Genomic DNA, 229,982 nt, shown 5'->3' with positions numbered 1-229,982 from the left:
GGGGTACTGACAGTTGTTTTCTTGGCGCTACACGGGACCTGGCCATGGCAAAGGCGGTGTGCACTACGTGTCCAGCTGACTCAAATCTGAGATATGCCACTGCTCCATAAGCACGCTCTGACGCGTCACAGAATACATGCAGCTGTACTGTTCCATCTTGTGTCTCTGGTGTGGTGTAGCACCTGGGCATGCAGATATTTGGGAGAAACTGTAGCTCACTCACCCACTCCTGCCATAGTTGAAACAGCTCACCCTGGATTGGCTCATCCCAGTGTCTCTCCTTCTGCCACAGTAGCTGTACGATGAGCTTGGCCCGTGTGGTGAAGGGGTTGATGAAGCCCAGTGGGTCGTATTGTGAGGCGAGGATGCTGTAGATGTTCCTCATTGTCGGCTCATGAGAAGGCACTGGGCGACATCTATAGCTGATGTGGTCAGATGAGCAGTGCCAGGCCAGTCCCAAAGTGGACTCCTGTGGGTCTGGTTTGTGAGCGGTTAGCCATAGCTCACAGGTAGGTGATCTTGCCTCAGCTGGAAGATGGGCTATGGCTTCTGGATAGTTACTAGCCCACTGTCTGATCTCAAAGCCCCCTGTTAATAGCAGTTCTCTGATATTGTCAACCAGTGGCCGTGCCTGTGATGGAGAGGGCAGGGACTGCAGGCAGTTATCAACATAGAATGAGTGCAGAACACAGTTCAGTACCTGCTTTTACCCTCCTTGTGGTCCTGCACATGGCGCTGGAGAGCATATGTAGCGCAACAGGGGCTACATGTGGTCCCAAACGGCAGCACACACCATTCATAAATGTCTGGGGTGCGCTCCCTTTCCATGTCTCTCCAGATAAATCTCAAGAGAGGTGTGTCCTGGGCAAGGAGTCGTCCCTGGTGAAACATCCCACGTATATCCCCACTCACTGCAACAGGGTACTCCCTAAATCTCAGAAGTACACCGATTAAAGAGGGACCGAGTGTTGGGCCTGGTAACAGCTGGTCATTCAGACAGTCCTGCTTGCAATGGAATGAACAGTTAAAAACAATCCTGGGCTTATTGTTATGATGTACAATATGATGGGGAATAAACCAGGATTCATTTGTGCTGCTTGCCTCCACAGGACTGAGCTTCCTAGTATAACCAGCTTGTTCCAGCTTGTGGACCTCTGCATTGTATACACCAGCTAAGTCAGGGTCTTTAGCCAGGCGCTTTTCAGTGGACCGCAGAAGAGCCATAACAGACTCAGGGCCAGCTTGTAGTTTAGAAGCGTTCTTATGGCGGAGCAGAGGAGTTGCATAGTGGGCTATTCCATCTACTTGTACACGCTCAGTCCTGTTCTGCAGTAGCTCCAGTGCCTCTTTATCTTGCTTGGACCGAGTGGCCTCCTTCTCTGACCGATAAGGAAGAACATCTAACTGCCATAGCTTTTCCACATTATGCCTTAACACTTGAGATGGAGTTGGGAGCAGCGACGTGTGCAGGCATGAGACCTCAGCTGTTTGGTGAAAAAAGGTGGCAGGACCCTGTATAGCCCAGCCAAGTTTTGTGTTCACAGCGATAGGACTGCCCAGAGGACCAGCTTTAACAGGTGACAGTGGAGTAATAAGATGTGCGTTATCTGAGCCTATAAGGAGCATGGGTTGCACATCTGTGAATGCTTTAAAGGGGACATCACCCAGGTGTGGATATTTCTGGCACAGAGTGTCCATAGGGCAGGATTGTTTGGCCAGATTCAGCTCTTTGGCAGTAAAAGCTTTGCTGATGTGATGTTTAGTTTGGGGGCATCTGGGCGCACTTATGTCAAAGGTTACAGACGCTCCCTGTAACTCGGAGACTTCTTGTCAAATAGTCCTTAGTTTGTGGGATTCTAGAATGGCATGTGTAGAAAGAGATTTGCCCTCACTGTGGAGTGTAACTGGGACTACTTTGAGCATGACTCTGCCTGAGTGTGTAGCCTGATCTAGATACACCATGCTGGATGCTGTACTCACAGTCAGAACACTCCTGTTGGTGCATGGAGGATCTGAAGGTGTTGCTCTCCACAGGTAATACAGGGCTTTTTTAGAGTGCAGCTGTCAGGCTGGTGTCCCCTACCACATCTCCAGCATCTTTTATTGTCGTTTATCCAGCTAACGATCTGAGGGGTAGTCAGCTTGGTGAAGTCAGGGCAGAAGCTCAAATAATGCTCTGTACTGCTGCAGAAGGGACAAAACGGCTTAAATTTCTCCCTTTTTTTTTGCCTTTAAGAACATCTTTTTTCTCTGTAGAAACAGAGGTGTTAATGACAGCAGGTGCAGGAGCTTTGTCATTGCCATAGTAGATGGATGAGGAGGGTGACCTTTGCTGCTTAGATTGTTTCTCTCTGCGGTCTAAGCGAGGTTTATCTGCCACATAGCTATCAGTAGCTCGTCTTGAGATCTGAATGGCTTGTGATTTCCTCTCTAACCATCTGGCAAAATCAGGGAGAGTGTACGTGTCAGCTGAGTCACTCTGCAGGATGCCCCTTGTTAGGCAATATTCAGCAAAACTGTCCTGATATGAAGCAGGGAGTTTACTCAGCAACCTGTCCACATGAGAGCCACACGCCACTTCACTCTTTGCAGCTCCCTCAAGGGAGTTTAACAGTCCCACCAAGCTACTGACTGATAGAGCAAAGTCCTCGAATCCTTGTGCATCTCCTGCTCTCACTGTAGGTGCTCTCAGAATACTGTTAATCTCACTTTGGACTAGTTGCCGTGGTTGGCCATAGCGTTGCTGTAGAGCCTGCATTGCTTTGGTGTATGGCATGGAGTCATGGACATACCTCTTTGCAATTTGAAATGCAGCTGGGAATTTAAGATGATCCAACAGTACTTGGAATTTATAGTCCTCAGAAAGATGTGGATGTGGGCCCAGTACTCCATCCAGTCCCTTCTTCAATAACAGAAAGTCGCTTTCCTTCCCTGTGGTGAAAGTGACTAATTTAGGCTTAGAAATACCATAGGATATAGCCATTTCCATCAGGTTAGGTCTTTGATCTGCTGGCAGGAAGGAAGATGTGCCTTGGGGAACAGCAGGCTGTAAGCTGACAGGAGGCTGCAGTGAGGGAGCAGGATTCTGGTACGTGAGCTCACAGTAGGAGGAGGCACTTGTGGTGAGTGGGGCTGATTCACAGCAGGGCCTGATGTCCAGGGTAATGAGCCTGGAGCTGGCATGGGATAAGGGAAAGATACTGCAGGCTGGCTCTGCAGTGGTCTCGAGTAACTGTACTGTCCAGCAGTGGGTTGTGTAGACCAGGTAGGAGGGGGGGCCAGTTTAAGTCTCTTGGCTGCTGCCGCTGCCAGGGCGGATGTTGCTGGTCTGCGGCTGGCACTGCAGGCCAGGTTACCACTGGTGCTGGTCTAGCTGTCGACTGCATGGAAGAGAGAACATAAACAGGCTGTTGAGCTGCAGCTCCCGCTCCACTGAAAGCAGGTGCTGTGATCTGAGGAGTGGGAGGCATAGCAACAGGCAGAACTGTGGGAGGAGAGGCTCGCTGTACAGTTGTCTGCTCAGGACCAGGCGATAACGAAGGAAGAGGAGCAATGTTCTCCAGACTGCCCATCACAGATTCTTTGATAGAAAGGGCATCATCAGCAGTTAGCAGAGACATACTGGAGCTCCGTGCTGGTGGGAGCAGCGGCACTTGTGATCCTGCACTGCCAAGATTTAGAGATGCTCGCAATGTACTCTGTAACTCCCTCACTTGGTCTTGCACTTGTGATACACACCGTTCCATCCTTCTCAATCTCTCCATCTCTGGTGTCCTCTCAACTCCGACTTCTGGATGTATTGGAGTGGATGTTAAATATGCTGGTACCATTTTACTGCTCGAAATGTTCATATCAGCCTCTGAAACTAATGGATCAGGCTGATGGCCAGGATAAGTCAGAACAAAGTCATCCAGATGTCCCGGAAGCCGATGGAGCCTCCTTGGACGGACAACTTGCTCGTCTTCTTCATGCTGCCTTGATGTCTCCATTAGGAAAAGCTGTCAACCCTCTTATCCGGCTCGAAGGAGCACTTGTTGATAACATGTACGTGTGCAAAGTACTGGGACGGGGGGTTGCAACTGGATTTTCCTATCCTCGGTCAGAAGGCACAGGAGACTTGATAGGTGACAATGAACTTTAATCCCATTTGAACAGTAACAGTAGCAGCAGGTGCATACATGTATTGGTTTGTGTGTGTGTGTGTGGTTTTCTGTAACAAAAACAGCAAAAAGGAAACAATTAAAATCAAATATTATACAGATAAATACACAGGTAAATAATGTAACAGTAACAAGGCTTAAAAATGACTGAACAGCGCCCTCCTTTGGTTGGGAAAATGTACTGCAAGGTTCAGTCTACAGTTTGGTGACGTCATGAATATTAATTAGCGGAAACGGATAAATTATATACCTGCGACGTTTGGACAAAGGAAAACTTAACACTAATTAGGAGATATTCAACATTCAACGTAGAAGTAAGACATGAAAGGTGAAAACGTTAATAATAGCTCATACGCTAGCATAAAGATAAACACCAGGTATAAATTACTAACAGGATTATATTATGAAACAGAACTCAAAATATTGGCTACATTCAGGTGCCGAAACAAATAAACATAAGTATATACATACAAACAGAAATACACTGCATCACTTACTTATTATTAACGCACACGATACATGTCCAACACATTGCACTCGAAAACAGCCGCTTAACATAATACAGTGCAGGACTAGACCGAACATGCCCCGCAAAGTGGACCGAACCATTATAGTGGCCACTAGGGGGAACATGGGGCAGTCCCAATGGCAACTACCACAGGGGGTTTTATACATTGGTCATTCTGATGAACGTCTAACTCTGGTGTTAAACTACTGATGCAGCCACAGTGACAAAAAAAGTATTCTAAATTTAAAGGCACATTATGTATTCAGGTCAGATCTGTAGAGAGGTGAACACAGTCACTGAATATAGACATTTCAAGGTATTTCATAGCAATTCATAATGAAAGTGATAGAAATATATAGGTTTAGTGCCATACCGTGGAACATTTAAGTGATAACATCTCCATGGAGAGTGGGTGGCATACACTAGCTACATGGGGCAGAAATGGGTAGCTTGTTCACTTAAATGATGTGCATTGTTGTACAGTGGCAGATATAGAGCTATCTATAGGGCATCTGATCGGAGGAAAAAAGATTGGAGACCCTTGTCATAGATGATAATTCTTTACCATTTCCAAAACTATGGATTAATGGAAAATAATTCCCTGAAGGAAAATTTACTAACTCTGAATTAACAGATTTGAACAAAACCATATATCCATTCATACACAACCCAAACAATGTTGCTCAGTACTTTAACAACCCAGAAAAGATCAAAATTAGAACCCCATTCCTACAAAAGAAAAAGTTCATTTTAAAACTGTCTGGTATCTAACCTTCCAATGAATTCATCAGAACATGCTTTGGTATAGAATGTAATAAATGTTCTTTGTGTGATGTGGACATAGAAACAACAGAGCACCTCTTCTTTGAATGTGTCCATAGTATTACTTTATGGGAAGATACACATTTCTGGTTGTTCTCTAAAATACCTCGTCTAAAGGATTTCACCAAGAAAGACATCATCTTTGGACTTCTATGTAAGGATAAACAAACATGAACTACTTTTGAATGCTATAATACTTGGAAAATGTTTCATTCACAAAAACAGATTTTTGAATGTAAACCTCTTTTTTTTTTTTTTAAATAATATTTATCAAACTTTTTTTTTTTTTTTTTTTTTGCCTCTCACACCTTGGACAGCAAGAACTATTTCTGTAAAAGAACTTATCACTAGCTGTAGTGACTATTTGTCAAATAAAAGTAACAAACAAAAGCGTGGGTATGTGGTTTACGCAGCACAAATCAATGTCCATGACTAGAGATGATTTTCCAAGATTTATTTTCCAGTTTTTGGGCAAGCAACAAGGAATACATGTTTAAGGCCTACTCCTGCTGCCTCTCCTCGTGACTGGTAAAAAACCATAGGCCCACCCAGGTGCACTCTGGTCCATGTACCACCCTCCTTTATCCCCTAGGTGACCCAAATTATATAATATATAATTTAATTATATATTATATAATTATATATTACATAATAATATATTAATTAAATTATATAATATAAATAATACCAATTTAGACTAAGAAATTAATAAGAATTATATTAACATAGCAAAAATATATTATACAAATTAACAAAACTAAATTATTAAGCTAATTAACAAACAAAAATAATAAACAAATTTTAGAATCAACAAAATAAGCAAATAGCTCCTACACTAGCTATGAACCCCTGGCACCTCATTTAATTTATTTTATTTGTTTGAATGAATGAATAAATAATTATATAAATAAATTAATAAATAAATGGCTAACTAACTAACTAACTAACTAAATAAATAAATAAATAGGGCCAAAACATTCCCACATTGCAAAACCGGGGTCCACAAAAAAAAAAAAAAAAAAAAAAAAAAAAAAAAACTGCCAGTAGACAATGTTATGGCTATATGGCGCTCAAGTATTACATATCCATCTAAAACAATTAAATCTGTTTTATTTCCAGAGGTGAAATATTTGTTGGCAATATTTGTTTTTGAGACGGGCATGTTTTGGGCACCGGTGCGAGGGCCTCCCACGCGGTTTCAACCCTCGAGGTCATCGAGGTTCATACAGGCTGCGCTGGGGGTGTGGAGGTACAATTGAATGGCAGTTTTACAAGTTAAATTAGAAGTTAAGTGAAGTTAAGTTTATCTAAAGTACTAGTCAATGTATTAACAGCCCCAGAAGAATCGTTTTTTGTTTTGTTTTTTTCCAAAGAGGACTCAAGCTGTGTTGGTGTAGTTTTCCCTTCCACCAGCAGAAGGAGCTGTTTTGTTTAATGCTAATGTTCACTGTTAATTGCTGTAGAGTTAGAAATTAGCTCATTTTGGCTGAATCTTAATTCTCTTTCCCACAGAACTTTAATATAGATCCATGCTCTTTTCTTTATTCCATTTTTCAGATGTCAGTCAAATGAGTCACACTAAGTGGAAAACCATGAAAGGAAGGAGTAAACATGAGAGGCTTCAGGTCATCAGATAAAATAATCACATTGTGTTGGACTTAGTGAGGAGTTTATATCCTCTCTGCTCCTTGTGTCTTTTCTCTGGTGGGACTTCCTCAGCCGTTTCCCCCAGAATCAAGGGAAGGAATCAAGGAGAAAGAAGCAAGGAGAGAGAATGGAGATGCAGCCTTTGTGAGGATGGCTGACACATAGTTGTGTGATGTAATCTGCATCCCATAGAACTATAATAAATGTGTGCCAAAGTGTTCTTAAAAAGAATACTTCTGTTTAATTTAATTTTGGCCAATGTTAGCTAGATTTGAGCTAGCATGTGTACTTTCATTGCTACATACTGTATAATGTATAGCCTAAAGTGAGAGACTAAAGGAACAGACCAAGAAAAAAATTGGCTTTTAACTCTTCTTACAGTGTATCTTAGACTAAAGAAAAACAATACACAAACTAAAGTTTCTACGACAAACATTATTAGAATAATTTTATGTAAATTTACATAAAATATAATAATTTATACTGCAGAATAAAGACCCACAGCAAATACATATACATGAAATTGAATGTAATATTCCTTACAGAAATGTAGCATTCTCTACCTGTTCTACAACTGAAATCTCCTGCAAGCTGTGCAGAGTTAAAGCTTCCTTTCAGGGCAGCGTTTAGACTTCCTTTCATGTGATTTCTTTGAAACCTGGTGTATGATATTCTGCACATCTTAAAAGCAACAAAAAAAAACAAAAAACGGTTAAATCATACATTTGGCCTTTGTAGTCCATGAAGGCAGGTGAAGGCAGTCACATTTGCCTTTTTTCGCCTTCACTCGTCTTGCAAAGCCCCTGCAGACACCTTGATCTCGGTGCCTTGTTGCTTGCTCATCTTAAACACACCTAAGGTTACAATGAATCTACATCATCGTGTACACAGAGGTGATTCAATCATTATAATGATAATGTAATCATGTAAAAAACAATGTAAATTAAAATGCATAATAAAAACATTATTTCATACAGCAGAATAAAGGTTTGATAAAGGTTTTGGTTTTAGTTTTGGTCAAGGAAATCTTCACCAACATCAATAATTTGTTTCAGAGCCATCAGAATCAGTGTGTCCATGTCCTTGTTTTGAATGAATTCAGAGTGGTAATTTTTCACTGGAAACATGCAGTTCATTTGAATACCCACATATGCAGACAATTCCTCTATCTGAAATGAAACAATACAAACAAAATTCTTATGCAAAAGTATAAAAGTATATAAATATGTGCGTTATTCACCATCTTACTCTTTTTTTATTATATTGCTTGTGAAGACCTTTTTAATATTTAAGTGCACCTCAGGGCAGGCTTCATCAATCTTGGTAAGAACTACTATTTGTGGAATTCCTAAAAAAAAAAGAAAAAGAAAGTACACATACATGCACATACATATTTTAGTTGCTCTGCACAAAATATTACCCAGATCACTGGCTTCAAGGCGGACGTCCCTGATCTTTTCAAGGTGTTCATTGCCCAGTAAATGACCAGTGCTGGCTGAGACCACACACACCAGAACATGGGTTTTGTCATTCATAGTGGGACTGCTGTTGTAGAATGGGTCAGTAGGGCTTATTGAAGTCTGAGGGTTGAACTTTAAAACAAAACCATAAAAATTACATCTACAAATCTTAAAAAAGTATAATACTGACTTGAAATAAATCAAGAATAAATAAACCCAAATACCAGCAGGATTGGTGCATTTGTCCAAAAAGCCTACCGTATAACCATCCTTCACATGTCCCTTAAAAGCTAATGCAATGTCCTCAGGACAAGCTCCTTTCTTCCTTTCCTTCTCGAGACCCATGACATCAGTGAAGACAAAGGGATAGTAGCTGCTACTGTCCTTTTTTATAGAGTGTGTTCGATACTGAAAAAATAGGAAGCGCAGCAACTGTCAACATATTCACCAGCACTAGTGTCAATATTTAATACCTTTTTAGTGAAGCTGGAGCCACCAATACTATCAGATAAAGCCTGACTAGTCACTCTGTCTCTCAGAATTCTTTCCACTGAGTTGATAAAGCTGGATTTGCCAGATCCCGTGGGCCCGTAGAGCATGATTCTAATGTGCTGAACCTCATCTTTGGTCAGTTGGAACTTTTTGATGGAGTCCAGATATGAATCCTTGTCACTATGCACACAAATGAGATAATTACTTTCAAAAGAAAAATGTAAACTAGAAAAGCACACAGAGCGCAGACCTCCGCCAAGGACTACCCCCATTTTTTATATAAATTGCGATAAAATCAGTCTTCTGGATCAGATCCGGATCAGCCTTTGGAATATGAAAGAGGATCCCATTGTCCATCCCTGAGTCAGATTTCATGGGGTTTGGTCAATAATTAACCGAGATATTGAGAAACAAAATTTTTGGCCCCATTTACCACAATGTTAACTAAAATTTCAAAGTGATCCAGAATCCAGGATTTCTTCCGGATCACCCCCAAAATGAAATCAGTTCTTCCTTTTCACATTTCCAACAAATCCTGAAAATTTCATCAAAATCGGTCCATAACTTTTTTAGTTATGTTGCTAACAGACAAACAAACAAACAAACAAACAAACAGACAAACGCTGGCAAAAACATAACCTCCTTGGCGGAGGTAATGAATAAAGACTCACTCTGTTTGGACGATCCTCCAGGGAGTAGCAGGTTTGAACAATGATTTGAAAGCTTTCATAGCTGTAGTCACAAAATATCCATTATTGTAGATAAAAATAAATACCTACAGCATTGCCCATAGCAAATAAAAGTACATAAACCTGAATGTAATTTTCCTTGTAAAATGTAGCATTCTCTACCTGTTCTCAAAGTGTGTCCTGTGACTGATGCAGAACTTATTTTTGCAATTAAGATCTCCTGCAAGCTGTGCAGAGCTGAAGCTTCCTTTTAGAGCACCGTTTAGACTTCCTTTCAGTCATGTGATTTCTTTGAAACCTGAAAAATAGACAACTCTGCTCTTGTGGGGAGTGCATGTATGATTTTTCCATCTCCACTTAGTTAAAAGGTTGCGTAACAATTAGAAAGGGTTTTTTTTTTTTAGCGTTTAAAAGCATTTTTAATACCATACCATGTTGCACCTTTACAGTATAATTTAAAAGCAACTCGATGTAAAAAAAATCAATGTATTCACAATAGAATACTCTGATAGGCCCGTGTAAAAGAATACATTACAAATTTTAATGCAGATTTTCAATATTCTGTAACTAAATACATTTTTTAAATATTCTTCCCATCATTGAATATAAGCATAATTTTCTTACTTCTTCTAAACAAGACTGGCCAGAAAAACTGACTCTTTTTGATTATGATGCAAAAGTGTTAACTTTACTGTAACAAAGATGGTAATTTGGTGTTTTTGTGTGTCCACAACCCCCTCAGATCAGTCAAGAAAACAATGCCAGGGTCACATCCTCTGCACCAAAAGGAGTGTGTTGACTCAACACTGTGTCTGGTCTGTATTTAAGAGAAGACGGGTGTCTTCAAGGATGTGTGATATGTTGTATATGTATATGATTAGGTTAAGTTTAGAAACAGTTAAGGAAGAAATATTGTGCATGTGTCTACTATAGTTATAATAGTGGATCATTGTGTTATAATTTGGACATTTTAAATCACAGTATTGATCTAAACGATGGTGCACAGTGGGAACTGATGTCACTGTAAACGTCATCAACACAAAGAGTCAGCACCTCTGATAGACAGCAGTGTGTGGGTTGCACGATTGTGTGGTTTGTTACCTCTGCCAAGGAGGTTATGTTTTTGCCGGCGTTTGTCTGTTTGTTTGTTTGTTTGTCTGTTAGCAACATAACTAAAAAAGTTATGGACCGATTTTGATGAAATTTTCAGGATTTGTTGGAAATGTGAAAAGGAAGAACTGATTTCATTTTGGGGGTGATCCGGAAGAAATCCTGGATTCTGGATCACTTTGAAATTTTAGTTAACATTGTGGTAAATGGGGCCAAAAATTTTGTTTCTCAATATCTCGGTTAATTATTGACCAAACCCCATGAAATTTGACTCAGGGATGGACAATGGGATCCTCTTTCATATTCCAAAGGCTGATCCGGATCTGATCCAGAAGACTGATTTTATCGCAATTTATATAAAAAATGGGGGTAGTCCTTGGCGGAGGTCTGCGCTCTCTGAGTGCTTTTCTAGTTTATATAGCAATTTAAATTTTAGTGAATTTGCTGAATTATAAGAACATATTTTTGGTTGTTAAGATAAACTGATCTATGGTGTCAGCTTCTTCTGGAGGGGCCTGAAAAGAGCCTTAAAAGAGAGTCCAGAAGGATTAAAGGTGTTCACAAACATGTCTCTTTATTAGGCTCACACAGGTACAGATCTCTTGATTCAAGTTGATTCACACAGCATCTCTCCACGTCACCTCTCTTAGTACAAGAAGAGCTGACAGCTTTATACTGACCATCTCGTAAGAATATTGACAAACTGTAACTGGTATTTACAGAAATGTTGACCTAGACAGTGTAACCACAGATAGTCATATGTTAAAGAGTTCAGACACTCCCCCTTTATGTCTCATATACATCACAAAGTCCATCATAACATGTCCCAAACTCATTGACATTTTAAAGTTCAGACACTGACTTCTCTTTATGACACATGTACAAGAACATTGAACCCCTTCCACATTGCATGGTGAATTAACATGAATGAAACACTAAAAATACAGAAATTAATTCCCACAATGGTTAAAACTGAAAAGAAAAAAAAACGCAAATCCAAAATTAACTAGAAAAGCACTCAGAGAGTGCAGACCTCCGCCAAGTTAGACTGAACCTCAGGACAGGCCTCATCAATCTTAGTAACAATGGCCATTTGAGGAATCCCTAATGAGGAACATTAAGATTGTCAATTTCAGGGCAAAAAGCACAGGCCAATACCATCTAATAGTAAAATCTATATTACCCAAGTCTTTTGCTGCAAGTCGGACTACTTTCATCTTGTCAATGAGTTCAGGACTCATGATACTGAGGGTACTGGCTGAGACGACACATACCAGAACATGTGTCTGGTCATTGACAGTCGGGCTTTTGTTGTAATGCTGCAGGTCTTCACTTGAAAATGAGGAGTGAGGATTAAACTGAAATTTAGACATCATGTAATTAATATATTTACAACTTACAGTAAAAAAGGAAAGTGTGTGTGTATTGTTTTTTTTAGCTTACCGCATACCCATCTTTCACGTGTCCCTTCATGGCCTCTTTGATGTCATCCACATTAATGCCTTTATTGTCTTTCTCTAGTCCCATGATGTCATTGAAGACAAACGGATAGAAGTTCCCAGGTTTTCTTTTTTGTATTTTGTGCGTTTGATACTGTCAATAAATTGTCAACTCAGTCATGTTACAGTCACAGGTCGATTCATTTTTCTCCTTTATACCTTTGAGGTGAAGCTGTCATTGCCAACACCAACTAAAGCCTGTCCAGTCATTCTTCCTCGTAAAGCTGTCTCCACTGAGTTGATGAAACTGGACTTGCCGGCGTTACTTGGTCCATGAAGCAAAATCCTGAGGTGTTCTACATCTTTTTGGTCCGGTTCATAATTATTAATGTACTGCAGATAATCGTCCTTTTCCCTGGCAATAAAAAAACAATGCTACCAACGTTTAAAAAATGTATTGAAATTCATGGTGCAAATGAACACAACCGAAATCATAAATCATAAAATACAACATTTCCTAGACTTACCATGATGGTATCTGTCTCCAGTCCGCATGGAGAACTAGGAGAACAGAAAATATTAGTCTCTTAAACTGTAAATTATCATAACTGTTTCAAACTTACGCTTTGGAGAGGGAGGTGCTGGGGGTTTTGAGCGTTTAAACATCTGTCAGGAAAGAAATCACACTCAAACATTTAGTTTAAGCAAATATTGTTGTGACAAGCAAAATAGATTTTTTCCAGACAATAGTTACCCTTTTATGCACAAAGAATTTACCTCTTAATGCCCACTGTGAAATAACGCAAACATTCAAAAACAAAGTATTAGTTTACCTTTCTCAAAGAACATCTGATGTCGTTGGTTCCCAGTGCAAAACTGAGGTCTGTTTGTGAGTCAGTTCATTTTTGTAAATCAGTTTCGTTTTTGTGTTTTTTCAGACATGATTGTGGCTGAGATATTCAAACATGTTGGTGCTTGTGGTAGAAAACGTTAAGGCCATGAATTTCCGCATTGCAGTACAAGATTAATTGAACAGAAACTACATACATAACATTATTTAACTGTAATATTGCTATTCCTGACCAAACCATGAGTCACAGGACAGAACAGACCTGAGCTGGCTTGAAAGAGTCTACACTTCTGTTCTGAGGGCTCAGAATCTCAGATGCAGCAAAAGGACCTTTCAGATATTGAAGCACAAAGTAGAAGTAGAAATTGACACTGTTTATTTCTTAAAATGTATTTAAATCTATTTGAAATGACAATCATGCATTTGTTGTTGGTCATTCTGATGAACGTCTAACCCTGGTGTTAAACTGTTGATGCAGCCACAGTGACAAAAAAAGTATTCTAAATTTAAAGGCACATTATGTATTCAGGTCAGATCTGTAGAGAGGTGAACACAGTCACTGAATATAGACATTTGAAGGTATTTCGTAGCAATTCACAATGAAAGTGATAGAAATATATAGGTTTAGTGCCATACCGTGGAACATTCAAGTGATAACATCTCCATGGAGAGTGGGTGGCATACACTAGCTACATGGGGCAGAAATGGGTAGCTTGTTCACTTAAATGATGTGCATTGTTGTACAGTGGCAGATATAGAGCTATCTATAGGGCATCTGATCGGAGGAAAAAAGATTGGAGACCCTTGTCATAGATGATAATTCTTTACCATTTCCAAAACTATGGATTAATGGAAAATAATTCCCTGAATGAAAATGTACTAACTCTGAATTAATAGATTTTAACAAAACCATATATCCATTCATACACAACCCAAACAATGTTGCTCAGTACTTTAACAACCCAGAAAAGATCAAAATTAGAACCCCATTCCTACAAAAGAAAAAGTTCTTTTTAAAACTGTCTGGTATCTAACCTTCCAATGAATTCATCAGAACATCATCTTTGGACTTCTATGTAAGGATAAAAAACATGAACTACTTTTGAATGCTATAATACTTGGAAAATGTTTCATCCACAAAAACAGATTTTTGAATGTAAACCTCTTTTTAAAAAAAAAAAAAAAAAAAAAAAAAAAAAATATATATAATATATATATATATATATATATATATATATACATATATATATATATATATATATTATCAAACTTCTTTTTTTTTTTTTTTTTTTTTTTTTTTTTTTTTGCCTCTCTCACACCTTGGACAGCAAGAACTATTACTGTAAAAGAACTTATCACTAGCTATGAACCCTTAGACCCCTGGCACCTCATTTAATTTATTTTATTTGTTTGAATGAATGAATAAATAATTATATAAATAAATAAATAAATAAATAAATAAATGACTAACTAACTAACTAAATAAACAAATAGGGCCAAAACATTTCCACATTGCAAAACCGGGGTCAACAAAAACAAAAAAAAACAAAAAAAAAAACTGCCAGTAGACAATGTTATGGCTATATGGCGCTCAAGTATTACATATCCATCTAAAACAATTAAATCTGTTTTATTTCCAGATGTGAAATATTTGTTGGCAATATTTGTTTTTGAGACGGGCATGTTTTGGGCACCGGTGCGAGGGCCTCCCACGCGGTTTCAACCCTCGAGGTCATCGAGGTTCATACAGGCTGCGCTGGGGGTGTGGAGGTACAATTGAATGGCAGTTTTACAAGTTAAATTAGAAGTTAAGTGAAGTTAAGTTTATCTAAAGTACTAGTCAATGTATTAACAGCCCCAGAAGAATCGTTTTTTGTTTTGTTTTTTTTCCAAAGAGGACTCAAGCTGTGTTGGTGTAGTTTTCCCTTCCACCAGCAGAAGGAGCTGTTTTTGTTTAATGCTAATGTTCACTGTTAATTGCTGTAGAGTTAGAAATTAGCTCATTTTGGCTGAATCTTAATTCTCTTTCCCACAGAACTTTAATATAGATCCATGCTCTTTTTTTTTTTATTATATTGCTTGTGAAGACCTTTTTAATATTTAAGTGCACCTCAGGGCAGGCTTCATCAATCTTGGTAAGAACTACTATTTGTGGAATTCCTAAAAAAAAAAAAAAAGAAAAAGAAAGTACACATACATGCACATACATATTTTAGTTGCTCTGCACAAAATATTACCCAGATCACTGGCTTCAAGGCGGACGTCCCTGATCTTTTCAAGGTGTTCATTGCCCAGTAAATGACCAGTGCTGGCTGAGACCACACACACCAGAACATGGGTTTTGTCATTCATAGTGGGACTGCTGTTGTAGAATGGGTCAGTAGGGCTTATTGAAGTCTGAGGGTTGAACTTTAAAACAAAACCATTAAAATTACATCTACAAATCTTAAAAAAGTATAATACTGACTTGAAATAAATCAAGAATAAATAAACCCAAATACCAGCAGGATTGGTGCATTTGTCCAAAAAGCCTACCGTATAACCATCCTTCACATGTCCCTTAAAAAGCTAATGCAATGTCCTCAGGACAAGCTCCTTTCTTCCTTTCCTTCTCGAGACCCATGACATCAGTGAAGACAAAGGGATAGTAGCTGCTACTGTCCTTTTTTATAGAGTGTGTTCGATACTGAAAAAATAGGAAGCGCAGCAACTGTCGACATATTCACCAGCACTAGTGTCAATATTTAATACCTTTTTAGTGAAGCTGGAGCCACCAATACTATCAGATAAAGCCTGACTAGTCACTCTGTCTCTCAGAATTCTTTCCACTGAGTTGATAAAGCTGGATTTGCCAGATCCCGTGGGCCCGTAGAGCATGATTCTAATGTGCTGAACCTCTTCTTTGGTCAGTTGGAACTTTTTGATGGAGTCCAGATATGAATCCTTGTCACTATGCACACAAATGAGATGATACTCTCAAAAGAAAAATTAAAATGAATATAGTCAGGGAGCCAAAGTCTCAAAAATGGGTTGAACCTGGCATCGCCTGCCATACTTTTTATTTGTGTTTTTTTTTTGTTAACTGTGACCCTGAGGACCAATAATTGGAGGGTCTGCTTTTCCGGAAATATTGCGAAAAAAAATTGTGGCCATTTTAGTGTAGGTAACCTTCATTTTGTGATAGAAAATTCTGAAAAATGAAAAATGTTCTCAAATCCTCAGTGGATTGGGTAAGCTGTCTACAAATACATTCCAGATGCAAAGAACACATGTGGTGACAACATTCAGTGAAAAAAATATTCATAAAACACATTTCTACATGATTTTGGCTCAATTTAATGCCAAAAAATAAGGAATTTTTTTCACTTTTTTCCAATATTTTCATCTTTACCTCATTGGCAATCAACTATTTCCCCAAGTTTTGACATCAGCCAATATGCCATTCTTTTCTTCAAACAGTATAGTCATTCCACAGAAAAAAATATTAAAATCCAACCAAAATCAATGGATCTGTGATGATTTCTTTACCATCAACAGGCCCAGAACCTCAATAGAATGTTAGGCTCCTCTCAACATTCCATAAGGCACACTGGATATTTAGCATGGTTGTTAATGTCCACATTAATAAACATCATGGCCTAGGCATCTTTTAAATAATAATAATAATTATTATAATAATATTATTATTATTAATAATAAATATAGCCGCAAGCGGCAATGATCAGCCCTCGCTCGAGCCTATGCCACGCCCATGCCACGCCGCACCCCGACCACGTTGAGCTCTGCACATGCCGTGCCCCACAAATGCACCTTACTCATTGATCTAACTTCTAAATTAACACTAACCCCTAAACCTACGAGAACTCCTAACCATAGCCCTAACCCTAGCCCAGGGGTCGGCAACCCAAAATGTTCAAAGAGCCATATTGGCCTAAAAAAACAAAAACCATACCTGCCTGGATCTGCAAAAATTAAAAGTTTTATATAAGCCTAATATGAAGGCAGCATAGGCTGTTAGTATATTAGCTGTATAAGCCGACTATTAAAATGACTAAGTCGGCTACAAACAAAATGAGCATTCATGATTACACAAACCCCTTTTGCGACCCTCTCATACTCGGTGCGCCGTCTGTAGCCACTGAAATCAGGTGGTTAGTGTTTATTCCTTTGTCATTTAGGCCCCGTTTACACGTACACGGGTATTTTTTAAAAACGGAGACATTTCCCTTCGTTTGTACACATTGTACACGTTAATTCGCCTCTGAAAACGAATCTTTCTAAAAACTCCAGCTAAAGTGGAGATTTTGGAAAACTCCGGTTTCACGTTTGCATGTAAACTGAGATAAACGGAGTTTCAGGAGGTGACGCGCTGAAAGTGCGACCGACGTTTACCTGTTGCTTTGACGACGAGCAGAAGCTCTGAGCTCGGGCAGCAGCGCCAAACACACGGGAGTACTCAGCGCAGCTCCTCAAGACAGGGCTGTGGGTCCAGTGTTGGTCAGATTGTCCGGAGGCTTCATCCTCCATGTCCTGGTTCCTGACGGGGGCGAGAAAGACCAGCGCGCAAAGGACTGGGTCCGAGTGCTTCAGTGCTGTCATCTGTGCGCTGGTTCCGTGCGGGAAAAGCGAGAATGCGCTGTGGACCACAGGTCCGGGCAGTCTGCTCTGGTCCTCCGTGCTCGACCGTGGCTGGTTCCGAGGTGGTGCAAAGCGTCCGGACAGAAGCGTGAATCCAGTTTGGTTCGTTATGTTGTTCTGAGCGGTCCGTCTGCGCATGTGTTTTTTTTTTTTTTTTTTTCGGGGAAAGCGCTTCTCAGGTGGAGGCACCAGATACCACCCCCGCTTCAGCTTATCTATTTGTTCTGCTGAAACACTTTTTATGTGTTTCATTTGCACACAGCTGATGGATCAGATCCATGACCAGAGATGAATGAGGGTTTTACCCCTAAAGAAACCAGATTAAAACAACAACCAAAAAAATCATTCCTTTTCCATTTTCACTCATTTTTGAAAAAGCTCCAGGGAGCCACTAGGGGAGTGCTAAAGAGCCGCATGCGGCTCCGGAGCCGCGGGTTGCCGACCCCTGCCCTAGCCTAACCTTAACCCTAGCCCTAACCCGAACCTTACCCCTAACCTAACCCTAACCCCTGATCTTAACCGAACCCTACTATTTTTCTCAATTTCTGTATGTGTTGATTTTTTTTTTTTTTAAATCCAAGATGGTGGACTTCCGGTTTGGGAGAGAGCGTGGTCACAATATACTTTATTGTTCCTATTCCCATGATGCATCTGTGTACTAAATTTGGTTTGAGTACGTCAAAGTTTTTGTTGGGACGTCCCCTTGGTGAAGACAGATTTTTGGCCAGTTGCCATGACAACATGGGAGATGGAGTGTGGGTGTCATTGACTTTTTTCATTAAGACCAGGCCACGAATGTGTGTAGCAAATTTTACGTGCGTACGACAAAGTAAAATTTTATTGTTCCATACAACCTCCCTAGGGGGCGCTATTGCGTCCAGTTTAGATTTCCCTATATAAATCTGTTCAGGGTCGGAGTGTCCACCAACAATTAAAGTTTGAGTGAACTTGGCCAAAGTTTGTGCGAATTATCACGCGTCGAAGTTTGATGGCGAGCTGCAAAAACGAACCCGAAATTTGCACCGTTGCCACAGCAACACTGTTTTAAAAAGCTTTAAACAACTTTTAATGTCTCACTCGTCTAGATGATACAGAATGATTCTAGTGAGTCTGGGTCAAACGCCTTAGGACGAGTTTGTTCAAATATGAGGACAAGAAAATGGCGCCGAGTCGCGCGATCAGTCCAATATGGCCGACTTCCTGTTAATATACTTTTTTGTCCCTATTCCCATGGTGCATCTGTGTACCAAATTTGGTTTGGCTACGCCAAAGTTTTTGTTGGGCGTCCTATAGATGCATCAAAAATCTCAGACTTCCGGTCATTGTGCAATCCAGACTGGGAAGGATTTTCCAAAAAAGTGAGCATCAAACCTCCATGTTTGTTTTCTCAGTGGGATGTGTCTATTGTCAAAGTCAATCTTTTCAAGTCTTTTGAACCATATCACTTTTGTTTTTGGTTCTGATATTGTCATATTTTTGTTTTGTGATTCAGATATCGTTAATTGTGTGGTTGTTGGATCCAAACAGCGGAAAACGGCTCAAGAAATTTGTTTGCGAACTCCATAAATGCAAAAGTGAATCAGATGTGTGTGACTCAAACCTCCGTTCAAACTGTTTCTCTTCACAACGGAATTGAAAAATAGTGAAAGGTGAAGGTGATGGGCAGGATTGATCCACAGGAAGAACCAAAAAGGAAACCTTTGACTTCCTAACTCATCCTGAGTTTGCAGAGAACATTTTGTATGTGGAGCCATCAAAGTAAAATCCCGTTTGTTAAGTGAGACGTACAGAAGACAAACAGACTGAGCTGCACTTTCTTGTTCTTGTGGTTTTACAGCAACATCACGTCTTGGTCTCTTTGCAGTGGAAGGTGTTTCTTGGTGAACAGCTGGTGCCTTTCACTTTGGCGTTGACTTTTTAAATTCGTGAACAAGGTGGAGCGAGGGACCATGATGTTTATTAATGTGGACATTAACAACCATGCTAAATATCCAGTGTGCCTTATGGAATGTTGAGAGGAGCCTAACATTCTATTGAGGTTCTGGGCCTGTTGATGGTAAAGAAATCATCACAGATCCATTGATTTTGGTTGGATTTTAATATTTTTTTCTGTGGAATGACTATACTGTTTGAAGAAAAGAATGGCATATTGGCTGATGTCAAAACTTGGGGGAATAGTTGATTGCCAATGAGGTAAAGATGAAAATATTGGAAAAAAGTGAAAAAAATCCTTATTTTTTGGCATTAAATTGAGCCAAAATCATGTAGAAATGTGTTTTATGAATATTTTTTCACTGAATGTTGTCACCACATGTGTTCTTTGCATCTGGAATGTATTTGTAGACAGCTTACCCAATCCACTGAGGAAATTTTTTATTTTTCAAAATTTTCTATCACAAAATGAAGGTTACCTACACTAAAATGGCCACAATTTTTTCACGATATTTCCGGAAGAGCAGACCCTCCAATTATTGGCCCTCAGGGTCACAGTTAACAAAAAAAACCACATATAAAAAGTATGGCAGGCGATGTCAGGTTCAACCCATTTTCTAGAGCTTTTGAGACTTTGGCTCCCCGACTAATAAAGACTCACTCTGTTTGGACGATCCTCCAGGGAGTAGCAGGTTTGAACAATGATTTGAAAGCTTTCATAGCTGTAGTCACAAAATATCCATTATTGTAGATAAAAATAAATAAATAAATGCCTACAGCATTGCCCATAGCAAATAAATGTACATAAACCTGAATGTAATTTTCCTTATAAAATGTAGCATTATCTACCTGTTCTCAAAGTGTGTCCTGTGACTGAAGCAGAACTTATTTTTGCAATTAAGATCTCCTGCAAGCTGTGCAGAGTTGAAGCTTCTTTTTTAGAGCACCGTTTAGACTTCCTTTCAGTTATGTGATTTCTTTGAAACCTGGTGTGTGGTATTCTGGACAGTTTAAAAGCAGCAAAATGGTTAAATCCTAACCCAGAATAAGTGTGTGCATCTATGAAAGCATTACAGCAGTACAATTAGCAAATTAAGATAGTGTTCTCATTTGTTGGACCCTTGGAAAGGCCCCAGAAGTAGAGGCCCCACACTACATGTCATGTTCCTTGTAATAAAACCACATAAGAGCTGCATGCTAGTGTTTCATGTTCCTTCAGTTTCTATACAGTAAAGCAACACAAGTGATTGATGACGCAAAGTATTAAAAAGGTTTTATTCTCACAGTATAAAAGTACAAAGAACAGTAACTATTTTACAGGAGAAGCGTCAGTGGATGCTGAAAGCCCAGAGCTCATCCCCTCTGTGCTTTCTGTGAGCAGCAGTTCAAAATGTGGAGATGTAAGTTGTTTGCAGGGTCCCTTCAAATCCCTTTTTTGTACAACTATGTAGTAGATAACCTGTCATGTCAAATCTACAATTTATATCTCTACTGTATTTCCTTACCCAACCTCTTGTACATTGCCTGTATTCATTTTATATTTACTATATGCTAAAAGTTCATAAATATGAATCTGCATTTGTGTATTATTTGACAACTATTTTTAATACTTTTATTTCAGAACTATTGTGTCCAAGTCATTTTCCTTGTGGATCTCTTGCTTTTTAGAATGCATGGCTTTTGAATACATGGGTAACATATATAAACATGTTCTTATCCTTTAACTTGAAAATATCCCAGTTTTTGTGAATTTTGATACTCATCATCTTTTTTTTTACCACACAGTTGAAAAGGAGCCAGTGATGCTTCATGTTATGAGGAAGAAGATGTCCATGAGATGGTGGTCACAGAAGCATTATATAACAGTCAAAAGAACAAACAGTTTAATAGCAACTTTGGAAACTTAACAGGTGATTATTATGTACTCAAAGAAAAGAGCAACCAAATGAAATACTGTTTCCTGATAACATGGTAACTGTTATGTGTGACTGGTACTAATCTTTGTTGATCTGTTGTCCCCAACAACTTTGTCCAAAGTGTGTTAAATAAACTGAGTATAATACGTGTGTACATACAAATGTAACCAGATTTACAATACCCCACGCTTTCTCCAAACTTTGCTGCCCTAACTGTTGTTACTCTACTGTCCCATTAGATTATTATTTGAACAATACAGAAATGTATCATTTGAAAATGCCAGAGGGTGTTTACATTTCACTTGTACATTGTGCCCTTGACATTTACAACGAATGTAGCCCTAAACATATTTATTCTACTGTAATTACACGAGGCTTATCAAATCATTGCTTCTCAGTTCTTTCAATAGCCATAGTTCAAAATGTTTACATTTATGTAGTAAGTTTTGTTTGACCATTTCTTAGGGAATTATGGTTAAACATAGTGATGATGATTATTAGACATCCACTGAGTTGTGTGTGTCGCTACTTGGCTAAACACTTGGTCACTGGATCCTCCACAGCTCCGTCAGGTCTCCATGTCGCCCTCGTGCGGCGTCTGGCTCGGCGCGGCGCGCCTCCATCGACTTTTACCAAAGTATCTGTAACTCCTCCACAGAGTCAGGGACTGAACAGACCGACAGCTCCGAGATCGAATTCAACCGAACCTGTCATTTCTTCCACATCCTCCATGTTTAAAAAACAAAAAATCCCCCCTAACACGTGTTAGTTTACTCCTGTTCACACACAGCTCCTCTTTTGCCTCCGTTTTAGTCCCGCCCCCAAGAAAACGGCACAATGTTTACAAACTTTTTCATCAAAACATATCAGTCAGCCGTGAGTGCACTTGTGACAGCACTGCATTTCCCATCATACATTTGGCCTTTGCAGTCCATGAAGGCAGCTGTAGTTGCCTTTTTCCGCCTTCATTCGTCTTGCAAAGCGCCTGCAGACGTTGTGTATGCAGATGTGTTTCAATCATTATAATGATAATGTAATGTTGTAAAAAACAATGTAAATTAAAATGCATAATAAAAATAATAATATTTTATACAGCAGGATAAAGGTTTGTACATTTTAGTTTTGGTCGAGGAAATCTTCACCAAAATCAATAATTTGTTTCAGAGCCATCAGAATCAATGTGTCCATGTCCTTGTTTCGAATGAATTCAGAGTGGTAATTCTTCACTGGAAAGATGCTTTGCATTGGAATACCCACATATGCAGACACTTCCTCTGTCTGAAATGAAACAATACAAACTAAATTATTATATGTGTGTGTGTGTGTGTGTGTGTGTGTGTGCTTGTGTGTGTGTTATCCACCATCTTACTCTTTTTTTTATTATATTGCTTGTGAAGACCTTTTTAATATTTAAGTGCACCTCAGGGCAGGCTTCATCAATCTTGGTAAGAACTGCTACTTGTGGAATTCCTAAAAAAAAAAAAAAAAAAAAAGAAAGAAAGAAAGAAAGAAAGAAAGGAAAAATAAGTACACATACACACATATACATAGTTTTAGTTGCTCCGCACAAAATATTACCCAGGTCACTGGCTTCAAGGCGGACGTCCCTGATCTTTTCAAGGTGTTCAGTGCAATTAGCAGTGCTGGCTGAGACCACACACACCAGAACATGGGTTTTGTCATTCATAGTGGGACTGCTGTTGTAGAATGGGTCAGTAGGGCTTATTGAAGTCTGAGGGTTGAACTTTAAAACAAAACCAAATTACATCTACAAATCTTCAAAAAAGTATAATACTGACTTGAAATAAATCAAGAATAAATAAACCCAAATACCAGCAGGATTGGTGCATTTGTCCAAAAAGCCTACCGTATAACCATCCTTCACATGTCCCTTAAAAGCTAATGCAATGTCCTCAGGACAAGCTCCTTTCTTCCTTTCCTTCTCGAGACCCATGACATCAGTGAAGACAAAGGGATAGTAGCTGCTACTGTCCTTTTTTATAGGGTGTGTTCGATACTGAAAAAATAGGAAGCGCAGCAACTGTCGACATATTCACCAGCACTAGTGTCAATATTTAATACCTTTTTAGTGAAGCTGGAGCCACCAATACTATCAGATAAAGCCTGACTAGTCACTCTGTCTCTCAGAATTCTTTCCACTGAGTTGATAAAGCTGGATTTGCCAGATCCCGTGGGCCCGTAGAGCATGATTCTAATGTGCTGAACCTCATCTTTGGTCAGTTGGAACTTTTTGATGGAGTCCAGATATGAATCCTTGTCACTATGCACACAAATGAGATAATTACTCTCAAAAGAAAAATTAAAATGAATAAAGACTCACTCTGTTTGGACGATCCTCCAGGGAGTAGCAGGTTTGAACAATGATTTGAAAGCTTTCATAGCTGTAGTCACAAAATATCCATTATTGTAGATAAAAATAAATAAATAAATACCTACAGCATTGCCCATAGCAAATAAATGTACATAAACCTGAATGTAATTTTCCTTATAAAATGAAGCATTCTCTACCTGTTCTCAAAGTGTGTCCTGCGGCTGATGCAGAACTAATTTTTGCAATTAAGATCTCCTGCAAGCTGTGCAGAGCTGAAGCTTCCTTTTAGAGCACCGTTTAGACTTCCTGTCAGTCATGTGATTTCTTTGAAACCTGGTGTGTGGTATTCTGGACAGTTTAAAAGCAGCAAAATGGTTAAATCCTAACCCAGAATAAGTGTGTGCATCTATGAAAGCATTACAGCAGTACAATTAGCAAATTAAGATAGTGTTCTCATTTGTTGGACCCATGGAAAGTCCCCAGAAGTAGAGGCCCCACACTACATGTCATGTTCCTCGTAATAAAACCACATAATACTTAGACTTAGATAAACTTTATTGGACCACAAAGGAAATTATTTGGACACAGTAGCTCACACAACACAATATAATATAATAACAAAGAGTAAAAAATATAAATGGTAATAATAAATTCTAAATAAGTAGCAAAAAAGATAGCAGGAGACAGGTGTCAAATAAGGCATAGTTATATAAATGTAAATGTATAAGTCAAAATAAAATAGAAAGATATGTAATAAAATAAAATAAAATCACAGCTTCACAGTTTATACAAGAGGTCATAAGAAAACAATGCAACAAAGATATGATTACTGACAGGACATAGAGTTATTTGTTACATAAGGGTGAATTGTTGTACATCTGTATGGAGTATCGTATGAATGTAGTCCTGTATCTCTCTGTCTGAGCGGAGCTGTAGGAGCCTGTTGGAGAATGAGATTCTCTATCGTCTGGTGCAGTGGGTGAGCAGGAGTGTCCATGATGAAGAGCAGTTTGTCCAGTGTCCTCCTGTTCCTCATGTGACAAATGTCTCCAGCTCACAGCCGATCACATGACCAGCTTTACAGATCAGTTTGTCAATCTGCCCAATGTCCATTTTTCTGGTGCCGCTCTCCCACCAGACCACAGCGAAGTACAGGGCACTGGCCACCACAGACTGGTAGAAGATTTCCAGTAACTTGCTGCACACATTAACCTGAGCTTTCTGGGGAAGTAGAGCCTACTCACGCTCTTCTTGTACACAGCATTACTGTTGTCCCTTCAGTCCAGCCTGTTGTTCACATGGACGCCAAGGTACATATAGCATTGCACTATTTCCAGGTCATGGGCCTGGATGGTGTCGGGCTCCACTGGTGTCCTCTTTCTCCTGAAGTCAATCACCAGTTCCTTAGTCTTGTCAACGTTCAGGAGCAGATGGTTTGCCTGGGACCACACCACAATGTTTGCAATCAGTGTCCTGTACTCCAGCTCCTGTCCATCTCTGATACACCCCATCACAGCAGAGTCATCAGAGAACTTCTGTATATGGCAGGACTTGGAGCTGTACTGGAAATCAGAGGTGTACAGAGTGAACATAAGCAGAGACAGGACTGTACCCTGGGGGGCTCCTACATTACTGACCACGGTCTCAGACAGGGCGGTCCTCAGTTGCATGAGGCCTGCCTGATAGGTAAGTCAATAATCCAGGAGACAAGCTGACATTCTCTTGTTAGTGACCTGAGCACATATTGCTTTTAGATTGTTGCTAGCAGAACTAAGAGTTTTACTCATAAAAATATCCATATGGGTCCACCAAGTATGAGCCTGGTCTGAAGTGTGCATGCTTAGTACGAGTTTTAATGTTCACAGATACGAGCTACTTTAGATTGAAGTTAGGCAAGTAGTAATATGATTACTGTTTAAGATAGCTCTCCAGGAAAGGAATGAAAGTCAGTGTAATATACCCAAAAAGAATGGAAACCCAATATGTGTGTGCGTTTGTGCACATGCGTGTGTGTGTGTTTATATGTGTGTGTGTGTGTGTGTGTGTGTGTGTGTGTGCTTTGTGTGTGTGTGTTTGTGCACATTTGTGGGTGTGTAGAGCATTTGTATAGAATATTAACTCTTTAAAATAACACTTCATGATGATGATATGTATACATAAAATATACTTGACACACTAGCCATTTATTTTCTCTTAAAAATATATGTACAAATTGCAACACTGCACACCAAACATAATTACTTGATAGTTAACAATTGGCCTGCATTTCCAATCTCACATCCTGTTTTACTAAGTTTGGATTTACCAGAGCACCTGCTGAACTACCACCTGCGTGAATACAGAGTATTTGCAGCAGATGGAGCCAAAGTAGTACTTATTTCCTGCATACAACCCACATTGTCCGTGCACTTGAACCAAAAATATTTGATTTGTTAGTGTAAAAGTATGCACCTATCACTCAGTTTGGTTGAGGATTAGGGCTGGGTAGCCATCATTTCTGTTGACCTCCACTACTTATCCATACTCTTTAGTCCTTCCAACTTTGGGATTAATAAAGTTGTTGATTTATTTTTGTCTGATTGAAAAGTATCCTGTCTGCCTTGGATATACTAATTTGTTAAATTCATATTATGTCAGTGTAATGACAGACATAATGTTTCAGTTATGTTGTTTCAATATAAAGTGCTGGCAGTGACAAACCACAGAATTCTCACTTGAATTCTGTGGTTTAATTTCATGCTAACATTTGGTATGCACAGGAAGACCTGAACACGTGAAACACTGTAGTATATACAGACATAATTTTAACATTTTAGACAACATAATTTAGACAAATGATTAACACTTTGCTATCCCCCTTTCTAAACTTACAAACATTTGTAGAGGACAAGTAAACACAAGAACACTCTAGGGGGCATCACCTTATCTCATTCTTTCCTCATGTTTTACAGGTAAGTATCAAAGTACATTATATGGGTCCATCCATCCATTTTCTTCCACTTATCCGGCCGGGTTGCGTGGGCAGCAGTCTAAGCAGGGACTCCCAGACTTCCTTCACCCCAGACATTTCCTCCAGCTCCTCCGGGGGGACCCCGAGGCGTTCCCAGGTCGGCCGAGACATAGAAAGAGTACTTGCACACAATTTCTTGGTGTAGCTCTTGATCACAAACTTTGCTGGAAACCCCACATTAATTAAATTAAAACAAAAATAGCAAAAGTTATAGCCTTGATAAACAAATGAACAAACATTATGTTTAGAAAGATATATAGCTCTGGCATTAATGAATTATGCATTAAATTAGATTTTTTTTAATTTATATTTTGTCTCTTAAATATACAGTAAGTCATAAGTGAAATTGTAAATGCAAACTTGCTGTTCATACAATGCCTGTCTTTCCTGGAATTCTGTCATTGTTTAAAAGGTTTATGCATTATAAGCAAATTTTACTGCAGCCTAAACCCATTCGGTCATGATCCATGGGGTTGTAGTCTATATTTTGTTTTATTTTATTTTGTAGTACTGCAAAATGGCCAAATAAAACTACTACTAAAGATACAAATACTGGTGTTGGGTAATAGAGTTTCATGAAAAAAATCTGGTATCATTTAATATTGTAGGCACAGTAAACACAGTGTATACTATACAGTACATAATGCAAAATATTAGTATTATTAAGGCAAGAAAAATAATGCTTCATGAATATTTAGTCTATATAGGATAATATATCATAATCTCAGATGGAGGGCAGGGGACTATACCATCTACACAAATGTTGAACTCACTTGGGTTTGCTCCACAAACTTCCCATATTAATTAAATAAGTTCTTTCTTCAAAAACATCATTGGGATTGAATAATGGCACCAGTTTCTGAGTGATTAAATAAAGAAATTCTGGTTGCCTCACAAAGGCCCAGTTCTTAAAGAGGCATTAACAGTCATAAACCAGATCAACAAATCTGTAATCTGACACCTGAACAGTTACATTTTTTAACAGTGCAGTAACTTTTTTGTGATGAAGTTAATTTATTGTGTTGGAGCGCTCACCTGTGATTCTTTCATTTAATAACATGCATTTTTTTCCTATTCATTTCACTGGTTATTGTTTTTTTCTAACACACACGTAGTAATGATGGCTTTAATATCACCTTGTTCCCGCTCCTAAATAAACACGCCTCTCCTCACACTCAGAAGTACATTATTTTTTGACAGGATGGGCAGCGGTGCTTCACATCTTTACAGGAATCAACAAAGAAGGGAACACAGCAGCAGGGCCACAGCCTAAGAGGACATGGACAGAGGAAGGCATTTGGTATGGTGTCAAATGATGTCCTGTATACATTTCTTCCTTAACTGAAATAAATAAATACCCAAGTGCACACATAAAAAGACACATGAGCCAGGTCCGAGCTCCCACCGCGTGCTCTATCTGGGTGACCATGGCCTGGTGGCAGTGAGGACAGTTAGCCGCACGAGGGACATCCTGAGCAAACACGCCTACAGGAGTATACCAGGCTGCAGGAGGAGAAACACAGAACACATTCTATAAAGTGCTGCATTCATTTTAGATCAGAGTGTGGGAATTGTTATCAGATAAACAATAATTTAGTCGTTTGTCATTTGTCCCACATGCCATACGTCTGTACCGTGCATCCCTGTAGCTGATCAATGCAAGAGATGGACTGATAACTGGATCGATAAAGTATCTATCTTAAAAATAAAATAAAATATAAAAAAAATGTTCATGAAGTTTATTTGTGTAGGTAGTCAGTCAGTCTTATTGGTGTCATGGAAGCAAAAATTTTACTCTTCATACATTGGTTTAAAAAGTTTATATTTTTGACTTACCTGTGTTTGATGGTGGTGATGTAAATGGAGGACCTGTTTGACCAATCAACAAAATGTTAATTCTAAAGCTAACTCAATAATTAAAATAGAAAACATTTATTACCAAATACAATATTAATGGCGCTCTATGCCAAGATAAGTCAGCTAGTACATATATCTCATCTGTCTGAATTCTATAGCTGAAAAATAGGCACACAATGGGAGTGTAAACTTTGAGTAGCAAAAAAGTGGAAACTATATTAAACTATACTTAAAATACAGTATTGTAACATGAGAGCTACTGTGTCCAATGAATTACCCATGTGGATCAGTAAAGTTTGTCCAAGTTTAAAATGCATAGCTTTTTGAAAGTGAAAGACTTGCATCAGACAAATCCCAAGCGTGACGTTAAGATTAGCTGAGATGAATTTGATCCACAGCAGACTGCTTTTTGTCATGGCAAAGTGCAACTCTTCCAGATACATTATAGTTTGCTGATAGTGTGGTTCTTTGGTGTGGCTATGTTCAGGAAGTACAAACCTCTTAATACGGTCACTGGAGCATGGAAAACACCTGTTTGAAATAGGAAAGGTTAGTGCACACAATAATACATGATTATATGAAGAAAAACAATGTATAAACAACAACATACCTCCTTGATGTCCCACTTGTGGATTTGAAAGTCCTGCAGACTGTACACCTGGATAATGTACTGGTGGCCCTGGGTATGGAGGGGCTGGATCATTCATAACAGTTTCTGTGTGTAACAATATTTTAATTATCATCAGTTCAAAATCCAGTTTTGTGCATTCATGAATTTCTTCATTTTGTACACGTTGTAAGTGCTGATATGGGTCATGCACAGCAAGTGCAAAATAGTCCTTTAACTACCCCATCCCCTTCAGAGTAGCTCACAGAGGGACTGCTGAATTATATGTATTGTGTTGAATAACTAAAACTTTATGAATTAAATGCCTATTACCAGTGTAAATGTTTTTTTTTTTTGTGCACTGATAAGTGGACAATGGTTTATGTTTTATAAGCTGTACACCATCTAAGGCAGACATGTCAAACTCAGGCCCGGGGGCCAAATTTGGCCCGCAAGATCATATCAAATATGTATTAGAGCTGGCCCGCCGGCTACAGATAGACTATATAGAAATTATTTATTTAAAATGTTATTATTTTATATTACGCTTGTTCTGGATTCAGTGTTTAAGCAAAACTATTATTAAACATTTATTTTAATAAGAAAAGGTTTAACATTACATATCTCAAAAGAAGATAAAACATGCAGATGTTGTTGAAATTTTTCAGTAAATATTTAGTTTGGCCCATGACTTAGTCCCAGTTTTTAATTCTGGCCCTCTGTGAATTTGAGTTTAACACCCCTGATCTAAGGCTTTCCATAGCTCTATACTGGCTGTGGCTCTATAAACTCAATTTCTCGTGACCGTTAAAACAAGTAGCCTTCTGGCATTTTCATTTTCTCAAAGTAGCTCATCACAGAAAAAAATAAAATAAAATTATATCATTGTCTATTTCAGCAATCTAGACTTCATGGGAGGTTGGATACCGTAGTATATACAAGTATGGTTAAAAGGATGGTTAAAACGCAGAAATGCAGAAACCAACTCCGTAGCAACTCTGACAAATTGATGAATGCCATAAGAAAGCTGTAATTAAAATTCACTTTGAAGTATTATATGTATGTTACATCTTCCATTTCCCTTAAATTCACCGCACCAACACCCAACAGATAAAAAAATAAATAAATACACAAATGTGGCAAAAATGTGAATAATCAAACATTTTATTAACGATTAAAGACATCATAAAATCAAACATTTTAACTGCTGCCCATTTGCCCCAAGCTAATCAAGTTTACTAAAGACAATAAGAACAGTCTGGAATTCAAACGGATAATTTAAGTAAACGTGATAAAAAAATAATTAATTTCAGAAATTACAGCTATCCTTGATATAGTCAGAAGCTATATTTAATAATAATCGCACTTCATCATACACACATATAATACATGAAATGAACACAGACATACAGTATATAGGTAGAGGTGCCTCGCTTTCACACTTTACATCCTCTTGTATATATAGATTACTCTTTGGCAGTTTGGACAGCGGTGCTCCACATCTTTACAGGAGTCAACGCAGAAGGGAATACAGCAACAGATGAAGCACCTGGAAGAGCAAGAGTAGTGATAAGATTAGATAAAACAGAATAGATAGAATACATTTATTCCTATTCCTGACCGCTGAAGCAGACCTGTAATAAATGACTAAATCTTTCAGTCAGAGTGCTTCCGACAATCGTTACAATTCTGCACTGTTAGGTACACCATAAAAAGCTTGATTATGGCTTTTTAAGATCAAATAGGCCATACAAGTTCAAGTTCGATTGTGTTTATTGTATCTCAAAAAACCTGACTCTTCTTTGTCAATATTTAAACAAAATATTAAACTTTCTCATTAAAATTATATTATTTCATTATTTTACAGTTCTAAATAAAACATGTAAAAGTTAAAATTTTAAGTTTAGATGTTTTATTGTGTAATGAATTTGTGTGGCCATAAATTTGTGCTCACTGCAACATTTATTTTGCTCATGCCGTGTACAGCGTTCAGTCCAACATCTCCACTGTGTCTCTGTTCCAAGGCACATAAAGCCATACCAAATATATGAGTATTTAATATTCTCTAATTTTGACTTAATTTAGTGGGAGAAAACCTGTTGTAAATATGAATTACAGTTTTACACCCATCAAGAAACAATTTGTGAGGAAAAGTTGACAAATATGTTGAAATTTACTGGAAGTAGGGAGTTCTAAAACATATTGATGACATTACAATAGGGAGAATGCAATCCAAACGTCTGAGACAATTTACACAAGAATACTGATACTTAATATATGATTTCAACAAAATAAAGGTGGTGTCTTATATTTGTCAAATAATAATCACTGTGTACATTAGAGGAGCTTTGGCCCAGTGTAAAACGTGGTTCCTACATAACAATAGGCTCTATTCACGCTTACTGGCGGGCTCTGTTCACGGTAATAAGTCTGGCAAAATCTAGGAAAAATGAGAAAATGGCCCAGTTTTCTTTATCTATATGTCACTGTAGCATTCCATTATGTTGGGCTAATCAACAAGTACAACCACACCTCAGTTTTCATAATTTCCCCACTGACACAACTCCGAGCGCACTGGGTACATGCGATTAGAAGCGATGAGGATGCCAAAATCAAGATAATTCCAAACAGCAAATATGTATGCAGCCTTCATTATAGCCCTGATCACATTTACTTCAATGGGTTTTATCAGTCGGTTGAGGAGCCAAGTGTCGGGAACCATCGCATGTTTCCAAAAGTCTTCCTGGTTTGTGATGTAAGTGTGGATACAGCCTATTATGATATTCCCTAGTGTGATGCCATAATTTCCTAGCCTGATTCATCAGCCGATTTGACTTTTGGTCTGACTCAGCATGTCAGTGAGCCCACTCACAACAGAGGGCACACTCTGGACCTGCTCATTACAAAGGGTGTAAATATTTCAAATGTCAATGTGGTTGATGTTGCTCTGTCTGATCATTTCTGTGTCTTCTTTGACCTGTCTGTTATTCCCAAACCACCGGCTGCTCCTACAGTTGTTCGAAGGAGACACATAAATGATAACACAGGTGCACTGTTCATGGAAATGATACATTTTGAAATTGCCTCATGTTCTAATGTTGATGATGTGTTGAACTCTGTGACTTTGAGTGTTTTGAATGTTCTGGATGCCATCGCTCCGATAAAGGTTAAAGTGGTTAAAGATAGGCAAAAAGCTCCGTGGAGGAATGATGACTCAGTCAGGGCACAGAAAAGGGAGTGCCGGAAGGCTGAGCGGAAATGGCGCAAGTCAAACCTCCAGGTTCATTATGAGATTTACAGAGGAACAATGCATATGTACAACTACACTTTGAGTAAAACAAGAGAGAAGTATTTTTCGGACATTATTGGTAATTGCAGTAACAACTCTCGTGTCCTGTTTGCAACAGTGAACAGATTAACAAACCCTCCAGCTCCACTGCCACAAGAACTAATTTCCACATCTAAATGTAATGAGTTTGCAGTTTTCTTTAATGACAAAGTTCAGGGCATCAAAAATGCCATCAATTCCACAACACAAATAACAAGCATGCAGCCACAGAGACACTTAGAGCTGAATCACTTTGCACCTGTAACTGACAAAACTGTTTTAGAGATCGTTACCAGTCTGAGTTCATCTACTTGCTGCCTGGACATGTTACCCACTAGATTTCTAAAGTCTGTCCTCAACAGTTTACTTTCACCACTCACTCACATAGTTAACATGTCACTTCAATCTGGAACATTCCCAAATGCGTTGAAAACTGCGGTCATTAAGCCTCTCCTAAAGAAGAGCAGTCTTGATGCCACAGTACTGAACAATTTCCGACCCATCTCAAATCTGCCGTTTTTTGGCAAAGTCCTTGAAAAAGCTGTTTACCAACAGCTTACGAACTTTCTCCAAATGAACAACTCCTTTGATGTTTTCCAGTCAGGTTTTAGAGCCCACCACAGCACTGAGACTGCTCTTATCAAGGTGACAAATGACATCCGCCTGAACACTGATGCAGGCAAAGTCTCAGTCTTGATCCTGTTAGATCTGAGTGCTGCTTTTGACACTGTCGATCATGGGATCCTCTTACAGAGACTAGAGGACTGGTGTGGGCATTTCTGGTACTGTACTAAACTGGTTCAAGTCCTATCTAGAAGACAGGAAGTATTTTGTTGAAATTGGAAACTGTGTCTCAGATCACATGGCCCTGACCTGTGGGGTGCCTCAGGGGTCAATCCTGGGCCCCCTGTTGTTCAATCTCTACATGCTGCCATTAGGCCAGTTAATAAGCAGCAATAACGTGTCGTACCACAATTATGCAGATGACACTCAGATCTACGTCTCTCTGGCAGCAGGAGACTATGGACCAGTGGAGTCACTTGGTCACTGCATCCAACAGATCAGTGTGTGGATGCAAAACAACTTTCTCCAGCTAAACTCTGACAAGACTGAAGTCATAGTGTTTGGTCCACAGAAACAAAGGGACAGTGTCAGCAGTCACCTCCAGTCTCTCTCTCTAAAACCTTCAAATCAGGCAAGAAATCTAGGGGTAATAATGGACTCAGACTTGAACTTTAACAGTCACATAAAATCAATAACATCTGCAGCCTTTTACCATCTAAAAAACATAGCAAAAATCAAAGGTTTACTGTCTAAATCAGACTTGGAGAAACTTATCCATGCATTTGTCTCCAGTAGGTTAGACTACTGTAATGGTCTGCTCACTGGTCTCTCCAAACGAGCTGTGAGACGCTGCAGAACATCCAGAACGCTGCAGCTCGGGTCCTTACTCGAACTAGGAAGTACGAGCACATAAGTCCTGTGCTCAGGTCTCTGCACTGGCTTCCTGTGCCTCAGAGAATAGACTTTAAAGCAGCTCTGCTTGTGTACAAGTCTCTCCATGGCCGAGCACCAAAGTACATCTGTGACATGTTAGTGTCATATGAACCATCTCGCACTCTGAGGACCTCAGGGACCGGCCTCCTGCTGGTGCCCAGAGTCACGACTAAACAAGGGGAGTCAGCGTTTCAGGTTCATGCAGCTAAAACCTGGAACAGTCTTCCTGAACATGTGAGACAGACTCTTCTGTGACGCTGTTTAAATCCAGACTCAAAACATTTCTGTTTAACTGTGCATATAACTGAAAGGTTTTCATTCCGCACTCTTCTCTCCAATTTATGTCTCTCTTTTTTAATTTTAATCTTCATGATTATTTATGTTTTGATTTGTTTTTATTATGATTTTAATGTATTTCTTATTCTGTAAAGGACTTTGAATTACTTTGTGTACGAATTGTGCTATACAAATAAACTTGCCTTGCCTTGCCTTGCCTTGACTTCGTGGAAATCATCTGACCTCGCAGCGTTAGGATTCGATCGCTCGACGGTAGGCAGGTACTTTTTTCATTTAACCAATCGCTGCTATTTGGTCGTGACGTATGTAATGCACCACCAACGGGTCTAACTGCTATATTAAGCTTTTCCAAAATCCTGTAGGAAGAAGGGCAATAACGTCTTTCCCCTTGCTAAAATTCACCATCTCCTCAATCTTGGGAATTAGTGTCAACACAGAATGTATGGTTCTTCGCTGATTGGCTGGTGCTCGGACTTGCACTTCCGGGGTTCTTGCAAACCGTTGAGTGTATTCTGATTCCTGACCTAGCCGCTGGAGAGAAATTAAATTGAGCGGAGGGACTAGTTGGCGCCAGCCTGGCTAATAATTTCCAACCAAGGAGTAATATTTTAAACCTAAAAATTATAAAAATTAAAAAATTATAATAGTTAATTTCTTAGTAAAACCTTAAATATAATGATCTTAAAGGAATGATCAAATCTGTTATAGGCACTTTAAGCACATGATATCGGCACACCCCATCCCTTGGGGTTCTGCCATGTTTGTCAGAAAAGTACACATTCAACAGATACATACCCTAATAAGGTCAGCCCTCCACAAATGAGCCAGGTCAGAAGTCCATTGGTGTGTTCAGTGCACGTGGTCACAGTCTGCTGGCAGTGGGGGCACACGGCCTGTCCTGGGACGTCCTGCAGCAGAGGGCTCACCACCATGTGAGTCACTATGGAGGAAAACCACACACACAGCTCTCTCAGTACATGTAGGATGATTGATATTTTGTAGCTGATGCCATCAACATTCCCTGGGGGTGTGATGCTAACTGGAGGCGCCGCGCTGTCTGAGGCTCTGTCACTCAAGTTAGACTTTAATCTGATCTTTGTTTTAACTTGATCTGACCATAAATAACAGACTTAGTTGGATCTACAGAAGATGAGCTGATTTGCCCTGTTAAACAAGTCTCCTACATAAACTAGCTAGCATTGGCCAACAGTTTCAGTCACTCTCGCCTTTTTGATGAAAATCAAATACCTAAACAGAGCCATGCACGTTTATTACTGATCACAGGCTCCTGGAAATATGTTTTTTCTTAAGTTTTCAGACTTAAAACTTTTTGGCAGTGTTTGTCAGAGGTGGGGACTTGCAAATCATGACTTGGACTCGAGTCAGACTTTTTAGTACTTGAGAGTTGACTTGATAAAATGGACTTGCAACTCGACTCAGGCTTGAAAGCCAATGACTTGGGACTTGAGAAGCATTTATGTTTCTCCTGAAAAAAAAAAGAAAGTTTTTATAAAAAAAACTTTTTTCTTTACAATTGTTACATGCCGTGCTCAACAGGAACAAACTGGAACATGTCCCTCTCACTTCTCCATTTGTTGCTTTGTATGTAACTGAAGTACTGTAATGTGGTATCCTCAAATGTTTAACAGTAATATACAGTACAATACAGTAAAACAGAAACTACATCTCCTTTCATTTCAGTGCAGATTACATGACAAAATAACTGTTTTTAAGCACTTTTAAATCTTAATTCTTTCTATCCTAACCATAATGATTCGCACTAAGATCTTGTGAAGACATTTAAAAAGGAAAAAAACCACCAACAACAACTCTTATATAAATACTCATAAATATACCAGGACTTTTAAAGTACAATTTAGTTTAAAATTCATATAAATTGCAAAAAACAAAGCTATATTTGGTACTTTGGTTTAAAGATTTGAAATGACTTGAAGCTCAAAGATGACTTGGACTTGACTTGAACTTATGGGCCAGTGACTCAAGACTGAACTTAGACTTGCCTATACTTGACTTGGGACTTGACTCGGACTAGAGGTCAAAGTCTTGACACTTACTTGAGACCTGTAAAACAACGACTTGGTCCTACCTCTGGTGTTTGCTAATACAGTATGTGCATTGTGTCACCATGCCAACTGATGAACTTTATACCATAAAGATACATGTAGAACACCCCCAGTGTGATGTCAATGGAAATTTTCAGTATACTGTCATTTTATCACACCTTTCTCATCCTGCACACTTGGTTTGCTGTCTTTGGTCAGTTGGTGTGATCCAGCTTGAAACTATTGAATGTCACAGAGTCACATGATAACCACAAGCGTGAACACTTCTTTTTTTTTCCCCAGTGTGGGACTAAAGAAGACTTTAGTTTTTAGCATTTGAGAGGACAGTGCAGTTCATCTCTTATCGCTTATTCAAGGAAAGTTTTCGGAATGCTGACAAGAGTAACCGTGTTTTTTTGTTTTTTTTCCAGAGATATTTTTGAATTACTTTGAATACCTGCTTTACATCCTATGACTACTACTACTACTACCTACATCCTGAAACATGTAAAGGAAGTAACAGGTAACATTTTAAAAGTGAGGACAGAATGAACCTTTAACAAAAAAAGATTAACAAATTTAACTCTTGTTTTGGTTAAATAGACACTATATATGCACCTTTATTTTTGTACCAACCTGTAGTAGTAGGCACTGCTGTTGGTGGATAACAAGGACCTGTTAAAAAGAAGCAAAAACACTATATGCTTTAAAAACACACAGACATCTTAAGGAAAAATTAATTTATATACATTTTTTACATACCTTGTGGTGGGTAAGGAGGACCTGTTTGATCAAATAAAACATATCTCAGTGTTGTAGCTGGCAACTATATTAAAGTAGATTAGTGTGTTTACATGCGCACAAGTATCCCGGTTGTGAGTTTTATTCTGTTTATGACAGTATTCTGAATATGGCGTTTATGTGCGCCCAGAGAAACCAGGATACTCATATATCTCTGTATACATGAGGAATCAGTGTATCCTGGTGTTAAAATGTGGTTGGATTAAACAGTAGACTGGGGACTTTGGGAACGTAACCACTCCTACTGTATCTGTCACTTTAGTTTGCACATGCTCAGAACAGCACCAGTTCTGAGAAATCAGGATATTGCATCTACATGGACACACACATAACCAGGATACTCAAAAATCCCAATTATAACCGAGATACTCCAGCGTGGGGTCAGTCCAGTGTTCCCCGGTAGTGCTGTTTCCTGCCCTTATGAACTGGGGAACAGTGATATCGGAAAACATAGGTACACACCCAGCACATGTATATGCTTCCTACCTCCTTGGTAGCCACCTGGTGGAGGTGGATACATTGGTGGTTGGCCTCCCGGATAATTCATTGGGCCAGGGTAGGGAGGGGCAGCTTCATTTGGAGCAAATCCCTTTTCCATCCTCAAATCTACTGAAATAAAGTTACATAAAAAAATGTGAACACATGCACCTCATTTGGCTAACATGGAAAGCCATAAACAATTGTGGAAACTATGTGGGTACTAAATTGCTATAAAAACAAACTAACTGTAGTATTTGCTATCGCTTCTCTGTCTGTTTAGACTATGGTAAGAAGCATGTGTGGGTTATTCCTGAAAGCACTTAGCCCTTTTCTGTTTTCTGTCTCCCTTACCGACCCTCCCTATGATTAAATCAGAGTTCATTAGCGATACAATCCAATTATATCTTCCCATGTCTGTGTTTTTGAAAAATGAAGGCAGGAACCAGACCAGGTCAATCCTTTGCACATCCCCCACATCTTCCCAAAAATGTCCCTGAAATCAATCAAACCATATCACCATGTCACATGAATGTTGCACATCCATTTGGTCTACTGTTGTGCTGCCTCGCCCTGTTTTGTTAAGCTACAGATTACCACCATTAAAATGTTTTAAGACATTTTGAAAATGTACATGTTTTATTATATATCACTTTTTACATCCATTAAGGTCTCTGTTCAGTGTTTTATTTGCATGCCTACTATAGTAATAATAATAACATGTTTTTTCCTACCTGTGTGTTCCCGAACCACAAGCCAAATAACCAAATAATTTCCCTTTTACAATCCGAAAATAAACTGCAATTTTCAAGTAAGGCTGCAGCTCTGAAAAGTCTCTCTTCTTGGTTTGTACTGGACTATAGCACGATTGTATGTCCTGCCCCTTTTCACGTTAAACCCCTCCCATTATCATATAAATCTAAAAGAGGAAAGGAGGAAGTGAAAACACTGATCCAAGTGATTAAATAAAGAGAATTTTGAATTTACAGTAAACTTCTGTTTGAATTGTACAAGCTAAAACTAACTTTAGCAATGTCCACAAAAGTTACTTAGAGGAGTTGTAGAGGAGAATGTTAATGCAGTTCATATTTAGGCATGTGCACAGGAAATCACTTATCATTTGTATCAAGCTGTTCTGCTGAATTTTTCTTATCTCTGTAATTCAAATACAGTGAAATTCCAGACAGAATATACTGATTTGGTTACATAAAGAATACCAGAATGTGTAAGCCAATGTTTTACTACATACAAAATAATGATTAGCTAAGATAAAAATGCACAAATTTTACAGCTGACAGATGGCTGAACTCATGATATATTATAACAGTCTCATAAAAGGCAGATCAGACAGGCACACAATGAGAGGGTTGTATTTCAATGCTGCTATTCTACTAAGACTAGGGCTGTAACAATACAGCCTCCTCACAATGTGCTTCAGTGCCAAACCTATTTGAGGAATTCACCATAGAATTAAACAAAAAAGCTATTTAGATGAGGGTAAAAGTGAAACATTTAGAGCCACATATAGCACTTTTTTTTGACCTACCTAATTAAAATGTATTTATACAATTTGTGCTGCTGTTATTATAATTCTTTTATTCTTTCATTCTTTTTGCGACACATTATTCATGGCATATATAAGAAAGAAAATCATAAACAAAAGTAAAAAAGACACTGATACATAGAGGTATTAGAAGGGATAATAGAGATATCAGTCAGAATTAAATTTTACTCCTCTGAAATAGTTTTAATACATCTAAAACACAATACACATCTAGGCCTGTCACAATAATAAAATTTGAAGTGTGATATATTGCTGAAGTAATATAGGCAATAAATGATAACACTGAATTTAGGCCACTATTAAACATTGTCATTGTTGACCTGCAATAGATAAACAGCAGAAAGAAAGACTTTAGTATTTAGTTTGCATCTGTAGCAAGTCATCTTCTGCTGCTTAAATCTTTTTATATAGCCAAAAAAATAACCACAAATTTCCCACTAGTGTAAAGAAATTGCACACACGACTAATACTGAGCCCAAAATCTATTGTTCCTGCTTTCATATATTGAACAATAAGTCGATATAGTAATTATCAAGACAGACCTTTACACATTCACTCCTGCTAAATCCTGTGACCTTTGAACAAATGTGTCACTGGAATATTAAAGTATTATGGATGTAATAACCATTAAGGGAAACATGTGAATCATTTTCAGGTTAAAAGAGAATGTGACAGGAAATAAAGTTTGACGTGCCACAAGCTCTGTGGTTTGGCACATAAACTCGGGGTTAATGCAGACAGCAAAACTAAACAAAAAACTCCAACAAACCAAACTACCAGGCCTGTAATAAGAATTATGCTTATCATTCAACATATCATAGCTGGAAAAACATATTTTGGGGCTCAGTATTTAATGTGTGCACAGTTTCTTTGCACTACAGGGAAAAGTTTGGTTATTTTCTTTCTAAATGATAAGATATGTCTCACAAGGCTGAATGAATAACTTCTATGACTCATTTGAAACGAAATACTAAAGTGCTACATTCTGCTATTTATTTATCGCAGGTCATGATTTTTTTAACAGTATTGTAGATTTAGAATAGTTTCTGTGGTTTGATTCTGCTCTTGGTTTACTAGTTTATTAGTTTAAGTATGATTGTTTATTATCTATGTTTACTTTACATTAATATATCATACTTCAAAACTTGTTATCGTGACAGGCCTATCTACAGCTACCTCACAGACCACTAATTTTAAGCATTTTTTTCCCCAACCAAAAATATCAGTTGTGTTTTACCATTTCAAATATTTTGGAAAAGTTAATTTCCTTTAAAAAAGTGAATTCAAAAAGTGCCTTAAATACTAAATAGAATTTGTCAAGCTCTTATCATGATGCACTAATCTCATTTTGTAGTTTTGCAACCACTGTTACACTGGACACTATGTAAAAGGTATAATCCTGAGTGGATGCCATAAACCTCAGTTTCAGTATCTGATAAGTTGTCTTTTGTATTGCTCAATCTTTTCCATTCAGTTAGAAGGGGAAAAATATACTGTGACAAAATTGAGTGGAACATGTCTTATGTAAATGAGAATTTTGTACACCGGTACACTGCACATTCAATCAAGCAAAGCAATGTAGAATTTGTCGTGTAAAAAGCTGCTTGGAGTGTTGGGGAAACATGATGCAGTGCAAACAAGATGTAGATGATGCATATATAATTTACTCACCTGACGGAGGAAGTACTGGAGCTGAAGGATACGAAGGACCTGTTTCAGAAAGCAAAACAAATATACACAACACGTAATATGACTCAAAATAAAACCATTTAAATGACCTACCTCCATAATATGCCCCATGTGGTGGTTGGTGCATAACTGTCTGCCCATGGTGATAGTTCATCGGTGGCCCTGGGTATGGAGGGGCAGATTCGGTTGGGACATATCCCTTTTCCATTTTCAAAAACCTCTGTTGGTAATAAAATTGGCATAATATTAGTTTAGAATGTAATCATATATCATAGTCAAATAACATGTCATAATATAATATTTTATTTTAGTAGTATTTTTTTATTCGGTAATTTACAGCACTACAAAACAAAACATAAACTACAACCCCATGGATCAGTGTATTTAAAGCAAAACTCAACCTACTCCCAGAAAACATTCAAAATCTGTTTCGCACAAATGAACTAAAATACAACCTGAGCGGCCGAATTCTCTCTCAATTCTCTCGAGCCACTCTCAAAAGCATGTATGTTACCAGATGTGGAGTAAATGCAATAGCTTAGATGACCATATCAAAGCTTGTACTAGCTTGGCACGCTTCAAAAACAATAGAAAAATTAAATCCTACAGAAATACCTAGAAGAATCTTCTATGATTTTCTTTATCATTACCTTTATTTTTAATACAATCATAAACACATACACATTTGGCCTTCTATATCATTTTTATTAGTTTGTATGACCATAAACAAAAGCAAAACTCTGTATATTTTTCATTCTCCTTGTTCATTTTGTATGATCATAAACGATAAACCTTGTGCCTTGTGCTCTGTGTATATACATGTATGTTTGTTTGTTTGTGTGTGTGTAGTAGCAGCAATACCAGTGCAAATAAATAAATGCAAAACAGTCAATTATTGCCATAAAGTGGATCCATCTAGGCAAACTGAACAGAGAAAAGGCCTACTACAATTTCTTATGATCAATCCCAAACATAAAAAGTTTTTGATGGAAACAACTAGGCCTACAATAAAAAAGACTATGAAAACATAATCATTCATCAAAATATGGTTATAAACATGGTTGGAATTTAAACTTTGAACACTTTTATTGTGATGCCTTAGGTTTATTATTTTCATACCCACAGGGATCCCAGGTCTTAACCCTCACGCTCTCCTCGGGGTCACATTGACCCGAAGAAAAAATGTTTTCCTTCCCACTCTCTTGGAGCGGATCAATCAGACCCAAAAAATTATTTTCTCGCCTAAATTTTTAGGTCTGACTGACCCGCCCCGAGAGAGCGGGAAGGAAAACATTTTTTTCTTCGGGTCAATGTGACCCCGAGGAGAGCGTGAGGGTTAAAAAGTTACAGAACTCCTAGTGTACTACTGTATCTTTAAGTGTCATATCTCAGCTAGCCCTATATATATAGTCTCTTGACATTGCACAGAGTGTATGATGACAGAAGAGCCTAAATGGAGTTTGAGGACATTGTGAAATCTGAATGAGCTCAATATCCGCAATCTTACAAGACTGTGAATGGATTGTGCCAGATAAAAGCACAAAAAGTATGGGATAAGAGCTAAGCTTTAGTTTTTTCCCCTTACAGTTTATTATATCACGCTCGTCAGATGTTAAGATGTCTTATTTTCTACATTATATGCAGCCTTAAAGACCTTAGACAACAACAACAACGCTGCCAGTGGATTCCCAAACATGGTTACAAACCTACATCCTTGGGTGGCTTAGCAGAGCAGGTAAAACAAGTTTATTTCCCACCATAATAACGTGATTGTCATCCTGTAAAAACACGCACCTGACTGACGGTCTTGAAATCAGAGGAAAATGCGTATAAAAGAGGAAATATTTGACTTTGACTTGTTGGCTAGCGTCACTTGATTAAGGGATGTAGAGATCCTGCGTTTCGAGAAAAATGCAAACAAAGCGCGTGCGGCTCCAAGTGGCTGAACAGTGTAAGATCAGTGCCCTGCCCTGTGCAGACCACGCCTGCATCACACTACTGGAACTGAATATATGGACTAATAATATAGCCTATGTCTTCTGACTGACTAAACTTGCTCACCAGGGTAATTATTCAGACTTCAATCTAAAACAAAACAACGTATTGAAATAGATTATTAATTAGTATTATTGGCCCTCGCCCCTATTGTTCTTCGTCGGTTTCTTCTTATTACTCAACAGCGCCCCCTTGAAAATGCACATTTTAAAATGAATGGGGGGCTGAGATGCATATTTTGTCGTAGGGTCACGAAATTCGGAACAGTGATAGAACTCAAGGAGACAAGCGAAAAAGTCAATCATTGTGCACCCCTATGACATACAGGAAGTCGGCCATATTGGATCAAAGATTCGCCACCGTTTTGACTTGGGGGTCTACAAAAAGATTCAAGTCCTCGGGGTTTTGTCCAAATGAGCTCAGATTTGACATGTCACATCTTTTTTTGGGATACTCCTTACGGTTCGCCCGTAGCACGCCGGCGAATAACGCCTTCATTTCCTGTTTTTTCGGTGACCTGTCACGGCCACAGGCATTGTCCTAGAGAACTCAAATTCAAATCACAATTGTGTGATCCAGGCCTGAATGTGATGAAATATGAAATCTAATAAAAGTGAACTCTATAGCGCCCCCTAGCATAGACATGAAACGTCAACATTATCGGATTAGTACCAAATTCGGGGCATAAATTCTATGTATGATTACAAGCAAAAAAGTCTCTTACAGAGATGATGCATTTTCCACCATTGGCCAGCAGGGGCGCAAAGACTCCACCAAAAAATAGTAAAAAAATTATTACACACATAGGTTTTGTCCGATTGTGCTGAAATTTGAATCACTAATGCATGATCACGGCCTGAATATAATAAACTATAAAACATATGAAAAGTGAACTCTATAGCGCCCCCTACCATAGACATGAAACGTCAACATTATCGAATGTGTAACAAATTTGGGGATTAAATTTTGTGCATGAATACAAGCCAAAAAGTCCATTACGGACATGATGCATTTTCCACCATTGGCCAGCAGGGGCGCAAAGACTCCACCAAAAAATAGTTAAGAAATTATTACAGACACAGGTTTAGTCCGATTGTGCTGAAATTTGAATCACTAATGCCTGATCACGGCCTAAACATAATACACTATAAAACTAGTGAACTCCATAGTGCCCCCTAGAATAGACATGACATGTCAGCATTATTGGATTTGTACCAAATTCAGGGAATAAATTCTATGCATGACTATGAGCAAAAAAATAAATAACGGACATGGTGTATTTTCCACTGTTGGCCAGCAGGGGCGCAATGACTCCTAAAAAATATTTAAAGGTGCATTATGTAATGTGTCTAATGGACGAGCTGTCGGCCTGGGCGATGTCGGGAAGAGAGGGTGACGTGCCGGGGCGGTCGCGAGTCCCCGGAGGTCGCGTGGGAGGGGACTGCGCGCCGGGGCAAGGGCCACCATCGCCGCGCGCGGCTTTAATTGGCCCGTATTGTTCTTCGTCGGTTTCTTTTTTTTTATTTTTTATTCCCTTTTCCGACCAAACGATCGCATTTTTGACCCCCTGAACATGGACGAAAAGTCCCCAAACCGGGGTCCAGATCGATCGGCCCGGCGAAAAATTCGATAAAATGGGCATCGCAACAATGACCCGAGTGACCCGACTCAACAGCGCCGCCTACAATTGGACCCCTATGGGAGTGGGGACAGGCAAAGTTTGTCGCAGGGAAATGAAATTCGGGACAGTGATAGAGAACAATGAGACAAGACCGGCGAAAAACGCCTTCATGTCCTGTTTCTTCCGTGACCTGTCACGGTCACAGGCATTGGCCTAGAGAACTCAAATTCAAATCACAATTGTGTGATCCAGGCCTGAATGTAATGAAATTTGAAATCTAATAAAAGTGAACTCTATTGCGCCCCCTAGCATAGACATGCAACGTCTACATTGTCCGATTTGTACCAAACTCGGGGATGAAATTCTATGCATGATTGTGAACTAAAAAGTATATTACGGATATTGGGCATTTTCCATGGTTGCCCAGTAGGGGCGCAATGACTCCTCAGAAACATTTAAAGGTACACTGTGTAATTTTTCTGGTGGACGAGCTGTTGGCCTCGGGAGCTGTCGGGAAGAGAGGGTGGCGTGCCGGGGCGGTCGCGAGTCCCCGGAGGTCGCGTGGGGGGCGGTGCGCGCCCGGGGCGAGGGCCACCATCGCCGCGCGCGGCTTTAATTATTATTATTATTATTATTATTATTATTATTATTATTACCATTGTATGTAGGCCTGATAAATCCAGTTAGAAAAAATATAACTAATTAATTGCCTTTCTAATACTATCTATAACATAACTTCATCAAAACAACATGAACTTTTTTCGTTGATTTGTCTGCCAGTAGCCTCATTACTAAAGTGGTTATAGTATCTTTTTGATGTGTTGTAAATACTAATTTTTTTTGTCATCTTGTTGTTTGTCATTTATTTTTTATGAGGACCAACCTTCAAATATTCATCATTAAAAAGCTAAAAGTGGATGCTTCAGTTTGTAAATTGTATACAAGTGACAGGGTGAGAAGGTTTATTGTCATGATATCCTTTAAAAGACTGTTGCCAGAATACATATTTATTTATTTATACAGACTATAGTCAGAAAATCACTTCTCTTCTTTAATATTTTACAGGGCCAACCTCCTGTACACAACTGATAAGGACATGGAAGCGCACATCACTATGCAAACACTGAACACATCCTGCTATGCACCTGCGCACTGGTTCTGTGGAAGAAGTATTAAATGGGAGCGGCCAGACCTTCCACCTCTATCGTGGATTCTGTGTCATTAATGCCTGGCTGATAGGATGAACAGCTAGTGCCTTCAGATAAAGAAAACTATTGAGTGATTTTAGCTTAAATTGTTGCTGTTGAGAAGTGGACGCACCATGGTCAGTGTGGAGTTTAAAGCATGTACTATGCCGGTGGGTATAGTGCGTGTCCTGGAGGTGGTCTTGACTTGTATCACTTTCAGCCTGGTGGCTTCAGTGGGAACCACCACAGCCGCCTTCTGGACCTGGTGCATGTTCACCTGGTGTTTCTGCTTCTCTCTCACAGTCCTCATCCTCTTCTTTGAGTTCACCACTCTCAACTCCAAGCTGCCCATCTCCTGGGAGGACTTCACCTGTGCGTTTGCTATGCTCGCTACACTGATGGTATGTTGTGCAATTCTTAAAAAGATTATACCGATAAATCAAAACAAACTGCAGTGCCTTCAGATTTTCAAATAAAATTTAGTGTTGATCATTACTACTAGAGTCACAATTCTAAAATATAGTGCCTACTGATACAATGCCCAAAGTACACCAAATGTAATCAATGATAAAAAATTATACAAAGTCAAGTGAATATATTGACATATTGAATATTGAATAATGACATGGAGGTTTGTTGGTCTAAATGAGAGTTCCATGATTTGGACTGATGAAACTAGTGTGATATTTGTAAATAAAATAAATGTCTGTTGTTAGAAAGTCAATGAGAATTATGCAGTGCCTGGAATCAAATGTACAGATTATTTTTTACAAACAGTATACACTTTGTACAACAGTACAAAGCTAGACTTTTTTACACTTCACAACTCAAACCATTCTGAAGAATTAAGGTAAAAATTTAATTTGAGAGCATGAACATCTCCATTAGTATAATAATGGTCCCAAAAGGGAACCTTGAAGTACACCATATTTTACATAGTTAATTTTAGATTCTCGATTGTTCATAAAGCATACTGTTTTGTATTTGTTAACAACAATACATACTATGCCTAAATCAAGGTTAACAAGGTGAAGAAAAGTGAAGTCTTATAAATTTATAAGCTCTTCCTTGAGAAAGAGAGAACTATCCAATTAGGGAGGGCAGACATCAACTCATCACACTGGATTGTTTCTCACATCTCGCACATTGTTCCTTAAACTTTTTTAAAGAGAAAGAAATGTCTAACTTAACTCTTTTGTCCACACAGATCCTGGCAGCTTCCATCATCTACCCTGTAAACTACACCTGCTCCAACTGCCCCAGACAGATTGGTGCCAGTGTCTGCTCCTGCCTGGCCTTCATCTTGTACGCCATTGAGGTGGGGTTGACCCGGGCTCAACCTGGGGAGATCAGTGGATTCCTCTCCACCGTTCCAGGACTTCTGAAAGTGCTTGAAGCCTTTGTCGCCTGCATTATCTTCATTTGCCTGAACTCCTATCAGTACACGAGGTATCCTGGTCTCCAGTGGTGCGTGGCTGTCTACTGCATCTGCTTCATCTTTGCCCTTCTCATCATCCTCTTCACCATAGGTCGATTGCTGAGTCTGTTCCCTGCACCATTTGATAAAGTTTTGACATTTGTGAACATGCTGGCAGTGCTTATGTATATTACAGCTGTGGTCATCTGGCCATTTTACAGCTTCAAGAACAATCCAAGACCTAACATCTGCAACACCTTTTATAACTGTCAGTGGAATAAGTTGGTGGTGATCTCCTTTATGACTTGTGTCAATCTCATTGCCTATATTGTGGATACTGTTTACTCAATGAGGCTGGTTTTCTTTGTTAGTAGGACATAGTTATCATGTAAAGTGTAAATAAATTAGAAAAAGAATATATTATGAAAACATACACTTCCAAACTTTTTGTGCCTAGAGCTATTAAAAGTGTAATAAATGCTTTCTTTTGGTCGTACATATGTGACAAGATCAGATACAGACCTGTTACAGTCCAGTTACTCATTTACTCAGTTTACCAAATCAAAAATTTCCAAGGAAAAAAAAAACATACAAATGACATTGGTAACCATATTCATTTCATTTAGTACTAGTTTGGCTCTTGTGCCTTTATTCACCACACAATATAATTGCTAATGACAAAAAAAGCCCTGCTGAAAAAAGCCCTGGTGTAATATTGTGATAATTAGAGTTTGCAAAGGTGTGTCAGTGTGGACATACCTGTAGGCATATGTCATATGTTTCAATAGACCCCCCTCTTATGGACACACCCCTTTAAGGTTTACAATCAATGTGTTCGTTTGAAGTGATAAAACATTAACTGCAGGCCAACCTCAACACTGGTATGTAATTTAACCCTGCGTGCTCCAACCAGTTAATGATCTGTATTTTCCAATGGTCTCGGCCAAATGCTGTAATTAATCATAAATAAATATCATGATGTCTGAGTGACAGGCATTACCTTTGATGTGATGAGAGCATTCAGACCTTAAGTTAAACAGGAAGTACAGGTGTTACAGAATATTGGACATATATGGACATGTGCACCAAGTTTATGATCATGCAAGATATGGGGAGGTGTAGTGACTCAGTACTTAGGTCATTCACGTAATTCCAGCAATGACTACTATGTGCTGTTGTTGTATTTTTGGGCACTTCACTGGACACTTCACTCACCTCAATTATGTAAAACTGTAGTGTATGTGTGAGTGATTGATTGGTGGTGATTGGGGGGTCTGATGGCATAGATTGGCAGTCCTGCTTTTATCAGTCTATATCTGGCATCTGTGTTTAGAAGAGTTGTTAAACATTTGGATTGAAATTGCTCATAAAATAAATAAATCCATTATTTATGATTATTAGTTGTATGGGGTCTGTATGGCAGGTCCTTCAGTGTGCCATTACAAATTGGTAAATCATCTAGTATTGTATTTGTTTACTCTAATTTGTATGAAAAAAAAGGTGTGGGTTGGTGAGCAGTGCATGCAATAAGAGGACAATAGTCCACTAGTGAGTTGGGAGGTGAACATGATAACTTCCACCAATCACTAGTATGAAACAAGGCCATAAACAGAGATAAGGCGGAGATGCTGCATTTGAATAGGCGGCAGAGCATTTTGAGTTTCGGTTTCAAGCACTATCCTATCCACCTTTCCTTTGGGATACATGGATTTCATGACGAGGACAATTTTTTTCTGTTCAGAGTTTGAACTTATTTGAACATCTCTGATAAAACAATCTTAACTACTTTGACAATGACTGTTGTGGATTTGCGGGCGCTCACTCAGCCTGTGGGCATCTTGCGGATCTTTGCTGCCATTTTATCTTGTATATCTTTCAGTCTTGTGGCTTCGGTTGGACATGTCAACAATTCGTACTGGTCATGGTGTATGTTTACCTGGTGCTTCTGCTTCCTCGTCACCCTACTCATCCTCATCATGGAGTTTACAACAATGCACTCCAAAATGCCTTTTGGATGGGAGGACTTCATCACTGCTTTTGCGATGCTAGCTAGCCTCATGCTCTTCACTGCATCCATTATTTATTCTTCCTTCTTCACTTGTAAAGGAGCAGCAACGAGCGGACCAAGGTGCCACTGCCAGATCGGGGCCTCTGTCTTGTCTTGGGTGTGTTTCTTGGTCTACGTTGGTGAGGTGGTTCTAAACCGGCTTCGACCACAGGGGGAGCACATTGGATTCCTCTCCACCTTGCCTGGGATCATGAAGATGTTAGAGACATTCATTGCATGCATAATCTTCACCTCCATGCACAAAAGTCAGTACTTCAAGAAACCAGAACTGGAGTGGTGTGTGTCCGTGTATTCATTGTGCTTCATTTTTACGATCATCATAATTGTTATCTGCACCGCCCAGCTAACGTCATACTCACCGGTCTCAGTTGAAATAGTGGTCACTGTCTACAACATTGTCGCAGCGTTGATGTATTTGTCTGCAATGGTCATATGGCCGCTCTACAGTTTCCATAACAATCCCAAACCTCCAAATTGTGGTTTCCTCTGTTCATGGGATAAACTTGTAGTAATCACTATCATGACTATTTTTAATGCAATTGTTTACACACTGGACAGTGTCTACTCCATTTACGTAGTGTTTTTTGTGGGAAGAGAGTAAAACCTATTTGTGGTTTTGCTGAATAAGTGAAGTAATGTCCAAGACTTGAATTAATTAATGATTAAAAAACAAAACCATGTCATAAAAACTGACTTGGATGATAAGAGTTACATTAATAGGCCAAATGAAATAAATACCACCAGAGTGCATTAAGGCATTTTTTGTTCATAATCTAAAATCTAACATCTCATCTAAATTGTGTTATTTAAACTATTCTTCATTGGGGAATTATATAGTAGATGGTTTTCATATATATTTTTATTTCTGTGTTCTGTGTGTTGTTGCTGATACCTTCTTAATGTAAACTGATGTAAGCTTTACCAGAATAATAGTGAACATTACAGTTGTTATCAGGAAAAGGGATTTTGATTTGAAAATGTTTATCTTGTATCTGGGGACACAAACAGGTTGTGTTTATGAAATTTGAAATAAAAAATCCTACATACCGTCCCTTGAAGTGAAAGGAGTCAAATAAACATGAAAATATTTTACATAGCAGTACTGAATGTACAGGTGAAAACACTGTACTCATTCTCATATTTTCTGCAATAGGCTACCATAGAACTACAATATATTTTTTTTTAAATATAAATTATAGATCCATGTAGGCCACTTAAAAAAAAAAAAAAAAAAAAAAAACATCTTACCGTCTGGCAGCCATCTTTATCCTGCTTCTGCAAACCCTCTGGAGCACCACTAGATGTCACTGAAAAAAAGGGCATCACTTTTTGGCAGCTCCATTCCCAACCATTGGTAAGTTCGAAGTTAGTTCAGTAAGTAACTCTAAAAATAGTTTATTTTCACTTGTTGGTGTTATTAAGACCATTATACATTTATAAAATGATTGCTTTGCTGGGCTTAGAATGTTGTCTAAGCCCATACAGAGGCTAATTAACTTTTTGCTTCTAAACATTTTCATAATTGCTTCATTCTCCTCATTATTTAGATGTTAATATATTCATACGTATGTGTTTCTTCCTGAATTTGACCAGTGTCAGATAATTGTTGCTACATCCCATCGGACAGTCCTCAGTGGCCACGTATAAAACATGAGTCATTCAGATTCACACGTACTTTTTGATGCTCATTATCTTCCATTAAACGTCTGCAGTGATGAGTGGTCCTAGCTCGTGTAGGCTCCAGTTCTGCAGTATAAGTATGCCTCATTAGTAGCTAGGCAAATATTGAAGGTTTCCTGTATAACCAACAGGTGGAGGGACCAGCATGTGGAGTCTCATCAGTGAGCGTTTGATACATAATTGTTAGCTCTACTATAGCACAGCTCTGCTCTGTATCATTACATCAGCTTTATTAAATGATGCTAATTCACTTATCCACATGAGAGCAAAACAGAACCCATCTGGTGGATCTAATAATGCTAACACCGTAGTGTGGAAGGACATGATGCTGCGGCTTATGTCATTGGATTACACAGAGCTGTATTTCCCTCTCTGATAAAGTTATGCAAATTGTGTGATGTATAGGCTATATAGGCATTTTCAATGTATGTTTAGAAGGTTTTATTTTCACATTCATCTCTATAATTTTGTATTTGTATTTATTTGGCCTCCATTAGCTGTGCTTCCATACAGTTATTCTTCCTGGACTCAATAACCTATGATGCATGTTTTTTGGTTTGATGGGGGAAACCGGAGTGCCTGGAAAAAATCCATCCAGACACGGGGAGAACATGCACACACAGAAAGGCCTGGATCAAATCTGGAACCTTCCTGCTGTGAAGCATGAGTGCTAGCCACTCAGCCACCGTGCCAAATTTTGTTTGTGATGTTACAATTTCAGGAACACTCAGCACTTGGATGCAGATAAAATAAATAAATAAAAAACATTTATTTGTAGATATTTGCACAAGATGCAACATAATATGTAATATAATATGTCTATATGTACCTACAATATTACATTAATATGAGCATAGTTCAGGAAGACACTGACCCCTTAAAAGTATTCTTGCTGAATAATTCGTAGTGTTCTTTACACCAAACTTACCCCCAAGCCTTTCATGATAAGTCTTCTTATCATGAAAAAAATAGAAATAAGTAATGTTCCAAAAAAAAAGAAAAAAAAACTTCACTTTAGGCACCAGTTTTGTCAAAACTAAGCCTGCACATATTGCATATACCCCACTCATCTTCACATGGACTTGTAAATCACCTGACGGAGTCTGTGTTCTCATCCCTCAGAGTTATAATGTAGATGTCTCGTGTGCTGCCACAGACATCAAGAGGTATTGATTTGCTCAGAGCCACCCAGACCAGCCTATAGGCGCCAGGCTTCTTCAGTCAACTCAATACATTTGCTCAGAGGTGAAGCAGTGATGTATTCCGGCTGATAGCTCCTTGAAACCACTGAAACCACCGTCACATATTTCTCACACATATCACCACGGATGAATTTTTTGATACATTTTTAATTTCCAAGGCATATATTTTTAAAGGAGAAGCCACTTGCCAGTGTCCCTCTTGAACTCAATAACAGCACCTTACACTTTATAACACTTTTGGCCTGAGAACTGAAATATAAATATATATCACTGACTTTGTGCATTCTTTATTATTAAGGTGGTTTGTGTGTACTTCAGCTTCACACACTCCAAACCTCTATTGTTATGATGCTTTTTGGACAGCCTATAAAGCTATACGTTTCTACTATGCAAAGGTAACTGTGGGAATCAAAAGATATGTGGCACTGGCTGAAAGAATGTGATGTCTGAAAACCATAAAAACTGTTTTTATTATCATTTCATTATCATTTTGTAGCTCTCTTCTGAAGTTTGACAAATCTGTTTACTTTTATCTTTGTTTTTTATGAACAAATCTCTATTACAGCTTTTCATAACTGAATATAAAGTGGTTGTTTCATATACTATTTCTACAATAATCTTGGAGGTTGGACACTAAATGCCAGTGCACACAGAGCAGTAATGAACCGTGCTGTTGTCCTGGTGATATGAGCAGTGCCACACAAATCACTGTCTCTGTCACACAGCTGGGTGGCACTGTTTACTTTTATATCATATGTCCATAAATCTGCCTCTTCTGTCTTTTTCAGCAGGTCCGACTGGTCCCATATATCATCAACTTCAAACTATCACTAATGATTTTCTTGGGGCTGCAGGTGGAAAAACATGAAGGATGAAATATTGGACACGTACCACCTGTCGACGCTAAATTAGGGAGGCTTGTTTCGAAAACCCTCTCTCCTTATCTGATTTTTATAGATTTATTCTCAAGTAAATGAATAACGCCATTAAAGTGTTCTACTGCAAAGCAAACACCTTTGGTTCAGCTGAATAGTTATAATTTTATTATTTACTAGAATACATTTGTATGTAGTCTGTCTAGGAAAGGAAGGAGGGAGCATTGCACACTCCACTTTGGACTGTAAAGTAATTGCCATTTTCCCAGTGGGTGGGACTTTCACATCCAAAGAGGGTTGTGGCCGTTCACATAAATACTGTTGACTTGCCTCTGTGCTCATCTGTGCTCCCCTTTAGAGGATTTCCTAAAGAATGCGCAGGTGACAAGTGTCCACAACTCACGGGGAAAATGAGCCAACCGGGATCAACTCGACTTAAGATGAAAAGCCAATCGTGAGGAGTGTCTGGTGTGCAAAGAAAAGAGTAAGCTTTGAGGAACGCAGTAATTTTCCCAAAAGTGCAAAAGAAGTAGGAGCTGAACCGGAGGATGAGATGTACATAGAGCAACAGGTTTGTGCATGTTCAAAATTTAACTTTATCACAATGTTCTGTGATATTAGGCATTAGATTGTTACTATTATTATACTTGATCTTGATATTTTACTGACTGAAGTTACAGAATGTGCATTGTTACTATGCATCATTAATTTTAAACCAACTAAATTTAACCTTTTCCTTTTGATTCTTCCTGATTCAAGATATGATTTATTAGCATCAGTGTCATATTGTAATATTACTGTTAGAATCCCCAAATACATTTAAAAACATAATTTGAGGTGAAATATTCTGAGTGGACAAGAGAGTGAAACCTCTTATCCACTCAAAGATGGGGCTAACATCATTAAAGTAACTGTTGCATAGAATATGTTGTATGATTTCTACAATAGTAGAAGCGTTTTGTGTAACATTAGCTGTGAAGGCATGATTCTCATACCAACATGCACATAGCCTACAGTATAAACCTTAATCAATCAAAAGCAAGTTTCATTCATTGATCTGATACACACAGTGCAGACAAGTCCAACATTTTGTGTGGGGGAAATTTAATAAAAAAATTAAAAAAAAAGTGAAATCTGCTAAAATTATTTGAAAATGGTCTCGTAGTTTATTAGACTATTGATAGCAGATTCCAATTTAAAATAAATGTTTATAAAGATACAGTTTGCTTGTATGCATGTTATTGTTGAGTAGATGACTTTTTGCCAAACAATATTATGTCCTCATTGATTCTGTGAATTGTGCCTACTGCAGTGTCCAGTCTAGCTCCTGGAGCCGGCACATGTTTGTTTTCCCAACATGCTCCTGCGGGCCGCACGTCACCCTTCATGTTTATGTGCATGGTTCACTGCGTCCCAACGTCACACCATTTATTTGTAAAACACATTTCATAGCCACAAGTTGCTATGTCTGGCAAAAAAAAGAGAAATCACCGGTAGTATTACTTTAGGTCATCCACAAGCCAACTGAAGCCTCTCGAGTGGCCCCAGGCTCGTCTCACATTAGCGGATTATTATGAGTCATTGTGCTAGCCTGGTCAGCATGCTAGCCTTTTTCCAGAATAAGCCCCCAGCAGTATGGGCAACAATTTGCACAATGATGAACTGTTTAATTAGTTTATAGTAAGTTAATACTTCCCTTTAAGAATGTACTGCATTTTAAAACAGGCAATGTCCTATTATTATATGTTTTATACTGTTTAGTTTTGTCTTTGGAATCTTGAACACAGTTGAAATCAGAAAGTTGCAGTACGCTACATATTGCTTGAGTGCTCATATCCAAAGTTTTTTCAAGGACAAGAAATTTTACATTTTGGATACTTTCCCAGACAATTTTGTTGCAGATGTCAAATATGCATATTTTTCCCAGAATGCTGCCATATCCAATTACTCCCAAGAGAAAGCTCAATCACTGCATTTAGCATAATATTTTTCCAATGAATTTATGTTCTTTGTGATTTATAAATCAACTGTATTTTGTGCGTAAGTTTCTGCCCACAAAACAATAACTCTAATTCTGTGATTTTGCAGCTGCCTCTGCAATCTTCAGACTCGATCAAGATGGGGGATTATAACTGGACATTCACTGGCAATGATAGCGGTACATCCTCTGCCTACATTGACCATGTTGGAATTCACAACAGTTCACAAAACAACAACCAGTCACATTTTGAATCTGGAATGTCTGACACTGTCACCACTTTGGCCACTGCTGTTGTCTTCATTATTGTATTTATCGTTGGTCTCCTTGGAAACTCGCTGGTTATTTACGTGGTGGTCCGCTACGCCAAGATGAAAACTGTGACCAACTTGTACATTCTCAACTTGGCGTTGGCTGATGAACTCTATATTCTTGGTATTCCCTTCCTGACCACTCAAAATGTGCTATACTACTGGCCTTATGGGGAGTTCCTGTGTAAAATATACATGACAGCTGATATCATGAGCCAGTTTACTTCTACTTTTTGCCTTACGGTGATGAGTATCGATCGGTACCTAGCTGTGGTTCACCCTATGAGGAGTGTCAGGTGGCGAAAGCCAAAGGTGGCAAAGATACTCAACGCAATGATGTGGGTAGTTTCCTTTCTCATTGCGTTGCCGGTAACAATCTGTTCCAACGTGCAAGAGAATTTTAACACTTGTAACATAACATGGCCTGAGCCCAAGAACTTGTGGTCCAATGTTTTCATCCTCGTCACGTCCATCTTGGGTTTCTTTGGTCCAGTCGTGGTGATTTGCCTGTGCTACCTCCTGCTTGTCATCAGGGTAATGGAAAACAACCTTTATTCAACTGTATTTGATTATGTGACGTTTGTAATTAAATCAAGTCATTCTTCTAATGGTTTCAGGTCAGGTCAGCAGGTGCAAAAGCCGGTCTGACAAAGCGCCGAAAGTCCGAGCGTAAGGTGACCCGCATGGTGGTGATCATTGTTCTGGTTTTTGTCCTTTGCTGGCTGCCGTTTTTTATCACCAACATCGTCAACCTGGTTTATACGATCCCTGAAAGCAGCACTACTGTTGCCATCTACTTCATCCTGGTCATATTAACCTACGTCAACTCCTGCTCCAACCCCATCCTCTACGGCTTCCTGTCCGATAACTTCAAGCAGAGTTTCCAGAATGTTCTCTGCTTGAACAAATCTGCTGAGGGCGTCACGGTGGATCAGCAGGCCCTCACGCCAAACCTAGATCGAACAGTTCCCACCCAAGTCCCAGGTTCACCGAGAGCAAAGAATGGTACAACGGGCAACTAGGTGAGGAGGCGAACTTTGGTTATATGGAATTGTTTTATGTTGACACAAAGCAGATATTTTGATTTGAACACATAGTCAACACTGATGACAATTCATTCAATAAACAGAAATATGAAACATCAGATAAAGACATTTTGTTAACAGTTTTTCACAGTCATATTTGTGCTACATCCATTAATCTACCAATTCTTCTGTTGTATTTTTACAGAGTGTCCAAATGGAGAGGATTTCCCAAACCAACAATGAGCAGTTGAAGTCCTCCATGTTGTAAACTTTAAAATTGCTTGGACAATTTCAAGTTTTTTTAATAGGACTATGTGACTAAAGAAACTGAGAACACATGGAACCAATTTGTACATTCCTGATATTGTACTGTACGATTGTTATGTGTCTGGTTGTATTTACTTGTTATTAAAACTAGATGTAAATATAGAAATGTTATAAATTCTTAAATGTGCACTATGTAGCTTTTCCTTGTATCATGTTTTGTTACTTTTAGCAGGCTCGCCCTTCCATAGATCTGACTGTATTTTGGCCAAGTGGTATTCCCAGCTTTTCTCCATGGAGGTAGATTCAGATACAGAGGAACATTCTAGGCAAAGATATAACATCTCCATGGAAACAAGTAGGTGGCAAACCCTCCACCAGACATGTTACATAGTGCACCTTTAAATCGCTCAATTCTGCTGTGTTGGATATTTTATGCGCCATTTTGTTTCACTGTACTTCGCCATTTTATTGTCGTCTTGTGGTTATTTGCAAATCTTTTACAGTTGTATATATAGCACAGTTTCATAGTTCATCAGTTCAAGTAAATCAAAGTCATATTCGCTAAATTTCAATTGTGTGTTTGGTGGTGGCTTCAGTGGTCGTTAGAACAGAACAAATGTCTCATCTTAGCCCATGTATTATTATCGTAGCTATACTTTGGACTTAAGTTCCCACTCAAAATCTATTCACTAAATTCTATATATATATATTTTTTTTGTTTTGTTTTGTTGTTCATCCTGCCCAGTCCCAGAATGTGATCCCCACAGAGCGTCTAAAGGGGTAAAACTAAAAACAGCTGTGGGAAATTTCTCAGACAGAACCACAAACATTGGATTGACAGTCCACACAGTACAGCTGAAACATGTAAAATAGCTGAGAGTAATGTATTAAGAACATTGTGTTACTCACAACTATTTTGAAATATAAGGAAGCCATGTACCATCCATTTTACGTTGTCAGTCTCAGCCCCTATTGCACATGTGTTTACTGACAAGCGATGGCAGTATGGGTAGAAACACTCCAGTGCTCCTGCTGATTCTGGATACCCCGGTGTTTATGGTCACGCTGCTCTTGACAGCCTCAATGTCATTTCAAAGAGCTGCTTTTATCAAACACTGAATAGCGGCAAAATATTTTAACTCACTTGTGACTTCCACGAAACAGGTCCCACTTCCAGGTTTTTCCTCTCCATTGCCTTGCGAAGTCTCTCGTGTAGGACCCACATCAATCATATGTTTTCAGAGCTCTTATGTGTCAACAGCAACTAACCCTGTTTATCCTTCGTCCTCAAATGACAACAGAGGCATTGTTATCTTTCTATTCCTTCAAACTGGTTCTGTGCCATACAACAAGGGATTAAAAGGATCATAGCACAATGTCCTATTTTTATGTTACAAGACAAACATCAGCATCAAGTGGAAATAACAACAATTATCAGTGGAACAGTTGAGAAAGCTATTATAATAATTAATTATTGGCTACCTATTGTTAGCCCTAATACTACATACTTTTTTTTTGGGTTGCTGCCAGACTAAACCATTTTCTCTGCCTTTAGCTACCAGGTCAAAAACTATATGGGTAATTATTATACTGCTAAATAAACTAGACTTTAGTGGAGATGCAATTGCTTTTCCTGGAATGTTACAGACTATGGCATTAAACCTGTATTTTTATATTTTTGTTTATTAAATTTCATGTTTTTATTGCTCCAAAATACCTTGAAAATGTTTCTTTCGGTGTGTGTGCTCGCCTTTCCACAATTAGACTTGTCCTGCTTGTTTCATGGAAGTAAGACAGGTTTAATGCTATATTGCGGAAAACATCAGGCAATGTCATCTTCCTGGGAAAAGCTAATTAGATCACCTATTAAGCGCCTATTAATAATAAAAAAAAAAACCCAACTACATTTAATTACGTATGTGCAATAACTCATGCAGGTATGATTCTGTCAACGGGACAGTTTTTCCAAGAAACATTTTTATTTTCTTTTTACATTTAATGATGTTGATTTAGACTGAAGCCGTAGATGAGTTTCTGTCAAAGGGGAACAAATTAAAACTTTCTTTACTATTTTATCCCCAACAAACATTTGCTATATTTTCAGAGCATTTTTTTTGGGCTTCTTTAGGTCAGTCATTCACCAGACAGTGTTGATACGAGAAACAAAGACTCCTGATCTCGCTCTGCTCAAATTGTGAACAAATTGTTAGCCAGTAGTTGCCTAAGTCATATTTGAACGTTCTCAGAAAATAAGAAAAAACACAATTTTTAGCAAGCACATTGGTATTTTTTATTGATATTGTATAGAGATGACTAAGGCAGACAGTGATTTTAGACTCTAACAAGTGTTCTGATGGCTGAGGACAAAGGCAATAAGGCAGGGTGATGCAGCAGTGGTAGGAGAGTAAACTTAGGCAGATATCACAATTTGGCCAAAAAAAGGACTTAGGCAATTATGCTATTAGGCTAACGAAATGTATATCCGCCATGTGTTCAAAGCAAACGATGGACTGAAAGGAGCCATTTACAGCAAACCACATCTTCATTAGTGCACTGATATGTGCTTAGTGCCTTGAGCCTCAGTAAATTGGATGACAGATGATTTTCACATAAATACAGCATACAAAAAATAAAAAAAATCAATTAAAAATTACATCTACCTCAAGTGTTGGGAAGTATACATAAAATGAGAATATGTAGTCTGAATTCTGCAATAACTTTATTTCGGTGGTTTCAGAATACACAATTTAGTCTTCAAATTGCAAAATATTAGAGAAAAAAAATAGAAAACACTGCTCTCGTGGTGAGCGCATGTGCAATTTTTCTTTCTCCGTTTAGTGACAAACATCAAGCTGTTTTTAACCCTAAATAACACTTTAATTTAAATGGAAAGTATTCTAAGTATTCAGAATGCAGTACTCTGGCCCATGTATCGGACAAAATACATTTTAGTGCAGGTATTCAGTCTTCTGTAACTAAATACATTTTCAAAGTATTCTTCCCATTACTGTGACCCACTGAACACTGACAGGTCAATACAAATGTACAAACAGCTAAATATTTGTGTCAATTTAAACCTAACCCTGACATTTACACTGAAATGTTCTGAAATGTACTGGGTTGTTCTGGGACGTCGTTGATTGGGGAGTATGTGTGTGTGTGGGGGTTATAAAATATAAGCTGGCTAGCTGGAGGCTGTTGAGTTACTGATTTAACTTTTCTAATAACTTGCTGAGAGCTGACTACAGAGTTCTCAGATGTTCTGACCAGTGTACTGTAATGATTGACTAGACTAATGTTATTCCTAAAAATGCAGAACATATATTTTCAACAATAAAGAGCCTTTGTGCTTGAAGTTACTGGAAGTATTAAGTTGGTCTAAGTACACTTTTATAATATTTGTGTATGGTGATCTGATGTTCCAGAAAGTACTATGAAGTGTGTATTTTTATGCTTCTTCATTGTCTACTACCAGTGGTGGAAGAACTACTCACTTCTGTTACCTAAGTAAAAGTGCAGATACTGGAGCAAAAAATACTCAAGTAAAAGGAAAAATATCACTTGAAAAAAATTACTGAAGTAAAAGTATTAACATACCCACTTAAAAATGTATTTAAAAGTATTTTTGAGTATTTTTTGTGATCTAATAAAACTTTTAATGTAGTCATTGTTCACCGGAAACAAGTGATTTGATTGTTTTTATTTGTATATTTTTGTTTGCTCAAACTATGAACGTGTTAAAAATAAACCATCAGGTCTCAAACAGTTTTAAAAAATGCTTTTACTTTTCGGTCCTTTTAAAAAAATTTAGTGAAGTAGAAAGTACAGATAGCTGCTCTCAAATATAGTGAAGTAAAAGTAAAAATATAAATTCAAGCAAAGTATAGATCCCATTTTTTTACATAAAGGTGCACTATGTAAATTTTTGGTGAGGTATCTGTCACCTTCTTTCTATGGATGTCATTGTTCTGCTTTGAATGTGCCACAATATGATATTAAACAGATCTGTATTACATCTATTCAGTTACAGGTGGTTGTATTGCCCAAAGACAGAAAAACAGGCATTCTGGCTGTGAGAGGGGTTGCCTCTCCACAGATCTGGCATGTAACTTGGTCTGGTTTGGTCTCCAAGACAATAGGTTTAATGAAACGCAGATGGCACTAAAAAGTGTTTGACAGGGGGTAGTAGTTAAAAGTCGCAATAACTACTTTTTATTTATCCTTTGGTGTCTGCAGTGCCTCAGATTCTTGGAAGCCTCCTCACACAAATGTTTTAAATAATGTAGGCTATTGCAACATTTGAGGAGCACTTGAAAACAAATCTGCATTTTTGGGGTTGTACAGTATTTTGCAAGAAACAATTCACTTCCCCCATGTGGTTAAAGGTACAAAGGCTGCTTTTTGGAGTTTTTTCTAACCACTCCACTGATGAAATTTGGGTGACTGGCTGTACAATATAATCCACGAAAGCAGGATGAGTCCACAGCAGGGAGCACAAGAGTGTCATCTGCAATTACAGATGGAACGGATGCGGACACTTAAACACCAGGCAGGCACACCGGGGCTGGGGGCTGGGGGCTGGGGGCTGCACATGTAAATTGCAACTTGAGTCTCAAAAGCTATACTAGAGGCTAATGCACTACTTGTGAAGATGGAAGTCACTGTGATTATGTGTTGCTGTCGTGTCCATGCCAGCAAAATATAAAAGTCTTATCACATTAGGGGGTTGTGTTTGCCATTTTTTAAAGAAGAGATACTTACACTCGTGAATTCTGTTTTAGAGCCCATATTACGCTATTTCCTGATCTGTGTTATAATGTTGTTTCCTCATCACAAACATACCTGGAGTAGGTTGTGTTTTGTTTCATTCACACATGTTTAACGCGCAAACCCTGCATATTTAGTCTGAGTACTTCTCTCAAACAGAAAACACTCTGTGTCACCCTGTGATGTCATGTGGTAATACAGGAAGTGCTCCACTGTGTGTGTGTGTGTGTGTGTTTTTTAACTCCATACAGCTTCACTATGATCATTTGGATAATTTCAGACCTGGAATTGCCAATCTCTACTGAACTAAAGGTAAGAGGTGCTGTTAACATGAAAACCACTACATGACATCACAAGGTGGAACAGAGCATTTTTTATTTTATTTTTTTAGCACTTTTGGAGATGTAAACAGACTACACAAGAACTACTCAAACATATTTTGATGAGGTAACAACATTTAAACATGACTAAAAGCTCACAAGAGTCTTTTCTGCATAATATAGGACCTTTAAGCTCTGTTTTTGAAAAGGTTAGGTTAGGTGATATTTGTATTAAATTTGTGACATTTCACAGATTATAATTCAACCAGTTCAGTAAACATTCTGAAACAACATGAAATATTTCATATCTGCAGAAGTATTATTTTCTTTGGATTGAGTTCAGATCATGACAGCCCTTCTTTCACTCAACATGGAAATTTGAACATAACGTCTGAGTTTATTTTTGGAACCATTTCACAACCTAAAGGGGTAAAGCCAAAACAACTGTGATGTTCTCCCCAGGGTTTTCAAGCACTGGCTCATATAAACATTGTGTGACAGATTTCACTGCAGGATGTGGTTGTGTGTGTGCATGTGTGTGTGTGAAGTGAATGCTTAGAGACTGTGACAAACCCATCTATAAGAAAAAGCTCATGATACCAGCGCCTCCTCGTCTGCTTTCCTTTAGTCTATACTCCCTTTCCTCACTGCACATTCCAACACTGGCACTACAGTTACCAAGTGTTCAGAAGTGGAAGAAGAAATGTTTGATAAAATTAAGGGCAAAGGGCTTATTTTTTATTCATTCATTTGTTTATTTATTTATTTGGCAAAGGAAAATTGTCCATCACAAACAAGTGAGTTTGACAGGGATCAATCTGTGATGGTGACTTCAGTGTGGTTATTAGGACATACTGCATTTATAACAAGTGAACTGTAAGGAAAAAGTGATGGATGATCGCTGGCTTCACTGCAGGAGTTTGATTGTAAACACAACTTTACCTGTACTAGGAAACGAACTGATCCAAGAGTCGTAAACATAATTAATGTTATGCTGGCTATAATTAACATTTGATTAGATCTACCATCAGTAATGCAATCTGTAGACATGATTAAAAATCTTGTTCCATGACACTTCCAATTGTATTTCAATGCTGCTTCTGAATAATTGTAGTCTACAGGGAGTAGAGCAAAGGAAATGGAGAGTGTGAGAAAACAAGACCACTGCAAAACATCTGTCATCTGCCAATTTTATATGGCATGTGCACACACTTTAACTGTATTTCTTGCTAAATTACCTTCACAGTAAAGACGACAACATCTAAAATGACATTGTTTAAAGTGTCTGCATGAAACAGATGCTTCATGACCTGATTGGAAAGTGATTTATTAAATGGAGCAGGTGACAAGATTAAACATCTCGCTTAAGCAGGCTTTAAATGTTCCAGAGAGCAGCCTATAGTATTATCTACTGCAAAGAAACAAAGAGATGTAAGTGATAAAGAACTACGCCAGCCCAACTCTGCCAGATGAGACCTTGTTATCTTTGCCTATGCCGCACATCAGTGTCATGTCAAGACGTTGCAACATTCTTGGAAAAAATAAAAAATAAATTCAAAAAAACTTTAATACAGATGGGGACAGGTTAAATTAATATTGTTCAAATGCAGATTTCTGTTGTCATACAGTGAGATAATGGTTCTAGTCACTAATAAAAGTGATCAAGTTCAACATTTGTGGATTTACAAGTACAGTGTAATCAAGAGCAAAAACTGTCTCTTGTCCCCATCTGGGAGTATGACATCATCACATATTATTATCTAAAAACCTCCAGCAGATCTGATTTTTTCTAGACAGAAAGAGGGGTGGACCGCCCAACGCAACAAATCACATTGCTTTCAGCACTCATGGGTTGAAAATAAATAAAAAATACTAAAAATAAAAAATACTAAAGAAGTCTGGCTCAGAATCCCCCCCAAAATGTAGGCCTACCTATTAAAATACCTCAGTTTTAAAGCTACCATCTGTACTACTTTTTTTTTCGTACTACCAGTAGATGGCAGGTCTGACCACAAATACAAAATAAAGGCAGGCCCACATTATATTCGTATTTTGGGAGTCAGTATTGGCGTTAACGTGGTACTAAAAATAGGTTATTGGATTTTCTACCAGTTTAACAGATTTTTCAGACTTTTTTTTTTTCTCACAGTTTTATTCTGACTGTACCAGGAGTGCTACGTATGTAAAGATCGTGCAAGATTGTCTTTTTGGTGCTTTTCAGTATCGGGGCAGTCTCGAATAGAAAGCTGAAAAGGTTGAGTCACTCCAAAAGGCCAAAGAGTGATTTTAACTTTATCTGTGATGTGGTAATATAGACTTTTAATTATTTTGTACTTTTTGAGTGGCTCAGCTTTTTCAACTTAGGTTTTGTAACAGTTCTAACAAGGTGCTAAAAGAAATAATGATTAAAATGATATATATTTTTAAAGGTCTGACAGTTTGTCTGGTACTGTCATCATCGAGTAGCGGTCAAATGCAGTCAACAAACATGTTCCTTCACCGCTCTCTGCTGGGGAAAGGGACAATTACAACGTTCCTCGTAATTGTAATAAGTTGAAGTGAAATCTTCTGCAAATGAAAGGCGTAGACGTTAAAATTATGTGAGTTTTGTGCACCAGTTCTGAAGTCAAAGTTACGCCCTCATCAATCAATCAATATCGTATAGACAATGAAACTCGGGATACATTACAGGCCTAATTCTCCAGGCAGGAGCTAAATAATTAGGGAACCAAGTTTAAAACGAAGACGAAAAAATTAAATTAATAATTTATAGAAAATAACAAACGGCACTCGGCAGTTTTAGGCACAGCCCAACGTTACAACATTTTCTTTTTCACACAGTGTGAATGCTTCTGATCGTGCTTAAACCGCAGGAGGGCAGTGTTGTACAAGACCTGTTGCTTCAGCTTCGTCTCCAGTCTGACAGTCCACAACCTGTGGCCGCGCTCGAGAGAGAGAGGTGGTTTTATTGCGCTTTGGGGTAACCCTGCGCAAACTCCGGCTGAACGCATATCCCAGTCCAGTTGTTATGGATAAATGCGGACTGTTTGGCGCCCGGTGAGTTTGTGGACTTTGTGGAGAGTTGATGGAGAAGACGTCAAAGACGTGCCTTTTCACGGAAAAGTGTCAGCATTTGGCTCAGCGTTTGCACGTTTCATCCTGGAGACGTAACACTTTCTGTTTGCATTTTAATGTGAACACGCTTTGTCGTGTTATTTAGACTGTGCTGCTTCTCCTTCGGTAGAGAATCGTTGGTGGAGAAATGCCTTTACTATGTGGCTGTTTACCGAAACGTTTGCCGTGCTGAGCGCCCCATAGTTCAAGACTTTGTTGACCTCCCCAAAAGACTTTGAGTATGGGGGAAATGTCCAGCGAGAGGAGACCGCGGCTTTGTGTCATGACAAAGGAGGAGAACGGCTACGGATTTCACTTACATGGAGAGAAAGGGAAAAGTGGACAATACATCCGTAAAGTAGAGCCTGGGTCACCAGCTGAGGCGTCCGGGCTGCGCGCAGGGGACCGAGTGGTGGCTGTAAATGGGGCGAACGTAGAAAGAGAGACGCATCATCAGGTAAAAAAATAATGTTTCCCATGCATACTTTTTGCATATTATCGCCCCCTCTTTTTCCGGATCTGCCATTTATAAATAGGATACAGTGAGTCTTTTCCATTGTTCACATCTCTCTGTCTTTATATCTTTTAATGATAAGGTACAGTCAAAGTGACCTATCACCACTACTGTGTTGTTGGACAAACTGCGTACTGTGTGCATGATTGAGCAACTTTTAAAATATTCTTAGGTCAAATTATGTGAGCAATTATGCAGATTTACTTTTGATTTATTTGTAGTCTGTTTACTTCAAAAGGGGCTGTTGCAGACCAAGGACAGTGTGTGTAGAGCTACACAACACACTTTTATGACCTGCTTTAACCCTTTGTTTACATTGATGGAACATATTCTGCCCTCAGGTGGTACAGCGGATCAAAGCGGTAGAGAATGAGACCAGGCTGCTTGTAGTGGACCAGGAAACATATGAAAGTTTGCGCAGCCTGCACCTCACAGCAACTGAAGAGATGGCTATTCTCGGAGGTGGACCCCAGTCTTCTTCTTCATCTTCTACCCCTGCGCCATCCCCACGTCCCAGCACACCCTCTGCCCCTTCAACACCCACAAAGAAGAGAGAGAACGGCTCCGTGGCTAAGCAGCCCGTGCAGAAGCCCACCAGGAGGTCGCCGTCAAAGGCTGCCAAGAAGGTATTGCTGGGTTTCAGAAGAGATCACAGCATTTTATAGACCAATGGTGTTTATCAGAGAGTTCAAGGGTCCAGTCACTAATAGGTCCAACATTTGTGCATTTACCTTTTGTATATTTTAATGAAAATTAGAGTGTAAGTCATTGGGAAAACTGTCTCTTGCTTCCCATCTTGGAGTATAACTTCATTCCATAATGTTTTCTACATGGAGAATATCTACTTTGCATGTTCTCTCTGTGACTGGGTGGGTTTCCTTTGGGCACTTCTGTTTCAACGATCTATGTTAACATGCATATTTATCTAATACTCCAGTTACTCCAGTCCTGTCCTGACCAATCTCTAGATCAAGATTTAGGATCTTCCAGACATTGTGTCTCAATGGCATTACAGGATTGGTCAAAATAATGCAAATGCAACTTTCCCTATATATTGAAAATTAATTACAGGAGAATTATAAAAAGCAAAACTAAAACTTGTGCCCTATACTCAAGAAGTTTAGAAGAACATTTAGCCAGAGAAAGTGATGATTTGTCATTCCCTAAAGAGAGTTAAAAACTTGTTAGCAGGCAGATTGTAGGTAATGAGTCAGCTCCTCTGTTGCTCAGCACTGTCTTCACCCCCGGACTTGTTTTCTCTTTCAACTTTGCAAGTCGAAGATTAGATTAGAAGATGTCATGCAAGTTTCCATTCTGTTGTGAGTCCTTCAGCGTATGGCGAGCAGCATTTAGCCACTGCCCTCTGTGTCCTGGGGGAGGCAGGATGTGATAGGCTCAAAAAGGCTTCCAGATGCAAGGTCAGAGGTCACTGGAAACAGCAGAGGTCAGGAGGCTGGTCCCTGTCACTGGAGCAGAATCTGGAGTTAGGACAACCATAGTTCTATTTCAGCAAAACAGGAAACCCACAATAGTTGTAAAGAATCTATGAGCAACTCTAGCAGTGGTTAGATTTTCCAAATTCCTGCTTCCCTCTCTCCCTCACATTAGATTAATATTATAGAGAAAAGTGTGCGTTTATTTTGGTTTGTATCTGGTTTATTTCAGTGGACATCTGCCTTGAATTACATGTCAATTACAAAAGAGCAGTGGTGCATTTTGGACCACTTGGTGAACTAGGTTTTGCTTATTTTATCTTGACACACTATACCGGATGTGTATCTCATTGCGTTGTTGTACTGGCTGGCACTCATCAGAGTGGTTTTAGATTCACACAGTCCCAATCAACAGAACCAGCTCACTCGGCCTCTCCTCTATGCATTTGTGCAACATGTGTTTTCACTTAGTGTTGCCCTGCCAATATGCAAGCACTTTTACAAGAGCTGTGACAAGGCCGATCAGTCAGTGTTTTAAATACGTGCTGGTACTGTGGACTTGTTCACCCAGCTCTGTGGGCTGGGTACTGTAACGTTAGTGTAATGGCAGTGGCTAATATACTTTGCAGACAGGAAAGTATTTAGAGGTTTTACTCTGGAAAGAAATTAACTTTTATAAGTCAAATAGTGCATTAGTAATAAACATTATTGGGAGAAACGAGTGTTCAACAAGTGACTCTTGGAATGATAATGTGTAATGTGACATTTTGCTTACAAAAGCTGCATCCTTTTAAGTAAAAGCCCAGCACTGACGATTGTCATCTTTTGCTGTGTAAAACATTATAATCTTTGATAATAACTTAAATTAATAATACGTAATTGTATGAGTTTCACTCACAAAAGTGAAGCATGTAAGACTGTGGCACACCCATTAAAATGACATTAAATAGATTGAACTTTATACAGTGGTTTCTCCTCCATGTTACTCTGTAAAAGTATGACTGAAGCAGTGTAATTCAGATGTCCAGCCTATGCCTGGGTCTCATCTTCAGGAAAAGCTGTTTCACCTGGGACACGGTTGTCTTTGAATATGTGTATGAGAGACTGTCAGAAGCTTTGCCCATTGCAACAACCAGAGACCAAAAAGCAGGAGGAAAGCACACTGTGCCCAATTATTAAAAACAATGATTTGAACAAAATATGTAAAAAAAAATCTTCCAGTAGCTCTGGTCATGGTCTGTCACTGGCAGCTGTAAACCATGGCCCATTGCAAGGGATGTTTTCTTTGTCTCATCTGATCAGCAGTAAAGTAGAACTGCTTAGGATAGCACATTTCTTCCCATGTTTTAGTTTTCAGACAGAGTTAGCAATAAAAGCAGTATTTGGATCTGGGACAAAACTCAGCCAGAATGGGAAAAAAGAGCGAAGAATAAAGAGTGAAGGATATTCAGGATACAGGAAGTTAGTTGGCCCCCTTTACAGGGGCAGTAAATTAGCAAGGGGTTGCAGAATACTGAAAGGAAAATGTATTTAAGCCTTGTTTTGTCAGTAATTGTAAATTGGTTTATTTAAGGCAGGTTCGTTCTTAGTTTGGTTTTATTTGTGCATAGTTTGATTTGTAGACTTACTGACATGAACTGTACTAGTACCTTTTGCTTGTTTTTTAATGTGCAGCCTGTTTTCCTGTGTTGATGATGTAGTATAGAGGGGTTTTTATCAGATAAACTGTGGGGCTGGACTAAAAACATCTTGAATGACAGGATATGCTCAAAGTTTAGGTCTGTATTCTTGTAAATTTGAGACTTGTTATTGCAAAGCCGTTCCACCAGAGGAGTTATTTACGTTATAAAACTGTACAGATGCATTTACTCCAGATCAAATTTATGGCCACGGCTGTAAAAATACTCAAAGCTGTATAATCCTTGCTCTTTGGCACACTTGTTCATAACGTAGCACACACTATACATGCATTTGCACATTTAAATCTCTTTGTAGCCGTTCTAATTAAAGTATTAAAGTAAAGTAACCTTGGATAGGGCCTGTTTGATGATTGTCATGCACAGTGGTGTATTTTGGTTTCCATTACTCTCACAAAGCACACTGTTATGGGATTGTAGCCAAGAGAATTACACTCAGAAATCCAGTGTCTCTCTCCTAAGGTCACACCTGCCCAACACTTTACTTCTGTTATAGTTGAAAATGTATCTGTGATCTGTATTCAAAAGACACCTGTTTGTTGCTGTGAGACAAAAAAAATAGACAAAAGAGTGGTACATTCTAATTTTAGCAACTCAGCTTTATTTTCAGTATTTAGAAAGGTCTTCTTGCTCTAAACAGACAGAAAGAGACACTACAGTACCTCCCTGATGAGCAGAATGAGTGTTACGTTTCCTTCTTGACACCTGGGGCGTCTCCTCCTGTCTGACTCCTCGTGAGTTTTCCTTTGCCTCAGACATAAAGGTGGATCAGGTGCATCTTCTGGGCGGGGCTTGTTGTAACATTAAGTGCTGGGTGTCACTTTCTCACTAGATTCTTTTCTAACATGCTCTCAAAAACACCTTCACATGCTCGTGATTGGCTATGATTTCATGTTAGAAACTATATTAGACTAGACTATTTCAGATTCATAAACAATATTGGGCAATATTCTAGTGTTTTTGAGACGGTGGACTCTCATTGAGCTGTTAACATCTTATCCCAATCTTCTCCCTCCTCTTTTTTTTATTTTTTTTTTTTATCAGTTCTGTTACTACCAGCTATAATTGCCCCATCCTTCACTTTTAACAACAAGCTATTATAACAAATAACAAATGTGAAGTACCATACATATCGTGCACTCAGACCAGGACACAAAGTTCAGCAGTAATGACTCATCTCACTATATTCTCTCACATTTTAGCCAACTATGTCATGGCCACTCATGTTGGAGGAGAATTTTTTTGTACTTGTCTGCTCCTTCACCTAAACCCTCTTACATGTAGCGTACCGCCATTATAGATTTGAAGGTGCTCTGTGTAAGTTTTTGGTTGAGGGTCCGTCACCTGCTTGTTTTTATGGGTATGCCATTGCTCTGCATGGAGTGTTTCACCTCATGGCATTAAACAGCTCTACCCTGATTCATCAGCTGTTTTCACTTTGTGGAAACCATCTCACCTCGCAGCATTAGGATTTGTTCGTAGGTGGGTACCTTTTTCTTTAACCTATGGCTGCTATTTGGTCGTGACATATGTAATGTGCCAAATCTCGTGGGAATAAGGGCAATAAAGTCTTTCCCCTTGATAAAATTCACCAAACTTGTTTCCAGCTTTAAATCCTCAATCTCGGTAATTGTTGCCAACACAGAATGTCTGTCTTCGTCTACATCCATCTCGACCTGTTTGTTTACTGTTGTGCTGTACCACAAAAGGAACCCAGACAGGCGCTTGAGTTTGACGTCATGGCTTCACAGCTCTTCAGCGATTGGCTGGTGCTCGGCCTACAACTTCCGGGGTTCTTGCAAACCGTTTAGTGTATTCCGATTCCTGACCTAGTCACTGGAGAGAATTGAAATTGAGCGGAGGCACTAGGTGGCGTCAGCCTGGCTAAAACAGCTCTACGTTACAGGTGGTTTTATAGCTCAAAAATACCTAGAAAAACACACATTCTGACTGTAAGGGGGGGTTGCTCCTCCACAGATTTGACCTGCAACTTGCTCTGGTGTGGGCTCCATGAAAAAAGCGTTTGATGGACCCTCCACCAGAAATGTTACGCACCTTTAAGACATGACCATTACTATAGTTCCACCGCTGTAATGAGAGAGACATGTCCCCCCCCCCCCCCCCCTCCCTTCGCTCTGTTGGAGGTCAGGGCTCCTCTGCACATGTGCCTGCTGTGCTTTTGTTGATGTTCTTACCGCTGCTGCACTTCGTCTGCAGCGCCAGACCGGACCAGATCTGTTACTATGGAGATCCGAATAACCATATCGGTCAACACACAAAACGGTGTAATGCAAGAGGTGTGAACAAAGTGTGATTTATCTGAAATATTACACATGTGCTGCTTCATTAAAAAGGAAGCATGGGTTTAGCGCAGCTGCTATAGAGACATGAACTTGTCTTTGGCTTGTAATAATCTTTTGTAAATGGTGTGTACGATTTGGAGAAAGCTGTTAAGAGATTGCCTGTTCCCATCGGAATTGAAGCATCCATCTGTTAAAATAGTTAGTGCTGTCTTTGTCTGAGAATATGCGCTGGAGGGAGTACTCAAAACTTTTACTGTCAGGTCAAGATATTGTTATTTAGAGGAGCGAGCAGTAAACCAAATTTCAACTTGAGAAAAGGTGACTCTTAATGGCAAAGAGATGCTATGTGTCTTTTTTTACACACAGTGGTGAAAAAAGCAAATGTATTAGTTTAGTAGTTTTTGGAGAGGTAGGAGAAGCAGTCATCTATATTCTTTGTTTGTCATTTGTTGTGATAGGAAGGGCGTCTAGCACTCCGGAAAAATGTAGAGAACTTCACCCAGCTATACAAATTTGATGTGTGAGTGAGTGATTGGTGTTGTTCTGTGCAGATTGGCAGCCTTGTTTCCATCAGTCGTTCAAGAGCAGCTGCAACTATAGAAGCAACTTTATTAATTATTATCATATTGACTGCAGCATAACAAATATCAGATATCTATATCGGCTGAAAAAATCCACATTGGACCATCACTACTGTTTATGAGGCTTGTGTGTGTTACAGGTGCCAAGTCTGACAAATTGACTTGATTACGCCACAGACTAAACAGAAAAAGATGTACACAACCAAACATGCCTAAACATTTCCACGTTTAGAAGGAGATCTGCGTGAGAAAGTGTGTTCTGGAAGAAACATAGGGTCACAGTGCGAGGTCAGAGGTCAGGACTGAATAAACACAAATTCTGACTTTTAGATTTGAAAAACATATTTATCTATGATTGGTGACTAAGCAAAGAAAAATGACTTCAATATCCCATGTGACAAGCTGACCAAAAATGTAGGAAGCAGTTACTGTCTAAGCATGAAATCCTCCAAATGCCCCTGTTCAAAACACATTATTTCTTGCTAACAATATAAAAAAGCATGATGGCGGTGAGTGTCCCATTTCTTTCTTGTTATGTTCTTGACTCAGTGTTATTCCTTGCCCAGGATAATAGGAAAAAGCTGCCTCCTGTCAGCTCTAATGGAGGAACTCAGTGTAGCAGCAGTCTGGAGGTGCTACGTCAGTACTTAGCCTGTCTTATCATCTGGGAGTCATTTCTGCTGTCAGTGCCACCCACATGTGCTAAAAGCCAGCAGATGTGTGATACTTTGACAGTGAATTATTATTATAGTGCAGAACCAATCTTAACAGGACAAAGTGCCCCTTCCTTGGCTACTGATGCACTTCTTGTCAATGTAAAAGTCAAAAATGTATCACAATTTAAAACCATTTTTCCTCATATTAATTAATCACGATTTTCTATTTGATTTTGTTGTTTAGTAAAGGTCCGATATTATGCAAAACTTGTGAGCTTTAAGCCATGTTATAATGCTGTTACCTCATCAAAAACATACCTGGAGTGTTTTGTTTCATTCACACTGTTTATTAATAGTCTGTTTACATCTCCAAAGCTCAAAATGCTCTGCTCCACCTTGTGATGTCATGAAGTGGTAGTTTTCAAGATAACAGCTACCTTATACCTTTTATTTAGTAGTAGGAGTGTAACGATATTCAATTCTCATGGTACGATATTGTCAGGGTATGAACCTCACGGTACCATATTTATTGCGAAGGGAAGTAGGGAAGAAATGATATCCAGATCTATTATTTATTGTATATTATCTTGACATACATCTTATGGTACGATCTTTATTGCAATATTTTGTGGAGGCTAATAAAACTGTGAATACGCTACTTTTTCCTCTTAAAATGCCTTGACAAGACTTGATCCAAAGAACTAAGTTTTAAAAGTGTTTAAAAATGCTTTTTCTTCTTGTAGCCTGCACTGAAATGGAGCAAAGGGTCATGGTCTATGTTATTCTCTCTGTCTTTTTTTTAGCAATTGCTGCACCATAACTCTTAATTTAAGCAAAGAGACTCATAATTCGATATATTGTGATGGTCTACGATATTATTATGACAACTTTGGCGATGCGTTATCATGTTATTTCAGTTATTGTTACATCCTTGTTTAGTAGCGATTGGCATTTCCAGGGCTGAAAATATCCAAATGATTCTAATGAAGGTGTATGATGTTTATAAACACAGTGGAGTGCTACTTGTATCACCTGTTTGTGCGTTAAACACGTGTGAATGAAACAAACACAAACACAACTCCAGGTCTGTTTTTGATGAGGAAACAACATTATAACGTAGATCAGAAAATAGCGTGATATTGTCCCTTTAAAAACAAATAGAATTGGCTTTCAGTCTTATTTATTTCATGCACATAAACACAGACTTGTAATCAGCACCATTTAAAAATAGTCCAACTCATTCCTCAAACATCTGAACTCTGCTCCAAACCACATGCTTTTACTGACAGACGACTGGCTGTAGACCTCTCAATTGAAAAGCTCCAAGCTGATCATTTAATAGTTGCAATTAATATAAATGAGCATTAATTGTTACTACTGACTGTATAGTTTCACTTATGTTATTGTCCAAAATGAATGTGTTTGTTTAAAGGGCCCCTCCTCTGTGTTTTTAAACTCCATACACCTTCACTAGAATCATTTGGATAATTTCAGGCCTGGAATCGCCAATTTCCACTGTACTAAAGGTAAAACGGTAGCTGTTAACTTGAAAACTACCACTTCATGACATCACAAGGTGGAGCAGAACATGATCATCTTTGGGGATGCAGACAGACTCTACTCAAACTTGTGTGAATGAAACAAAACCCAACTCCAGGTACGTTTTTCAGGAGGTTACAACATTATAACATGACTTAAAGCGCACAAGAGTCAAATTTGTGTAATATAGGTTTGTATTTATTTTTTATTTTTTTACAAACCATGAAGAATAATGAAGTCACAATGTCTGCATGTACCAAAGAGTAAATGGGACTATTCATTTGTCTTTGCTAAACATCTGGCTTGCCTCCCCCTTCTTTGAATACCAGTTGTGTTACATCAAGATGCAGGGGGCCACATGTGACCGGAGACGAGAGTAAACCAAATTCTTGAACTGAAAACATGTCGAGAGTGAGGGACGAGGCCGAGGGGGCGGTTGTCTAGGGAACAGGGTGCAAGAGGTTTAGCTTTTCATCAAATACTTTAACTACGATGACAAGTAAAGATGGGAACTGTAGTCAAAATCATCTAAAGTCTTCATTGGCTTATTCAGAATGGATTTTGAAGTTAAATGAATTACACCTTTGGTATAAGATCATAATTTCAAGGGTGTTATGTCTTCTGGGAGTACTGTTGTTTTGTGTGATAGTAGTGAATGATGAAGTAGTCCAAATAGGCCAATCTGTTTCATTGTAAAGTTGTATAGGTGTAGTAAAAAGCTTTTTAAATATGCCTCAATAATACACAGTATAACATGTTATAGCGCATACTCTCTTCTTGTCCTTATGCAATACTACTACTACTACTGTGACCTCTACTACTACTACTAGTTCTCAGACACTACTGGTCAAAAGTTTTAGAACAGCCTAATTTTTCCTGTTATTTATTGCAATTCAAGTCATGAAAGTCCAATGAAGAGCTACAGAGAGTACAAAGATAAGTATTGAACAGCCAGAGGTTAATAAAATGATGAAAGATAACAAACACAAGACCAAGCTCTGCCAAAATGACCTCAGGAAAAAAGAACAAGATGGTAAGCTTGAAAACATGGAATGTCCAGCACAGTCTCCAGACTTAAACCTCATCGAGCTGGTTTTGGGATGCACTGGATATAAGAGTGAAAGCCAAGCAACCTACAAGTGCCACAGATTTATGGGAACTTCTGCAACAGATTTGGGAAGAACTTTCTGAAGAATATTAGATTTTTATTGTAAAAAGAATGAGTGTCTTCAGTTGTTATATCTGCCAAAGGTGGAAAAAATGTGGTGTTCTAAAACTTTTGACCAGTAGTGTATCTTGAAAATGGTCATTTCTACCTCTGTCTCTATCAAAACAGGACAATTATTTGTTACCATTGTAAGTCCTTCAATGTGTCAATATGCTTCCCACATAAATGCATGTACAAAATCCAACAGAATTTTGAAAAACAAATTCAGAGGCATTAAAGGAGTGGGTAGCTTTTTTATATCGTGTTCACCAGTCACATGTGTTCTTTTTCACACGGACTACGCTCTCTTTCCCACTCATCTGTCTATATGCTCAATGCTACAGCTGCAGACCGATGGACATTCCCACACACAGTTCACATGTGCGCTAGTTTCTGCTGTCCCATTGGTCCTGCTCCTGGACGAGGTTCTTCCACATCTTTGGCTGTTTAATTGCTGCCTGGTGTAAGTGTGGGAGGAGAGAGCATCAGTTCGCACGCTGTAGTTGCACATACTTTGAAATGAAAGTGGGCGGTTATGTTTGTATTTCATGTTATTTATTTTTGTTGTGTTTCTATTTATTTATTTATTTAGTTGTTTTTGTTTCTTCATTTTTTAAATGGTCTCCCCTGTTTAGTTTTGATGAAAGCACTTGACTAGGCTTTAAGGGTGTGTCTGGGTCCTGGTTTGAGCTCAGTTTAAGACAGATGTAGACTTGGTTTAGTCCTGTTTTACTCCTGGTTTATTTTAAAATTTAGGCCCCCTTTAGTCCCAGTTTCACCCCCTCTGTGCAAATCCTCTTGTGTTACCGCTTTCCCCTATCAACCCAAAGCATGTTACGTAGGTCTCCAGGAAGAATAGTTGATAGATAAGGTCAATTAAATACAATCACTCAATGAACCTGCCCAGGGACTACAGGTGGAAATTAGGACTGGTGCTACAACCTGGTACAGTGCATCTCTCCTGTTAAGGTTCATGTAAAATTGTGCACTGCCATTGTCCCATTAAATAAATTAATAAATACATAAATAAATACATAAATAAATAAATAAATAGTGAAGTGAGTTTTGAGATGCATGCAAAAATGTTGTAAAAATATTGTATTTGGTATGTTGCCTGTGTTTCCTGCTCCTGCATGAACACTTTATCTGTTGCACACTGATAACATGGGTGTGGACTCGCGCTCATGTGACATCAGCAACATCAACTGCTGTCTATAAAAACAAACCCCAACATGACACAGGATTTAACTGCCTTCACATAAAAATCAAAACCTGCTCTGTGCCTGTCCTCTTTGTATCATCTGAATGTTTCACTGTCATTACCAGCCCACACAGTCTCTGACATTTAAATGTAACATTTCAACTGGACATTTGTGAAGCTAAATTTGTTAGAAAAGCAAAAAGTGCAAGTGAACATATCCTTAAAGGAATATTCCTTAGGGTAAGAAGTAAAAGTAGTAGCAGTAATAGCAGCTTTACAAGCTATGGTCACATTTTACTACACCACTATTGCAAAAAAATAAAATAAAAATGACAAACATCTTCTAGTGCTTTAGGTCCCACTGCTGCTACGACACCTGTTACTCCAGTTCACTCTGTGTTGGTGGTAGAAAATACTCTTAGACTTAAACATAGATTTAGACAAGTTTTATTGATCCACAAGGGAAATTAGAGCAAAAATATAAATGGTAGAATTACTTCTATATAAGTAGCAAAAAAGATAGTAAGAGACAGTTGTCAAATAAGATATAAATATAAAATGTAAATGTACAAGTCAAAATAAAATAGAAAGATAAGTAATAAAATATAAAATTGTTGTACAGTTGTAGGGAGTATTATCTGTTACATAAGGGTGAGTTGTACAGTTGTATGGAGTGTGATATGAATATAGTCCTGTATCTCTCACTGTTTGAGCAGAGCTGTACTCAAAACTACTGAAATGTGTGCTTCTTTATGGAGATGTTATTGCAAAAAACTAAACAAAAAAACTTCTTCTTACTATGAACAGGCTCACCTCTCCACAGACCTTACCTGTAACTTTCACCACTTGCTTTTGTCAATGAAGATAAATGTAATACCATTAATGCCGGGAAACATTTTTGACAAAGCAATTACATCTCCATGGAGACAAACATTTGGAACATCATCATCTTCTAATGACCCGTTATTTTACACCTCTGAATTGCTTTTGCCAAAAATGTACATTGGAGACAGATGGAAAGTTGTATGTGGATTGCCGACACCTGTTGTCTCTTCTCCTCACTTGCGTTATAGCTGCATAGTTTGAGTAACGTTCTCATGATGTGATCTGGTACAGAGCTATCATCTGAATTGGCCACATTTCATTGAAGGTTCCTCAATGAAGGGGAGCATCTGTTTTGATGAAATGGAGTGGTGTGTTTTCTCTCACTGATCAGCTGCTCTTTCACTGAGCATATTGTGTGTTGTAACTGGACATTTCTGTGTTTGTTTTGACCAGATTGGTGAGCCTTGTCTTCCTAAATGACAGATCTTACGTGTCGACAGCTTTGCTTCTAAAACATGCCACAAATGTTTTTAAAGCTAGAAGAATGATTATAACCTTTGCTTGCATCATGGATGGAAGTCTGGTCTGCACTATTTTCCATTTGCAATAGGCCTATATTAATCATGAACTGTATTGTTAGGCCATAATAATTGGATGTATTGAAGTTAATTGGTTGCTTAAGTTAGTTAGTTGTTTTTTGTTTTTTTTTACTCAGTATGGCTTGAGTGCATTTTTCAGAACATAAAATCACATCAGTCTAGACTGCATGGCACAGGCTAAGGGCCATGCCACACTACATACACAGAAAATATTGAAGCTGCAGCTCAACTGGGTAACTTTATAAACTGGCCTAAGCTCTGTCTATATTCACATTTCTGTTTGCTTTCCAAAGAAGCATTACTGTTTTTGTTTTCGCATGATTGAAATTGCCTACTACTTACTAATGACATTGTTACTATTATTAGAAAAGAGTTGGCAAAGTTGTAATAGCGCAGAAGATGATTGTATCAGTTGTAAAGTAGCAGAACAGGGTTGGGGTTAGTTGTAGTAACTGTATATTAGAAGTCTTTAAGGGTAATACAAGCTAAACTGGTATTTTGTGTTTTTTTTTATGCTTGTGTTACTTATGTGGGCTTCGTGCACACTTGTAATGGCTCCCTTCACTGATGTCATTGTGCTGCAGTGCCCATGTTTATCTTATACGTCTATAATAAAAATAAAGCACTTGACCCAATGTATAATGATATTGGAAAGTAGCCCACCTATTGCTGCTTTATTTCTGTTGCTCTTGGTGTATTTTGCACATACTCTAGCCTATGTTATGAATGCAGGCGTTTTCGCAGTACACTGAAAATATGTTTGAATACACCTTTGTTTAACTCCAGTGTTGACGAACAGGAACGGGTGTTACTGGTTTCACTATCTCTATGACAACACACTGATTTCGCATTACGTTGCATTCATGTACATATTTAACACATATCAGCTAATAACTTTTAAATCATACTTATACTTGTGCCTCTACTAACAAATATAACTAATCCTGCAACAATTATTGCAGTACTGCTAGGCTGCTGTCCAAAAGTACATTGCTCAAAAGGTCCATGCGCTCCACAAAATCTGAACTGGTTTTACATAGCAACCACTCTAACTTTTTCCAAACTAAGATACAGTTACGCACCAGAATAACATTTGGAATTTTCTGGTTTGGGAAGAACTGACTTGAGATATGGAAAGCCAACATCAATAAAACTGTGCATAGAACCATTAAACACAAATTGTTCCATTTCATTCTTTCTTGACTCTAGGACCCATATTTTAACTTAGCACTGTTTGGACTTCTTTGTACCAACACAGCCTGTCCACATCCATTGACCGAGGATTTAGAGGAAACTTGACCTGGTTATGAACAAGAATAGGGATATTAGGTTTAATCCCCAACATAAAACAACTGCCCAGTTGACCATGTGCTCACCGCTGATGCTGTGACCAAGCAAAGGCTACATCCATACTTGTGTAATACATACATCAGTTGATATTGACCAGTATTATTGTATGTTATGTCATTATGTCATAAGCCACAGTGGACCCTGATCCTTGGCTGTGAAAGGGTAACAGCGGTCATGATCCTTCTGGCGCAGTAGGCCAGTGCTCAATAATTCAGCAAACTCAGATCTAATTTCATCGAAGCATCCCAAAGCCAATACCAGTGTGTCACCTGCAGATACAGTCTCATATGTAGTCAGCATTTAGTACAAATTGAGTATAATTTGAAACATTAGTATTGACCAAGTCATAAATGGTAGTTGGTAAGTTTTATATTTTGATTTGAACAATTCATGTACAAGATCACTAGCCACGCTGGTACCACCTAGTGCCTCCGCTCAATTGAATTCTCCAGCGACTAGGTTAGGAATCAGAATACACTAAATGCTTTACAAGAACCCCAGAAATTCTAGACCACGCATTGGCCAATTGTGAAGAGTTGTGAAGCCATGACCAGGGCCATTTTTGTGGTACAGCCCAACAGTAAACAAAGCGGTTGAGATGGATGTGGACAAAGCCATACATTCTGTGTTGTAACGATTCCCGAGATCAAGGATTTAAAGCCGGAACAAAGAGAATTTTTGTTGAATTTTATCAAGGGGAAAGATGTTATTGCCCTTCTTCCTACAGGATTTGGAGCATTACATACATCACAACCAAATAGCAGCGATTGGTTAAATAAAATAAGTACCCTCCTACCTTCGAGCAAACCAATGCTGCAAGGTCAGACGGTTTCCATGAAGTGAAACCGGCTGATGAATCAGGCTACAAGTTCACTAGGGGTGTGCAAAAATATTGAAATATCTATATATCGTGATACTAAATTTTGGTGATACAGTATTGTTATCATGGGCTGTATTGATATATATTGCCAAGATATTTTTTTGGTATCTTTTTGTTGCTTATTTAGTGGAAGAAAACATCTTTATGCAATACACTTGTTATATTCACTGTTTTGATGAGCAAGGTGCTATATATCAACACACACTTTGTCTTGACAGTTGCTTCTATGTGTAAATGCATTTTTTTGCATGCGTTTTTTTTCAGTAGCTTACTAAAAGGCAGAGGTACAACTACGTGGATATCCTCCTGTCTTTCTCTTTTATTAGTCTTATGAAACACTATTTTAAAATGAAATGAAAAAAGTTACAATAAAAATAATATAGATACAATATAAACAACTTTAAAATTTCATAATTACCATATTTTACCAAAAGTGTATTTAATATCTATGTAGTGTCTTGTGTAATGCCAATTACAAATCTACCACATTCAGCATTTTCTTAGGGTCTTGGTCCAGCTGAAATCGTGAACAGCTCTTTTATTCTCAGCCTGAGCCATAGTCAGTGCTTCTTGTTTAGGCCATTCATTGAGGAAGATATGCGTGGTTTTATTCTAATGTATTCAAATAGCATAACACAACTCACTGTGTACTTAGTCTGCTCCCCCACATGTTCTCATAGACTGACAGCACAAAGCCACATTGTCAAAGCAGACGGAGAATTCCTGAGATTTTCCTTTTGAGGACTTGTCCACTCTGTCCACACTAAACAGTCACAGATTATTGTTGGACTTTTTACTATCTTTAAATTTAAATTATGCAAAATTGACCATTGTGAGCTTTTAGCTATATTAAAATGTTGTTTCCTCATCAGAAACATTCCTTGAGTTGTGCTTTGTTTCATTCACACATGTTAAAGTAATCCTGCGTTAAGTTTTCTACATCTCCAAAACCCTGTAATGTCATGAAGCGGAAGTTTTCATTTCACTTTTACTTTTTGTTCAGTCAAGATCTGCAATTCCAGGGCTGAAATTATCCAACTGATTCTAGTGTGAAGGTGTACGGAGTTAAAAAGCACTTTCTGTATTACCACATGATGGAAAAGAGTGTTTGAAAGAAGAGCTCAACATAAATATGCCGAGTTTCTGTCTCAAACATGTGCTAATAAATCAAAACTCAACTCCAGGTATGTTTCTGATGAGGAAACAACACTAACATAAATCAGGAAATTGTGTAAGAACAAAAGAATGATAGAAATCTGCAGTTAAATCCTTATTATATTGTTCACTTGGGAAAAATATCCAACCACTTTCCTCATGGTTTGCTGACAAAGGGGAAACTTTCATCTCTCTCTCTCTTTGCTCAAAACATTGTTCACAAAGAGCATGAGGTTTTCAACACCCACAAATCATACAAACAGGGCAATTTTGCTGAAGAGGTTCTGAGAGAGGTATTGTTGTGATTGTGATAGCAGATGAAAACCTTTCATTGACCAAAAAAACATTCGATTTCAATGGTGCTCTCCAACTGAATAGATTTTAGTGATGTTGAGGTGATGGTATGGCCTCGCAACATGCATATTGGTTACTGATGACACAATTCCACACGTAGGCCTGTCACAATAAATGAGGAGGTCTGGAGGAGGTTTTTGTAGATACTTTTTCTTTGTACTAGCCAGTAGGGATGTAACAGTAACTGAATTATCATGATATCGTATTGTCAAAATTCTCACAATAATATCGTGGGCTGTCACAGTATATCGAATTACAAGTTTGTTTACTTAAATGCATGGTTTTATAGTTGTAACAGCTAATAAACATAGGGAACTACATATCCCATGATTCAATTCAGTGCAGACAACGTGAAATATATATTTTTACAAGAATTCTTGGGATTATGACGAAAATAATTCACACCAAAATCTTGTCAAGATATTTTAAGAGCAAAAAAGTCTCCTATCTACAATGTAGATCTATCTACAATTACTCCTAGCCTCTCCAAAATATCGCAGTAAATATCATACCATGAAATGCATATTGTGATAATATTGTTCCATGAGATTTGGATATCATTACATCCCTACAAGCCAGGAACTCTTTGTTATTTGTCAGTACTATGATTTGAGATTAACAAGGTTCAAAGTTCCTATATTACACAAAACTAATTCTTGCTGAAATCATCCACATTATTCTAATGACGGTGTATGACAGTTTAAAGCACTGTGGAGAACTTCCTGTATTACCACATGACACATCACAAGATGGAACAGTGTTTTTTTATTTAGCCTGAATATGCAATTTGTGTGTTAAACATGAATTAAACAAAACACAACTCAAAATATGGGCCCTTTAATAAATAACAAACGCACAAACTAAAGTGTTTCAATTTCTTATGTATTTCTTGCAGCTTTTTTTTTTGTATCTTTAGAATTGTTTTGAGGGATAATCTTTTAGGGTTTAGCTTTAGGGTTGTTGTGTCAGTGGCAAATAAGTTCAATGTTATATTTTCGTCAGCAATATATCACAAAATTTCATAGTGACAGACAATTACATGTTATGCCTACCAGTTCAAAACACTGTCAATTGCACAACCGCATTACCAGCTTGCTTTTTCTGGAAACTTTGGTCATCTCCACTGGAATCTTCTGGTGTTTTCTGTTTTTGGAGCACGCTCAGTCCGCTCACTGCATTTAATTTTCTTTGCCTCCCACACACACTCGCCTTCCTGGCCGTCTCTTCTGCTTTGGTGCTGTTAGCCCCACAAAAGTGCTTATTTTTGCGCATGTTTCCCTGGACAGCAATATTTTTAACTGTAGATAGCATGTATTTTATATCCCTGGACAGATCCACCCATACGGCCCAACCCTTGACTTCCGCTCAGGACAGGAAATAGAAAGCATATGAAGTATAGACCTGCCTTTGTAGGGTTGTACAATTAATCAAACTCTAATCGAATTGTATCGAATGATCAGCTTGGGTGTTTTTAATCAAGAGATCAGGTCAGTGAAAGTGTGTGATTTGGAATAGAGTTCAGGGGGGGTATTAAAGGTATTTTTTATGTTCAGAAAATGAATATTGCAAGCCATTTTTTCATATCACCCAGCCCTACTTTGTAAACATCAACTCTATACAACTCTCTCTCTTCTGCCCACTCGCTTCAAAGTATTTATAACAACAACTTGCCTTGTGGTATTCTCTTTGCATTCTACACTGGCCCTGTCTTGGTGGTAGTACTTCAGATTGATACGCTCATGCCTCATGCTGGCCATATTGCAGTGTGTAGGTGGTGAATCAGTGTGATCATCCTGTAGCTCAATGCACAATTATGCATGTTCTATTAATGTCTCTGTTCAGACTCATAGACGCAAACAGAGTTCTACAGAGTTCAATGTATTTTAAAGGAATGGTGACTTCAGTTCTATCAGACCTTTAAAAGCGATGAACCTGATTTATGTGCAAACTGTTGAATTACCACTACCAACCGTTTATACTATATTTGCATAATAGCTCGCTCTATGAAAAGCTGGAGGTGTCATTGTGTGCTTGGTATCATTGAAAAGACTTAAATGTAGCAAATAACACACTGCTATAGCTCAGATAATTGTGATTGATGATTCTGAATCTGATAACAAAGTGTGACTCCCAGTTTGTTGGAGTCTTTTTTCATCTTAACATATGTTCTAAAAGTACAAAAAATTTTCTTCAGATGAGTTTACATCAATGTACAATTAGCATTTCTATTATGCTGTTTTGTGATTCAAGAACTGAAAGCCTCTCACAAATGCCTTTATCACTTTATCACTATCTGATTAAGCTAATATCGTCTCTCTGCTTTCTCCAGGAGGCTCAGGCGCAGATGGAAGCTGAGGCCCAGGCGCAGCGAGCTCTCGCCCAAACGCCAGACCTGTCCCCTCGCCTGTGTCACATGACCCGCTCAGAGACCGGCTACGGCTTCAACCTCCACAGTGACCGCTCCAGACCAGGACAGTATATTCGCTCACTGGACCCTGGATCACCTGCAGACCAGGCGGGACTGCGGCCTCAAGACAGACTTATAGAGGTAAGACCAGGACTCTGCCATCTTGTTCTGTTTCTTGAGGAGGTCTGGGCACAGTCAGACTACATGTGTGGGTGTGTTTTTCTGCACTTAATGAGTACAAGGATGAAGAGGTAGGAAAGAAAAGGTCTTATTGAGTGCAGGCAAGTTAGTAAGTGAACTGAGCATTGTGTCCTTCAGTGTCTTTACTATTACTATTTCAAAAGAGGATAATGGAAGAAGCCTTAGCTTGGTTATGGTTATGAAACAACCAATGTTAGAGACAACTGTTTAATATATTCTCCAATAATAAAATTTTTGCCACTGTCTGTAGCACATCATTACCAAGGTACTACTTCTCAATCCACACACAAAAACATTAGGGACCTTTTTTGCAACAAAACAAAGGTTTTTATGTTGTTCTTGTTGACATAAACATGCCAACCCCTAGTGAAAATCTCAGTCACCAAGTACTTTACATCAACTAAATATTGACAGGAATTATCTTTAGCACATCATTAAGAAAGTCAGTGTTTATATATCTATATATATATCTATATATATCTATCTATCTATCTATCCATATATATATATATATATATATATATATATATATATATATATATATATATATATATATATATATATATATATATATATATATATATATATATATATATATATATATATATATATATATATATATATTGACTTTTTTCATTTTGAGATAGTCCAGTAGTGAAACATGAAACACAATAGCTTTGATATCCATGTATTACTTCATACCTTCTGCCCTCACCTGATGAAACCCAGATGTGCAGTGCTTGTCTAAACCCAGCTGTAATTTAAATGCCTCTCAGTGGGGACTATCACGGCCCTCTCTAAACATATAACTGGAGTCAGGCGCTGCAGTGGCTCTGTTTGAGTGCACCAGGGGCCAGTGACAGGGAGCTAGATCAGTCAGAGCAAGGGCTGATGGGAAGAGACAGTGGGGGTTAGGGTAAGTGTCTGCTGATCTAAAAGTAAGTGAAGGGTATGTTGACACAGAGGACATAAATAAGTGAAAAAGGCAATTTTAGCCAAGTTGCATTTCAAAAAGTTGGGATTATGGCAACAAATATTTCGCAGTTGCATTTGAACTAAAGATCAGAAGTACACCTGGGTCAATTTGCCGTCAATAGAGAGATCTATAGGCTTATCTCAAAATTCTGTTTAGCATTTACTTTAAATAATCTGCTCAAAAAACCTTTCAAACCTTTTCTTCCATGGACCACTCCTGGACAAATGAAGGATTACATCTACCAGTTTAAATCCATATTCATTCACTCCCCGCTATGGGTGGTGGTAAACTCCTCATGAACTTCCTTTTTTTCTTTGTGTAAACAGTTAAAATAAATAAAATTATACTTTATAGCCAACACAACCACTTGTATACTCATGAATTTCCAAATAAAAAGTTCTTCTTTCATTCCCATGACCTTTGACCTCACTAGTGGTACTTCAGGCGAGAGGGACGAGTCTAACAGGATGGCTATAAAACTCAGACAGGTTATACTGAGCATGTTTTAAAGTTTAGTGGAATGTAGATCTATTTAGATTGCAGTAGACAGTACAGTAGATGGAAATCTGCACATTCCTAGTTCATGTAGACCAACAGGAGAAAGGCAGCTAGACTAAAAGCTTATGAATTTACAGTATAATATCTTTTTAGCTGGATTTAGTTAGATTTCTACAGTTTCCACTTGTGATATTAGGTCCACTTGGGTATTGTCATCTCTGGCTACTTGGTTGAAGTTGCACCATGTAACTTTTCTATGTTACTGCTTTGCCTAAAATGTTCCACACTATGACATTTACTGATCTTGTATTTATTTAATTACAGCATTTTTATTGTTTACCTTAAAAAACATGCTTACTGTGAGCAAAGACCTCACCTGCCACTTGACGTGGCTAAAGAGTATACTTAAAGTTTCATTCGAAGACTTAATTGCAAGAAATAATTGTACAAAATGTGACTACACAGCTCTCTAAAGGTTTGTGGTTAAAAAAGTAAAAATCTGTCCAAAAATATCGACATAGCTTATTGGCCATTGGTTTCTTTGTATTCCAAACAATTGACATTGATCATGAAAAACCCCACGTTGGTCGATCTCTACTTTTTACTGTTTGTCCACCAACCTATTCATTGCATACATTTGATAGTGATGCTGATGTGTCCTATAGTCACCTGCAGTGGTCGGTAATTATGCATAAGTCCAGCGCTGCTCTTATTTGTCCGTCTGTCAGCTGCTCATTAGAGAGCTGCTTCTACTCCCTCCATGCACCATTAGACGGGGTTCTCTACAGCCTCTGTGATCAGCTTTCTGTCAATGTTTGTTCTGACTCACGTAAATGCCACAAGGGGTCACCGGTGTATACTCATGTCTGGATAATATCACCTTTTCAAACAGACAGAGAGCCTCACACTTCACACTTCCCTAACCCAAACCACTGCAGAGAACAGCCATATATTTAGTAGACTTTAATTCATAGCATCGGCCTGGACTGTCTCTTGTATGGTTTATCATTCCCAGCGTAAAGTAGTGCTAACACTTTATTGTGTTCTTAAATGATCTGCTGTATGGTGTCCAAGAAAGACTCACGAACTGAAACATCTACAAAGTGACTACTGAGCTTTTTGTTGAACTATTTGACAGTCAGATAGATTTGTATTATATTGTGAGTCATTTCTGTGTATTAGTATGGTGTGGCCACAACCATGTGTGACTACTGTCACACTGGATTAAGTTCATTTGGTTAACTTGTGACTACACTATTAAACAGACCATTAAACAAGTGCATACAGTGCGTTTAAAGCCCCTTATGTAAGCTCTATCAGTGGTAATTCTATTCCCCCCACACACTGTTGGATTAGGAGGTTCCCAGAGGACAGGCCTGTCCCATGAGAAAGTGTCCTCTGTGCGGCTGCTGCTGCACCATGTGTTAATTAGCCCAGTGACAGAGCATGTACTTGTACTGTCTCCAGTGGGACGCTCTTCTCTTGTGGAGCTGTGAAACACCTGTTGTTTGGACAGATACAAAGATGCCTGCGTCTTTAACTGATGATCTGGATCTGCTCTCAGACAGACTAAACTATCTGGAGTGAAGTGAAGAATGCATGTGTTGATATTGCACTTTTGCATTTATTATTTCTTGAGTTATAGCTTTCAACTTTTCCACTCTCCCAGCTGAACATTGTGCCTGTTCCTAAGATCTAAATTTAAACTTTGGCAAATATAAAGTATTGATTGTTTTGTGTAAAATTATGTTTAGTTCCATTGTTGTACATATATTTATCCTGCACAACACTGTGGCTTTTCATAAGTGGTGAATTTTTTTAAAAATCCCCGAGGACACTGACATCTGAAACTACCTATAGCAGGAGTCCTGGTGAACCATCAATAATAGATTGACTAACAGCACTAACTTGTTGTGTTACAAAGGCACCATTTCTGGAGTCACTGTTTGTGAATCTCCCAAAGATATATTACACTAAATGCATGAGTGGTTTGACTTTCAGACCATTGATGACATCTTGTGAAACTATTAAAACTGGTTGTCACTGACTCGAAATAATCAATTATTAATAATATCAACTTGAGTAACCCGATGCTTTAGCTGGCTCATATATGTTTAAGATTAGTTGGATAATTGCTCCCTCTGCTGGTGGGATGTAGAGGCACATGCTAATGGATTGATACACATATAAAGAAGCATTAAACCGATTTAAAAATACTGAAATTGTTTTACTGTTATTATTGAGAAGTACCACTACAGTAATAGTTCTGTTATTACTGTTGCTACCATTTGTAGAAGTCACTGGATGGAATTTACTATTACTGCATCTAGTTTTGCTCAATTGAAGTTCCATTGAATTTTGTACAATGACAATAATCAAACAATCTAATCTAATCTAGAACAAATGTTACACATCAAGGAAACAAACAGATGTAACTCCTCCTTTGTAGATTGGTGTACCCACAGTATTTTAATGTAATTTTAATGTAATTTTAATGTACTTTAAGTGAGTCTTGTTCTTTGCCCAGGTGAATGGTGTGAACATCGAGGGCATGCGGCATGCAGAAGTGGTGGCCTTCATCAAAAGAGGAGGAGACGAGACGTGGCTGCTAGTGGTGGACCCGGAGACAGATGAACACTTTAAGAGGAGAGGGATTACGCCAGCACTTAGTCATGTCAAAGGTAATAATAAAAGGAATGATTTAATGTGTGAAACTGGATTTTAAAATATGTTTTGGGGTAGGGGAGTGAGGACGTAGTTTCTATATGTGACGATAAGATTCAGGAGCTCAGTTAAGCAAGTTTCAATATTTAATATCTCTATCATTCTGCAGACTATGACGGTCCTCCTGTTTGCAACGGCCAGCCCAGTCCTCAGATCAATGGAGGCTCCAGCACACAGTCCATCCGCTCCACGCAGTCTGACCTCAGCAGCCACGGCAACAGTACGCAGGTGAGGCAGCGCTTTGAACAGCCACATGAAAGCACCTGTCTTTTCTGTCAATGTTTCATGTAGTTTTGTGTGGGATTTCAATAGTTGCATTTTGTAGGAAAATCTTTATCTACACCAGATGGCAGTATTGTATATTGTTTGGCAGAGATACTTAAACAATGAACATCTCAATATGTGATTAATCAGCTTTTCTAAATGAAATATTAAAACATGATGATACAACTTTCTATTAATATAAGTCAGTGTCATAGGTTGATCTATAAATAATACATATTTAAACTAAAGCTGTACCTCTATACCGCAAAACACCAAATGGAATTTTTTTTTCTGAACTGTAAATCTGATGTGTCTCTGTCCAGCTGGCCGATGACGATGGCAGCCAGCTGCTGGACCCTTTCTCTGAGATGGGCTTGCGACTGAGCGCTACAGCGGCAGAAGAAAAAATGAAAATCCATGCCAAAGAAAAAAGGAGAGCTCCACAGATGGACTGGATGAAGAAATATGAGCTTTTCAGAAATTTTTGAAGCTTGAATTCTTTCAAGGTCATTCACAAACTCTCCTTAAGCTGATCCTATCCAACTGAAGACCATCTCTTCCTGTAATGAAATGTGACCAAAGGATGTGCAATGGATGTGAAGCCACTTCATAGACAGCTCCAAACATATGTTTACCTTGCCTAAAAGTTACAGACAGTTTTAAATGCTTTTATACAATCAAAATTTTCCCCTGTGAAGAGAAGTATTCAAAGACTGAAAGGGGGACATTTATTTTTTATATGAAGAAATTGTCAGTTGATTGTTTTTTGTTGAAAATTATGGACACAACACTGTGAATGAACCCGCCTTTAAAAACATTAAACCACACCATATAGAAACCTATAGAAGAAATGTAAAATAAAAAAATATAAAAAACACTAACACCTTACTAATACTCCTGAATAGATACAATTCACGATCCGTAAAACAAGAATATTAAATCTTATATCTATCTATTTACATGCATTGTCCACTAGTTTTGAATAGAGGGAAACACCACTAATAATTAAAAAAAAGTCCATATTGGCAATTAGAATGTAATAGAAGCCTGAAGGCAAACTAAGCGAAAAGTAGTTACTGCACTATGCAAAAGTAATAACACAACTTTAACTTTGAATTGATTTATATCCTTCTTTGTATTTAAACATGTTTCCCATAGTATTATGTGACTGATCAGCAAAGGGCAGCCTGGTATTCAAAGGATGGCAACAAATTTGAATACAATATACTAATGATGAATTGTAATGTGAATACAGCTGCTAATATGAAGATTAACAGGAAATTAAGGGAAAGTTAAGTTTACATTTGGTAAATTAAGACTCTAAAAGTTGCATGAGGTGGAGCCTGTTTGATTGTTGGAGGCTCGTGAACAGTGAGGTCAGAGATGATGGGAGGATCTGCAGAGGAAGACTGCAGGAGCCATAGAGCTTACAGTGGATTACTGCCACACAAGGACAGCTGTTATACATATGTTCACACGCTTTGGAAAGACTGCTCTGTGGAAAGAAAGATGTACCACTGAACTAAACAGCCCACCCACAGTGACCTGATCCAACAACAAGCCAGACTCTGCTGTTTATCTTTTTTGTATGCAGCAACTTCAAAGGAGTTGTAGGCTATTTTTTGACTGTATAATTTTTCTCATCAACACCAGATGGCAGTATTGTGTAAAAATGGCTGAAAATTCATTCCATCTTTTTTAGCTCTTCTGGACAAGGTTGAGAGCTGTTGTGTAAGTATAGCTGTTTTGACTTCCCGCTCCCCAGACACTTCCACAAGATGAAAATGAGGAAAATCTAATAACAAGAGGATCTTTCTTGCCCTCTGTATGTTTGCTGATCAGTGATCCAGCTCTTCAAAAATGTTTAAGTGACAATTTAGTTAACAGCGAACAGCAAGTTTACAGTCAAGTCTTCAGACAGACAAAAATATATTATGGAAATAGCTTTATTGCTATCAGTCAATTGATGCAAACCAAAAACTACAATGTGACAGATCAGACCATAACTAATTGTATGATGCTAAAACACCAACAAACAAAATTAAAATAAAACATAAAATACAACTTGAGTCATTTCTTCAAATAAACAGTGGTGTGTGGCAGCCTGTATGTTTTGTAACACTTTTTATATATTTCATGCGTGTTCTATATGTGTCATGCTCTAATAGATATTCTCCATATTGTAAAGACACAGACTCCATTGTAAATATGTAAACAAACAATATATTGCATTTTTAAATAAAGAGTGACATTTATATTAGTTTTGTCTCTCATACATTGACCTGTAAGTATAAACGTGTTTCTTTACCCTTCTGTCGTGGGCTGGCCATGGATTATACAGCAGGAGTACAGTTTCAGTTTTCTCAGAATTCTCCACTGAGCAGCTGCTCTGAGGTTGAACAAAGGTCAAAAGAGTGCACGTGAGTATGGATGTGTGTGTGGTGAGAAGCAATGGCATAGAGAGCCCATTATAGCCTATTATTGTTATGAACCTTGAAGTTTTCAGCATCATTCAACAAATCAGCGATAACGGCCTGGACGTAGTGGTCCTGTACAGTTCTCATATAGATACATCTTATGTATAAATATGTGCATGAAGGTTTATAAATTCCGTCTGGATACAACATAGGTTTATCTCAGTAGAACATGAATTATTCGTGAGCATATATTTGAATAGTTTGAATAAAAAAATATGCAATGCACAGTATTTTCGAATGCATCATACACCTGTGGTCAGGTAAATCCGATTAACATTTGTTTTTCAAAATGAAACCAAAAATTTAAAAAAACGGAAAAACAACTATTTTCTTCATTATTTGTGTCAAAAAACTAAATGGAAAAAAATTATAATGATTCGTTTTTTCAGTTTTCGATTTTGGGTTTAAGTGATTAATGGAAAAAACGGATAACGACCGTTTCCGTGACTTAAACTGCGACGCCGGACTTTTGCGCCACATACGGACTAAAACAGAACTAAACCAGGTCTAAACCATGTCTAAACCGGTCTCAGTGCTGGTCTCAGTCCCGGTCTGGTCGTGGTCTCAGTCCTAAACCAGGACTAAACCAGAACTGAACCAGGACTGAACCAGGAGTGTCGGGACAGGCCGTAGGTGCTCCCGCGTAGACTGTCGGATAAGGAAACCAGGGCCAGGCCGGGACTGAGACCAGGACTGAGACCGGTTTAGACCTGGTTTAGTCCTGGTTCAATTCTGGTTTAGACCTGGTTTAGTCCTGGTTCAATTCTGGTTTAGACCTGGTTTAGTCCTGGTTCAATTCTGGTTTAGACCTGGTTCAGTCCTGGTTCAGTCCGGCATCGTTTAAGTCAAAATAGAAAATTGAAAAAACGAAACGTTATCATTTTTTCCATTTTGTTTTTTGACACAAATAATGAAGTTTTTTTTTTTCTTCGTGTTCTTATTTTTGGTTTTAATTTGAAAAACGAATGAACGAATGATACACGGATTGTAATAGCTTGTGATTAAACGACCAACTTAAAGATCATCCACTAGAGGGCGGAACACAACAAGCAGGAAACAGCTCATTCCTTGATGAAATAATTTGCGAGTTCCTTCCACTACCACCTCTACACCTGATCTTTGTTCAAATGTGGCTACACAAAACCTGGTGGTCACATTATCAAACACTGGAGGTCACGGGGAGGCCAAGTTGTGACGGCAGCACATCAAAGTCTGGGGGCCAGTTCAAAGCGCCAGTGTGCAATTTCAGAGCAGTTCAACCAACAGAACAGAGGCAAAGAATAGAGCGCCGCAGGTGGGCACTTTTGTCCACTTCTCCGCGCCTGTTCGGACTTCTCTACTTCCTATTTGATGATGATAGATGATTGCATGGCTTTTCCGTCCTTCAACTTTTTGATTTTTTTCGTCTGGTAGGCCTATAGAAATGATTTTGTGATGTGTTGTTGGGCCCAAATCCGTGTTGTGTGAAATATAATAACACGAAATATAAACTTATTTCCCATGATCACAGCAGTTCTCATCTAGGGGTTTAGATTGTATCACTCTATTTGAAGCATGTAGGTTGTTTGAGCCAGTAACCCAGAGTTACCTTAATGTTTTGCTCAACACATTTGATAATTTAGCCTATTTATAGCTGTGTATGGCATTGCCAGAGTTAGACTGATTTGTACTGTTGTGTAGTTTTTATTTTTGGTAAAACATTTCACTCAAACTCAAGGTTCAGCACTATTGTTGTGTCTATGGGCAAGACACTTCATACACTATGTCTAGTTTACACTGGATAGGTTTCTGTAAAACTTTGCCAAAACAATGTGGCACTGGTTGGCTGTAGCACATGACCATTTCAGCAAAGCTTTTTACTTTTTATATTTTAAACTACATCAATTGTCTTATGTAAGTACAAATTTTAACTTCTTTGTCCTGTCTGCTGAGTAATTTTTGTCTACCATCCCAGGCCAGTGCCATCAGGTCCACCACAGCAGCAGCACCAGACTAGGAGTGGACTGTTGAGAGAACTGTGTCCCTATGGCAACTCACTGTTTTTGTTAGCACTTGTGAGTCAGACAAGCGGTGAGTCAACGTCAAGAGGAAACACACACACACTTACACACAAATACACACAAGTACACACACATACAGTCACAATCATATTCACACACTCCCTCTCAGTTTCAGGGAAGCCAAATAAGGACAGCTCACAGCAACAGGCACATTGGCAGATCAGCGCTGGGCTAAAAACTGAATAGGCTAATTAGAGGTGAAAGACGTGAAGCCAGGAAATCAAATGTTGGACAAAAGTAAGAGCTCAAATGGAGTATAGAGAGATCCAGAGGGCACATGTGTGGGCATGAACCCTCCTCCCCGTGCACCCTTCAAATGGGTGGGGGTAGTGGAAACAAATAAGGACACACCCAGAGGAGCACACCTTGGCTTAACTTGCTAAACCACACTTTTTTTTTTGTCTGACACCAACACATGAATTCTATGGCCACCTGCTTTTTTATTTTACTACTTACAATGAAAAGACAAAGTTGAGTACTAACATGCATCTGCTGACTGGTGAGGATTCAATAATATGCATAAATTTATAGGTATTTAGCTTGGGTTCTGAGCAGTAGATAAAAGATAATTTCTCATTTTAAAAGTTTTACAATGTTATAAAAACAGTATTAGAACATTCTAGCTGTAATACTTGGAAACTACTTTTTAAAGTATTTAATTTATAGTGATTTATGACTGCCAAGAAAACGAGTCTAACCCCTGGCTCTATAAAACTGTTAATGCTTGTACAACATAAATAAGCATTAAATCACATATTTCCTTGTCTGTTATGTTCACTTATGTCTTGGTTACAGGACTATTATTACTCATACGAACACTGTTGTAAACAAATGTATGCAACAAAAAGGTTTTAGTCAAAATAAAAAGCATACACAGGAATACCATATTAACTACAACTGCAAAATACAGTTCACTAATCAGAGGTATTTTTATGACTATTTCTGACCTGCTGATTTTGGATTGTTATCGCATACCATGTAATTAATATAAAGTAGGCGAAAAAAAAGGTAGCCCAGTGATGAGATATTAGCACTGTTGCCATAGCAGTTGACAATACAAAACTAAATATTCTTTTGAACAGTCAAAAGTCCTCGAAATGTCAGATTCAAATAGGAATCTGAACCCTGTGAATACAAAATAAGCATAACAATTATTAGAGATCCCTGTATTAGAATTTGCTTCACTAATCCACTAAATAGGTGCAGTTTAAACCAGCCAATCACAGTGCGAGCATAATGAGGAACCACCCTTCGGTCTAATCTCTTCAAAGATAACACAACGCACTTAGAATATCACCTGTTCTCCAACGGTCCACTGTAAATTGCAACACACACATTTGCAGCTCAAACAAAAGAAAAGTTCAAAAGTTGTATCTCTTTTTCGGCAGGTGAATGGCAACAAATCTCAGGTGGAAACAGCATGGCTTAGCGGTTTTACGAGCAGAAAAGAGAGTGGGGTCAAAGGTCGACTGCTAAATAGGATGGCAGCTGGAAAGGGGGTGCTTATAAGGCTGATGTTACAGGAACTGGACTAACAAGCCAGGGCAGAATGTGGTGCAGGACTGAAAGTGGCTTCAGGAACCAAGGGCACAGTGTGTGTACGTTTGTGCCTGTTAACACACAAGTGATTAATGAGATGGAAGGAAGTGAGGGGGCCGCACCGTGTCACTCCAGATGAGGTCAGTGGTCAAACGGAGGAACACAAAATGCAATGTGCACTGTGATAGATTTCCTGCCTCGTCCACAAAATCCCCTAAATAATATTATTCCTAATTTGGGCTATTTCATTGACATTCACTGAAACAGATGTCCAATGTATTTCTGCTTCCTCTTTACACCTGCTGATTGTGTAGTGTGATTAGATGAATATAAGATCAAAATTATCACATGCAACATTTGTAGAGTTTCCCTTAGGGTATTACAGGATTGACATCAGATTACTAATTCCTTTCCATGTAAACCAAGGGTGTCCAAACTTTTTTCATCAAGGGCCACATATCTAAACAGAGATGAAGCAGAGGGCCGATCGAGGGCCGCAGACTGATGCTCAGTATAGTGAATAACTGAAATATGTGCATGTTTAACACGTTAGAATGAGCCATCCGTCTTTATTCATGCTAAGATTCTTAAAACCACACACTAAATATTAAATATTGACTTTATCAAAGTAGATTTTCAAAATGCTTGCAGTAAAAAGTAAATTTTTGATTGATGCAAGCTAATTTGGGCCAATTTACCTGGAAGCCTGAGGGCCAAGAATGATTTGTCTGAGGGCCACATTTGGCCCACAGGCCATAGTTTGGACATGCCTGGTCTAAACCATACCTGGTAGTCAATGCACGATCTTGTCATATCCCACATGCTAAGCAAGGCTGGGCCTGGTTTGTACTTGGAGAGACAAGTCAGAAATACCAGGTGCCACAGTGGGGCAGCAATGTGGCTCTAGTGGAAACTGATGTTGTGTCCTTAGGCAAGAAACTTCACTCACATTGTCTATTATGAAAGATGTGTCTGTGTCAGTGCTGGTGTTGAACAGAGAGGCAGATGGCTCAGTTTGATAACCTTGCTTCTGCTTCTGTCATTCTACCCCAGGGCAGCTGTGGCTAGAGTAGTATCTTACCAAAACTAAGTATAGAGTGAATAAATAATGCAATGCAAAGAGCTTTGGGTGTCTTGAAAGGAGCTACAGAAATCCACTGCCTCATTATTATTATTATTATTAGTGACATGTGTCAGCAGCACATTTGTTGAAAACAACCAAATGCTGAAAATGTGTTCATGATTCTTGTTTTGTACTTTCGTCCTTTGCAGAATGAGCTCACTTCTCGAGAATCCACCTCTGCTGTTCTTGTGTTTGTGTGTCCTAACAACTCATCTGTGCCAGGCGCTTTGACCACCAGCCAGAGGGCCCAGACTTGGAGCACAGCCGCTCTGGCTGGCCCTGATGGTGTTCAGCTGGTCAGTCCTCTGGCTTGGTTCTGTGTGTACTGGCTCTCTGTATGGAAGGATGGGTGGGTTGCATATACGTGGGAGGTTTGGAAGTTTTTAGGTTGAAACAGCTTCCGTTAGGGTGACCACGTTTTTGAGAGTGGTGGGATTTGAAGGGACAGACTCTGGAAATGTATCTGTATAGACAATAACGGCAAAAACACCATATGATTTTTAGATTTTTCAATCGTAACTCACAAAGAAGCAATAGGTGCAAACATAATACAACCCTGAATGCCAGTATGCACAATTGATTTTATTTGCTTGACAACCAAAAGAGGTACATGTGGTCACCCTGGCTTCTGTGTAAAATTGTCCGATGACTAAAAAGCTTCAGATAAATGACCGTAATGAATGAGATTCAGATAGTGGGAAGCGAGACAGAAAGAAAACACAGGAGGAGGGTTAAGGAAGGTGGTCGTGGCTATGGGGTATTTTTAGCTAGTGGAGTGGGAGAGGGCGGTATCTTCTTAGGGGTTTTTCCAGAGGAGTATATTTAGAGAGGGATGTGTAAAAATGACAGAGAGGGGAAGAACAGGAGGGATGTGCCGTGTACAGAGTGCCAGTCTGATGTAAGGCCTTGCAACAGGACCACACACATTCTTTCGTTCTCCATGTGGCACTAGCTACAACTGACTACGCTGTTCACCTGGTTGACTCAGTTGAATTTACAGCCAAAATCCACAGGCAGTTACTGTAAATTACACTCCCTTTTTCCTTTTCAGAATATGAGTGTACTAAAACAGGGAATTCTAGGTCAGGAAAGGTAGTTGGAATTTTTTTCTATTTTTTAAACATACTGTATTTTCAATGGAATTGAGTCATTGCTTTTTATAAGTTAGTTAAGTTTAGCATTGCCCTTTGGATGACTATTCAAGTTAAAATCTTTTATTTTGCCTCTATGATTTTTATTTTTTTTAATTTTTGTTTGTTTGGCCAGCCAATGATCTGAAATGCTCCAGGGCTAGATAGTATTGTCTGTTTGTTTTTTTCCTCCTCACCTCAGCCATCTATGTTTGGCTTAAGAAGTGGTCAAGTTTTGTTTCGGATCATGTGGTTTCAGCTCTTCTGCATATATGGGGAGGTCTGAGAGTATGTGGATAAGTCACTGTCAAACACATCAATACAGCTTCCCAGACACCACAATTCAGACATAATTTTCCACATGCTCAAAGTCAAAAGAGCAGCCACCAATCGGAGAGGGTGGTTGAACGTAAAGAAGTGGGGGAGACAACGCGCACAGCTGAAAAAGCAATGCTAATAATAATGGCAGAAATGAGAGAGGAGGAGAAAAGCAAAGTAGCGGTGTGGTTTCGCTCAGGATCATAGCATGTGCTCTGTCCGGGCATACTCTGAAATGGAGAGGATCTGGAGCCGCAGTGACGCCATTGTGGTTCCTCAGCACTTCCTGTCTACCGCCGCACTGTTGTGCAGTGTGTGCGTCGTCTCCTTGGCAACCACCATCACGTAAATACCGGAGCGCGTGGCTGCCTGTTGCCTTTTTGGTAAAAAGCTTAGAAAGTTGGACCAGAGACTTCAGCTAGCTACACTGAAGCTATTGTTTTGTGTCTTTTATGTGTGCACTGGATGTCGCCCAGTCGTATTTTGCTAATAAAGAACGGACATTATGTCCAAAACGTTATACACCATTATGAAAAGCACGTGGAGGACAGGAAGGAGAAGAGAGGCGCTAATTAATACCGCTGCTATTTTAACTTTTCTTGCCTCATAGAGATATCTTTGCTACGTCTGGCAAGTTTTACACTATGATATTTATATAACATATCTGAGCTATATATATAAATTACTGGTGTTACTGGTTTTATCGCCAAGAATTGCCTTTGAAGACTTTTAAAATTGTCTTACTGTGAGCTGGGTTACCTCTTCAGAAAACTGACCTGCAGCTTTGCCCAATGGTGGCACCTGCAAGACAGCCACGTTTAATGCTGTATAAAGCAATAACATCTCCATGGAGACAAGAAGGTGGCTGACTAACATATGTATTACATTACATTTAATGAACTGTTATGTTATGCTTGGGGTTATTACAGGATAGGACTATTATCTGAGTAATTAAACTGTGCTTCATGTGAAGCAGGATCTTAGTCTTAGTGTCAGTTTTATTGTCTCAATATTTTTGTAGAATAAACACCAACTTAACATAGGAGGTCTATGCTTGCTAAGTTCCCACCATTCCCTTCTTTCTAAAACCACATGCGTGTTGCATAATTGGGTCGACTTGCCATGGTAACTAACTGTGAGTTTTTATTTTATGTTTTTCATCACAAACCCTGTGACCCAGATTATGTCACTGTTATGAGTCACTACAGAAGTCAGCCAAGCAGATGTCCTGTGACACTGACACGAAGTTATGATTTAAAAATGTAAACAAAAAATACTTAGGATCTTCTATGTAATGGTTATTTATAGTTATCTGTCTCTTGATTCTACAGTCTGCTCTGGAAATATCCAAGTGTAACTCCATTCTGTGAGCCACGATGAAGCTTGTCTGAAGAAGCCCACAAACTCATCAAAACCCCTGGCCGCATTCGAACTGTAGTAGACCACAACCTCAAAGGTCAGCCCTGTGTTACACTGGTGACTTCTGCCTCATACATTTATAGCACATTCCTCTCACACAATAGGGGCATTTACAACATAGGCTACATGTCAGTTTACTTAACATGCACAGCTGATAATATTGTACAGAACCATATACTGTATCTTGGGCTTAGAGGCAAGGACAGCGCTCCAGTGCTGGCAGCACCACTTTCCAAGCGCCACATTTTTCCTGCCAATGGGAATCATTGTGGAACATTGCACTCCAAAATATTCCAAAAAGGGAGGGCTGGAAAAGTTGTATCATGTGTTCATTAGGGTCATATTGTGGATGGAAGTCGCTATAGTTTTGCCTTCCCATCATAGGTCAGTATTTTTTACAAAGTTAAAAAAATGGATTATATATTTCAACCTGAAACATTAAAAGAGTAGAAAATGAAACCATGCGGCAGGTCTGGTGCAAGGTGGTATTTCTGTCCTTTCAATTATAGATATGGTTTTCAGAATGATGAAAAATTAGCATTGTTGTGATAGAGATAAAAGATTTAATATTATATCTTTTGAATTATCCTCAAATGTTGTGAAGCTGAAACCCATGAATAGCCAGACAAAACCAAAATAAACTTAAAAAGAAGACATTAGTATGCCAAGAAAGTACTAGTACTAAACAATAAAGGACTATATATATAAATACAAAACGCATAGGATAAATAAGAAAACAAGTACATTTACATGAGTAAATTATAATTTAAAGAAAATACGACACAGTCAGTGTCTCAAAAGTGGATAGCATTAGTCTTTACCACACTGATGTTGCGTGTGGCTATGCTAATGAGCATCTTTGGGAGGCAAAACTGAGGGGAGTCTGCACGGCACGCCTCACCACAGAATGGAAATGAAAACCTTTTGTTGTCGATTTATGTCAACCACCGTTTTTCATTCTGACAACCCTGTGATTTTGGGTTGATTAAAATTGAAATTGACAAATTGCTATTCCTGGTAATCATAACTGAACTGTATTCATCTCGAGAGTCTGCTAACAATTACAAAGTTTAGGCAATCACCATGTAACTTGATTATCACGACACTTCATTTAACTGTCATGCAAACTGTAAATCCCCTATGAAGACAAAATAAGAGCCGAGTCCACAAACCAAACATTATCCCATGTGAGGATAAACAGTGTGTTATGTGTCTTCCTGGCAGCAGACATTACAGGCGGATGGAGTGTTGCCTAGAGACGGCTGTGTGTGTGTACGTGTGGAATGTGTGACGTTCTCGCGCTGAGGGGCGTGGCTGCCTGTGGTCGTCAGCGCTCACACACACCCAGAGGCTTTGGAAAAGAAAGGGGAAGTCATAAAGTCTCTAATAGCCCTACTCTCAGAAGCTCATATTACCGTCCTGCTATAGCGGGGTGGGGGGGTTTGTTGAGGGGGGGTCCTGAGACAGACAGGTGCAAATAAAAAGCAAACTTGGACTCAAACAGTCACACTTGGACAAGGATACAGTCTAGGCAAACACAACATTGCTATGAAGTCAGACGAAGAATGTTGCACGCTAATTAAAACTGCTGGGTCCAAGAGCCATTTATAGCCAATGTTTGTTTACTTTCTAATCCAGTATGCAATGTTTTTTAACTTTTTATTTATACTTTTACTAGGTTTAGTATAAACTATGGAGTGAGCTTTGTAATTGTAATTGTATCCATCTTTGTCTATTACCAGCTTAAATAATAGGTCATTTTTTCCATTACACAAATTTCCTTCAATATATCCATCCATTGTCTAAATTTCAAACGGACCCATAATATGCAACATTTTTATTTTAGTGGATCGCTCCTAATAAACCCAGGACATACTTTTTCCTATGTAAAGCAAATTGACACCTAAATACTGCTCTTCTTGCAACTTGGAGACTACTTACAATGAACTTTGTCGTTGTTTGTCTCTAGCTGGGACAGTGTAAACTTGTCTTTCATATAAGTGTGTTGTACAAGGCATTTTAACAAACCATACCAGTGCCTTTGTCCACTTGACTGCACATTACCTTCTCTTCCTGCCTGTCTGCCATTGACTCGTTTATTAGCAGCTGTGTGGCCAATTATCCCCCTGCCCCCTTTCCTGTGTTCTAGTGTCCAGGACTAGCAGCAGGAGCACCGGGTATCAGAGAGAGAGGGAGAGGAGGAGAGACAGGGGAGGGCTCCTCTTCAGGCTGGCGTCATAAAGGAATTCCCTGCGCGATTTTGGTCCCACCCACTCAGTACTCTCAACCCCGTCTGGATGTGAGACGGTCACACACACTTCTGTCTGCAGCGCCGCACCGGGACGCACCTCTGACAATCACGACAAAGAGCTGGAGACGTGGGTAAACAATGGGAGATTGACGGGACAAAAGTGAAGTTTGAATCTTCTCTGGGACTATGAGAAAGATAAGATTTGAGGAGTTGTAATTTAACTTCAGGTGAGATCCGTTTCTTACAACTAGTACTATTCTCTTTTATGACTTTATTACCTGGTTTTTCAGGCAGTTTGAACTTTTCTTTAATGTTGTTTTGCAGATACAGTCCACACCTAGTCCAGATCTACAACCTGCTGATCAAGACAGATGTTGACTAGAGCAAAGTCATGCGCGTGCCTGCTCCACAAACGTACAGTTTCGCTCCGGTGCTGGGATTACGCCTAAGGTCTGTCACTATGGAGCAGCTCTGTTACAAAGGTCAGACGTAAATAGTTCAGTTGAATGGGGAGGCTTAATTTCTGTCTGCCTGTCTGTCTGTCCAGTTGACGTTGGGGATTACACATAACCACTGTGAATTACTCTTGCGATTCTGTGTGTGTTTTGAGCACTTCTCGTTTGTGTGTTAGTAGCAGCGACAATAAAGATCATAAAAGTTGTCGAAACTTAGGTCAGAGGGACGTAATGGTAGTGGTTGACGCAAGGCCGGAGCCACTCATACATTCCTCTCATTGTTCAGGGGCCCTGTAAGTCTGCAAGCTCCCAAACCTCCATGAAAGGAAGGGAATCCAGGGACTACTGTACTCTAGCTTAGCCACTCCGGTGCAAAGATGGCTCGCAAGCTCTTCCTGTCTACTCCTCTGTCTTGAGTTACTTATGGAAGTATCTGTGAAGGCCAATCTGAGTATAAGTTATCACTATAGACTTTAGAAAATGAAGCTAGAAGAGGGTACGGTGAATTAAACAACCGAGAACATAGGAGAAAGGTAAGAGTTATTATTTCTTTAATCATACTGTAGCTGGTTGTGGCAAAGAAAGTGGAGAGTAGAGAGTTTGGTTTGTAGAAGTTTGGTGGAGTGGCAGGCTGATTGGGGTGGGTGTGCCCTCAGATGTATAGACCCAGGCCTCGGAAACCCTGGCGTAGTGGAATAAAAGTGTGTGGTTTGTGTACATCATGTGTGTATGCATTGCAGTGGCAGCAGCACAGCACTGGATAAGTACAGGGCGGCTAGTGGTACTGGTGGTGAGGCTGTTTGGCAACGAGTCAGGCTTATAGGATAGAGTTACACTGGGCTGAAGGGATCAACCAAGAGCCTGGGCTGGGCGCTTCCCTTTACAACACTATTTAACCTTAAAAATCCATACCTGGGAATACTTTTTCTTCTGTCCCAAATGCAGTACACTGCTTCAACATGCTTAGTTTTAATCTTGGGAAAATATGAAAACATACAAGTCCCAAATCCGCTGAATGTCATTGAATGTCACAGCCGGAGTGATAATTACACCCTCGCACGCAACATGAAACAAATACAGTTTTTAGTCACTCATAGCCAGACGCTCGGTGTCTGGTGTGAGCGGCCACTGATAGGGCGTGGTGCTGTGAGTAAGGTGAACAAGGTCAACAATCTGTGGTTAAACCGGCAGCATGTAAATGAGGCTTACAATTTTAGTCATTGTAATGGTCTATATGAAGGAAGGCTGATTACTATTAATCTTTAGCTTTTTGCTGTAAGTGGTTTTAGCTTGAATATTGTGCCACTTTTTTTAGTAGGTTTTTCGCCTTTATAGTTGGTAGTGTAAAACTGGTGTAAATGATAGAAAAGCGTATTTGATCACATAGAAGTCATTTTTGCACTGGGAATTAAGAAATTATTGTAACATACATACATAACATACACATCTACTTTGATACACTACTGCTTGCCATTGCAACTGGATACCTGGCTTTCACGTGTCTTTAGTGTCTTTAAAAACAAATTGCCCACTGTAAAAGTCTTTGTACTAAGCATCCATAGTTAAAGTTGCAAAGCAGTGTAGAGCAGTGAGTGAGTGAGTGGTGGGTTCATCCTCATTGCTGTTTCCTCACAGCGGTTAGCAGGCCTGAGGTGCAAGTGATGTCAGATGGCGTGTATTTTTGTGTTATTGTATATTCATGCAACAGATTGAGAGTACTTATACCATAATTGTATATGTTAATTGATTGGAACTGAAATTGTGGTTCATATATTCTGAGTGAGCATAGGAAAGGGGAGAGGGATGAGATGTGTTGAAAAAAACAAGAGGTCGAGATCCAGCTGTCTCAACAGAGGCTTTTCCACTTAACCGTGTGCCCTTGTGTAAACGGCAAAGTCAGTCCTGGACAGGCTCAAGAACACAGAAAAAATCTGTGGCCACGTCTACACCCACATCTCCATATGCTGTTTGCTCCATTTTAAGTGTAGTCCTAGCTATATATGCCAATAGTATAAACAGTACAGTCATTTAAAACCAACAAAATTACCCCCGAACTAAGTGGAACTCATGAAGACAGTATGGAAACATTTTGATTTGACCAAAGTTTTATCTGCTGGAAATCTGCATAAACGCTCTGGCACGGGATAGGCACAATACAGCATAGCTGTCCTTTATGAGAGTGTGCAGCGTTTGAAAATACCACTTTGACTTCAAGTTCAGACTCAAGTTCAAATGTATCACCCCAGATCTCAAAGTGCGGAGGCCTTGTTGAGATCCCTGTGTTTTGGCATTGAGGTGTTTGGCAGCGCATGTCAAAAGCAGAATACATTTATTACAGGGGGAATGGGAAGGAATGAGCTCATAGGCATTAACGGCTGCGGGTTCGAACGAGGGGAAAAGAGGAGAGAAGGAGGGAGAGAAGGAGGGACAGCGAAGCGATGGAAAAGATGAAAAGACTGAGAAAATAACACACGAGATGAGTCTGTGCCAGATAAAAGGGCGGTTTAGACCAAAAGAGGAGAGTTTGAGTTTGACAGGAATTAGCATGGCGTCTGTGTGGTGAAAGCGGGACCTTAAATGACCTTCTCTCTGAAGGCACCATCACTAAGCGAGACTACATGTGCGCAGATCACATGATCTATTAAATGAGGTGGATGACGAATATAACAACAAAACTATATCACAAAAACAGAAAGTCATTAAACAACACAAAATATTACTATTACTGCTCATTCGTTAATCAGTTGTAATAACTGTGTTAAACCCTTTGCGACCTATTTACTAGTTTGCCTCATAAAATACATTATAAACAAAACAAAGATTATCTCCCTTTTGAATGTGTAAGAAAGTATTGTTTAAGTTAGTTGAAAAAATCTGCAGAAATTACACCTCAGCTTTGGTAATTATCACAGAAAATGTTAGAATTAATGTTGTATAGTAGAGTAGTACAGATTAAGAGTTAAACGGATATAGTACAATTTGCTGTCATTAGACGATTGAACTCTTGCGAGAACCTATAGCTTACGAGGCACTATATATTTGGAGGCCTAGGTGCAAGAAGCCTCACCTGGGCCCCCTTCTAATATTATTTAATAGGAAGAGGGTCTAATTCTGTTTTCTGTTGTCCCTGGTACAACGGACAATAGATCCCTTTGTCCCCCCCGCCTACTCTCCTGATTCAGAACTAAATAAATAAGTCATCATATTGCTCTCATTTTGTTATAACAGGGACCACAGTGACAGCAGACAACCAGGTCAGACCTATTTAGACCCTGGACTTCCCCAAAAGTGTCCTACTGACTCATACCTATGGCAGAATGCTCACACGGCTTAAAATATAAACAGGAATGAGGTGGCTACATGGCATTTAGTCTGATTGAGGCCATTGGAACATCCTTTAAAATGTTTCTTGTCTTGACAAGTAATATCAAACAGTACTTAAGGAAATTATTTGCCCCAAGGTGCACAGTGAAGGGACTTGCTATAGATACGGCATTATCAGATATACCGGTTACAGCCTTTACATGTGAAATTCAGATTTTCTTTTGAGATTTGGCACATTTGTGATTATTGCAGAGGAAACACGGACCAGTGCACTCGACATAGGGGCACATATAAAGGGGCAGAGGCAGGACACCGTCTTTCAAGGGAGTGCCACTTGACTGGTCATTTCCTTCTAACCTAATTCTCCATTCTGTCATTGAAAAGCTATTTTTATAAGAGGCCACAGGAAGTCTGGGAGTTGACAAGAACACGCACATACAGTATACACACAGCTATGAGAAAGGCTACACTACAGTTACTAAGTAACATACTAAAATGCAACATAAACTCACACATACATGTATCGTCTTTTGTTAAGTGCTAAAATAAAATGAGCCAATACTAAATAGTAAGATTTCACACATCTTTGTAGTGCAAGTTTTTTATCAGACAAATAATTTTGATTAATTTGTGTATTTCTGTTGGCCAGGGGAATTCCTGGCAGAGTGATTTTTGACACTCCATAACTAAATCACATTGCCAGGGATTTCCAATGGCTGACATGAAAAGTTCGTCTTATATTTAGATATTATATTTTCAAAAACAATCTTTGTGTGCACCTGCTCCTGAGCTGGCTGTGCGGCCTCAGGACTTAGCTCACATGTGAACAGTGAATGTCGGCCATGTTCACAGTGGTTAAGTTCTGCCGCCACAGGGCTGCAGTCTACAGGGGGCAGTAAAGGTCACTGGGGGAACATAATACATAAAACAAAAGGTTTAGGGCTAGTTTTATAGATAGTGGATACAAACCTTTAACAGAAAATTTTGTCATATATTCTTTTTCATTAATCACATCCAATCTAACAGCATGAGTGAAGAGCCTGCAGAGAGGTTCAAAGATGGTCTAATGGTCAGCGGGGGTGCAGCAGGTATACAGTTGGAGGGGAGTTTCTCGTGAGAGCCGGTAATGTGGTGAATTAGCTGAAAGCGTGCGACCAGTGTCTGTTAAATGTCAGGGCTCTCATTAGTGCGGAAAGGCTATGAGCGAGCGATATGTCGTCATTTGTATCCACAGCTGCCCAGGTCTCACAGTGGCAGTACGGTGTGTTTCTACCTTTTGATTTGCCTGTGTGTGTGTGTGCGCGTGTGTGTGTGTGTGTGTGTGTAAGTGAGTGTGTGTGTGTCCCTCGCTGGGCTGGTCTCCTGTGCCTGCTGTGCTGATAATCAGTGTGTGACGTTGGCTGGCTCAGTTCAGCAGGAACAGGGGACTGGTCTCATTTCTATTTAAGACCACTCTGATAACTTTGCTTATATATTACTTGCTGGTATATACAATGGATGTACTGACGTGTGCACAAAAGACTTGGAGAGGTGTCAGAATGTGGCTTTGATGTTGTCTGTGGTTATTGTGTTTACCATAGAATGTGATATTTTTTCCAGTTACATATGACAGACGATTTCCTCATGTTGTTTCTGTGAACTGTATTGGAAACCTGAAAAAAAAATAAAAATACAACATGAGCTGCAGGTGATTATAAAATAGCTGCATTTGAAAATTTTACTTAAAAGCCAAAGGAGCATTTCTAAATATGTAGAAAAAATAAAAATAAGTGCTTTACGTGTTTTGTTGTTGTAATTAAATGTATCCATTGTTTATTTTGTTATATGTGATATTATGTGTAGAAATCTGGAAACTATGTGTGATATAAAAATAATTATTTAAATAAAGAAGCTAAAGTATTTTCTTGTCAGTGTCTTCTTGCCTTGTAATTAGTCACAATCAAATTTCACTCAAACTTAGCAAGAGTTGTGTCGACCTTTCATCTGCATGAGTTTTTGGGTATTATGATGTAAACAGGAAAGAGCAACAAAGGGGGCACAATGTGTAGATTTGTTTCTCTTTCATTCATCAGTGGAATACAATGATTGCTGTAAAGTCACGTGGTTGTAGTGAGAGTCCAGGAAATTGTTGTTGTTCATTTTTATAGAAATGAGTGGGTTATTTCCTAAAGCCTGTGCTCCAGTATGACTTATCTAAGGAAAATTTTCACATGTAATTTCTTTGAGCTAAAACACTCCATTGGAAATATTTAGGACAATACCTTTTTTTCAGCACAGGTTACACAGTTTCTCTAATTATTGTTGCCTAACCTATAAAATGAATAAAGATCAATATGATACAGTTTGCAGTGCAATTGAACATGTCCCATAGTGACCAGCATCAACACAGAAACTTTCGATAAGGCTGCAGTCCGGATGTTTGTCCATGCCTGCGGTTGCTATGGTAACTGTGGTACAAACCGTCATCAGCCTCAGCCGGTTGCGTCACGTAAGTTCAACAGACTTCCTGTTTCTGGAAAGCAGCGGGGGAGCCTAGGTAAATGTACAATGTACAAGGCGCTACTGCTACCCCCTCCTTCACTACTCTAGAGCCCCAACATTTATTGCCCCATTGTCTTCCCTTGTATCTAACTGTTTATCTTTCTGCCCCGCTCGGCAAACTTCCTGACTTTTCTTTTTTTCTTACACCCACGCAGTTGGACTCTCACCTGGCTGCCACTACCTCATCAGGTATTTGGCCAATGGCGTCAAAAGCTCATGAGTTCCTATAACAACCAAACAGGCAAACAGAAGCAATGATAAGAGCAGTACAGTGGGATAGAGTTCTTGTGATAGTTCCTGTATCTTATGACATATACAACTATTTGAACTTTGACAATTTTCCTGTCATCTTAAAGAATTCATACTGTTGTAGAAACACCGGAGAAATTAACACTCATATTAACAGAGATCAACAAAAGACTTAGATCTGTTAAAAAATCAATAGGTGCACAGTATGGTATTGCTCATTTATACGAAAAGTGTTATCATACAGATATACTAGATGCTGTGGGATGGATGTTAATGCAAGAATAATATCACTAACATAAACAATTATACCAAAATAATTATTATGCAAATGGACAACCTTCAAATCTTTGCCAGTTTGTAATTTCCCTGCAAGTCCACTCCACCCTGCAGCTGTGGAGCAGGTCAGCGCTCCCGTCTGTCTGTCTGGCTCTTGGTTCTCACTGTAAAAAATGGCCCATCTAGCCGAAAGGAAAAACGATAATTGCCATTATGACTGCAGTGGCCCAGCACATCACACAAAGTACTGATTGTTCCAAACTGGTGAAGGGGGGTGGGGGGCAATCACAGTTGGCTCTGTGCAGACGCTACACAATATTATAGTAGCGTGACTGTGGCTCATCCTACACACACCTCAAGCTCTCTCTTTTTGGGCTGTCTCCTTTTGCTGCAATAAATAAAGTGCAAAACAAACAAGTACTATAGAATGAACATCAATCTGTCAAACCATATGTAAACACTACAACTGTACCAATAGAATATGTGGTAGTCTTTTTGTGCCTCTCCCAGCACACCAACGCCCAGCTGGTGTGCAACCAAAGTTTTATGACATTTGACCTTATCCTAGTTACAATTTTCTATATATGAACATAAAACGTGTCTTCTGCTACCAAAGTCACAGTCCTGACAGAATACAACCACAACCAGGTTTTGAATCCAATAATAAGGATGGGTATCTCTAGCTGAAGTAAATGTTCTCTAATGGCAACAGAAATTAAAGACTCATAAAAGACCATAGTGCAATATTTGATTAAACTTTGCAAATTGTGAACATAACACAAATGCAGCAATTAACAATTAACAAATGTACAATTTCCACAGTAGTTTCAGGGTAAATGTTTTAATCATTAATGTTTTTGAGGTACATTGTGCCAAGTACAGGGGAAGAAAAGCAATGTCATCTTTGTTGAGAGCACTTTGAGAGCCACATCAAAATTGTTTGTACAATTACTGTGGTGTAAATTAAACACAGTTTTATATAAGACTAGTGCATTTTTTTGGTTTATAAGGCAAATCTGATTAAAAACAATACTTTTAAAATATTAAAATACCAAATGTTTAATATAAACCCAGGTAAAGTGATGCTACTGCGTGTGTACATTCACAATGAAAAAAATAACTGAAAACAAACCATTATTGTAAGGTACATGATCCAGCATGCTTTATAGTATTTATAATGTAACGTTGTCACACTAAGATGCCCAGCATGCAACAGTTTTCTTGCATGAATTCCATTATATTTTCAAATTATTATCCAAAAAGAAATCCCAAGAATTCACAGAAAAAAACAGGGTTTGTCCAATATTACCATTGAACATTTTGCCTTATCCTCTTCAAACTGAACATTATACTTGGATGCACAAGCCTTAGATATATGAAAGAAACATATACTTTTGTGATAATATTACAGAATGTTTCTTATCGGGTGATACAAGCCATAGATTTAATCTGTTTTCTTGCCTGCGCCTTTCAGCCTGTCAGCATGTAAAGCAAAAGTTTGGGCCACAATCAAAGGGAAAACCAAAGAGGCATCCGCATACACCTAGAAAATAAACAAAATTTTATAATGTGATTGTATTTCTAAAAAGGAAGAAATACTATTCACACACTGCCACCTTGAGGCCACAGGTTTGAACTGCACAAACATTTGGCTACTACTGGTTTTACAGATTAACAGTTTTCATGCAATTGTTTATTTCAAATTTGAATATACAATCTATTTTGATGTTTTTGTTTTTACCTTGACTGGCTTTGCATCTGTTCTAATCTTGCCCCAAGACACAGCTTCATCAGGTCTTGCCCCAGAGTCTGAACCATCAAACTCCTGCCCCGTGTTCACGTACACAGAAAAGTCTGCCCCATTTCTCTGCACGGAAGGCACAAAGCACAAACACAAAAAAACCCATCAAGGACAGAAAAAAATATATATTTTTGACATTTCAGAAATCTGATACAAATTAATGAAGCATAGTTACCATGAGGTTGGCATTGGCTATGTGATGCTTGACCAGTCCACCACCAAGAATGATCATTCCTGTTTTTTTAGCAAATACGGCCTGACTGTTCATTCTGCGAATATCTGTAAAAACACAAATTATCATCCAAATGATCTTAATGAATTCTATAATGGCCTTATCACAAAGATTAAACAGTAATTTTCTTGGTATAAGGACCTACCTTCCACTATATCCAGTATAAGGCCAGGGTTTTTGAAAGAGTGAAAGTAGATCATATCCCCCAGAGAGCCATCAGTCAGAGCTGGGCTGAACACTGGAATATCATTCTGACAAAAAACACAATTATTCAGTCATGATGATCATACTGCAATATTGCAAGTACAACGTCTCTATTTATTTATATTTATATATCAGAATCATTAGGAATAGTTTACAGGCTATACAACAAGGTGGTCGAATTTGCTTCCAGGACAGCAAGAAACACAGAACAAAAGGGACAGATCATATACATACATAATACAACTGACAATAGATAAATAAACAGGTTATACCAGGGATTGGTTTAGCGTCCAAAAAGCCATGAGAAAGAATTTGGAATATAACAGATTTGGATCTAACAGATTTGGATCTAACAGACCTGTAGTGCCCCCGGGAGGACATGAGTGTAAGCAGGTAATGACCAGGGTGTGTATGAAGGTGATATATAAATTCATCTACATATTTTTTATAAGGCTAAGTAGTACTCACCTTATATGCCCAGTAATAAACAGAGTCTGGATTATTGATCTCCTTCCCAAGACGATGGATCATCTTTGAAGGCGTCCAATGAGTGCCCTGAAGTAAAGCATGTTTAACAGTTACTATTTTCTAGTTCTGCTTTGAGTTTTATTCAGTTTATCTATGCTCTCACCTCTGTTTTTTGTTCCAGTAACATTTGATCTAAGATGGGTATGAGCCAATCTTCAAATTTACAGTAGTTATCATTTGGAACTAATAGATTTCCTATTCTGAAATCAGATAAGGGAAAAAAAATGTTGAAAAGAGAACTCAAAAATCTGATATGAAGCTTACCCTAAAACTTACCTGTTAATGCCTCTTTGACGAAGATCTTTGCCGGACAGACTGAAGTCACCAAGGTATGTGTGAGCCAAGCACTTTATTAGGTCTTCCTCTATACCCCCAGCTGTGGTAACAATGACATCAACCTAGCACAGGAATGTAAATTACAAACCCCATATGCACATTGCCACCATCATAGTCAATGAATCAATCTGACAATATACTTTACAATTTACCATTTTGTGCTCTGCAAGGTAGCGAATGCTCTCCCTAACCCCAGAGCTAATAAGATTGGATGTGTAGCCAAGAAAGATAGTGCATCCTGTCTTGTTAGAATTTGTGTCCGACTCATTTTCATCAACTGGCTCCAGGCGCTTTTCTATCTGTAAAATAGTGAAAAACAAAAAACTAAATACAATGTCTATAAATAAATGTGCTAAAAATGTAAGTGTTGGTGTAATAATGAAATCTGGTATAAACAAGACAAATGAAAATCTAAATAAAAGTAGAACTAGATAACTACTTGTGTTTGTGTTTTATTACATACTTTTTAGTGTAGAAGCAAACTTGTTTGGCAGCTCTCAAAAATTCCAGTCGACCTGTTTTTTTTTTTTTTTTTGACAATTTTGTAACAGGTAAAATTAACCTAATTTCAGATGTGCTATGGTTCAGATTTGGTGCAACACATTTCAACACCTGCTGGTTGTTACTTCTCACCATGTTGTTGATCTCCTGGATGGCAAGGCCCATGCTGCTTGCCTGGAAGCCAGTAGTCAGGTAGGACTTGAGCACAGCCTGAAGATCCACTCCCTGGTTGAAATCATACCCTCGGATTTTTAACATGTCCTCTGGGAGTTCACAGCTGGGTTTGAGGACAGCCTCCATGGCCACAGAGGGAGCCTGATCTGCCATCTCCTATCCACAAAAATAAAGAAATATAAGTACTGTTCTGTATCATCTTGATTGCCATTTCATAAGTAGTTAGCCCTTGTTACTACATTAAAGTTATTCCATTACTGTATCAAAGAAAAAAAAAGTACCCAGACATTTTGATGTAAACAACCCATGCTGTAGAAACGTAGCTACTAGTGAGGTGACGTCTTCAGATCGAGTGTTAGGTAGACAATAGCTCATAAAAGCGAATATAAAACATACTTATCCCTGAAGTGAGTTGCCGCAGCAGAGACGAAAGGTTAGTCACTAGTTTGCTGGACACCAAAAGGCACTAAACATTACACAGATATAAACTGTTCGGCTGACAGCAGCAGTCGGCATGTTGTCTGGCCCCTCCTACTTGCGGAAATGTTTCTTCTTCTACGCCCAAGAATAGTTGAGAGCGTACGTCTGCAAGAAGAGTACTGCCCCAGAGGAGTGAAATGGTACAGCAGACAATTTATTCACAGGTGATTTATTGTAACAAAATCACAAATCAGAATATGTTTGGAGATTTTTTATTATTATTGATACTTGGCACAAAGACAATTCACATACGCAATTAATATTTATTTACCTATGCATGCTTATGTATTTGCTCTATGACTTTTCTGCATTATATTTCAGCCCTTTGTGCTGTGTGGTATGGTGTCTCTGAAATGATCTGTGATGTTTTTGACATTTTCAGAACTATCATATGACCTTTCTATAGGGGGTCTTTGAAGTTGCCCCAGCTGTGAACAAAAAGACCGCACAGGTTAAAAGGGACATTCAGAAACTTAACCATCACACAATTCTTTGTACAAAGGAGGAATAATAGGGCTACAGAGCAATCTTTCACGGCTTTATCTTTTAGAGTATTCAATGCAAAAGAAATGTCCGGGAAGGCTTCCAGCAGTAATTCAGTGGTACAAGCACAAAAGCTGATCCACCAACTCAGGATTGAAGCGGGAATGGAAAGACTGAAGGTAGGAAAAACAATCAATCATTATAGCTGCATTTTAATATAAATAACAGTACCAGAAGTGCATTTACTATCAAATGGTTTTCATTATCAGATCTCGCTGACAGCAGTAGACCTGGTCCAGTATTGCCAGGAGCACAAGCGCAGTGATCCTCTGTTGACTGGAATCAACTCTTCATTGAATCCATTCAAAGACAAGAAGTCCTGTGTGCTGCTGTGATCATTATTTACTAAATAATGCACCTGTAGCTTTTGTTTGAGAGTTAGTATCATTTCTATATACGCAACAGTGACATCAAGTATTGTAACACCCAATCTTTTGTATGTAAACATAAAATCTTTGTGATAATGTTGTTAGAAGTAACAAAACATATTTCACTTCTGTTCTTTTATTCTTTTTGGATAATTTAAAACAAAATTAATAATAAAATATACATGTATTAATACACACTGCAAGAGCTGATTTTTATTGAAAGCACAACAATAAGGCGGAATCAACTTCTACTATTTTTTTGTTATTAAATCACACATAACAAAGTGACATAAAGATATATATACAAGAATCAACTTTTTTTTTTTTTTATGTGCGTGTTAATGTGTCTAGTGTTGTTGTATCCACACGATTAGTGAGCGAAATACTAGTGAATCCTAAACATGTGAGCTGGTTTCTCCTGCTGTCATTTTCTGGGCCGCCAGACTTCTATACAGGTTTCTCCAGAGGCAACAGCAAGGACTCCAGCCTCCACACTCAACTGGTCAGAAAAAAAATACTATTAACCAATTTTAATGTATTTTTAGAAGAGAATTTAGAAAACTTTACTAACCCCATTTACTCCAGTCTGTTGCTGCAGTGTGCACAGTGTTCTTGGTGGTGAACATGGTATGTGAACCTGCAAAACCACATTAAAATCTAAGCACAACAATAAAAGGCAACAAGAAAACAATATGAAAATGCCCTGATCACCTTCACTGTCCTGTCCGCTGAGCAGGTGTAAAGGCTTCCAGGTGATCGGTGGATTCCAGTGACCATAGCAGTATGCCCCACATCAAACTGAGACAGAGTTTGTAAAGTCCCTGCTTGCATAGAAAAGGCGTGTAGCATGCCTTTGTTGTCCCCAGCCCACACCTCATTGCCGCTGTAGCTCATGGAAAGTGGGTACGTTTTTAGCTAGACATTGATATAAATAATGATATTACGAGGGTTTTACAGTTTTAAAAGTATTTGTTTTACATTTAAAAATGGTAGGTCCAACAAATAAAAATTATAAAGTGACTCAAAAGACTGCCTAGGATTGTACCCCTATGAGAGAGGAGATGGGCAAATTTTGGTGTAAACTCACAAAATTCAGAACAGTGAAAAAACTCCATGAAACAAACCTAAAAATGAATTGAAGCACTGCCCTATGATAAACAGGAAGTCGACAATATTGGATCAAAGTTTCGACGCCACATTGACTTTGAGATTTTATTTTCATTACTATTATTACCACATATGAAGACAATGAATCAAAAAATAATCTAAGTCTGTTGATTTCAATAGTTCCGGTAAATACAAATCCTAAATTAGCTAAGAATTATAAAAAAAAATAATAATAATAAATGAAATAAAATTAGGGTGCAAAATGTTGAATTAAACTTGTGTGTGTTGTGTTTGTGCATTTACCCTGATTTTCTTTAGGCCTTTTCCAGCTCTGCAGTCATACACGGCCACAGTGCAGTCTTTACTCCCCGAGATGATGTACCTGTCGTCAGCAGCAAGGCACATTACTGCATTACCATGGAGATGGAGGCTTTTCACCAGAGGTTCAGCCACTGGTAAAAGTAAAACAAGTAAAAAATAATCAGCCTTAAGAAAGATTTACTTCCATACAATACTTCCAACTCAATTTAACACTCACCTCTGGGATCATACATTGTGACCTTCCTGTCAAACGTCCCAGCCAGTAAAATATTGTCTTGAAAGGACAGGCAGAGGACAGGAGCATCTGCCTTTATAGTTCCTCTCTCTCCCCCACCTGACGGGAGGTCCCATAATCGGACTGTGCTGTCGAAACCTCCCGATGCCAACAAGGGCCCCTGAGAAGCAAGACACCACACCCAGCCTTTATGAGAACTAAAATGACCCTGTGCTCCCAAAGTGTGCAAAAGTGCTCCGGAGGGCCCTGCTTCCAAATCCCACAATTGAACATTCCAGTCTCGAGACCCAGTAGCGCAGAACTTCCCTTCACCACCCACAAGGAGGACGGAGTTAATCTGGGCAATGTGGTCCGATGGTAAAGTGAGGCACTCTAAAGCTGGGGATGGGCTGGGACTTCTTGCAGGTTTGGTCTCACTTTCTAAAAGTCGTTCATTTCCTAAAAGTCTTGGGTCTATGTTTTCCTGATGATTCAAATCATCTTCTTGTCCCAAATTTCTTTCCTCGTTCATTAAAGCTGCTGCCTCCTCGAGTTGGTTCTCTGGCATCTCTTCATTTGCACCCTCCAAAGCTACCTCCAGGCCTTCATCCACCCCGTATGCCACCTCCTGCCCTGCCACGCCGACCCCCTCCACCCCCTCCACTTCACCACCTTCCGGTAACGCAGCCCCCTGTTCCTCATCTTGCCGTTTTCTTTCATTTACTTGATCTTCACTTTGTTTGGCCACAATGTGCGCTTGATCGGTCCAAAAAGCTATCAACTGTTCCATCTCGAGACAAGCTGTAGGCCAATCAAAATCCTCCTTTGGCCCAACGGGAAAGTTTGCACGTGAGCCAGTGAGTCTACGTGCGCGGATTTGCCACGCAGTATTGTCTTTGCCCACATTACTTAAGGCATGACACACCTAAAAACACACAATGAAATAAGTAACAAGTTATAATATACAATAAAATATTATGAAAACTTATAAGTGTTCAGTCCCAATCAAAAACACACAACGTAATATATCTGGGAGTCAATTAAAAAGAAATACCCATTGATAATTGTAGCTATGTGAAGAAAGAAATAATACAAAAGTGTCAAGTCTGGAAGGAGACAAGAAAAGATACTTTGCATTTGAGAAACAGCCTATGTAAATTCACTGGCAAGTGGCAAGATTATGTCACTCTTCTGTGGATGACTGCAGATAAACATGTCAAGATAAACTAGTTAAAGAAGACGAAATTTATCTTTTTGGAACATTTGCTTATCTTATTTCTTTGAGTGAACTGGTGTTAGGGTAATAAGTGAAAAGTGAAATGTGGAAATGTGAGAAATTTGACTATAGATTATAATGCTCTGATTCTTTTCTTAGAGTTTTTACATAGAGTTCTTTTTCTTATGTAGCAATAGACCAACCTTGGGCAGGACAGTGATGACACACTGAGCAGGGAGGTGAGAGGCAATGTGAGTTACCATTTCCCATGGTAATGACAACAACCCTGTAGCCTCCAAAGACGATGGACTAGCATCTTTTGAAGAGTGATCATCTGACAAAGCCCTACAGTAACATGACACAATGGTGTTTATATTATAATTTTATATAAATAATATGTATAGACTAAGTTAATAAAAACGCATTATCTTACCCATCTAGATTTTTGGTGTTCACAGGACTCTCTTCATGTAGCTGGTTATCATCTTTTTCAGCTTCCATGTCATAAAGATGTACGAAGCACCGACTCCACTTTGTTAACTCACATCAAGCATTAAAGTTATTACTGTACTGGCATCGCTGGACAGATTTGACTCGACACTTTCAGGTTCAGTGGTCCAAATTCTGGAGCAGGTATAAGAGGCCTTTTATCCTCACCTGAAAATTAGCTACAATCTATAAAATACGCAGAGTACTATTTGTACACGAAAGATTTCAAACGTTACGCTTTGACAAAGACAGAGCAGCTTGGTATCTTTAGCTTTGAGCATAACAGTCTATGATAACAACACAGGAACAAGCCCAAATACTCACCGAAACCCCCACACTAAAGCACGTTTACAACGAACAGGGTTATAACAAACTTATTTTTGATTCTGCCTCATGTCATAGTAAAACAAAGGCCGAAACTGTAATTCATAAGCAGACTTTAAAAGGCAGCTGAAAAAAACTACATCGCACACTTCCGCTATACGCACGTACGTCAGCGACAACGTCAGTGGTGCTGATTATTTCAATTTCCAGAGGTGAACACAGATCTATGGCGGTGAATACACAATCTGTGGGTGAGCTGTACTTTTCTCAGTGCCCATTCATGTATCAAAGTAGCACTTTCAATTATTTGCTAGGTATTCCGCCCTAGTGGTGGACAGTAGTAAGATACATGACTTTATTCAAATACGATACTTACATATTTTTTGTTTTCCGTCCACCGTGGAAACCATGAACATCGAAGTAACAGTTAAAAAATCAATTAACCTGTTTTTCTCAAGCAAGTAGGAATTGACCCAATTAAAGGTCCAATTCCCATATTACGTAAAATTAACTTGTAACCTCTAAGCTCAGAATGTTGTTACCTCATCAAAAACATACCCTGTGTTTGGTTTTGTTTAATTCACACATGTTTGAGTAATCCTGTTATTATTAGTCTGTCTACAGCTCAAAATGCTCTGTTCCACCTTGTGATGTCATGAAGCTGTAGTTTTGACGTTAACAGGTATCTTTTACCATAAATTCAGTAGAGATGAGCAATTTCAGGGCAAAAATTATCCAAATAATTTTAGTCAAGGTGTTTAAAAAACAGTGGAGCATTCCTTTATTAACAAATGAGATCACAGAGTGTTTTTTGTGAGAGAAGACCTCGACCTAATCTGGAGAATGTGTGTGTTAAACATGTGTGAATTAAATTAAACACAATTCCACATATCTTTGTGATGAGGAAACAACATTATAACATATTCAGATTAGAAAATAGAATAATATAGTCCCTTTAAGATAGTTGTCCTGGGCATAATTTTAGGTCACATACAAATTCTTCTCTATCTCACTATAGATAGGCTATGTTTCTACTAATTGTAGTGATAGCAGTCCTGTTGTATTATTAATGCCAAAATGTTGGTAGCCTACTGTTTTTATGTTACAAGTTGAAAAAGATGGCTACATTCCCTGAGATTATGTTGCTCAATTGTTTATTTTGACATAAAATATAGCCTACAAAATGTGTTAATTAGACATTATCAACCATATCACTTGCAAAAATTTGTTTATTTTCAATAATAATCAATTACTCATGACCATTAAGCACCCTTTAAGATACAACTTTGGACTTTATTCAAGTTGTAGTCCTCAGCCTGTCCTGAACTGCAAATGTTTCTGCCACTAACAAAGGGAAGATTATAGTAGCATCTCCACAAACCTGAAAGGTTTAGAAGGATATTGTCAAGTCATGGTAATATAAAGGAGAAATAAATGAAATAAAAAGTACAGTACAAACGTGTATTCTACAAAAGATGATGTTTTAATGTGGCAGCACACGTTCAGAGTGTGGTGCTGCTGTCAGGTTCACCTCTGCAGGTAACTTAAATTAAGCAATGGTGAAGTCAGTTTAACAATGACAACAATTAACCTTATAGGTTTGACAGAAGCTGTATCAGCTCAAGCTTGGACCCCCTCCTCCTAAGAGCACTCTCTGAATCATGTGCATAAATATGTTGTTTGCTCAGTTTAGACTGCTGTAGAAAGTTGTGAAAATACCTTGACTGGTTTGGCGTTTGGGCTGATTTTTCCCCAGGACACAGCCTCATCAGGAGCTGCCCCTGAATCACAGCCGTCAAACTCATGTGCTGTGTTGACATAGACGGCATAGTCCGCTCCATCTCTCTACAACACATACTCTGTGTATAGGCTACTAGTATGCAATTCATTCAGAGCATCTTTTTATCTACCATAACATGCTTTTGATCACACTAATAATTCAGTATTTTTAATGATAGGCTTAATATAAAAGTGAACTAATATAGAAGTAGCAATGTAATGATTATGACCTTACCCATGCATTAGCATTTAGGATGTGATGTTTAGCTACTCCTCCTCCAAGAGCTATAATCCCTGAGCTGTTGCAGGCATTCACCATCTCCAAAAGTCGTGTAATGTCTGAAACCATAAGTAAAAACATAACACTGTGAAATAAATTAAAAAGGGAAAAAATCATCACATTGAAAAGTTGATTAAAAAGCCTGCAATGAAGAGAGTTTAATTTTGATTAAGATGATCTATTTATTTATTTATAAATAAATCGATAAATATGTACCATTTAGGCTAAACATGTTCCATTTCACGTTTGTCTCCCAAAATTTGGAAAATTGTCTCAAGTAAGAAACCATTATAAAAAAAACAAAAAAACAACAACACCCTGTTACCTTGAATAATGTCCAAAACTAGACCTGGCCTCTCTCTTGAAAACAGATAGAACATATCTCCTAGAGCGCCATCAGTCAGAGCAGGACTGAACACTGGGATGTTATTCTGAAACATTAAAGAGGCCATTACATTACTGTACCACAAGAGGGCGCCAACTGACAAAATTCAATCAAAAGACAATTTTCTGTTTAATACACAAATCACGTGCGTTAGTTCACCTTATAGGCCCAGTAGTACACGGACTCAGGGTTGTTGATTTCTTTACCAAAGCGATGAATCATCTTGGAAGGTGTCCAGTGAATGCCCTGATTGAAAAAGCATAGGCTGTAGCCTATTATATGTAGATTATGTTATTCTTTGTGTTGTGGTAAATACTGCACTGACCTGAGTGTTTTGTTCTGTTAGCATCTGCTCCAGTATCGGCATGATCCACTTGTCAAATTTTTTATAGTTATCATCCAGCATCAGGGTGTTGCCTGTCCTGTGATGAAAGAGCAGCTTTGAAACCTTTTACACCAAGCACCACCTTATGAAATATTTGTCTCCCAAGTACCACCAGATATTCTGGCACAAAAACTAATCTTAAACTGGTCTAAAACACACCGAAACATTTACTAAATAATGTCAAAATTGGCAATAAACCAGTTTTAGCATAAGTCGGGATGTTGAATACATTTCTATAGCACACATGCAATGTATCTAATTAAAACAAAGTCTAAAATGATGAAGAACCTTGAGTACCACCAAAAGAACCCCCAAAATTAAGGCAGTGCAGCAGGGTACTGCTCATGTGTGAGATTTAACTGACCACCTTCAGGTTATAAGAGCACCACCGCTGCGTTGTGTTTAAATTTGTTTACATATATTTATTTATGGTTTCTAAATATGGTGTCCTGACCTGTTGAAGCCTTTCTTGTAGAGTTCTTTACCAGACATTTTGAAATCTCCAAGGTAAACTGGACCCAGACATTTGATAAGATCTTCTTCTATTCCTCCAGCTGTGGTCACAAGCACATCAACCTGTACAGAGACATTAAATTGACTGAGTGAGCCAGGGAAAAGGTTCCAATATGCCCAACACTAGTTGAGGTAAACAGTCAGTATTTGGCCTAATAAAATTAACATGAAATCCACTTTGCGTTTTATGGTCAAGTCTTATAGTAGTTGTGGCTAACAGTATCACTGCAAGTAGGAATAGTTACAGAAGTAGCAATAGTAAATAGTGAAAGATATGTGTATGTGTGTACTTTGTAAAAGAGCAGCATCAACTATACTGGTTAGTAATAACAATGGGTCAATTATGTACAACCTAAGATGTGATATTCAAAAAAATAAAAATATCATAGAAGTCAGTTCAGAATTTGAAAAATAATTTTACATTGTCTACATTTACTGGCATGTGTACGCCTATTATTAGTGAGTATTTGAGTACCATTCGGTGCTGTACGAGGTAGCGAATGGTTTCTCTGATGCCACTGCTGATCAGATTGGAGGTGTAGCTCAGGAAGATGGTGCAGCTCCTCAGACAGGGGCAGGCTGAGGGGTCTTCTTCTACTTGTCCATTCTCTCGCTTCACAGGCTCCTTCCTCTTCTTTATCTGTGGTAGATGTTTGGATTAAAGGCTGTAGTTAACACGACAGCAGGTTATAAATCAAAACATAATTCACCATGTTGTTGATCTCAGTGACCGCCAGACCAAAGTGTGTGGCCTGGAAGCCTGTGTTGTAGTAGGACTGGAGTAGGGCTTTGTGATCCACTCCCAGGTTAAAGTCATAGCCTCTGATCTGAGGGGTCTCCTCTGGGACAGGGTCACACTCACGGTACAGCTCTCCATGAATGGGATGATCCTTGTGTGCCATTTTGTCTTAAACATCAGATATCACCTCAGTTAGACTTGTTATATCAAATTGTAACAAGGGAGACTAATGTACATTCACACCCAAGTGTCTCTCAGCACTATTTGACTCTGATTACTTTACATTAGCTTTTAAAGAGTCACCTTTCGAACTTACTCCGGACACCCAGCGGCATTAAGTGACAGTGAGTCTAGCAGTTATCCAATAGCTCCACTCATCACATGCTCTTTAAAATCCACACAAACTTGTGTTTAGTTTAGCATCCCACTGCAGATGTGCCGCAGCCGCACAGATAAAGGAGCAGTAATATTACCTGCACACTTTGCTGACAGAGGATGTGTGAAGTTTGCTTCCTCTCGATGCTCTGTTAGGTCCCAGCGGATCCACTCTTACCAAGCTACGTTTAATAGTTAATGAGCCCAATGCGTTCAACTAATCCAACCCGCTACCTTTCCCTCTTTTAGCTGCTGGATAGTGAGGGACTAAACATGTAATGAAAAGCAATGATATAGCAGCATGCAGGGTTTCCCTACAGCCAGGAGAAGAAAGGGGCATCCCTGACTGATGACTTAATCCACTGCAGAGTGCTGCACCATGCACAGTAAAGGATGAATGCAGTCCTTCTGAAAACTACTCACTCATCACAGTGGACAGTGTCAACACATACAAGATTATGTACATGTACTTATGAAGCCAGGCACTGAGAAAGTGGGTTGGCCGCTGAGGTGGAAGTACTGCCTACTAGGGGTGGGTCTACAGAGCTTTGTCCCACTACAAACTCCGCCTATACAGTGACTTTTGAGCACATTGTTTACTATTCCACATATAAGTGATCTCAAATATGCCAAATCATGATTTAAATAACAATACATTCTCCCAGAAATGGGATTGTGAAACATTATTATAAAACAATTTATATATTTGTATACACATACTGCTTTTTTAGTTTTGTTAATTTGTGATGAATATTTTGTTGTTAAATTCTGAGTTGTGAAAATGCTGTAAAGTCAGATTCCCCTCATCACCGCAGAGCCCCCTGTACCAGGGCAGCCCCCACCCCCCCCTCCTCACTTTTGGAGCAGAGCCAGACTGCTGCTTAAGCTAACACCATAACTCAGATGCTTAGAGCAGCTTTCTTGCTCGACAGTTTTGCTTTGGTGGTGTGCTTCGCATCAGGATTGCTTTGCCTGGACTTTTCACCTCATTGCACTAAACCTCTAGCACACCCATGCAGTATCTGTACTCATCACAATCTTGTATTGTCACTATTTTAAAGAAAAAAAAAAAAGCAAGAAATCAAGAGTTTCTAATAATACAGTTTATTCTCAACACATTGTAGATACAATAAAAATGCTCACCTCTTAAATATAGCAAGAACCCTGTATTTGTATTGTATTGGCTCCAAATAACATTATCATAAATAACAGGCTATCATTATCAGTTACAAATATGAAATAACAAAAGATTATTCATTATTAGTATAAAATCTGAATAGCACAATATATACTCATTACCCCTACTTGCCCTAGTTCACCATCAAAACACCTAATGTCAATTTATATTGTCTAATTTAGTAACAACTTAAGACAAAAAGCTGCATATGAGAATGGCTAAAATACAACACAGCCCTTATCTGTATGTGTTCATGCGTTTGGCAGTGTTAGTCCAACTTGTGGGGCAAGCTGGTAGAATAACGTTTGGCTGAAAGACTTTTGAAAAAAAACACAAGATTTTCCTGCATGAACTAAAAAGCAATGAAGCAATGTAGTCTATCCCTAACTAATATCCATCATAACAGCCTTTTTCTTGGTAATACAGAGATATGGAGCAGTTTGAGCCACAACAGACCTCTTCTGCTCCACTTCCCATTGTGATAAACATGCTCTTGACCAGTCTTATAGCCATTGAGATATGGCCTTGGTTAAACTGGTTTGAGGACAAAATGTTCTTGTCTTCTGCAATGCTATGATAAAATAATCCAGATGCCCAGTCGGTGATCATAATATTATGGCTGATAGGAAGAGGTAAACAGCGAACTATAGAAGAGGTTGGTTGGTCTGTCAAGTCTGCAAACGTTTAGCATTAAGATTAGTTTTACAAATTAACAACTAAATCTGCTGTCTTGTCTTGGACTGCAAATGTCTCTGCAACTAACAAGGGAAATACGAGGGTGGCATCAGCACATATCTATAAGGAGACAGACATCACATGCAAAAGAAATGTTAACATGAATTAGTCCATACAGAGAACAGTTATTCATTTATTACAACAAAAGTATACCTTGACCGGTTTGGCATTTGGGCTGATTTTTCCCCAGGACACAGCCTCATCAGGAGCTGCCCCTGAATCACAGCCGTCAAACTCCTGTGCTGTGTTCACATAAACGGCATAGTCCGCTCCATCTCTCTGCAGAAACAAACAAAGCAATAATGCAAAATCATGTTCTATTCTTAGTGTATATAGTGTGTATATTGTCACATATATGAACCAGTTACATTTTTATTATAAGCAATACTTACCCAAGCATTAGCGTTTAATATGTGGTGTTTTGCAACTCCTCCCCCAAGAGCAATGATACCTGTGCTATTGGCAGCCACAGAAAGGTTGTTTAGTCTAGTAAAATCTGTAATGAAAGAATGGATTTGCTATTCAAAGATCCTATATTACACAAAATTGATTCTTCTGAGCTTAAAGCCATGTTATAACATTGTTACCTTCTCAAAAACCCAATAACCCAGTTATGAAGTGGTAGTATTCAAGTTAAGAGGTACCTTTAACCTTTAGATCAACAGAGACATGCAATTCCAGGGGTAAAATCATCCAGATAATTTTCATGAAGATGTTTCATGTCAGGAGTTTAAAAACATAGTGGAGCACCTCCTGTATTACCAGTGTTTTCCTTTTTAGAGAAGAACTTAGCCTAAATATGCAGGGTTTGTGTGATAAGCTACAAATAGATATATTTTTGATGAGGAAAAAACATTGTAACATAGATCAGAAGATGGCATGAAACAGGCCCTTTGATTGATAGAGCACTCAAACATGTCAAAATAAAGGTTCAGTTACCTTCAATTATGTCCAAATTAAGGCCTGGATTTTTTTTGGAGAACAGGTAACACATGTCTCCAATAGCACCATCTGTCAGAGCGGGACTAAACACAGGAATGCTATTCTGAAACACAAAAGGTTCATTTAATTCTCTTGTCTTGACTAGAAGTAATAAAATGAAATAATTTAATTAATAATGAAATAAAGACCATTTGTACTATATGGCATTTTACCTAGACACCACATTTTGTGGACTAGTGCTTTTGCACAATACAAACACATGTGCACACCCACAGAAGATGGTGCAGGAGCAATCAATACATGATACAGAGTCAAATTTTAACAATTACAACATTTTGTTTTTTTCATTTTAAAGATCATTTACATTTTTACCATACTTGAGTCTAATTCATGACATTTGCAAGGACAGCGTAAAAAATTTGTGGTGGATTATTGCAAATGGCAAAAGCTAAGAAATATCCAGATATTACTTTTGTTTTTGTCAATATCTGAAAAACCTACTTGCACTAATTAATGAATCGTTAAACTAGCCATCACCTGGGTGAAGGTGTAATTATTGTATACTTTAATACATGATAAACATAATCTTTGTTGCTAACTTTGTCAGTTCACATAACACAGTTAATGAGTTATAAGAGTTGTCAGTCACTCACCCTGTAGGCCCAATAATACACTGAGTCTGGATGATTGATTTCTTTGCCTAGACGATGAATCATCTTTGAGGGTGTCCAGTTAATTCCCTGAATGTGCCAAATAAAAACAATGTAAGATCTAGAATCCTGGAAATCCCCTGTCAGTTGATCAGTGTCATGTTAAAGAGCATTTTCAAAGAGAAGTGGGTTAACATACCAGACTATTCTGCTCTAACAACATCTGATTAAGAACAGGCACAATCCACTCCTCAAACTTTTGATAGTTATATTCAGGCATCAGGGTGTTCCCAGTCCTGTTCATAAAATCAGCAACAGTGGTTTTAGTAAGCAATTCGCTCAAACAATAATATAAAAACATATTTTTCTTGTTCATAAGTAATTAAACTGAAAATGTAATAATTTAATATTCATTTAAGTGATTTTTGGTCTAGGCTTAAATATCAAAAATCTAATTGAGAACTGTAGCATTAGCCACAATGTTTCTAACATTATGTGCAGGGTTCAAACTCAGTCAAACTTTATTTGTATAGCACTTTTCATACATTTGAAATGTAGCATAAAGTGCTTCACATGCAACAGAAAAATTACAATGATTAAAACAACAGCAACCTCACACTCAGTCCGTTGTTTCTTCCATATTTACAGCAATTTAGACAGAAACATAGCACATAAAGCTCTTAAAGGTTATAGCAAACATGTCAAACCCAGGCCCAGGGGCCAAATTTGGCCCACGATAAAATTATATTTGGCCCGCGAGATCATATCAAATATGTATTAGAGCTGACCCGGCAGCTACAGATAGATTATAGAGACATTATTTATTAAAATTTTTGTTATTATTTTATATTATGTTTGTTCTGGATTCAGTGTTTAAGCAAAACTATTATTAAACATTTATTTTAATAAAAAAAGGTTTAATATTACATATCTCGAAAGAAGAGAAAACATGCAGATGTAGTTGAAATTTTTCAATAAATATTTAGTATGGCCCACAACCAAGTCCCACCTTTTAATTTTGGCTCTCTTGAATTTGAGTTTGACACCCCTGGGTTGTTGTAAAAATGAAGAAATTATTATTATTATTAAAACAAAACAAAAAAAAACCCAAAAAAGAATACTACTGCAAATGACGCCTCAGCATGAGATTTAGTTTAGACTCTTGGGACATTAAAATATAAATGCCTGAGGACTTGAGGGTCCGAGAGGCTCATATGGTAAAAGCAGATCAGATAAATAAATAGGACAAAGACCATTAAGAGCTTTATAAACCAGTTAAAGTACTTTAAAATCTATCCTGAATCTCACGGAAAGCCAGTGCAGAGACTTCAGTACCAATCCAGCTTTTTCAGTTACCAGTTTTGATACTATGGCTTTAAGTATCTGCCGATATCAATTGACACCACAGACTGAAAACAGCATTTACTTCCTTTAAACAAAAATATAATAACACAAAATGTCTTATTGTGACATTGTGTGTTATCTAGCTGTTATTTATCTCTCAAGTAACTAAAGAGCAACTTTGTATAGAAAAAAGTTAGAACTTTTTGAGACTTTTTGAGCGACTTTTTACATCAGTTCATATGTTCAACCAGGATATTGTCTAAATCGATATTTGAAATCTGGTATCAATCAGCAATTCAGCATTTTTTTCAGTATCGGATACCAGAGTCATATCGGTGCAACCCTAATTATGTGTATTATGTCAACCAGTATGGCAATAATTATTTGATTGTGCAGTCCTAAAGTCCAGGACAGTGTAGTGAACCTGTTTAAGCCCCTCTTGTACAGCTCTACGCCAGGTGCTCTGAAATCTCCCAGATAAACAGGGGCAAGACATTTGATAAGGTCTTCCTCGACTCCTCCTGCTGTGGTCACAAGGATATCCACCTGAATGAAAAGAAGGAGAACAAACAAATGTAGAAGAAAAATCATTTTAATAACCAGCACTCCATTCTGTGCCATTATTTATACTCAATGTCATCAGCAGTGCATGGGTCTTAAATTAAGCTTTATTGTAACAACAACCTGGCCATAAAGAACTGATTTACCTGGAACTACAACAGGTGAGCTGATTTGTGCTCTTAAACGAGTTCCTTTCAAATACCATTGCAGTCATCATTCATTAGTCATTAGCCAGCTATTTCTAGTTCACCTGATCACTCTCATGTTTTTTGTTGAAAATCAAACTCCTAAACAGGACACTGAACACTCATTTTGATCACAGGCTACTGAAAACGTGTTAAACTGTTAGGCGTGTTCTATCAAAAAGTACTAGACTCAATCAATTTAAATTACAAAAATTTATTCCCCTGACAATACAATTCTAATACAGAGCTCTGGGTCAGATCGTTGTCCCTAACTGCCTACAAACTTACATAGGACTTACATCAGGCATCTGACCCCTTCTGAATACTTCAATCCAGTTTTTATAAACATCCATATGAATATGCTAATAATATGTTGAGCAGGTTCCCGCCTTGAATCGTTGCCTTGAAGTGTCAGCATTTCTTCTTTGGGGGAAGTGACAACCCCCTCCAAACCATTGTAAATCACACCAAGTCTGTTTAGATAAGACAGTTGGTTAGCTCCACAAAGCAAAGGAATTTGCTTAGAAGCACATAGGTTACCCATTATATAGGAAACACAATGGTACTGTTCAACAGATAAGATCTCAGTGTTTAAGCTTCAACTCAATGTGTAACTTCATTAAACAATATTCAAACCACCACTTGATACAGCCTTCATTCACCTGATCACTCTCATGTTTTTTGTTGAAAATCAAACTCCTAAACAGGACACTGAACACTCATTTTGATCACAGGCTACTGAAAATGTGTTGTTTAAATCCATTTTGTATTTTTTCTAGGGATGTAACAATAACCGAAATATCGTGATATCGTATTGTCAAAGTTTTTACAATAACATCGTGGACCATCAATATATATCGAATCACAAGTCTCTTTGCTTAAATTAAGAGTTATGGTGCAGCAATAGCTAAAAAAATACAGAGAGAACTACATAGACCATGATCCTTTGCTCCAATTTCAGTGCAGACGACAAGCACTTTTAAGTCTTAGTTCTTTGGATTAAGTCTTGTCAAGGCATTTTAAGAGGAAAAAGTAAAATATTAACAGTTTTTCCTGTTTAGCCTCCACAAAATATCGCAACAAATATCGTACCATGAGATGTATATCATGAAAATATACAGAGAGATTTGGATATTGTTACATTCCTTATTGTAAGCCTTTCCACCACATCGTGAACTTTCCCACGATATCGCAGTAAATATCATAACGTGAGGTTCATACCGTGACGATATCATGAGTCTTGGATATCGTTACACCGCAAATTTTTTCTTGAAATTTTTTGTCTATGTTTGCTAATGTGTGCATTGTGCCACTATGGTAACTACAGAAACATTTCGCTATAGGAATAAATTCAGTAAATCAGTAATGATAAATCCGCTGCTGTACCATTCGGTGCTGCACGAGGTAGCGAATAGTTTCTCTGATGCCACTGCTGATCAGGTTGGAGGTGTAGCTCAGGAAGATGGTGCAGCTCCTCAGACAGGGGCAGGCTGAGGGGTCTTCTTCTACTCGTCCATTCTCTCTCTTCACGGGCTCTTTCCTCTTCTTTATCTGTGGGTGCAAATCCTCCCGCATTCATTTGTTGGATTAATGTAAAACGACACAACCAATTACCATTCTTTGTATTTAAGAAGACATTAAATATTACACTGAGCTCAGAAAGAAAACCACACTTGTTCTTCATTAAGTTTCACTAAGTATCTTGAGTATCTTTTTCTGATATTACAAAAACAGACTTTACACGAAATGCAATATCTAAATAAATTATGATAGTTTGCTTTCATTTGTCTTTATTCATCAGATTGTATTATGTCTAGCCAAATCATAATTCATATTTAAGTAATATTTTTGCAGCATCTCGCCACATTAAACATTGAACAGTCTGCTTTAAAACTGGGTGTATTGTAAATGTTAATTTACTACTTATCTTAACTTAGATCTCACCATGTTGTTGATCTCATTGACCGCCAGACCAAAGTGTGTGGCCTGGAAGCCTGTGTTGTAGTAAGACTGGAGTAGGGCTTTGTGGTCCACTCCCAGGTTAAAGTCATAGCCTCTGATCTGAGGGGTCTCCTCTGGGACAGGGTCACACTCACGGTACACATCACCATGATCATGATTATGAAGAGCCATGTTGTTTGAAAATCTAAACAAAATAACACAACATTTGCTTATACAATTGATAAGAAAAAGTCTATTGCAAGATTTCTAACATTAAAAGGCCTATATTATGCTATTTTCTGATCTATGTTAAAATGTTGTTGCATCATCACAAATAATAGTATACCTGGAGTTGTGTTTTGTTTCAATCACACACGTTTAACACAAAAACCCTGCATATTTACACTGAGTTCTTTTCTTGTAATGTCTTGTGGTAATACAGGTGTTCCACTGTGTTTTTAAACTCCACACATCTTTACTAGAATAATTTGGATGATTTCAGACTTGTCAATCTCTACTGAACTTAAGGTAAAAGGAGTTGTTAACTTACTACTGCTTTGTGACATCACAAGGTTGAACAGAGAAAGTTTTGGAGATGTAGACGGACTAATGAAAAAGGATTACTCAGACATGTGTAAATGAAACAAAACACAACTCTAGCTGTGTTTTCAATGAGCTAACAACATTAACACACGGTTTAAAGCTCTCAAGAGTCAATATCACGTAATAAAGACTTTTAAGCAAAAATAGTCAATAAGTTACAAGTTGAAGTAAATACCTGGCGTACAGTAAGCAGCTGTCCTAGAATTGTCTGTCCTCGGGATGTTGCTCTGTCAGTTCCCCACAGAGTATAGAGCAGGCAACCTTATCAACCTAGGTTTAAATAGTTAATGAGCAGAATATGCAGAATCCAGTGCAGCCTGCATGTTCTGCTTTTCCTGTTTCTCCTTGAACAGTAGCAGATTATTTTACATACTTTTGGCAATGCTATGTTAGTGAAGTAGTGGACTGTTAGTCTCCCGTCTCTAGTAGTGCTCTTAAACTTTTACTTTGAAATGTAACTAGGCTACAATTTTTCAATATTTGCTCTTGCTTTGCGTCATTTTTGTTGTAACCATTTGTTAGAAATTTATGAAGAAATATTATTTTTTGAATACACAGCAGCACCAAATTGTAGACTCTACCACAACACTAACTTTAGGAAATTCTGCTCTACACAAACTAGTTACTTTAAACAAGTTTCCATCATTTTCCCAAGAAGTAAAGAAAACTCTGTTTAAGCTTGTGGAATATAGTTTAGTTTAGTCTTTATTTGAAGGGACAATGTAGAGACATCAAAAAGTTTCCCTCTACAGTTCCTATGCAGAACTTAGTGCAAACCAGGTCATCATGGTAAATGAGGATCTGTCCTTAACGGACCTAACAGGTAAAAACATAGAATATGATATATGTGTATATATATATATATTTATATATATATTTATGTATGTGTGTGTATATATATATATATGTGTGTGTGTATATATATATATATGTGTTATGTATATATATATATATATATATATATATATATATATATATATATACACACACACACACATATATATATATATATAGCCTAACACCTGGTGGTTAACTTCCCATGGAAAAAATCATGTATACCTTAACTTTACTGTCAACTTATATTAACAAATAGTCATTTGTTAATAATTGAGAAAGGCAGTTACCCTAATAAGCTATAAACATGCAGCCTCTCCAGTCACAATGAGCCAGGTTCTGACAGGAAGACATGTAGAACACTGCACTTAGTTTTCACCCTTTTGGAGACATTTCAATGATTAAATTCATTTTCAGGAGGCTGATCCCAGCCTTAGTTACCAATTGTCTAACATTAACCTGTTTTAGTCTATATCTGAACTTTAAAATGTGTTGTCATATCATTTCGAACTAAGTTTTAATTTATTTATTTTTTGATAGTGTCTTAAACACGGCACTGAGTTGGCCAATTTAACCATTGTACCTCAAATTTCAGTATTTCTGCATCCTGTGTCAAGTCCAGAGTTCCACATTTGATCAATTGTGGCAATATGAGACGGGCATAGAGGTTGTGACAGGAGGCCATTGTTGAAAGGCAAAGACGACCACGACCTCTAGTGTTTCTGCAGCCATCAGCACATGGGCTTTTCACTTATCAACAGCACCACAAATGCAACCCAACACGCCCTTATGCAATGAGAAACCCATACCTCGTAACACTAACTTTCCTCTACTCATTTCAGGCCAAACCACAGCCAGGCCTCGGACGTGTATATTCTATTGTTAGACCAGGAACTGAAATCCAACAATCATTTGAACATGCCATGTTCCCATTCTCTGAATAATGTGGCCCTGGGTCGCTAAATGATCTGTTTTATTGTACAACTGCCTAGACTTTTTCAGCAGCTCTTAAAATGCTGAAATCTGATATGGAAAGCAAATTGCAATCACAGCAGTGTTGTTAAAATAAACAGTGTCCATCAGGACACAAGCCACATGGCTCTATATAATCATTTTAGAATGAAAAGAATTAGCCGATTTAGGAATAACAGGAGGGAATACTACTATTTTCCTGGTCAAACATTACATGTCATCTGGTAGATGGTGACAGTGCATAGGATTTTCCCTTGAAAATTGTACACATTTTATTTTAAACAAATCCAAAAGAAAAATGTAATAAATCAAGATTTATAAAACACTTTATTCGCTCCTATGCACAAGAATTAAATAAAAAGGGATACATCAGACAACATCCCACCTGCAGCACAGTCAAGCTAAGAAACAGTACATGCTAGCCTTGATAAACAAATGGATTGGTTAAGCAAATGTGTCATCTTCAAGGTATGCGCCAAGCACAGACTTGCTTTAGTGTAACTACATCAAATCTGGCAGATTCAAATGGTCCGCTATTAAAAAAAAAATCTTTAAATAAAAAGAAAATGAAAAAACTTTTAAAGTCCAAAATAATTTGTGCTCTATAGCACAAAAAAATAAAAAAAAAATAAATAAAAAAAAAACATGTAAAAAGCTGAATTTTATAGTCTTGTTATCAGTGATAAGCTACCTCTGGTCTGAGCTTTGCCTTGGAGCACATACAAAGACGACACAGGAGACCGAGCCACTGAAGCATCAACTTCACAGACAGGTAAAAATTTCAATTGCTAAAATGATTAATGCACAACTTCGAAAAGGCAGAGGGGGTGTCGAGGCTCAGCTTATAAAAAGGTCTATAGGGCGATCTACAGTCTTTAGATGTGATCCTCGACGGAGGGAAACGGTGACACTCCAGAAACCTAAACAACCTCACAGTAGGACTGGTACTAAAGTACATCTAGGTACACACCGTATATTTGTAATAAAACACCAAAGGCAAAAAGCCATAGTACTTCAATTACAGTCATCCACTATGGACAATGTCAGGTAAAGCTGGATAAAGACCACTGCTTTTAGTTTAGTCATCTTTTGTCCAGAAGGGACAGACTGTTCACATTTGTGGCATTATCCTACACAGTTTTAACGGATGAGTATATGGCATTGCAAACACTATAATAATATCAGGAGGTGGAGTAGCATCTTCTCCAGCAGTGCATTACATTGCCATTAACAAAGCTCTTAGGCATGGTCCTCTACAAGGACCAATAAAATTAAAGAAATATAGCATGCAACATTCGTGACAAAAAGAAGCCCTCGTAGGTGAACAAAATCATTTTGCCGATATAACAAGCCAGATATGCACTGACTGATGCAAGTTTGAAATATTGATGTGTCCTTTCTTTATAAATGCTATGTAAGTCATTGTGTAAGCTACATTAGAAAACTATGAGGGCTCATGTCATATCTCTAGTCATTAACCATTGCTTAATATAAGGCTTAGTTTAGCAAGCCATTAACAATCCTAAAATCACTTATCAAAAACTATCTCAAAAATGAGTACAACTGTCTTTGCAGTTTTAATTCTAAATTTCTTAAGAAAAAGTGCATTTATCAGGATGAACCAATTCATTCTTTGTGATGTCTAATCGCTGTCATAACATTTTGTAAATACTAAATGAAGCAGTAGCAGCATTAGGATTCTCCACTTGCCTACAGTATAGTCAATGATCAAATGAAAAGTCTCTTAAATTATATCTATAGTCTTCTTGATCAGCCTCTTTAAAACTATATTGTACTCCCTAAATACTGAAAGGGACCGCAACAAAACCATCTTTAAACTATGGCATCCCTCATAATGACAAAAAATCTAATATACCAACTCGTCATAACTGAGGAGACATTCACTCAAACATGCATTAATTTGGAGGTGATCAAAACCATGCAGAAGAGTTGTACTGCAATGGATTGAAATTTCTTCCAACAAGAAAAGGGTGCAAACTAAAGTTGGCGAAATTAACATGTAGATTCATAAGCACAACATATGGTTTGGCTGTTACATTGTCAAGAATGACATTTCCTGCAATATTAAATGTAAAAGCACATTTTTATGCCCCGGGTAACACCTGTGTCAATCTACTGACAACAGGCAATATTTGGGACTGACATCCTATTGCTGGTTCAGAATATATTTATGTACCCTTCCATACCCCTCCAGCAGGTCATGTAGCATAAACACCTATTTAGCCAAGGGAACATTTGAAACCAGACTTTTCCCTCATGATTTAAAAACCCTTATGGTGTGGTTTGCTAAAGTCACTTTTGAACGTAATGTATTTAGCGAGGCATTGAATCTGAGAGGTATATGTACTGTATAACCCGAGTGTACCCTCCCACACCCTCTACCCTTCCCCCCCCTCCCTCACAGATAAACACAGGGTGCACAGGGGTGGGAAGAAGTAGGACATCCGCTGAGTGGACAGTCAAGGCCAGCCCCATCCCTTCAGCTCATGTTTCTCCCGATGACATGGCTAGTGCAATGAGTTCGCTGTAACCCTCCCCCACGATAACCTGCAAAAACAAACAGTTTTATCAGTACGCCATTTGAATCCAATATGAATCCATCAAAATATATGGATGAATGTGAGTCTCAGTATGGATCAGAGTTTATATTGGGAACACAGTGTATCATTGCATGTCAATGAGCTGGGATTGTCATCACTTCCAAATAGGGAGTAGATCTCAGGTTCTCTGTGGGACTTACCTAGCAGGTCAGTGTCCTGTATGGACTCGGGAAAACAGGTTAGACGCCATAACAGGCCGAAAGACGCTCCTTTAGTAAAGGAGGGAACTGTTCAGAAAACTGCTGCCAGTTTTCTTCCCCAACTTGATCCTTAAAGCCGTGCAGAATCTTCAGAACAGAGAAACAGTTAGAACTGACTAATGAAAAAAGATGATTGCATTTTTGTCTTCAGAAAGCTGCAACAAGCCCAACCACACATCAGAAGAATTATGTCTACAGCGCAAGTCAGATTTCGAATGTCTGATGAAGTGATCATCACAGTGTGGTGACAAAACAGTCTGGACTGACTCATATCTTACCTTATAAAACATGTCTCTCAAGTCATCCTTAGGGCTTACCCACGATGCTACAGCATCACAAAAGAAGATGAAATCCTGAGGGGAAAAAATTGCATGAAGGGCCCACTATCAACTTAGTAAATCATTAACTCCCAAATGAGTAGCACACCTGCACAACGCCGCCTGGGTTGACACCAATCATGACACAAATCCCTCTAAAGGCAGAGTCTTTCTCCTCATTGTCTCTAATATTTCTCAATGAAGAACACCTGAAAAATACAGCAACAATTTATTTAGTCATGTGTTCAGAGGGAAGGCGGTGTATTTTCCACATTGACAAAAGGGATTTACCATGGTCTAATGAACTGGGGCAACTGTGGAGCTACTTCCTGAGGACAAACATAACCCAGTCTACCAATTGTAATGGCTGCAGAACAGAAAAACATCAGTTAACCAGTTGCTGACAAAGATATGGACAACTTCTATAATGGACATTTACCCGTGTTTTCCAGGAGGGTCTTGGGTGTGTTGGGTCTATTAATAATTTCCACCAGATGTGGCAGAACCATACCTACATAAGGCTGCATCTCTGTACCTGAAAATCCACAAAGACAAACATGCGTGATGACTTTCTTTTGCCCTTGTAACTACCAGCTTGACAAGTCAGTCCATTGTTCAGGTAAAAACTTTTACATTTTCAGTAATTAGAAATTCTGTTTTTCTGGATCAGAACAAAATAGGAACAAATTGTATCATTCTATGTCAATGAGCTGGGTTTGTCTTCATTTCCAGAAACAGAATACAGTTTTAATACTAAAATGCAAAAAAACAAAAACAAAAAAAACATACCCATCTGTATAGAGATCTCCCCAATTGCCCAAGTGGCATTGTTGCACACCGAAATAAACTCTGGGTTTAGGTTAAGTCCCAATATGGGCATAAACTCAGCTGAAATGTAGAGAAAACATGTTTGAACATATTGTAGCAAAATCAAGAGTGGCATCAGCTATTGCAAAGGACACAACTCACCAATGCATGGCTTAACATGCGGGAAGCAGGCCTTTGTCAAGTCACCCAGAAGAGCAAAAGAACTCTGCCTTACCTCAGGCATAGTATCCTAAAGACAAGCACATCATAATATGCACATGTTTCACATATGTTTAATTTCTTTATGTGAACTTCAACAGTAAAAATGCATTTAATTTAAGCAAAGGCAGATGTCATACCTGCATGCATTGAAAAAGTAGGGTCATGATGTTGGAGCGGGCCACCAGCTGCTCCACGTGGCCCCCCAAACCTTCAGCCAAACCACTTAGGAGATCCAGGGCCACAATCATGAAGTCTTTGTCTGGAGCTTCATACTGGTCTGGATGCTGGCTGTACATCTGATAGTGACAGCACTGATCAGTGTCCACTGCTAATGTATGTTTATAAAATGTTGTATTTCTGATTTTAGACTGAATAATCAAAGTCATATTTACCATTGCCTGAGCTAGTGTCTTCTGTACAAGTGTAACACAGCGCTGATACACTGGTTCACAATACGGGAGAAAACCACTCTGCAGGGCTGTCGCGACTGAAGACAGGCACTTTAGGAGAAATAAATACATTTGTAAACAGAATAAGCATTAGGTCAAACAAAACCACTTGCATACTTCTAGAAGTGGGAAGAGATCCTTGTCTTCATCCTTGAGCTCATTCCATTTGGCAATGAGTGGGGGCATTAGTTTCTGAATGTACTCCTGTTTTGTGGAGAACAGAATACATTTAGAAGCAAATTCAACCATACATTTAATTTCTTCAAATTGGTCAAAAGTGTTGATAACTCACTGGTTGGTTGAGGTGGTGTCCCACAGAGTCTGCCAAAGTCCCAATAGCATCATACAGGATAAGAAGATTCTTATGTTGGTATTTTCCAAAGGCAAAGACCAAAGTGTCCAGGATGAAACCCAGGTACGGTACCAATTCTGTACATGCCTCCTCTTCTAATGTAGCAAATGCACTTAAAACAAAATAAAACCGTTAACTGACAAAACTCACTCCACTCTGGGCTGCGCATATTAAAACCAATGATGTGGATCAGGCAGAATTATGGGAACAAAGTGTATCATTGTAATATCAATGAGCTGGGTGTCATCATGTCCAATTAAAAAAATAAATACAAGTATTACATAATGTTATCCTCACCTGCATGCAGCCTCCTGCACCCTCTTGTTGCCATCCAGAATTCGTTTTAGGAGTTCTGTCATAAGAGGTTTGAGGTAGGAGTCAGGGGGCTGGGACACCACCCAATGTGCATAGCGACTCAGAGTCCAGCAAGCAATGGAGCGCACCAGGGCCTTCTTGTCACAAAGACACTGGATGAGGTGAGGGATAAGCTCTGGCAGGTATGGCACCATGCCCTGCATGCAGCCTGAACAGGAGAGAGGGGTTCACTTGAGACAAAAATAACTTTTCATTTCAAATATATGTTATTACTTAGACAAACCTTACTGATAGGGAAATTACCTATGGACCTATAGCTCACACATTACAATATATTATAATAAAGAGAATGAATAAATATCTGGATCAGAAAATATAGGAACAAATTGTATCATATTATGTCAATGAGCTGGGTTTCTCATCATTTCCAGATGTAGGAAAATATGCAATGTATTGCTAAAATGTAAACTCAAGTGATCATTTCTCACCCATTTGTACAAAGATCTTGCCAGTTGTACCATACAGACAAAAAAAACTCACCCGCTTCACTCCTTAGCTCTGGTACAGTCCATTATTAGTTTAGTCTAGGTTTAGTCCATTATCATTACACATTGCTTACATGCATAGAGAAGTGAGAGTATGCTTTTTAAATCAGATTTTTGGCAATGAGAAACTGGTATTTGGATTTGCATTTTGTAAATTCAGTTCAAATAGAGTCCTGATGTGCATGCCAATGTAGTGAATGTTGTTTGGATTGTGTGACATATTTTATATGATACCATGTATGGAATGAACTGAAAGCACATTCATTACCTTCAGCTATAGCTCCCAGCACCAGGATACCAGACTCCTTAACAACCCAGTCTGGGTGGAACAGCAAGCCTTTCAGGAGTGGCAGGAGGTGAGGGAGAAGCTCATCGCGAAACACATTTGCCAGCACATCTAATGCTGCAGCAGAGCACTTCCCTTAAATAAATAAAAATAATGAATGGTCAAACCATAATTTATTCATGCTTCATAGGTCACAAATAAATTGGCACTTACTCAAGTTCCAGTCAGACAATGTATCATCATCGTCATCATCATCATCAATATCTTCATCCTCCTCAGCTTCACCACCTTCATGCTGAAGGGTGACAGTGCGCGACTTATGGAAACGGGGTTTAATGTCCTGTTCACTATCTGGTACCGCTTCATCCTCCTCTACATCGCCCTTTAGAGATGTCAATTCAAATACTGAATTAGATAGGACAAAAAGGCTATTTGCTAGATTACCCAACCAGCAATGCTTACCTTCAGTAGTATGATGTCAATTTCTGAATATTTCATTCCATTTACCAAAATGGGTATTAATCTGATATAACAGACAAATAATCAAAATGACATTTCTTTCATAATGTTTTAGGGATGGCGCAGTATTTCATTGGGTCTGTGGAAAAAGACTCCTTGCAGCCTTGAGGTCATGAGACCATTTTAATTATAAACACCCACCATGACAACAATATCCAAAGAATGGTGCAAAATTAATTTCAGTCCATGTATGTACTCACGTATGTAAGTTTTTTATATTATACACAAACACACACAGACTTCATTCCCGTTGACAGAACTGTATGACGACTGAGGGACAATATTTTAGTTTAGCATTGTAGAATATGCTACTCCACGGTTATACTGTGGTATTTAAAAATACCAGCCTATCCCTACTAATCATCCAAGTTTAAGAAAACCAAATGAAGAGAGACTTACTGCACCAAATGCCCAGAGAGGGCTTCCTTGCAGATGGGTTGCTCTGCCAGTGTTAGCCAAAACTCACAGGCTTCCAAAGCCACATTCTCATCAGGGTCCTGAGTACGCTGCAGCATGTACTGAACAAAAGATTCAAATCAAAAACTGAGAATGGATTTATGCATTTTTTGATGTACATTAAGGAATTTAAAATTTACCTGGATTATACTGTGCATGTGAGGGATAAGACGATCAACACGAACTTCCAGTAGCATGACAAGGGCTCGACAAACGTTTTTTCTAACTTCACAGTCCTCATCTGCTGCCAGCGCAAACAGGCTCTAGAAATTTGGATGCTATGCCATTAAATACATTATATAATGACAACAAAATCTGTACAAACAACTTACTTCAATAAAAGTGTCAATATTGTCCATCAAAGCTTGGGCTCTCCCAATGATGAACTGGTTCACACAGGCTATGGCATGGGATCTACAAAGAAAACATTTGTTAACTTAAATCTTTATTATCAAGTTCAGACCATGATTTTAACGCGTGAAATCTGGCTCAGACAGTATGAATACTAACACCTTCACTCATAGTCAGTTTCTCGGTTTAATCATGTCCAGATTTTATTATGTGGATAAACTAGTAAGAAGAATGCTTGGAGAGTAGACCTGATTTTTGGGCTGCAGTGCTTGAAGAATTGCAGAAATTTTGGGATCATGATATTGAGTGGTCTGTTAAGCGCATCACTGTCCAGCAGCTCAGACGAGTCCTCACAGATCTTCTGCAGTGCTCCAAACGAGCCCTGAGACACGGACATACACAGAAAGGCTGTCAAATGAAACGCAAACGTACACAGACAGAGGAGAGAACGAGACTCAATCAGACTTGACCATTACTGAGCCCCACAAATGATCAGGTCGATTTTTGAATTCTAAATTATTCTCCTACTTGGTGGCAAAGAAAAAGATTAAGCATATGCTGACCTCACATGTGTTGTAATCTTCAGAGTTAAGCAAGTTGCAGAGCTGTGGTAGAAGCTCTGGCCATGTCTGTAGTTCCCCCTTTGAGGCAATAGTTGTGATAAGTATACCTAAGTGCAGAGACGTTGGGTTAATAAGGGGAAGAAAAAAAAATCATTATTTTTTTCCTTTTATACAAACTGGATCAGACAGTATGAATACAAACACCTTCATGTACACTCAGGTATTTATGAATGATGCATCACATCCAGGAACAATAAATGACTGTATAACCAGGATAAACTCCAATTTGTTACCGATTGTGGCACGAATGAGCGGTGAAGGGTCGCCAATGCTGTTGAGACATTCCTTCTTAATGAAGTCTGCAACTGCTGGGGGGAAATTCTGGTAATGTGCTTTGACATTGTTTTTTAGAATAAGACCGCTCAAAGAACGGGTTGGCTCATCTATAAAGAAAAAGAAATCCATATATTTACACTACTACTGAATACATTGAAATCAGAATATGCCATTGTTCTCAACTCACCTTCAGTTTTTAAACGTGTAAGTACAAAGATAAGATAGTTGTTAAAGTCAGGAAACTGGTTAAGTTGTTCGAGTTTCTGAAATATTCATTAAGAAAACATCTGATTTTGATGCAACAATATAACAGATTTAGCAAGCAACTGAAAGGATACTTGTTGGACAGCTCTTTGTGTGACGGTGTTGGGAGATTGGGAGTCTTTGAGCAGCTGGAGGACCTGCTGAAGTCCCTGCTCATCTGGCTGCCACTCCATCCTGAGAAAAACACCAATGTTAATACAATTACTTTGATAGCCCCAAAAGTCTATTATAGGAAAGAGCACCAAACGCGCATAAAAATTATACGCAAGAAAGAAGTTACAAACGTCATAATTTGAGTAGCGCAAATGACAAAAATGAGGACAACACGAGCAAGCTAAAATCTCTGACCCAGTTTAATCGCTTCAAGTTAATCCTGCCCCCACCCCCACTCCACCAGGTCATTACAGGAAAATATTTACGCTTTGAGTCAAAATGTGCTTTTTCTTTTTGTACAAGTGGCTAACGTCGTTGTGTTGTGCACGTGGGCTGGAGCTCGTGGGTTACCTGCAGGGTCCAGGCTGCAGGCGGCGGCAGGAAGTTAGCAATGAAGCCGTTTGCTTTAATCATCTAAAACCCTTATCGACAGTTTTGGTCCTCGTATAAAAGCAATGAGTGCTTTACACCACCACACACGGTCATGTTTAAGTAAATACACAGACTGCCGAGCGTTTTTGTACACACTTGACCTCCTAATAACTGTTGCTTGGATTCAGGCCTGGTCATCCAAGGCATTTCACATTGGGTGGTCACAACGTGCCGGTCTTGGATTAGCCAACTATAAAACTCTACACGTATTAAACCACACAGGCAGATTCGCGCCAACCAAAATAAATAAATGCCTTCAGCTGATAAGGCAAGTGGAGTCGACGTTACCACCACGTGCAACACACCAAAGCAGAGATAGCCGCGACAGCCGTAAGGTTACAATAGATCCATGGGTTATACTAACAATGCTAACGCTACGTAGCCTGTAAGCTAAAGCTAAATAAAGCAATCGTACCTCAAAACGGCTTATTTTACTAAACTGTTCTAATCAAGACTGAAAAACTATTTGCGTGAAAAGAAAATCGATTTGTAAAAGCTGAGTCGTACTGAAATAACACTTACAATGATGACTTCAAATCGGTAGATGGGAACTGGGCCGCTCCTCCGATTTTTCGCAGCGCTTCTTCAAATGAGCCCGGAGCACGCGCACGCGGAGTAGAACTGACCTATTGCGGCTTCCGTTCAATCTCAAAGGACTATCCACGCGAGATTTATCAAGTTCTCGGAGAAAAAATAACCTCTTAGAGATTAATCCAGGGGTGCTCACACTTTTTCAGCATGCGGGCTACATACAAAATGACCAAGTCAAACTGCACTGAAACACTCTGTGCCCCTTTTTTGGACCCTCACCCACAGTTTGAGAACCCCTTCTTTAAGAGAACTTCCTCTGGCACTTTACACAAAACTGTGAAAAAAGTGAAGAAAGATTTTTAATCCTGTTTTTTTAAAGTTCCAAACTGGAGTTGCATTCTTTTCTGGTTTTGCAGTGATATTTACCAGCCTCTGCACGTTTACCAAACCAAACGCACATCGTGACAAACACAGATGCATTTGTGCACTTTTGTTAGGCGAACTTCAGCCAAATGTCGCAGTAACTCTGTTCTGTAGGTCTGCTCTATGCTGTAGACCTGCTTTGTGCCAACACTGTAACACAAATTTAGACTCGTTTTTGCTTCACGCTTCGTCTTCCTCTTCTAATCAGCGCGCACTGTGAAAGGGGCTTGTTTTCACTGTACGCAGGAAGGAGCGAGAGCGTGAAAAGGCGAGGGGCGGCGTGCTGACGTGAGGCAGATGGACAGGTAGGATGTTTAGGAAGTTTAATCTGCCCTGTGATACACGCTGGTACACGAGGGTACACGCTGTTGCAGACAAGCCGTGCATAGGGAGCGTGTGTATTTGTCGTAGAGTCTCCGCGGGTTTCAAATGAGCGCACAGGCTGCACTGAGACGCCCCACACGCTCCTGCACCCCGGTACAAGTTTATTGCCACAGCAGCGGCCGTAATGAAATATGATCGCACTTGTTGTGTGTCAGACCTTGAGTGAGAGACAAGACCGAGTCCAAACGCGAGTCCGAGACGAGACACGGCGATCTACCCACACGACCTTGGCGATCGGCTGGTAGATCGCAATCGACGTATTGAGCACCCTGGATTAATCGATCGAATTCATATAGTTTATGGTCGAACTCGCAATTTGCGCCCCACGAAAATACTGCTCTTACAGCGAGCCAGTGTTTGTGAAGTAGATATTCCCAGCAACCTGCTTTTGCGCTATATAAATTATCAGCAGGTGCAGGGAAAAGTGAATGCTTACAATTATTTACAAAAAAGAGACATTATGTTATGTTGATAGTCAATCGACAGTTAAGCAAGTAGGATAGTTTTTACTTGTGTCAGCCTAGGCTATGTTATTTTGGTTGAAATCTGATATGCAATTGCCTCTTAAAATGTGACGTGCCTTGTGACATTGCCTAGAAGAGGTAAACTACAAGAAATTACAAGAAAACAGCATTAAAGTGGAAAACAAATAATTTTAAAAAACAAAAGAACAGTATAAAAATAGTTCTGCAAAAACTTGGCTATAATAATATAAAAAATATAAATGTCTCCAACCAGCAGTTAGAAGGTCACAGAATCAAATGTTCCTAAAGTTTTCATTATTGTGATTACAAAGCAAAGGTTGTAGACCAATCTGTCTAAAATATGTCATTCTTCATCCCATGATTTCTCTGTCCTTTCCCACTCCTCTATCTCCTTTATGTCTTGTTCTGTTGGCATAAAGTGCTGTTCATAACCTGTATGCTCTTCCCCTGAGCTTGATGAATAAGTATCCGTCTCTGCTTCCTCCTCATATTTGTCTTCGTCAGAGTCAATCATTTTACTGTACTCCTGTTTGCCAGATCCACACTGTGTCTTTTTATGCTCCTCTTCCACTGTATTGTCACCAACATCAGAATTCATTTCTTTGTCCATTTTGGAGTTGAAAGCACACTGTGGGATGTTCACTATTTCAATTATTGATATTTTGGGAAGTTGTTGTTCTGTTGCAGGAATGCAGAGCCAGGCCAAGGAATCATTTATCTATAGATGACACAAATCAAAGTAGTTAAATTAATCAAATTCAGTTTGATCATGCCAATGGTGTTCAAATCTTACCTGGAATTGTATTTCCCCAATGATTTTACTATTGTGGGGATCTGGTACTTTCTCATACAAAGAGGCAATGGGACATGTTTTATTTTTCCTACAAATGAATGGACAGTATTTTAGAAACACAGCAAACTAAACTATATTATGTGATTATTGATTATATTCCTGTATTTCTTGTGAATGTTAGCATCATGGGGAATTAATACGGTGTCAAATTAACATTATGCAAAAATAAGCTGAGTTCTTCACTAAATTTCTGCGGAAAATTTTCTATCATGACTTTGACACAAGTGTTACATGTTATTGCTCCTGTGTTCCATGTATACAAATGCATATGAAATGTACTTAATTACTCAGGCACATCACATATTTTTTTTAGTTTCACAGATCACATTATAATAAGTAATCGTAATATACTCACCTACAAGATAACACACAAACTAGAAGTAAGACTAAAGGGAACAATAATCCAATAAACAATAGTACAGCTGTTCCTAAAAAAAAGAAAGAAGAATATTTCAAATGTTTGTATGACAAAAAGTTGAGGCATTCTTGAACATGAAAAAATAGATCTTCATTCTTTCATACCTATATTTTCAGTGGCCCGCGTCTTAAACAGCACAGTAGCATTAGGTCCAGGTCCAGCCTGATTCACTGCTTTTATCCACACCACATATTCATGGTCTTCAGTGAGATTTGTCAGCGTAAAAGTCCTATTTCCTATTTGTGGGTATGCACTTAAATTATACACTATAAAAAATAAAGTGGTTAATGATAGAATATGTATAAATACAAAGACACAAAACAGAACAAATGCATTAGAACAGTTGCACTATTATACCTACCATTATCTTTGCCATATCCTATTTGATAATATGGAGTGACATCATTGTGCTTGGAGAGCAGAACAGGCTCCCACAGTAATGTCACATGTGTGGTACCATATGTAAGCACTTTAAACATAGGTACTTTAGCAGGTACTGAAAATATAGTTTTTAGAAGTTTTAGTAATTGGTAATGAATGAATGAATGAATAAATAAATATAAACATAATACAAAAATACATACTTCCTTGGACAAAGTGTACGATATCTTCGCAATATAACTTCACCATGCAATCCAATACAATGAACACAGACACTAGATAGGCTGTGTAATTCTTGAACTGCCCTATAAATGGAGACACACACCCATACATCAAAAGCAACTTCAGCTTTGTGAGAATACATAAGTTAATCATAAATAAAACTAAAAACAAACCTTTGATTGTTATTTTTGTTAGACTTGTGTTAACTCTGACCCAATCAAATCCTTTGCCCAATGGAGATCTAGCTTCTTTGTATTGCACCACAAATTCACTGATATTGTCAGTAATCCAAGTGGTATTCCAGGAGACAGTTAAATTGTTTTCGTTCATCTTCAGATCAATGGCTCTTTGATCGGTTATTCGTACTAAAAATATACATTATATCAATCAGAAACACTTTTTTTTAAAACTGCGGCCCCAAACCCTGCTTAATATGAAGGATACCTGGTGTTTGTATGGTCAGATGAGAAGATGGTGTCATACCAAGTGCATTGTATGCATTAATACTGACGGATTTAACACCCTTAAGTGAGGAGTTATGATAGCATTGGACCTCAGTACAGATCAGAGAAACTGACTCTGCAGCAGACTCATTCAAAGTCACGGTAGTCCCATTATTACAATATAATGTCAAATTATAGCCTAAAATGTGTCCACGGGCTTCAGACATGGGAAGCTTCTACAAAATAAAAAGCAGTTGTAAATACAGTTGATAATATTACATATTTAGCATTACTTTATTTACCTTCCAGATGAGAACACAGTCTGAGCTTAAAGGTAACATGTCACAGTTTCTCCAAATATCTAGTTTTCCAACAGGGGCTACAAGGAGAAGAAGAAAGAGTGAAGTATTACACCTTATTCATTTTAGTTGTTTTATAATTTTTACATTATATTACTAACACACACCTGTTTCTGCACTCCTTATTGCATGGACCTTACTCCAGTCACTCATCATGCTTGAGCCACAAGCACAACGGACCTGAAATAAATAGTTTGTGCTGGGCTCTGGTTTGTAGAGTGTATAGCTGCCAGACACACCACCTTCATCTGGCTGAAAAGGGGAATAAACGTTCCATAGATTGAGGAACAATGTTGTCTAGAAATGAGCATTTAGAGTAGATAAAACATTTACTGAGCAATTAATAGCAACTAAGCCAGTGATTGATCTCAGTAACTGTGACTAACTTTAGTAGGTAGTATAGTTATTTAATTAAAACAAGACAAAAAATATAATTTATGATTTAAAAATAAATCTATTAATAAATATTATATATGAAATATGAATCCACTCATCAGAAATGTAATCAATGAGAATAGTCAGCTACCAGCTAGAAAATTGTTAGCTGCAACACTCTTTGCAATTTACCGCACTCATGTTTAAAGAATTCCCATAATAAAAGAAATTCACACCTGAGTCCATGCTGGCTCTGCCTCTGTTTTATGGCGGACCGTACAGTGCCCTAGGTTAAGCATCAGTTGGTCACATGAATGTTCCCAGTGAATTTCTATGTCCTCTTGAGGAGCTGATATTTCTATCTTTGGTGGAAGTGGCTTAACTATAAAGACATATAGTGCGATTAAGTATTTTTCAACTGTAATGTCAAGGTCAGTTTTCCCTGAAAGGGTAAACATACATTATTATACTTTAGTTAACATGCACATGCTCAATACCAATATTACAACAATAGGATGAAATCTAAATATTTATCATTGTATTTATTGGCACAATCTGAATGTGTAAGAATATAAAAGGTGTTTTTATTGATGTATTACTTCTTAAAAATATTATTATTTATGCCTCTTATGATGCCATGCAGGTAAGAGAATAATGCACTCAAACACCACACAAATATTAACACAACACATTCTTGATGGACTTACTGATGTCTGCTGTATTAAAGGAAACTGTCTCAGATTTAAAAACAGTTCCATCTTGGTCCTGAATCTGAACCCAAACCTGTAGTTCGCTGTGGCTAGTAAAGAAATCACGCTGGATTATTGCCCTGTGATCTGTTACCTCTTCCTTATGATCTTCCCTGAGTAAGAAAAACACAGAGAGAAAATTGAACAAATAAAATAAATATCTCATGGTAAATTACACCTCAAATATTGCTGATTTACCAGTGTAAAGTGTAGGTTAAACTGTTATTGGGGACATGCTTTGAATCCAATGTACAGATGATGTGTGGACTACAACTGCTCTCACCACACGGAATATGGCATTTAGGGGGAGAAGGACTTACAAGACCTGAGGAAAGTAAAGAGACTCACAATGCATACACTAACAGTACAGTTACTAAACATAAGATGTCTGATGTGGGTAACACCTTTTTCAGTAATACTAAAGACTTCCGCACTGCAGCAATCATACCAGTACTTTTTGTAAATCTAACACCTCAAAAACCAAGTTAAGTGCAGATGAGCAATCCAAGTTACAAAAACAGGAAATGAACAAGTCAAAAGCTTCTTTGGTCACGGCTTCCTTTTAAACATAATAGATAAAGCTTTTAAATTTAAGTCAATCATTTTTATAACATATCTTTTGGTTTTTAAAGCTTCTTTTTAACAGCCATACATACCTTTGACAGAAACAGCACAGCCAGTCATCAGAATGGATAGAAACCATGCTGATACGACTGTGGCCATTACATTGGAATTGACATAACATCCAGAATCTAAAAGAGCACAGAAACATGTTACAACTGGAGTGGGAGTAATTTTAGGACTTTTAATATTGCTACACCAATGGCAGTTCCACTGGGCATTGCTAGTCACATGTCTCTTGATAATACAGATTAGGTTATCAGGAAGTTTGTCTTTTCAACATTTTTAAGTAAACTTAAAATTATAAAAAGAGGCTTGAATAGCGGATGAAAATAAAGCACGTCACGTGAGACCTAATTAAAGTACTTTTAATCTACGTACCTCACTGTTACCGACGTGGGACTCGATCATCTTGGTGTACAAAACACATCCCTCTGCTTATAAAGATTTATTTCTGTCACCTAAACTGTCAGTCAATCGTGAGTGAAGACCGTCCAAGTTAAAAGGTTAAAAGACTACATTTACTTGAAGCGACTAGCTCTGCCCATTACAGGAAACACACCGGTGCGCATGCGCAATTGCGAGACTACTTCGTGTGGCTCCATGTGATATATTCATGTACGGCTTTAACTGATGATCGTAACACATGTAGGCTAAGCATAGTACTGTATAATAAATTCTTATTATGGATTCGTGGTTTTCTTTGAAGGTCTTTTGTGCAAACTATGATCTTGTTTAATTCATAGCAAGTAGACTATAACCATAGATGTTAACGAAAAAGTGGTGGCCCCTGGAAAAAAGTGGCTCCTTGGCTTACACACTGAAGTTTTGAAACTTATTAAGCTTAGTGTTTGGCATAATATCATTGGATTTTAACCATCTAAAAAGTGCAATAAAAAATATAAGTAAGGGACTGATGGATTGTGTGTAGTTAGTTTTTTCTGTATTCATGAAGACCATGCAAGGGGTGAGCTAAGGAGCTAGCTGTAGACCTAGAGGTGCTACTGGCTGTTGTGTTCACCTGGCTGCCCCTGGACGCTGCTGTGATGTGCAGCTTCCTTTCCTCAAACTGCCCTGCTACAGGATTTGCCAATACTATCTCATCAGTCAGCCACTTTTGAACATTTATTAAACAGTGCAAACTATGCATGAGGAGAATATGGATAGATGCATTTATTGTACAGTAATTTACTTCAAATGGACAAAACACCCTCCATATACATTTTGACATTTTCTATAATATAGGCCTACACACAAGCCCATTATAGACCCATTAGGCTATAAAAATGAAAGCAGCTCAACAACAATAATCTGATTGTAAACTCAAATTCATAATTCAAATAAATGAGGTAAAAAGTCAGATATTTCAAATCTGTTCCTTATTCAACCAGACTGTAGCAGATGTTCAACACAGAGAGCTGATTTCACTCTTGCTACAGCCCCATTTGCAGCAGGCAGTAGACAGTCCCAACACCAGGTCTCGTCCCTTGTGGTCAGCCTTGCGCAGCGCTTCGAGAATTTCCTCTGAGATGAAGGAGCGAACCTGTCTGGTAAACATTCTATTTCCACTGTCCTCGGAGGTAAAGACTGAGTCTTTGTTCCTTTGGAGGATGGTTTCTGCAGAGTTTTGTCCCAAACCTTCTGTTGAATAATCTTGTTGTGAGGTGAAAGGATCATCCAGAACATCTACAGAAAAATTTGATCATCAACATTAATTAAAATATGCAGGATAACCCCATAAACTCATGAGTCATTTCAGGGTCCATCCAGAATAAAACAGATGAAAATGATGTTTTGAGAGAATGGGCAATATAAAGGGTGGGGAATCTAGACTTTATTAAACTTTAACAGCTGATTTACAACAATGGACTCTCTTTCATAGCCTGGTTAAAAGGAAAAATGGATGGGTAAACAAACAGAGATTGAATTTACAGCTTACATTTAGAGAGTAAAGAAAGACATAAAAGATATTTTAATGTCTCACCTGTACTCCTCAGTGACCTTTTCCAGCGTGAACCTCCACAAGTGAAGATGACTGCACGGATGAACTCCCGGCCACAGAGTTTAACTCCATAGGATGGGTTCTCCATTGGCTGAACTCCTGCCACCAGCAAACACACTGCAAGTACTACAGCTTTCCACATAGTGACGTTTAGTCTGCTTTGAGCAGCTTTCTGCCTCTCTGTTTGTAAGAGATGGCTTAAGGATCCAGAGGTTTATAAAGGGGTTTAGAGGCATTGTACTGCACACTAGACCGACGTAGGTTTATTTGAAATAGATAAAATCAAAGACCTTTTCAAAAACAAAAAGAATACCAAAGGTGGAATAAATATTATAAATATCATAATTATTAAAAACTACAAAACACAAATGTCCATCAATGCAATAACCTCACTTAAATGTATTTTACATTGATGAATAATTTACAATCAGGGATGAGCGTAATTACCATATATGTCAGCAAAGGTCAATTGCTAAGCCTAATTTTAATTTTAGAATATGAATACATGTATTATAAATTGATTGTATGGAATTAGCCCATATATTATATTATATCATATATATAAGTGTTGAGCATTTATTTATATGTAGTAAGCTGTAAATAATACATATTTTAAGTAAACATATTTATTTAAAGAAAATATATGTGTATTATTTTCTAGACAAAAGAATGTAAAGTTAGGACCAGTGACATTTTCAAAGTCAGATAACGAAAACTCTTATTATGTGTTGCTGTGAACGTAAAACTCACCTTTATCAGTGTGTTAGGCAAAGGTCACTCATCTAAAATGTATTCCACTAGTCAAAGGTCGCTCATTTAATATGTACAATGGGAATAATGAACCTTAATTATGTGATGATAACATGCAAACAAAATGGCATTAGGTGTTCATGGCCCATGGGTCTGGTCAAATTTATTTTGGAACAGAAACAAAGATATGGGTTGGGACAATACCATCAGCATTCAAATGCTCTAGATCAGGCTTAAAGGTTAAAATGCTATAGAACTTATAGGGCAGGATAAAAGGTTATAGGTGAGGTTAGGTGAGGACTGAACCTGAAACATATGATCGGCTAGCTGATTATTGGATTTTATGAATTCCTTATCAAACTTTATGTTCAATAAAATTTCATTGAACTTTTAAATTACATCTCTTTGAAATTCTTTCAAATTATCAATCTTCATCAGACCAGTAAGACATCGAATACTGACTCATAAGTCACAACAAATCTAAATGAGGGAAAAACATGTTTTGTACATTATTTATGTCAATTCTGTAGAAAGATATGAAGATTTGCCATGGCAACTCTCTACCATTGTAAGCACTAACACAATTCAAACCAAAATATTAGCCTATATCTTGTGAATGGGATAAGGACTTTTAAAGACTTTTACAGACCAGGGAAACAGGGGATGGTGGTAACACTTTTTGCTTGTGCACATAACTCACTCACTAAATGATTAATGTTTGTGGCTGAGCATAACTCAACTGTTTAAGTCCAGCACTGTGCATGTGTGTTAATGTGTTCTCACCAATGCTTGTTAACTGTTTACTTCATCCTATGCAGAGCACCTGTATGAAGTATAAGAGCAGGTCTACGAAACCTTTAACTTATGTGATTTATAGGCTTATATGTGCAGTGCATATATTTGTCTTCTCAGAGTTACATGGCAATTTTTTTTTTAGCAATTTTGTTGATTGATCTGATAGACTTTCCTCAGAACATTCATGTAGAATGAAAAAGTAGGCCTATAGATTATATTGCAAAGATAACAATTTGAGTTTTTCAATGCCATGTCTTTCCATTTCCATGCCCATTTTTATAAAAGGTCATTTGCATTCATTTATAGGGTCACACAGTCCTGGTCAGCTGATGTATAGATGATGGGCTAAAGATTTCTGACTCTAATGTTTTATTTTTTGCTTTACCTATGGTTGTTGATGTTGTGTTAATTTGAGTAGGCTAAATAACCCATAGTTTATGTATGGAGTTATATCTAAGGCTGTATGCAAATGAATCACTGTATAAAGTTATGTGTTGTTCTATGTCAAATAGGCATAACCGCTTCACAGTGGCTTCACCACCCAAATAGGGTGTGTGTAATGATGCTTTGTAGTAAGATGCTTCATGACTGCGCCTTTAAGAAGATTTGGCAGGAGAGAGCCAATCGGAAAAGCCGAGGAGGAGGGAAGAGAGCCGGTGGGTAGCAACAGTTGCCCTGGTGAGAACGAAGCGCCATAGCCACGGTAGCCCTGGCGACAAGAACCCAGCAACGAGAATCAACAACAACAACAACTGAATCCGCCATAAATATAACAGAAGACTTTAACCAGTGGGAAACACATAAGTGGATCCAGAGGTGAAGCTCTTAAAATATTGTAAATGTTTACATTAATCAAAGCTTCAATAGAATTGTGCTTTTGCTTTTTTTTCCATCTTGTTACTGTAGCCATAGCAGCCAACTGCCGTTCACTGTTAGCCGAGGTTAGCGTGGGAAGCTAGCCATCACATTGATTCTTGAGTTGTCTTTGGGTGGCGATGGGGTTGTTTGTACATGCTACTGTTTCGAGGCGCTCCAATGCGTCTACCATGACGACGCAGCCATAGACGCATACTCAAGCAGGCTGTTGTTATGGCGATGTCAAATGCAAAAGGTACAAAATGGCGGTTGTTGTAGAGACCAGTTAGCTTGTTGCCCATGTTACAGTAACCATGCTAGGCAGTTAGCACAAATTCTGTCACGACAAGATCAATTTAATCCACCATTACGTCCGTAGGAATCTCATTTAAAAAAAAAAAAAAAAAAAAAAGGAAATAATCTTGGAATAAGGCAGTGGCTGTATATCGCTAACTGCCCATTCAAAATAATAGGACATTCGCAGTGCAGCTGTTAACATATCATATAACCTAGTCTATAATGACATGTGTGGATAAAACTACACTTTTAAATATCTAGCTATTCAATTTATTTATTTAGCGTTAATTTAGGATAATGGTAATAAAGGAGGTTGCAGGTGTTAAACATCCAAATTGCAAATGCTTTTTCAATATTAAATACAAAATATAGGCAAGTACTTGTGTCAGTTAAGTCTATTGCAATGTTAAGGGGCCTTCCCATCTTCATGCTCATCTTCATGTTGTCATGTCACAGGTAATGAAATGAGTATTTCTTCTCCCTTTTGTTTCTCACTTGCCTCCACAACATCACGGGCATTTACATAATTAAACAGGATCTTTCATCTGAATGTATTTCAAGACCACCCATAACTCTGTCTAACCCCCTATAACTTACACCATATGTTATTACATATTAACATGTTATTAAGTACTGTAAAATAAACTTTCAAATCAAATTGAAGTAGAATATGTGATGTTTTTAACCATGTTGTTCACACAAGATGGGTTTGTGTCAGACCTTTGAAAGGATGGTCAGCTTCTATTGAATTTTCTGTATAGTGTTAGAATAGTGTTTTAGCCATGAATAATATTGATCCCTGGAAAGTAAATTTCAAAAAGTAAACCTAGCTCAATGTACACTCAACCATTTTAATCTTTTTTAGGGTTATCCCCACATCTTATAATGGCCACCACAGGCTATGTAGGAGACATTCAGCCCACAGCGCAGCCCCAGGGGACTGCCGTTTCAGTGACACCTGGACAATCTGATGCCAGCTCCACCCCTGCATCTACACCCCAGTTTTTGGCAGAGATTCAGACGTCTGTGGCCACTCCCAGTGTCGTCACACCCACTGGTCAAACTGCTCCTACTGAGCAAGTCACTACCATCTCCACACAGAAGCCCACTGCTGGAAGTCAGGGCACTTCTCAGGTTCAGCCTGCCTCGACACAGTATGTGACAGCGGAAATCCAAGGCTCTCCCTCCCAATCTGGAAATTCTCAAAGCACTCCACAGTACATTGTTGTTACTGTAACAGGTAAGGTGATAGATGCATAACTGTTCTGTAATAATATTTGGATTCCTACTACTCTATCTCTAACACTTAAATATAATACTATTCTAAAGGGAAATAATTTAGAGACTGCTACTGACTGATCATTGGCCATGTACTTCCGAATTATGTAAATTCACATTTGTTTACATATATTTTGGCATCTGTGCATCAGAGGGCTCGCTTCACTCAAATGACAGCGTGTCAGACTCAAGTCCCCCACCAGCTGTTGTGCAGACCGGCGTTCCCACCCAAGTGGTTCAGCAGGTGCAAACGTCTCAACAGGTACCCTCAAATATTATCAACAGAATTTTACAAGTCATTTACCTTTTTGGATTTATTAAGTCTTTGTTTTTTTCAGAGGTCAGTTTTACAGGCAACTTCTCAGATTGCCAAGACTGAGCCTGGCTCCCAGATCAGTGTCACTAATCTACAGCCTGTTCACATCAGTCCAGAGGTGAAAGGAGTTATATTTCATTCATAATTTTAACATTAAATGCAGTTTAAGTTTTATACTATATTTTTCTCAAAGGTTTCCAACTTGTTAAACTGGTTATAGACTTAACTTTGTCTCTTTGGATTTCAGTTACCCCCTAGCTGCAAGAACACAGCTTTAGACACAGACAGGAGCATAGAAGATTGGCAGCTGCATGAGATAGGACAGCGTGCATGCCAGGGCCTGACGTTCAGTGATAATACAAGAGACTGCTATGGCAAAATGTTCTACATGCCGGACTTTTGGCAGTATTACTTAATGCACCAGCCCTCTATGCATTCAGAGAAAGGGCCAGAAGTCCACACTGCAGGTGCCAGCTCAGGTCATATTCAGCCTCCATCCCTGAATTTCCAAGTAGGTCAGGGGCAGAAGGCAGACCACAGTGTACAAGTCACAGGGGCAGACATTTTTGTGAAGAACAGAATATAATGTGCCTCATGCATTATGTTGTGTTGTGTGTATCTGTGTGATATTCTCTTTAGGTCCAGCAGCAGCTCACAACAGTGCCAGTTCAACACGTATACACCAATCAAGTGCAGTATGTGGAAGGAGGAGAGTCCAACTACACAACCAGCACAATGTGAGAACTATGTCATTATATATATGAAATAATAACTTATTTAGTCAATGTCATAGTTTCAATACAATACAATACTGTCCTCTGTGTCTCTCTCTTAGCCGTTCCAGTACCTTTCCATATACTGAAACCCCCCTGTACACACAGACCACAGCTGGCCAGTACTATGAGGGCCAGCCAACCTCCGGCACACAGGCTTCGACACCTGGAACTCCTCTCACAGTGTCTGTGTCTGCGGGCACAACAGGAGGGGTGTCCATGTTTGTGGCTCAGCCCCCCAGTGCTGCAGCTGCTGCTGCCACTGTGGTGACCACTGGTGCCACAAATGGGGCAGGAGATGTGGCAGGCAGCAATGGTGCATCCACAGGCAGCTATGTGATCCAGGGGGGTTACATGCTTGGAAGCGGTAGCAGCAGCAGTAGCAGTGCAGCAGGAAGTAATCAGACTTACTCACACACTGCCCGGGCCTCCCCAGCCACTGTGAGTATTACAGAGGGCGAGGAGAGTAGCGTGCCGTCGGCAGACAAGAAGGTATGCAGAGGCGCTAAGCGCAGCAATTTCTCCTTGTTTTGTTCTCATTCACTCAACTCTAAAGACGGTGTCAGTTGTGTTTTGTTTTGTGGAAAGCACAATTAAAAATGTAAACAGTAATACCAAAATCATAATATACAGCAAGTTAAATCAAAAAGTTTAAACCTTATTTTTAATTGTAATTTCCTCTTTATCAAAACAAAAAGCATGACATCATCATTTTCATATACCATAATACTGCATGTGAAAGGGGCATTTTGATTTTGCCTGAAATGTTCCAGCACTAATTTTCATCCTTGTGATTTCCATAATATAATGGGTATCAACATATGTTTGGCTGATATTCCATCAGTATTGCAAGCCATTGATTCATTGCATACCAGAGTTGTATGCCACGGCACGCAAAGAAATATAGGAATGTAAAAACTATCTCAGTGGATGTGCATGTTTTTTTAACAAACATGCATGCTAGTATTTTATTGTTATACAAGCACATATTTTGGGCCTTGCTAACTGTACTAGCTTCTTTTCTTCTTTCCTTGCCTGCTTGTCAGGTACAGTGGTTGCTGGACAACTATGAGACAGCTGAAGGTGTTAGTCTTCCACGCTCCACTCTCTACTGCCACTATCTGCTACACTGCCAGGAGCAAAAACTTGAACCTGTAAATGCTGCATCTTTTGGCAAACTTATTCGATCTGTGTTCATGGGGTTACGGACACGACGTCTCGGCACACGGTAAGAAAGGAATCAAACATTAAAACTCACAGGGCACTAAACAATGAACTGTTGTAAGTCTACTCTAGTCTATATTAAATAGGATCTAGCATGATTCATAGGTTATTTATGTCATATAAAGACATTTATACCGCTTGGTTGTTAAGGGTTACTGTACTGTACTATACTATTGCAAGTATCCTTTGGTTTAGATCAGAGGACATAGTACAGGGTAATGGTGTAGTGCTTTTTGTATTTGTTTTTGAACCGAAAGTTAGTTCTCAGTTAGATTCCCACCAAAGCACATTCTCATTTCTTCCCAGATTTGTCCACTTCAGTCAGAGTGTAGTGGCTGGTAGAGACAGGGAATTGGTTTGGTCAAGTCGGTATGCGATTGTTTCACTAGTGGTGATGAAAACAGAAAGAGCTGGAAATGATTCATAGGTGTAAAAGGACGTGGACAGTGGACAGTGGACACAAGTTAAAAACATGCAGTGGGTGGAACAAGATTTGGTTAAATTTGAGATGTGTTTGATTGTTTATAAAGTCATATGCTTTACATGAAGTACATTTCTGCTACATTTTCTTTATAAATCAATATTATGAATAACTCCTGATATAGTCATGTGTTGTTGTTTAAGGGGCAACTCAAAGTACCACTATTATGGGCTGAGGATCAAGGCTGGCTCCACTCTTCTGCGGCTAATGGAGGATCAGCAACATCTGGCCATGAGGCAACAGCCGTTTTCTCAGAAACAGAGGTTAAAAAAGTTTTACTTGTGCGTTTTTATCGCACATATTATTTATAGTGCTGAGCACTGAAAGACTATTATGTTTTATTAAAGGTTGAAGCCTGTGCATAAAGTGGAGGGAATGACAAACGGCACTGCAGCAGGAGCAGCTCAGCAGCAGCAACAGCAGCAGGGCTCAGCTCATGTGGACATCAGCACCCAGGTTCAGCAGTACCAACAATTCTTAGGTGTGTTTTCTTTTGTGAATGCCCATGCCCAACTGTGAGTGACTAAGTAACATCCTCACTACCATTCCAATGTTGTTCTTGTTTGCAGACGCATCTAGAGCTCTCCCTGAGTTTCCAGACATTGACCTTATAGGAAAGTCTCTACCAGAGGGCATTGAGATTGAGCACATTAAGAGTTTTCAGCTGCTTTATAGAGAACACTGTGAGGTAAAAACATGGTGGGGTTTATATTGTACTACCACTTTGATCAAAACATATTTACATTTTGCCGCTTAATTAGTTTAGCTTTTTTTTTTCTTTTTCATATAAGCATGTGATTAGATTCAGAACACATTATGGCTAGTGTACAATTACATAAAATAGACATTAAATAGAGCACTATTTACCAACAGTTTATTAATTCCAGTTCAATTTCCTTATTGTTTAGGCTATACTAGATGTTATGGTAAACCTTCAGTTCACTCTGGTAGAGACTCTGTGGAAGACTTTCTGGAGATTCAGCCAGGATGCATCTGGAGATGCTACAATATCTGTGTATGTCACAAACTGATTAAAAAAGACCCATTGGCATTTTAGTTGGCAATATTTGACTGTTAATGATTAAATTATGTTATTTTATATTTCATAGTCATGATGAATCAGAGAAGCGCCTTCCAAAGTCCTGCCTTGTCCTGTTATGTAAATATGATCCTGTGCTGCGCTGGAGCCGTGACTGTGACAACAGTCTGTACCAAGGCCTGGTGGAGATCCTCATTCCAGATGTTCTCCGGCCTATCCCCAGTAAGTTCACAGGAGAAATATCAGGACTAATTTGTCTTCACACACACTCAAATACATTTAATGTATCTGTTTCACTAGCAAGGACCACACCACAACAGTAGTATACAATAAAGATGTTTATTTATGGATGGTATGGATAGATATGGTGGATGAGATCTCTCTTCTCTAGATAGTGATGTCTTAAGGCTGAAGACAAACAGGAAACAGATGGTAGGTGTTGTCGGGATAGGCCTATGTAAATAGGGCTTCTGAGGTGTGGTTGAGGTGAGCTGTGGTTCTCTGGAGAGGATCAGTAAGATGTTGAGGCGTGGTCATGCTCCTGAACCTCAGTTAATCATATTGACTCAATTTATTTACGTATTTATGTTATGTAATAAAAAAAAAACATTTTTATCAAAAGGAGGTAAGTGTTACTAAACATTATGAACTGTTCATTGACATTTAAGCTTCATTACCAAGAGCAACACTGACCACAACCAAATAACTTTGCCTAAAAACTTCTTTGATTCATCATTATTTGTGCATGTTAATTTTGGACATGATCATTTATTTGTCCACCCCCCAAGGTGCCTTAACGCAAGCAATCCGAAACTTTGCCAAGAGCTTAGAGAGCTGGCTGACCAATGCGATGATGAATATTCCAGAGGAAATGGTCCGCATCAAGGTAGAATAGATGTTTTTATTTTGTTAATATTATCATACTTTACCATATTACTATGGTGAAGTATAACATTAACATTGCTCTTTTCTTAGGTTACTTCAGCAAATGCATTTGCCCAGACACTGAGACGCTACACCAGTCTGAACCATCTGGCTCAGGCGGCTCGTGCTGTCCTCCAGAACACAGCGCAAATCAACCAGATGTTGTCTGACCTTAACCGAGTGGACTTTGCTAATGTCCAGGTTTGTTGTTGCAAGAGTAGAGTTGTAGGTTATGATAAATAATATGCATTGAATCATCAGATTTGAACCTCTTTTTGCAGGAGCAAGCATCTTGGGTGTGCCGGTGTGAAGACCGTGTTGTCCAAAGACTGGAGCAAGACTTCAAACTGACTCTCCAGCAGCAGAACTCCCTGGAGCAGTGGGCAGCATGGCTCGATGGAGTGGTGTCCCAGGTCCTAAAGCCCTATCAACACAGTCCTGCATTTCCAAAGGCTGCTAAACTTTTCCTACTCAAGTGGTCCTTCTACAGGTAACTACAACCTAGTAGTACTGAAAGTTAACTTGCATTTACCTTTTTAACTGGTATTAACTTTTCTAAATGTTGTCAAATCAAACATGTCACTCAGCCTTGCTCACGGGCTTCTAGAAAAAATGCCAGGCCAATGTGACAAAGAATGTTTGTAAAATACAAGAGCTCTGTGATTCAGTGGTTAAATTACTCAGTTACTGCTCAAAGATTATACTAGTGTGTTTTTTTTGTGTCTTTTTTTCATGATTATTATTTGCTCATGGGCAACAGTAGCTCAATTGGTAGAATGTTTGTCCACTGATCTGGAGGTTGGCGGTTCGAATCCTGCTCTTGGCATAAACATCATTGATAGACTGGTCAAACCCACAGGTTGGTGGTGAGATTCCAGCTCCCACAGATAAATGCTATTGTTGTGTCCTTGGGCACGACCCTTAACCCACCTCATCCCCAGTGTTTCTGTGCACTGGTGTATGTATATATATATATGTGAATGGGTGAGTGGTACCTTAATGTATAGCACTTTGAAAATGGAAAAGTGCTATGTAAAAATGTGACTATTTGGTTCGTATAGTGCATATTGATAAACGTAAATACGCCTCTGTAGACATGGACACTGGAGGCAGTGCAGACTGGTCTGAGTGGGACAGTGCTCTTACCAATGAGCCACTGGTGCTCCACTACTCCACTACTCCACACCTGGTATCCTAGGTATCCTAGCGGTCGCTTGCTAACCAGGCCCAATCCTACTTAGCTCTCCATAACCATTACAGCTGGTGTCTTAACTTTCAGTGCCTTTTTGTTCCTCCCTTTCTTCATATGTGGATTTTCTACTACTACTACTACTAGGGCTTGTGTGCATGCATTTTGGATGTTCTTTAAATTCTGTTTCCCCACATATGCAAATGGTTTAGATTTTGTAACCTACAATGCACTGATTTCCTCTTCTTGTAAGCACAGTATTGTGTTGAATTTCAACTGTGGTTTTAATTTTTGCTCACACTGCTTGATCGGTGTCTCAGATCCCCATTTTGGTCTGTTTTCCGCAGTTCCATGGTGATCAGGGATCTGACTCTGCGCAGTGCGGCCAGTTTCGGTTCCTTTCACTTGATCCGCCTGTTGTATGACGAGTACATGTATTACCTGATAGAGCACAGAGTGGCCCAGGCTAAAGGAGAGACCCCTATCGCTGTTATGGGAGAGGTACCATCTCGTACATCACACATGTCAGTTATTGTCTCTGATCACTGTCAATCTGCTCACTTTTGTACAAACAATGTCATTAGATATGGGTGTAACTTTTAACACAGTATAAGCTTTGGTTTAGACAACATGACTTTTTTTTTTTAAGTGTATGTAATGTAACATTGTTTTAAAGAAACACAGCTTCATGCATGTCCTTTAATTTACATATATTATAAAGAATTTGCACCTCTAAAATTTCAGCTACAGTGATGCAAGTTAAACGGATGTTTTGTTTTTGACAGTTTGCTAGCCTTGGTCGAGGGTTAAACCAGCTGGATCCAGACAAAGGTCATTATACTATGAAAACATGCTTCACATTTTGTATTGTATGTATGTGAGAGTTACATGTGACCAGTGATTTTTTTTATCCAGAAGATGAAGAGGAAGATGAAGAGGAGAGTGATGAGGAAGGGCAAGAATTGTCTCTTCCAGCAGATGGCGCTGTCCTGGGCGATGAGTCTCTGGAGCCTCCTGCCAAACTGGCCAGAACTGATCAGAGAGTCCTCTTTGCCACTGGATCAGCTGAGAACTAACCAAATAGAAACGATGACCCTTGTTCACATGTTAATGTACAAAGACACAAATTCAAACATGTAGATACTGTATTTATTTGTAAACTTTTTAAGTAATTGTCTTTTAACACATAGTAGTGGTGCTGCTGCTATATCTAAAGCCTGTTACCAATGATTTTATTCACTATCATTGGCAAATTGTGGCTTCTACACATAGACTGTTGTATAGCTCTTAACTGAAGGCTGCAGATATTTCTCTTATTACATTGCATCCTGCAGTCTTGTATTCACGTAGCTGAGAAACTCCTCCTGCAACTGTCACTGCCGTCTCAAAGTGGTCTTGGAAAAAACAGTGTCTGTGTAAAGGTTACATCAATAGGAGGGTACCAATACCATCTATACACATTAATAAGTTGGCACTAATTTACTGCGCTTTTTAAAGGGAACTTATGGGGGAAAACATTGAAGGGTACTTGGTATTGTTGTGTGCACTTACTGAGTGTTTTGTGTTTGTCTAAATGAGCACTGAAGTCACATTGTTCTGGAGCATTGATTGAAATAGCCTTTTCATTATATTGTGTGTGATTACAGGTCCAGGTGACTAAAGTGCTAAAAGCTTACTGTACATATTTTGAAAGACATTGATTGAAAAGAAAAAAAAAATCCTTTATTTTCATGTTTCATTTGAATTGGCTGTAAAAATGTTTTTCTTTAAGAGTGCCTATCACAGGTGTTGACTGGGGCACTCTTTATTTGCTGCAAAATCCTCCCTGTTGTAGAACAGCTGCTTCTCTGGGGAGGTTGTGTGTGTCATATTTATGTTTACTTTCATTCATCTCTTTGGGGCCCCACTATCCCTGACATATTTCTATGCCTTATTTAAATATTTCTTTGTTGTGCCAAGCCTTGTTACTTTCCTGAAGTCTCATTGATCCTTATTATTTAACAGAGGACCGTGCCTCATATATTTGTAAATTTTAAATATTTTGAATTTTGTTGTCACTAAGTGAACCTCTTGTGCAGTGTACGGTGGTGTGTTGTCACACATTATTGGCAATCTTTGTGTGCGTTATTGGTTTGTGATTGAATGTTCAGTTTTGAATCCTATTAGTAATTGCTTTTCCACAGACTAGGACCCTGCCTCTCTGCACATGTCTGAAATGTTTTCTGTTTTTAACAGTGGAGCACAGTCCTCCAACATCAATCCTTGTCTCTCCTAATCATTCTCATCTCAGTGCATTTCTACTTAATGCTGTTTTGCTTCACTCTTATTTTAAACACTTAATGTTCTAATTGGTTAAATGTAAGCGTTTCCTTTTTGTTTTGTTTTTTTGGAATTCATAGGTGTCAATGACTTATCAGCTGCAGTGGGTTTGCGATCAGCAGGCTCCACAGCCGTTAAACCAGCACTTTTAATTTTTTTTTTTACATATCAGTCGAATTGTTTTATCAGTATTTAAAAGAGATTGTTTTTCCCTACAGTTTACTTATTTTACAGTGAACATAACTGTATGACAAAATGATTTAGTGGCAGTGTTTAATGAATTTGGTCTGTAAGTATGACTGTGCCTTTGGAGGTGGTAGAATGCAATGCAGATGTTTTTAAGTTTAACATTAAAATAATTTTAAACATTTTGCTGATGCCTTCATCATTCGAAACCATCAAGTAGTAATACAAGTAAAAAAATACAAGTAGTAATAAAAGTACCATAATATGATTACATTGTGAAACAAAAGCTTCAAAATAATTTCTACAACCAATCTATATTGTAATAATAAAATATTAGTTGACAATAATTAGATTTTGTATTTAATATGAGTTTCTTCGTCTTTCATTTTGACAAACTTCTTTCTGGATTTTCTCTGGGAAATGTTCTGTTGTATAATCTTCATCAGTCAGATTTTCACTGTAACTGTGCACTCCTGAGGTTTGACATGAGGACCACACTCTCATGTCCAACCACTCTGCCACTTTGGCATGACCTCTCGGTAGCACCCACCGTGCACTTTCATACTCAGAAGGTACTTCATGGCTCACTGTGAATACAACAGAAAACCAATCACTTTAAAAACAATTGAATGTCACTATTAAACATAAAACATTTATATTCTTTAAAGGTAGGGTATGTAACATGCGCTCCTGCAAGTTTAGAGGAACTAAAATCATAGTTACTGTTACACTGCTTTTTGATTGGATAATTGACTGAACTAAAACATCAAATGAAAACTTAAAAAAAAACATGTTGCCTCATTATTTTCTAATAATTCAACATTACATTTGTTTTCAGAAAGCTAAAATTAATATTTAATTTAAACATGTTTATTTCATATCAAAAGCACAGATAGAATTTTGCATACCATACCTTTAAACTGGTGCTTTACTTGAAAAAAGAACAGACTTACTACTTGGAATGAATGCCCCATCAATGCTTGCTACCCCCTTCAGTGGGAGTGTTTTTGGCTCTTGTGTTTCTTGAGCCAAAGCCTTTAAAATACGATCTATAAGCTCTTGCTCTCTGGTGTACCACTCCTCCTCTGTCAGCACTGCCTGCCCTTTCCTCAACCCCTCCTCCATAGAAATAGAGTAGTGACCTTTATTTCTTGTAATTATGGTGTAAACCTTCTGGTAAAGATTTATGACTTGATACTCATCATTGTAGCGGTTGCAGTTCAAAACATGATACTTGTACATGCATTTTTCCAGAAGTCGCTGAAGTGCCGTTCCTCCTCTTGCAATGTATTCCTCAACAGATCTATTGTTGAGCCAGTCTCCCCATGTGAAGAGAATCAAACAGTGTCTCCAGACCTGCTCTCCGAATTGTTCCAACAGTTGATCCACTACCGTCAGGTCACTCTGACTGAAAGCCTGTGATATAGGCACAACTAGAAGAAAGACATGGGGCCCTGGCTCGCACATATGGACGCTCTGCTTTGCTTCATTTATCATCCAGTCATCAGGGGCTGTATCTATGGACCAGCCTGGAGCCTCCACTACAGTCATATTCAGTCTGTCGATTCTGGCTTGATGTTTTACAGCTTTTTTATTTCTTTGTTCAACTTGGAACTCCTAAAAAGTAAAAAAAAAAAAAAAAAAAAAGGTTTCAGATTACAAATTGAAGCAAATAAATTCTGTGTATTATGAGCCAATGATAACTATTAATTAATGTACCGGTAACAAGATCTCATGCACCCAGATCTCATGAGACAAAATTGACAAAAGATTGTGGACATATGAAAAAAATTATCTTGTGAGATTTATTACCCCATGTTTTTTATATTTGGATTGGTTAAAAAAAAATAAGTTTATGTGGTAGCGATTTACACCTAAAGCATTAGCTCCAAAAAGCAGCATTACAATGAATATAACATAAATCAAAATTGGTGAGACCAAAATTGTGAACTGCACAGAACAATTAATTTAAAATCAAGTACATCAAAATCTCCTGTCTCATTCTTGAGAACCCAGTCTTATAGCTTATTGCCTCTTGTGTCTTGTCAAAGCCCTATTATTTACTCATTATTTACTAGTAATTAATTGAGAGTTATATGCTTACCTTTTTCATCCATGCTGTTCCAAAAATCTCATCAAAAAGGATTCTGTTTCCTGCCATGCTTTTTCCTGACTCTTTTCGCCCAATCAGCACAAGTCTCAGATCATTCTGTGGCAACCTTTTTTCTCCTGGAGAAGATATAAATGTCTTTTATTATACAGGGTATTACATTGCAACAGTGTTTTCCATTCAGTTTAAAGGTGCATGACGGCTTGAGTCAGCCATGTAACAGAATTGTATGATCCTGATGACGCAGATTATATTCTTTGAAAACGCCACACTTTCTTTACATATCAGACAAACTGCACAGTCCTGACACTGAACAAAAAAATAATTGGTCGTCCACTGTTGTTTGAAAACTCAGCACTCTCTGTCAACTTTTCATACTTTAACACTCACCACGTTGCTGCACTAGAGTACTCTGCACATGTGTTGACTGTCACAGTTTGATTGAAAATTTGGCGGCAAATGTAAATATGCCATATAACTATATAAATATTAATGTAAATATAATATTATATATATATATATATATATATATATATATATATATTATATTTATATTTATTTTTTTTTTTAAATTGAAAAAATCTATAAAATACAAGATACAGAAGTGTTATTGTTTGCCAAAAAGTAATTTAAAAAACAGACCATGATAACTTTTGAGGATTGCCTCATAGGGCCAGTTCAAGTGGTGAGGGACAGAGGGGCTGGGGGGCCTGTCAAAGGAGTATAGAGGGCCAGAGTCAGCCCGTGGGCCTTAGTTTGATGACCCCTGTTTTTCAGAATACCTTGATTGTATTCAAATAAGCAAGATTTTACTGCTCAAAAATACCTTTCATTCTTACAGCAACCATTGTCCTCTCTTACAAATCTTACTTCTTACTGATTTGGTGGCATCACCTGTTTTGTCTTCATGGAACTTGGATCATTTACATTTCAAATTTTGTATAGCATTTCAGCCATATCATAATATCTCTAAGAAGACAGGTCCTCCATCAAATAAATTAAATAATAATGCATATATATAGTACTTTTGCAGACACTATTTACTCACCTCTAAACAACTCAGTGAGGAACCTCTCTTGCTGTTGCGTGACTTGCATGATTCTTTTGGCTTTCTTTTGCCCTGCTTTCCTCTGGTTCTCTATCTCCTCTGCTTCTTGTGGATCACTGTGGTAGTATGTGACCACATTTCCTGCTATCATTTCTTCAATTTTGTCCAGCAGCTCCGTCACCTGCTCCTCGTCATGGATCTTGTTGTTGAGGACATGAAACCTGTTTCCACACTTCTCCACCAGCCACACCAACCCCTCCTCACTCTCTATGCGCTCCTCCACTGGTTTTGAGCCTAGCCAGTCACCTCTCGTGAACACTACAATGGTATGTTTCCAAACATAATCTGAGAACAAACTCATGTGTTCCTGCAGAGCTTTCTGGTAAGGATCATTGAAAGCTGAAGACAAGCTAACTACCAGGAGTATTGCATGAGGCCCTGGTAAGCACATATTGATACTGTTCTTGATTTCAAACACATCCATCTCACAACTGTTACTTAGGCTGTTGTTATAGAGCCAGCCAGGGGAGTCAACTATGGTGAGCCGCCTGTTAGTGACTGCACAATGTCTGACTTCGCAATACTCTGTTGCCCTTCCAGGCCGCAGCATAAATTCATTTCTCTTCATAATGGTGTTGCCAGCTGAGCTCTTTCCTGACCACTGTGCACCCACCATTACTAGTCTCAGATGTTGAGGAAGAGGTTTTCCACCTGTTAAATGTACACAAATATTTCATTTCACAATTTTATATGAGTCTTTCAATGGATTAGTTTCAGTTGTTTACCTTCAATGAGTGTTCGTAATTTCTTCCTTTGTGATTGCACTTCAGCAAGCCTCTCTGATGCCTTCTCCTTTAGTGTCTGAATTCTTGCTTTGAGGGATTTCCCAGTGAGTTCATCAACTAAATAGCGTGTTTTAGTATTTTCTGCAATCATGGCATCTATTTTCTCAAAAAGTCTCAGCACCTGAAAGTTGTTCTGACTGTCTGTTATATTGAGGATATGTTTTCTGCTACCACACTTATCCAGTATCCACTGCAGAGCTGGCCAGTTGCTGATTTCATCTTTTAAAAATTGTTTTAAAAAGTTTGGCGGGTATGGGGTTTCAACAGTAAAAAGCACAATGGTGTGATTTAAAACTTCTGAGTTAAACAGTTTCAAGTGCTCTTCCAGTGATGACTTAAATACTTGACAGAATGCTATGCCAAGTGGAATGACCAGAAGAAAGGAATTAGGCCCAGGGGGACAGAGATAGACACTGTTTTGTATCTCTATCTTATCCAGCTCTGGGGTGTTTTTCAGTGGGTAGTGCCACCACCAGCCTGGAGTATCCACCACTGTAACCTGTCTATCATAGACCACACTGTGCCTCACCTCACTCTGAGAAGTCCTCCTGGATGTGTCAAAACAACGTTTTCCTAAAATGATGTTACCAGTAAAAGTCTTTTTACTGACATTACCATGTAGTTCACGTCCACCAATCAACACAATTCGCAACTCAGAGTCAAAGTTAGATTTTCCTGTAACAGAGGATACAGATTCAATGTTTTGCAGTTAAATGGTTGTACGTCCGAGCTATACGGCGATAAAGTCGAATCGAGAGTGCACCACTTTCTTTTACTTCATAAAGAAGTTTAAAGGTTTAACTCTGGACAGATACATGAAATATGAGACTTAGTTTGTGCTGTAGGACTTTGTTGTTCTGTTTCTGATTTGTTTGTTTCCTCCTGCTGTATTTATGAAGATGAACTGATGTCAAGATGACGCACTGACAAAGGAATAAAGGGTAGGCATAATAAGCTTAAGCTTCAGCCTGCACCTTTTCGGTCTGTATATGTTAAATATGACTGTTTATGAATTAATGTCAAAATATACCTATGACCGAAATAAAATAAAATAAAAAAATAAAAAAATAAAATAAAAACTCTGGCAATATGCTATTTTGGTAAAATCACCATATCGTATGCTAAAATGTTTCTTTCTACCCACATCTCCTTGGATCAGCAATGTTCGGTGTGACTGACAGTTGGATTTCAACGGTGCAATGAAATGTAAAATTTCAGAAAAAGCAGATGGCTTTAGTTGCTTTAGGGAGCGTCCCTATCTCACGGGGCTACATGTTCCCACAGTATGCCCTACTTAAAAATAATGGCCAGGCAAAGAGGTAAGGCTGTCTATAAAATATGAAAATATATTTGTTGTCAATTACTCACCATCATAGGCGCTCGCCATTTTTTTGCGCTTATTACTCCCGATGTGTCCTTTCTCCCTTACACTGCCTACTCTGATACAGTAAGTTGCAGCAGTTGCTTGAGGAACTCGTTTAGCGTGGCAAAACTGGTAAAACAGCTTAAAGCCACAAAGTTCTGAATGAAAGTTACGGAAGTTAGTGTGTATATATCACAGCGGCTCTAGACACATAATAAATGTACACACACAATTTTCTATTACTACTACTGCTGCTGCTAATAATCATAATCATAAATCATAAGCACAATCATAATAATCATCATAATTAATAATTATTTTATATGTATGTACACATACGTATGTATATGTATATATATATATATATATATATATATATATATATATATATATATATATATATATATATATATATATATATATATATATATATATATATATATATAAGTGTGCAGCATTGTAAACTGTTATTTTTATAGATCCATGATAGTATATATGGCGTATACCATTAGAAGGCGCTGTGAGTTTTCCGCACTTCTCTTTTTGAGCAACGACGGTGACGTGAACCCGTGACGCACTCACGTTCCGAGCTGTGATTGGTCCAGAGCAGCACTGTCGGGGGTCATGTATATTTGGCGCTTTTCGTTCACACAGCTCTCCTGGCGCGTTTTTGACAGAGAACCTAAAGAAACACGGTTGTTGTCTTTATTTTGGAGCTGCTTTGAAATTGACATATTTGACGGAATGCTTTTAATGTATCGGTGACGACAATGAAGGAGATAATAGGACCGCTTTTACCGTTTGTTATGAGAAGAGTAAATCTAAAATGTCAGGAACTGCGCCTAACTAGCTTATAGGGTAAAATGTATCTCGCCTTTGTTCGCTTATTTGGCATTATGAAGTTTAGTTGTTTCGGTGTTCACCACGAGTCTCTCTGAATCTGCACACGGTATTTGTGAAGGTAAGTGTTTTTGTTTTAATGGTTATATATTTTGGCAGACTGTTCTCTACGATACGGCATTTTGTTGGGGTTAGGGTATTGACTTCATGAATTAAAATGTTTAAGTCGTAAGTGAGCCGTATTAAATAAAAATGTTGACATATATGTTGTAGTAGTAGTACAGTAGTTTGTTATTTACTGTTTGAACCGTGGTGAATCGGTGACTTTCCTCTGGGTTTTTTTTGTTTTGTTTTTGTTTGTTTGTTTACTTATTTAGGGCTTGTCAAGTATGGCTGGTATTGTGGCTATGGCTTCTGTCATTGAAGACTTTGACATTCAGGTAACTGTACTTAAGTCAGATCAAACTGTAATTGTTGCGTCTTCTGATGTATGTTTTTGTTGATTTTTGTTTTGCAGCCTTGCAAAAAGACATGCAAAAATGTGGACAGTCCTGTGGTCAAGACCATCACAAATTATTTCTCACCTGTGTCTAAACCCACTGAGAAACCCTTTTCTCCTCCTCGCTCTAATAACATAATGGATTACTTTAACCGCAAAGGCCCCTCTCCTAAAGACAGGGTACTGTCCCCAAATCAGGCCAAAGAGAACTGCCAGACTGGGAAACTCTCCACTTCTCTATCAGTGCCTAAACAGCCCTCCAGTAAACGCAGCAGGAAGACGTCCAAAGCAGCAAGAAAACTTGTGGAAACTGCCGAAGACGATAGCTGCATTATTGTGGAGGAGATGGATTCAACAGACAACGGAGCAAAATTCTCTACTGTTTTGGGCAGTGATACAGCAGTTTTACTTGGACAGATTTGTTCTGAATCTTCTGTATCTGAGGAATCATCAAACCACAAAGTTGAAAAATCGGATCAACACAAAAAAAGTTTACTCGTCAAAAGTAGTCAACACTTAAATAGCATAGACTTATCTCCAATTTTACCAACAAAATCAAAATGTAGGAAAGGCAAAACTTCTACTGGGAAGAAAAGTAAAGAGTCAGAAGACCAACTGCCTGAGCCAGAGGAGACTACGAAATCTCTGGATGATGTAAGCATGGAGGTCAATGTGGGTGACACCTCACAGTTACACCACAGCATGGTCACTATTTCGTTTGAAGAGTTTGTCCGAAGTCAAGACAGCACAAACGATGAACTTTGTAAGGAAACTGAATCAGTGACTGAAAATAAACAACTACAACTCACCAATGCTGAGGATAATTGCGTGTCACCACGTATTGTGACTATACAGGCAGAAGTGCATGCCATTTCACCTAAAGAAAAAGGCAAAAATGCAGGAAAAGTAGCCTCCATCTTCACCAAAGGAAAAGGCACTAGCCCAGTACCAGCAACTTCTCCACAACCAGAACCTGATTCCCAAGTGCAGGGAACAGCTTCCAGGCGGAAATCAAATGTTGTTCTTGAAGAAAGTGATGTTGAGTTGTGTGTTCTTGAGAGCTCATCTGTTCCTAAGTGCAGTCAGGCTGAGAGAAAACAGTTCATGGCTGCCTTCAAGCAACCTGGTTTTGATGGGACTAAAAACAAGCCGATTAAGAGCCAAGGTAAACTGAAGCAGAGTGGAGACAACATAGCAGATGCTACTGACAAAGTTAGTGAGGAGGAAGCTGAAATTCAATTTACTGATGTTCAGGAGAAAGATACAAGTGCCTCACAAAACAAAGAAGTTAAAATAAAACAAGCAAAGAAACGACAAAAGAAGGCAAGCGTGAAAATGGACACAACCGCGACAACCACGATTGCTTCTGAAAAAGAACCTGATCTTGTGGAAATTCTAGAGATTGACAGTAAAAATCAGGATCAGCCTAAAACTTCTCCACCCCCGACTCCAGTGGTGAGAAGGTCCAAACGAGAGGCAGTAACCAGACAAATATCTAAACCCACTGTGGCCAAGGCTCTATCAGAACAAATCAAGACAGTGGCTTGCACAGAGGACGATTCTGCTTTAAACCAGGAAGAGCTTGTGTACCTGTCCACACCAAAGAAACGCAGGGCAAAACATGGTGTGTTCAAAGCAGAGATGACGTGCCCTCCGGATGAGATTGAAAGTCCTATAAGGTACAACATGCAATTTAAAATCTGCCTTTATTGGTGGATATGGTTATAACATGTCTCTGTGATTTCAGAATTAGATTTACAAGAGTAAATAGAAGTAAAGAAGAGAATCCATCATCAACTCCTCTGGTTACAAAGGTATTAAAATGTAGACAAACTGTCAAATTCATAGAAATGGCACTAAATAAATTTTAATCTAAACCTTTCAGAACTCAAAGGAGTCCAAAAAAACAAAGCAGGCAAAGAAGCTGTTGGAGAAGGCAAAAGCTAGAAAACAAACTAAGACTGTTTCAACAGTGGAGAAAATGCTACGGCGTTCCTCAAGAACTGAGGCGTCTGTCAAGCGCAGCTACTGTGAAGATGAGGTATATTATGATATGCACAAGCTGTTTGTTTTAATTTTTAATTCAGTGCATTTTGTTTTCCTAATTTATTTAGTTTTATTTTTTTAAGGACTCCATAATCTGTGTTGAAGAAGGCTTTGTCATCACACCGCAGTCCGTGCCAGAAAAGAGTAAAGCAAAGACAGCATTGCGGAGTCTGAATGATGTTTTGGGTAAAGCTGCCGCTAACAAAGAGGCCAAGTCTATGCCAGGTAGTCTGTCTCAGTACAATCTTAATGTTTTATCACAATGTTTTCCCACACTAATATTTACTGTTTGACAGGTTCCAAAGTTCAAGAAAAATTTCAAGACAAGGCCCCGAGAAAGCCTATTCCAGTTTCTATATTTGATGACAGCAGCAGAGAGGGCTCTGAAAACTCCCAGGATGATGAGCAGTTTAAAGCACGAAGAGATTTCCTGAAAAGTGGTCTGCCCGAATCTTTTAAGAAGCAAATGGCTAAAACTGCAGCAGCTAAAGAGGCTTATGCTATATCTTGTGCCTCTTTCCACCCAGTTCTGCATATTTTTCAAATGTCTAATGGTATGGTCTACTATACTCTGCAGTTTGTAGTGAGGATTTAGTTGTTGCTGCTTTTTTTTCATAAATTTTTTGTTTGTTATTTGCTTACAGAATGTCCTTTTTGGAGTTTGCCTTGGCCCAAATCTACATTTCTCCACCCTCTTAAAGAAACTTGGTGGCAGTCATTGAGCCTTCCTTCAGAAATAAATCTGCCAATAAACTGGAAGACTCAACCCATTCATAGAACCCAAATTGAAATGGTATGTAATTACCTAAAATTACAATAGCTGTTATTTCTTTTTTGTGTGAGTACAAATAAATATTATTGTGAATAATACTAACATTTTTCTCAGGTGTCTAGCTGGAGGCCTGAAATTTTTTCTAGCGCTCGTGAGGCTCTAATGAAGGAGATCAGTAGCTGTAACCCTGCCCTCCCTGTTCAAAAGTTCATGAACCATTTCTTAAAGAAACAGGCCGACCTCATTCATCAATGCACCGCCTCTGGTTAGTTGATGTACAGTATTTTAGTTTCATTGCTTTTTTTGTTTTAACACAGCTATATATCTATTTTTTTTCCTCTTCAGATACACCTTCTGTTTCAAAAGGTATCTGTCCAAAAGTTCTGGCTGAAGCCACTGCAGGGAAAAGGAAGAGAACTGAGGAGGAAGAGGAAGTGGTTAAAGTAGCAAAAAAGCAACGTAATACTCAGCCAGCAGAGGGAGCTCCAGCCAAAAAGCAATTACGGCCCCGGCGAGGAGTGAAGTCTGTATCCGAGGACCAGATTACAGCACCTGTCCAGTCTGGAGACAACACCATCGTTGTGCTGGATGATTCTCCTTTAGCGCCAAAGGCTGCTGGACCAGGTGGCGTAGAAAAGCTTTAACAATGAGCAATCTCAGTAATTCAAGTCATCTCTAAACATTTTTGTTGCCGTTCTCAAATCCTCAGATGTGTTGACAGAGGATGTGCTGTGGACAGACAAGTACCAGCCCCAGCGTTCATCTGAAGTCATAGGCAACACATCCTCAGTCAGACAACTATACAGGTGACAAAAGACTCCTGTTTTTGTTGGCTTTTTGTATTTGTGGCTCACATTTCTCTTGTTACTACAGTTGGCTCAAAGAATGGAAACTTCGTGCAGACAAAGAAGACAAAAAGAAACTTAAGGAACAGAAACAAGAAGATGGAAGTATTGGTAGGACAATTTACTTTTGGAGTGCATCTGACATATGGGTATTTAACTCCTGGTTCTTGGTGTTTCATTTAGACTCTGACTGGGAGTGTGAAGAAGGGGACTCTCAGGATGCAGAGGACATGCTGTGTAATACAATGCTCATAACTGGACCCTCTGGGATAGGGAAGACCGCTGCAGTTTACGCTTGCGCACAGGAGCTTGGTTTTAAGGTTCTCTTATTTTTATCTACAAGAATACAAAATGTGACGGTACTGGTTAACTTTTTTGTGTCTTAAGATATTTGAGGTGAACGCTTCATCTCAGCGAAGTGGCCGATTGATCCTCTCACAGTTGAAAGAGGCCACTCAGTCACATCAGGTGGACACTCAGGGGGTAAACGCACACAAACCCACCTATTTCAACAGCTACAGTGCAAGCAGCGGTGCAGTTAGACCTGGGTCCTCTCCAAGTATGTATTATCAACTTTAACCTTTACCTCTACTATGTTATTTTTTGTGTTATAATTTCTCAATTTGTCATCTTTAGGAAAAGTTGGTTCTCCACGCAGGGCTGTCTCTTCACCCAGAAAACTTCCACAGTCACCAAAAACCACCAAACGAGGTGGGCTGGCACCGACCGCTTTGGCAAATTTTTTCAAAATGTCTAAACCTGGAAACAAAGAGCAGCCAAAAGATAAAGAAGAACAGACTGGTAGCTAATTAATTGAATGGTTATTTTATCTAATGAATGAATATTTGTACACACCTCTCCTTACTCAATTTATTCGTACAGCTGTTTCCAAGAAAAAATCAAATGAAGTGGACAGTAAGAACACATCACTCAAGTCACCACCGGGTGTTTCCTCAAAAGACGGTAACTCTGAGGAGCTGAGCAAGAAGACAGCCACCTCCCTCATCCTGTTTGAAGAGGTAGATGTCATATTTGAGGAGGACACTGGATTTTTAAGTGCTATTAAAACCTTTATGATGACCACCAAAAGACCAGTAATCCTCACTAGCAGCGGTGAGTTTAGAGCTCACAATGAATAAGGCTTCATTATCGCCATGCGCTAAACTTTTATTTTTCTATTTTGTAGATCCAGCCTTTAGTGCAACATTTGATGGAAATTTAGAAGAGATTGTCTTTAAGCCCCCATCTGTGGTAATTACTGATATATATTTCTGTATGCAGTAACTAATTGAAAGGTTGTGTTTTAATGCCCTAATTCTCTGTGTTACAGTTGGATGTGGCCTGTTACCTGCAGCTGTTATGTTTAGCTGAAAACATGAGGACAGACCTGAAGGACATAAGCTCTCTGCTCAGTCTAAACCACGGTGACATCCGGAGGACATTGTTGCAGCTGCAGTTTTGGGCCCGCAGTGGAGGTCAACGCAGAACCACTCCACCTAGTGGCCAGAATGGTGAGCTTAACTGGCTAAAGCAGGGAAAATCATAACTCATAATTGCATAACTGTCCAAGTATTTTTTTTGGCCAAACTGAGTTTTCTGTTTAATTCTACTCTGAAAACCTTAAACCTCCTTAAACATAAATAATACTAATAATAATACATGAGACTTGTATGGCGTTTTTTTGGACACTTAAAGATGTTTTACAACCAATCATTTTTCTATTTGCCTGAAATCTTGAATGACTTGAGCAGCTTGGAAGCTGACCTATATAGTAATTGTTATTAATTCCAGTTTATAAATCTTTGCAGATGAGTTGCAACAAAAAACAGAGGGAGCTGTTACAAATATGGAAGATTCAGACCCTCTTCCTGTCTGTGAGACTGGTTGCACTGAGAGTATGCTGGGTCTGCTTAATGTTGCACCTCAGCACAATATCTGGGAACTGCTCAAGGTAACATTAATATTTACTTAAAATGTAATTTGTAGTTGGTGGAATTCCCTCATTTGATGTTTTGTATAAACAGAGACAAGAGGCAGATTTCTCAAATTTAGTGACGATGAGCAGGGGACAAGGATTGAACCTACTCTACTCTAATATAGAAACATTGCTTCCTCTGCCAACCACTACATTAACCATATCAAAACTGCAGCAACCCATTCCTCCTCCACTGGACCAGACTTCTGTGAATGCACCCCAACCTCACAAACTCCCATCACACGCTAGACTCAAACAAAATGAAGAGGATTTCAGATGACACCAGTCCAGTTAAAGTCTCCAGCAGAATGAAAAAGAATAGGAGGAGACACTGCCCTGCTGAACAAGGAGCTTTGCAGTCAGACTCAGACTCCGAAGATGAATTTCTGTCCCTGAAGCGACAAAGTGCTACTCGAGAAAAGGAGGCTGCCACTTCGGTGCCCTTAAAAGTTAGAAGAAAGCCTCTTAGTCGCGAGGAACAAATAAAAAGTGTTCCTGTTTCGCAGTGTCTCCATTCATTAGCTGAATTTTTGGACGATATGTCATTTATGGACTTCATGAGCACTGAAGACACTAATGTAAAAGAGAGGTGTAGTACTGTGGTGATGAAAGATGGTTTAACAGATGAAGCTAGGATAGATTCGGAGAGGTGGAATTTGCCAATGCGGGACTGCGCATTAGAGATTCACGCCCAAGTGGAGAGTCTCAGTTTCAACAAGTGCAGTGCGTCTGTCAGTAGCGCCTGGCACAAAGTTCAACAGCTGGATGGAGCGCTAAGAGAGGAAACTGCAGATCTACTCACACTTCCTATTGCCACTCATAATGAAAGCTTTACCTTTATACAGAATCGCTTTTGTCATCCACAGTAAGTCACCAACCACACATTTAGCTGTATTTATTTAGACTGCTCTTTAGTCACATGAGTAATTGTCTTGATTTCAGGGTTGTCCAGCAAAGGAGAGAAGTAATGGATGAACTTTGTCTGAAAGGAGTGTTTGGTTATGCGGTGAACAGGCCAGCAATGGCTCAGGACTATCTACCAGCACTGCGGACAATCTGCAGATCTGAGCAGCTAAAAGAACAAGGCAAAATCAAAAGAAGGTGCATAATTTAAAACACAGAATAAGATTTTACTTATTCCAAGTTCTGTTATTTTAATCTTGTGTATTTTTTTTTTTAGGTTTTTGCATTATCTTGATTCAATCCACTTGGGTCTCCAGAAGTCTACTCTAGAGCACCTTGCGGAAGATTTCCCCTAAACCATAATGGCCTTTCATACATTTCTTGTGTCTGGACCTTTGTACAAACAAGAGTCAGTATAAAGTGTCTGTAGGATTTTACAAAGCAGCTCTGAAATTATACACTCACCCCCTGCATGGGCATGGGACATTTGGTGCTTCTAACAAGTGCACTGATTACTTCAACCTAATATAAATATTGTATTTTAAGTTGTGTATATTTTTGTACATTTTGTGCGTATATGGTTTTACTAATTACTTACAGCTTTGCCTTTTGCAGAGCATTTTAATCGAAGTAGACTGTTTTTACAACTAAACTATAAATAATTTGCATAATGATGGAATTTGTAAAATAGATTTGTGTAATTTTGTAAAGGCTACATACTTTTTCACATTTTTTCATTCACTCTGGATATGTGGTTGTTGCAAAAGCAGTTAAAATGCTGCTTTTTTATGCTTCACTCGCAGTTCACCTCACCTTGTTTTTTATCTTTAAATACACTTTTGTATTGATTATTGTGTGGCCCAATAAAAGTTCACTACTAGAATATATTTTCATAAATTGTGATTTGTTATAGTCTGTATTTCCGAATATTACAGGACACTTTAGTAAAAGAATTTTGATTACGCGATTGTTGAACCGCGCGCTCCTGCTTCCGTTCAGGGAGGTGAAGGCAACAGCGGTTCAACTTCCAGTTTTTAGCCGAGCGCACTGCGTCTCGTGGTTATGTGCCACCCTTGCCATGTTCATTTGTTTCTATAGATAGCTTGGGGCTCAACATTGTTTGCAAAATGGCTGGTCGTGAAAGAAACAAGAAGATTTTACTAGAAATGGTGAAGCAGCCGGATAACAGCGTGTGCGCGGACTGCGGTGCGCCCGGTAAGTGCTCTGTGCCAGGATTACCATCACGCATCTTGGCTACACTACATGTGGACATATTTTGATTCTTTACTTTTCGAATTAGATTACACAACATTTAAACGTACATTGTAGTTTGTAAAGATTCGTTTTATGTTTCAAACAACTAATTTCTCAATCATTTGCTGACCTCAGATCCAGACTGGGCATCCTATAAACTGGGTGTGTTTTTGTGTCTCAACTGCTCTGGGATCCATCGCAATCTGTCAAGCAAAGTCAAGTCTATTAAACTGGACTTTTGGGAGGATAGTCTTGTGGAGGTAATAATGGTGCCCCTCACCCTTGTGTATACAAATACTCTAAGATCAGTTAAAGCAATGAATAATAATGGGTGAAATATTGAAATAATCCTACATAAATATTACGCCTATGTAAAGATCCACAGGATCCCAGAAAAAATTACTCAAAATTCACAAAAAGGGAATTAAAATGGGCCTTTAGTTGTGTCTGTGTTGTAGCTACTGTTACAAGGATTTTTAATATTTATTTTTTTTTAAGTTTATGAGATCTCATGGTAACGCAAAGGCATGTGAGGTGTATGAAAAGGCAGTTCCATGCTATTACTATCGCCCTCAGCAATATGATTGCACGTAAGTATTTTGACATATCAACAAAACCATGTGTGACAGTTTCGACAGTCACAACTGTTGACTCCCTTTCTCTGTCAGTGTTCTTAGAGAGCAGTGGATTCGTGCAAAATATGAACGACTGGAGTTCACTGGAGAAACCAAATACCCACCACCTCCCTACACCACAGGTAAAGTCTACTATCATACAGGTAAAGTCTACTATCATACACAAATACCTATCCCGAAGTGAGATAGTAGTTTTGGAAGCACGAGTGAGATGAGTGATACAGGTTTGCACAAGAAAAACTTGTTCTCTGACAGGAAGTGGATGCCAAAAATCAAAATGCAGTCCCTCCAGTCTGCTAGATTTACTTCTGTTTTTTTCCACAGGTTTTTATGAAGGGCTGCTGTGGAAGAAGGAAAAGGAGGGTTCACAGTTTAACCAGAGGAAATTTGTGTTGTCTGAAAACGAATTTACTTTGACATACTACAGCAAAGACAATGTGAGTTATAATGACAGTTATTAAATGTGTGGGGTGGTGTAATACTTCAGGACTCAAACGTGTATTTATTTTGTGTAATTAAACAGTGTCAAAAACAGGAACATGAAACTGCATGATAGGAAAAATAAGACTACATTGAAGTCAAGTTCAGTTCTTCTATATACCTAATTATCCTATAAAATTTAATTCAGCCTACTTTTGCTGAGGGTTTAATATATATTACAAAAACACAAAACCAAATGAAAATCAAGTATGATGGTCATTTTTTTTCATCCATGTACAATTATGGCTTTCTTGAAAATAATTAGACTATACAGAACGTGGCCTAGAACAGATATACAAAGCAGCTAAAATAACATATACAGATTTAAAACTGTATTTTTGTTTATTTGTTTTTTCTAATGTCACTCTTGTGTTCAGGAGCTCAAAGGACCCAAGGCCGTAATCCCCATAAAAGACCTTAATGTTATGTTCCAGCCTAAAAAGATTGGACATTCACATGGGTTGCAACTCACATACCAGAATGAAAACCACACAAGAAATCTGTTTGTGTACCATGAGAAGTCAGAGGTGCCACTTCATTGACATCAAATACAAAACAACCACACCCCAGACACATGTTAAGGATCTGCTCTTTTGCAGGACATTGGAACATGGTTCAACTGCATTCGTGCTGCCCGCTATGCATATCTGAAGACAGCATACCCTACTGGAAGTGATGAAGAGGTACACCCTAACAGGGAAACAGCCACCCTGCCTCTGTATGAAAGTAATGTGTGAGTTAGAGAGAGATTGTTGGTACAGATTTCCAGACTCACTTGGTGTGAAGAGTGAAAGCCAAATGCACGTAGTCTATATAAGACATTATTATTAGGACCCACACTTTATTATTGGAAATATGATTATTCTAAATGAGCATTGTAATATTTAAGACATCCATCAAAGTGGATTTTTCACACACAATGAACAAACTCTTTTGTTTGACATTTCAGTTGTATTATTCCACAGTTTGTAGTTCTGAAGTTACAAAGTAATAACTATAATTTATGTTCTTTTATCTCTTTTATGTCAGCTAATACCAATGATCACCAGGAACTACCTCAAAGAAGGATTTATGGAAAAAACAGGACCGCTGGTAAATCCAACATCATGTGCACATTATAAATACCATTTATAAGAATATATATTTATTGCCTAATAATATCTCTGTGTTACACATACATGTCCCACTGAACAGCAAAAAGAGACATTTAAAAAAAGATGGTTTGTTTTGGACTCTCATTATAGAAAGTTATTCTATTATAAAAGCCCACTGGTGAGAGAAAAAAATAACAATACTATTTTAAGACAGTATTGAATGTATTTCTCATTTGTGGCTTTATGATCTTTATAGGACGCTGTGGAGCTGGGGGCCATTTTCATTGGCCCAGAGTCAAATAACTACTCTGTGAAAGAATATGTGCCGAAGTTTTCCATCGGAAACAAGTGGAAGTTTGGTGTGATGGTGGACACGCCAGTGCGGCAGTATGTGTTTATGTGCGAGGAGGAGAAGGAGCAGAAGGAGTGGCTGTCTGCTCTGCAACAGGTGCTTCTTCGGCGCATGGCACCTCAGGACTACGCAAGTAAGCACAAACTGCATATGGCATTGTGACTGATTTGTGTTACTGATGTTTTAGGAATGCATTTCTGTTGTTCTTTACAGCTTAATCAGCTATAATAATCATATGTGGAACCCTGAGTGGGTTAAATTGCTTACATGTCCCATCTAATGATTTAAACTAAATGCATTTCCTTTGGTCAGGCACTGTATAAGTAAGTTTAGGAGATTAAATCTTGTTTATGTCTTCTTTTCCAGCTGAAGCTAACCTCAACCGCAAAAAGTGAACCAAGTCACTACGTCTGTCTTTAAATGGCAGATTATTTCCCCTCTTGACTGGATTGTGCAAGAGCAATACAAATATTTATTTTATGATATTTTTGGTCAACTACTCAGGAATGTCAGAATTTGCCGTATTGGTTCATCATGTATATGCCTAGAGGCTACATGGCGCCACCTCATGAAGTGTTTTCTTGCTATAAAAACACCTGTAACTCAATAAATGCAACATGGGTAAATCTAATACATTCCAGACAAACCAGAAAAGTTTCACAGTGCACCTTTAACACGGGGCTGTTTTAGTTTGAATGTGTACCAACATAAACAGTTATGATGAGCACGAGCAAAGACTGAAAATCCTTTCCATGTGAAAATCTAATAAAACGTAAGACCATCAGCCTGCCCAGTTCCATTGTTAGTCGACAGGGGGTAGCAAATAAAAGCGTTTCAAAATCCTACTTGTATTTTGTCTCTATAGGCTTGCTGTAGGAGCCGGTTAGGTCAAAGCATGCACACGAAACAACTGCGGAAGATGCTATGTAAGCGCTGAAAACAGAAATACGTCTTCTTACACCAAACTATAGAGCTGAGGATTCTGTAATACGTATAGATGTAAATCCTCACTAAGGATCTACATCGCTAGACTGAGCGGAGGCGTGAAACTCTGAAAAGAACGGCACGTACGCTCCGTCCGTTTTGCCCTACAAAGGCGCGGAGAGTTTGACAGCAGCGGGCCTGTCTCTGGTGTGGAGGAGGACGGCTTCAGAGGAGGACTACATGCACGAATAAAGTCTGTCCTCTTTGCAGCGACAACACCGACATGAGGAAGGACGTGAGGATACTGCTCGTGGGGGAACGTAAGTAGTTTATGTGATGGTAGTGGTGAAATCCTCTCGTGCGCTCTGTGGGAGCTAATTGCTACAGCTAGCATATTTAATGTTGTTATTATCATTACACTGCCACTGTATTACAAATTATGCATGATGGATTGCCTTTTTAAATGGATCTCTTGTTGGAGATCAGTTCTTGTTGGGGCGGCTGTAGCTCAGTTGATGCACTGATCTGAAGGTTGTTGGTTCGAATCCCTCTCTCTACATAAACATTATTTGTTGAGCGGTCAGATCCACTAACCCACAGGTTGGCTGGTGTGATTCCAGCTCCCACAGATGAATGTTGTCGTTGTGTCCTTGCGCAAGAAACTTGACTTACCTCGCCCCCAATGTCTGCGTACTCTGGTGTGTGAATGGGTGAGTGGTTCCTTGTTGTAAAGCGCTTTGAGTGCCTTGAAGGTAGAAAAGAGCTACATAAAAATGTGACATATACCATCTCTTTCTTTTTATGTATGTCACGATTCCCTGTCCATACATTTACCTGCATAACTGTCTCATGATATTTAAGTGAGCCAAAATACCAATATGACACTTTAGTGATATAGAAGTTTTGTCATTGGAAGTTGTTTTTGGTAAAATGGACAATGTATAAGTGTGAGGTGTTGTTATTATTAGAGGCCTGTATCCTGTAAGATCTATTTTTATTTCACACAGAAGGTTGACCTACATTTTCATTTAGGTGGCTTGGTTGTGTTGATACGCCAGATGCTATGAGGTGTAACTTTTATAGGGCCCATTTCAACTGAAACCTATCACGTAGGAATGCCTGTCAGTCGATGTGCAGCTAAGTAGGGCCTGGTATATGGTAGCAAGACTGATTCATGCAAATTTTTGTCCCTTAATCACCAGTTACAAGTAAACTATTCAGTTGTCCATGACAATGAATTACATGAAGTAAGACCACTAAACTGTTTCATTTGTCCTCACAGCCAAGGTGGGCAAGACATCACTGATTATGTCTCTGGTCAGTGAGGAGTTCCCTGATGAGGTATATATCAACATGTATGAATGGACATTGTAGCTGTTGTCTAGCTTTTGTAGCTGTTGAATAAGTCTTTAATCAGAAAACAATGTCTAAAACATGTGTATATATATTTATCATTTTATGTCTTCTCTAGGTTCCACTGCGAGCCGAGGAGATCACCATTCCAGCAGATGTCACACCTGAGAGGGTGCCCACTCACATTGTTGATTATTCAGGTAGAAGATGAGGTTTCATTTGATTTCATTTTAAATGAATTCAACTAATCCCTTTTTGTTTATTATGCAGAGGCTGAACAGTCAGAAGAGCAGCTCTATCAAGAGATCTCAAAGGTTGTCATGTCCTGGTATATACTTATTCTGTGTATGCATGAAGCTAACATAAGTTTCTTCTCTTCATAGGCGAATGTGATATGCATAGTATACTCTGTCAACAATAAAAAGTCAATTGAAAAGGTAATTAACTATACTGGCACATTATCCATTGACATAATACAATAGACTGTTCTGTGTTGTTGACTCTGACTTTTTGGTGTAGGTGACAAGTCATTGGATTCCTCTTATAAATGACAGAACAGACAAAGACAGCAGGTGAGTGCTAAGTGTTCTCATGTTGATGTTGATGTTTATTTTTCTCAAAAGTACAATGTAAAAACTATGAAACTTGTCCAGAGTACCACTGATCCTTGTGGGGAACAAGTCTGATCTGGTTGAACACAGCAGCATGGAGACCATCCTGCCAATCATGAACCAGTATCAGGACATTGAGACCTGTGTGGAGGTAAGACATGCAACACAGACTTATTACAAATATATAATATAAATACTGTGGAAACATTGTCCTGAAACATATTATATCATAGTATGTAGCTATGATAGTGACTAATTCTCATGCCTATGAATATGCCCGTAGAGTGTTTATGTTGAGCAAGAGAAGGATGGTTTGCTAAATTTAAAGTGAAATAAAAAATATCATGCATTTTGTGAAATGTTTATAGAGGTCTCAGCTACAGGATTGGCAGTTTCTTTACATAATAAAACTTTGTTGCATAAATAAAATGGCTTTTTGCTATTGGCTAATCGTGACCATCTGAATTGTGGTTTCGATTTGATGGAGAACAGTCCTTGTGCCCTAAAACAACACAATATGTATAATGAAAATAAATTATTATTGTAGAATTATTTACATTCATAGGTCACTCAGTATTCTTCTCAAATCTTTTACATTGATATATTTGTAGTTGTGAATTATTGGCCTCTGTGAACTGCTGCTCTCAGACTTCAGTCCAGCTTCTGACTCCACTTACTCTCCACCTCATTAAAAGATTTATATGCACTGTGGGCTGAGCGCCCTGAGCCAGAGCGTGCTGACAGTGTGTGTTTGAGGCCAGACAGAGCAGAGGAAACTGGGATCCGTCTGTGTCACTGTTTGTCACATGAGAGCCTCATACTGCACTGATCTGGATTCATTACGAGGTTAAAGGGGGGGCACAGGAGAGACGTGAGGGCATGCACACACAAGCTTAGGCTCTCAGGGGTGAGCTATACAAAGGGAAGTCATGTTAAAAGATCTGGTTCTGGGGGTACATTTATGATGTTGGTATAAAATAAAATGTCATGATTTCAGTGCATCCTATTTTCCAGTCTTGTTACTATACATTTTTACATTTTTCAGTGCTCAGCCAAAAACCTAAAGAACATCTCTGAGCTGTTTTATTACGCCCAGAAAGCTGTTCTTCACCCCACAGGACCCCTGTACTGCCCAGAGGACAAAGAGGTGAAAAGATCAAACACAAAGCTTTTTGATTGTAAAAGCTTGTTCTTATGGCATTTTTATTATTTATTTTTTTAGCTGAAGCCTTCTTGCATTAAAGCCTTAACCAGAATCTTCAAAGTCTCTGACCTGGACAATGATGGCATTTTAAATGACAATGAACTCAATTTCTTCCAGGTAACAGTCATTTTGCAGATTTACGTACCATATCAGATGACTTGCATTTGAAATGACAAAACCAGTTTAGTGGAGCAGGTTAAGACATGTTAAACATTCTGAATCGAACATTTGTATGTCTGCTGTTTTCAGAGGACATGTTTCAATACACCACTGGCACCCCAGGCTCTGGAGGACGTGAAGAACGTGGTTAGGAGGAACATGAATGATGGGGTCAAGGACAATGGACTCACACTTAAAGGTTAGATTTATATGTGAATTTTAAATGTTATATTTTATGTTTATCAGTTTTTGTTGTGTTTTTAACCTTTTGACCTTGAGGTTCCTTGTGTTATTGCAGGGTTCCTGTTCCTTCACACTCTCTTCATCCAGAGGGGGCGCCATGAGACCACATGGACTGTCTTGAGGAGGTTTGGATACGATGATGACCTGGAGCTAACACAGGAGTACCTCTTTCCAATGTGAGCTTGAGCACTCAACATAATTCTGACCTGTTAAATGTCTTTTGTCTAATAGACTTCTAACATTCCAGTATAAAGATCCCTCCAGACTGTACCACTGAGCTCAACCACAATGCTTACCTCTTCCTCCAAAGTGTCTTTGACAAACATGACAAAGTAAGTGATGGTTCATACAATATAAATACAAATTTATTTAAAAATAAAAATAATTAGGACCAAATATGGGATGTGGTGGATTTACCTCTGAACCAGAAGATCCCCTGTTTGAATCAAGTCAGTTAGGTGAATTGCATGTTTTGGTTTTAGTTGTAATAAACAAATGTATAACTTAATATGACCAACGTTTCTTGCAGTGTAAACAAATCATATTGTTGTATGTTTGTTAACTTCATGCACATTTGTGTTGCAGGACAGAGATTGTGCTTTGTCTCCAGAAGAGGTGAAGGACCTATTCAAAGTGTTCCCCTACATGCCTTGGGGTCCTGATGTGAACAACACAGTCTGCACCAATGATCAGGGGTGGATCACATACCAGGGATACCTCTCACAGTGGACGTGAGTGCCCACATGTAGTAGCTAAAAATACACACATGGCATCTTGGTCACATATGTGTTACATTATTTCTTCATGTATTTCATACCATTTTCTAGGCTTACAACCTATTTAGATGTTCAGCGTAGTCTGGAATATCTGGGCTACCTGGGATACTCGATCATCTATGAACAGGAGTCTCAGGCAGCTGCCATCACAGGTGAGGCAGCATGGTGGTAGTGCTGCCCTTAAAAATGATCAGAATGTTAAATAGATTTTCTTTTCTTTTAGTAACTCGTAACAAGCGTATTGACCTGCAAAAGAAACAGACTCAGCGTAGTGTTTTCCGTTGCAATGTGCTGGGAGCGAGAGGCAGTGGCAAGAGTGGCTTTCTTCAAGCCTTTTTGGGCAGGAATCTTCAGGTTGAAATAAATTACATTTGGCAGCATGTTAATACAGTAGATGGTTTGTTGTGGGTGTTTTGATGGATTTTTTTTGTCCACAGCGACAGAGGCGCATTAGGGAAGACCACAAGTCTTTCTACGCTATCAGCACAACATATGTCTACGGTCAGGAGAAATACCTGCTGGTAAAGACCTTCTGTTTAAAATATCATTGTCTAATTGCCCAATTGCCGAAATGTTATTAATATATACACTTCTTATCATTTATTATTATATTATCTTTTCGATAATACTGGTCTGAGTGTTTATTTAATCTTTGTTTCCTTTTATTCAAACAATGCGCCCACAAGCTTCACGAGGTGATGCCAGACTTTGACTTCCTTTCGGAGTCTGATTTGGCCTGTGATGTTGTTTGCCTGGTTTACGACGTCAATAATCCTCGCTCTTTTGAATATGCTGCCAAAGTCTACAAGGTATACCTTGTTAGCTAAATATAATAATTTGTCAGTTCTTATATTTATGTTGTCCCAACTTGTTTTGTACAGCAATACTTTATAGATAGCAAGACGCCCTGTGTTCTTATTGCTGCCAAGTCAGATCTGCATGAAGTCCGCCAGCACTACAGTCTGATGCCGCATGACTTCTGTCGCAAACATAAGCTCCACCCGCCCCAGCCGTTCACATGTAACACAACCGATGCACCCGGCAAAGAAATCTACACAAGACTTACTACTATGGCCATGTATCCGTAAGTATTCACCACAACATTATGGTTACTTCCTATATGATTGGTAAACATGAAACTCATTACAGTCTCCGAAAAGGGGCAATATCATAGGGCTACAAAATGTAAAATTTCAAACTATTAATGAGTGATGTACATACAGTAGATGAACAAACATGCCTGTGCTTTTTTTTTTAGACAGCAAGGTTGATGATTAGCGAAATGGAGATGCAAAGTAATTTTATGTTGTTGATGTTAAACCGCAAAATACAACATACTATTATACTTGAAAATTAAGAGGGATATAAATAAACAAAGCTGAAGTGTTCAAAAAGTAAGGGAAAGCTATAGTAACTCAATAGAAGTGTTAGCTATGCTGTGGTCATCTGTAATTGAGGTGAATGTAGTTGTCTGTCTCTCCACAGCCACGCCCGTCTCCGCTGCATTTGTGCGTGCAACAGGTGCACCTTTTGCCTGTGTCAAAACCTCCTCAAGTTGGAGCTGCTGAGCAATATTAAGGCTCAAATCCGCAGGGTCGTGTTGAACAGGTTCATGCCCAGAACAAACTGTAGTGTTAACATAGACGCTTCTGTCTCTTGTGCTCCCCTTTTTGGTCGTGTGAAGCTGCCTTAGAGCTCTAGTTTAGACCCCAGCTCTGTTTAACTGTGGTGACTGTGCTGGTAGTAGTGGCCATCTTTTATCCTCCTTTTAATATCAGGTTTACAGGGCACCTCACTGCAGGGTAGTTCACTGTGTACAATAGTGGTGCTTAAATTAATGGGAGTTGAGTTTTGTCATGGTCTTTACCTCATCTCCATCCAGGCCTCTGTCTTTACACTTTAACAGTGCAATGTGGCTTTGCGCTGTACCAGATAACACCTAGGCTGCTTATGGGGAGGTAACGGTGTGCAGGAATGCATGTAATGTGAGTGCTTTTGCAAAAACAGACACTCTGTACAGTAGACTAATACTTTCAATTTCAACTAATCCAGGGTTTTTATAAGTAGTTTATGGGTTATGCCCTGCAGTGATTCATGTCCTTAGCATGAGAAAATAATTTCTAACCATTTGTCTCATTACACTATGAAAACCTTGAATCTGATTGAATGGCATTAACTCAAGGTTTCTGCAGGGTCTTCTAGCTAGAACTCGGAATTAGATTACATATTTTTTTAGCACATCCTACATTTAGAAAATACAAGGGCATTTGTCAGTTTAAGAAACGATTCCTTTGCTAGCTTGTGAAATTTTTATTTTTAGTTGTAAATGGACTTCTCCAAAAAGCTCTTCAGATAGTAGATGAAGAGTTTATGAATAGAATTAAGTCTTTATTTTCAATTGTTTTAAAAATGTTCAATTCACCTGCAGAAAATCCTACAGAAACACTGAGTTCTGATTATTATTTTGCATTTATATGTATTCCCAACTCAAGGACAAATGTAGATCTGAAGCTACTTATGTGTTATTTTGTTGGTCTGGTCTACATTTATAGTAATTATAATAACCCATTATACTTGATGATTTTGTTCTTTGTCATCAATCATCATGGAGATTTGATCCTGTTTTTTTTTCTGTCTTGTCATATTGTTGATTTAGGTATCCATATACGTGTTTCTGGCTGCCTCTCTTCCTCTTCTTTTTGCATGTTGTCACATTTTACTAATGCTCCTTCATCTCTGCTGCATGGCTCCCTTTACATCTTAGCTGCCATAGATATTAACATGGCTCCATCTACTGGCATAAATATGGATAAAAAGCTTGTCAACTATAAATCTTAAGAGCTTGGTCAGTGTTTATATGATATACTTTGGGGGTTTCTTTTCACACAGTTGTTTCTTTCCTCACTTGTTAAATCATTAACTGTTTTGTTTTTGTTGCTGCATTATTAATCAGTTTGTCTTTTGCAACTAATAATAGCATGTTTATTGTTTATTGGAACCCATATGAAGGCTGTTCTTCCAGGGCTTCAAAAAATGTGCCTTAACAAATGAGGCCTGGTTTGGCAGGAGGCTGACACACCATAATAAAGTTAACCCAATTGAAAATGACAGATAAGACTTTTGTTCCACTTAAAACTGGATGCAAACTTGATTAAAACAAACATGTAAAATTTAAGTAAAAATTCTGTAAAAAAGATTTTACTGAATTATTCCGACCAGAAATGTAGTCATGCTTTACCTTAGTAGTTCCCAAATATAATTTTAAAAGCACGTTAGGTGTTTTGGTGGTGTGTTTTGTCAGTTTGCAGTGGTATTCTTTGAGCTATGGTTGCATTTCATGGTTGAAGCTATTCCTCCATTAGGTCTGGGTAGTTGGAGTGGATGCTTGGTGGAGCTGGGTGATTTGTGTGTAGTGAATTGAGGAAAAAACCTTTTGGCCGTTATGCTGTGAGAGATCCCCTTCTCGATGGCTTGTGTGTTCAGTGTGGATGCATGTGTATAAGGGGTGGGCTGGTGGAGGCCCAACTTCTTCAGCCCAAATTGGTCCATCTATAAGGAGCTACTTGTCAACTGACCCAGGTAAAAACAGGGATTTTAGTGGTATTTATTGATGTACTTGAAGCCACAGGCCTGTTTGGATATTGAAATAAGGTCATTTATGGTGGTTGCATTTGTCATTGAAAGTATCAGATCCAATGTGGATTTGTGTTGTAGGTTTTGACTATGGACATTTCAAATGCCCTTTACTTCGCTCATTAGTGTCACATCTTAAAAATAATTTGTATTTTAGCACTAGTTCCCTACCTTTATATTTCCATGCACTTCCTTTAGAACCCACCTCCTATCTTCAATAGCATACACACACTACCAATTTGTTATGTTGTTATTAGACTTGCACAAAGTTTTATAATGTATAACAAACCATTATGTTTAAATTTTGCAGAGGCTTATGTAATACTAAACATAATCAAATTTCTCTGTTTCCATAGACACATGGCTCAAGCTGACCTGAAAAACTCTACGTTCTGGCTGCGGGCGAGTGTCGGTGCCACAGTGTTTGCCGTTCTGGGCTTTGCCGTGTACAGAGCACTGGTCAAACAGCGGTGAGGAGATGTGCCATTTCCCCCTGCCCACGGGCCTGTGCCTCCATTCAAAAGACTGACCACCCACCCACACTCGTGTGCTTTTCTTTCTGATGCATCATGAACAGAGCAAAAAGACATTATACAGCATACAAAACTGTTTGGCTTTATGGGGAAAAGGGTTGGTTACTTTTGATATATCATGAGCCCTTAAATCTATTTGTACATGCATTCTTCTGATCCGTAAGGATGTTTCTTCCTCAGTGTTATTAGATTAAACTTTAGAGCGGTGACCTTAAAGGTGTCACACTGTTTATAGATATGTATATGCAGTATATAAATATAAATATGTACTAAGCTGTTATAGACCTGGGCTGTAGATGTCAGAAAGTCTCTCTCCCCCAGCAACTGAACAGCAGAAAGGTCCTGGGTGTCAAGCACTGTTTATTTTTGTGTTTATTAATTTATTAATATTGGGTTTCTTTGTTGTCTGTCAAAATGCCTGTTTTCGTCACAAAAGACGAATAAAGGGATATAATTTTTCATGTATTTTTGTATGATATGATTTGCTTTTTACATTATTCATTTTATCCAGAGTTTGTTTTTAACTGATCAGGAACAACATGACGACCACTGCCCATAGTTCAAGCCCATGTCACAAATTGACCATTGCAGACCTCTGGCAGTTCTCGTGCATAGGCTGTATGCATTTAACTTTAAAAAAAAAAAAGTGCCCATTTGCCCATTGCATCCAACCTAAAAACAGGTGCTAAGAAGAGATCACTGTTTTTATATGTCTGTGGTCATACCATCATGGCCTGATCAGTGCACTTTGTTAGATCTCAATGATTAGACTAAATTTTTAGATAACTAGTACATTTATCTTTTATCAGAACCATGTGTTTTAGGTCATCTTTACAATTTAATTTACAATAAACAGTATAAACTTACAGTGTCTTGAACTATTGCTTTCATGTGAGTTTTGTGATGTTGGTTAGTGAAGTGTGTGACACATTTAGGTAGTGTGGACAGAATAGAGAAGTAAAAGGCCCACATGAGGCCAAAGATACAGCTTTGACTTGAGAGGGAAGTGACACACCACAGACAGGTAGATAGGGTTTCACAGTAAATGTATACACTTGAATTACTCAACATGTCACTGAATGAGGATAATGATCTGAGCTTTGAGAGTTTTCTTCAGAAGAGAAAAGATACTCTGGTAAGATAATTTATTTATACTTTCTGGTCAAAATTCCCAAGGTTTTTATGAGCAAATTTTGTTTATAGATGGAAGACAAATTTATAGCAGTCGAAAAGTAAATTTGTCAGACTGGTTGAAAACATTCATACATTTTCATAATATATAGCATAGTTCAATATAACTTCTTGTTCATGATAATTTTTTGAGCATCTTACAGAAATTAAGATGGGTGACATATTGGTTCAGTCTACAAAACACCACCTTGTTTTTCTACACACAAAAACATGGAAGTGCTGTAAGTGTATTTCCAATTTAAATGTATAAATATATTTTAAATTTTTAACTTGTTTTGACATGGCTTACTTCACAGTTACACCTTAGAGGTCACTACTACATGTACACGGTAAGTGCAAGAATATAAAGTGATTTTCTGTTTCATGGAAACTAAACAAAGTTTTATCTTAGATTCAGTCAGTACGAGAGGTCCAACATGATGACAGTAAACGCTTTATGTTTGAAATCATCATGACCAGTGGGAAGAAGAAAATGCTTGTGAGTTTCTTTTGAAAATGTATTAAAGGACGAGGCTATTTCTGTATCATAAATACGTTTTGTCTAGGCAGCAGAGTCAGCCACTCTTAGAAAAGAATGGGTCAGATACTTGTGGAAAGCCATGCATCTTTCAACTTCTGGCCTTGGGACTACACACAGAAAGTACGTAAACATAAATAAGGAGAAGTGTCTGATTTATGTATTTATCAATCACATCACTTCATTTATCCCAGTCAAAAGAAGTGACCAAACTTTAAAGCTAGAATAGACTAGATTGGCCACTAGATCACCAGTAGATGCTATCTACTTTACTGCAGTCTGACAGTGTGCCTGCTTTGGCCTGACAGAAGAAGACCAGAGACCACAGTTGACCTTATTAGACAGCAGGAACATAAATAGCATGTTATGTTAGATTACAACAGGGTCGGGTCATTCTAAATACAAATGGGGAGTTTAATTCCAATTCAGGAGAAATTACTTTTCCTCTGAGACAAGCCTACATAATAATACTTTTATTTGTAAGCAGGTGTGGGTTTTGTCATTGGTTCACTTCATGCTAATATTTGCATACAAACACAATGTAAAATAAGTGAAGTTGTTGACAATGTCTTGTTTTCAGACGTGAAGTGTGTGAGCAGCAGAGCATAAACAGCAACATCTATGCAGATGTGGAGTGTTTTGTAGAACCCATGGATACCACCTGTAGTCCTGCTGATCCTGAGCCGGACTCTACATTCCCCACATCAGAGGAACCAGTCTATCAAAACTTTCACCAGCCCAATAGTAATGTTCAGATTCATGTTTCATATATATATATCTTATTACAAATATACAGCCAAATATGTTTATTAACAGGTTTCCAAACAAATGAAGAGATTAGACTGGATGGAGACTATGATATTTTGCCTGCTCGAAATAGTAAGTAACCTGTCAATAATTGTACTGTGGTTACTGATTTAGTGTTATAACTTGTATTTCATTAAAGTAATAATCTTAAATAATTCTAATAGTTTGTCAGAGGGCTGACCAGTCTACATCTACCGACAATGGGGAGTATGACTGCCCTTTGTCTTACAGAAAACTCCCTGATCAAGGTAAGAACGAGTATTACTGAAACTATTCTCAATCAATTTATGTTTATACATAATGAATACATCCACAGAAAACCCCTATGATGTACCAAGTGCCCTTTTGAGGAAGTCAGCAGATGACTGCATAGGTAAACACTTCCATGTTTTTACAAAAGAGCAATTGCGTGTAAAATTGGTCATTATCCATTTACTGCCATGCAAATTGCAGAGCCTTTGTTTGAGTAAAACTGTAATATTATTTTGTTTTTGTGGTTTCAGATCCTGAGGATGGACCCTACTGGAAAATATAATCAGAAAGCATCAGATTTAGTTTTGTACATAGTATTATTTTGCACAAAATTTAAAATGTACACCAGTTCACATATTTATTAGATGCACAATGCGTCAGGTAACAATATTTAAGGACATTATAGTCAAGACCATAACCATGCAGCCATTATAACCACCACAAAAATACAGACACCACAGTTTGCATTTACAGGTCAGGTTTGTTCACAGTTAAAACATTTGCAACAACCCTTTTATTGCTCTTTCACTTTGGACTGGAATGACTTTTAAATAAAAATGTAAGGTTTTCTTTAAGAGAGACAGTTATGCAATGTAATACTAAATACAACTTTTTAAATATTTAAGTATATATATTGACATCTTTGCATTAGTATTTTCTCCAAACTTGATAAAAGATAATAGCACAGTTGTTCAGTTTAAGTCTCAAACTGGTATGAGCTTTGAGAATGACATGTGCTAAAAAAAAAAAAAAAAAAAAACTTTTAAAAACATTATACAAGGAGGACAATCTATTTATTACAACACATTTCATGGTTATATTATATGCATATTCCAGTTAAGTAGTGTTTTGTTTTTGTTTTTTAAGAGACATAAGTTAACAAGCAAGGGATAAAAGTGATTTGTGCACTCAAAATGATAAGCACTATAAAACTGTGCCTACTAATAAAATTATGTATATATCTGTACACACATGTAAAAGTCTGTTAAATGTCACTGACCCACGTGTGAATAAAGACACTAGGTATTTGAGGAAACTTGTATTAATTGTCCAGAATATTAACCGTATTGATCAGTTGCAGCTCATGTCATCAAAATTCCTTGGAAGTGTGATGCTAACTGTAGGCTCTGCTCTGTCTGAAGCTCTGATACTCAAGTTCAACTTTAATCTGAACTTTGTTTAACAATTTGACCAGAAAGATTTTTTTTTTATTTTCTTCTTGTGTTTTCAGACTGATTTAGAACATTTTTGGCAGTGTGCATTGTGTCACCATGGTAACTGCCGAACATTCTGCCATAGGCATACAAGTAGAACACCCCCAGTGTGATGTCACTGCAAAGTATCAATTGTGTTATTTACCTCTGACAATGACTACTTCTAATAATACTATTACTAATTACTATATCAACTTATTGTTCAACAAACAAAGATGAACAATATTTTTGAGGCTCACTATTAGTCGTCATTATTTTTTAAAGTTTGCTAACCTCCTTAACTGGTTCAAAATCACATTTAACAGTAAGAATATACACACCTGTTTATTGTTACAGGTGCAGTGTTATTATGAGTGAATATATAGTGTAATCATTTAAGGGCAGTTGAGGAGCACTCTGGTCAGATGTTGTAGTGATTAGTGTCTGAATTGCACATTTACATAAAATTATGCATTTTTTTCTAAAACCACAAAACCAAAACTGTAAAGGAATCATTTGTAGAGAAAACCCTAAAACGTAAATATTAATGGTATGCTAACCGCCACACTCTGTTCAATAATTAAAAGTTGCACTATGAAACTTTTCTGGTGGCGAGTCCGTCACTGGCTTGTTGCCATGGAGATATTATTGATTTATCTGGAATTTTTCACAGTATGATATTAAATTAATCTACCTCCATGAAGTTGAGCAGGTGGTGCCACCAGACCAAGTTACAACTCAGCTCTGTGGAGAGGAGACCCTGCTCACTGTAAGTGTGCATGTTTTCAGGGTATTTTTAAGCAATATAAACACCTGAAATTGAATAAAAGCAAGATACTAAATATATTTAATCAAACTGTGGAAAATTCCAGCAAAAAAAATCACATCTCCATGGAGACAAGATGGTGCTGTATCCTCGAGAAAAGTTACATAGCATGCCTTTAAAGTGCAAAATAAATATGCTCAGTGTCATACTATGGAACTTTCTAAGCAAAGTATTTCCATGAAGACAAGCAGGAAGCAAACCCTTCACCCTTCAAAGTTTCAGAACACACATTTAAGTCTGGCTGATTGTTAGAGCCCTGTGGTGCTTATTAGGCCTGCTCTCTAATGACCTCCTCCAGGACACTGATGATGCTGCAGGCCTCGGTGCTGTCACTGTGCTCGGAGCGGGCGTTCTGCAACAGCACGTCGCCGTTCCCACAGCTCTGCAGGAACTGACAGCAGCGGAACAGCGCATAGTGGCTCATCTCCGCCTGACGCACAAACCTCTTCAGACTGTTCATGTCCTGGATGGCCTGAGTGTTACAGCATAGACATGTTAAACATATTATAGTGTCAAACATCAATACAATAAAATGGCTTTCTTTCTTTTCCTATAGACCCTATCTGTACAAGGGATTAAGACAAACACAGCTGCTTTAGTATTCATATAAATTGCATTTTTATATGGTTTATACTATGTATACTATACTATAATAAGATTATCACAGCTATTAAAAGCAATATCAAAGTTTAAAAGATTTTTAAAACGGCTGTCCTAAGAATGAGACAGTATGAGTATGTTCTACCCAAAATGATTATGTGACCCACAATATAATACAATTGAAATGTTTCATTTTAGACCTAGTATTACTACTTTAATCCTAAATTTTAACCACGATTAAAAAGATAAAACATAAAATAGCTTTCATATGACAAGCCCTTCATTTTCATTACATTTTTAACTTATTTTAATACAACACAATAAATGGAGCATGTATATACCTTTAATTTGAAGTTTTCTAAAATTTGTCGTAGCAGGAAAGGGTTACAGCGCTCTGCCGCATTTAGAAAGGCCTGAATCCAGTCGTCACAGAACCGATTGGTGACTAAAAGAGGGAAAGCATTAGACTGATATGTGCATTGTTTTCCTGCAAACGTAATGAAATGGTGGTTACCCGAGTTGCTCAAGGTGGGGGGGCTGGTAGCACAGTCTATGATGAGGTCTGTGTGCATATCCTCAGACATGGCTTTACATAAAGACGCTGCAGTAGTGTCTTGTTGAGATAAGCCCTGTAAACTGGCAGCTTTGATGAACCTAATAAAGCAGATAATTATTAACAGCATAATGACATGGCAAGGAGTAGGATTGTGAAGCTTACAGGGTTTTCTCACCTGGATACATCCGCCTTTGTCCGCTCATCTGAATTTATTACTTCTACAGGTGTATGACTCAAAGCCTATATGAACAACAATTACGGAAACAATTGCGAATTGACCAAAATCAAGTTAAGTGAGTGCAAAATAAAAAGTAAAGAAGAAAACAACTTACTGCATGTAGTAAGAAGCTTATGTTATTCTGGACCAACTGCACAACACGGTAAATGTGCATTACAGATTCTTCGTACCAACGGCTCAGATAGGGTCGCACCTCTGTCTCAAGATTGTTCAGCTGTCAGAAAGGAGGAACAAGAAATGACTATGAACTAGATCAAAAGATCTCATAGTTCTTTAATTGCTTACCACTGGGGTTTGCAGACTGCTGTGTAAGCCCTGGACATATTTATCCAGCTCTAATCTAAATGTAGACTTAGTTAAAGAAATTGGTAGGGCTTGTATCTAAACAGTTGTTCTATGTTATTGCTTCTTGGTTGAAACACAGTGCAGTTCTAGCATATACCTCAAAATAATGCCTGTGGTGTTAAGGATATAGGTTAAGCCCCTTCTCAGAGCCACCCATAAAGCAGATGACGTATCCATTGCCATCAGAATCGGGCTGTTCAGGAGATCTTTCCTGCTCCAGGAGACAGCAGTAGCAGCCCACTGCCTGCTCAGGAATACTGGGAATGAATAAATATCTCATTTATTAACAATAATTTATAGGTAAACACCATATTTGAATGATACAATATTGCACATTATTACCTAAGCTCTACTGTGGCAATGTTTCCCATCCCTCCAAGTAGAGCTCCTTTGCTCAGCCTCCTTGAAATGTAGGTCCTTAGCTCTGGTTCTGCCTCTACTGGCAGGCTGCTGTCTATAAGTGTCAAACTGTAGAGAGAGGAGACTGAGAACTAAATAATACAAAGCTATGCATAATGTGACGTGGTATTTAAAGCCAATCATGACAATGGAGAGAGATTATGGCCAATGACTGAAAGCCAGATCCATCACAACACACACTCAAGTAGAGGACCACCAACCAAACACTGCAAGTCAAAACAGTAATGACAGACAGAAGTGTACAGCACAGCAAGCAAGATCTGAAAAAAACGGTTTATTTCAGCCACACAGCAATGATAAATAAAAACTAAATGATAGATAAAAGAGTAATTCCATGATGACTTGTTGATTTCCAACTGCAGCTCATGAATGAAGACAGTGAAAGTCAAAGAGAAACAACCACAAGGGCCGGAGGAGACGCCTTGTTACCTAAAGTCCTCCTGACTTGTTGTAGAATCTGCTCTTCGTTGGTTCCATGCCACATTTTCCCCAGTAGTCTCAGATCTAAGACAATTCACAGTTCACTTATTCCCTGTTTTTGAAGATGTTAATAAATTCTCAACAAGTTCAGCCTCAGCCAAAAGTTCACTTATTATGAATTGTTATTCTCAGTAGGTCATAGGGGAAAGATAAAGGTACTGTGCAAAGGAATTTAAAATTAGGTAAAACTTAAAATCTTGAAATGCTTTTTTACTTTAGTAAAAGTATTGAAGTACCTTTGTACAAATGTACAAAATTAAAAATTAGAAATAATTGAGGAAAAAAATACATTAAGAATTGCAAAACAATTATAATAAAAGGTTTATAGCAAGTGTGTGCTTGAGATTTTAAATTTTTTTTATCATACATTTATCATATCATACACTAAACTTCCCATGATGCAACCAGGCCACGCACAGATCGAATCGTTCTAAAGGTAGTAATGCAAGTAATGATTTCATTTATTTTGAAATGTAAAGACTTATAATTAAATAAATGCAAGCTTCATAAAATATGGTGTAATCTTCCAGCAAACAACAAGTAGACCATTTATATATACAATCTGATGTAGACAAGCAGGTGACGAACCTTACATTAAAAAGTTTCATTTAGTTAATGTACCTGTAGGTTAGCCTAAAGCACAAATAAGCCTGCCCAAAAGTTAAGGAGTAATTGTACAATCATTTTACTACAGCTACATCAGTACATTACACCGCATTTACAAACTGTTCAGATTACCTTGTGCCTTGATAAAGGTAGATGGTATAATAGCAGTTCAACTGGATCTTCTGACTGTATGCAGGAATGTCTTCATTATCAAAATCGTCTCTCTCCTCCACATCGATTGAATCCTGGACGAAGGACGACGTTTGTGACGTAAACATGATTCTGCCAAGACTACGGCCACAGCAAACACACTAAAACCTGTAACTATGGTGTCTATATCTGTATATTATGAAAGAAAGCAACAAAATACAGCCTCTAGCAAGGTGTTTACATTTCAGTGTCCACCACGCATGCGCAGCTACCGCAGTGTTCACTCCAAGTTCCCCGGCTGATATTGTAAACGTACATTGGTTCCGCCCAATAATTTAATTTCAAAGTTTCACCCCTAATCAAAAGTGAATCACGACATGGGGGGGGGGGGGGGGAAGAATCAATGTTCAAACAAAAGCACTAAATAATTCAGAAGTTCATCCTTCTATGAATTTAACAAAAATATAAATGATATAACAAAAATGGACAGCAGAGGTCACTACAGCCCACAAACTTAAGTTTTAATTTTAACCATAGAATATATAAAAAGGGAAATGTTTGTGAAGTGTAGACAAAAACACTTCGTTACCATATGATGAAATTAACATTCTTCACATGTTTAATAAATCACACATATGGACTTACATCTGGATTTGTTGTTGCAGAAAAAAAACTGAACACATTTAAAAAGGTTATCAAAGCATGTTTATTATCTCTTTGGTTCCATTGTAATGGTAACATCAGACTCTGTGTCATTCAGTGAGGTAGTGAAAACATCTGGCAGTGAAGTTGTGCTGACATTACTGGGACTAGCTGTAGTTTCATTTTCCAGATTTTCCTTTATTTTGAACCAAGGGTCCATCGTATCACTGAACACATCAGAGTCATCTTCTACATCTTCTTCCCCTGAAGTTTCATAGTCATCAACATCATCTGTGGAAAAAAATTATTTAAAAAAATCAGTTCACTAAAAATCACAGAACAATCTTGTCTGGTTTACCTTCATCACTGTTTGTTACATCTGGAAAGTCTTCCTCAGTCTCAGGGACATTCTCTGCCTCCTCTGAGCTGGACAAAACTTCGGGAGCCAAAACCAAAACCTTTTCCACTGAGAACAATTCAAACATGGACTACAAATTGTCACAGAAAAAGGCTATACTTCACCAATTCAGACTTGAATAAGTAGTCTACTAAATATAACCATAATTCAAATCACCTGTATTTTGAGGCACTCCACTTCGCCAGGAGCTGCCATACAGAGGTACATTAAATTTTGTATCCATTTTCTTCTCAAATGGGAGAACTAGAAGTGGACCAACTATGGCCTCTTTGTCCCGTTCTGAAAGACCAAAGTCAGTCTGAGAATACACACTGATATTATCCTGTGGTAAGAACTTAAAACACAAAATGCCACCAAAAAGACTTACCCTGGGCAGTCTTTAATCCACTTCTCCAGAAGGTTTCAGGTTTTGCTACCCTTCCAAGCCCTCGAGGACTGAACGAACCACTCAGTTTGTCTTGTATGAAGCCCTCTTCATTTTGGGTTTGACAATAACCACACAAGTAGTCATTGCCGTCAGCTGAACGCCACCTTTTGTAAATGAAGCACAAATAACATTCCAATCCTCATAGATACACCTTTCCACTCAAGATTCCAGAAAAGCAGAAGCATGTGGAATTTAAATTTTAACATTTTTATGCAGTGTCCTCCAGGCATATTTTAAATAAGATTTTGTCATGATTCATAAATTAAAGCACTGCTGAGAAGGCCGTCTGCTGTACATTTCAGACATAATTTACAAGATGCCACAAGAACAAGACAGAGTGGATAAGACTTACCTTCCATTAATAAAAGTACAAGCTTTATTGGGTGAATCTGCATCATTTACTGGAACGGCAATAATCTGACAGGTGATGTAAAGCTGCCAAGGCAACAATTCAAAGTTATTTAAAATACTTTTAAAATTATAGATCAATCTTTATTCAACTCACTTCTCCTCTGTCCTCATTATGAAACCTAAAAGCATCTAGAACCAAGTGAAGCTTGTCATCTTGGACTCTTGACGAAAACTGGGACCTTGAATTAGGAACTTGGGAGTCGAGCAGGCACCTGTAGGATGAGTGCCACATTGAGCTTTAGGCTCGTCTTTTATAGCCAAGGTTATTTTACTTGCTTACCCATCTTCAATAAAAACATATCTGGGTGAGGAGTGCTCGTCTGGGGTAAGGGTGGCCACACAAGAGCTCAGAAACACCCTGAGGCCCATGTGGTGCCCAGGTCTGACAGACGCCTCAATGGGAATGGGCTCGCCAAGGTAAAACACATTTGAGGTCCTTTTGTAGAGCCAGTCAGCTGCACAGAATCACAGCCATAAGCAATGCAGACTAGTTCTAATGGGCACATTTACACTTACGAGTCATAACTTTCAAAGCAAAGTTCAACTTTTCCATAGTTGCCATTGTGGACACAAAAGGAATCCAGGTAGGAAAGAGTGCAGAGCTGGTTAGACTGTATTTTCTGGAGACAAAAAGTAACAGAGAAATATTACTGTTGTTTGTGAGCTACTATGACCCAGTAATTCTATTCTAAAGAAAGAAAGTCTAAATTGGAGATTTAATATTAAGTGCTGGGTAAAATGTCTGCACCTTTCATAGTGACACTCTATGGGAATGACTGCCTCCTCCATCCGGATCACTCCACCTGCAGAGGGCTCAGGGGAGTAGATGAGCAAGTTTGTGTAGACCAGGGACTCTTCAGTCATCTGCACACAGTAAGTAAAGTTATAAAGTAAGATTTGGGTAACAAACACAAGTTTTTCAGACTAGTTAATTAAACTGTTGTCTTTATGTTCCTATGTCTGAGCTGCCAAATAAAAATGTACCTCACCTAAGCCCCAAAATAACAGATCGTTTCCAGTCATGAACCACCGAAAATAACATTTTGAGATAAGGAGTTTATTATTATTTTTTTACCCAGTGTTTGGTGCCACAGTCCAACAGCCCAGCAGTGATCCTGTATTCATCATTAGAAGACAACACTGGTTTGCAGCGTTCATCATTGTCCACTCCCAGTCGCAGGTCACTGCCCTTTACTGAAGCGCCCACACCGAACAGATCAGCCTGGATCACAATCTCCAGTGAGTCCGGATGGCAGCTCACGGTCACAGACTTGATCTGCTCCCGCTCTTCATCAGCCCCTTCCCGGTGGCCCTGCTTGCTGCCCTGGCCTCCTGTCAGCCGAGGCCTCTCAACCAATGCGTTCTGTTTGAAAGGTTTTGGCGGTGAAATAAAAGGCGGGACAGCATAAAGCTCAGACAACAAAACGCCAAATAAAGCCACAAAATGCAAAGTCCCCATAGATGACATTAAAATAGTAAAGTTTGTATAGAAAACAAACAAAACTGCGTGGCCTGTGGCGCAGTTTAAAGTGGCGCGCGTGCACACCTGCGCCTCCTTAACACTGATTGGCTCTCAGCTTCATTCTCGTTTGAAAGTTTTATAGAAGTCACATTCTTTTTGTCACATTGTATATTATGTTATTTTCCATAAATGGACCGGACATGCCATATATATTTTGATTTTATATATAAGCAGTAAGCTGCGGGGCCTTCAGTCCACACAAAGGAAGACGTGGGTGGCTGACTTGATTGTGACGACAGTTGCAGCTTCCCCTTACCGCTGTGAGTTAAAATAAACTAAACAATAAGAACAAAACGGAAGAGTATGATGAGAAAATAGACAAGGGTGGCCTCTGGCTAAACTTGCAACAGGCCTATAGCGTAATGCGTTTTTGTGCAGACAGATAAATGAGGATGGTACTGTTTGGGATTCTTGTCTTCACTCAAATCTCTAAAGGTAAGAAACAGGAGCATAAATTATATAGGCCTACTGTATTTATTTTTTAAAGTAAAATATTGGCCACTGTGTATCATAAACAAAATGGTTACACTGACATTATTTTAAATGGTTTAAAATGTTTATTATTACTTGTTATAAAGTAGGACCTACATTGTCAGCTCCTTAAAGCATAGGCTTCATTCTATTGTAGTTACATTTAATGTATATGTAGACTAGGAACTGTTGCCTTTGTTGATTCTTGTATTGGCTAAATTGATCTTTCAATCCAAATAGTCCAAATAGTTACCCAATTTGGAAGAGATGATTTACAAGCTTTTGTGGGTTCTTTAATTTTAAATCACAGTGTATTAAAATCAAATGCAGTGTTGTGTTTCAGTTTGTGCAGAGGTGGTGTTTTTGCATGTGAGTGAGAGCCAGTCTGTGGAGCTGTCCTGTCCCATCACAGAGCAGAGCACCCATCTACATTTGTACCACCACAACACCCATAGTCAGAGCACCCTGCTCTCCCTAAGCCGGGGTGAACATCCCAGGGTGAGCCCTAAACACAGAGGACGTGTGGATCTGTATGGTGGTCTCTACTCTGCACAAGTTAATGTCACTTTATTGGACCTGGAGTCTGATGACACTGGGCTGTACCTGTGGGAGATCACAGAGGACAACTCATCAAAGCATTTCATCGATGACCAAAAGATCTTCTTACTGGTTGAATCAGAAGGTATGTGATTAATACATTCCTGATTCCTGTATTAAAGTGACTGTTAAAATCATTACTCTACTGTTAGATTTGCGAGACATTGTACAACCCTGCAGTGACTGCTTTTGGTTTAATATTTTTTTATATAATTGTTCTACAGAGAAGTTGTGCCCATGCTCATCTGTTTATCCACTTGTATTGTTCACCATCTCTGCAGCAACTGTGCTTATTCTGCTCATCATTTGTGGGCTAGGCATAGCACATTTTGTGAGTATTACATTGTACTGCTGTATGTTACTTTTCAGATTAACTTGATAGACCATAATACATTCAATAACATTTAACATTTAAAACATTTTCTTTCTTTAGTGTTATGTTTGTTATAACCAGTATAATTGTGTGTAAAATGTCTTCCCCAGGGGCACAATCCCAGTAGGCAAGCACTCAACCTGCTACCTATTTTTTATTATTTGCTAATACTAGACTATCACAAAAACATACAGATGTCTATTTTTTGGCTGATTCACTTGCAATTTGGCCTTTCTATTCACTTTGTTTAAAACCCCCAAACACTAATATTGATTAATAATGCTTAACAAAATATTTGTTACTTGTATTTGTAAAACGTGGATTTATGTGTTGCACTATTTAGGTCAAGCCTATAGACTGTCCACCCAATCAGCACCATAGGCTTCGAGGTCCTTCTTCCGTTTATATGGAAATGAGCAGGAAGCCGCAGACTGTGTCCGAGAATATCTCTGATCAAATTTCACACCTGGAGGAAGTGTCGTTTCCTGTGTACGCCAACCCAAACTACAGACAACCTCAAGAGAATTACTACGCCTGCCCCAGACAACTGAAAATGGGAGATTAAAAGTGGCTAAAAACAAAACGAAAATAATATACAACAATGTAACAGCCAAGAAAAATGCTATTTTATTAATATTTGAAAGAAGCTCCATAGTTGATGAAAACATTTGTTTCGGTGCATGTCGTAACAATCACATTCTATGAGGAGAAAGATATACAGAGAAAAATAAAACATTACAAGCCACTGACTTTTCATTAAATCTCAGTACAGACATTTTACTTATTATTTCAAAAACAAAAAGGCAAAAAGCAGCCCTAGTCCCATATAGCCCACCCTCTAATATCCCCACATAAACAACTGAGAAAATTACCCTTGAGGGCGACAGGCTAGAATCCCACAGTGCTAGAGTGAGATGCTCATTGGTTTTAGGAATACACAGCATGGTGATGTAGAGCTAGGTCAATCTGGATCAGAGGAGGAGGGGCCAGGAGGCAGAGATCCCTCCAACCCTCACCCTCTCATTAAAAAAAACCCTCACCCCTGCAATAGTGGACCACCTGAACGTAGCCCAGATAAGAGTTCCCCTGACCTGTCCCCTACACTTGTGCATAGTTTCATGATCCTTTACAACCAGCTCAGTGCGAACAATGTTCCACAAAAAGTCTGTTTTCATTCTTAAGTTGTTTTCATAATACACGCTGTGGGAGAGAAAGAGGAAAGAGTAATGCACAATATTCCTGATTCAGTCAGGACGGGACCTCAGGAAAACACACAAAAAAGATTCAAACAGCATTTTGCATGTTACTCATGTCTTTTTCTCACAATCAAAATTATTAACTTTTTAACCTAAAGCAATTTTTATATATAGATTTATATATAAAGCACATTTTATCAGAGTCCAGTATTTGGTTATTACGTAACTGCTACGGATTTAGAAACAAAAAGTTTGCTTTTCTTCGGAAATCCATAACTTTCAGTGCTTAAATTTAAAATCACCTTTTTAAACTAATCATAAAAAATGTACATTAAAATGGCGTGGAGTTGATACTCTGGAACCCTGGCCTTCCTGAGACAAGATCCACTTTTTGTGTGTGCAAGGTAGTGAGCAATATATATTTTTTTCAGTTTTCATATATAATGGAAAATATATAATAAACATAAAACATACAGGCTTTAGAAATTAACATTAACACAGAACAAAGTTGTAACAGAACACACTGTTCAATCCCAGAGCTTGAAAAAACAACCATCTTCATTTTGTGAAGTTGTTGCACTTTTAAATGGAAGCATTTGTCCTTTTTACAATCCCATTGTTAGACTTTGTTTTGTGTTTCATCTCTGGAAAAATATATTTACGTAAACCGTCAGTGGCCTTTCAGGAAAACAAAGAACATGAGTCAGTTGAACAAAAGTGACAGAACAAAAGCTAACAACCAAAAAGGTAGGCACCTATGAAAGAGCCATCACAGCCCAGGCTCAGTCTCCTGTCCACCTTCACTCTCCACTGCTAAGATTTGGGAGAGATGAAGTCCTTCTATCCTTACTATGGCCACTGGTCTGCAAAACACTTTTTTTGCTGCATTTTTACATAGTATTTGATTTTTTTGTTTGTTTTGTTTTTAGTCTGAAAATGGTGCAATACTCAAATATGATCCACACTTTCTTGGATTATTCCACAATGAAAGCCACTAAGGTAGATAAATGTAACATTTGTAAAACACACTTATTTTAGTCCTTGAGTAAACTTTTACACATGAACTGTCCTGACCTCCCCATAGTACTTGTATCATGTTGTTCATTTAGCTGAATCGGGCAAGGCTGACACTCAGTGCAACGCTAGAGGCTAGTAACAATTAACATCAGAATATACATTTGACAAGCAATAAGTAAAACAAATAAACAAAAGTATACTGTATTAAACTAAACACATTGCGGAGGTCCCACCGCAGTTACCCACACACAGACATTCATACGACATACAGTACACGCAGTCTTGTGCAAACACTCAAGATGAAAAATCGACTCTTTGTTTTCTGTAACACTCGCATTTCAAATTGGATTCACTCTGATACTATTAAAAATCTCTTAAGTTTATGAATGAGACAAAAAACGACTACAAAAAGTGTTCACATTACATTATTGGCGCTTCTTTTGATTCAAGTATTTCGTTCATTATTTTGTATTACTCTGATATGTTGATATGAACTTTGTAGGGATTATAATGTCAGGGAGCGGGCATTGACTAAGTGGAAACAGAGCCATACACAGTGTACTATGGTGGTGTACTGTGCATGAGCTTATATGTGCATATTCAGCCTAGGCCTTTTGAAATTTGCAAATTAAAATCATTCTGGCCCGACCCTTGTCTGATCAGTGATTGATACGCATCTAGCACTTAACTTCTAGATGCTTTTTGAAACCAAGAGACTAATGAAATAACATTTAATTTTCAACACTCAAGTCCAAAGTCACTTTACACTCAGTTTCTTAATTCAAGTCCAGTGTGGAGTAAATGCAGATTTCATGAATAGACACACACAACAGGCAATAGTGATTGTTTAGTCGAGTCTGGCGCGACTCTGGAAGAGGGACAGGCCCCAAACTTTAAGACTTGGTACCAAACTTAATGTGTTCTTGTTTCTGCTGACAGCTTAGGTCTGACCCCAAAGCCAGCTGTTTTGAAATGATTATGTGATGACCTTCATATTGTAGGCCCATACACCCTGATTACAACATTCCCTCCAACGGGGGAGAGCTCACAGGGAAACACCTTAGCTTTGGAGGGCACAGCGGAAACAACATTTTTTCAGTTTTTGCAAAAAACTTTGATGATGAAAAAAGATAATGTTTTTGGTTTTTAGAAAGATGTACCCGATGTGATCAATAAACAGTGCACAGACACATACAGGGACCAGCTGGCCCCAACTTCTGCAGCGTTTATGTCCACTAAAGTGTCAATCCCCTGACAGTGAGAAACCAGCACCATAGGCTTGTCCTGTCTCTTCTCCTTGCGCGTTTCTGCCAGAGCTTTGTGCATACCCCGCAGACAAAAACACACTTAATTCTTCACTAGGATACTGCCCGGTGGAAGTACAGAGAGGAAAAGCCAGTTGGCACAAGACCTCAAAAGTGACTGTTTGCCAACCAACAACGCCCCCAGCAGGTCATTAGTGTTTAGTAGCCGTGTCCCCCACATTTGATTCGGAGGCCTAAGGGAAGCTGCCTGGTAGTAAAGGTTAAAGAAGTGGACATTGGCAGATGTGGAGCATGGCTGTGAAATTTGAATGGCTGTGATTGAATCCCTCCTTGATTTTGCATAGATCTGGAAGGCTGCTCTCAATCGAGGTGGTTGAAACTAAGCACTCCCAGAGTTAAAACATAAAGCACCACTGTGGCTGTGCCCCATCCACTATAAAGAAGGTGCACTCACTCTGTGGAGTGGAGACCTTGTCCTGCATGGCACAACGCTTAAGAACCAAAAGCCTGTTTCTATTGATATCATCAGTGTCTGTATGGGCTGACCAGAAGCTGTACCTCTAAACCACACACTGGTTCTGCTGACAAAGCAGACGGGGGGCCTGGGAAATCAAACTGAAACAGCATTTAACTTTAAAACTATACCATCAGACTAATGCAACTGCATCAGCCAACTTTACAACAAAAAATGTACACAGACAAATGAAATAAGTACAACACATCAAGTGCCTCAGCATCAGGCTAAAGTGATCAATGCAGAAGTGAGAGAGAATGGAAGAGGAGGGTGGCGCAGTAGTAGTAGTGAGCTGCTCTTGGCCTGGAGGTCCAGGGGAAGATGGGGAGAAGCCAGTCTGACAGGGGCCTGCAGGGAGAAGAATGAGGGCCGCAGCGGAGCAGTGCACTCTGCAGCAGACAGGCACTCAGTGACCATGATATACCACAAGTTGGCAGGGCCTCTTCACAGAGAGAAATCAAAAAGGACAAGAAAGTAAGCCCCCCTGCAGGATTAAGTGGAACGTTTCCAGACACCAAGGCTAGAGATTTGATTCGAGAGAATGTGATGTAACAGTGATATTTACTTGACAAAGAGCATGGCACTCCTCATCAGATGAGTCAGTTCATTCTTTGCATTTCCCTTCACTTTGCTACCATGTTAAGCATCCTTCAGGTTCTCACAGACATGTGAGATGAAGGATAAAAAATCCTTACATCCAAGTTGAGTAAAAAAGTATAGAAGCCACTGTAAATTGCTTTTTTGTTGCCACGGACACTTCTCCTTTCTTCAACATGTTGGCATTGAAGGTGTATTAGCAGTGATGCTCTTGCTAAGTGCTATGATTGACCACATATTCACAAACCAGTATCTTTGTTTACAAATAGCTATTGATGAAAATTTGGATAAAAGGAAAAAAAGGTATTCTGGTCTTCCAGGTTAATTTGGTTTGATGCCATTTTCCCACACGCACACACATGTACACACACGCCCAATCTTCTCCCCCGAACTAGTCACTGGCATACATGGCTGCAGAGGGGGCTGGTCCAACAAGTGCTTTGAGTTACCTTTGTGTTTTAGGCAGAATATGTTTTAAGACCAGCCCCTCGCTGAAGCCCCCTCACACACAAGGGGAGAGGAAAGGTGTTAGTGGCAGTTTTAAGGTGGGGGCAGAAATAGTTTGCAGTTCAATCATTCCTTGTAGTATTCCTCTTCTCTGAGAGGTGATGATGGGTTGCATGGACGGTAAAGTCTGTGGCTTATATTGCACATCACATGAAATGGTGTTTTTGTTGGTGGAGTGAGGAACTACGCACCGACTTGAGGTTATCCACAACATCAGTGAGAGGGTCAAAGACTGAGACCAAACTGCAGGAGTCCTGCAGTGGATTGAGGTGCATTAAGTGTTTGTCTTTGCAGTTCACTTGTAATAGCAGTGGTTCATTCTGTTGTCCATCATATCCACATCTGGATATGTAATGATGCCACCAAGTAAGATTGAGACACATGTGAATAATATAATATTCTTAGCTTTGTTTGCAATGGAAAAACACACTAGAAAAAATAAATGGCTTGAACAAAGCGAACAAAGTTGCATCATTCCCTTTGAGCATTGTGTAATGGAGTTTGAGCTGTGGTTATTTGGGGTAGTCTTCAGCAGCATTGACTCTCACTCAGGTTTCACTGGCTCAGAAATAAGGGTGTGCACGAGTCTATATGTTTCTTCACCAAGTACAGAGTGAACAAGAACAGAGCAGGAAAAGGTTAAGGCTAATATTAGTGCTGAGAAATACAGATGTGGAGTCCAAACTGCTCTGATTGAGGGGAATGATGCTTCATATGGATCTCTGAGGTGCAAGTTTCCACATCTCTTACATTGCGTTGCAAAATTCACTTTCTTTGTATCTCCAAAAATAAAACCTCAACACTGAATAAAATATCTCAATGAGAAAAAAAAGTAAATTGAGATGTTAAAACCAGGGGGTAAAAAGCAGAGGACAGTGAGCAGCAGTGATCCCTCTCCTTGCCCCTCTGTAACCGTATATCACACTGATTATCTCCACACTGATTTGCAAACTCATGTTTTCTTGTGAGGGCTACATAGATTCCCCACTAAGCAGGTCTCCAGGAAGCAGTGTATTGATTGGGGTGGGGCTCCCCATCACACGAGCCTCCTCTCCGCTAGGAGGACCCCACAGGCTGGAATACTGCTGTACACCTCCCCAGAGCAGCTCTCCTGTTTTAGCTCCTCCTGTGCCCAGAGCACCTCCACTCCCTGTGCCTCCACTGTTGTTATTCCAGTGCGGAGAGTGACCAATGGGATGAGTGACTCCTGAGCCAGTCCCGCCCATCCGTGTTTGATTAGTGCCAGGAGTGGCTTGCCAGCTGGTCGTTCCACCAAGTGACTGGCTCTGTGCAAAGAATCGGTTCACTTCTTCCTCTCCAGCAAACTCTGCCAAGATGGTGGTATTACCAAGCACACACCTGCCAAAAGGACATATAAAATGCCTTGAGTAATTGTTTTTATTTCATCAAGACACAAGTTGCCATTTAATAATCAAGAACATACATGTGAAGAGACTTCTGAGCTTTGGCAGCTTCATCCTTGGAGTTGTAACGCACAACAGCGTTGCCTTGTGTCAGGTTGAGGTGGAATGTGATAAGAGGGCCATGCTGCATGCACAGTGTCCGCAGGGTCGAGCCATCAATCTATAACACAGGGAGCAATGTGTTTTCAGACAGTTTATAACATCTTGACTTAAATTTTAGCCAAGTGGATAAAGTGTAAGTATAATGATATCCCTCTTTACAGTATGCAAGACACAGTAGAATTGTACCTGTGGAGTAAGGTTCCTAAGAACCAACCAGCTGCTGGTCCTGGGGGAGCTGTCGGTGCTCCATGTGGTGCCTGCTGTAAATGAAATGCAAAAGGATGTTATAGTATCTTCACAGCCATGTCATTGTTCCTTGACTGTCATTTCAATTTTTATATTAGCACTGTGACCTACCTGTGGTGTAGGAGCTGCTCCAGCCTTGACCCAGCCCCAGTGTGGTGCCAGCCCATGTAGCAGAGGGTTTGTTGTTTGTAAGACCGGGAGGAGGGCGGCTCGGTGCTGCACTGCTGCTTCTGGGTCCTTGTGGGACCTTCCACAGCTCATGGGACAGAGATGCCTGGCTGTGAGGTATGGGGCCAGGTGACCAAGTTGATTTAATTTCTGACAATTTACCTGCAAAAACAAGGGTATTTATACAAGACTGTAACTAGAGGTAAAGTTCTTATACTCACTTTCACATTCAGAGAAACCTTAAAACATAAAATACATATGTATGTAGGGGCCGGGCAATATGCAATCATGTTGAAGAAAATTGCAAAACAAATATTTTGCCATATTTCTGACCCCTACATGTATGTTATCCCATTTCTTACACGATGGGAGGACAACAGAACGAAGGGGAAATAAATGCATTAGCAAATGAAAACGAGATCTTTGAAGTGGCACGACAATTTAATTAAATGTGGTGTAACGCAAGGACAAGAGAGACATTTTTAGAAATAAAATAATGGTTTTGATGAAACCTGTGTTTGGGTTATATGCAAACTGTGTACCTGCATCGTCCGCCTCCGGGGGCGACAGACTGAACGAGCTAGTGCAAGCATTGACTGGCCAATCAGTGGAGGAAGGTAGAGCCTGAGATGAATTGGGAGAAGAGCCTAAGCAGATACCAGCAACACAAAAATAGACAGACAAAAATAAGGAATGGTAGCAGAGAGAAATGAAATAAAAGAAAATACACATGGCCAATGACAAACTTAACCCAAGTAGAAAAAGACAAAGTAGTATAGTTAAAATAGAAATGTAAATGGGTATGAAATATTAAAGCTGTTCAAGGAAAAGAAAATCCAACCAAATAGAAGAGTACCAGCTGCAGAATCAAGAAGGTTGTGCAAAAAAAGCCCAAGCGCACTGTGCAAGTTCTGACTGAGAGAGTGCTCCCATGGGAAGCTCGGCCTGAGCTCACCTCCACTTCGGTCCCGCAGCAGGTAGCGGTTAACGTCCTGGATGTTGGTGTTGATGGTGGGCCCACTGGGAACACTGCCAGGAGTCACATTTGGGTCTGTCTCAGGGTCAATGTTTTGGAGACCTTTCCAAGGTACTCCAGGGCAGAATTCTGAATACATTATATTATTTTATTTTTTATACTTTGTTTTTGTACACTTAAAAATAAAGTTTTTATGAAATTGTGACTGACCTGGTGGCCAGTTAATATTGGTCCCATTGGCCATCTTATCACTGCTACCTTTAGGCGGCCCCCAGTTGTCAGGAGGAACCAGAGGGCTTGTGGGAGAGTCTGAGTTTGACATGAGATTGTAGGGGCTGAAGGAATCCTCCAACTGTGGAGACTTTCCAGGGGGACCCAGATTGGCACCTAATGTGAAAAGGAATTATTATAAATTCAGCATAAGGCCTTTAAAATGACAATAGTTACCATGTTATAAAACACTTGTGGTGAAAAGGGACATGAATAAACATTTTAGTTGCTCACCATGCTTTCCCAGGCTGGGCTCTAAAGGGGAGGATGTTTCAGAGATACTTTCAATAGAGTTGGCATGTGTCCACTGTGAAAGGCGTGATTGAGGTTGGGGAGATTCCTTCAAAGACAGGCCTCCCACTTCTAAGCAGTTTACATTCATATTTGAATTCAGTCCAGCTGAATAAAAACAACAACGGCAAAATAACGTTTGAAATGTAAAAAATTTATAGAAATGTAGGGAAATATAAAATGTGGTTTATCCTTACAAAGAGAGTAGGGACTGTAGGTATTAGCCGATGACTGTGGGTCTTTGGTCTGCAGGTCAGAGAGACCAGGAGCCTGGGGGTGACCTGGGAAAGAGTCCAGGCCGGATTTGTTCCCTCCAGGATGCATGCCAGAGTGGGCTGGAGGTGGCTGCTGCTGCTGCTTCATTAACAGGGCCTGTGCCAGCTGACGCTGGTGCTGTTGGATCTGTTGCTGCATGTTATTGATTGTACGGGCAACCTGAAAGACAATTAATGTGAACTTTAAAATCAGGAATAACTGCTTTCAACCAAAAAAATTTAATATTGCCAGATTTCTGATGGAAACTTACTTGCTGCTCTTGCTGTCGAATGGGGCCAGAAACATTGCGTTGGGCTTGTAACATCTGTTGCTGAATTTGTAAACGCTGGTATGCCTGTAAAACAGGTCAGATAAAGGATATATATATATATAAATAAATCAGTTCTATACAAAATTGCTTTGTGGTAAAACACAAACAAAACAAGAATGCATCATAAACATTTATTAAAAATGTATAATAAAACATCTATGTTAGATTAACTTTCAAATATGGCACACAAAAACTTTTCTTTCTCAATGAAAATTCTTTTAATTGTATTATAATTATATAATTCCTTTTTGGTTCCACCTTGTTTTGAAAGGGAAATATCTATTACATAGTAAATGCAGTATGTTTATAAATATGCACATTTTGACAGACTGAACCAGCTCAACTCAAATGAAGCTTGCGATGCTAGCAGTTACAAGGAATTTGGAGCTAGAATCTATATTATGAATAGGATTTTTTCTACAGACAAAATAATGGAAAAAAATACCAGGATGTAGAGTGGGTTAATACAAACATTTTAAGACCAAAATGACAAGGCTCACTGCAGCAGTTCGAGAGAGGGGCAACAATATTTAAATGTAAGTCAATGGGAAACAGTGTCAGTAGGAGATGGAAGAGTTTTCATGCGATCTTTCCATTTGGAACACGGTGACTAGCGCATTAGCCATGTCCATTTATATATACAGTCTGTGGACTGAGCTCACCAGTTGCAGCTGGTACAGTTGATTCAGGAGGGTCATATGTTGAGGGTTTATAGGTGAGGTTAAAAGTGCAGGATTCAGACCAATGTTTTTTGCTGCAAACTGTAAGAGCTGTGCTTGAACCTGTAAAAACATTATTATTATGGGTTAGTTTGACTTAAGGTATGGTGTACAGTATTCAGCCCTGTCATACAGTGTAATACCTGAGGGGACAGAAAGGGAGGCACTTGAGCACGTAGATTGGGCTGAGAGGAGCTGAGCGGTGGCACAGGAGGCTGGGGAGGGGGCTGCATGGCACGGCCTTGTGCACTGCCACCACCAAACATTCCACTCTGCATCTGCCACACAAACAAAGATAATGAGACTTTGCTCAAGCAAAATCTACATTAAACACAGAAAATATTTTTTTTTCTAAAATGCTGTGCGCACCTTATCCATGAAAGGCAAGCGGGGGTCTGTCACAGGGTCTTTGGACAGAAGCTGAGGCCGAGGACAGTTCATGGGTTTATTGATGAGCCCATTGTTATAGTCATGGCCTATGCCCATTCCCCGCTTATCCAGCTCAGTCTTCTTCTCCAGCAGGGCACTCATGGCCTGGTCCAGGTTCATGTTGTTGCTCTTCAGTGCCTCCTCTGCTGGATCTCTCTTTACAGACAGACAAAATTTTGTAAAATTTAATAAATGTGACGATAAACTAACCATAACATTAATGTAAAATTATGTAAATATATTTTATAGTACAATAATTACTCACTGGAAAGCCCATGTCCGTCAGCTGTTTGATTAGACGATTCATTATCCAGGCATCTTCTTGCTTACCTGGTACTTTAACCTGTAACACACCAAAAACATCAACTATAAATGTTGCATGTACTAACAATGTATCAGTATTACATAAATAAAACTTCCATATTTGGAACTTACTTTTGGGGGGGCCTTTTTGGATGCATTGCCCCAAGAGTTGCATGAAGAATTACTCTCCTGAGAAGCAGCACTATTCCACATATCGCCATCGTCAGTGTCCCATTGACCTCCAGACAGGCCCAGCTCTTCTCCTCCGCCTCCCCAACTGTCTTGCATAGGTTTTGGAGCTGAATAAGAAACAATACCAAAATTCTCAGACCAATCACTTTCCCAAATGTCCACTAGAGGTCAGTGTCAGCTAATATTTCAAAGCCTCAAGTGACAAAGGTACTAAGGTCTATGAGATAATGTAATATAAAATAAATGACGTTTTAACTCCTTACCAGTTTTGCAAGATGCAGATGTCATATTTGAATTGCCCCTGCCATACTCTGGGCTGTTGTCTCCCCAACCACCACAGGTTGGTTTGCCCCAAGCTGAGGTCCCATTGTCCACACTGACTGGAGAAGGTGCATGTTCTCCCCAAGAGCTCTCTGATTTTGGGTGGGAACTAGGCATGTCTCCCCAACCTGAATGATAAACAAGGACACACTAAAATGTGTACAACAAATGCAGACATAGAATCTGTCACTCTTTTACATCAATAATTTCCCCATATTGTGGAGGTGATACTTATTCATTATCAATATTGTTATTAACACACATTTCCACTTACACATCTCAACATAAATATGTAATTAATTTTACATTCTTGCTGGGGTTTGCTTTTTTAAGGGAGGAAATACCATTTGACATTTTGAAACTAATGGGTCAAATTTGGCTGAAAGTTTCTCATCTATGCCAGATTCATAATAGCCTTCACTATGGAAGGTTGTATCCTTAGGGATGTGCCAAAAATATTTGTCACTGTCAGTGTAATGTAACCAGCCCTTCTCCCTAGCACAGAGTACAATAATAAACAATGTTCATGAGGTTTTCCTAAGAACATTGTCTGCATGCTGTGAGTGGAATGGGTCAAGTGCACAGAATCAGGAGGTGCCTGTCTTTCTGTTTCTCAGGGACTATTGTACATTTTGACATATGACTGTTTCAGTACAGTCAATACTGCTTTGATGCATCTCCTATAACCTGTCACAGCAACTACACACATGACTGAGTAAGAAAGACACTCATACAATAAAACTAGCACTAGCACGGTTTAACTCATTTGAATAAACAAGTAAATGTAAATCCTAAGAGAGCAAAGTAGGTCAAGATTTCTTCTTTAAGTGGATCAACAACTTGAAGCTTAACAGTTCACTGGGCTCAGTGCCTAATCAGCTTTCATGTTTAACACTTTAAATTTGTGAAGACAGTATGAATAGTATGAACTAAACAGTACATAAAGATGAACTTAGCATCAATATACAGGAAAAAGGACTGTATTTACCTTGAGCTATGGGAGGGCCTCTGTTGTGAGGTAGTACAGGGGGTTGTGGAGCAGCAGGGTCCATAGGGCCACCAGTGAGGCCTGGGTTTGGAGGGTTTTGACTGTGGCTCTGTAAAGGGGGGCCATGATAGGGCTGACTGTGAGGCTGTGAGTGGTTGGTGTTGGACCCCGGTGTATTATTTACGACAGCATTAGTTTTATTCTGGGATACTCCTGGATTGTTCCGGTCCCACAGGTTGACACTTTTGTTGTGAGCACCAGGATCACCCCAAGCAGAGGTCCCATCATCAATCTCCATTTTACGTCTGATTGAAGGAGGAGAAGGCTCCTCCCAACCTGTGGGCTCAGTGCGCTCCTGCTTTCCACCAGACCAGCCAACAGACTGCTTGACTGGGCCTGTTCCTCCCCAGGAACCCATAGCTCCACCACCACCAGGACCCTCATTAGATTTGCCTCCCCATCCTTGAGGTGGTCCACTGGGGCGCGGACAGGCAGGTTCTCCCCAGCCTGCGTTTCTTCCAGTTTCAGAGTTTCCAGGACCGGAAGTTGATGAACTCCAGCTTCGTGGACTTTCTTTCCAGCCTCCTGGCTCTCCATCCCAGGCAGCATTTGTCGGACTCTTTTTGCTCTCACTAGATTCTCCCCATTCTCCTGTATTACTGCTCCCACCACTATTGCCCCAGCCATGAGATGGTTTGGGTTGATCACCCCAACCTTGTGATGCAGTTTTGGCATGAGACTCCCAACCAGTAGATTTCTCCTCTACCCAGGACTGAGTTCCTTTTTGGGGCATATTAGTGTTTTGGCCTCCTGGTGTGGGGCTGCCCCAACCACTTGGCCCAGCAGGTGGTTTGTTGTTGTTGGGTCCGTCTCCCCAGCCAGACGTGCTCTGGTTTGGAGCAGGGGCACTTCCATTCCAGCCTGAAGCCACTGGAGGAGCATGCCCATCATGTTTACTGACAGAGTCAGTCCTGTGGGATGGGGCTATGTTAGTGGGGTGCCCCTGTGTGTCATTTGAAACAGCCGGCCCTGAGCCCCATGAATCGGGACCTACATTTTTCCGTTTATTGTCCTCCATGTCCCAAGTGGTGTGTTGGCGGACCGGGGTCTGACCCCAGCCAGTATTACACAGGACACGAGGATCCAAGTCCTGGGAGGGAATGAGAGGAGCTGGATTATCTCTGGATGAACGGTCTCTGCGTCGGGGATGCCCATCCATGCTGTCACTGCTCCCCTCACTGGCACCAGCAGTGCTCACAGCTCGACTCCAGGGATTGGTCTGCTGATCCTGGGGAGGAGAAGTGGGAGCATCCCAGCCTCCTTGGGCATCCTCACTTTTTGGCTTTCCCCAATCCCCCCTGGGTGGTTCTGCCCAGCCTCCAGAGGTACCTGCTCCACTACCTCCACGGCTCCACCCCGAGTCCCAGCCATCTTTAGATGAAGGTGCATTTGAATCCCCACTTTTGACCCATGTTGAGCTGGCATCTTCCCCATTAACCTGTGGGCCTTCTTGGTGACAGCCAGCAGGTGTATTACCCCAACCAGACAGACTGTGAATGGGGCTTGGGGGTTCCTGCTTTGAAAAATTTGGTCCATCAGTTTTAAGGTTCTGAGGTTCTGAACTGAAAGACACATTCGTGGAGGGAGTGGTTTTTGGCTCTAAGCTGTCAGAGGCCATGATGCCACCCCAGGCGCTGCTGCCCCCTGTAGGGTTACTGTTAGTGTTGGCTCCAGTGCAGGTGCTGGTCTGGGTAGATGGAGGGGGAGACACTGAGCTGGCTCCCCCTGAGCTGCCTGCCCCGTTGCCAGCCGCATCATGTCCCAACATGGGCCAGGCTGATGGGTTGGCATTAGGGTTTAAGTTCAAGTTAAAGTTAGTGGTGGAAGATGAGGATGAGCCCCAACCCCGGCTGCTCCCAGTAACTGGGCTGTCACCCTTTCCCTCGGTCCCCACTGAAGACTGAGGGGGGCAGTGGGGCGGTCCAGACCCCCAACTGCGATTGGCTGTCACCTGGCTAGAAAGCATGCTGGTTCCAGGGCTGGGCCCACTATTGGTCTTGCTGCTCAGGTGGTTGGCAGAGAAGTGGCCAGTTTGGCTGTTAGCCCCTGTGGCCATACTTGTTGTACTACAAATACTACTGGTTTTACTGGTCCAGTGACCAAAGTCAGTGTCCACAGGGCATCCTTCGGGAGTGGCCTGCCTCTGTCTATAGGATGTAGAAGGCCAAGCCTCAGTGTCCTCCTGGTCAATGATCAGTTGATCCCAGCAAGTGAGATTGTTTAAAGTTGCAACACTTGTGGCACTCCTGTTGTTTGGCAGTGGGCCCCAGAGGGGATTATCATACTGCGCTCCAGGCCCACTCTGTGAGGGCAGCTCTGAAAGAAACAAATGAGACAAAATACAATAGGTGTAAATCTTAATGTTAATTCTGCTTCATACAGGCCATTTGGCATATAACTTTTAACTTAGGAATTATTTCTGAGTTCATGTTTAGTGCCCATTGCCTACTGTTTTAAGAGCACTAAACAAACACTAAACTAAATATAATCACAGGCATATTTTTGATAAGGAAAAGTAACATACTTGGAAGTATGTTAATATGCAAAGTTTGAATACCCAATGCCCAGCAAACTGTACTTGCTCTAAGTAGGTGCCCAATTAAGCTGTTTTAGAAGAGAGTACTGCATAGACAAACCATATGTTCTTAAATCACATTTTTGCCCATAAAGACACCTCACAAAAGAAGACATCGAGTGAGCAGAGAAAAGGACAAACACAGCATTGTGGCTCAGAAGCGTCACTCTGCTTAGAAGTGCTGGACCGCCATTTTCTCAGCCCTGAACCAAAGCCAAAAAGACCTGAGCAGCGAGTTAAAGCTGCAATTCTCCCATATTTTATTCCCCTGACCTGCCAAACCTCAAAAATGCACAGATTGTTGCAAGCAGTGTAGCTATCTTGAAAGGTAATTGCATAGAAGGGGTGCAAAACTGAAGGACAGAGCAGTAAAATACCTGAGGAGAGGTGTCTGCCAACCATCCTGCGCAGTTAGGTTACGTACCACACAACCATCCTTTTCTCAGAGCATGTCTGCTGTGCACACCAAGCTTCACAAATATAGCCAAAAAGTTGCACAGCTCTTGCACGACATGAGACAGCCCTTCTCTCCTCCTTCCTCAGCCTCACTCTCAGTCCCTCCCACTAACAGCGCTACTGCCTCCCCCTGGCTTTATTTATATCTCACACTGACGGAGGACATTCGCTCTCACTGGAAAAAGCTCTGAAAAGGTCTGTTTGGAGGAGGTAGTGTGTCAGAGAAGTAGAGATGCACAGTATCAGCATTGGAAGTGAATGTTGTTAAACAGCAAAAACTTAACCCATTCAGCAAATAAGAACTAACAATAGGCCTGTATCACACTTTAAATTTGTTGTCATTATAGGTCTACTAAACTGAAAGATGTCTTGACTCTTGCCCATACCAATACATTCCAAATGCTGACACAAATCACAGATCACTTACTATTATAAGGTTAGTACACAGGATACAACAATAGCAAAAAGTAGAATTCACAAAATACAGTACATCTAAATGGAAATAGCTGTATTTCAATTAACCTTGGCATAGACAAAACTAAACAATGACCTGAAGTTTGATGAAAGGCCTGGATTACATTGTGCTAAGTTAAAGCAGCCTGAAAAATGGGGCAGTCTTGGATCAAGGATGGTATTGTTTACAAATGTTCCCAGCGCCCTCACAACAATACAATAAGTCAATGTTTGGTGGAGAACAGAGTCCTTTTATGGCCCAGGCTGAGCTTGTGTGCTGCTCCATGGCAAGTGAAGTCATCTCATTCTACTCCAGATCTCTGTTAACACTCAGTGACAACATTACTCAGATGTAGTTATAACAATGGACAAAAAAATATTGAATTTAGACAAACTATAGGGGACAAGACAGTTTGTGCTCTATAGACTATGTGAACCTCAGCTGGAAGAGTCCTGCCTTTAATGAAATCCCTTTGGGGATGAGGGACTGGATGGTACAGCGCTGACAATGCTCTCTGCCAGCCAGATGAATGAGCACTCCAACCTTACTGCTACCTTTTTATATGCCAACTGTAAGAGAAATGTTTTTGGTTTTTACTCATAAGAAATACACTATTAATAGTAGTGAGCGTTCAATAATTAATAACAAATAGTATATAGTAAATAAATGCACCCGCCCTCTTCCTTTTTCTTGAATTATATTGAAAGAAACTTTGGGTTTTTCTATGCACTCAATCTCCTGTTCATTTCTGAAAGGATAAACCAGGCCAAGGGTTTCCTCCAGAATGCCTATCCTAAAATAGCTCACCCTCCCATGCCTTCTCCACTTGAAAGGGTCCGTGACTGTCACACAAAAGGCAACTCTATGAAACTGCGTTACCACAGGAATAATACAACAGAAAAAATGTGGTACATGTTTACATCTGCAGTTGAAGTGATTCAAGTTGAAGTAATCCTGATCACAAGAAGTTCACAGAGGCACAGAGAAAACTCTAAATACTCACTGGTATCTATTACAAGCAATTAGGCCATACACATAACTCTCCAATGACTTTGTGTTACTTGTCTGGACTAGCAAGTATAAAAGAGCTAGAAATGTACAAGAATAAAGCAAATTCTTGGTTGTGGAGGAAATACCTACTATGAGACATCTGCAGCTTTACATTAGTTAGCTCTTACTTCAAAAGTGGTCTAAATATAGCTCTGTCAAGATACCAGGAAAGTAAATATTAAGGGCTGTGGCGGAAAAGAGTGTTTATGTTTATATAGCAAACTAAACTAGGTTAATGGGCGTAGAACAATTATGTGAGGAGGAGGAGTGGTGCGTTTTGTATTGCATTAGAGCCAGAGTAGGTGAACACAACAGACCTAAATCCTTACTAAATGTCCCTCAGTCTACCAGTGTCACCACACGTTTGAAAGAGGCACCAAGAGGCAGCAAAACTGTGCATGCTTGCCAGAGAGGGGCGGAGAGAAATGCAGCTTTTACCGTAAGTCATGAGTCACTACAGCCCACACAACTGGACCTCTGCCACACTAACTCTATGCTCCTTTTCTTCCATTAGTTCCCTCTTCCTTAGTCTTCCTGCACCAGGTCAAGTCTGCAAACTGCAACCGATCCAACTGTGATTAACATAGAGCTCAACCTGAAATAGTCCTCAAACTAAAGTGAAAATTCCAATGGTACAATGAATCAAATTTATAATCATGACCTGTTCCTGCGCAACCTGATGCAAAACCACTTGTCTGTTACCAATGAAATTTATTAGGTATATACTTTCTCTACAGGTTAATTTGATTGTACAAAGTCTGAAATAAATGTGATATGAATTATGAGCCAAATAATTGTGATAATTTCCGAAAAATGCAGCAGCCGTAGGTGAGTAAGAAGGAGCAGGTGAGAAGGGTTTTCGTTTGACTTTGTGACTGGTTCAGTGGTTGGTGAAGGTACTACAATGGCACAGTCCCAGAGGGCAGAGCATGGCCTGGTTTTGACAGCTGTGTTGATGCTTTCGGGGTGGGTTACATGACAGAGTAGAGGGGGGCTGTGGCTGAACTCCAGAGGGATGCACCTGCCATCGCTGCGCTCTGGGGTAAAGTTGGGACACTGATGGGGGGGTCGTAAGGAGGAGGGGTTTTCTATCTCAGTGAAAAGAAGCTCTATTTTTCACAGTAAATGCAGACAAATTTGTGTCAAAACTGCTTCAGTTTTTGAGATTTCTTGCCCCATGCACATGGAAATGCAATGGGTGAGAGCTGGACCAGAAATGAAACAGGAGTGATTTTCACAGCAGCAAGGGACAAACTGCTTGCACTAAATTACTGATCTGTCTAAAGAGAGAAGCAAAAAACTGTAATCTCACACTTCTAAGTACACTTGTTCTTTAGGAGGGCTACTTCAGCTCAGAAAAAAATCATGTGCTCAACCATATAATGGACTGGTGTAAGCTGCTGCATTATTGTGCATTAAGTGTGGCCATCAGGACATGAGAGCTCAGTGCACCTTCCATAAAAGCTTTTGATATCAGATCATAGTCACTGCCTAGTGACCCTACAGCTGATCATTATAATCATGTGAGCATATACTTCTGTTTCCATTAGTAACACATGTTAAAACTGGGACACTATAGACAGTATGTAAACTTTACACTAGGGCAGAGCTGAGCAGATGAAGCTCAATTACTTTAATCAGCTTTCAGATTCTAATCAGCCTGCTCAGATAACAAAGAGGAAATAGCCTTCAACATACACCACTCAGCAGCAGCATTAGACATATACATGAATGCACCCTCTTATGAATGAAACAATGAAAGCGTGGATTCGAGTGCACAGTCACAAAGTGTAAAGCCTTACATGTCAGCAAGCTAATGTGGGAGCGTCCAATGAGGAAGTTCAAGTGACAGGTCAGTGGTACTAACTCAGGCAGGAGGATCAGCCCTGGGGCTACACCGCTGCCCACTGAGGGGCAGTATGTACACAAAGTGCACTAATCACTTTAGTCTGTTCAATTACATAACAAAATGAGGCTGGAAAATCCTTTAACTCTATCAAACACGCATAATAAACAAACACATTAAAGTAGCTATAGGATCTCTGGTTTGCTTCTAAAATACACCAGTGTTTCATTAAAAACATGCATCTTACATTATTACAATTTAATGACCATACTTCTATAACACAAGTCTGTAATAGTCAATTTTGGAAAAAAAAAAAAAATCTAATTAGAATTTTTCTGACAAGCATTGCAATTAGATTTGCAATTTAAGTTTTATAATAGGATGTGGTCTGAAATTCACACTTCAGAATCACATTTTGTATAAATGTTTATTTTGTTGTTTGTGGAGGAAAGTATGGCACTTCAAAAATTCCAGTCTTGCTTATTGCGTTCATTAAAATTGCAATTTAAATTTGTTTAATCTTGCGGCCCTATAACAAAGCAGGACAAATTACTGATAAACCTGAATAAACCACCATTACACAATGCTAAATATGTCTTCACAATATAATCATGATTTACAGAGTGCAAAGAAATGTGAGTGCAGTGAGAACGGGAGGGAAAAAGACAATCTTTGTGTGGCCTACATGAGTTTCAAAGAGCTGTGCTTTGCTGCTGGCCGCCATCCCCAGTGTGCGCAGTGGAGCAGTGAATAACTGGCACACATGCGTCTGGAACAAAAACAAAGAGTTATGTAATGTGGAGGCCCACTCTGGAGGGGAGAGCACATAGTCACACACACTTTCTGAATACACTGGATTTCCTCTCATTTTTAACATCTGATGATGATGCAACGTAAAACAAATTTACTGCTGATTTGAGCACCCCACAGAGCTGTCTAATGATCCAGATATAGTTTCACTTGTGTCTGGCTCAGTATTCAGGAAACACCTTTGTCTGCGATTCTACAACAGCAGTATTTGACTAACCACTCCCTGTTGATTCTCTGCTGTTGTTATAATTACACAACAGTTATACTTAAGATGAGTATTTATTCAAAAAGGTTTGTACTGTACAGTTGTGAGCCTGTTGTGACATCGGACTGAAGGCATGGGGGAAGGGGGCTACAGACTGCAGCTGCGTCGACCAATCAGAGCACAGAGGCGACGTGCAGCAGTGAGCGAAGCGTCACTGATAAAGAGAGTGGCAGTCTCCTCCCCCACGCTGCCTCCTCTGTGCTCGAAATCCAAATCCACTTACAATCACAAGGCTATGGGACTGGACTACGCAGCTATCTATAGGGCCCATAAATAAAAAGGATATGCTACGACATATATGCTTTATATCTTTGTTAATATATGAATGCAATTTAAAAACAACATGGTTATTTGTGGTTAAGATGTGAGCGCCAATAGCAAATTGTATTGTACTTAATATCAGATTTACATTTTACAATTTTTAAAAATCAGGATTCTGTTAAGAGTTGTTTTGTTTTTTTTAACCTTGTCTAGATTCATATTTGAGAGAAGACTAAAATATGAACTACTAAAAGTATACAAGAAGCAAATGCACATTTGGAGAATATTTGTATTCATTTTAATCAATCACAAATCCCGGCATCTCACCACTGTCTATAAACAAACTCTCAGCCGAGCCCAGCTCTGCCTCAAATCAATAGTGGTAATTGTTTTGCTTAATGCATTGCTTGTCTTAAACTACATCACATCGTATTTACCAAAACTGAGGGTTTATTTTTATTACTGATCACTTACAACGTCTCATGGTGGTAGTAAAAAAAGACATCAAAATAGAGCTGTCACATTCCTGCTGACAGACTGTTTGAAAACCCACAGTCTTGAGCAAAGTGAGAACACAGGAGAGTTCCCAGTTCATTAGAGATGCACATCAAACAGCAGCCTTGGGGGTGTGTGCACTCAAACGGCAACCAATTTTATGCTTAAAAGAGGATCTTTTTTTTTTTTTTTCAAAAGAGGTGGTTTGTGTCAGACCTTACGGGGGGGGAGATTCAGGAGAAAGTATGGAGCAGTGACAGTCGGCAAAAAGCAGAAAAACATGGCACACGACCTTGAAGATAATGTATCCTTGTGGTAGTGCACACACAGCAACTGCTCAAGCCCCTGAGGGAAACTCCATGCTTTCATATTATAAGTAGACCATTACTGCCTGTGCTATTCATTGTCTGTTCAGTTACACAGAATTCTTATTGATTCATCATCCACAGTTATTGATCAGATAAGGAAAAAACAGCAGTGGTGTGACACATGTGTTAAATACATAAACACACACAAGTGAATGAAATGTAATTATTGATAAGAAAAAGGGAGACTGCTTCTGCTATGAATACAACAGCAAGCAACAACCTCTTATTCGATTTAAAAGTCTGACAAGTTATCTTCTTTTTAGTTGAAACTGTGCATTTAGTTGGACTGCAGCTAACGATTATTTTAATAGATATGTTAGCTGTTCTTTTTTTGTTTAGTCGACTTCTACTGAATATTGAGATTATACTGAAATCTTATTGAGAATGCATTTTTAAATAAAGATAAAAATATTTACAAACAAATTTGTACTTTTTAAAAATTATTTTTTGACATTTTGATGTACTAATACTGTAAATAAAAAGTTCTGGCATGTGTTTTAGAGTTTAATCCAAGTAATGATAATCAAAAAAAAGTGAGTCATGATTATTCTGACAAATCATGGCAGGCCTAGAATTCTGATTACAATTATAAAACAGAAGTCTACATTGTGGTGTGACAGTTGTAGAGTAATTATGAATGATGAGTGGCTTACAGTCATATGTCTAGAGTATAATGAGGGACACGAGTGTCTGGGGTCCGCTGTCTCTCCGCCTCCTGTGGGCTTTAATATGTGAGCAGCCGCTAGCCTCACCAGAGACACCATTAAAGGCTTAATTACAAGTGCATAACTATGACACTGTAGTTAAGAGGAAGGCCCCATCTTCATCTGTCACATTCACATAAAAAGTGTTTGGAGAGTTCTTTGGAATGAGAGTAGCGCAAAAAAGCACAGGGCTACAGAGGTCCGAGGAGCTATGAAGAGAATTAGATATTCTCTCTCACGATAAATACTATGTTGACTTATCATTCAGTATATTTTAAATAGGACACAAATGTTTGGGGGGTGTCAAGATTTATCGTGGGTACTTTTTCTTTATATTAGAGGGAGAATAGTTTATTTTCTGTACTACAATGAGATTTGAGCCATAGAAGGCTGAATTATGAACTTTTATGACTCCTCTGACTTGTTACACAAATTAACAACTTAAGTAAGTAAGTTAGTTTTTATTTACATAGTGCGTTTCACAGACATTTGTCAAAAAGACGCTTTACAGAGCTTTTTGGGGATAATTATGCTTTATGTTTGGATGCAGTATTATTGTTTATCATCTACATTTTCCTCAGCAATAGTGCACTTCAAAGTTTGTTATCGCCTATAATTAAATTTTTACAATATATGCCTGGTGGTTCGAGTGCTGCCATTAGCACTGCCATTTCCATTCTTGGTTTTATTTCATGACAGAACCTCAATTTACAAACCGTGACAAGTCCGATTAGTTTAAAGATGGTAACAAAAAGAGGACCATATTTTTTGCATTCTAATCTTAGAAAAGCAAACACACAACTAGCTGATTTTATATGTTGGTAAATGTGAAGTGACAGATAAACATGTATTCTTTCATCACTACATTTGCTTTGAATGTTGACAATATGTGAAAAGCTCATTAGCACAAAAGGACTCCTGAGCTCTACAGCTGCCTCACACATCCTTGACTTCAAAGCTTCTGCAAACTGTCTGCACAACAGCAATACAATCAGTCCCAAAAGACATCTGACTATTCACAATGGAAGATAGGCATTCTGCTTTCTGTTTGAAAAAGTACTAACCGCAAGCTCTACTCTACAGTTGACGCTTGCTTTCTAGCCCTGGTCACATGCTGCAGGTGGTCGCTGTGTTTTGGTGCACGTCACAGAAATGGGCCAGGAGATTCGTCCCACATAGGGCCCCTGAGTTGTGGCTGCAAACAGGAAACCGGAGTGCGCTCTCGCAGATTCTCAGAGCTCCATCTGTTACGGCTGCTCTCAGAAGCTCCTGTTTACCAGCCCTCAAGTCTAACCCAAAACAGTGTGTTTTTAACAGCCCACCTGCTCACAAATCTAGCACCAACTACACACCACCTATCTCCTCTCTCGCCACCTTCTGCTCGCCCCTCCAAAGGCTCCCCGGTGGCCCCTGGAGCTAGTGCAACGTTACCATGGCAGGGCTGAAGACGGTTGTTTATTCACGCTGGTCCTGGCCTCCTAATTACTTCCCTGTCTACAGTCTATTAGTCTCACAATCTGCCTTGCGTTAACGTTATTCAAAGCCACAGTCATTAGTCAAGACTCTTATTGTACTGAGTAAGAAAATAGACATGAGGTACAAGTGCATTATTTTGCAGGAAGGAATCATGTTGGGTAGTTATACTCAATTGTTAACAGTACACACACGCGCGTGCGCACGTGAAAAAAACAAAAGATCAAACAACCAGTGAATTTAAACCCCAGTAATGTTCCAGTTACCATTACTATTTGTATTAAAGAAATGACCTTTCTGTTGTTGTGTGGGCCCACAAAAAACTGTGATCATTCACAGTAGTAATCAGATTTGTGCATGTCTATCCCCTCACGAGACATAAGACCCTATCCCATCTGCTTATGTCAACCAGCAGAGCTACTGTTTGGGCTAACAGGCTGTCCATCATTGCACTGACAACAGAGCCGCTAAAGGCAAAGTGAAAGGTTAAAACACTCACCTTTGGTTATCTGTTCTGTGGCCTGCAAAAATCAAAACAAAAAAAGAAAGCTAGTTAGTCCCTCTTATATAAACCATAACATGTTAAACAGAAAATATGTGAAACTCTAACAGAGAGTTCAGGATTATAAAACCTGGATCTGATGACAATCCATGTGGCAATGTTATTTTGACTATATTGTTGTGATTCCTTTCTGTTTAATGCAGCTGTATGCTCAAACATACCCTCTATTGGTGTAAGTGACAGGGTGATTCAACCAATCATAATGAAGTATGAATGTGCAGAAGCAACACTTGGCTTTAATCATCTCTAGTATAATACTACTAACTACATTAATTGTAATTCTCACATTGAGAAACAGCTTTAATTTAAATTCTATTCTTTCATAAAAATGTCATTAAAATAAAATGACCAAAATAGTTGCCATGAGCGGAAAAGGGGTCTAAAGGTCAGTGATTACAAGCTGCGTACCAACACAGTGCAATCTCTGCAGAGCAATCAGCACAAGAAAAACACTTTAATCGCCCACGGAAAAGTTTAATGACTGGATTTATCCGAGCTGTTTCATGGGGTGAGAAGACTGAAAGGATTTGCAGCAGGTGAGGGAGTCTTACTTGTAATACACAGGCCCTGGTGACTGTTTAACTGGCACCTCATGACGATAAAGGGCATAGGGGGCACAAGCCAGTTTAACTACCACACTAATAACACAAACTACCTTTGATGGAGCAGCTCCTTGCTTTTCTTCACATTTGTGTCCCACCAGCTAGTCCTCCTCTTTGATTCATTTACCTCACAGCTGTAAACACACACAAGCAATAAAGTTATTGGAAGAATACATTGGTCATTATACAGTACAGTCACAAATGATTCACTTTCTCATTGATCATATTTATTATTGAACATGGGCTGATAATAGATCAAATTGTCACACTGTATGGGATTGTAGTCTATGTTTTGTAATGTTGTAAAATGACTGAATAAACTATAAACTACTACTAAAAATTAAGTCCTTTCCTACACAAATCTCAACAGCTCTTTTTTCACAAAGTATTCATTCAAAGTGCTCAAAGCAGCTATGTTTGACTGTAGTACATCATGCACAAACAGTACAGAACAAAGTTGCGAATACAAATGTGATGTACTTCACAAACAGTAGGTATTTTTGTTGAACCAGGATTATGTAAAGCCACAATGGTCCATATTCTCATATTCTACAGAAATGATATTTGTTCTCAGAGTACTTGTGCACTTCTCATTCACACCTTTAGTGCCAGCTCCTGAGAGGAAACATGTTTACAGCAAGCTAAGCTGTACAGCCCCAACCATTCCCTGTGGACCCACCTGCCTCCTCATTCACTTCTAAAGCAACTACTCAAACATAATGGCTGGGTTTTTTAAGGTCACTTAAAAAGACATATTTTAGCAAACAACTGTTACAAAAATAGTTTAAATACGGTGTAGAAAAAGTGAAACCTCCACGTCTCTTGAGCTGCCAAGCCTTGGCTGCTGCAGGCGACAGTGGTGTGTGCCATTGCCTGGCAACAAGCGCTCCCCGAGGCACAGCGAGCAGCGAGGTGGAGACAGCCCCCAGCGCGGCGCTCAGCTCTACAGCTACAGCGGTTTGCACAGAGTCGCAACAATGAACACACAGGATAAACGTGGACAGGACTCATAAACTGTGGCACAAACCTGAACATTCAATTAATCCATGGACCTATGGACAGGACAAGAACCAGTGAATCTAAACTTCAAAAGGAAGACAAGAACATCTAGACCATCATTTTAGACACATTTAAGATCTACCTCCAAAACTGTACTTGATTATTTTAAAACAAAGCTGCTTTTAAGCACTGCACAATGAGTTAAAGAACATAACATTTTTTTTTCCAACTAACAGAAACATTACATATAATTGTGGCAACATTAAAAAACGTACTATATAAAAAAAGAGCATTATAGGTTGCTGCATTTATGTTTACAATTAGCCATACCGGCAGCTATACAGCATTATGACTGAATGCATTATAGAGGACTGTATTGACACTGAAGCTGGATATTGAGCCAGCTGCTGCTCTAAATATAGCAGCTTCTTTCAGAGCGCTCAGTGAGGCTTGTGTGAGGGGCAAGAGGCGCTCGGATATATGTGGCCCACCACTGGCCCCTGACCTCAGTGAGTGACAGCTGAAAATAACACACAGGATACACCTCTGACCCAGGACAGCGTTACAAGAGCGCGGCCTATTTTCAAACAGCTGAATGACAAGGAGAGATGCGTTTAATATACATACAACTAAATTGTAATCTTTTGGTAATAATGCCTGCAATTTAACCTCTGTAACAAACCAACCAATTGACCTGATCTAGTAAAAACATGCACCCTCGCCCCAATTAACCTTATTTTGTTCATATTAATTATATCATCTCGGCACTGCTAGCATACTGACTATTAACTGCAGCATTTGATGTCTGGGGAAATACTCATGTGTGGACACTAGGGACGCAGGTCAATAAGCTCCGCACTGTAGTGGAATTACAGGCTCCTGTCAGAACAACAGGATTAAAGCCTTGTATCCCTCTAACCAAACACTACACACGGACATAACAAACCATTGGAGAGTGTAAACAGAGCGCAAGTGAACGACTCTGAAATGTAAACTAAACTACACTGTCTATGTTTACCTTTACACGAAAAATCTGATCATTATCCCATTGCGGAGGTTATCAGATAATTCAAATGTCATGTAAACAGGTGATATGCACTATCGGATTTCCTTCTGACAGTTCACACTTGTGCAGGTTTTGTCATGTCAAATTATGTAATGTAATTTGGACAAAAATGAAAGATAAAATATTAAAGACTGACACTTATTTTAAAACTCATTCTACTTACAAATACAGTTCCAGCTACTAAAAAATCCATAGATTACTGACACTAGGAGTTTTGTATTATCAGTTTTTTTGGAGCTTGTCAACACAACAAAAATCAGACCTTATTATTGGGTTATCTGATTATTGACACTATCTGATAGGCGTGCAAATATACTCAGAGTTGCTCATAGGGATGTGATGAGGGCTGAAGGAGCTGATGTAATTTTGGTTGAATTTGAGTGTGAGGGAAGAGGTGCTAGACAGCAGTGACTGGGCACAGTGCCAGGAATGCCACCGCTGCCAGCCAAACAAGAGCGCGGTGAGCCCTGGGAACAGCTACTGCAGCCTCTACCACAACCTGCTGTTCTGTTCTGCACATTTGAATCCTGAAACAAAGCTTGGGCAAAAACAAAGAGTCAAATGCTACAACTATGCACAATAATGAGTAGGAATGGAACAAGATCTCATGCTACAAGATCTCGCGAGACAAAACTGCCACAAGATTGTGAACACGTGAGATTTTTTTCCCTCATATTTTTACATTGGCCTTGGATAAAAAAAAAGGGTTAACTCTGCTGCGTAACTCCTCTTCAGAAGCTGTACTACCAAAAAGCAATGCTAAAATGACAGCAAAACTATCAAATTAAATGAATCAAAAATGGAACTGAACGGCACAATTTATTATCTCGTCTCATAGACATGTGCCTCGTGCCATCCCTAATAATGAGTGAGTTAACATTATGTTTAAAAAGTGCCAGGTAAGCACAGCACACTGACAAAGTCCTTGTGCAAAGAGGATTGCACTTGCAGTAATGTACTTGAAGCTATTCTCAGTGCGGTCATGTTAATGCTTTCTGACCCTCAGTAACGACAAGGAAAAAAGAAACTAAATGCTGCGCTCTTGGCACCCACAACCGGACCAGAAATAACTTCCGTGGACACACTCCAAATGTGCTGCCTTTCCGTCCAGCATCCGTCATCTGCCAACAACAAGAGACTACAACAGAAGCAGACCCCTGACCCGTCCAGTAGATCAGAGAATTTCCTTTGCAGATCATTAATTCAACTCGCCATCACACTGACGCCATCATTTCTGATAAAAGACACAAGAAACGAAGGTCGCTAAAGCATAACTGCGATTTGTTGCAAGCAGATTTGTTGGAAAGACATGCACTATGTTTAAGAGTAAATAAAATCAGGACAAAACACGGAGTACCAGTGGTTCACTTTTTTGCACAGGCCTCCACTCAACAACAACAATGTTCAAATCTGGCCTACGACTGAAAAGACATCATCTGCACTCTTCATCTTAAAAATTAATATTCAAATCACATATGTTTTTTGTATTGTGATATTGCTTATTTCTTGCTAGACTTGTCACATTAACAAATTTTGAAGTGCGATATATTGCTGAATAAATATAGATGATAAATGATAATACGAAAACAATAACCCTAGAGAAGATATAAATCATAAAAACTATTTTAAATCTACAATACTGTTAAAAAATCATTAAAAAAATTATGAATACACAGTAGAATGAAACACTTAGTTTGCCTCTGTCATGGGTCATTGAAATTATTAATTCAACCTTTTACAGCTTAAATCCTATAGTCAAAAAATAACCAAAAATGGTAATTATCATGACAGGCCTATTTCTTTTTCTGTTATGCACTTTTAATTACTTTGTTTACGAATTGCCTTGCCTAATAGACTTGGAGGTGATATAGGATGGTAAGGACTATACGGTTTAGTAGCTACATACAAAGGCCGTGCATACCGCTCTAACATATAATGCTGACAGTTCACAGTTGAACATTTCCTGCTTTGCCTCTCATCACTGACACCACAGCAAATGACACAATCTGGTGGCGGGGAGCACCCTGTGTGAGCCTGTGACCTACGTTGTATAGTAATCTCAGAATTTAGTGGCCTGTTTTTGTTATCAAGCCCCCTTTTGGCGCCTCTCTGTGAACACACAATGCCTCTTTTATGGGCTTGGGTGCTGCTGACGGATGCCCCCCAACCCGGCCGGTACTAGTGACAGACCCCCACCATCGCCACCAGCACAGTTCTTCCCCCACTCTGGTTGCTTCCAGGCCTAATTTAGGGACTCCAACATATTAGTTAAACAAGCAGACCAGGGGTTGACGTCACCTTTCACTCAGTATGCATCTGCTTGACTGTGGCTGTCCCCCATGCATGGCTATGAGTGTAGAATAACATAAGATCCAAGCAGGAGCAGCTGCAGACAATATGGATATGTTAATTTGGTGATTGTAGTCAGTAGCAATTAAAGAGGACATAAGACAATATTTTGAATTTTAAGAACAAAACAAAATGAGGACTTCTTTTATGATTTATAGAGAAATCTGAAATAAACCAGGATTCATGTGGGAGGCAAGTTTTTTGAATTAAAATGATCTGCACCACAAAGCTGATACTAAAACAATAAATACAAACTGTATTCTAACCGAGTCATATAATATTCTATGCAGTGCTTTCAGAATATATTTTCAGACATGCAGCTGCAACTGTGAGCATGCCCCACTGTCCTACACAAATGCAACACGAAGAACTCTGCTAAACCAATGCCCGCGACAACTCAAACAAGCAATAACAGGGATGTCCTTGAATATTTGAACAGAGGAGCAGCTGGACCCGAGGAGACGGATGCAAAACAAAGGCGCCATTCATAAGAAAATGATATCCTCTCTTTGGTTGGGTGGATAACCGATTGAGCTTAATAAACCAGTAACGACGAAAGAAAACGAGCAGGCGAAGACAGGGCACTGATGTCAGAAGTGGGCTGAGCTGATACATATGGATTCCTCGTCCAGCTGTGAACGTAAACTTGAAAATGGTGCAGGTGTTTCCGAGTCTGTAAAGCGACGCGTTGCATTTCTGTCGTGTTGTGTAGCCAAAGCGCGTAAAGATAAATCCTACCATGAAGCGATCAGTATGTTCTCCTCGGCGGCGAATCCTCTGCAGCCATTTTGTAGTAACTGACCGGGGCTGGAGCTGTAGTTGAATCGCTGGTAACGGGGGGAAGGGTGGAGCTTGGCCTTGTCATGTGACCTTCAATAACAAAACAAACCCGGCTCCACCTCCGCTCCGCTGGTGCTATGACAACTGCACCACCGCTGTCTGCGCCTCTTCTGTCTGTCTGCACAATTTACGGCTCCTATATTAAAACAACTAATGCACTGCGCGAGTCCATAAACAACATGCACGCAGCTGCATTACAGACGCACGTAAGTTCGACGAGCGCTGGCCTGCGTGGTTATGGCGCAGTTGTCCGTTGTTTTGTGCCCAATAGAGGGCGCAATTGTTGAAGATGGCTGATGAGCCTTTAATGGTCTTCACCATCATCATGATTGACAAGGGTGACCAGATTTTCATAATAAAAAATTGGGACATTCTTGGTCTGGATTGGTTGGTAATAATAAAATTGTGAAACGAGTGCATAATTAAGAGAAACTGTTCTGCACTTGGCACTAATGTGAGTC

General features: G+C 38.9%; 26 protein-coding genes, 2 long non-coding RNA genes and 1 pseudogene across 50 annotated transcripts; 13 read left to right on the top strand and 16 right to left on the bottom strand.

The window, feature by feature from the left end:
- Nucleotides 1-8,186: 8,186 nt before the first annotated feature.
- On the bottom strand, nt 8,187-10,069 carry LOC129408634 (interferon-induced protein 44-like). 3 transcript variants are annotated; one of them, XM_055152702.1, is made up of 7 exons: nt 9,941-10,069; nt 9,761-9,821; nt 9,071-9,269; nt 8,856-9,005; nt 8,558-8,729; nt 8,386-8,485; nt 8,187-8,306 (listed from the first exon to the last, which is right to left on the bottom strand). In XM_055152702.1, exons 2-7 carry the CDS (start codon nt 9,817-9,819, stop codon nt 8,303-8,305), a joined length of 684 nt encoding a protein of 227 aa, XP_055008677.1. In that variant the 5' UTR covers nt 9,820-9,821; nt 9,941-10,069; the 3' UTR covers nt 8,187-8,302. The 3 variants fall into 3 exon arrangements, with proteins under 3 accessions (XP_055008677.1, XP_055008675.1, XP_055008676.1); XM_055152700.1 differs by having other exon boundaries at nt 8,558-9,005; XM_055152701.1 differs by having other exon boundaries at nt 8,558-9,005; nt 9,902-10,036.
- A 1,367-nt stretch (nt 10,070-11,436) lies between these two features.
- Nucleotides 11,437-13,248, bottom strand: LOC129408635 (interferon-induced protein 44-like). Its single transcript, XM_055152703.1, has 7 exons — nt 13,161-13,248; nt 12,951-12,993; nt 12,855-12,888; nt 12,547-12,742; nt 12,332-12,481; nt 12,072-12,246; nt 11,437-11,992 (listed from the first exon to the last, which is right to left on the bottom strand). The coding sequence occupies exons 2-7, from the start codon at nt 12,991-12,993 to the stop codon at nt 11,907-11,909; spliced, it is 684 nt and encodes a 227-aa protein (XP_055008678.1). The 5' UTR covers nt 13,161-13,248; the 3' UTR covers nt 11,437-11,906.
- Nucleotides 13,249-15,137: 1,889 nt separating this feature from the next.
- Nucleotides 15,138-20,697, bottom strand: LOC129408715 (interferon-induced protein 44-like; annotated as a pseudogene).
- Nucleotides 20,698-21,065: 368 nt separating this feature from the next.
- On the top strand, nt 21,066-21,662 carry LOC129408636 (uncharacterized). The gene is made up of 3 exons (XR_008632047.1): nt 21,066-21,147; nt 21,369-21,439; nt 21,533-21,662. It is a non-coding gene; the product is annotated as an uncharacterized LOC129408636 (long non-coding RNA).
- On the bottom strand, nt 21,616-24,398 carry LOC110172056 (interferon-induced protein 44-like). 2 transcript variants are annotated; one of them, XM_055152699.1, is made up of 8 exons: nt 24,193-24,398; nt 24,005-24,065; nt 23,746-23,944; nt 23,531-23,680; nt 23,242-23,407; nt 23,033-23,133; nt 22,777-22,941; nt 21,616-22,648 (listed from the first exon to the last, which is right to left on the bottom strand). In XM_055152699.1, the coding sequence occupies exons 2-7, from the start codon at nt 24,061-24,063 to the stop codon at nt 22,780-22,782; spliced, it is 837 nt and encodes a 278-aa protein (XP_055008674.1). In that variant the 5' UTR covers nt 24,064-24,065; nt 24,193-24,398; the 3' UTR covers nt 21,616-22,648; nt 22,777-22,779. The 2 variants fall into 2 exon arrangements, with proteins under 2 accessions (XP_055008674.1, XP_020793538.2); XM_020937879.2 differs by lacking the exon at nt 21,616-22,648 and having other exon boundaries at nt 22,735-22,941.
- Nucleotides 24,399-26,157: 1,759 nt separating this feature from the next.
- LOC110172259 (lipopolysaccharide-induced tumor necrosis factor-alpha factor homolog) lies at nt 26,158-43,139 on the bottom strand. Of its 5 annotated transcripts, XM_055152317.1 has the most exons (9): nt 42,980-43,139; nt 41,279-41,405; nt 41,168-41,206; nt 29,473-29,577; nt 29,361-29,393; nt 28,842-28,874; nt 28,364-28,508; nt 28,142-28,274; nt 26,158-27,169 (listed from the first exon to the last, which is right to left on the bottom strand). In XM_055152317.1, exons 2-8 carry the CDS (start codon nt 41,391-41,393, stop codon nt 28,181-28,183), a joined length of 564 nt encoding a protein of 187 aa, XP_055008292.1. In that variant the 5' UTR covers nt 41,394-41,405; nt 42,980-43,139; the 3' UTR covers nt 26,158-27,169; nt 28,142-28,180. The 5 variants fall into 5 exon arrangements, with proteins under 5 accessions (XP_055008292.1, XP_055008291.1, XP_055008293.1 ...); XM_055152316.1 differs by having other exon boundaries at nt 26,158-28,274; XM_055152318.1 differs by having other exon boundaries at nt 26,158-28,274; nt 28,376-28,508.
- LOC110172889 (myeloid-associated differentiation marker homolog) lies at nt 42,560-47,885 on the top strand. 4 transcript variants are annotated; one of them, XM_055152313.1, is made up of 4 exons: nt 42,560-42,731; nt 42,830-42,920; nt 45,867-46,389; nt 47,196-47,885. In XM_055152313.1, exons 3-4 carry the CDS (start codon nt 46,123-46,125, stop codon nt 47,784-47,786), a joined length of 858 nt encoding a protein of 285 aa, XP_055008288.1. In that variant the 5' UTR covers nt 42,560-42,731; nt 42,830-42,920; nt 45,867-46,122; the 3' UTR covers nt 47,787-47,885. The 4 variants fall into 4 exon arrangements, with proteins under 4 accessions (XP_055008288.1, XP_055008290.1, XP_055008289.1 ...); XM_055152315.1 differs by having other exon boundaries at nt 42,560-42,920; nt 45,867-46,158; nt 46,292-46,389; XM_055152314.1 differs by adding an exon at nt 45,678-45,753 and having other exon boundaries at nt 42,560-42,920.
- A 1,313-nt stretch (nt 47,886-49,198) lies between these two features.
- Nucleotides 49,199-50,282, top strand: LOC110172920 (myeloid-associated differentiation marker homolog). Its single transcript, XM_020938883.2, has one exon. The coding sequence runs from the start codon at nt 49,199-49,201 to the stop codon at nt 50,072-50,074; it is 876 nt and encodes a 291-aa protein (XP_020794542.1). The 3' UTR covers nt 50,075-50,282.
- Nucleotides 50,283-53,594: 3,312 nt separating this feature from the next.
- LOC110172899 (somatostatin receptor type 5-like) lies at nt 53,595-57,377 on the top strand. Its single transcript, XM_020938861.2, has 4 exons — nt 53,595-53,801; nt 55,319-56,053; nt 56,137-56,541; nt 56,750-57,377. The coding sequence occupies exons 1-3, from the start codon at nt 53,784-53,786 to the stop codon at nt 56,539-56,541; spliced, it is 1,158 nt and encodes a 385-aa protein (XP_020794520.1). The 5' UTR covers nt 53,595-53,783; the 3' UTR covers nt 56,750-57,377.
- Nucleotides 57,378-64,817: 7,440 nt separating this feature from the next.
- On the top strand, nt 64,818-90,631 carry LOC110172909 (Na(+)/H(+) exchange regulatory cofactor NHE-RF2). The gene is made up of 6 exons (XM_020938872.2): nt 64,818-65,469; nt 65,868-66,152; nt 83,636-83,854; nt 87,916-88,069; nt 88,222-88,340; nt 88,700-90,631. The coding sequence occupies exons 1-6, from the start codon at nt 65,254-65,256 to the stop codon at nt 88,862-88,864; spliced, it is 1,158 nt and encodes a 385-aa protein (XP_020794531.1). The 5' UTR covers nt 64,818-65,253; the 3' UTR covers nt 88,865-90,631.
- Nucleotides 90,632-100,777: 10,146 nt separating this feature from the next.
- LOC129408604 (uncharacterized) lies at nt 100,778-106,371 on the top strand. The gene is made up of 2 exons (XR_008632035.1): nt 100,778-100,920; nt 101,018-106,371. It is a non-coding gene; the product is annotated as an uncharacterized LOC129408604 (long non-coding RNA).
- A 1,992-nt stretch (nt 106,372-108,363) lies between these two features.
- Nucleotides 108,364-111,862, bottom strand: dhps (deoxyhypusine synthase). 2 transcript variants are annotated; one of them, XM_020937597.2, is made up of 10 exons: nt 111,711-111,862; nt 111,273-111,470; nt 110,792-110,938; nt 110,580-110,701; nt 110,407-110,503; nt 110,244-110,330; nt 109,717-109,822; nt 109,515-109,618; nt 109,280-109,405; nt 108,364-109,081 (listed from the first exon to the last, which is right to left on the bottom strand). In XM_020937597.2, exons 2-10 carry the CDS (start codon nt 111,465-111,467, stop codon nt 108,983-108,985), a joined length of 1,083 nt encoding a protein of 360 aa, XP_020793256.1. In that variant the 5' UTR covers nt 111,468-111,470; nt 111,711-111,862; the 3' UTR covers nt 108,364-108,982. The 2 variants fall into 2 exon arrangements, with proteins under 2 accessions (XP_020793256.1, XP_055008526.1); XM_055152551.1 differs by having other exon boundaries at nt 111,707-111,847.
- Nucleotides 111,863-111,870: 8 nt separating this feature from the next.
- LOC110172730 (guanine nucleotide-binding protein G(I)/G(S)/G(O) subunit gamma-7-like) lies at nt 111,871-112,835 on the top strand. The gene is made up of 2 exons (XM_020938667.2): nt 111,871-112,456; nt 112,547-112,835. Exons 1-2 carry the CDS (start codon nt 112,364-112,366, stop codon nt 112,670-112,672), a joined length of 219 nt encoding a protein of 72 aa, XP_020794326.1. The 5' UTR covers nt 111,871-112,363; the 3' UTR covers nt 112,673-112,835.
- fbxw9 (F-box and WD repeat domain containing 9) lies at nt 112,826-116,568 on the bottom strand. 4 transcript variants are annotated; one of them, XM_055152550.1, is made up of 8 exons: nt 116,377-116,568; nt 115,997-116,238; nt 115,767-115,908; nt 114,351-115,272; nt 114,116-114,264; nt 113,417-113,620; nt 113,277-113,342; nt 112,826-113,204 (listed from the first exon to the last, which is right to left on the bottom strand). In XM_055152550.1, the coding sequence occupies exons 2-8, from the start codon at nt 116,062-116,064 to the stop codon at nt 113,130-113,132; spliced, it is 1,626 nt and encodes a 541-aa protein (XP_055008525.1). In that variant the 5' UTR covers nt 116,065-116,238; nt 116,377-116,568; the 3' UTR covers nt 112,826-113,129. The 4 variants fall into 4 exon arrangements, with proteins under 4 accessions (XP_055008525.1, XP_020793824.1, XP_020793832.1 ...); XM_020938165.2 differs by having other exon boundaries at nt 115,997-116,220; XM_020938173.2 differs by having other exon boundaries at nt 115,997-116,187.
- Nucleotides 116,569-117,335: 767 nt separating this feature from the next.
- Nucleotides 117,336-121,112, bottom strand: LOC110171140 (deoxyhypusine synthase-like). The gene is made up of 10 exons (XM_020936831.2): nt 120,931-121,112; nt 120,429-120,625; nt 120,194-120,358; nt 119,660-119,781; nt 119,146-119,242; nt 118,980-119,066; nt 118,761-118,866; nt 118,391-118,494; nt 118,096-118,221; nt 117,336-117,757 (listed from the first exon to the last, which is right to left on the bottom strand). The coding sequence occupies exons 2-10, from the start codon at nt 120,618-120,620 to the stop codon at nt 117,674-117,676; spliced, it is 1,083 nt and encodes a 360-aa protein (XP_020792490.1). The 5' UTR covers nt 120,621-120,625; nt 120,931-121,112; the 3' UTR covers nt 117,336-117,673.
- An 866-nt stretch (nt 121,113-121,978) lies between these two features.
- Nucleotides 121,979-129,846, bottom strand: LOC110171128 (deoxyhypusine synthase-like). The gene is made up of 10 exons (XM_020936821.2): nt 129,146-129,846; nt 128,371-128,572; nt 127,813-127,977; nt 126,105-126,226; nt 124,536-124,632; nt 124,340-124,426; nt 123,684-123,789; nt 123,137-123,240; nt 122,898-123,023; nt 121,979-122,804 (listed from the first exon to the last, which is right to left on the bottom strand). Exons 2-10 carry the CDS (start codon nt 128,557-128,559, stop codon nt 122,712-122,714), a joined length of 1,089 nt encoding a protein of 362 aa, XP_020792480.1. The 5' UTR covers nt 128,560-128,572; nt 129,146-129,846; the 3' UTR covers nt 121,979-122,711.
- Nucleotides 129,847-131,084: 1,238 nt separating this feature from the next.
- Nucleotides 131,085-141,800, bottom strand: LOC110171763 (transportin-2-like). Its single transcript, XM_020937542.2, has 25 exons — nt 140,487-141,800; nt 139,454-139,553; nt 139,303-139,378; nt 139,073-139,222; nt 138,780-138,886; nt 138,465-138,598; nt 138,198-138,279; nt 138,006-138,128; nt 137,809-137,927; nt 137,353-137,413; nt 137,104-137,272; nt 136,873-137,025; nt 136,042-136,267; nt 135,685-135,856; nt 135,510-135,596; nt 135,336-135,443; nt 135,081-135,239; nt 134,884-134,971; nt 134,704-134,802; nt 134,354-134,449; nt 134,206-134,281; nt 134,024-134,123; nt 133,876-133,950; nt 133,538-133,684; nt 131,085-133,344 (listed from the first exon to the last, which is right to left on the bottom strand). The coding sequence occupies exons 2-24, from the start codon at nt 139,550-139,552 to the stop codon at nt 133,577-133,579; spliced, it is 2,667 nt and encodes an 888-aa protein (XP_020793201.1). The 5' UTR covers nt 139,553; nt 140,487-141,800; the 3' UTR covers nt 131,085-133,344; nt 133,538-133,576.
- A 135-nt stretch (nt 141,801-141,935) lies between these two features.
- On the bottom strand, nt 141,936-146,766 carry il12rb2l (interleukin 12 receptor, beta 2a, like). Its single transcript, XM_055152528.1, has 15 exons — nt 146,590-146,766; nt 146,244-146,339; nt 145,786-145,912; nt 145,546-145,700; nt 145,075-145,220; nt 144,571-144,715; nt 144,407-144,483; nt 144,106-144,340; nt 143,835-144,026; nt 143,643-143,744; nt 143,420-143,554; nt 143,163-143,324; nt 142,996-143,068; nt 142,581-142,668; nt 141,936-142,505 (listed from the first exon to the last, which is right to left on the bottom strand). Exons 2-15 carry the CDS (start codon nt 146,308-146,310, stop codon nt 142,131-142,133), a joined length of 2,079 nt encoding a protein of 692 aa, XP_055008503.1. The 5' UTR covers nt 146,311-146,339; nt 146,590-146,766; the 3' UTR covers nt 141,936-142,130.
- Nucleotides 146,767-147,613: 847 nt separating this feature from the next.
- Nucleotides 147,614-148,352, bottom strand: rln3a (relaxin 3a). The gene is made up of 2 exons (XM_020938694.2): nt 148,193-148,352; nt 147,614-147,894 (listed from the first exon to the last, which is right to left on the bottom strand). Exons 1-2 carry the CDS (start codon nt 148,350-148,352, stop codon nt 147,614-147,616), a joined length of 441 nt encoding a protein of 146 aa, XP_020794353.2.
- A 1,987-nt stretch (nt 148,353-150,339) lies between these two features.
- On the top strand, nt 150,340-160,820 carry rfx1a (regulatory factor X, 1a (influences HLA class II expression)). Of its 4 annotated transcripts, none has more exons than XM_055152858.1 (18): nt 150,340-150,571; nt 151,773-152,147; nt 152,338-152,447; nt 152,524-152,619; nt 153,141-153,238; nt 153,337-153,766; nt 154,321-154,502; nt 155,123-155,242; nt 155,327-155,460; nt 155,549-155,667; nt 155,888-155,994; nt 156,089-156,240; nt 156,807-156,904; nt 156,994-157,143; nt 157,224-157,432; nt 158,479-158,632; nt 158,917-158,962; nt 159,047-160,820. In XM_055152858.1, the coding sequence occupies exons 2-18, from the start codon at nt 151,793-151,795 to the stop codon at nt 159,205-159,207; spliced, it is 2,721 nt and encodes a 906-aa protein (XP_055008833.1). In that variant the 5' UTR covers nt 150,340-150,571; nt 151,773-151,792; the 3' UTR covers nt 159,208-160,820. The 4 variants fall into 4 exon arrangements, with proteins under 4 accessions (XP_055008833.1, XP_055008832.1, XP_055008835.1 ...); XM_055152857.1 differs by lacking the exon at nt 150,340-150,571 and adding an exon at nt 150,617-150,866; XM_055152860.1 differs by lacking the exon at nt 150,340-150,571 and adding an exon at nt 150,618-150,866 and having other exon boundaries at nt 153,337-153,715; nt 154,327-154,502.
- Nucleotides 160,821-160,901: 81 nt separating this feature from the next.
- Nucleotides 160,902-166,092, bottom strand: LOC110171108 (GTPase IMAP family member 8-like). The gene is made up of 6 exons (XM_020936799.2): nt 166,008-166,092; nt 164,580-165,314; nt 163,795-164,505; nt 162,741-162,865; nt 161,590-162,253; nt 160,902-161,223 (listed from the first exon to the last, which is right to left on the bottom strand). The coding sequence occupies exons 1-6, from the start codon at nt 166,024-166,026 to the stop codon at nt 160,997-160,999; spliced, it is 2,481 nt and encodes an 826-aa protein (XP_020792458.2). The 5' UTR covers nt 166,027-166,092; the 3' UTR covers nt 160,902-160,996.
- Nucleotides 166,093-166,624: 532 nt separating this feature from the next.
- atad5a (ATPase family AAA domain containing 5a) lies at nt 166,625-174,765 on the top strand. The gene is given in 23 exon segments (XM_055153021.1): nt 166,625-166,963; nt 167,220-167,282; nt 167,360-169,020; nt 169,089-169,155; nt 169,227-169,382; nt 169,471-169,612; nt 169,684-169,941; nt 170,032-170,180; nt 170,274-170,424; nt 170,505-170,783; nt 170,869-170,965; nt 171,033-171,115; nt 171,188-171,324; nt 171,392-171,563; nt 171,641-171,805; nt 171,887-172,117; nt 172,191-172,255; nt 172,335-172,515; nt 172,813-172,955; nt 173,029-173,196; nt 173,198-173,844; nt 173,922-174,080; nt 174,160-174,765. Coding segments are annotated over 22 exon segments (5,241 nt in total). The 5' UTR covers nt 166,625-166,963; nt 167,220-167,231; the 3' UTR covers nt 174,239-174,765.
- Nucleotides 174,766-174,852: 87 nt separating this feature from the next.
- Nucleotides 174,853-178,542, top strand: adap2 (ArfGAP with dual PH domains 2). The gene is made up of 11 exons (XM_020938089.2): nt 174,853-175,097; nt 175,272-175,396; nt 175,635-175,726; nt 175,805-175,893; nt 176,096-176,208; nt 176,629-176,778; nt 176,851-176,934; nt 177,281-177,343; nt 177,446-177,523; nt 177,602-177,830; nt 178,064-178,542. The coding sequence occupies exons 1-11, from the start codon at nt 175,010-175,012 to the stop codon at nt 178,090-178,092; spliced, it is 1,140 nt and encodes a 379-aa protein (XP_020793748.2). The 5' UTR covers nt 174,853-175,009; the 3' UTR covers nt 178,093-178,542.
- A 24-nt stretch (nt 178,543-178,566) lies between these two features.
- rhot1a (ras homolog family member T1a) lies at nt 178,567-187,999 on the top strand. 2 transcript variants are annotated; one of them, XM_055153022.1, is made up of 20 exons: nt 178,816-178,941; nt 179,904-179,962; nt 180,093-180,174; nt 180,245-180,288; nt 180,358-180,411; nt 180,494-180,546; nt 180,628-180,736; nt 181,631-181,732; nt 181,808-181,906; nt 182,039-182,147; nt 182,247-182,367; nt 182,439-182,523; nt 182,777-182,922; nt 183,019-183,119; nt 183,191-183,321; nt 183,405-183,488; nt 183,654-183,776; nt 183,849-184,051; nt 184,453-184,575; nt 186,957-187,999. In XM_055153022.1, exons 1-20 carry the CDS (start codon nt 178,905-178,907, stop codon nt 187,072-187,074), a joined length of 1,983 nt encoding a protein of 660 aa, XP_055008997.1. In that variant the 5' UTR covers nt 178,816-178,904; the 3' UTR covers nt 187,075-187,999. The 2 variants fall into 2 exon arrangements, with proteins under 2 accessions (XP_020792750.1, XP_055008997.1); XM_020937091.2 differs by lacking the exon at nt 184,453-184,575 and having other exon boundaries at nt 178,567-178,941.
- Nucleotides 188,000-188,048: 49 nt separating this feature from the next.
- Nucleotides 188,049-190,580, top strand: LOC110172751 (uncharacterized). The gene is made up of 10 exons (XM_055153025.1): nt 188,049-188,268; nt 188,468-188,545; nt 188,621-188,653; nt 188,716-188,802; nt 188,870-188,964; nt 189,422-189,585; nt 189,658-189,720; nt 189,813-189,896; nt 189,965-190,021; nt 190,152-190,580. The coding sequence occupies exons 1-10, from the start codon at nt 188,179-188,181 to the stop codon at nt 190,181-190,183; spliced, it is 783 nt and encodes a 260-aa protein (XP_055009000.1). The 5' UTR covers nt 188,049-188,178; the 3' UTR covers nt 190,184-190,580.
- On the bottom strand, nt 190,255-195,569 carry cunh17orf75 (chromosome unknown C17orf75 homolog). 2 transcript variants are annotated; one of them, XM_020938515.2, is made up of 10 exons: nt 195,297-195,569; nt 194,508-194,582; nt 194,001-194,126; nt 193,787-193,915; nt 193,599-193,659; nt 193,408-193,527; nt 193,251-193,315; nt 193,034-193,173; nt 192,861-192,964; nt 190,257-192,391 (listed from the first exon to the last, which is right to left on the bottom strand). In XM_020938515.2, exons 1-10 carry the CDS (start codon nt 195,440-195,442, stop codon nt 192,188-192,190), a joined length of 1,170 nt encoding a protein of 389 aa, XP_020794174.2. In that variant the 5' UTR covers nt 195,443-195,569; the 3' UTR covers nt 190,257-192,187. The 2 variants fall into 2 exon arrangements, with proteins under 2 accessions (XP_055008999.1, XP_020794174.2); XM_055153024.1 differs by lacking the exon at nt 194,508-194,582 and having other exon boundaries at nt 190,255-192,391.
- A 433-nt stretch (nt 195,570-196,002) lies between these two features.
- LOC110171089 (zona pellucida sperm-binding protein 3-like) lies at nt 196,003-198,841 on the bottom strand. 2 transcript variants are annotated; one of them, XM_020936775.2, is made up of 10 exons: nt 198,288-198,841; nt 197,961-198,076; nt 197,729-197,832; nt 197,493-197,667; nt 197,307-197,424; nt 197,154-197,236; nt 196,742-196,905; nt 196,531-196,653; nt 196,315-196,422; nt 196,003-196,247 (listed from the first exon to the last, which is right to left on the bottom strand). In XM_020936775.2, the coding sequence occupies exons 1-10, from the start codon at nt 198,678-198,680 to the stop codon at nt 196,024-196,026; spliced, it is 1,608 nt and encodes a 535-aa protein (XP_020792434.2). In that variant the 5' UTR covers nt 198,681-198,841; the 3' UTR covers nt 196,003-196,023. The 2 variants fall into 2 exon arrangements, with proteins under 2 accessions (XP_020792434.2, XP_055008296.1); XM_055152321.1 differs by lacking the exon at nt 196,003-196,247 and having other exon boundaries at nt 196,315-196,444; nt 198,288-198,839.
- LOC129408569 (uncharacterized) lies at nt 198,779-200,920 on the top strand. Of its 3 annotated transcripts, XM_055152322.1 has the most exons (5): nt 198,779-198,994; nt 199,113-199,169; nt 199,549-199,887; nt 200,027-200,133; nt 200,519-200,920. In XM_055152322.1, the coding sequence occupies exons 2-5, from the start codon at nt 199,121-199,123 to the stop codon at nt 200,738-200,740; spliced, it is 717 nt and encodes a 238-aa protein (XP_055008297.1). In that variant the 5' UTR covers nt 198,779-198,994; nt 199,113-199,120; the 3' UTR covers nt 200,741-200,920. The 3 variants fall into 3 exon arrangements, 2 of the variants coding, with proteins under 2 accessions (XP_055008297.1, XP_055008298.1); XR_008632013.1 differs by having other exon boundaries at nt 198,779-199,169; nt 199,536-199,887; XM_055152323.1 differs by having other exon boundaries at nt 198,779-199,169; nt 200,084-200,133.
- On the bottom strand, nt 200,780-215,451 carry tnrc6c1 (trinucleotide repeat containing adaptor 6C1). Its single transcript, XM_055152320.1, has 18 exons — nt 215,299-215,451; nt 212,287-214,662; nt 211,241-211,426; nt 210,918-211,084; nt 210,748-210,825; nt 210,423-210,638; nt 210,197-210,331; nt 209,997-210,116; nt 209,275-209,358; nt 208,946-209,183; nt 208,692-208,856; nt 208,398-208,574; nt 208,167-208,316; nt 207,754-207,858; nt 207,155-207,373; nt 206,984-207,057; nt 206,716-206,855; nt 200,780-206,630 (listed from the first exon to the last, which is right to left on the bottom strand). Exons 1-18 carry the CDS (start codon nt 215,321-215,323, stop codon nt 206,243-206,245), a joined length of 5,043 nt encoding a protein of 1,680 aa, XP_055008295.1. The 5' UTR covers nt 215,324-215,451; the 3' UTR covers nt 200,780-206,242.
- Nucleotides 215,452-229,982: the final 14,531 nt, after the last annotated feature.

Source organism: Boleophthalmus pectinirostris, unplaced genomic scaffold (genome assembly GCF_026225935.1).
Source record: "Boleophthalmus pectinirostris isolate CB_2022bp ecotype Guang Dong unplaced genomic scaffold, ASM2622593v1 HiC_scaffold_17, whole genome shotgun sequence".
NCBI lineage: Eukaryota > Metazoa > Chordata > Actinopteri > Gobiiformes > Gobiidae > Boleophthalmus > Boleophthalmus pectinirostris.
This window is presented reverse-complemented; position numbering and strand designations above follow the sequence as displayed.

Excerpts from the sequence above, each read along its gene's own strand:
- LOC129408634 (XM_055152700.1), bottom strand. The coding sequence starts at position 9,819 with ATGAAAGCTTTCAAATCATTGTTCAAACCTGCTACTCCCTGGAGGATC. Across the intron at positions 9,270-9,760 it reads TGGAGGATCGTCCAAACAGA|TGACAAGGATTCATATCTGG; the intron begins GTGAGTCTTTAT and ends TTGTGTGCATAG. Across the intron at positions 9,006-9,070 it reads GCTCCAGCTTCACTAAAAAG|TATCGAACACACTCTATAAA; the intron begins GTATTAAATATT and ends CTATTTTTTCAG.
- LOC129408635 (XM_055152703.1), bottom strand. The coding sequence starts at position 12,993 with ATGTTTAAACGCTCAAAACCCCCAGCACCTCCCTCTCCAAAGC. Across the intron at positions 12,889-12,950 it reads AGCACCTCCCTCTCCAAAGC|TTCTCCATGCGGACTGGAGA; the intron begins GTAAGTTTGAAA and ends CTGTTCTCCTAG. Across the intron at positions 12,482-12,546 it reads ATGACAGCTTCACCTCAAAG|TATCAAACGCACAAAATACA; the intron begins GTATAAAGGAGA and ends ATTTATTGACAG.
- LOC110172056 (XM_055152699.1), bottom strand. The coding sequence starts at position 24,063 with ATGAAAGCTTTCAAATCATTGTTCAAACCTGCTACTCCCTGGAGGATC. Across the intron at positions 23,681-23,745 it reads GCTCCAGCTTCACTAAAAAG|TATCGAACACACCCTATAAA; the intron begins GTATTAAATATT and ends CTATTTTTTCAG. Across the intron at positions 23,408-23,530 it reads ATGTGAAGGATGGTTATACG|TTCAACCCTCAGACTTCAAT; the intron begins GTAGGCTTTTTG and ends TTTGTTTTAAAG.
- LOC110172259 (XM_020938098.2), bottom strand. The coding sequence starts at position 41,393 with ATGGAAAAGGGATATGTCCCAACCGAATCTGCCCCTCCATACCCAGGG. Across the intron at positions 41,207-41,278 it reads ACATGGGGCATATTATGGAG|GTCCTTCGTATCCTTCAGCT; the intron begins GTAGGTCATTTA and ends TTTCTGAAACAG. Across the intron at positions 37,330-37,416 it reads TCCTCCTTACCCACCACAAG|GTCCTTGTTATCCACCAACA; the intron begins GTATGTAAAAAA and ends TCTTTTTAACAG.
- LOC110172889 (XM_055152313.1), top strand. The coding sequence starts at position 46,123 with ATGGTCAGTGTGGAGTTTAAAGCATGTACTATGCCGGTGGGTATAGTG. Across the intron at positions 46,390-47,195 it reads CTATGCTCGCTACACTGATG|ATCCTGGCAGCTTCCATCAT; the intron begins GTATGTTGTGCA and ends TTGTCCACACAG.
- LOC110172920 (XM_020938883.2), top strand. The coding sequence starts at position 49,199 with ATGACTGTTGTGGATTTGCGGGCGCTCACTCAGCCTGTGGGCATCTTG.
- LOC110172899 (XM_020938861.2), top strand. Across the intron at positions 56,054-56,136 it reads ACCTCCTGCTTGTCATCAGG|GTCAGGTCAGCAGGTGCAAA; the intron begins GTAATGGAAAAC and ends TAATGGTTTCAG.
- LOC110172909 (XM_020938872.2), top strand. The coding sequence starts at position 65,254 with ATGGGGGAAATGTCCAGCGAGAGGAGACCGCGGCTTTGTGTCATGACA. Across the intron at positions 88,070-88,221 it reads AGCACTTAGTCATGTCAAAG|ACTATGACGGTCCTCCTGTT; the intron begins GTAATAATAAAA and ends ATCATTCTGCAG. Across the intron at positions 88,341-88,699 it reads GCCACGGCAACAGTACGCAG|CTGGCCGATGACGATGGCAG; the intron begins GTGAGGCAGCGC and ends GTCTCTGTCCAG.
- dhps (XM_020937597.2), bottom strand. The coding sequence starts at position 111,467 with ATGGCAGATCAGGCTCCCTCTGTGGCCATGGAGGCTGTCCTCAAACCC. Across the intron at positions 110,702-110,791 it reads ACCTTGCAGAGCACAAAATG|GTTGATGTCATTGTTACCAC; the intron begins GTAAATTGTAAA and ends TTCCTGTGCTAG. Across the intron at positions 109,823-110,243 it reads TTTATTACTGGGCATATAAG|AATGATATTCCAGTGTTCAG; the intron begins GTGAGTACTACT and ends GTTTTTTGTCAG.
- LOC110172730 (XM_020938667.2), top strand. The coding sequence starts at position 112,364 with ATGTCCGGGAAGGCTTCCAGCAGTAATTCAGTGGTACAAGCACAAAAG. Across the intron at positions 112,457-112,546 it reads CGGGAATGGAAAGACTGAAG|ATCTCGCTGACAGCAGTAGA; the intron begins GTAGGAAAAACA and ends TTTCATTATCAG.
- fbxw9 (XM_020938159.2), bottom strand. The coding sequence starts at position 116,064 with ATGGAAGCTGAAAAAGATGATAACCAGCTACATGAAGAGAGTCCTGTG. Across the intron at positions 113,621-114,115 it reads AAGGCCTAAAGAAAATCAGG|CTAAAAACGTACCCACTTTC; the intron begins GTAAATGCACAA and ends ATCAATGTCTAG. Across the intron at positions 113,205-113,276 it reads AACAGACTGGAGTAAATGGG|TTGAGTGTGGAGGCTGGAGT; the intron begins GTTAGTAAAGTT and ends TTTTCTGACCAG.
- LOC110171140 (XM_020936831.2), bottom strand. The coding sequence starts at position 120,620 with ATGGCACACAAGGATCATCCCATTCATGGAGAGCTGTACCGTGAGTGT. Across the intron at positions 119,243-119,659 it reads TACAAGAAAGGCTTCAACAG|GACAGGCAACACCCTGATGC; the intron begins GTCAGGACACCA and ends CTTTCATCACAG. Across the intron at positions 118,222-118,390 it reads TCCTAAATGCTAATGCATGG|AGAGATGGAGCGGACTATGC; the intron begins GTAAGGTCATAA and ends TATGTGTTGTAG.
- LOC110171128 (XM_020936821.2), bottom strand. The coding sequence starts at position 128,559 with ATGGCTCTTCATAATCATGATCATGGTGATGTGTACCGTGAGTGTGAC. Across the intron at positions 126,227-127,812 it reads ACCTCGTGCAGCACCGAATG|GTGGATATCCTTGTGACCAC; the intron begins GTACAGCAGCGG and ends CTTTTCATTCAG. Across the intron at positions 124,633-126,104 it reads TACAAGAGGGGCTTAAACAG|GACTGGGAACACCCTGATGC; the intron begins GTTCACTACACT and ends TTTTATGAACAG.
- LOC110171763 (XM_020937542.2), bottom strand. The coding sequence starts at position 139,552 with ATGGAGTGGCAGCCAGATGAGCAGGGACTTCAGCAGGTCCTCCAGCTG. Across the intron at positions 139,223-139,302 it reads TACACGTTTAAAAACTGAAG|ATGAGCCAACCCGTTCTTTG; the intron begins GTGAGTTGAGAA and ends TTTTCTTTATAG. Across the intron at positions 135,857-136,041 it reads GTGCAGGAGGCTGCATGCAG|TGCATTTGCTACATTAGAAG; the intron begins GTGAGGATAACA and ends TTTTGTTTTAAG.
- il12rb2l (XM_055152528.1), bottom strand. The coding sequence starts at position 146,310 with ATGGCCACAGTCGTATCAGCATGGTTTCTATCCATTCTGATGACTGGC. Across the intron at positions 144,341-144,406 it reads ACTGTGTTCTCATCTGGAAG|AAGCTTCCCATGTCTGAAGC; the intron begins GTAAATAAAGTA and ends TTTATTTTGTAG. Across the intron at positions 143,069-143,162 it reads GCGGGCCACTGAAAATATAG|GAACAGCTGTACTATTGTTT; the intron begins GTATGAAAGAAT and ends TCTTTTTTTTAG.
- rln3a (XM_020938694.2), bottom strand. The coding sequence starts at position 148,352 with ATGTGGAAAGCTGTAGTACTTGCAGTGTGTTTGCTGGTGGCAGGAGTT. Across the intron at positions 147,895-148,192 it reads AAGGTCACTGAGGAGTACAG|ATGTTCTGGATGATCCTTTC; the intron begins GTGAGACATTAA and ends ATTTTTCTGTAG.
- rfx1a (XM_055152857.1), top strand. The coding sequence starts at position 150,845 with ATGGCGATGTCAAATGCAAAAG. Across the intron at positions 156,241-156,806 it reads TGTTCTCCGGCCTATCCCCA|GTGCCTTAACGCAAGCAATC; the intron begins GTAAGTTCACAG and ends CCACCCCCCAAG. Across the intron at positions 157,144-157,223 it reads TGGACTTTGCTAATGTCCAG|GAGCAAGCATCTTGGGTGTG; the intron begins GTTTGTTGTTGC and ends CTCTTTTTGCAG.
- LOC110171108 (XM_020936799.2), bottom strand. Across the intron at positions 162,866-163,794 it reads CCTCACTGAGTTGTTTAGAG|GAGAAAAAAGGTTGCCACAG; the intron begins GTGAGTAAATAG and ends TATCTTCTCCAG. Across the intron at positions 161,224-161,589 it reads TGGGGCATTCATTCCAAGTA|TGAGCCATGAAGTACCTTCT; the intron begins GTAAGTCTGTTC and ends TTGTATTCACAG.
- adap2 (XM_020938089.2), top strand. The coding sequence starts at position 175,010 with ATGGCTGGTCGTGAAAGAAACAAGAAGATTTTACTAGAAATGGTGAAG. Across the intron at positions 175,894-176,095 it reads ACCACCTCCCTACACCACAG|GTTTTTATGAAGGGCTGCTG; the intron begins GTAAAGTCTACT and ends TTTTTTCCACAG. Across the intron at positions 176,779-176,850 it reads TGTACCATGAGAAGTCAGAG|GACATTGGAACATGGTTCAA; the intron begins GTGCCACTTCAT and ends GCTCTTTTGCAG.
- rhot1a (XM_055153022.1), top strand. The coding sequence starts at position 178,905 with ATGAGGAAGGACGTGAGGATACTGCTCGTGGGGGAAC. Across the intron at positions 180,175-180,244 it reads TCACATTGTTGATTATTCAG|AGGCTGAACAGTCAGAAGAG; the intron begins GTAGAAGATGAG and ends TTTATTATGCAG. Across the intron at positions 182,368-182,438 it reads CAGGAGTACCTCTTTCCAAT|TATAAAGATCCCTCCAGACT; the intron begins GTGAGCTTGAGC and ends CTAACATTCCAG.
- LOC110172751 (XM_055153025.1), top strand. The coding sequence starts at position 188,179 with ATGTATACACTTGAATTACTCAACATGTCACTGAATGAGGATAATGAT. Across the intron at positions 189,721-189,812 it reads TATTTTGCCTGCTCGAAATA|TTTGTCAGAGGGCTGACCAG; the intron begins GTAAGTAACCTG and ends TAATTCTAATAG. Across the intron at positions 189,897-189,964 it reads CAGAAAACTCCCTGATCAAG|AAAACCCCTATGATGTACCA; the intron begins GTAAGAACGAGT and ends ATACATCCACAG.
- cunh17orf75 (XM_020938515.2), bottom strand. The coding sequence starts at position 195,442 with ATGTTTACGTCACAAACGTCGTCCTTCGTCCAGGATTCAATCGATGTG. Across the intron at positions 194,583-195,296 it reads TACCTTTATCAAGGCACAAG|ATCTGAGACTACTGGGGAAA; the intron begins GTAATCTGAACA and ends GAATTGTCTTAG. Across the intron at positions 193,528-193,598 it reads GCAGTCTGCAAACCCCAGTG|CTGAACAATCTTGAGACAGA; the intron begins GTAAGCAATTAA and ends CCTTTCTGACAG.
- LOC110171089 (XM_020936775.2), bottom strand. The coding sequence starts at position 198,680 with ATGTCATCTATGGGGACTTTGCATTTTGTGGCTTTATTTGGCGTTTTG. Across the intron at positions 197,425-197,492 it reads TATGTTTTTATTGAAGATGG|GTGCCTGCTCGACTCCCAAG; the intron begins GTAAGCAAGTAA and ends CTCATCCTACAG. Across the intron at positions 196,906-197,153 it reads TGTACTTTTATTAATGGAAG|GTGGCGTTCAGCTGACGGCA; the intron begins GTAAGTCTTATC and ends CATTTACAAAAG.
- LOC129408569 (XM_055152322.1), top strand. The coding sequence starts at position 199,121 with ATGAGGATGGTACTGTTTGGGATTCTTGTCTTCACTCAAATCTCTAAA. Across the intron at positions 199,170-199,548 it reads CTTCACTCAAATCTCTAAAG|TTTGTGCAGAGGTGGTGTTT; the intron begins GTAAGAAACAGG and ends GTTGTGTTTCAG. Across the intron at positions 200,134-200,518 it reads GGCTAGGCATAGCACATTTT|GTCAAGCCTATAGACTGTCC; the intron begins GTGAGTATTACA and ends TGCACTATTTAG.
- tnrc6c1 (XM_055152320.1), bottom strand. The coding sequence starts at position 215,323 with ATGGTTGGCAGACACCTCTCCTCAG. Across the intron at positions 211,427-212,286 it reads AGGCCCTCCCATAGCTCAAG|GTTGGGGAGACATGCCTAGT; the intron begins GTAAATACAGTC and ends TTTATCATTCAG. Across the intron at positions 210,826-210,917 it reads CCAAAAAGGCCCCCCCAAAA|GTTAAAGTACCAGGTAAGCA; the intron begins GTAAGTTCCAAA and ends GGTGTGTTACAG.